We start from the raw sequence: 288358 nt of genomic DNA, 5'->3' as shown, positions 1-288358 counted from the left end.
TCCAGGTAGGGAAATTCATTTGGACATTATTGCTAATTTGTTATTTAATGCATTTTTGTCATATAAATATTCTGCCCTACATTTATACAATTAAATCAAAAGCATTTCAATAATAAAACCAGTAAAATTGGGGGGGTGGGTGAACTGAACACTTTCCTTTCATGTCTCTGCAGACTGCCCTGAAATTCCCAAATGTTGCATGGACTCCTCCGCATCATATGCAGAAGCTTTTCAGCATGTTCAAACCAGAGAGGGGTGGAGGAATGAATTATCAGAAAGTGAGGGCCTCTGGTTTCAGTGGCATCTCCACTTGTCGAGCGTACAGCTCTTTGTGTGCCCTACATCCTGCCAGCTCCTGTCTGTTAAACACCACCACCACCACCACATCTAAAACTCTAAAAATATCCCGCTCAGTTTTGTCACTAAATCATGCCCTGCTGCATTTAGAAAGATCCGTCTAAGAAACATAACATTTCAATGCATGAAGAGACCACTAACTAAATTCAATTTACCTCAACTGCTTGGCAGTGAAATATCAGTGAGGGATATGTCAAAACATAAAATGTCTACATGTTTTTCCCTGTAACTCTGAGCCAGACGTTTGAGAGTATTTTTCCACATTTTTACAGTTTCACGCACTAAAAGTGAGACCACACTACAATCTCATAGGGAAAATATTTAATGTTATGATATCAAACTGAAACCATCCACTTCCACCCATTCTGACAAAGCCAAAAACAAAAACATGAGGGAGGATACGATTTCTTATTTGTATTAATCTTTGTTGTATGCAGATAATGTTCTTCTCTACCTGCTCATAGAGCTATAGAAAGTCTTTTGTGAAGGCCATCAGATTAAACACTGGAATGTGTATGTGGAGTAAAACTGTATAGTTTTCACAAGGGGCTGTTATATCTTTTCCCCACTTTAATTTTAAAAGGACAGGATAATTTTTAATAGGTTCCTGCCACAGGATCTGCTATTTGTGTGGTCTAATGCAAAATAACATCTGTAAGAGGTAGCGTTGTGTTGTCATTAATCAGTGCAAGGAGATATGTGCTTATGAATATGCAAAATCTGTAGCAAGAGTTTTGGTTGCGGAAGTTTCCTTCTCTCTGTTTGTACTCTACTTGTAGTGCTTGACTTTGCCTGTATCAAAGTCAACAGACCCGCTGATGTTCTCAGCTTGTGTTTTATTGGTGTAAATAGCAGATCTACAACCAGTAAAATGGTTTCCTGTAAGATAAAGGCCCTACGTATTATGGAGATGAAAGGTTTTACTATATTTTTATGACAGGGTACTTTAAACTGTTTGACTGCAACAACGTAGCACATCTGTATTTCATCATCTTTGTTGTGTTTGTCTGAGACAGTGGCTTGGTTTTGAGCCAATCTATGGCACATTTATATGTTCAACATCAAGGTTTGTGTTGTTACAGTAACATATTGGCTCTTGTGTTGCCAGTTCTTAGTTACTGCATTTATGATGGAGGTGGAGTACGGGCAGAGCTTATGCTTTTGTTGTGTTTGTTGGTTTGTGTGCCTTTCTGACTGTCGGCAGGCCCGTGAAGAGGCAGAGCCTGGGCAAAGAGAAAAACATTACATTTTGGTGTGGTTCCAGATTATGTTCTTTAAAGCTGCAAACAGAGCATTGGCCTTGGCATTTGACTGAACTCTCCAGCTGCCTCTCTAGTTTCCAGTCCTTCGACTGGGCTGTAACTCACTAAAGAGTACTGAGTGTGTCTGGCGTTACTATTACATATCTTCTGATTGCAAGTATTATGTTTCAAAATACTGATGTCCTGGTGGCTCAGTGGTTACTGGAGAAGTACACTCAGGAGTTTGATTCTGAGGACAGTTTGCTCATTGGAGCTTGGAAGCTGCAGTAACAGCAATACTATAAACAGTACTGACTCACATAAAGGCCCTATTGGTAAGGGCTATAGGGGCCCCGTTTGATATTCTCCAATGAATATCTAACATTTATGAAAAAGAACAAAAAAAACAAAAAACAAGTGCTGTTGTGCTAAATAAATATTTGATTGTAATTAAAATAATAGTACTGGCTGCAAACAGGTGCAGATAGTATCAGTATAAATAGCCAAATGAGGCTCAGGGGTAGTTATGAATGCACTTACCTTACAGACTTACAGAACCTCAGCTGTAATAATGGGAATATAAGAAAGCTTGTCATTACAACACTGGAGCTCAGAGGGCGACTTGAACAATCACCATGTTCCCTAACACAAAACATGTTCAGCACATCTATCCTGTGACCTGGAGATCTTTATCTTTCAAATTCCAAAAGAGCACAATGCCAGTGAAAGTTATTTAATATCCATCATCTGACACATAAATCAACTGGAAGCAATCACAGAAGACCACAAAATGCACTGGAATCACTGCAAAAATGCCAAACTGCAAAAGCATATGGCAGAGCACCACAAAGTTCCCATACCATGTGATAGTTTTAGTTTGCATCGTGTTTTGTTTGTTTGTTTGTTTTAGGACTGTGTTTGATTAGTGACTGTAAATCAGTTATATTATATATTCAAATTTATTCTGGGACAGAAATTTAATGTAAACCATACTGAAGGGTTCTTTGTCATTTTTGACCTAAAATCTCAATAAGGCTGCAGTTATTAATATCAATGTAAGTTTAATTGTTTGCCGTTTATGGCATTTGGCAAAAAGACATATTTTGTATGTTTATTGGTGAATAATTTTTCAGCTGATTTCGACTGAATTAAAAACAAAGTGTTACATCTTATTTCACAGTGCATGCTTTTGGCTTGTTTTATTTTTTGTGTCTTATCAATGTGCAAATAAGAAACAATATAGACAAAAAATATATAGATGTTTTTCTTTTTTTATTAATTAAAAGGCTGAAATCCACCTCACATGGTCTCAGCTCAGTATACAGCTTTTCTTCACGTTTTTTTTTTTTTCTTCACTTTTGCTTCCCTTTTGTCTTCTACACACTCCCCTCCCAGAGATGACACTGTCATATTTTGAAACATCTCTCTCTTGGTTGGCAATGCTTTGCTTCCCTCTGTTTCTCTGTTTCTATTTTGTTAAGGACCACACAGAGGGATGACATGTTGGTGGCACATCCAGGCTGGGTGGCCCGGCTGCAGGAAAGATGTGGGTGACAGGATCAGCCTTCAACAGACTATGGGAGTAATGCGTGTAGACAGTGCAAAACCAGTCTTTTGGAGACCTGTAGAAAGAGCAACGCTGGCAATTCTGAATAAACGCACTTTGAAAAAAGTGAAAAAAAAAAATTCTTTGGGAGCCTTGTTTTAGCTGCAGAGCCATGCACTGGACTCCCAATACTAATGGCTTTAAACATCCACAAGTAACTCTAATCTAGCTTTCAATTCCCACATCTACTGAAGAAACATCATTATACAGATTTTAGAATTAAAAACACACACACAGTTAATGTGATAAATTATGGCTTCTCCATGAAATGCTACAGTTATAAGTTATAACCCTCATAACATTTATAGATCGGCACAGCACTTCCAAAATTACCATTCTTGACTGACAATTTGCAATGTTCAATTTACATTCATGTTTTTCCATTTTAAATGCTTCCTGGGACACATGGATATAAAGCATTTTAGGACTCAGTGGTTGGTTCATCAACACTTGTTAAGCTGGAGGAGGTTTGGAAACTGAGGGCTGAGGTGTGTCCCGTTAAAACCCTTGAGTTTCTGCAGAAAATGGAGAGCACTCCTTTCTTGATAATCAGCTTGTAGCATTTAGCAAGTACTTAACAAAACAAATGGCCTCTCTCTCTGCCTCTGTGTGTGTGTGTGTGTGTGTGTGTGTGTGTGTGTTGGGGGGGGTGGGGGGGGGTCACTGATGCTGGACTTTGTCAAGGCTGCTGAGAAAATAGATCAGGAGTGTCATCACTAACAGGCCCCTGGATCCCAGTGGCCCCTCAGCTTCTGCATTCTTGCTCCAGATGAAGAATGGTGCGACTGGCGATTGTTTATTTTGTTTCTCTATCTTGTCTTAGCAACCTCGTTTTAATGAGAATGTGCAGTTGCACGTTAAGGTCTGGTTTCCTTTTCCTCTTAACTACTTCGAAGGCTATGAGAGAGAAAGATTAACAGAGAAAATACTTTTTGGATTTTTGTAACATAACAGTGGAGCTCATTATTTGCACTTAAAAATGTATTTTAAAGTTTTTTTTAACTGCTGAGATAATGTGGAGCAAATAAATCAATATGAAACTTTTACACCCACGGGCATCCTGTCTGAAATATATTATGAGCACACAAAACATTCAGAGTTTATCATCACATGCCAAATGAGGTGGATGTTTAAGGGTGTGTAGTCTTACTAATGACAAAAGAAGTATAGTTAGTGAATGTGGAGGCTTAATAATGGAAAACAGCTTTAACGTTTCAAACAAAACTGAGAATGAAGTCTGCAGGTTAGTGTTTCAAATAATCCTCTAAGCAGGGACCAGTTAGTTGGGACATGTAAGAGCCTATTACACATCAACGTGTATGCGGTTTTGTATGTCAAAGCAAAATAAAGCATGTTAACTCACTCTATAGTAGGGGGAGGGAAATAAAGAAACTTTCAAACAATCTGCTGTCAGTAGAAAGATAAAGACACAATCAGCAGTGTGTGCGTGTGTGTGTGAGTGTGTGTTCCTGGGCACCCATAGGCGGCCAGGTGGTCCTCTGTGCTCTCCATACGAAAGCGTCACCACCCCACCAACCGCTCCGATGCCATTGTGTGACACAGAAGCTGCATGACCGATTTAACAAAAGAGGAGACGTTGATCTTCCAAGACGGCTCTACTCTCAGCGCTCTGTGCTGTGTGCTGAAGGAAGTGAGCTGATCCTCTTGAGCAGACCGCAACTAAGCTTTGCCTTTAAAAAAAAACGAAAAAAAAAAAAAAACCTGTAGTAGCACTTAATCAACCGCACCAGAAGGAGGGAAAACCAAAATAAATTTGTGTAACAAGCCTTGTACAGACTCTGGTAAAAGTGTTTAATGAGAACAGATAAATTGATTTCCAGGATTTTGTAAACAAAATTCAGAAATTTGAATCTCAAAGGTCAAGTTTTTATGTTTAGTTTCTGTATACACATAACATTTCATGACCCACCCAGCACACATCACTGACAGGTGTGGCATTTCTAAGTTCACCCTTGAGCGTGGTACTTGATTCTACTTATCGCTGCTTAATTCAATTGGTCCAGTAAAACTATCCAGCTGCATAAACACATTACAGAACGTGTGAAATCTGAAACAAAGAGCATCTTTAATGCTCCCCGGATAACACTGTATGCTACAGGGGCCAATAAATCATTTCACTGTAATCTAATGATTTAAGAGCTCAGTGTCACGTTGTCAAGTGGCACCATGATGAGCCGAGGTGTCGCTTTCTTAAGTGTCTATTACTGTGAAAGTCCACTTTCCCAAATGGCAGAGTAGGAGGCCCCATTTGGGTTGGCTGGTTGAAGCTGTGACAGTATGAATCTGTGCTGAAGGCCTGGGCTTTTACACCTGTGTGTGACACAGGGGAGGTTCAGCAGCAAGTGGGAGAGTCAGCCAGCTGTGCTCTCTTGTGGTAGCTCTGGGGATAGCTTGGAAAATGGCAAAGTTCACTTTGTTTAAAATCCTCTCAGCTGGTATTTTTTTTAAAGAAAAAGTCTTTACTGCTTCTGAAACTCACATGTTGTTGTGACTCAGTTGTCCTGATTTAGCTGCATTAGATTTTTTTTTTTTTTTAATGCAACAGCAGATGTTCAATGAAAACCTCGCTTCTTGAGATGAGGTCACATGATGAACAGTCCAGCCGGTGTTTTCTTGAGAGTGAGGTGGTGGTGGGGATCATTGCTTCTCTCAGTGCTGCGAGATGTAATTGCTTCTAAATAACCATCTCTCAGGGGTGGCCATGCTGCCATTCAGCACAGATCTGCACAGTGTCCTCTCCATCTTTGAGACCAGTCTGACATGTACAGTGGCTTTCCCTTGTCTCCCAGGACAGCTCCAGCATCTGCTTCATCAAGGCTAATTGCTGGAGACATTCTTCTCCCAGCGATATATTCACCTGATGTGAAGCAGACCTGCATCCTCCACTCTTACTGAGGGAGGGAAACTCTTCACATCGCTCTGCTGGGGAAAGAGTAGAAAAACACCAAAGCTCAAAACAGAGACTTTTTGCTGCAGCAATCATCTGACTACAACTACACATACCGCTATAAAACATGCACGCCACACTATAAACTTACAGATACACTGAATACTCTCCATGAAGTCCTAGCAGCTGCTCCCAAACTCTGAGTGAGGCCTCTTTTTGTTTACCCAGCACCTAAAATTTCTGTATTGTTCTGTATTGGGGATCTTAATTTATGACCTCGACAGTGACACCAGAATAGGTTCAAACTTCTCTCCATCTGTTTGCAATCCCAGTGTAATGCTATCATCACCTGTTTCCATGGTCCCCGGTCACATCTGGCTTGCATTACTATAGAAGAAAAAAAAATCACACAAGGTGCATTTTTTCTTTCCTCTTTGTCTGTGCTTTACTTTAGTATTTGGCTCATATTTCTGAAATAGGCTACAACAACAAATTAAGATCTAAGGCATGAGACATGGAGGGGGAAAAAACCCACTTATACCAAGCAGCAAATTTGCTTTAAATTTCAGAACTCAACTCTCTGGGGGTCTGAACATATTAAATGCAGGAATTTGAATGCTCTGTGAGGTTTATTGCAACATAAAGCTAGTTTTTACAAAGATAACAGAAGGCTCCTTTCTCAAAGTTTGCAACTTGACTTGAATTTGTTTGTAGGTAAATATTTGTAAAGACAACTGATTCTCTATCAATTGTCAGATTTTAATTGTTTAGCTGTGTGTTCCAAATAGTAACACCAGTGTATTTATCTTGGGAGTAAAATGCCCACCCTCTGTTAGCTGGGAAAGACTTCAGCCGCCCCATGACCCTAAATTGGATAAGTGGTCAAGAAAATGGATGGATTGAAGTAAAATGCATTGTTAGTAAGACTGTCAGCAAGCTAGAATTTGAGCCAGTCATAAATCAACAACAAATCTATGCACAGCCCTTTGCCAATGTTTTTAGTACTTTAGATATTTACAAGGTTCTTAATCATCACACACAGTACCTGTTTAGTCTCCAATTCATTCAGTCCTTGAAAAACTGAGTGCAAAAATACTGATTTCATTTATTTATTTATTTTTTTGCCACACCATTAAATAAAAAAAGAATGAATTCAACAAGACTTTGATTTTAGTGGCTAAAATGTTTGTGCAGCATTTGGAATATTCAGCTGAAACATCACACACATGTTTCTGTGTCTGTGGTTATTTAAGAGGAGGTAACATTTGCCATATGATACCATAATAGTTTGAACACACACCACAGGGTGGTGTGCTGTAAGAAAAATCTTGCCCAAGGAAATGTATTTCCCTGCCTCATAACAGTCTGGAATTTGTGTATCCGCTCTGTCTCTCCCATGGACACCAGCTGTGCAGCTGGTGCTCACTGGAAACTGCAGTTAGCCTGTAGTCATGTGGGATTTTTTAACACAGTTCTCCCATGTGTATTGAAGGAAGCAGTAATGTCATGCAGTCGGGGCCGTGTTATCACTGTGTGGATCCTGGAGAGTGATGTCAGAGGAAAAAGGAAACTAGCTAACTCCCAAACCAAAAGAGCAAAGGTTAGCGGCAGGCTGGCAGAGACCCAGATTGGCTTAAAGACGTTCCTTATTCTCTTTCCATTTTCCTTTCCTTAAAAGCATAGTCACTCCATCCAAATGGCTTGCATGGACAGGATGTTGCCTCCTTTAGCATATCAGGCACTGAGCTGTGATTTATCATTGTGGACTAATAGTTGTCATTTTGGGGTTAAATATAAGAGCTTGATTAAATGGCTCTGCATTGATGAAACACACTGTTGTAAATGGATGAAACTGAGACAAATGGCTGCACGGACAAACTAATTCATCCATCACATTAAAGTGAGTGTTTCATCACCAGTAATGAAAAATCAGCAAATCTATAACGTGAAAGATCATTTTTGTATCCCCCAAATGTTCCTATTGTATGACTCCTCTGGAGGGAGGGACCAGAGCGGACTTTTTAAGAGTTTAAAATCTCCTGGAGGGAGTGTGTGCAGCATTAATGCGTCTCAGAGAGCTTGCTAATGTAAAATGTCACTGCACAAAACTGTGACACACTCTCACAGTACAGCTCATACGAGCAACTCTCACCATTAGAAAACTGACGTATAGAATGTTGTGTCACTTACATTTAGGTGACTTGACTCAAAAGACACAGCAGGTTGGCCACTAATTGTAAGGTTAGTAGTTCAATTCCCATGTCTTTAGGCAAGATATCATTACTACTATTACTGTATCATTACTGTTTGACAGAGAAAACACCATATGGATTATGGTCTAATAGTGCTGTGATATGACTAGAAAACCATAATAATCATCATATATTTGCTCAGCCAGGTAAAAGTCTTATTGAGAGCTCAAATTTTTATGTCCAGTGATCAAAAGTGTAGTAAGCATGACTACAACGATAAAAACAAGCAATATCAACAGACAAATACAACTATCACACACTACAAATGAGTGAACACAATATCCAGTTTATACACAATAAAAGATCAAAGAAAAAACAATTTAAACTTATTTCAGTTCAAATTAACCCAGTTACTACAATATTTAAAAAAAAAAATAAAAAAAAAGTGATTCAAAAGCGTGACTGTGCAGGATGGAGATCTGGCTTCACTTATTAAATTCTTGGCTGCAGCATCAATATTGCAAGTCTTGCTTCAGAATCAACTGTCTCTGTGGTTTACAAAATGTGCACATTAGTTGTGTACATTTGAACCAGCATGTGGTCCTCCAGTATTATGCCCACTCATCAGAATCTTTATCAGTCTTGATCAGAGCAAGAGTGGTACAGTTAGTCTTGAGGTATTGCATAAAGTGAGAGTTTGGTTTGTTTATGAAAATGTGGCACAAGCTGTTGCTACATCCACTTCAGTCAGAGGAGGTGCACCTATGTTGCATTGGTTGCATAATGTTGCTCTCGGTACCAAGAGTGGATTACTGACTGAGCCAGATGGCCTAAAAACCCCAGGCTGGCAGTGTGTCAGTCAGTTTGGGTAATTTGATTAAATGCAAATTAGCTTGCAAAATGCAATATCAACCAAAAAGAGATGGCTAATGTTTGGTTCCTGGCAGCCTGCAGCCGAACTATACTGTAATTTTGGCATGTTCTTATCTGAGCCTTGTCCCATAAAAGCCCTTGGATGCTGCGTGAGTAAGGTAACCGAGAGCAAATCCAAAGTGCACAGATGTACAGCGTGTACTGAAGCAGTGCTGATGAAGAAGAAGCAGTAATGGATGCTGAGCAACAGTTATGGTCTCCAAATTATTTCAGGCACTTCATAGTCTTAATAACAAAGGTTTTGCTTAGGACCTATATAGCTGTCGCATCAGAAGGATATTTCATTAAAGCTTTTTGTGAAGCTCTTGATGGGAGTGATCAGGATGGAAAAGAATAGAAATGAGTACATCAGATAGACAGCTCAGGTTGAGCAGTTTGGAGACAAAGTTAGAGAGACAAGACAAGATGAGGGACATGTACAGAGGAGGGACAGTGAATGTAATGGACAAAGGATGCTGAATATGGAGCTGCCAGGCAGGAGGAAAAGAGGAAGACCACAGAGAAGGTTCATGAATGTAGTGAAGGAGGACATGGAGAGGGTTGTGAGACAGAGGAAGATGCCAGAGATAGGGTGAAATGGAGGCAGAAGATCCACTGAGGCGAGCCCTAAGGGTAGCAGCTGAAAGAAGAAGAAGACATTTACTACTGGACCATATCATACAGAACTTAATATTTTGTTTTTACTCTGTGCTTCATTACACCACCAAAAATGTACAACTGGATTTAGTTAAAGTTCAAAAAGAATAAATGTTTTGTCCTATATCTGATACACTCCTGCATATCTTCTCTTCTTCCAGGAACAGAAATAAATGAGCCAAATCTGGCAAAGTAGGCATTAAAAACTTTCACTGGCTGTGTTAGAATACTTGATATTTTATGTGACCAGTGCTTTTTAAGATAAAATATCGGGAATTTTTTAAAAAAATCAACATTATAATATGTAGTTATTCATTACACTGTACAAAAAAAAAAAAAAAAAATCCCTTCACAGAGCAAAAGAAAAAGATGTTTGGATGCTTTCTAGTGGATTTTATTTCAAGTCATTGCTGAAAACAGATAAGTTCCCCCAAAAACTGTGAGCTCTAATTCCCAAGAATGAGAGAATAGTTTACAACACACTCATGCACCTTTCTTTAACTCGTGTTCAATCAGATCGGCAGATGGAAACTATTTCAACATCATCAGTGAACATTATGTTCATTACACTGACATCACACTGGACGCAAGCCTGTGGTTATTTTTGGAATTCCTTTGCGGACAAATTAACACCCCACCCAGCTTTTACAAATAGTTTCTGATGAAGTGAAATATAATACATAAGATATATTTTCTGTTACATTGTTAGAACAATTGAGGAATATTTCTGAATCAGCCAACCTAAACAATTAACCATCTTTGCCTTGAAGAGTGACCCTTCTGGGCCTCTCTGCCACAGTTTTATTGGAAAAACACTACTCAAACTTGACAATAGACATGTCACGCACAAGTTTTATGATGACATTCAAAGCTGCAATGTCACTATTTCATTAAAGTCCTTATGGTACAAGTGAGTCATTTCATTAGTAGCAAAATGGATTTGGCACACCATGGAAATTCAATAGATCACTTCAGTAATTCTGTTCTTAAAGAAGTTATAGCTCAATGGTTGAATCTGAGAAATTGTTCTTCAGAATTGAACCTTTAAGGCTATTGAGCAGATGGAGAGATTTCCATGCAAATGGCTCCTATAAATCATCTTTCTGACTATAGGGTAATGGCTGGTGAATGATACTTATCAAGCTCCATAAGTGCTCCTTCCAATAAATACATAGTCCAGGTCATTTGTATTGGGATTCAAGTGTTGATGGATATGGGATTACCACTTAACCTTGGAGTAATTCCAAGGCACCGCTTAAATCATCCAATATATTATCTATCCCATAACGGCTTGACCAGTCTTTAAGGATATCGCTTCTTAATGCAAAATATGTTTTATGTGATAAATTAAACTGGAGGTGTTAGTGACCTATTAATCACCTAGATGTACTCATGACAGGGCACCTCTATCCTTTTATTTTGTGAAAGGTTGCTACTGTATGTATGTTTCTCATATTATGGTCCTATGATTATTATTATTATTTTGACACTTTGACGTGTAACGGCATCACATGCAGACTCAAGGGCAGTAGCAACACTTGTAATCAGCTTCAGAAACATGTTTAATCTTTGTCAGGTTAAGCAGGTTTGAATCTACTTAAATGCACTAACAAAGCAGGACAGTGATATGTGTGTGCTGATTGCTTCATGTGCTTCTTGTTGAAAGCTGGCTCTCTTGACCCTGACCCTGCCTGCCACAATTATATTTGAAGAGTTTCACTCCACAGAATCCTCGTACAGTAAACATAACTGTTTTCCATGTAAACATTTAAAGCTGTGTTCGGACGTTAATAGCTTCTCACAACTGACTTGAGGTTTGTTTCTTTGTTTAAGAGTGCTGTGTCTCTTAAAACAATGTAAAATGCTCACACGCATGTTTAGAGTTTGTTTAGCAGTCAATATAATCCTGGAAGAAAAAACTGGAAAAGATTCGTTCATGGTATGAATCAGAGGAATCAGGGGTCTTTGGGGTAGTCCTGAGATGTTTAGATGTTTCATATTGATCCAAAGTGGTGTTGCCATCCATACAGTCACTTCATGAGCATAGCTAGAAAACACATGCCTGGCTAAACTTGAAATCAATTCATTTTTACACAGAACATCAACTATCATTACCTTCTGTCACACTTGATTTGCACTGAATCTGTTTATCATCACACTAATTCAATTCAATTCAATTCAATTCAATTCAATTCAATTCAATTCAATTCAATTCAATTCAATTCAATTCAATTCAATTCAGTTCAGTTCAATTCAATTCAATTCAATTCAATTCAATTCAATTCAGTTCAATTCAGTTCAATTCAATTCAATTCAATTCAATTCAATTCAATTCAATTCAATTCAATTCAATTCAATTCAATTCAATTTTATTTATATAGCACCAAATCACAACAAACAATTGCCTCAAGGTGCTTTATAATGCATAGTAAAGACCCTACAATAATTACAGAAAAAATCCAACAGTCAAAACTGAGCAAGCAGTTAGTGAGAGTGGGAAGGAAGAACTCTCTTTTAATAGGAAGAAACCTCCGGCAGAACCAGGCTCAGGGACGGCCAGTTATCTGTTTCTAATTTTACAAATATTGCACAAATGCAAAACAGCTGTCCTACATTTTTGTTTAATATGTGCATTGAAGGACATATCCTGGTCAAAAATGACTCCAAGATTTCTCACAGTGTTACTGGGGGCCAAGGTAATGAATATACCTTGGCCTCCAATATATTCCAGAATGAATATACTGTAAACTGCTCACTGTATTTAGGCATGTAGACATGGTCAAGACGACCTGCTGAAGTTCAAACTGAGCATCAGAATGGGGAAGAAAGGTGATTTAGGTGACTTTGAATGTGGCATGGTTCCCACACAACCACCTCAAGTGTTTACAGAGAATGGTTCAAAAAAGATAAACTATCCAGTGAGCGGCAGTTCATGCCAGGGGTCAGAGGAGAATGGCCAGACTGCTTTGAGCTGATAGGCAACAGCAACTCAAATAACCACTCATTACAACCAAGATATGCAGAAGAGCACCTCTAAGCCCACAACACATCAAACCTTGAAGAAGATGGGCTACAGCAGTAGCAGACCACACCGGGTGCCTCTCCTGTCAACTAAGAACAGGAAACTGAGGCTACAATTCACAAGGGCTCACTAAAAATGAATAACAGAACACTGAAAAAGGGTTGCCTGGTCTAATGACTCCCAATTTCTGCTGCAACATTTGGATGGTGGGGTCAGAGTTTGGTGTAAACAACATGAAAGCATGGATCCATCCTGCCTTGTATCAAGTGTTCAGGCTGCTGTTGGTGGTGTAATGATGTGGGGGATATTTTCTTGGCACACTTTGGACCCCCTAGTACCAGCAGAGCATCGTTTAACCACCACAGTCTACCTGAGTATTGCTTTGGCCATATCCATCTCAGTGTACCCATCTTCTGCTGGTTGCTTCCACCAGGATAATGTGCCGTGCCACAAGGCTCGGATCATCTCAAACTGGTTTCTTGAACATGACAATGACTTCTCTGTACTCAAATGGCCTCCACACCAGATCACCAGTCTCCAATGTGGCGGAACAGGAGATTCACATCATGGATGTGCAGCTGACAAATCAGCAACAACTGTGCAATGCTATCATGCCAATATGGACCAGAATCTCTAATGAACGTTTCCTTGCTTTGCCTTGTTGAATCTGTGCCATGAAGACAGTTCTGAAGGTAAAAGGGGGTCCAACCCAGTCTTAGCAAGCTGTACCTAATAAAGTGGCATGTGGACTTTAAACTGTGCGAATAATTCATTATGTATCAAAATTCTTCACACTAACTCTGTAGTTTAAAGTGAATAGGAGTAGTAGTTGAAGTAGTACTCATTTAGAGAACAAAGTACATTTCTGTTTCTAAGACGGCCCTTTTAACTCATTATCCTGTTAAAGTGCTGCTACCCCACAATGATCCTTCCAGTTAGACTAGCGACAGTTTCATCTTCTCTGAATGTTGAATTTATTGCTTTAAATCTCCTTAAATTAAGGACAAAAGCTCCAGGTTGTTGTTATTTTCTGTAATGTTAAACAGTCATTTCATCTTCACTCGCATGCACACATTAACTCGTCACAGCATCACTGTGTGGAGGAGTCTCTGATCACGCAGTGAGTCCTGACTCACACTGAACTGGAATGAGAGGCATGTACAGAGAGGCTTGCACAATGTTTCAGTGAGAAGAATCAGACCTCCTTTGCAAAAGCGCGCACGCACGCGCGCGTGCAAACACACACACACACACACACACACACACACACACACACACACACGTTCTACAATGCAGCCTCTATGCTTAGCTACTTCTGTAAAGTGTCTGAAAATGTCTCTTGTGACAAATGAAGAGGACCAGACATCAGAAACTGTGTGTTTGTTCTGTTAACTCATGGGAGAAAATATTATGAAGGAACAGATAACAGCAAAAGCGCTGCTATCTTCTGGAATATTAACTGAAGCTATAAACAAGGCTTGTGAAGGATAAGGGTTTTTCTGGACAAAGGGTGAATGTTCCTGTCAGTGTGTGGTCTGTTTCTAGGTTGATGTCCTCAACTGTGGGGTCATGCATGCACAGGCTGAGAAAGTGAGATGTTATAAAGGGTCCTAAAGAAGGAAATATGAGGTCTATTTAGTTTAAAATGCTTTTTTCCACAAATTATTTCTGTGCTCACCTCTTAAAGAAGTTTCTGAAAAAGGTGACTTTTCCCTCAGCAAAAAAAAAAAAAGAAAAAAAAAGGAAATTTCAGTTCTTTGTCTTTCTCATTTTCTCATGTTGACTGCATGTGAAGTTTTTAAGTGTGTTAAAAGTGACAGAAGCTCAGTTTTCCCAGCTAATGAAGCTGGATGATAAAACTGCAAGGGTGAATTTAAAGAGACCGCCACCCCCCTCCACCCCCCCACCCCCAAAAAAAGGGAAAAAAAATTAGAAATTACTACTACTAAATTACTACTAAGACTACTAAATTAAGTCAGACGACATGAGGGTCCATGAATGCAATTTTAACTTGTGAGCATATGTCCCTGAACATTCTGTGTTGTGTTAACAGAGTGCTGCAATAAGGAGATCACTTTTTCATCTTCTCCTTGGAAAGGTTGTTGATACCAACTGAGAAGGGAATTGTGGGAAACTGTACCCTGGTAAATTAAATGCTATTTGCCAAAGAAAAGCTCCAGTGAAGCATCTGTTCACCTTCAGCATGAACACCGTCACCAAACAGACTCATATTCTCTGCAGATCCCTCTTTCACAGGATCTAGGAGCTAGAAATCCAACATTAAAAAAAAGTGATTTTTTTTTTTCTTTAAACTGGCATTTTTTTTAACAGTGTGCATGCTGCTTTTGTGGGTTTGTCTTGTGCAAGACTTTTCATATGGCACAGACAAAAGATGTTACTAATCTTGCTGACAATGTTATTGTATTCAAGTGTCCCATTAAGCTGTGATTGAGTAACTATGAGCCAGCATGCATGATACCAGGACCTGAAACTAAAGCAGCCTGTGTTCAAGTCACAATGTCTGCCTTGAAAAAAAAAGTGTGTAAAGGAGACAGCTGAGACAAAAACACTCATATTTAACCTATTAATCTGTTTGTACTCCTTCATGCAGATTCCACTTACTTGCCTTTCTCGGTTGCTCTTAAAAGCCTAAATTTAGACATAGATACGGAAGATGTCGGAAGTTGTTATTAAGCAATTTCTTCCTTGTCCCACCCTACTTCCATTTATTAGGTCATCATTGTCACTCGTGCTGATGAGCTGTCTACTAGCAGTTCACAGACACTATGAGGCAACCAACCTAAAGGGTGTTCTTTCTGGTGTGTGTGGTGTCATGATTTTACCTGCCCAGCAGGTGCCGCTAACAGATTTTTAAAAATGTATTTGTTTGTTTGTTTGTTTTTTTGTTTATTTATTTACTGGAAGTGGAACTGGAGTTTACTCGAGTTTGCATGTTCTCCCTGTGTCTGTTTGGGTTTACTCTGGTTTCCTCCCATAGTGCAAAGACATACACTTATTTAGGTTAATTGGTGATTCTACATTGCCCATAGGTGTGGATGGTTTGTCTCTCTCTGCGACAGGCTGGTACCCCACCCCACCCCACCCCCCGACCTTGAAAAGGATAGTGGAAGAGGATGGATGGATGGATGGATGGATGGTACACTTTGATACAACTTTAAGGTTTTCCAGTATCAACCACTCAATAAGGAGTGAAGAAGATAAGCAGTGTGTTATGTGTTTTCCCCCCACAAAACCTGCTTAAAAACTCCCACAATAACAAATCCACCTCCTCTGTGATGCAACTGAAAACTCTAGTCTATCACTATGCAAATATTTCAAATGTCATAATTTTGGAAATAGTGCTTCCCTCAATCTGTATGAGCTATTCAGGGTTCAAATGTTCAGATCAGACTTGTATAACTTTTCTACTCGATCAGGATGGACTTCCAACCCAGTTTTGATGTCACAAATCATTTTGGCTTAATAAAACTAAACCTTAAATTTTTTCCAGTGTTAAAATCTGCATGCCAAAGGTCAAATGTCCAAGAAAGCGTAACAGTGACAAACCACATCTGTGAGTAGAAGGAGATTTTGAATTATTATGAGTTCAACATTTGATTAATGTAGCAAAAAATATGTATTTTGGCCTATTTATTATAAGTTATACAAGTAAGCACATGTTTAAATATATATATATATATATATATATATATATATATATATATATATATATATATATATATATATATATATATATATATATATATATATATATATATATATACACACACACACACATACACATTTAATCTAAGAATTAAATAGTCACCGTGTCAGACCAGGTTCAGCCTAAACTGAAATGTGAGTCCTTCTAATCAGTAAAGACTCAAAGTTTTTCAGAGAAAAAAAGATTTTACTGAAAAACAAAAACAAAAACTATGGTCATTTTATAATTTTATAGCATATGATTGTATAAACATAAACATAAATGACATCAATGAAAATCAGTTACATGTATTTTAAAACACATCTACTCCTCTTTTAGCAGGTGAGAGTAAAATGCTTTTAAGAGGTTAAAGTCTTTCACGTTTACATCAGTCAAAGGTCGACATACAGTGTTAAGTCATATGAGCTAAAATACAAACAAAGACAATTAGAAATCAATCTTAATTCAGAATTAACATTTCATCCATTCGTGTCTGAGGCTGACAAACATCAGTGGTCTTGAATGAGCTAACATGCTCGCATAAAATCTACCAAGACAATGACACGCGAGGTTTTGATGATCAGACTGCACAGTACAGAGAAAAACTGTTTCCCAACGGATTACAAGCTGCTAGTAAAGGGTTGATTGCAAGTGCGGCAACTGAGTCTCTGAGCATCCAGCATCTGGGGATGAGGATCAGGGTTGTAGCGGCTGGGATGGGTGTCGTTACTGGGTTTTGCAGTCAGAGCAGCCTCCCCCCCATCGTCTCTGTGAGTGCTTTAGTGTAGTTAGTGGAGGAGGTATGGAGTATGGGGGTAGCTCAGTGGTTGTCAGTTAGACTACAGACAGTCCACAAATTCAACACAAGTGACGACAGCTGGACTGGAAGTGGCTGAATGTCCATGGAGGGACAGGAGGCAGTGAGTGGGTACAGCCTGCTAGAGATAACTAGCTCTGATGGTTTGTGGTGTGCCACCATGAAGATACTGACAAGAGGTTGGTCAGTAATGAAGAAGACACTACCTCCCCCCCTCCAAAAAAGTATGACTGCCTTAAGAGTTCTTGGCGACCATCTTCACTGTGATGGTCTTTACTTCTGTGTACTCCTTCAAGCCATTTTCTCCCCTGAAACAAGAAATAGAAACAGTTTGTTTAAACTCTCATGCTGGCAGCAACATTGAGATATAGTGTATACACTGCTGGAGGCTCTTGGAGCAGGAATATTCCAATTTCCTCTTAGATAAAGATTTATATGATGTTAAACTATTTTGGAAAGTAGTTTTTCAAAACACTAAGTCAGCAATAGTACTATTGCGGCTAATTTGTGTGTCTTCTCCGGGCAGACAACCAAGTCATACTCACATTTCACGTCCATTACCAGACATTTTATATCCTCCAAATGGACACTGCATGCTCAGAGCGTTGAAGCAGTTTATCCTGTGAAATACACAAAGCATTGATCACTCTTGATCAGTTCACTTGTGGTTTACTATAAAAATTTAGCACAACTTTGTCTAAAGGTTCATTTGGTAAGACTGATGTAAAAGTAATTCTCCTCATCAAAGCTATTTTTAAAACCCTCTGAACTCAATAATAATTATTCTTTTACTGTTTAGCAAATGTAGTTCAAAATTGTCAGGTTCCATTTAAATGTAGTAATTACAGCTTCTCTAACTGCCAATGATATGATGCTTTGAGAAGAGATTTAAAAAATGTTGTGGCTGTGATAAGAATTCTCTTCTAATAAAGAAAACTGATTAAATATATTTCTGCAATTCAGTCAAGTCATTTCTTTCCTTCCTGTTCTTATACCAAAAAGCTCGGTTCTCATGCTTCATCATTAGTTTTACTTGTTCCCCTGTTTCCTGCACCACCTATTTTCCAAACAGTCAATTGCTCTTTTAGTGTATATACACACCTCCTGTAGTACCCCCAGTACTGTAGTACCCCCCAGTTTCTAGATTGTCTTTTTAGTCTCAAACATTCAACCCATTTTTAAAGTTGTGTATTTTGTCTTTTCTTTTCTAGTTCAGGTATTCTTATTTTTTTGTGTACCTTCCCATGTTTCCAATTTATCTCCTTGTGCTTGACTTTTTCCTTGTTTTTGGATGTTGACGGAATTAAAACTAAAAAACTAAAATTGAGTATAGAATTTATCCTCTGATGGGTTTACTGGTACAAAATATTTTTTGTGTGTGTGTTTGTGGAAGAGGGCAGGTCAGCCTCATGGCGATTGGGTCGGAATCAAGGATGAAGGAAAAGGTAGGAAAATGGTTGAGCATGACAAGTGGTGAAAGATTTCTGGCAGTGGCTATATTGCAGGTAATTACAAAGGAAACTATCGCTGGTTAACTCAACAAGTAACATTTAACATTCATTAAATTTCTGCCAATTATAAAATTGGCATTTGAGTTGTGTTCCTGTACTGGCACATGATATTTTCACACCGTGAATCTCTGAGCTTTGGGGGAAACTGGGGGAAAAGGAAGGAAATCATTTCTTCGTGGCTGCTTTAATGATAGTAAAGTGGCATACTGTCAGTTTAAAGCTTCAGGATGACAGAAACTGAAGTGGCTGATACTTCCTCACATGAAACATATTACTGAACGGAGCACTACAGATAGAGCTTACCAGACAGTGCCAGCCTGCATGGCTGTAGATATGGTCATTGCTTTGTTGATGTCCTTGGTGAATACAGCAGAAACCAAACCATAATCTGAGTTGTTGGCTCTTTCTATCACTTCCTCAACAGTTTTGAACTTCATGATCTGCTGGACTGGCCCAAAAATCTGTGAAGAGATGAGAATAAACAGATTGATTATGAACCTCAAACATATCAGGGAATCTTAAATAAATGCATTTATTTGGGGACTAAAATTATATATTTTTGGCACTTTTTTTGCATTTTTTTGACAGTATTAGACACTGTTTTTGTTTTGTTTTTTCAGGCCTGAGAAACAGGTTATTAACATATAATTTTTAATATTAACTTTATGGTACTTCTTATACTACCCTTAAACATTTATCATACCTCTTCCCTGGCTATGCGCATGTCGTCTGTCACATTAGAGAAAACTGTGGGCTCAATGAAGAACCCTTTCAAGCCCAGAGCTTTGCCTCCACACTCCAGCTTGGCCCCTTCACTAATGCCACTCTGGATGAACTCCAGCACACTGTTCTGCTGCTCCCGACTGATCTGTGGAGGTGGAGGACAGACTTACTCCCAGAAGATGGGTAAAATGAACAATATATGAAGCTAAATGGCAGCAAAGATAGCAAATGATAAAAAATGAACAGAACTTCTGATTTTGTGTTCCTCACCTGTGGTCCCTGCTCAGTCATGGGATCAAAGGGGCTGCCAACTATCCTCCTCTTTGCTCTCTCCACACTCCTCCGGACAAACTCATCATATATGGGCTCCTCCACATAGATGCGAGAGCCTGCTGTGCAACACTGGCCTGCGTTGAAAAACACACCCTGGTGGGCTTCTTCTACAGCCAGATCCACTGGGAAAATGAAGAGATTTCTGCTGGTTAATAGCTAAACAAAAGTGGTTGTTAATTTAAAAAAAATAAATTTTATATAGATTATTATAACTTTGAAGCTACTTATTAGGTTAAAAAAAAAGACTTAACTGGTGTCTTTAAAAGTGAAATAGCACACCAATTAAATGTAAAAAAAAAAAAAAATTATCTTTTTGAAAAAAAAAATACATATGTAGTTTTATTGGAGCAATCCTGTGCAAATCTGACACCTGAGACTTGAGAGACAGGATCCTGCTGTTGTGTGCAAAGGGTTAATGGACCCCTGTGATTTATGGGTCTCGGCCGAGCTGGGGTCCATTCTCTTGATTTACTGGCCCTAGTGTACCACTCTCACGGCTGCTGAAAGCATTTGAGAAGCTCAGCATCCCCAGTTTGGTGAGACACTTAGAATTTATATGAAACCCATCCATCCAGAGGTTTTCATGGCACTACTGAGCTCTGAGCATTTAAAGGTTCTCAGTCTGTGAGTGTTTTTCTAAGACTGTGACACATAACTACGCAAAACAGTGACTCTGGCAGACCACCTGATGAGGGGTCACAGATAAATGAAGTGACAAATAAAAGATTACTTTAAAACAACAACAACAACAAAAAACTTACAATCAGCATCTGCAAATACAATGTTGGGATTCTTTCCTCCCAGCTCCAGTGTCACTCTCTTTAGGTTACTCTTCCCAGCTGCCTCTTGGATCAGCTTGCCGACCTAGCGGAGGAAACAGATCTGAGGTTTATTCATGGAGCTGCGAGGCCCGCAGCCAGATCAGTAAATCAGTTGGAACCATTAAATATCTTAAAGAGGCTGGTTAGCTCCAAACAAGGAATGTACTGGTAGGCCAGCTGAAACATGAGTTCTGCAAATACACAGAAAGAATATCTGTTACAGGCTTTTGGCGACAGCAACAGGAAAACAAAACGATGTTTCTGCCGGGAACGGCATCTGATATGCAGCGAAGGACAGGAAGAGGCAACCACAAGGTGTGTGGGTGGTGTGCTGTGATCTAACACCGAGATGGGTTATTTGGTATGGGTTGGACCTGGTGTGATGATATGGAACACAGCAAGAGATTTGCTGTGTTTTTTTTTTTCCCTTATCTTTCTATTGCCCCAATTTCTACTTTAATTATTATCAAGAGTGATGATATCAGATAACCAAAATGAAGAACAATAAATAATAAATTGAGGAATGACATTCCTTGATAAAAATCTATTGCTCAAGAGAATCTCTTGTAAAATTCATCCTGAGGGACCTTGTTTTAGTTTTATCAGTACAAATTGTGTAATTCTTTTTCTAACCATTTTTAGATGCAAGCCATGCAAACTGATTTTTTTCACTTGAAGTTTGTTTTTATCAGTGTAACACATCAGTAAATAATGTCTGCACTTTTTTGTGACATTACAGGCTATTGCTGCATAGTAATGCTGCATAGTGAAATTTTAGAAGACTTTGTTTTACTTACTTTTTGTGTAGGCAAGATTTAATACAGAGTTACTGTTTATATTGCTCGCACATGTTTTAAGATAAAGTTTTCATATCAAGCAGAAAAGAATGGCAAAGAACACGTGTGAACCAGTAGACAAAATAAATGCACAGTGCTTGAAAAATGGCTAGTCATGATAGAAAATAAGAAGGTGGTGGCTAAAACGAAGCAGTAATGGCCACGTCTGGTTACAAAAGTGCGTGATTATAGTGTTTACAGCCAGGCAGCCAAAACAACTGCACAGGAGATTTTTTAAATAATGTACCCTATTAAACGTCACCAAGGGTTAAAGTGAGGGGCATGGGCGCTTTGACTGATAGGTGTGCCTGTACAGGAGGTTATAGCTAATATTTGACTGCTAGGCCTCAGCTCTACTAATAACAGCCACTGAACTGGACCTCTTCAAAGTATTTGTGGTTCTGGTGCCTTCTGTAATGTTTTAATGTAATTATCTGATAAGTAGTATGACTTGTAGTGTGATTAACTATCCAACAGGTTTGTACTCCAGTTTTGGTGATTGAAATTTTTGTATTTTATAGGCCTACACTCATTAACAGCTCACTGAGCAGTAAAGAAACTGTGAAAAGAGCCGCGCAAACCGGAAACAGAGACCGCCTTCAAAGTAAAAGCTGCACTTTTTGTTGGCTGCAGTGGTAAGGCACAATGTTCTCGGTTTCTGGTTGGTGTCACACTTTTCCCAGTTTAACTTCCACTTGGAGTGCAGTTGGTGAGCGTTTGCAGGCAAGTTGGCATCTTCCAGGCTGTCTCTACTCTGACAACCACTGAACTACCCCCATACGCCATACCTCCTTCACTAAGTATGGGAGATTTTAGGTGCAGGACTCTCTTTGCAATTGATTTCATCTACCAAAAGCCATATACCTCCAGCAACCACTTGTCAATCAGTAGGGAAATACACGTAAGACTGAAGCTTTGATAATGTCATAGTGGCTACATCAGTTTGTTATATATAATCTAATGCATGCAAAACCAGTGGTACTGAGCTGTAAGAGAATAGTTTTGGATGGCACTAATTTTCTTGCCAAGATTTTGCAGATGTGTACCCACGAACAACATGTGACAATCATTGTGACAATGGATGATCATGTGAATAAGGCCTCGGTCACACAGACTCAAAGACCAGTCTGTCTCTAAGCTGTTTTGCAAACACAGGTTGCGAGGAAAAATTAGTATTCCCTGACTGTCTGTGAGTGATTGCTGGAGGCTGATGGTAGGTGCTTGGAAAATGATTGCTAAAGCTCCAGTCATGTAGGCCTACAAACCGGTCAGTGATCCCCTCGCAACCCGTTGTTGCTAGGGAAAAACTTGTATTCCCCAACCGGCTGGCAAAAACCTCTGTGTGAATGTTTTGGTTGCTAGCATATTGAAAGGAAGTGATGGACATCTACAAACACTGTCCAGCTACTCTCTGAGTTGCAGTGAAACTGTGAAATGTGACACAAACTGGAAATCAAGAAGGTTCGCCTTCAAACTAAAAGTTGCACCTTTTGAAACATGTTCGCTGCAGCTCTGAGGCACCACTTTTTCACTTTTATGGTTTTGCGTTGCACTTTCGTTAAGGTTTACTATCACTCGGCTAGTAGTTAGTGAGCATTTGCAGACAAATATGAAAAACTACAGGCAACCTAGGAGCTTTTGGTTGCAGCATATTCTTTGCAACTGATTTCACCCAGCGAGAGCCAACAACTTCCTGGACCCACTGCCAGCCAGTCTGGGAATACACTTTTTTTTAAAGCAAGTGGTGGTTGTTTTACATCCAATATGGTAGACAAATCTTGACCAATGTGCTTATGATGTCACATGAGCAACGTCAGTAGAAGCCTGTGAGAAAATGACTTTCTGTCTTCACCTCTGTAAATACTCCTGCTGAGTTTATGGGCTCAGTCACTCATTGTAGGTCATAATGAAAAAAAAAGGTTTGTTTTGTAAATAAATTTTTGTTTCCAAATGGAGGACTATCTATTATATGCTCATTGGCTAATAAATTTTGATTGCTAAAGCATTGGCCAATGAGCAAGCGGTTTCACAGGCAGCCCCACCCCTCCTCAGCACATCCTGTTTTTGAAACCAAGTGGTCTGTGAAAACACTAATCTCAAGGTTTTCAAACGAATCTTCAGAAACCAAACAGGTAATGTCATGGTAGCTTCTTTCATTCTCTCGCGCACCTAGCTTGAACTACCTTAGCTTAGCACTTAGTCTCAAAGCAGTAGAAATTAGCTTGAGCTAAAGCTATGTGTTAATTAGAAATTGGAGGCAGGGCACATTTATTTGTCAAGGAAACTCAAAGTACTCTAAATGAGACATGAAACAACATATAAAGAAGCAACTTAAAAAATTAACACATATTTGAAATGGATAATTAAATGCACCCAGTAATAAAATAAATGGTTGTATCTGACACTGCTGGATGGAGCCTGGCTAGCTATCTGTCCCTGTTTCCAGTCTTTATGTTTAGGATAAAGGTAACACTTTTCGTATATAACTCCTCACAAGAAAACAAGTTTTCTCCCAAATGCCGGGTTATTGGATTATTGGAGTCAGTCCCTGCTGATGATGGGCACAGATGAGGATGCAGTAATACGTGCTTGATATAAAGAGATTCAGATAAAATTTGCACAGGAAACAAAGGATGAAATTACCCAAATTAGGCAAACATTATTTTAGGATGTCAGAATGAATCACCAGATTTTATCAATATTTTTCACTGTCTTGACACGCTGCATTAACTGGTCTGATAACAAGCCTGGAAAACCCCATACACCACCCTCAGAATCCTACACCCTAAACAAGTATTCATCTTCCCGTTACTCATACAGCCTGTTTTATAGATAACGAAGAAAACCCCCCCCAGTGTCCAAGCACTCCCGCCCTCCTCCAACTCATCCCCAAGAAAAACATCTTCAAACATGTTAAAGACTCATTCTCTCGCAGTCGCTTCCCATTATACACTAAAAGACTAAGATCAGAACAGCTGGGCTGTGGCTGGTACTGAAGCTGACTAAATACAACATGAAACTTGGCTTGGCTTCATTTTTCTGATGTGTTTTGTCTGTCTTTGATCAGAAACACAAAGTGGCTGACTAAGGGGAGGTTAGCGTGTGTTTATTCAAGTGTAAAGGAAACACACTGGGCTGCTAGACTCTTCCACCACATGTGAGTCAGTGAGAGATGAGCTGTGCTCCTAAAATCCACCTGTAGTTACTCTAGCACCTTCCATCCTGTGTGAGGAGATGATGTGCTTGCTCGTATCCAACCATTGCTACTACACCACAGTGACTCACTGTCTGGGCATCAGCAGTCTCCCTCATTTTTCTCAGTAATTGACTCCAGATCACATGAAATAACAGGAAAACTGGTAAGAAAGAAAGAAAAAAGAAAAGAAAAGAAACAAAAAGTAACACAAACCAAAAACTGGGCCACTTATAAAGGAAATGTTCAATCAGGATGAGATGATAAACAAAGATGTTTGGATTACATGTCAAATAGATGCAATGCCACAAGATAAACAATTTATAAATAGCTGATTAAATGCTTTAATGATAATTTGGTCAATATTTAAAATTATACAGTACTCTATATAGACCAGTGGCAACTGCCAGCAGGTTTCACTGTGGCTTACTCTGACATGTTCAGCGACACTCAGGAGAATGGAGAGTACAGAGTCTTATTATATTTTAGCTTGTTGAATTTGAATGTTTACAGAAAATGTCTGAAAGATTGAAGAGACTAGATGTTGAGCAGTTCTTCTTCTTCTTGCTCCCTTCGGGGGTTGCCACAATGAATCCTCTGCCTCCGTCTCACCCTATCTCTACCATCCTCTTCTGTGAAACCTACCCTCTGCATGTCCTCCTTCACTACATCTATAAACCTCCTCTGAGGTCTTCCTCTTTTCATCTTATACTCACTATTCATCCTCTGCACACACAGGTTAAGTGAGCTAAGAACAAAACAGAGGCTGTGTCCACACTAATACGTCGCTGTCCCAAAGTTTTTATTTCAGAAATTATTTGCATCTATCTAACAGTCCTGAAAAGGGCAAATCACATGACCATCTATGTACGACTCAGGGAGGGACACATAGTTACTGTCAACAACCAATCAGAACCAAGGAACAACCTCAGGAACAACCTCAGGAGCTGAAAAATGAAGCCAGTGCTGAAAATAACTGCAGTTCCTTTAGTGGCCACCTGAGGCTGGCTCCAAAAGGGAGTGAATCTCCTTAGACTCCTATGTTAAAATGGCCAGCTTTACAGCATTAAGTTAGGGGCGTGGCCTCACTGACAGGTTTCCCAACACAGACATCTGCTAGGTCTTATTTCTGCTACTTCAAGTCATTAGACTGGGCCATGTGTGTGTGTGCTACTGGTGAAATTTTAATTGATTATCTAACAAATATGCTGTGTGTATATCTGTGTGGTATAAACCATACAAGTTATGTGCTTCAGTTTCGGTGAGTGAAGTTCAAGTGTTTTATTAGCCTACTACTTACCTCCCTTATTCACCAGGGGTCGCCACAGTAGATGAATCTGCAAGTTTGATTTGCCAGATTTTTATACCAGTCGCCTTTCCTGACACAACCCTCCTAAGGATTTGTGTTTCCTCGTGGTCTAGAGCCAGGGATCTTTTGCACCAGTGCACTATGGAACCACTAGTAGGTCATTTAGCATTGTTGTTTGGGCCAGTATCAACCTGTTAATGCTAACTAATGTCAGCGTGTCGTGCTCATGCATTCTAAGGATAGCTGATGAATTAGCATGCCAGCCTTTCATCTATATAAGGTAACTTCTGTCTCCAAAAACAACAGCAAGATCAGGAAGCAGTCATGGGTGTCTGTGATATCACTTTAAATGTGAATGTGGGACTAGTCTCCAAATAGTAGCTACCGGTAATGCCCAATGTTGCTGAAAGCTGCTAGATTTCGGCTCCAGAATAGTGATTCCTGCTCACTCTCATTCAAAATGCATCAGTTTTTCCCTGGAAATCCTAAATCATGTGTCCAGATAGTCATTATGATTTCAGCTGCTAAATCTAACAAGTGTGCTGTGTGTCATTTTATAAATTACTGCTCTTAAGACTGGTGGCTTACAGAAGGTTTTTCTGCCCACCAGGAGGCGTTGATTTTCAGCTGGCTGACAGCAGTTTCAGAGTTTCTATTCAAAGAGTAAAGTGTGATTTTTTTTCTCTCTCTCTCTAGACATGTACTTCTGCTACTATGTTTGTGGTTCAGGAGACTTTGATATGATGCATTCACACATTATTTTGGTAATGACTGCCTTTAACACATTGTAGTCAAAGTAAATAATACCAGCAGACAAAATCTGCAAAGCTATGGCTATTTTTTAGAAATAATATGGTCTGTGGCTATGGTTTACACTTAATGCTTATGTCAGCACACACACACACACACACACACACACACACACACACACACACACACACACACACACACACACACACACACACACACACACACACACACACACAAACACACACTCACGTATTAACATGTTTAGTTGGGTTGGGCAATATGTAAATATTTTCCAACGACCTAGTGCCAGTATTATGACGGGCAGCTGACAATATATTTGTGAAGGTTTGTTTGTGCAGTATGTGCAGGGAGCAGGGCGAGAGAGTCCCAACACCCCACATGCCACAACAAGTGGTTGTTCAGGAAAATAACACAAAATCACCAATTTGGGAATAAAATTGGAAGAAGGCAAAGGATCTACACAAAGCAATCAGATGAGGGATGCCTGCACTTTGCAGCCAATAAATGAACATAGGTAGAGATAACAAAGGATAATAAATGAATAAAATTTACATACAGTATCTGGGCAAGTTGCCATTGCTTTTCAGCACCAGTCGATTGGACAGCAACCATTAACAGCAACTACTTTAATCTAGTCACAGTCCTGATTTAGGAAAGACTACTGCAACAAGAGAATTTCATTCTACTGGTATTTTCCCACTCAACTGTCTCTAGGATTTACAGAGAAAGGTCTGAAAAAAATAAAATAAAACGAAACTATCCGGTGAGCAGCAGTTCTCTCTGTGAAAATGTCTTGCTGATGCCAGAGATCAGAGAATAGTCAAACTGCTTCAAGCTGATAACTCAAATAACTACTCATTACAACCAAGATATGTAGACCCACAACACATCAAACTTTGAAGCAGATGGGCTCCAGCAGCAGAAGACCACAACAGATGCGACTCCTGTCAGCTAGGAACAGGAAACTGAGGCTACAATTTGCATGGACTCACCAAATTGGGACAAGAGACAATTGGAAAAACATTGTATGGTCTGATGACTCCTGATTTCTGCTGTGACATTCAGATAGTAAAGCCAGAATTTGAAACATCCATGAAAGCATGGATCCATCCAGCCTAGTATCAACTATTCAGGCTGCTGCTGCTGGTGTAATGGTGTGGGGGATATGTTCTTGGCATACTTTCGACCCCTTAGTACCAATTGAGCATTTAAACACCACAGCGTAACTGAGTATTGCTGTAACCATGTACATCCCAGTGTACCCATCTCCCAATGGTTGCTTCCAGCAGGATAATCCACAATGTCACAGAGCTCAGATCATCTCAAACTGGTTTCTTGAACACAACAATGAGTTCTCTGTACTCAAATGGCCTCCACACCAGACCACCAATCTCCATTGTGGTGGAACTGGAAATTCACATCCTGGGTGTGCAGCTGAGAAATCTGCAGCAACTGTGTGATGCTTTCACGTCAATATGGACCAGAAACTCTGATGAATGTTTCTAGCACCTTGTTGAATCTGTGCCATAGAGAATTAAGGCAGCTCTGAAAGCAAAAAGGGGTCCAAACTGGTACTAGCAAGCTTTACCTAATAAAGTGTCCAGTGAGTGTATATCTCATTGTTCTGGTGAATTTTGCTTTCATTGCTTTTATCTGTGACATCTATACCTGTATGGGCTTATCAGAGGCTGCTCTGATTACACATACTGTACACATGGCGCCTGCAACACAGCACAGGAGTCAAAACAAATATTACATAAGCCCACATGACTTGCTAAAGATACGTGTAAATTACAGGATGGTCACGCAAAAATATAACTAACATTATGGCTACCATAAATGGTCTTAACAGAGGGGATTAGCCCCATGGAAATGACAGATGTTTATAAATGATCTGTAGAAAAGGATCTGCTGTCACTCTGGCTGTTCCCTCTGACTTCAGGAATCTGTTCACACTGCAACACTCAACACCTAACATGGTATGTCCTTTGTCTTTATCGTAACTGCTTCCCTGTTCTGCAGAGTTGCAAGGGTATATCCCTAGCATTTCCTGATGACAAGTTAAATGAAAAGCACTGTGGAGGTGCATTAATACAGCAGAGACAGCTGAGGGAAGACAGACGAGAGACAATGTTTTCAGAGAGACCTGTTTGTATACTCTTGACAGTGCAAATATGTGCATGTGTGTGCGATAAAATCAGAGCCCTGTCATGAGGAGTAATGACAGGGTGCGCAGCTTATGTAAGACCCCATTTGTTTGTCATTTAAACTTCAATACAGGCACACAACATCCCCTAATTACCCAGCCTGCTCTTGTGCTCTGCACATGTTGGTCACTGTGTCAACTGTGTTCAGTGAGAAAAGCTAGCAGTAGGCAGCTGCTGATCTGAGCCACTTCACGAGAGAGAAAAGTACCTTGGTTGATCCTGTGAAAGCCACTTTGTCTATGCCCATGTGTGAAGCAATTGCAGCTCCTGCCGTTGGCCCGAATCCTGGCAAAATATTGATGACTCCCGGTGGAAAGCCGGCCTGTCAAAACAATATGAGAGGAAACAAGCTTTAGCGGAGATGACAGCAGAGCCAAGCAAAACCACAGGCAGTGTGGGGGAATCCGGACCCAACCCAACCTCCCTACAAGCAGAGAGTGGGGAGAACATCAAAAAGGCAACAGACAGATAGTCTCCGAGAAGAGGCGAGGCCGGAGAAGACAGGGGAAAAGAAGAGAGGATGTAGACACTTGAACATTTTTTGGCTTCAATACATTACCGTGTGATACTGTGTTGTTTAACTTAGTCATGTGTTTATCCTTATTGCACACAGCTGCACTCACTACAAAGAACTCTAGTTTAAATTTTACTCTATTTATATCAGTGTTTTTAAGATGTTTATATTTTATTTTATTATTTTGTTTGGGGGATTTTTTGTTGTTACTTGACAGGAATAAATGAAGAAAGATGGAAACGGGAGAGGACTCGTGCAAAAGTTGATACCCGTGTTCCCAAGGACAGGCTTTTCTAGAGCATCTTTATGTTGATGTATCCAAACTTTACATATGAAACTATGTGAACATATAACATTTCATATCAAAGAAGTGAAAACTGTAAATAGGTTTTCTCATCAATCATGTAACAGCTCAGATATGTTCAGTGTGTATGTTCTCATCAATCCTCATGCTGTCTTCCCAGTTAAATTGTTCGGTGCGGTACTATGATGGAGTACCCATTATGGCTAAAACACTGACTGTATTATTCTCAAATGTCACCATGTTAGCTGATGGGTAAGGACCACAAATTTTCAGCCACTGGAAGGGAAATGGCGGCAGTGGTGAACACGGTGCCAGTAAGCTACCTAACAGGAGCTGATTTTTAGCAGACTTTGTGTTGGTGTTTGGTGTACTTTTTGTGTACTGTTGGCAAAATGGAGCAAGATGCAGAACTGTTTCTGCTGCGTTATATATAGCAGTTTGTTAACAATAGAAAACAAGCAGTTTAAAGCACTGACACCTACACATTACACCTACAGGAGCTGCTCAGTCATGGAGACCCATGCCATGAAGCTCCCAGCGCACAGTTTCTGTGCTGACATTAATGCCAGAGGAGGTTTGGAACTGCAGTTTAACTTTTATACACTATGCACTTCAGGACTTGGCAACCCCACTCCGTGCAACTTTATGTAGTCTGCAATTTCGTGGCTGAGCTGCTGTGGATACTAAATGCTTCCACTTTGCAACAATTCCACTTACAGTTAATTGTGTAATATCTGGGGGCGGGGCGGAAGTGTTGCAAAGGTGGCATCCTATTACAGTACCACACTTGAATTCAGTGAGCTCTTTAGAATGGCCCGCTCTTTCACAAATGCTTGTAAAGGCAGACTGAAAACACCTGAATTCAAAGATTAATAAGCGTGACCAGTACTTTTGTCCACACAGTGTATAACAAATTATGCTGAATCAACTATATTAGTATTAATATTGGATTTTATTTTAGCTAAAATATTTCTTAAATGTAGCATAGCAGTTCAGCAAACAGCTATTCACAACATTAATGTATGTCATTATTAATGTTTCTGCACCATTTTCCTGCCAAACATGTTAATGTTGAGCTTTGTTTCTCATACACACACAAAAAAACGAGTTCGAATATTTCAGTTTTATGATCCACAAACAAATTGTACTGTTGTCTTAGGAGACTAAAATCGCTGCGTTTAAGATCATTACAGTGTTTGTTTGTGTAATTTAGGCGAACCAACCCTTTCATTTTGACTCTGTATGGGCTGGAGATAACCTAAGGGCCAAGTTCTGGTTTACAGACTCTGAGATGATGCACCAGAGTGATGCGACACTTTGTTAAACATCTGTTTTTTATCGCTTTGTGGTTACATTAACATTGAACTGTCTAAATAAAGTGTTGGCCAAAGTCAAAGTGAACACTTTGTCCTTGGCAAAATGAAACCTATAAGTGATTCTGATTTAGTTAGTTCAGTGCTGATGTTCGACTGTGCACGTCAAATGTTTGCTGCCATCATAGTGATTCTGTAATTTACCTCCTTGATTAGAGCTGCCATGTAGAGGCAGGTGAGGGGCGTCTGCTCAGCAGGCTTCAGGACGACAGTGTTTCCACATGCGAGTGCTGGGCCCAGCTTCCATGCTGTCATCATCAGAGGGAAGTTCCACTGTGCATGACACACACACACACGCACACACACACGCACACACACACACACACACACACACACACACACACACACACACACACACACACACACACACACACACACACACACACACACCGGAAAAAGACATCATGCATCTGACACACTGGGTGGTCACAAGTCAAGTTCAATAACTCATCGCTCTTAAGTCACTCACTCTCATTTTCACTCTGTCTAAACATAGTCAAGTGAGAAAATGTTCTCGGCACTTGTACAGTATTTTCTCTTCCCACAGTATTCTGAGAAAGTCGGGAAATTGCAACACATGTGCAATAGACCCATATCACTGTTCAACACACAGGCCTGTGTTATTTCTGCTTTGCACAGGAGCTCATGGGGCTCAACACAGAACCACACGCTTTCTGCACTCTTGCACAATCAACAGTGTCTCTTTCTCCTTGATCTTTTCCTCCTTTCTCATCATTCCGCTTTCCTCAAACCCATTCCCTTAGCTCATTTTTCTGTTTCTCACTTCTTGTTCTCTTTTTTTCAGAGTCACTGGCAAATTGGGGGGGGGGGGGGGGGGGGGGGGGGGGGGGCACTTACCAGCAAGATTTAAAAACTGTGGCTGACAAGGAATTACTGGAAAATTCAGAATGTAATTCAATAAACAGAGAAGACTTTTAAACACAGCCAATTCCATCACTTTTTTCCCTTCAATCTTCCCCTGTAACTTTGTATCTATTGTGCATGTCACTTGTCAGAAGGGTTATACTCACAGGCATAATTTGTCCACAAACTCCAATGGGCTCATATCTGGTAAATGTCAGGTACTCTCCATCTGTAGAGGAACACACATGCAGACACGAGCAAAGAGAGAACTGGGTTATTCATTCCAAGCCTTAACACTTTAACACAAAATAAGCTTGAAATCTTGAAAAATCCCTCTAAACACATGAAAAATGTCACCACCTGACTCCCCTGGTGTTGTTGACTCAACATGTTAATTTGCAAATGAATCCACATGCAGCATTCCTGGTTGCTTTACCCTGGTGAGAGATTACGTTTCCTCCAGCAGTACAGGCATGTGTGTAACTGTTTTAGGTCATAGAGATGGGTGTTATGCTGGAAAGGTTTGCTCATTCCTCTTGCATTACTTGAGTAAAAAGGAGGTACTTACGGAGGGTGTGCCATGTTTGTTCATTCTCCATAAAAACAATCCATATTGAGAAATGTGTGTATGAATTTGTTACCACAATGGTCAGCTGATGATTGCTTAATGTTGCATTTGGACTGGAAGGATCAGTGGGGGATGACAAGCCAAACTATCATGTTGACAACAGACACAAAACTGCAGTAAGATTCCCATATTTCAGCTTTGTGTGTGTGTGTGTGTGTGTGTGTGTGTGTGTATTTCAGTGTGGATCTTGCAAAACTGCTATTGTTTGTGGAATGAATCTATAAACCCAGTAGGCATGACATTTTCTGAAGGAACTCAAATATCCAAAGGCTTGTTGGAAAGAATAATGCCTGCACATGAATTATATTTCAATTTGAGACAGGCAATGTAAATGATACCAAACTGTACTGCCAAAGGTGCTCCACACAATGACGCTCCCCATTCATTTTGCACTGTCTATGATACTAATTTAACACCACAGTATCAGCATAACACAAAGACAAATAGATACTGAGGAGTTGCTCATGGTAGCTATATTGCAGCTCATTCTAACAGGTGAACAAACATGATTACTACAGGAATACCCTTGTTTATTTACTCTAAAAGCCTACAAGAGGAATAAAGCTTAGACCAAAGCCCTGGGAAAATGCTCACTGTGGTTGGTTTGGCAGCAGCGTACAAGAGAAGCTTTGAGAGGGACAATACAGTGGTATCAGGATGTTTTCCATGTCCTCTCACTTATTCTTTTTTTTCTTCCTGTTGAAACACACAGCCAACTTTTCTCCATTCCACCCTCAATTTCAGCTGCCTTAGAGCTGGTGGCTGCCTCCTCTAGACAAGAAGTGTTTTGGATTGATTACCAATTTGTTACTGTCCCTCTCTGAGTGTAAGCTTACTTTTTCTGCAAAACTCTAAATACAAAATAATTTCTTAAAGTAACAATGATGTTTGTTTTAATAACAATAAAAAAAAAGGCAATGCGCAGTGTCAAAGAGAGATGCTTTATATGAAAGTGCAGTTTTCTGCACTTGTAGTGGAATAGTGCAATATTTTATGCAATGATCCTAGCCTCTGTCTCAAAACAAATACCATTATATAAATTTTAAAGTTGCACAACTACATTAATTGTGCACATGCTCTTCTGATAGATTTCCTATATTAAAATGGTGTTCTCATGGCTGTATTAATGTGCTTTTAAGTCAGCATAGGAAAACAATATGGAGGCTACAAAAACAATGTCTCAAATGTTATTGCTCTGACTGTTTAAATAACACGTTTCTAGTTGTTTATAGTGTATAATAAACACTGATTTACTGCACTTGTTATCACAGTTATACAGTACTAGTCAAAAGTTTGGACACACTCAACTGTTCAAATTTTTGACTGGTACTGTATAATAAATTATACTTACTAATCTAGGTCCCTTTATGTGGCAATTAGCCTAATATTAAATCATCAAGGAAAAGTCAGCAAAAAAAAAAAAAAAAAAAGAAATTGCATGAAATGGGTGCACATTTACCAATAATCAAAGATAAGTTTTTATGATCAACCAAAATTTGACTTTAGTCTGTATGATGTCAAATACTCAGCAAGTCATATACAATTTTTTCCCCCCACTTTTTTTCCCTTCACTTTCCAGGTTCTTGTTCTGACTTTAGAAAGTGATCATATAGATTTTCCCAGCCAGGAACTCTTTTATTTATTTTCAGTTTTTATGACACCCCAGAATTGCACAAGGGACTTAAAATAAAACTCTACCTGCTAAAGACCTCAGTAGACCTAGTGGAGAATTTAGTATTTTAAAGCTACTTTCAGCTGCTCCCTTGTCACAAGGGGTCACCACAGCAGGTAGTGCTGCATGTTTGATTTGGCAGAGTTTTACACCAGATGCTCTTCCTGACACAACCCCAAAGAAGATTTGTGTCTCCATCTGGAATCAAACAAGCAACCTTTCGCTTGCCAAGCAAATTGTTTGAGTAATCCCATTCTGAAGCTTCAAGCTGATGCACAGAGCGAGCGGTGGATCTGGCTAAGAAACCGGGGACATGGCACATTTATATGATAGTGATTTGTCAATTTGATGTAACCACACCCTAAGCAATACCTTTCATTATCATCTATATTTCTCTAAATGGGACTGTAATTTACAAAATAAACATCATGTTGCATTCATTAAGAGTGTAAACTAGCAACTAAATCCTTAAACTCATCAGGAAAGTGTTTAGAGAGGTCATAGAGCAAGTCAGAAAAGTTATTTTTCTCATAGACTTCTATATAATCAGACTTCTTTTGTCAACCAGTGGAGCCGCCCCCTGCTGGCCATTAGAAGAAAATAAAGATTTAAAGCGCTTCCACAGGGGCTTCACTTTTCAGACACCTGGAATATCATGTTTTTGTTTGTTTGTTTGTTTGTTTGTTTGTTTGTTTGTTTGCTTGCTTGTCTTATTGCTGGTCCCACGAGAACAGAAGCCAGAGGAACAAACAGAAAGAGTCTTGCTTGAACAAAACTCAATCAAGGCTTTTGTTATTCAGCAGTTAATGTAAAAACACAAACCTACCTCTTTGTTGAAAATCTGCTACCATCATCTGACTAAGCCTTTCATTTACCTTTAACTGCCATTTGGGGTGGCTGTGGCTCAGGAGGTAGAGCAGGTCACCTACTAATTGGAAGGTTGGCAGTTTGATTCCTGGTTGTTCTGGTCTGCATGCCAAAGTATTCTTGGGCAAGATACTGAACCCCAAGTTGCTCTCCAATGCAACTGTCGGAGTGTGAATGTGTGTGAATGGTAGACAGTAAGCGCTTAGCTACAGATGGAAGTGCTTGTATGAATGGGTGAATGCAAATGTGTTGTATAAGCGCTTTGAGTGCTCAGAGTAGAAAAGCGCCATATAAGAACTAGACTATTTATCATTATCCATAATCGCTTTCAGTCCATTTCACTGAAAAGTACTTGAAAAGAGCTCTTACCCATTGGAATGGAAGTGCCATGGATCTTGTCTGCATATCCAGCAAAGTATCTCAGTGTCTTTATGGTTGCTTGGAGGTCCACAAACAGAGTGGGCAGAAAAGGCTTTCCAGTGTCCAGTGACTCAATAGACTGATGAGAGACGAGGGAGATGTTGGAGAAATATGTGATATAACCTTGTGATCTTCACATAATTCCATACTGTTTCCATCTTTTACACTCACCCACTGGTGAAATGTGACACTAAGATAATATTTAACCACAAATACAGCCCTTTAGTTGTAGTAATATGTTCTCTTTTGGACAAAGCATAGATTTATACTGCAGATCCTTCTCTGTAGAAGGCATAAATGTATTAAATAACAAGGGAGGCAAAATAACAGAACATTCCCAATATCCATCCACTTACTGCTAGGTAGACACTGTCCCTCTCCACCAGGTCAGCCAGTTTGGACAGCAGCCGACCCCTCTCTGATGCATCCATCCTTCGCCACACAGAGCCCAAAGAAAAGGCAAGGCGAGCTGCCTGCACCGCTTTATCAACATCGGCCTACAGGAAAAATAAATATTTTATTTAATTATCAAATGTCCTCAAACAAATCAAATATGTCTCTCCATTTCAGAGGGTCTATAAAGAGACAATTTTATGCTATGCTTGATTTTACTGAACCTAAAACAAAGATGATTTATCTTATATTGTGCTTCTGCCTTTCATTCTGCAGATCCAACTAGTTCACTCATGTATAAGGACTAAAAGCAAGACTCCAGGGCACCACTATAGCTCACCTGTTTAAGCATGCAGTGCATGTACCAAAGGATAGAGTCCTTACTGGGCCTGGGTTTGAGTCCACTACAGACCATTTCCTGCATGCTGTCACCCTCACTCACTCCCTACTTTCCTGTCTATTCTCTGCACTGCCCAGTCTAATAAAGGCCAAAAAAAAACTTAAAGCAAGACTCTAAGTTGTAATGATGGTTAACCCTTTACAGAGTACTCACTAAAATACATCGAAAGTCTCAATTTTAACCCTATAGTGTGACGTTTTTACTTTACTATTTTTTTTGTTTGTTTGTTTGTTTTTTCAAAGCTTTTTTTTCCCCATCTTTATGATGTAGATCAAGTTACCATATCTGGTTTCTTGTCTGATATATTGTCAGACTATCCAGTGCTGAAAGCTAAGCACACAGAAATTCACGCTACTTTTCACTCCACTACATTCATTTAAGGTAGATCTGTCATACTTTCCTTGTTTCCTGTCAAATATATATGCTATTACATGCTCATTTTAAACATGTATAAAGTTTCAAAAAATTAGGTCATCATGTGTAAAAGTGATCCCTGTGAGCCAGAAACTCCAGACTGCACTAGATGCTCAGTTTCTGCCAGTTTTTTTTTGTTTCTATTCTTGGCTCCGTTTGATGCTTAAGGGAGAGGGTATCTTAAAGTTTTCATCTCAAATCTCTGACTGTCAGAAGAAAGTTGGCTTAAAGGGGGAGGAGCTAAAACAGCTTGTTTCAGACAGAGGATGAACTAAGAGGATGAACCAAGGCTGTGTGCAAGATTAATAAAGATCATTTTAAACTATGAATAATGTTAAGTCCAAGAATAAAAACACGGAGTTGGAAATAAGCATTATAAGTTCTCTCTGAATTATTTTTGACTATATTTAACAGATTATTTTCTGCTTTTGGACACAAAATATATCAGCAGTCTGCTGAACTTAATGCAGTGATATGAAATAAACCATTCAGAGGTGTCATGGTCCCCATGGTTTCTATTGGTTTTTTACAGTTACTATTTTATCGTCTTCCTTCTTTGCCTTCCATGCCATCCTGCCCCTGTTTAGTTCTACTGCTGTTCATTCTCTTTCATTATTAATTCCTGTTTTTAGTTACTTCCTGTTTTACTTTGAATGTGACTTTTTCCTCAAGTGTCATTGTGGTTTTACTTTCTGCTTGTGCTCCTTTCTGTCCTTTAGTAACATTTTCCCCACCCCCATCAGCTTCACCTGTGCTTCCCTCCCACCTGTGTGTAGTCCTCTTTTACCTTTTGTCTTTGTCATTTCATCTGTGTCTTCCCCATGTGTCTACTTCTCACTGCATGTGATCTTTTTTATGATTCCTGTTTTATTATTTGTGGGTTTTTTGTAATATATCTTGGAATTTACATAACAGCCAATAAGGGCTCATTTTTTGTTGATTAAATCTACTAATTAAAATAACCATTTACTTACTTTAATTTACTTGAATTATATTTATCTAATATGATATTACTACTTTGATTTCCTCCATCCTAACATGCTGTATTTTCTCTGTGTAACAGTTACCTTATCTGCTTCCTGGATTTCACAGATCTGCTCTCCAGTAGCCGGGTTGTAGACCGGGAAGACCTTTCCACTAACAGAGTCCTGCCACTCATTGTTGATGAATATCTGCAAAAGAAAAATGACAGTTTGGGTATTTTAGGAACAGATATCCCATGTTAAATGACTTAAATAGAAAAAAATGGTTATCAAAACCTTACATATCTTTTTCATGTTTATCACTGAAAGACTGAAAAGGCAATATCCAAATATACTAAGCTTGATTGGGAAACAATGGCTACCCTTTTTTTCTTTTTAAATATTTATGTCAAGTAATGCATTCATTGCACCATTTTGCTGCAGCTATGTGCTTGTGGACTGTGAAAGACAAACAGCTCTCACGCAGCAGAACGTCCAGGGAGAATCTCTGGAAATCTGGACAGAGATTCCTGTCTGTCCAGCATTGCTCTCTAGGGAGTGTTCCACCATCCAGACAAAGGGGGTGGGTGGATGTGGGGGTACAGATAAATCCCAATCACACACACTTGCCCCCACCCCACCCCCAAGTACACAGACACACGTTTCACAACATTGCTGCTCGTTTACAAGATCATAAAACACGTGCTGCACTTGGTTTCTGTGATGCATTAAAACAAGTCTTCCGTTAAACAACCAACATTGGATTCCAAAACAGGACATATTCAATACCTTAAGCATATTAAGTCAGCAACAAAAATCTCCTTCTCCGCTGACATGTTTGGATTCATTAGGCTGACTTACTCACACACTGTTTTTAATGGCTGTCAGTCTGTCTGATGGATAGAGTGCAAGGAGAACATCTGCTGGCACAAATCCCTCTGTGTATACATATGCTCTTACCCTCCTTCTACTTTAGAGGAGTTCTGATGTACTGAGATCAGGGTTCAAGTATCCCACAGGTTGTAGCCTCCCTAAACTCTCCAACATGTTTACCTCCATAAACGCCGGCTTTAAGTACTATTTAATTGGCTGTAAAGTGTTAGCTGTGTTTACTTTCAGGCTGGTATAAAATGCCAAAGAGTCTGAAAACCGTTGGAGTCACAGTAAAAACACATCACTCTGCTCCCCCGACTCCCTCCTCCTTGTCATTCCCATGGCTCACTGGCTCATAATGTGGACTCTGCATCGGATTACCTCACATGCACATGTTTAAGGTGTTTAAGTATATCTATGTACCACTTCACAAAGCAAAAATATGGTACACACTCATTCTTCCATGATTCCTTTGTACTGGTTACCCCCAAAACTGTTCCCCATACACAGAGTTGAACACAGGCCTGAGTAACTTCTCCCTCTACCAGCCTGGTATTCTCAGGCGCCTTCCATCAGAGGCCACCTTTAATCTGCTGCTCATTAAGAGCACTTCATAAAATTGTCAGTAACAATAAGGAGCAGAGGGCCAGCTACAAAAACAAAAAGTCCTGTAGAGCACTGAATTAGTTTTTAAATTTATAGGGGCCACTGAAGTGGGGCGCCCTAAATCAGAGGAGCCCCCTGACAGCCTCAACAGTCCAAGCAAGAATGCAGACCATGGGTAGCTTTATGCATGGCGTAACCCCTCTCACAAGATGCTGCTAAAGGAGAACGGATGAAGCACGACAACAGTGGAGAAGGCCCCACCTAAATCACAGCCAGAAAAGGACAACTGTCAGACGCCGTTTGGCTCAGCCCTCTCACTGGGCTCGGACTGGTGTTAGACTTTTGTCTCGTTCCATTGAGAGACTTGATTAAGATGACAGGCTGGAGTCGTAAATCAACTCTCAAGGTTTCTTAAAATTGCTTTTAGGATCATTTGGACGAGGGGCAAAGAACGCAAGGATGAAAAAGCAAGTGCAAAGGTTCACATTTTCAAATGACTAATAGTGTTTTCTTTCCCATTCCCTGCGGGGTCGTTACTATCACTTCACATGATAGGTTCATGTTTATGAAAGTCTGGGCTGCCATTCAGTGCTTAAAATCCAGAAAGCGCACATAAGATTAAAGAAAATAATTAATATGGACACAAATAATCCAGGGATTTACTGACTACATGTTTTTTTTAAACAATAAGTAAAGATCTAGTTCTGCAGCTATTCATGTGAATTTGAGGATTAAAGCCGAGTGCGATATGTGTTGCCCGAATAATAACGAGGAAGCCTGATGTGGATGAGTAAGCCTATAGGTCAGGGCTTCCTGCATGGGTCACAGGGCAGCTGCTAACATTTAGCAACTCTCGTGCTTTTCGATAAAAACTGTCAGTCCCATCATCCAGTGCAAGCCTGAGAGTGACGGGGATCCTGAAAAGATGAGACATAATATAAACAAACACGATTTAAAGATATTTTCTATCCATCCACTTCTGCTTATCCTTTTCAGGGCCACGGGGGGAGCTGTCATAGGGCGAGAGGCAGGGTACACCCTGTACAGGTCACCGGCCTGTCACAGGGCTAACACAGAGAGACAGACAACCATTCACACTCACACCTATGAGCAATTTAGAATCACCAATTAACCTAAATCCAGTAACTGCATGTCTTTGGACTATGGGAGGGAACCCACGCAAACACAGGGAGAACATGCAAATTCCACACAGAAAGGCACAGACCGTCTAGCTGTGAGGGAACAGTGCTAACCACCATGCCACCATGCTTCCCACTGTGCTCAAAGATATTTTTTCTAGCATATTTCAATTTAGCTTCAATTTTCTGTGATCTGTAACAAAAAAATGTTACAGGTTAGCAATGTTAACATCAAGATTTGCTCATCTCACACAAAGTTTAAAATGTGAACATTACTGACCTTCCTTTTTTCACATTAATAAAAAATTTTTGTGTGGTACTTGTGTCAATTCATTTTTTCTGAGTGAACTGTAATGGGAAGTAAGAAATGCCAAAATACTTCCTGCAGCCAACAAAACATCTGTTTGGCTCTTTGCTTCTTCTCACAGCTCAGATGCTGAAAGAATATGTTAGGCTACTCAGTTCTCGTCAGTGGGATGGGGGAAGGTTCGGGGGCGTATGTGAGAGTGTGTGTGTGTGTGTGTGTGTGTGTGTGTGTGTATGTGGGGGGGTTTACATACGTGTGTGTTTACACACAACACGCCAAGATTCCACAGCCAGATGAATCCTACGGGCACCTGCAACACTCGTCTGCGCAGGAAGTTTCATATCCTCCCCTATCACAGGACCTCTATTTCCTTTCTGCTTTTGGATGGCGTTCAAAAGTCTTATAATTACTACTGTTACAAGTGAGTGGAGAGCATGTGAAAGTGGAGACCAGCTGGGTTTTTTCTCTCCTACTCCTCTCCACATGTCTGACACCATGGAGCCTTCATGTTTTTCATTCACACACCGTCAGACAATGCCACCCTGCCCTCCTGGGTTTGGCAAGGGCAGCCTCATTGTCACTCCCTGGCAAGCATCTTTGTCTCGTCAATTTGAGTAGGCAAGTGATAGCGGCTGTTCATCCTGACTTCGAAGTTATACAAGAAACAAACCTAATACAAAACACACCTTTCTAATAACATCCCAAAATTGATATTGGTGCCAGTTTGACAAAGTTTCTGGGCAGATTTATTCAGGCAGCAATGAATCCCAGCACCTAAACTCCCTCTTTATTAGAATGAATGTGAATATTATTTACTACACGAATTATATAAGATGTCAATCTGCAGTCCCAATGAAAGATAGAGCAAAAAAACAAGTCCACGTGTAGCTTAATCTTCATAAATCAACAATAAAACTGATCTCTCCTCTCATTCATAGTGTTTTTTTTTTTTTTGGCGGGAGGGGGGTACCATTTGAGGTTTGATGGGTTTCCTGTGTACTTAACCACTCTTTATATTTCAGGTCAAGGGAGTGTTTAAAGAACATTTTAACATAGTTTCGCTCATGGGATCAGTGGACAAGGAGGAAGTAATTTATAAAGAAATGTCATGCTTTTTTCCACGGACAAATAAACATCCAGAAAAGCTGTCTCTGCTGTGTCTTGTGCTTGCCGAAGAAAAAGAGCCTATTTCAACAGATTTATGAAGCCAAGTGTTTTTCATAATGACACCGTAAGGATTTACACGTTTCTTGTCAGGAGGGCCGCGGACTGAAGGTGTGGGAAGTTAACAGGGTAACCTCGCTGTCACTGCTCTTCCTTAAAAAGTGATTAAGAGACAGGGGACATGATGTTGACGTGTCTGCTAAGACGATAATTTACACTCGCTGCACAAGCAGGCATTTCACACCAATGGACATATTAATGGTGGTGCACACTTACCCTGTCACAATCAAAGAGACACGTTTCAGAGCGTACACAGCCATGTGTGTGCGAACGAGGAGATTGTGAAAGCAAAGGCCCAGAAGGGAGGGGAATCTTGCTGTGCTCGTTGTGATAAATCATTTAGTTGCACAGTATCCACTAACTTTGGTTCTGTTTGATCTTGATCGCGGTAAGATGGTGGTTTTGAAGTGAAAAACTCCAGAACTGCAGGTCAGACTCTGGTGAGGCAGGGCCACTAACCCACACAGTGAGGCAGGGTCATAATTTACACCCCGGTGGACAGCACCTAGCATCGGGGAGCCCCAAGCCTCCATCTGTACTATCTCAATCAGTGACAGATTGATGGAGTCTCTTATTCATCCACACTGAGGAGATGTCTCTGCATAGACTGCTTTGCAAATACATGGGTCTTCAGTAGAGAGGCTCTGCACAGGTTCCTATGGTGAAAGTGCACTAATGCCATCATGAGCAAAGCAACAAAGAAAATTTATAACTTGATTAGATTAAGAGATCTGTAACTCAGACAGTGAACAAGGCCGCTGAATGTGATCCCTGAATCTGGACCTTCTCAGTTCTTTAGATATGTTATCACCTTATTTGTGCTTTGAACACAAAAACAGAATTGTTTTAATATGCATTCTTATCAGATGACTATATGTGCCCATTTGTTGAAGCTTAATATTAACATTTGCGGATCATTCTTGTAGTTTAAAATACATTTACAAAGGCTTTATAATATCAGAAAGCCACAACACATGCAAACTTTTGAGAATGTAAATATGTTGCGAAATAGTTCTCTTTTCACCGTGCATAAAAACATTTTATAGACTTCTAATTCACAGCAGAAGACACTAAGCTGTGCTTTTATTTCCTTTCTTGTTAAATTTGTCCCACCGAGTGTCTGATTTAACAAGTCATTATCACTCACCAGTGTGAAAAACCACAACAAAGCCACAAGTATCACCTGCTAAAAAGACCAGGAAAACTTTCTCCATAATTATTTATAAAACTGAGTCTCTCTCTTTTCCACTTCTGACACAAGTGGAAAATGTCAATAAATAGCTATCAGCGTGCTCTTATTTATGGTTTCCTTTGTGGTACTATCAACCTTTAAACTGTTTCTGTCTTGTAACCCAGCTGTTGGATCCTTCAAGCAAAAGAAATGTGGGAATGGAGGGTGGAGGGTGGGGGGTAAAAATGCTTCTTCTCATAGTTTTAGCTACAAGAGAGTACTTATAAAAACTACAAAGTCTATTGAATGTATTAAGAAACTAAAAATGCCACTTTTATATAATTTGCATGCAAGCAGGAAGATATCTTTACTGATACGATCACACAGTTTCACTGTGAGTGGTTCGTGACTCGGTGAAAGGCACAAGGGGCAAACCTCAACTGGCCCTTTTGTTTTAATCATGTGCTTCCCTGTTATAGATCTGTCAAAGAGTGATAATGCATCAGCTATATCTCTACTTCCGGGACCATCTGATCTTTGCATTGCAAAGCAAAGAAAAGTCACTGCAGTCAAAATTTGATAAAAGTTGAGTTGAATTCTCATTAGGCTAGAAAAAGCTTAATATGCCTTTGTATTGCAGGAAAGGTCATTTAAAAAAAAAAATCATAGCTGAGGAAAAGGACAGTATTAGTGAACAATGTGGGCTGATTTCCTTGCAGTCAGCAGGGAGGTGAACAGGAACAGGGCGTGAGGAGAGTCCACGCCAGGGGTGCCCATAAATCAGGGCCCTTCTGCCCCCTATGTCCACCAAGCCATCAGGGACTGGATGATCCAAATTCCTGGGGGTTAATTCACCAAGTCGCTTCCTAAATTTCCTCCTGTACACTCCTTTAACTAACATTCTGCAACTGTGAGGGAATGAAAAGCTTTTAGCAGGACAGAGCCCATACAACATGCACCGTCGTCTTTACAGGGCAGCAGCAGCAGCGTGCCCTTTGCACTTATAACACTGAGGTATGTGTTAACACAGAGCAATTATAGCAGCAAATGAACTTCCACCACATTATCATCTGTCTGTCCTCTACGAGAGATGCCCTTTAATCTTACAATCATAAAAACACTTGTTCTGCAGCTAAGGGACCATTTCAGTAGCAACAAACTACAGCAAGACTCATCCAGGCTGCTCAGACTGATCATCAACCCTCAGTGACTAATAGCGTGCATTTACATGAAGGTGTACCAGTGTGTGCATGAATTCAAAAAGAGAGAGAGAGAGAGAGAGAGAGAGAGAGAGAGAGAGAGAGAGAGAGAGAGAAAGAAAGAAGATAATCCAGGCACCAAACCAAATCAAAACAATTTGTATCATGGCAGTTTTTCATGTGACTCATCACTTGTGGTGGGTGAAGACTCACTTTAAAATCCTGAAGGCTTAAAATGACATCAACTGATTAATTAATGATTATTTTAAAAAATGCTTCTTTTACTTTATATATATATATATATAAACAACATCAATCAAAGTTCTTTGTTTGACTCATGCCTCTTCCTAAGCACACTTCTCACTGCAGAACGATGCAAAAGTCCTCTGGAAACACCTTAAAAATAAACTGCATTTTAATTCCAAAGGTTTTATTCGCTGAACATGTTTGTCTGATATAAAAGCGAAAAAAACGCGTCACTGAAATATTTTCTTGACCTGTCTGTGGTGCCATCAATGTTGTTGGTAGAAAATTGCCTAAAGAGAAGGTAGAAAGCATTTTGGTTGTGGGTTTTTTTTTTTTTGGTTTTTTTTTACTGACTCCTACTATAACCGTGAGCTGTAATAATAACAGGAAACTGACTGAATATCACAAAAACATTTACACATAAAAACAAATAAATAATTATACCGAGAGAACTGGAACCGTTTATTACTCTGGTTTTTATTTTATTTTATTTTATACCCTTTTAAAATATATTTTATAAATTGGTTTCCCACGCTGTAACCTGAAATGAGGTTGGCCTGTGAGATTAAGGATAATGTATTCCAGATGGAATAAATATAAAAATTACATTAAAACGGTGGAAAAATTGGCCACGTGACTCAGTGTTGTAAAAGTTTAGCATGTGGTGCACTTCTTAAAATACGGTCAAACTGTGACACGCCCTTTGTTAATGCGTTGTTGGCGTCTACTTAAAATCATAGCTGTTGTGTAGCATGCGCACTTTTAACTGACGCCAGCTACAAACAAAATAAGGCACATTACTCACATTTAAAATGCAAAAGCAACAAAAAGCTGAACTGCTTTGGGAAGCCAGTTTTTGTTTCAAAACGCATAAAGCGATAGGCCTATCACGAAAACACAACAATCTACAATATTTATCAAATGTGCTTTATCAGCCATATACTCGACATTGCTTCAGCGTGTGGTGCATGGGTTATTTAAGATTTAATGATCATCTTTGAGCGTGTGCGGACGAAAAACAATGTAATTAAAACTTGCGGCGCACCAGGTTTTAAGTTATATAGTTCTGCTGGATCATTTTCACCTCCAGTCTGCCTTGAGCTACACGGTCTCACACTGAAGCTCCAGCTGCTGACACACAAACTCGCTTTACTTCTAAAGAGTTCCAAGTTTAGGTTTGAGATCTGCGCATACAGGCTGAGTCGTCACGCGTAAAGTAAACTCTGGACGGTCGGTGGCGGAGTGTGGAGAGACACAGACCTTGGTATACTTGATCTCCGGGTTGGGCACCGGTGAGGGCATCAGCTGGAGCGATGCCATGAGAGCAGCGGGGTCGCTCTTCACCGCTCCGGGGATCTCGATCTTACTGGAAGTCATCGCGGCCGTCTCTGCGCTCGTCTGCCTGGCTGCGCCTCTCTGGGTTTTTTCAGCACAGTTCTGATTGGGATTTTGGATTCCTTCCTGGGTTTATAGCCAGGTGTCAGCAGCGGTTCATTTTCATTGGGCAAAGGAAAGGGCTGTCCTTTTGAAAAATAAATTCAAGCATTTACATAAAGCCATGCGTGTTAAGGAGGAGGAACACATCCACCCCACCCACCTCACACTCCCGGTGCACTCAGTTTCCAGTGCTCTCACTCATCAACAGCTGACGCTTTTCTACAACTAATTCATCCTGTTAAATGCACATATATACCACGCTTATACTCGGCTGAAATTGATTATTATGATAATCATAAGTATAGCATTATTTAGTGGTAATTCAGCGTGTAAACACTAGGCCAAGTTTATGTAATTTATATAAATGGGCCCTTTGAGCAAACAGACTAGTTACTAAAGCATAATAGTCCAATGAAGCCTACATTTTTGTTTAGCAAACCAGTCTCGCCATGAGCGTCCGGAGCTTATCGCATGCTCCTTCTCCGCAGACGGAGTTTGCCCTGTTGACTTGCAGTTGTAAACGCTCAAATGTTCGTGTTTCTGAGCCCTTTCAGCACTTTGTTTCATTTTAGATTAAAAGTTAACTGTCCCTTGGATCCAGCAGTCAACAAAACAACCCCTCATACATAAAGGACACCATAAACTCACCCTTATACCATCATTAACCATTTCCTAAGCGACACAAAGGTGTCGCACCTCTTTTCGCCTCACTATCACCCTGTAGTCTTATTTGCCTAACACAACCTCCCCATGGCCTGAGATGTTATGCAAATGTGAAGTGGAGGAATTGTTCCTACGTGCGGGGGTGTTGTTGGCACAGATTTGTCCTGCAGGTGATAATTCCTTCCAGCGCCTCCTTTAAAACCTACCAATATACATCCTCCAATTAGCTGTAGGGCCCTGTCTCGGAAAACTAAAGGATTTAAAGTAAATCCACGCGTATTAACACATCCACAACAAATAGATCTTCATTCTTAACGTGACATCACTCTCTCGACAGTTTACGGATGAATAAGGTGCTTATTTGTGATTATCTGCACATTAAGATTGGCAGAAATGTAAAGAAACGGGAGGTGCATCCAGAAGCCTAGTGGCCTTATAGAAGGAGGAATCACGTAAAGCACGTAAATTTCAGATTTCATAACTTGAGCCTCCTGACAGGACAAAGGAGTTTGGGACAGATGTAGGTCCATAATTTGCAAATCCCCGCAGGATGCTTTTTCTCCATCAGCACATCACTCTTTTTTTCACAGCATGGGCGACACTCTCCAAGTGTCTGTTTCACATCAAAGAGGACGGCTCTGAAACTGTGACATTGATTAATGGATTCAAAACATCCCATTCTCAGCCTGTCGTCTCACCTTTTCACAGAGCGCAGTGAACGGAAGATAAGGCATACCGGAGAGACGGTGTGACAAACGTTTAGCCGCCACTTCAAATGTTTTCATGGAGCTCCCTCTGTTGGACGCAGAGAGCCTGAGACTCTTCGGGGTCACACACGTTCACTGAAGTCTGCATATTTCGGGAGAGACGCTTGATAAGCTGAAGTGATGGTAACGTGAAACGATAACAAATGGAGGTATGACTTACAGCCAGCGATGAGTCGAAGAAGCACAAACCTTCCTGAAGGCAGATGAAGGAAGGTGAGTGGGAAACCATTTCCTAAAGAAAAGGTGAGTGCCCCCCCCCCCCCCCCCCCCCCCAAAAAAAGAAAAAAAAAAAGAATCCAGGTTCACTGGTAGTGTTTTCCTCAAAGTACTGCAGAGAGCAAATAACTGACTAATGCATGTACGTGCATATTTCTGAAAGTTGGGAAATATGTTTTTGTTGTTCTTTTAATCACAAAAACAACCAAAATTATTAATTGGGGTCTCTTTTTTCCCCAAACGTTAGAATGAAAATGTAAAAACTAATGTAGAAACTAAATGTGTCTAATAGTTCAGATCCAAGTGTGTGGTTCCGTGCGCAAAAAATCAAGAAACAAGGCTGAAGAATGGCCACCATATCCCACGCAATCCTTTAACGAGGTTAGTTTCTTATATTCGGGATATCTAATCGTTTTTAATATTCTCATTATTAAACTATTCTCATTTTTTCTGTGCTTATTTGTTGGCGGACACATTTGTAAATATCTGCACTTTAACTCCCCCGTGAATAAGTTAGTCTACTTTGCCTAAATAATTAGATTTTAATTATTTAAACTGAGACAAAGCTGCTTATTAATTGAAACTGATTTGATATTTTATCCTAAATGTATGTTGATTAAAGGCGGTTATTATTTTTATTGTATATTTTGGGACAAATGAGCAATAAAAGCAAATAATGAGGATTCCTATAAAGTTCTGTTAAAATACACACTGTCATGTTTTTTTTTTTTTTTTTTTTTAATATAACTTCCAATAGACCCGAAAGGTTTTCATAAAAATAAAATTGTTTGATTTTTCTTTCTCTAGATCGTGTGTTTGATATCTGCACTCCCAATAGAAAATCTTTCATTGGTTCATATTTACCTGGTAAATCCCCAAGCTCCCCGAGCTCGCTAAAACAAAAACTTTTACAAAACTGACGCAGCTACGAATTGGATTTTTATAAGTGTAAAATTTATCAGTATATGCGCTATTAAGTTTTAAGCACATACTATTCTGTCGTTTTTCTCCTCAGCTGCTTTGGCATATTTCTCAAAACACTTTAAATTCTCAACACTGAAGATCCGTTCCTCTGAAAAGCTTATACATGCACCAAAACGTCAGGAACGCGCTCAAAATCTATGTGTCAAAATTAATCTTTTGAGTCAACAAACATTGCCACCAAAATGACAGTGGGAGCTATGAGTGACTTTTTCTAATTTCTTAAAAGTCGTCCGACATGTTTTCACTGGCGCTGAATTTGCTGGAGCAGTAAGTCTTTTTGTTTATGGAGGATAACTGACCGCTACTGAGTGTTTAATTCAGATGCCGAGCACATGGTTTAACACTGTAACTACTTTGTAAAGAAAAACAGTGCTTACAGGTGTGGTGAAAGCAGCTGTCCTGTGATGATCACACAACACAGCACAATACAGCCAAAAGAATTAAAACGAGGTGGTGGTGGTGATGGTGAGGGTTGAGGCAGAGAGGGGGGGATTACTACACAGGCACTGCACAGAGCAAAACATGAAGACTGTCAATACCTAAAAACACTGGCCTATGTCTGCACAGAGTAACAAAACACTGCTGGGAATCTCTGGACTTCATGTCACTCCTTTTTTCCAGAAATTCTCATGGACCTTAATGCACCCCTCTGCACTGGCGTGCATGCTGCAACCATCTTCTGCACGCCTCTGCATCTTTGTGCTACTTCCCCTGACCGTGGCTATTACCTCTGTGAACTGTTCATTAAAGAGCAGGCTCCTCCGTGGTTACAACTTGTACCTGTGTTGCGCTCAAGACCGACGAAAATGTTCTACAATCCACATTATTGTGACTTACACCTGTAGGGTTGTCAGATTTCCACAGTTAGATGGACTGTGTGGTGACTTACACAATGACACAATCCCAGCACATTTTGTGTAGTAAAACTAGCCCATAACAATTAATTAATTGTTCAATTACCAGGCAGTTGAGCTCAGTTATTTGCTTACCTGCGTGTAAAACACGTGCGCAAATGCACTTGGTGTTGCGCACGGGAAGAATTTCACGTTTTGTTTTAACAACTTTAGCGACGATTCAAAAATTGAGTCAAAGCAACTAAAAAAAAAAAAAAAATCTGTAGGAAGTGGAAGTAGACCTCTTGTGGTCACCAAGGGAAACGGATTCAGAAAGCTTAACATCCCTGCCAGCCTGTCAGGGCTGCGCGGTCCGAGCGCACCGAGTGGGAGGCGACAACCTGCACCGACAGTGTTACACAGAGAGTCCATCAGAGTTGTTAGCTGTTTGTTGTGTCAGAAGGAAGACATCAAGAAGCCGCAGGAAAAATGGAAAACGAATACAGGAAGAAGATAAAAGAGAAACTTGGCCTGAGGCGGGACATCTTTAAGGAGTTCTTGGCGGAGTTTCTGGGCATATTTTTCTTGATAGTGAGTACCTCCCTCTGCACCTGTCATCCAGCTTAAACAGACGCTTTAAAGCTGCGAACCAACAGCCTATGCTAATAAGGTGTCAACTGGGTCTCTAGGGATTTTGACTGCTGTATATCTTGAAAATAACAGACTTTGTCTTTCATGTGGTCAGTTTTGATTTGCTCCTGACAGACTGTAAAAATCACAACAAAACGTGGCTGATAGGGAAGGTTTCTCTTCTTTACAAAGCATCCACAAGTGAAGACCTCCCTTTCTACAAATTTTGAAAAATCAAATGTTCTTACAACATAATCCACAAAAAAAGATGAACATGGAATTAAATTAGGTCAAGAATAGCAAATGATGAGATAATTTTTACACTAGAAGTATATTTTTCCTATGTTTTAATTCATTCAAACAGTTATGTTCTTCTGTAATCTGAGTATCCTCTCCTCCACCTGTCCACCCTGATCTCCACCTGTCACCTCTAATGCCTGTGATGCAGCTTCAACAACAGCCTATTTATTTGTGGATGAATGCTGTGGGTTCCACACTTTATCCCTCTAAATTACTCACAACCTTTACCTAATTAAGTGGGAGACTCATTATTGTTTCCCCCCTACAAATTGTACAAATTGGTGCAGTTGGAGGTTGTTGATGGACAAGAGGGCTAGTGTTAATGGTGGGTATAGTTGGACCAATGAAATTAAAGGCAATTGGCCTTTCCGCCTCCACTGTTTATGTTTGTATTCTTGTTTGTGTTCCAGCTCTTTGGGTGTGGCTCAGTGGCCCAGATGGTGCTGAGCAGAACACATCTCTGTGACATACTGAGCGTCCACATTGGCTTCACTCTTGGAGTCATGATGGCCGTCTACATCGCAGGGGGAGTGTCAGGTAAAAGTTGCCCATAACAATTTGTTGATTATCAGAAATTCCACAGATGAGTTGATTGTTTTGTCACTAAAATGTTAGAAAGTGGTAAAAAGCCAAAAATACAGAGTTTAAAATCTTATTAACAGACGAAAGGACACCTTCTCACAATACATAAACATAATCTAAGATTGATTGTTAAGGTTTCACCTGCAGGCACCTAATTGCAACACCAGTTTCAGTTTGTTGTCATATTAATCTTCATCATTAATTCAGTTGTTTCTCTGTGTTCTCTTAGTGAAAGAGATGAGATGACAAATGCTTATAGTTACTTGATAATTCAACCTGAAAAAAATAAATAAATAAAAAAGACTAAAGTTGATAATGAAGGTCGCCCTACTCCAGGTTACTCTATGTAAGTCAGATCTCCATATTTTCTCTGTATTTATCTGAAAATATGCAGGTCTTAATATAAAGTTTATATTTTTTATGGACTGTAAGGCGGTAAATTATTGCCATTATTTAATTATCTTCTCTAATGGGCTGAATTTCAGGTTAATAGTAGTCCTAATGTGGTTTAGGTCTGGAAAGTTTGTCCCAATGGGGCTTTATCAGGTGCATTCCTTGAGGATTAAGCAGACCCTGCTGTGCTTTGCCAGCAATGACAGGGATAGGAGGGAATAGTTGTTAAATGTCACGGTGCTTCTTATAGGCTGTCTGAGCCAAAGTGAGTGTCCATTAATCAGCAATTACAGTATCCAGTTTGTCAAGGGTTGCATTGTGCAGACTCCATAAGATGTATGGCCATTTCATCAGTATTTGGAGGGGGGGCTTTAAGGCTGAAATAAGAGATTGTATAAATGCTGTGGCATCTGAAGGCTTAATAACTGCTGAAAAGAAGAGTTCAATGTATCTGAAATAAGGAGAAGCAGCGAGTTCAGTGGTAACAAGATCTTGCCAGCATCTTTGTTTAAAAGGAATATTTGCTGTTCTATGAGGGTTACATGTGCATTTCTTTGCACACTTCAGAAAGCTACTATCTCTGGAAATAGTCTGAGAAATAAAATTAGAGGTTTTTACAAAAAAGATAGGCATAATATGTTTTTATATATTTTCCATATAGCATGAGTTTCTAGGTACTGGTAGGTGGATATAGAGAGGCTAACTCTTTTCACACTGGAGTGGAGAATTTTTGTTCATTTATTTAAAAAAAAAAAAAGGCTGAAATACCCCATTTACTTTAAGTATTTAGATCCTTTACTTAGCACTTGGTTTAAGCACCTTTCGGCATTACTTACAGTCTAAAATCTTCATGGCAATGATCCAACAGCCTTGGCACATCTTACTTTTTGGACCTGTTTTTAGCAGAATAATTCCCGCTCAGTTACACCGGATGGGGAACATTGGTGCACACACATTTTCAGGTCTCCCCACAGATGCTCAGCTCCAGACTCTAGATTATAGGTCACTCCCAGACTTTTATTGAATTTTCTCAAAGCAAGCTCCTGTTATTTCTTGTTGGCACTCATCAGGTTGTTGTTGGTGAAATCTGTAAGTTTGCCGACATCCAACATCCTGATCACTTTAGAAAATGGTTTCTCTCGCAATTTCTCAGTTTTCTGCATCTGTCTCTCCATTTTTCCTCCTACCCTCATAGACTCGATCTCAGAAAAAGCAGCATAACGCTACCACCACCATGTTCATGTGTAACAACAATATTAAAATGAGCTGTTGCTTAGCGCCTGGATTCTTTTGGGAATTTTGGCCAAATACTTGAATTTTCATTTCATCAGACTAGAAGATTTTGCTCTATGGGTCATTCAGACGCCTTCCGGCAAACTTCCAGCCGGTTGTTCTGTGCCTTTCAGTGAGGAATTGCTTCTTTCTGGTCTCTCCACAATAAAGGCCTGATTGGTGGAGCTCTGCAACAGTGGTTGTCTTATCTCCACAAAGGAACTAGCTGTCTTTCACTGTGACCAGCAGGTTCTCGGTTACCTTTCTGATAAAGAACTTTCATCCCCAATTACTCAGTTTGGCTTAGAGCACAGATCTAGAATTACTGTTGGTAGTTCCAAATCAACCAGAGAGTGATGGAGGCTGTCATGCTTGTGGGCCTGTGCAAAAAAGCTGAAATTTTCTTGGATCCTTCTCCATTACTCTGCCTTTGCCAGTCCAGTCAGACAAGTCGCTCAACTTCATGGCTCAGTTTTGACTCTTGATTTACTATGTAAGCTGAGGGATCTTACAAAGTTCTCTAAGTTACAGAAGCTGTGTGCCTTTTCTAATTATATAACCAGTTTGTTCAGTTAAGGCACAGGTGGACTCCATTGAAGTTGTAAAAACATCTCAAGAGCCACTACTAAAGTTGTACTGTTACAGGATTTTTAAGGTTGATTGTTACACCCCTGTGTAGGGTTAATATTACCAACACCAATATTATATTCTGATATAATGGCCAACTTAATAAACAGATTTCCCTAACATTTGTCATGTGTAGTTAATTATTTACTCTGCTCGGATCAGCTAATTGTTGTATTTGTGGTTCCAAACAGCTGTGTTGCCAATAGGGAAGTTGCAGACTGCCCTCTGGTGGACAAATTATGCAAGCTCAACATTCATAACATGGATGAAGGGTGTTTCTCCTGCCTTAAGTTTATAAGTTTGGATTTATCCACTTTTATAAATGCTGATACTGATAAATAGGCAAATAGCTCAAATCAGCGACAATATTGGTTCACCTATAAATTGGTTGGACTTTAGACATTACAAGTGTCATATCAAAAGGTCTGAATGCCGTCCATCTATATCCATCCATCCATGCATCCATCCACCCATCCATCTTTTTCCAGCTTATCCAATTCAAGGTTGTGGGGGTTGCTGAAGCCTATCCTAAGCAGGGTACAACCTAGCTAACACAGAGAGACTACTTATGTTGTAATATGTTTTAATTTTTAATAAATAAAACAATTCAATAACGTGATTTTCTTTGTTGTTGTGAAGTATTGTGCATAACATAATGAGGGAAACGCCCACTTGAGTCCATTTTAAGATTAGCCTAAAACACAGCGAGACGTGGAAAACTTTAGGGTCTGATAACTTTTGCAGTGCACTATATTGTTGCAAATCTCACCATTTTTAAACACCTCCAGGAACTTATTTGGACACTTATTTTGAAGTATTATCTAAATAACTTTAATTTCTTTGGTCACTGGGACATAAAAACACTGCATGTATCGAAGAACCAATCAAATTTTATGAAAACAAAGCTTTAAAAGTGGGCTGACTTTGCCCCAAACTAAGGGTTTAAAAAGCGTTTTTTTCTTCTGTAGTTACACCATTTGTAACTATAATAACTATTTCTCCATAGTTTCAATTCAGGATTCTTTGAGTGCCATATCGCTCTCATATAACATTTGTGTCTATAAGCCCATTCCATAGAGACTCATGGCAGTCCTTTTGTTGTTTATAGAAATTTAACACTAATGATTGAAAAATTTCAGTGTGACAGATGATTACCTTTTTTTTTTTTTTTTTTTTTTTTGGCTGATAAGTACAATTGTTTGGAGCACAGAGGCTCATAGTTCAGTTTTACTTGAGCTACATGAGATACATAAGGGGAGTTTTAAAGCTTCAGAAGAGTAGCTAAAAAGTCTGAGGACAGCAAGGTTAATATATGCTTTTGCTGCATGACTGGGCCATTCAGCCCCAGGGTCCACAGCTCAGTGGGAAGCTTCTGTCCAACGACATCTCTGAAGATGATCATAGGTATTGGACTAATGAGCTTTACTGGGGCATGGGTCTCTGGAGAGTAGGGGGGTCAGGTGTGGCAAGTCTGTCTTTCTAGGCTTCCCTGGCAGGGCGGCTCCATAGGAGGAGAAAACACAATTGTTTTCACTTTGTAGTCTGAGATTTTAGATGACAGTGTACGGTAAGTGTGACACATCATGGTCACTCTAATGACCCGCAGCCTACGTGTGCCTTAAGCAGATTCAGGCAGATTATGTCAGATGCAATTCAGACAGGCAGGTCTGGCTGGTTGTCGTGGTCTGTGTTTGTGAACAGGATGGGGAGATTAACAATGGGCGCATGGCTGATACCCCCAGTGGTGTTACCACATCTAGGTCAAAGCCAAGATCCCAGAGTGTTAAATAAATGACCCCACACTGCCATCACAGCCTAATAACAATTGGCTGGAATGTGTTCAAACACGCCTTTTTAGGACAATGCAGAAGAAGGGGGATTGACTCTGAAGGCACACAAACCCGGTACCCTTTGTTTGAAAGTATCCTCAAGATTTTTAGCAGAGGGTTTGATCACAAGCATGAAATAATCAGACAGGACATCACCAAGTGTTTTAATCCACTGCACACTGATTTCACCTCATCTGATAAGACACGAGAGATTTTTAAATGCTTGGCTAAGTACTCCTCCTTGATCTCAGATGTTTGACATCTGATTTAGAGCTTAAATGATTAGTCAATTAATTTGTCAATCAGCATTTGATAGTTAAGGGTAACTCCATCAATTTCACACATCAGAGTTTGTTTGTAGGTTATGGGATAAATGGCCTCATGTCAATTGACAAGGAAGAAGAATGTGGAATAAAAAGTTCATGGCATCTTCTAAGTTTAAAAAAACTCAGAAGATGCCACATAGAAACTTAGAAAAACTGTAAGGACAGTTTAAAAATTGCCCTTACGGTGAGCCTGGCTGTAATATAGGAGTCTCATGCTGAATGCAGCATATTCTTAAATCACTTTTAAGCAAAAAAAGTCTCAAATGTGAGGTTTTAATGCCTTTCTTTGTCTGCGGTGACAATAACCTGAACGTTTGAGGTTAAAGACTGTTGTACGGGGCTTTGAGAACTCTGCGGCCATCATTCATTGCAAAAAATAGTTTTGTCGAAGCTTTTTTATAACATCATTGGTACCAACTGTTGTTTTTATTTATTTATTATTTTTTGACTCGTACATGCCGTAATATTATGCTGTTAATGTTTGTCGCGTCGTTGCAGGAGGCCATGTGAACCCTGCGGTCTCTCTGGCCATGGTGATCCTGGGGAAGCTGCCTCTGAAGAAATTCCCTGTGTATGTGGCGGCACAGTTCCTGGGGGCTTTTGCTGGATCTTGTGCCGTCTATGGATTATATTATGGTGGGTGTAAATTTCACCAGTACCAGAAAGCAGTTTCAAAGAATAGGATTTTCTGAGGAAACCTAAAATAAGCATCCAATCTGAAATAATAAGATCAAGTGAAGTTATTTTAGGCATTTAGTAATACCGCTTCACAAACCAAATCACTAATCACAAAGCACTAAATCACAACAACAGTTGCCTCAAGGTGCTTTATGACTGTAATTTTATCAACTTTGTCTTTCTTTCCTTTTTCGCAGATGCTTTGATGGACTTTACCAAAGGAGAATTTATTGTTACAGGTGAAAATGCCACAGCCACCATATTTGCAAGTTACCCCTTAAAACATCTCTCTGTCCTAAACGGGCTTGTTGATCAGGTGGGCCTTTAGACGTGTCATTTACATTTTGTAATTTACAGCTTATTGACTTTTAAACTCCAATATATATATTTTAAGTCGATTACAGTATATTGTGGATATAGAGATGTAGATGTGCTTTGAGTTTGTTACTTACACACACAAGGAAGAACAGAACAATGGAGAAGCAAGAGAGATAAACAGAAAACAAATATATCCTCAATAATAAAACGCAATGAAGCATGACATTTGTAAATTATACGTATTTGTATATCTTTTATATATCTTTAAGGTAATAATATAGCTTGGCCAAATCTACCTATTATGTGAAAGGATAACATTTGATAGACTTTTATGAGCTATATAAACTGCCTGATAAGCCTCAAAAAACATATTTTTGAATCTTGTATGAATTATTACCTTTAAAAGGATTAGTCTTTAATATTACGTTAAGGATTTGAGAAAGCAAAAATTATCTATATAGAAAATATAAAACATCTTACTGTAACGTCCCAAATCTTTTTGTCCACAAACTCCTGCTGTGTGATCTGGAACTGAAGAACTAAACCTGGCACACAGGTGCATCTCAGGCCCCTGAAGGTTCTTAACTATATCAGATATATGACATCATGACATGATGCCCAGCAGCCACCTACCAAATTACCCATTTTTAGCATTTGTGCACCTATAACACCATATAAAAGCATTGTGTCAATTTAATTTGACAGCAATAACATTTATTTTCACAAAAATTAAATATTAACATACATATGATATATTATGTTGCCATCATGTTGCCTGGCGATCATCTAACTGTGGCATTTAAACATATTTTATATTGTGCTTTTTTCTTTTATTTACAATCATAGCAACACAGCACTGCAATACAAACAAACAAACAGTGTGGCATTTATATTGTAGAGCAGGACTTCATCATTGCAGTGGACCCACAAAATTTGGGCTAAATTTGCTTTAGTTGCATATCCTAAGAGGGTCACACTCAAGGTGGCTCGCTAAAAAAAAAAGATCAAGGACAGTGAATCTCAAAGACGATCTAGACTGGAAATCAACATCCACCGCTCCTATTTTTTACTTTGCTAAATAAGATGTCAGTTTGCCAGCAGCACGAATGCTCAAACAGTACTGTAGCATGGGCATAATACATTTTCCAAATAAATGGACACGGTCACTGGATTTGTGATGTTTTAAACAATAGGCATGCCATAATGTGCTTGCATGGTTGATAACTGTGGTATTTAATAAACTATTATGCTGACATGCCACATTAATAGCACATATAATAATGTTATATTAAAGCCAGCAGCAGGAACTTGTAGCAGATCTCTTTATACAGTTGCAGTTTTTTGTTGTGAGCTGTAAAAATCTAGTTTTATATCAAAGGTCAAATAATTTTCCTTTTGTTATCTCATTTTCTAATATTTTTCATTAACAGGAATCTCCTTAAATAGAACACAGCAGCAGCTGAGCTGAACAGCAACAGCAACTATAACAAACAATTTTAGGCTGAATATTGTTAATGTTATGCTAACTGCCTGATGTTTTTATTTTTTCAGGTAATTGCAACCGCTGCGCTGGTCATATGCATCCTGGCTATCACTGACAGGAAGAATATTGGTGCTCCAAAAGGCATGGAGCCTCTGTGCATTGGTCTGATCATCATGGGCATCGGAGTGTCCATGAGCCTGAACTGTGGTTATCCAATCAACCCGGCACGAGACCTCAGCCCTCGTTTCTTCACCGCTTTGGCTGGATGGGGCATGGAAGTATTCAGGTAACTTAACTGTGTGATATATAAATGGAAAGGTGTCTGTTATCACCTGTTTATTGAGCCTATAGCAAATACCTGGTGGTAAAATAGCAAAACAACAAAAAGGTCCACAATTTATCTTGCCTATCCCACATGAAGAGCAGCATTTGTAGCACCAGCTTTGCTCTCATGACAACTGGATTAATATTTCAAAGAGAACAAAGAGCGGGGAGAGATCCCATGCAGATAGATATAAAACATTCAGTGCTTTGTTACTGAAATGGTGCAACTGAATGTTCCTCAGTTTTGTTCCTTTTGTTCACTCACCTTCATCACAGCTGGTCCTGTTTTGTGTTTTTCTTTCTCGAAAAGGTCGCAATCAGATTGGGAAGATCACAAAAAGAGTTATCCTCAAAAGAGAAGGCTTTGAACACATCAAGTTACAACATTTTAGTTTACATTAATTTACCATTATTAACTTCCTTGGTTATACGCACCCCAACACTGTGGAGCAATGCTCTGTAAAAAATGCTGTAAAAGAATGAAGACATACTGTCACATGCACATCCATCCATCAGCAGTTGTTAAAGTGGGCTCCTTGGATACTAAGGTATCTATAACACTTTGTCTTTGACTCCTGAGAATAACTTTAACAATGAATTAATATTTAATTAATTTTTACTAACTTATGAAAAAGGCATTTAACACCCCTTATGAAACAAACGCACCATTGTGACCCTGATTCTCTTATACTAGTTTTGAGAAACTGTTGGCTATCCTCTAGGAAGATAGTGTCACTGGCAGGATGGAAAATTTTTGGAAGCCAGATTCATCATCATTATCTTGATTTATATGTTGAGTTTGGCTTTATTGAGAGCAGCAACATGTGATCTGTCTTCAGTCTTTAGCAAGGAAAGCCAGCCGAGCTGAAACACCGTCTAACAATGCAACACCCTGAGTATCCATGCAAATCCTTTAGTAAACCTTGAAGATCCATTTTTCCTGCAGAAAGAAGAGTCTATTCCTTATTTTGTGACAACTTATTTTTCTGCTGGAAGCAGAAGCAAAAGATTGTTGTAAAAGAAGTCAACCCATCTGTCCAAGAAGGTTCCACATCCATCCTCAAAGTGAGTGAGAAAGTGCCACATTTATGGAAAAAAAACAAGTTACGGAGAATCACAGATGAAGGAGTCCCAACTTCATACTTCCCTGATTTTAAAACTGATGTTTGGGGCTCCAAACCAGTGGGTGTCTCACGCAGCATTTAGGCTCACCCTTTCAGTATCCTGAACTCTGAGACCCCTCTGTGACACTTCCACTTATCTATGTGAGTCAGTCCTGACTGAATAAAGGCAAAGCTCAGGACATGTTTCCATGTGGAAAATTATATTAGACTTACAAACATCTCATGAGTTTCAGGCAGGCTGTTGTCAGTGCAAATAGAAAGAAAGAGAAAAGTTGTGGCGTAAAAACGTTATATAGAAAATGTTTGAGAGAAGAATTTTTAACAACTGTGCGATGTTCTGTAATATTTATGCTTAGCTTGGTGTTTCTGTAAAAAGGGGACACACAGAGACAGAAAACCGCCCACACTCACATTGACAACTGTAGCCAATTTAGAGTTGACAGAAACCCTCGATGTAGGGATAACTGCAGGAGACAACCAGAATCCAGTTGGTGCTTCATATTTCTGTGAAATGTTTTGTTTCTTGGAACCAAAAATTATCTGGAAATTGAGAAAGTTTGTTTTGGCTCTGATTTTCACAGAAATTATCACGTTCCTTATTTAACCATTTACTGAGTTTTATATATAAATAAGTATCCTCTTAGAAAGAACTAGAAATGCTGACCATTCCAAGCTGCAGCCGTAGCATAATTCAATTAAAAATGATGCTGTGTCATCGGTGTACCTTTCATACTGCCAGTATGTTGCAAACATGAGAGGGTTCAGCGTGTGTCCCTGCCTCCCTTTCACTTTGGACTTTGACTGGAGTGCAAACAGAGCGGTCACACTACATGTAAATTATCAAAATGCTTCATAACAGTGGACTTTAAGTCAGCTGTCTGGCTACCTTTTCATGAGTCCATAATTGCCTGTAAGTGGTTAAAATATTGGACCACTGATATGAGCCCTGGACAGAAACCCCCAAGAAGGAATATCACTGAACAAAGTAGTCTGATCCTAACAAAACTAGAAAACACTTCTCTGGCAGCTCTTTTCAGTCTCTGAGTTTTGAATCGGATTCTTGAACAGACTATTTTTCCAAATTCAGAAGATCTTTTCCCAAAATCTTTGTGAAACTGGAAAGGCATCTCAGCTCTTAAAATCATCAAAGCATTTCAGGAACTGAGCTCATCCACTGCTGCCACATTTACACTGTGGAGCTTTCTAACTAACTTGTGAAGATACTGTAGTCTTCCAAGTTTCCAGATCATTCCAGGTCACGTTTCAGTTTTCCAAGTGCTGCTTCACTCTCTTTCATTTCCCCCTTTATGAAGACAGTATTCTCTGGGTTTGCCAGAACATTTTTGTTCATGCCCAAAGCATATTCTTTGTAGCTAATCAAATCTTTTTAGTAAGGTTTTTCAGAATTGATGGCTGAAAATATTTATTTTGTGTTGGCAATATAGCACAGTTGCATAGTACACTTTACCTCCAGTCAAAGCTTTTGCTTTAGTGTGTTGCCTGTCTTTGTTTTGATCAGCCTTGTTTGTTTGTGCCTTTGCCTTCAGTATAATCACTGGCTCTGCCCTGAACCAATCTCTTTAACCCCTTGCCCTGAAAGTGTCTGAGCACAAACTAAGGACCAGACACTGTCTGAATAATATAAGCCATATAAATGCAATGCAATATAACTTGAAAATTAGCTTGAGAAATACAGTACCAGTCAAAAGTTTGGACTCACCACAGGTTTAAATATTTAATGATGTCATGTGATATCATGTATTTATTCTGTGCAAATGTGTAGGCTTTTGTCATTGTGGTAAATCTGATTAAAAATGCAGCTGCCACAAATTGATTGTGGTAAAAAACAAAACAAAACTACAGAAAAGATTTAAGTTGAGGATTTCTTTACATTTCTTTTCTTTTTCCAGTCAAAATTTGTGTTTGATTGTGTGAATGTGACCCACTGAGTGTCTGTCTCCTGGCCTGATCATCTTAGCCTGGCTATAGATTAAAGTCTATAATCCGGCCGCCTCCCTCCTCAAGTCTACTTCCTGAATGTCTGCTGGTACTTGTTTGCGTTCAGGCCTGAGCATCATCTCTGGTAACTGAAGCCCTTTCACTTACAATAATTTTCCTCTCGCTAAACGAAAGAGTCTTTGTGAGGGGAGCCACAATGAAAATGAAACACAAGCAGTAGATCCAACAAACAGAGCTTCTTAGGTCTTTACAGTAATCTGGGATAATAATCTGGGCTAACTTGTCTCAGGTAGGCAGATACTACCAAACTTACAGACTAGTGAGACAGTCCACAATCTGTCATTAACCCTACTGCAGATATTTAAACATACATTTCTTTAAAATTGGCGGACATGAAAGAAACACAAAAAACTATAATATAAATATATTATGCTTCATTTGTGCCACATCTGTGATCCTGCTTTTTTGACTTGTAAATAGTATTCAGATCAATGTCCAGGTTATAATTTTGATTTGAAAACTCCAGCATATCTAACTTTGGGCTTGATGCATGTGTCAGTACAGTAGTATGAAACCAAACACAAATGCCTCATGTCAGCCAAATTCAATTTAAGAAGATTTAAGATAGTGTTTATTTGTCACATGCACAGTTATACACAGTACAATGCACAGTGAAATGTATTTTGTACCTGCAACCATATATACACACACATATAAATAAGAATAATAAAAAAAAAAAAAAAGTAATTCACACTATACTCTATATACTATACACTATACACACTTTTATAAATTATAATATTTACATTGTGCAATAATGGTCCAGTTAGGGCTCAGAGTTGAGCAGACAGATGGCTTGTGGGTAAAAACTCTTCTTCAACCTTTCAGTCTTAGCCCTCAGGCAGCGGTAACGCCGGCCTGATGGGAGCAGGGAGAAGAGAGAGTGTCCGGGGTGGCTGGGCTGTTTTAGGATCTTCATGGCCCTCAGCCTGCACTGCTTGGTGTAAATGTCCTGCAGGTTGGGGAGGGTGGTTCTGATGGTCCGTTCAGCTGAACGAACCACCCTTTTTAGAGCCATGAAGTCCTGCTTAGTGCAGTTTCCCATCCAGGTGGTGATGCTCCCACGCATGATGCTCTCGATGGTGCAGGTGTAAAAGTTCCTGAGCACCTTGTGTGGGAGCTTGAAGTCTCTCAGCCGCCTGAGGAGGTAGAGACGCTGTCTGGCCTTCTTCACAGTGATGTTTATGTGATGAGTCCAGGACAGGTCCTGTGAGATGGTCACTCCCAGGTATTTGAAAGTGTCCACTCTTTCCACCTCAGCACCACTGATGACAAGTGGATGGTAGTCCCTCTGCTGCTTCCTGCTGAAGTCCACGATCAGTTCCTTTGTTTTGCTGACGTTGAGCAGGAGGTGGTTCTCCTGGCACCAGTTCTCCAGGCGGGAGACCTCTCTCCTGTAGGCTGTCTCCTCACCATTAACACCATTAACATGTGAATAAAGCTAATGCCAGCAGCCAGTTATAGTTATGTTCGCTTATCTTAGCACAGTAATGACATCCAAGAAGCTACTTTGATGTGCAGAGGCTAATCTGCCACATTATCAACTTTCCAACAGATTAATAAAATGGGAAACAGCATGCTAAGTACTGGGAGGAGGCAGGTTCTTCAGTTTCTAGCCATGGACTGTATCTAGAAGATGGACAAAGCTACAGGGACATCACCCAAGATTTGTGAAGTCCCATTTTGAAGCCTCAAGATCCATGTGGATCATGTGGCCATCTTACTGTTTTGAAACATGTTGAGGAACAGATCTGACTTTGAATCTGCACTTGTCAATAGCAAGTAGGCAGCCAATGAGCTAGCCGAGCTGACATTTATCTGTTACACTAGCACCCACCTTTCAAACTTGGTGTAATCAGAGTTGTAAAAGAATGCCTTCCCTTTGTGTCAGATCGTAAACCTGTCTAGTTCTGCTGTTGGCCATTTTTTAACACCGGAGTTGCTTCTGCTTTTGTAACCGGCCTCAAGTGGCGGATAGAGGAACTGCAGTTTTTGCCACATTTTTCAACACTGGGGGTTCCTGCTAGATTCTAGCAAATAAACTTAGCACAAAAAGTAAAGAAATTTGTGTTGGCAGAGAAAATTTGGCAAGTTTTCTTTATGGGCACTACCCACATACTCAACTCTCCTGCTCAACCCACAAATGTATTTTCCTTACAAATGTGGCACCATTTAAAGGGAAATAAACAGACTTTCCAACAACAGTTCCAACAGTTCTAAGATTTATTGCCAAGAAGCACTGTTACAACAATGAAAGATAAACAAATGTACAGTCTGAAGTCACTAATTTTCATTTACTTGGCAAAGTTCCTTCAGAGCTACCGAGAAACTCTTTTCATGGCTAAATTTAGGTTAAAGATACTTTTTTGGGGATGCTTTTTCATGATGTTGTCATAATCTCTGTGTATGTGTCCCGCATGCAGAGCTGAAGGCTGCTGGTGGTGGATTCCTGTGGTAGGGCCCATGGTGGGTGGCGCAGTTGGAGCAGGCGTTTATGCTCTCTTCATTGAGCTGCACCACCCTGAGCCTGAAAAACAAGAGGAGAACAATGTCCAGGACAAATATGAGATCATAACTATGACTTAAACTTAAACAGCAAAAGCATGTACCCGATTGAACAATTTTATAGTCATTTATTTATTTATATGTATGCATGAATGTTTTATGAAGCCTTTAAAGTCTCTTTATAAAAGGTCTAGTTAATTTTAAGTGTCAGGGTTTATCTTTCAGGGGCTCTTTTGTGTATCATATATGGCATAAAACAATATATCAACCATATCAAAAGTATATTCTCTTTTAGTGTCATAATGATATAACTTTACATAAAGAGTTTCACTAGCTATGCAGTATTCTTTGTAATCTCCTATTTCCTAACTGGGACCATCTTCTCTTGTTAGAAATGTTTGCCAAGTTTCTGAACAGAATTTTTTTATGAATGCTTGTCAAACAAGTGGGCATTAAATATCCACTATGTAGCATTTAAGAAACGGTTGAAAACTTTTGAAATGTAGTCATTTATAATATGTTTAGATATTAGCATGATTTTTATTGTGGAGTGACTTTTTCTGTGTCACTCCATCCTTTGGATGCATGTAAAAATGTACGATTGCTATACCGGGCTGCTGTTGTTGTTTTTTGTTTTTATTTTGTTTTGTTTTGTTTTGTTTTTCAAAAGAAATATATGTAGGAAGTCCAGCCTTAAGATAATTATACTAGCATGGGTTAACTTATGTAAACTATAAAACTGGATTAGTAATGGTGTCATTACAGATTTCTTTAAATTAGAAAAGACAAAACTCAACATTACACCAAAACTGCAAAAAAAAAAAAAAAAAAAAAAAAAAAATATATATATATATATATAGCAGATGTCACTGAATTATGTATTTTGTATCAGTAGTGACACTGTGTCATGTGTAATATGCAAACACTGACTGTAACTGTTTACATTAAATACTCCTCAGAGCTGATGTGGGAAGTGTGTAATGAAGGGTGAAAATTCCCTGCAAAGTATGCATTCACTGACCCCCTGCATCCAGGTTACTTCATGATTATTTCTTATATAAATATATCTCTATACTAATATATTTATATATATTAAAATCACTTCTAAGTTTGACTGAGCCCCATTTCCGATTTAAAAAAAAATCAAACAGACAAATAGATAAATGAAAACACATGAAGTATTGGGCCTAGAAAAGGCTGTATTTCTGAACTAAATGTCTTTAGATACAGCCTGGAAGGATGGGTCACTCACTGTAGGCACCACTGTCAGAAAATAGGATGTAAACCTCTGCTAATGTGAAAGCAGATATTTGCTGTCAGTTATTACATTAGCGTATTAGAGTGCTAAATGTCATTTTACAGCAGCACAGTGGTTTTGTGATATGATACGCAAGAGGCTTGTTTGGCACTTAAGTTTATCTGTGCCGGTCCATTAAACTCTGCACTGCGTGTGTAGCTGCTGGAGTTGATGCACTGAATGTATTCAGCTGTTCATTAGTGAAGTTATTTATATTTTGGTATTTTTCTCTCTGTGTCCAATAGTCCTATGCTAGTACTGTTTGAATGCCAGACTGTCATGCAGTAATATTTTAATCTTTTTATCTGTCTTATGTAATGTTATATTTTTCTTTATCACAGTTCACTGTATCTTAATATGGAGTAAACTGATAAGTGGCATTTAAAATGTATTAGTGATGAGGGGTGTAACAATATCTCATTGGATAATATGTTGTGGAACATAAATATGACAATATGTCGCCAAAATATTTGCTGTGAAAATTTGTCTTGTGGGTTTGCTTGCTACACAAAAAAATAAATAAACAGAATAGACATATTTTACCCTCTCAAGTGGCTTTATTTTTATTGTACACTAAAATCCCTGATGGTGTCCCCACAAAGAGGCTGTTGTTATATCCATGCCACCATGGGTAGAAATTATGAGGAAACAACACAGTCCAAACTCCCCTTTTTCTGGGAAATCCAATGTTATCCTCCTCAATATATCACTGTAAATATAATTGTATAATGATAAATAGTCTATTGTCCTATTGTCCTCCCCAACTCCTTTATTTTGTAAAGGTGAGCCTAAAGCAAATGGTGTGTGAAACATTATTCTTTACCTGTATCATTCAGCAGAATAAAACACATTTACACTGGTCAACTTTACCTTGAGAATGAAGCTTGTGCTGTAATGCGGGAGCAGCCATGTTCCCTAATGCATCCTAAAGGCCTGTCCATAATTTAAATCACCATAACTAGCTGGATTTTCAGCCAGGTTTTACATGGTTTGATTGGGAGTTTATTGCTGATAGTACTTACATATTTACCCCCAATTGGTTCTTGGTTCCAAACCAATGCAACCCTGTTAAAAAAAAACCAAATCCTCCAAAAGTCTCTGGTCTCCTGGTCTAAAATTTCATACTCACAAAGATATCCATACAATGGACCAAGGCTGCGTATAACAGCATATTCAACAGAAATGCATACAATTTTAAAATGGGTCAGAAAACTTCATAATAATGGATGCAGAGTGTTTTGCTGGTCAGTGGTTTCAGAGTTCTTCCCCAGAGAGGAGCTTCTCTTTGACTTTACATTATAAAAGGACCACACTACATGAGCCTTCTGCATGCTGTGGTCTGGATTAAATGTTTATGGCATCATGCCTTAGACTATCAATGTTTTCACCTCAGTTGGATGTAAAGATGTAAGTTGCTGTCACAAAGGCAGGCCTTGCCTACTAAAACTGCATCCAGACACATAAACCAGGCATGCATGTAGTTCTTACATATTTCCCTCAACTGGTTCTTGGTTCCAAACCCATGTCAGACAGTAAAAAAATTCCTCCAAAAGCCCTTGGTCTAAAATTTGGTACTCACAAAAATATCTATACAATGAAACAAGTGCAGTCAATAATTCTACTAATAAAAGCAGTCACCACATACATATATTCATCAGTCATCATCAGAAGGGGCCCACTCAGCGGAAACACATAAAATTTTAAAAGACAAGTTAAAAAGCCCCCTCCTCCCCCCTCCGCGACCCTGAACAGGATAAGCGGGAGAGAATGGATGGATGGATGTTAGAAGGCTCATATGGTCAGTGGTTTTGGAGTTCTTCCCCAAAGAGCAGCCTCTCTTTGACTTTACATTATAAAGGACCACACTACATGAGCCTTCTGCATGCTGTGGTCTGGATTAATTGTGGCAGCTTTGATTGATCATCATTCTTTATATTATCAGCAATTTTCCCTTGATTGGATGTAAAGATGTATGTTACTGGCACAAAGGCAGGCCGTCCCTGCTAAAACTGTGTCCAGACACATGAACCAGGCATGCATGTACACAATTCCTGGAAAAGAGCAGGGTCACCAAGTTTGCAGTTTGAAAGTGGGTCAGGTGGCATCACATATTAAACAAGCTAATCTAATTTTAACCTAAACTAAAGCTGCTGTTTGGAAAAAGTATTTAAAGACTGTGTTTGTTAGAAAAGTTAATGTAGCAAACAGAAGCAGATTCTCACTGAATTTGCAGACTATGGATTTGTGTTTCTATGTGTAGAGACCTGATATTGGACTTGGTTTTAATGACATAATAAATAAAAACTATAAGAGAAACTATAAAGATGTTCCAGTTTATTTTTGACTGATACCAGACAGATAAACTAAACCAGCTGACAAATACAAAGACATCAAAATATAATACAGACTGATACATTATAATAATATGATTCAGTGTTAATATCAGAATGCTCATTCAAGCAAGTGTAAACTTTAGATGAGCACTGAGCTGGCTTAGTATCAGTGTATTTATTTTTAAAGACATATTACTATTATATACAGTTATTATTAATTATACAAAGTGTATACAAATTATATACAAGTTTATTTTTCAGAAAACAGCACAGAGATCATAAGCAGAAATGAGCTTCAGAATTGGGAAACTCTGTACACATAAAAAACACTGGAGTAAATTTGAAAATCAATATAATGTAGATGTTTTACTACTTTGTTAATACCCAACATCACTAGAGCAAAACAAATGCCTTTGGCTTCATTTTTTTACCCACACTGGGTAATGTTAATAAAATATCGTGTGCAGTATTGAGCCACTGATTTGCCTTGGGTACACAGAGTGCTCTACCTCAACTGTTTAAACACTGGTTTAAGCAATGTGGTAACAGTCCACGTCTAATCCAAGTCATGTCTTAACCTATAACAAATAGTTCTATAAAAGCTACATATAAAAAGGTACATATTCTGTACCACTACCTGGTACATGGAGAGGGTCTCAGTGGAGGATCCAAGGTCACTTCTACCTTTTAGTCACTCCCAGCTCATCGTACCACGTCCCCTGCCTATCATACCTCTGCTCTTTCACAATGTGCTCAATGTACACAAACCGGCCCACAGCCAATCAGGATAAGACCAAATCCCCCATATCCATGAACCACTGCTCCTGGTGTTCCCTCTCTTTCTCTTTAGAATTGGGTAAAATGATCTGATTTCAATCTTCGGGACAGAAATGAGGCTTCCTTAAAAACAGCTTCTACATCTGCAGACAAAAGGCTCTTACCTTTAAAATCAATAGTACCCACTGAAGAATTTATAAGCCTGGTCAAAAGGAACTACCAAGCTTACGGCATGTTTGTGCTCAAAGTCTTGTGTTGTTTACTTTTAATCAGTCACCTCAGTGAGGGAAAGAAAATCAAAGGAATCAGAGCAGGTAAGTAAAATATCACAGATTGACAAAAAAAAGTGTGAGAAAAGACATTTAATGCATTGCTTTAGCTTCTGTTATTAATGCACAGATTGATTGATGCTACCATTGTTCAAATTTTAAACATACTTCATGCTGTGAATTCGTGCTGACTGAAGTATTTGCAATGAAACATAGAAATTAGCAAAGACGTACGGTGCAGAATTATACACATAATTTCCCGAAATCTTGAAAATTCCTAAAAACAAGCTTTAAAACGACCTTTGGTGTTTACTTAGCTGCACAATATATACTTATAAAGATGTGGTTCCATAGAGCAGTAGTTGCCTAACAAGCAAAAGCTCCTCAGTTTGGTCCCAGGAATACATACAAATGGGTGATGAAGGGGATCTGACAAATTCACATGTTTTGTTTAAATTAAGATTCTACAGATGGGTAACAAATTAAAGGAGAAACATGAACTCTTGGCCTGTACAGCTGGGGGACATTTTCCTGGCATGGTTTGGGTCCACTTGTTCCAGTAGAGAGAAGAGTCGCTGCAAATCGATATAAAGTCGTTTTATCCTGCGATGAAACATTTCTGTTCTCATGTAACCGGTATCCTCCAGGATGCCAGTGGCCACAGCCACAGGGAAATGTGGCAAATGGTTTGATGAGTATAAAGATGTGAATCATATTTTTAACACCTACGGGAGATTTTGGACAAAGGTGTTAGCCTTTTCCTCCCCCAACTTCTAAACTGGATAGTGTCGTTGTAAAACACAATTTTATTTTTTGTGCATTTATATCTAATTAATTTAAAGCTCTGGATTCAGACTGCTGTCAGATCTTGTTAAGTCAAACTTGTTATTTTGAACTTTTAAACACAATACTTTGTATTTCTGTTCAGAAAACATTTGCCATCCCAAAACCGAGCTGGTTTACAGACGCTATTATCTTCTCCATTCTCAGTGTTTGGTGCTGGTGTTTTTACTGCATCTTTATTTGTGGGATTATGACTTCATCCCCATTTAGAAACTTTTTTTTTTTTTTTAATGATGTACTGTGATAAATACCATGACTGATTTGTAAAGTAAACATAGTTCTTGTACAAATTTCTGGGTTAGAGTTTGTTTGTGTTCTGTCACTAATGAGTCAGACTGTTTTTAACTGTTCATGTTGATAAACAGTCACTGAAGAGACGCAGCAAAGCAAATGTCGGCTTTAATGAGCAGAGGGATGAAAGATAAATGATGGCTGGATATTCTTTTACTTTCACTGCTAAGATGGTTTGGGCTTCACATCAGGAACCAGAGCTCATCTGAAGGCAGCTGTATCGCTGGGTGTTTAGGCGCCTTGGTTTTTTGGCATTATTAGCTGTGGTTTTAACCCTGTTGAGGGAGGAGGAGTTTATGTAACAAATGATTGAAGAGTCTGGCAGAGATTCATTTGATGAGACTTGTTGTGAAGTGATGTCTGTGTGTGGCTGCCAGTGAGGACTGCGTGACCTGGACTCACAGCAAAGTGCTTCTGAATGGGCATTAGTCAGTCTACAGTTCAAATGAACCTCAAATACTTGGATTAATGCATGCATCAAACAGTGGATTTCCATGCATTATTTGTAATTATTCAGCAAACATATCCACTGCCTCAATGTGTCCTGTAATCATTTCAAACAGATAATTCTTCCATTATTTGATTTCTGAGGTGCAGTGGAAACAGAGCAGAGGGCTGTCCTGAGGGAGAGAGAGCCGTATGTCAGCAGTTCAGTCTTCAGGCTGTTTTTAGGAGGGGAGGACACCTGCACACTGGACCCTCTGCAGCTGCACACTCTCACCTCCTGTGGCTTCAACAGCAGTAATCCCCTCATCATCATCACTCATGGGTGGTCGGTAAGGTCAACTCTTTTTACTCTCTTTACGCTTCACTGACTTGAGCCACTGGATACTAAACATGGAATTTGACTACAGGGAGAGAAACATGTTCAAAAGAGCCTATCCCAGCTGTCATAGGGCAAGAGGCGGGGTACACCTTGGACAGATCCTCAGTCTGTTGCTGGGCTAACACAGAGAGACACACCACATTATAATACATGAAAAAGTGTAAGGAGTGGGGTGCTGGAGCAATGAGTTTCTTGACCCTGTGAACTTCCAGCACCCTTTTCTCTTTGGAGGATGGGACATTTTGATGTCAGTTACACAACTATAAAGCTGCGCCTCTATCCCAGTCACAATATTTGTCCACAAACAGGTTTATAAACACCTGCCAAAATACATAAAACCACTTTTTATGGTAATTCCCATTCACAAGGTAAAAACAGTTTATCTGTTTGTCAGCAAGATTACAACACTAAACTGAATTTTATGAATGTTGCAGGAGAGGTGAGGGATGAGCAAATGAAAGAAAACTGTTACATTTTGGTGCACCTCCAGGTCACATTCCCTAAAAATTACAAAATAGGAAACAGGCCTTGGCCAAGATTGTACTCTCTGAGTGCCCCTTTAGTTTGTTATGCGTAACTTCCCACATGAGGTAGCCTGATTTTATCAGTAGAAAAAAAATATTTTTATATATATAATGTTAATCAGTCATGTGTACAGAGTATGGTATGAAAGCTTGTTGCTGCCACTGGAAAAAAAAAATCAAAGTTATGTTTTGCAAAATTTTTTTGCAAGTTGTATTTTCAGAAGTTTGAGTTAGTAAGTTGAAAGTTTTAGATATCTGACTCAAAATTTTGATCTAATAGACCAACATTTTGACATATGGATGACCAAAAAAAAAAAAAATTGCAGTGGCAAAAACAAGCTTCCATAGTATGAGAATGGGGCCATACATGCAGAACAGACATTAACACAGACACTTTGACAAAGGGAGGAGAGGACTATATACACACTGAGGGCTAATTGGGGATTGCACACATATGGAGAACAAAACACGGATCAGCATAATCAACACAAGTGAGGACAATGAAACGCTGAAAGCAAAACCCAACATTGTAAAAATTACAGGGAAAACAGGAAAGTAAAACAGAAAAATTGACCTTCAGAGGAAATCACTGGAGAAGCATAAGAGATAATGAAGCATGAAGCATGTGAAGATGTGAGAATATGAGAATTGCAGCTACACAAAAACCAAGAAACATTAGATCAACAAATGAGAACCAAACAGAAACATAAAACCTAAATATTAACTAAGAATTTAAAAATGTAAAAACAACAGAATCACTAAGACCATAGCAGCGTGACGGCTGGCAAAAAGTGGAAAAACCAACAGGCTCCAACAGGTTCATGAGGAAAAAAATCTCTAGTTAAATAACTGTCAGTGCAGTTATCTGTAGAAATGTTCATTTTCTTTCACATTTTCTCTCACTGGTTGAGTATACATTTGGTTGAGTATACATTTATCTTTCCCTAACTGTACTGTCACCATGCACGGGATCATATTGTCCACAACACTTTAACATGTTAAAAACATGAAGTTGTTTTTAATGTTTGGTTTTGTTCTTGTGAAGGTGGATGGTATGATGGAGAGCTGGGTGCTGAGGTTAGCCACAGCTGTCAGGACAAATCTTGGAGATGTAAATGTGGTGATCACCGACTGGTTATCGCTGGCCCAGCACCACTACCCGATAGCAGTGCAGAAAACCCGCACTGTTGGAAAAGACATAGCTCACCTGCTGCAGTCACTTCAGGTAAAGGGAAACTCCTCCACTGATTTTCATGATGTTAGTGAAATGAAATTTGATTAAACTGAATGCATTTTCATACCAAAGACACACCACAAGTTGTAAAAATCATGTACATGTCATTAATTACCAACAGGAGCACTACCAGTACCCACTTAGAAACGCTCATTTGATTGGCTATAGCCTTGGTGCTCACATCTCCGGATTTGCTGGGAACTATCTGACAGGTTTGGAGAAGATTGGAAGAATTACTGGTGAGGGTTTTTTTTTTTTTTCACTGCTAAATTAAATAAATTATTCATTCAGTATTCTAAAAACCACAAGATTCTTTGTATCATGTCTGTTCAGGTCTTGATCCAGCGGGGCCGCTGTTTGAAGGCATGTCCCCCACAGACAGACTGTCTCCTGATGATGCTGAATTTGTGGATGCCATCCACACTTTCACCCATGAGCGTATGGGCCTCAGTGTGGGAATCAAGCAAGCTGTGGCCCACTATGACTTTTACCCCAATGGAGGAGATTTCCAACCAGGGTGTGACCTGAAAAACATTTATGACCACATATCCCAGTACGGGATTCTCGGTATGATTAATATGAAACATGTTTAAAATTATGACCACCCAAAATAACTACATTATCCTGCCTTGCATCAATACTCCAGGCTGCTGGTGCTTGTTCTAATGTGTGGAGAATGTTTTCTTGGCACACTTGGGCCCCTTAGTACCAGCTGAGCATCAACCTACCTGAGTATTATTGCTGACCATGCCATCCTTTTATGATCACAGTGTACCCATCTTCTTATGGCTGCTTCCAGCAGAATAACACACCATGTTACAAAGTTCAGATAATCTCAAACTGGTTCCACTGTCACCAGATCTCAGTCCAATAGAGCACATTTGGGATGCAGCGGAACAGGAGATTCACATAATGGATGTGCAGCTGGCCAGTCTGCAAGCAACTGTGTGATGCAGTCATGTTAACATGGACCAGAATCTCTGAGAAACGTTTCCAGCACCTTGTTGAATCTATGGCATGAAGCATTAAACACTGTAATGAGCCTGAAATAACATTTAATATGTCAACAATTTTTTTTTCTGATCAACCAGTTTACAAATCCAGACCAAAATAGTTATTTTCCAGTTTTTTTTCTTGCAAAGGAGTCACCCTGTCCGTGCCTGAACAGACATTCAGGTTTCTGGTTCTTCTTTGTGCCGCTTATGTTGAGAATCCAATCAGAGCAGTATGTTCTGCTGCTTACAGGCTTTCTGGTTTCCCTCTTTGTATGCTCTATCATAACATTTTTTTTTCTTAATTGGTTTTGCCAGCTCAAAACACTGCTTTAGAAGCCATGTCTGGGACACCGATTCCTCTTTTGCTTGTTGACAGTTTCTCTTTCTGTGTTCAAGCAGATGAATTTGATTTCATGCAGTCTAACAGAAGTGGCTGTGGGATTTATGCTGCCTCTCAATCCTAAACACATCCTCATAATATGACAGTGAGAACCACATTAAAGCATCTGTCATCCTTAGGAGTTAATTAGCAACATGTGCCATGCTTTACTCTGTCCATCCCTCTGAGCTGAGCTGCCTCCAGGCTACAAGCTTCTGCTCAGAGAAAAGGCCTTCAGAGCAGAGCAGCACCAGCATAATGAGTCACTTTTAGGAAATGTGACAGAAGGACAGGCTAGATAGATGTCAGGATTTGGTGATAATGAACTCAATCCACAAATAATGGTCAGGCTTTGTGATTTAGCTGCTCCCCGAGCCGTTGAAAGTCAGATCAAAGTTGTTTTGACAATGCGCATTTAAATTTTTCACCACATTTTTATTTCTTTCCGCAGGTTTTGAGCAAACGGTGAAATGTGCTCACGAGCGGTCTGTCCACCTCTTCATTGACTCTCTGCTCAATAAAGACAAGCAGAGCAAGGCCTACAGGTGCAGTGACAACAGCGCTTTCGATAAAGGGGTCTGTCTGGACTGCCGGAAAAATCGTTGTAACACACTCGGCTATGATATCAAGAAAGTCCGCACAGGCACCAGCAAAAGGCTCTACCTGAAAACACGATCTCGGATGCCTTACAAACGTACGGTTATCCTCATCATTTTGACCTAACAGACTCAGGATACATTAATATTTCTCTTGTCATTATAGACACTGACAGGATATATATAAATAGACTAAAATTTGAGAAAAATGCACATGTTTAAGAAAAAATCTTTTATTTCTTATTAGTATTATTTTTTTTTTTTATCATGTGTGTGTTTTTGTGTCTTATTAAGGCAAATAAGTATGTTTAACAGCAAGGTTACACAAAAAAATAAAGAGGCCAAAATTTATTTAAGTTGTTTAAGAGTTTTGGAACAAGTGCAAACAAAGAAATCTATTCAAATTTAGTGTGACTCGGGATCATTTTCCTTCAAATTGTAAAATAGGATATTGGCTTTGGTAGAGGCAGCATCCTAACAAGGCTTCCATCTAGTTTTTGCTTCCAACGTGACTTTTATATGGTACATGCAGTTATGTGAAAAATAAAAAGTCTCTGCAGTCCTGTGAAAAACTAAGTATCCTAAGTATGATTCAGTAGTTTGTAGGACCACCTTTAGCAGCAATTCAAAGACCTTGTTTTCTGTGTGACTTTATCAGTCTCACCACATTGTGGAGCAATTTTGCCCCACTCTTCTTTACAATGTTACTTCAGTTCATTGAGGGTTTGTGGACATTTGTTATTGCACAGCTCTCTTAATGTCCCACCACAGAATTTCAATGGAGTTGAGGTCTGGACTTCGACTGGACCACTGCAGCACCTTGATTCTTTTATTTTTCAGCCATTCTGTTGTAGATTTTCTGTTGTGTTTGGGATCATTGTCCTGTTGCATGAACCAATTTACGCCAAGCTGTAGCTGTCACACAGATGGCCTCACATTTGACTCCAGAATACTTTGGTATACAGAGGAGTTCATGGTCAACTCAGTGACTGCAATGTGCCTGGTCCTGTGGTCCTGTGGGCAAATCATTGGCCCTCCACCACCGGGCTGACAGTTGCTATGGGGTTTTTGTGCTGATATGCTGTGTTTGGTTTTTGCCACATTTGATGCTGTGTACCAAACATCTCCACTTTGGTCTTGTCTGTTCAAAGCACAGGGTGTACTTAGTTTTTCACATGACTGCATAAAATATACAACCATTGTTTTGACCTATTCTGCGCATCTGTCATGGCATATAATCCCCACTGCAAGAAGATTCTTCATCCTTATTTTTCTGACCTCAGAACAACCAATGAAAAGTCCAAAAATTTTTTTACAGCTCCATTTTTTCCCCCAGAATCTATCAAAACATAAGGAACAAGTGAAATTTTGTGCTTTTTCATAAACATGGACACTGAGATGCAGTATTAGGCTGGTGCCATCAGCTGGACTGGAAAACACAATGTTTTGGTCTTTTCATGGAATTTGAAGTCGTGAACAAATGAATCACAAAGATGGAGTTATATTTTAATGTAGAGGATTTTAAAATTTTGCACTTTGATGGCCTCAGTTTCCAAGTTGTCTGTCCATCCTAGTGTCATGGTTTCAGTATCTTTTGACTGAACTTCTTTAAGTAATATTTGCATTTTACATTTAAGTTAGTATATCTTCAAAGTTAGTAGCATTCAAAGTGAATCTGCTTGTGTTACAGCATGATGAGATGTGACATGGAAGCCATTTTTCATAGTTTTCCTATATGCCAGCTGACTTTTAGTATTAGCACTCAGTTCAGTGCAATGGGATTCATATGAATGCATTATTCCCAATGCTTAATCATCCTCTATATGAGACTGACAAAATATAAAGGTAACGGGAAAAACTGAAAAATGTCTTGGAGGGCTTCTCTGTAATCATGTTTCTGGCTCTCTCCCCTCAGTGTATCATTACCAGTTGAGGATCCAGTTTGTCAATCAGATGGAGAAGATTGAGCCCTCTCTTACGATCTTTCTCACGGGAACAAAAGAAGAAAGTGGAGATGTGGACATCACCTTGTGAGTACTGTACCAACCCCCCCCCCCATCAGACTTAAATCAAAACACATATGAGCACTCTTTTGACACATGCAATACGCAGCTGGGCTCTCAACTCTACAAAGGAAGGAAAGCAAGTTAAGAGGAGCAGCTGACACACATGGAAACAACTGAAGCCTTTGCATGAAAGAGAACTATAAATGGAGATGATGGGATAAATAATTTAAACAAGACACTATTCCCTGACAACTGTGTTATCCTTCACAGTGTGTGTGTATCAAAGAGTCTCAGGCAAAACGGTGTTAGCAGAGGAAATCTCATCTGCTGTCCTGCTTTAGTTTGAACCACCAGAACAGCAGCAGATTTTTTTTTAAATGGCATTTTGCAGGCTGATTAAGTCTAATCCAGCTTTGTCTGTCTTGTTTTATTTTTCAAACTCTCCACCAGCAATGAAAAAATTTCAGGCAATCAAACCTTTACCTTCCTGATCACCCTGGACAGAGACTTGGGGGAACTGATGTTGCTCAATTTGCACTGGGAGGCATCTCCTCTGTGGGAAAATGTGTGGAACAAGGTGCAGACCCTCATTCCTTGGGGAGTTCGGGAGAGAAAAAGACTTCTGAATGTGGGCAAAGTCAGCATCAAAGCAGGCGAAACACAGAAGAGGTACAGATGTTTCACACGAGGTGGCAGTGGTACTAGATGTAAATATTCTGAAGATGAAGTCTGCTATTCCTGGTTTTTCAAGTGAAAAATTATTGGTCACAACTTAAAGTATGAAAAGAATAAACAATCGCACAGCTCTTCATCATCATATCATGTTATATTCCGCACATGTGGTCAGCACTTCAGCACGTCTGTGGTATGCAGCTGTTTCTGGTTTGTTTTTCATGTCAATGTTTTTTCTTTTTCTATTTAAGAAGTAAATTTAAGTCATGTGACTTACAAATGCTTTAACGGTTAAGTACAGCCTCATTTCTACAAATGTTGTGACACAAACTGAAAGGAGCATTTTCTGTAGTTTTGAAAGTAAAATGTTTTCTAGTAATTGCTTGGTACTGCATTTCCCCTTTGGGGTTTCCTTTGTCCTTTTTTCTTTCATGATAGGCGAGATCTTTTCTGTAGGTTGCTGGTCTGACTGCAGATGGGCCAGTTTAGTCTATAGCAGACATGACGCTGTTGTAATATGTGTAGAATGTGGTTCAACATTTTTTGTTGCTGCATAAAGCAAAGCCTTCTCTGAAAGAGATGTCTGAATGGCACTATCTGAATATATGTCATTCAACATTACTCACGAGGTAGAGAGGGTCGTCTACTAACTGGGAGGTCAGTGGTTTGCTCCCCGGATCTTCTAGTATCGTTGGGCAAGATACTGAACCCTCAGTTGCCCCTAATGCATCCATGTGGGCCTGTAATAAGACAGCAGAGTGCTCAAATAAAGTAGAAAAGTGCTATTGAAATACCAGTCCATTTACCATTTACTAATGCACCCACATACCATTAGGGATGCTGAGATTATCACTTTCCTTTTAAGCCTGGAAGACACAGGATTTCCAGAAGATTTTCATATTTGCATTAGTCAGACGACAGGACAGTTTTCCACTTTGTCTCAGTCCACCTGACAGTGAGCTCTGACCCAGAGAAGGCTGCAGTGTTTCTGGATGGTGTGTGTGTGTTTTTTGTACTGTAAAGTTTTAACTTGCATTGGTGGTAGCAGAGAATAACTGCGCTCACTGACAGTGGTTTTCAGAAGAGCTCCTGAGCACAATCAGTGATTTCCAATAGGTTTGTTGCTGAGTTGTGAACTTCTCACCATGTTTACTTTTTCGGAGATGCTTTTTTTAAATACCGGTCATGTTACTGACCTGCTCCCTATTAGTCTAGAGAGTTTGTAGACCAGTCTCTGTTCGTTATCCCTCTGTTGCACCTGTTTTTCTACATCACGTTCAAAATGGGCATATATGATATTTCAAAATATAAAATAAAAAATGTGTAAGGTGGAGTAAACATGATTGTATTACCACTGTGATATGCAGTAGCGCCAAAGTATAAACTGTGATAAAACAGAAAAAAACATCAAGTACAAGCACCTTAGGTTGTACAGTAGTGCCAGAGTAATATTACTGGTACTAGATGGCATTACTGCAGAGGTAGTTCTGCCAGATGGAGTAACATAAGTGGGACTGAGGAACACCATGAAAGACTTGTATATCAACACCATCACAGACTTCTGATGCCATCTAGTGGCTCGTTTCCCATACAAGAGATGCGTTGAACGGTTAATCATCATGGACTCAATTGACCTGCACTTTACTGCTCTTACTCTTTCTTGAATGACACAGTATTAACAACATTGTTTCTGTTTTCCAGGACATCTTTTTGTTCCATGACAAATGATGGACAAGTCGAAGCATCTGAAGATACTGCGTTTGTACGCTGTAAGGAAGACAGACCAAAAGGGCGTAGAAGAAAGGCCAAGTTATAAAGACTTGTGTGGGTTGCCTTTTGAAGATCTGAGATGAATGGCCCTTGAAGATCATAACTAATCTGATAAAATTCTCCCGCCTTGAAGTGACATTGTGCAGATTTGGGAAGTAAAAGTAGAAAGCCATAATTGCTGGAAATAGGCACTAAATCCTGGGAAATGATACTGTAGACAACTGGTTGAACCTCTGTTTACCATTTAAAGAAATATTTCAATTGTGTGATGAAATTATGAATGAGCTGTTTTCTCACTTGAACCACATGGTGTCATTTTAAGGTAAAAGCCCAGTCTTACATTCCTGTACTGGGTTATACAGCTTAAGTCAGACGTTTTAAGAACCTTTTGATCATGTCAGTTCTAACAGAAAATTTTAAATGAGGTTTTCTTTTTCCCCCATATATGCAAATTTTAAAAAACCTGCATGAATATTGTTAATAACATAAAAATACACTATTGCTCCGTCTCACAGCAGAACAATAAATATACTCTGTTCTTTTCTATGATGGTGGGATTATTTTTCTACACATGGACACATGCTCATGAATGTCTATGGCTACTCTAACAAACCTTTCCAGCCAGAATAATTCCAGATATTTCGACTGAATGAATATTATCCAATATTAAACATAGAAATGAGGCAAAAATGCCTTAATAAAGGCAAGTATTTACCAGATGCTGACTGTAGAGGGCAGGCTGTTACAGTGGAAAAGCACTTTAATCTTGTCCTACTGAACCAGGTGTAACAGCTACCAGCTCTGGCCCATCACTTAAAAACCTTTATGCTAAGAAAAATAACATTTTAAATTGTAAAATGTTTCTCAAAATGTATCTGAACTATCAGCAATCCAAAGCACTACCTGGACAAACAGGGATAATTTCTGGTTTATTAATGTATTTCAAGTAGTTTGAAAGAAATTATACATTTGCATAACACCTTTTGCAAATGTAGTATAATTTTCAAATTAAGCAGGATAAAAATCAGAACACAAACAGAGGGGGGGGGGGAACACAATTTGAAGGCATAGTATAAAATAATTAACTCAGACAGTAGAACTGAATCTATAACATTTGGATTCGGTTTACACCGCTTACATTTCAGTGCACATTTTCTCAACATCAAGAAACAAAATCCCAGAGTATTAACCCTCAACACCAAGTATCCACATCATAATAAAATTAAAACAAAATAGCATAGATAAGGATGTTTCAGCAAAGCAGCCCTCTCACAAACACACAAAGCTTTTTTAAAAAGCCACAGAAAATCCAAGACCCAAGAAAAAGCATAACCAATAGCACCAAAAAGACAGAAAATAAGTAGAAGCAACAAAATTGCATTCATAAACACTGCGGCAGCACTTGGACAACTTCTTTAAAACTGATTTTCCATGTAACCCTTCAGGAGGACACAGTGGAGGCATTTCTCAGTCAGAAGGCCAAAATGTTCAACGCTGTGATGCTCTGCATAGAATCTGGTCTGTAAGACATCCTAGCACTGAAAACAATGTTAAATTACAGCTGTGCTCAATAGAGCTCATTTGAGAGGGCATCGCTTTTATTCTACTAATAATTTTTTTTTCAATTTAAACCATAGATATTTTTGTTAATTTTTCATGAGTTGGCTGATAGAGTATGTGTGTATCTATAATCACTACTCTGTATCATCGCCAGCACATTTCTTCCAATTTCTACATTGCAGACATTGTTTCAGTCATGGTACTTACACTGACACTTTTACACCAATTTCAGTCGCACTGCTCTGAGTAGGCACGTATTTAATGCAATTACACAAAAAAGCGAGTAACAAAAGGTTAACAAAGTCCCCTTGCAAAACTCCCCTAATCGGTAGAAAAGAAATAAAGGGCAGAACAGTAGTGGATGGCTGATGCATTGTGATTGTTCACTCTGATAAAAAGGTCTGTTAACAGCAGCAACAAAGCAATAATACAATTAGAATCTCTAGTTTTCCCAACTCCATGAACATATACAAACAATCTCAACTGCAATTAAAATCAATAAAAAGAAAAAAAAGAAAAATCCCACAGTCACATTTAAATCCAGGCAGGCTCCTTATGTGGGCACAGAGACCTCAGTGAAACGATCTAACTGCATTTTGTGGTGTCTTCAACTGCAAATGTGTGAAAATCAGAAGACAGACAGATCACAAGAGCTAAAAACGCACACAGGACAGTCAAACCAGGACACTTCTCTTCTGTAATAATTCTGTACACTGTTTTTTGAGTTTGGTTTAACCTATTCTGGGTTTTGCTGTCACTGTTCTGAATGTAAAGACACGCATAGTACAAAACACACATGGTTGCTTCACAATTCAGAGGCAAAGCAATCAGTTAGGTAAAAAGAGTTATTACAGAATAGAAGTGCGATACAATCAGTTTAATAAAAGCTATTCTCTCATCACTCATTTCCACTCCACCTCACGTATTTGTAAATACACCTGCAAACCATATCACAACTACAAATACACATATTCAGAATACCAGATGACTCTATGGTCTTATCAAGCTCATTTATCTACATTCTTCCAGTACACCCTGTCCTCTACACTGTGTGGCAGCTTTTGTGAATGCTTGCGTAGGCTTGAGCCAGGAGGGACTCTATCCTGACATCTGTGAGCAGCCATCTTTTACACTTGCTTGTTGTCATTTTATTGATCCTGAGAAGATGAATTAAAACAGTGAATAATCTTTATTACAAAGAAAAATAAATTCATTTGAAACAAAGACAAAACTACCTCAACATTTATACAATTGCACACAGTGGGAACAGATGTATGCCTAACAAAATGTTATATGTGATTTTTTTTTTTTGGGGGGGTGGGGGGGGGGTGGGTGTCACATTGGCAAAAGAAAAACAGATTTTCTTCCAACACAAACTCTCAAATCAGTTTTTGATTGGCAGCAGAAACTAAATAATAACTAACAAAGCTGCTTTTCTCTTTCCTCCCATCTGACTAAAAAAAAGAAAGGAAAAAAGAAAGCACTCAAAGGTTAAAAAACAAAGTTTAAGACCACGTAACGGAGATTGTGAATTTGTCCCACTGTTTGTCCTTGGAAAAAACTTATTTCCTATAAAAGCTAAGTGAACCACTGCTAATCTTGCTCTTAGAGCAGAGGTCCTGAGTGGGTTTTGTTATGACCCCAAAAAAACTCAGGCTTTGTCAGGTAAAAATGTTTCAGTTGCAAGTTCTCTGAATTTTGCAATAAGTGGTAAAGGTAACTCTTTGGGGTAAGGTGCTCCTATTGTAGGCACTAAGAAGAACCAAGGCAACAAGCATGCCATCACATCAGGGTCTCATTTGTCCCATCTGATACTGCTCTCTTGGGAGACGTTGGCGCTGGCGCTGGCCCTGTGACGGCGGGTTCTGCGGTCTGTTCCTTCTCAGTGTACCTACAGGACATCGAAATCTCAATTAATTTACAAGAAAAGACAATGGATGCTGCAAATTAAAGTATTACCTTTTATATTGTTAGATTATGAAATAATCTCTTATTCAGCCATCATTATGTCTCTTTCACCTAAATATGTGTTCAATTATTTATATATTGATATATATATAAACACATATTTAGGTGAAAGAGACATAATGATGATATATATATATATATATATATATATAGACACACACACACTAATTTGGGCATGTGGTATCAGTGATGTGAAAACCTTACAAATAGAAAGAATGTGGAGTTGTTTGGGTTTTTTTTCATAAATTTAGGACTTTCATTTTAGAGAAACTTTTTTAACCACTCCCTCCCTCTCCCAGCTTTTTTTTTTTTTTAATCTTTAACCTACAACAACTCACACATCACATTTCCTTCTCTTGGAAAGTTCTATTTTGGATACCGTACCCGGCAGTGGCTTTGGTGGAGGAAGCTTGGGGTTGCTGCTGGGTGTGTGGACGCTGCAGATCTTGATGAAGCCAGCCATTAGCATAATAAGAGCAATGCCCATCAACAGCACTGCCCACCAGTGTTTCTGAATGGCAAGGAAAATAATAAAAGACATTTAAATACATCCAAGAATCATGCATTTGCTACTATGTTTACAGACCTTTGTCGCTGAACTCACAGGAGAGTTGCTATACATTCTTACAGTGAGAAACTCACCACTATCCAGTCTGCAACACTGCTATAAAATTCGGCATCAAAGATGGCTTTCTTTAGCCTTGCAAGAGGCCCATCTGCATCCACCAGACGACACTTCATGAACACATCACAGTATCCTTTGAAGTCATTGCAGGGTGAGCCAGGCTGCAGCGTCACCACCTTCTTATTGAAGTATCGGGCCCACCTATCTGAGCCTGTGCTGCTACAGGTGTTGGGTTTCACTGAGGGCAGAAAGAAAGGAAGTGACATCTATATTACCAAGAACAACTTTTAATTGCAACGATGTGCTCAGTGATTGTATATTTTGATGTGTATATATAGTCAGTCACTCACTTTTCTCTTGGCAGCACACATGGCACAGTTCAGCTGCCTCATCCTTGCCTTCCTCCTTGGCACAGATACATACCTCCAGTCCGTGCTTTTCACAAAGGGAACCAGTGCAGGCCTTTCCCAAAAAAGAAAGCAAACCTTTTAACTTAGGATTCAAACTCACAAAGTGGGAAAACCAGACACATGGCCGATAATATTAGCATACCCCATTGATGCAAACTTGTGTATCTTTATGGCAAGAGGTGTTATTGGGCTTTGGCGCTGAGGTAGGACACAGAGCAGTACGTCCATTGCACCAGCCCTGCAGGGCACACTCAGATTCTGGTCTGCACTCCTCATCAGACATCTTGAAAGTACATTGCGGTGTGCAGCATGGGCCTTGGCTGGGACTGCGTAAAGAAAAATAAAATCATGCAATCAAAAGTCAAACAAATGTTATCCCATTAACAGCTGTGTTCTGTGCTTGTTAATGATACCACAATTAACAGTGCAACACAAAATCTTACCTGCAGGCTTTGCCAGGTTTACGTTTACACTTCTGGCCCTCCTCTGAATCGGCGCTGTAGCAGCATTGCTCTTTACACTGGTCGTTATAGCCACAGTCACACTCCTCACCCTCTTCCACTAGACCATTACCACAGATAGGATGGCCAGACTCTGTACACATAGAAACAAAAGATTAACAGAGAATTTCTCATTCTCTTACACACAAATACACAGACACACACAGACACGCACTCACAGAACTTACATATAGGAAACGGATTTGATCATAAGAGAGAATTTACCTAAAAAGCAGCTGTCTTTCTTCACTTTCAGAACAGCGCTTATATTGCCTATGCTGCAGATTGAGAACTTGTTATTGTTGAGCCTGTCCCCTGATGTGGCTCTGGCATACATAATGTAGTTCCCTTTCTCCTTTTGTCCCTGCTCCTTAGACTCTCCAGGGGTGCATACGAGCCCAGAGTCATGCTGTAAAATAGTAGGCAAGCAAAAGAGAAAGGGCAGAGCCTTGTAAGAGAAAGCTCCACAGAATAAACACAGCTTGGCAAGAGAAAGTAGGCTACTGGCAAAGGCCATTGTTTTAAATAATAGTACTTACAGGAGAGCCAAAGTTGTGTCCAACCTCATGAGCAAAGGTGATGTGTGACACCTTAGGAGGGACATGTGAGGCATAGTTCTGCACAGTGATGATACCGGTGTTCAGAGACTTTTTCTTCCCATCTGAGAACAGTTTGTTCCTCTCACAAATTCCCCCAGAGCTTCCTGTGGTAAAAATAAGAGTGCAATGCATTATCACACTATTTTCAGAGAGAAGGAAATTTTTATTTTAAAGACAGATTGACTCTAACCGATTAATGAGAAACAAGCAAGAGATGACTCTACTGCAACCAAAAGCGTATTTATTTGTTCATGTGGCAGAAGTTGTCAAGAACTGAAGCTGAACCCTGCAGCCAGAGGGGTACACTACGAATAGATTTTGACACAGCCAGGCTCTTTTTGCATTAGCTGGCTCAACAAAACTTGCATCACAACAGTGTTTATCACCGTTCTCTGTTAACTCAGGCTTTCTGAGCATACTCACATAAAAAAAAGGCATTTCACACATCATATGACTCTTCTGCACAAAATTATCCCTGTGAGTGCCGCTTACTCCAATTAGGAACAGAAATATGTGAATAATATCTAAAAATAACAGCAAATATATTAATCTTAGACTTTAATGCACAGACCAATAAAATAAACATTTTAATTTGAGTTAATTACTTTAAGTGTGCTCTCAGTGCTGCTGTTTATTTCTAATGAGACAGCTGCACATTAGAGTTCTGAAACTTCAAACTGTATCCATTTAAATATTAAATGTTATCAACCCACAGCCTAATCAATGAGTGAATCACTTTAGTTTGTCAGCAGATCAGTGAAATAATTTTACTAATCAAACAGGTATTCTTGGTGTGTGTTCTGTGTTCTAGTAGCTGCAATTCCAGCAGTTAAAAGAGACTTAGCAGCAGACCAGAATCAAGTATAACAACATTTATACATTTTCTGCATCACCAACTGAATACACAGGCATAAACGCACATTCCAGTAACAATGCGATGCACAATTTGCGCTTTTAGTTTACAGCTGGATTTCATTCCTGATATTGGTAAGGTACAGTTTAACAACTTCCACACATAAAACGTATTCCCCCAGCAAAAAAAATCACACTTAAAACAAGCTATAAATAAAAGTATAAGTGAAAATATGGCACTTCCAGACAATTTTAAACTGACACTCAGAACATAGCCTGCTCACAAGCAGGTTATGTGTTCAGCCTAAGTTACCACAGTGATTTAGCAAGGTGAAAAGACAGTTTCATGACTCAGAAAACTCTGAATTGAAGCCTGCTAACCATTGGGCTTGCTTTATAGTACACCCCCCTGGTCTTGCGCAGGTTCATAGTAGTGGGGCATACAGATGCTGGTAATTTCTACAGGAGAAGCTTTTTAACAGCAAGGGTAACTGCTCCACGATTAATGACAAACAACTCACAATACTCACTAAACCATAAACTACAGTAATAGTTTATGGTTTATTGGTTACTTGCATACCAATTCAACCAATATATGAACCAAGTCTTATATAGTTTTTCCAATAAATTAAGACATATATGGGGGAAAAATGATTTAAAATCTGCAGAAGTATAATCTAAAACAGCATGAATCATCTGTAAGTCTGTATGTAAGATATCTGACCCCTTAAGTTTTTTTGCTTTATTTGCATGTTAAACTATCTAAAATTAAAATTTACCAAAAAAAGAACAACATTGGTGAAACACTGAAAACCACTTGCAATTATGCTTAACAACAAGCACAACTCCAGTCCTGCTGTGATACCCATTATCCAGAAATCAGGAGACAGCTTCCAGCTACGCAGAAACATGAGACCGAAGTACTTCAAGCAATAACAATGTGTCCATTCTGTGTAAGTGAGCATGAGAATGACTGCACATCACACACAGTGCACGCATACTTTATGCGTGTAGACCCTGCACTGAATCCACCTATAACATCTAGTCACATGAAATAACACATTAGTAGCACTTCACTAGTATGCCTGAAAGTCATTTTTAGACTTTCTTTATTTAATCAATCACCACACAGCTCACTGCAACCAATCTATTCTCCATGCCTCATACTCTATCAATTCTTTCAGCTTACTGCTTTGCTAATATGCCAGTATCGATCGTCTGGGTTTGTAGCTGTATTCTTCGTGTTGAAATGGTATCCCAGTTAATTCAAAGGGAGAGGAAAGAAGCGGCTAACACATCAATCAATTACAAATGTGAGGAAAAAGCCAGTTCATATAAGATATCTGTAGGAAGACCACAGCATGAATTCAGACAGGACAGAGAGGCATTCTTACTGGCATACATCGTGTTTTAAAACATGACAAACATATTTTCTCATATTCAAAAATATAAAAAAAACAGTACAGTTCTTAAAATAAATACCCATCTGTGCAGATTCTGATGGTCTCCAAGGATTGCCAGAATATAAACATTAATTATTTGATCTGGTTCCTCTGCTCACCACAGAAATTCTATAACTACTGAAACTCAGATCTGGGGTCTTAAGCCAAAGTGATTTAAAAAAAAAAAAAAATGATCAGACTAATCAAAAATGTGTAGTATATTGGATAGCCGGCAAGAGATGATTGTAGCAAAAACAGAATTGTTAATCAAGTGGCTGTGTTAGAAAGCACACCGCCACTTTAAATGCTTCTGAGCAATACAGGAAGTCACTACCAGAGCTGTTTGTGTGTGTGCTTGGTACCAACCTGAGGGAGCCCCAACCCATGCCAAGCCAAGCACGCCATCATCAAAGTCCCTGTCGGTGAAGACGTAGGCCAGGCAGTAGTCATTGTGGTTCTGCTCAGAGTTGAGCTCCAAAAACTTCTCCACTCCAATGTTGGCAAAGCGAAAAGGATTGCTGCTGACTCTTTCATCCTCTGTGGTATTGATCTGTGTGAATGAGTTAAACAATCACATGGAAAAGTAAGAAAACAAAAAACCTTACACTGATGGTAGAAATTAAAGTTTAGAATAAATCCTTGGCAAGTAGACAGATTTAAAACATCAGCAGGTTGATCTCCTTCAGGTCAGTTATTAATGATGGGAAATTACATCTGGTACTTGGTATTAAACTATTTCTGCATCCAGACTGGTTAGTACTGACATGTACCTCCACAAATTAATTACTTCTAACATAGTAAATAGTAATAAACAACCTTGTTCTGCAGCATGGGGCATATGTTAAGACTTTAAATGGTGGCTGGCTTCCACCTGAGGGTTCATACACTAAATGTCAAGATCAAACTCACCCTGATCCTTTTAACCATAAAGCTGATGTTTCGTATGCCCATGAAGTCCGTGCCCTGGTAAATGGAGTCAATAGCCTTCACATGGCTGGAGATCTGCAGAGTATGATTGTTTAGATTAGCAGTAACACAAGTACAGCAGTGGGAAAGAAAAAAAATAAAATCATATCACAAGTGAATCAGAATCAGAATCAGACAGTGAATTGACTGTTCAATTTGGAAAAACAGCAGAAAAACATGGTGAGTCATTCCAAAAGAAAAAAAAAAATACAGGTTACCATATCTGTATAAATTACCAGCTACTAGAATAATGCTGCAAGAATATACCGCATAAGTGCAGGGGGGCATAACAGCCACCAGGTTTGACTTTGTGGTCAGCTATAAAAGGCTAATGCATTCATATATTTAGCATTAGGTTTGTTTGAAATATGGTCATTTATTTAAGTGCACACATATACAAATGTGTTTCCAAAAAAACAAAACACTGGAGCATGAGTAAAGGATTAAGAACAATTGTACAGCTAAATTTATTAAAAATATGAATAACAGATTAGAAATTGAAAATTCTGGCTGTTTTGTCTTTAATTTCATTTCACCAGAGATGCACAGTTGTGACTAAATACAGAATCAAATGCTTAAATCTGCAGGTAAACTGTCACATTGTACTCAAAGGAATGTATAGCTGATTTTCTCAAGGATCTGCAATGCATGGGAAAATATTAGCCAAATTATTGTATGGCCCGGCAATTTTATAGGAGTTTATCCTTAACTTTTCAGCAGCTACTCCAATGTCAGGATGCAATGGCATCAAGCTCAGCAAGTTAGTCCAAAAATACCTCTCCACAGCAATGTTTTTATTTGGTGGTCCAGCACCACACAGTCACTGGGATCACATGTATTGTAAATGAGGCAGCAGCTAAAATCAGGGACCGGGGTGAGCTGACCCTTGGAATCACAGGTGGCATAGCAGTGTAATGCTAATCAGCACATAAGCAAGCCAGGCGTTGAAGAATCTTTCTTTTAAAGAATTCATATACTGTATTTACTCATACCTGAGCAAGGACAGCCTCTCTTGTACCATAGTACTTGAAGAAGAAGTGGTCAGTCTGGATGTAGAGCTGGCAGGTGTTTTTTTCTTTACCTGCTGCTCTCTTCTTTCTCAGAATGACAGGACCATCCTCAGAGCCCTTGTCATCCAACTCATGTGTCACACCCTGTACCAAAAAAAAAAAAAAACGGATGGTTAAACCTATCTCTTCATCCAAATAATGTGCTAATAACAGTCCTTTTCCGTAATGACTATTCATATTCTGCAAGCATGATTCAATAGCATGAGGGAAAATAAGGAGACCCCCTGCTCTGAAGACATTAAAATATTTTTATCCAAAAAATTCCTTGGGAAAAAGTTTATATTGCATTTTTTTAAAAAAGGTCCAACGCTGCAACACTGCTATTACTAACGATGTAAGATATGTTTAAAATGAGATCTTTTCATCTGTAAGTTTGAAGCACGGGCAGGGATCTTGTTTTTGATGATACTTACTTTGGCTGGCTCTTCTACTGCTGACACCTGGTACTTCTTCATCCTCTCAAAAACAGAGTGGTCAGCACAGCCACCTGCTGAACCATACTTATGAGGGTAATCTGTCAGATAGAAGGAGAGAACAATCATCTTGAGTATCTTTCACCATATCCATTTAGAACTGTGTGTGGTTGGAGGAGCTGAATCAGTGCGACTCATATTAACTAACAGTCCACATCATGAAGGATGAGGCTCATCTGTCTCTACAAATCCTAAGAAACATGAGTTATCTTCCTCTGTCTGTATTTATCTTTATTTCAACATTCAGTCTAAGCAGAGAAAGGAATTACGCATGACCTGGCTCCGCTAGTTACAAAATCTGTGCAAACAAGTCGCTTTTCCAATTTATTAAGAAAACCAGGACACGAAATTGTTACAATCTGGCTTAAAAGACACAACATAAAGTGAAAAATTACACCAAAGTTTGTAGAACCATTGGTTTTATTTTAAATGACTAAATAATCTCAGCTAAAAATGACAGCGAAGAGAGCATGATGAGGTCTTGTGAGAAACTGTGTCTACCCTCCAAGCTATGGACTTTGTCCAGAACACCACTGCAAGGAGATCAGGGGTCACACAAGGGCATAACCAAATGTCAAACACCACAATCATGCTGCAGCCATGGAAAAGAAATCTGCACATACTTACATTCACAGTCTCCAGTGCATTCATAATGTAATTTTCTGTTTTAGTATCAACAATATACACTACATTTTGGATCTACCTCTCTGAAAACAGTTCAACACTGATTGAAGCCTCATGAAATGTTGGATTTAAATGTTTCCACAAATCATTAAAGAAACCATTACAGATACAAACAAAACCACTAATATTAGAAGTCTAACATATTTTCTAAATGTCTTACAGTCATTCAGAAAAGAGATCCGTCCTCTCCTGTTTGAACTTGCTGAAAAGACTGAATACAGTGTGTGCAATGCGCTTTTGATTTTTTTTTTTTTTTGTTTCCCCCAGAGAAAGTCGTCTTTGTCCTAACAGTGAATGGTGTCTCATTCAACTGCTAATCAAAAGGCTTTTGCAGTTTGGACAGAAGAAAAAAGCTTAATAGAAAAGCCAAATAAGGAGTGAGGGCTTGCCTGGTCTTTCACTGATACCTGCACCAAGGAGGAAACAAATTGTACAGAAAACCTGACACAGAAAGTTTCCCAGTTTGTTATAAGCAGTGATTAAACTCTGACCAATACAGTAGGAAGAGTAGCGATTCTTATGAACTGTAGATGGGTGGACAGGTGGACAGATGGATGCCTCATCATGACCTAAGCTCCAGTCCTTCGACCAGATGAGTTAATCAAAAATGTCACCTAAATATCTTAAAACAAGGAAGATACATTCCAGCTATCTTAAAGAAAATGCTCAGAGAAGTTTTAAGAATATGTCTGATGAATACATGTTTAAGTTTTAATATTTATCTAGAATAGAATATCATAGAATATCTTATTTTATCTTTCAATCAAATGCAATCAAATGCAGATGATAGCAGGGACTACATGAAAGTTCCTTTTTTGTCTATACACTGGATTCCATGAAGGGTAGCAGTAAAAGTGCGTTAATGAGTACATCCACACAAGCTGATGTGCTACTTCAGTCTTGATTAGCAATGATGAGTAGGGATGCAGAAAAACAAAAAAAAAAAAAAAACAGGCCAATCAGAGCTGATTGGTGCTGTAACAGGTAGGGATGAAGGACGATTTAATGAAAGCCGACATAAGCTTAAAAAAATTCCAGTTCCACTTGATGTTTCCAAGGAGCTTTAAGAAGTCCTCAATTCTTCTGTACAAACTGCAATCAAAAATTTCTGTGACTGCACCTCATTAAAATTTGGCAGTTAGCTCCTTGAGGGTAGTTTTCTTACACAATTCCCAGCACTTCTGATACATTTGGACTGCTCCCTGGAAGTTCTCCTCTGACCACTGAGATTTCACCACGGCATACAAACTCATGCTGAGAGAAAAATCAACTTCTTTGTCAAACTGGCCTGATTTTTTTTGAGGATGAACACTAATGAGGAAAGCTAGGTCTCCAGCTTTGATCCAAACACAGCAACCAGTTTTTAATGGGAGAAAAGTGGTGCATTCAGGGCAGAAGTGCAACAAGGAGCAAGTTCATTATTTACTATGACATTCACACAGCCTGTGAGCTGTGAATTAGTCCCCCTAGGTCAGACTCTAAATGCTGTTCTACTGTAACGTTCTGGAAAACTGAGTGCAGACCTAACCTAATCTGCGACTGAGCACTGAAAAATTGCTTCAACAGTTTCCTTGCCAAAATTACTGTTGCTCACCTTCAGCCATATTCGCCAGATCTGACAACCAGCGACATCTATCTCTGCTGTTTTAAAACTGGTGGAGGATGTATCACATCTCAAATGTGAACCTGAGGTGGTCAGAATGTTTTGAGTGGTGGCTCGCTACACGAGGAGACAGCCCTGATTGAGATAATAGGCAAAACCAAGAGCAGTTCTGGCTTGTTTTTTTTGTTTGTTTTTTTTTTAATGGGTGTACTTGCTGAACATTTATATTGTACCATTTGTTGGTTACATTTTTCCAAAGGGCTCCGTCTATCTCATTAGCAATAGAATGTCATGCTCCTGCTGTTAGCACATGAATTCAACATATCAGTAATCACACTTTCAGACTTTAAGTACATGCAGTTCTAGATATATTTTCAAAAATTTCCTGCAGCAGTTTAAAATATATCCCTGTATATGTGTTTAAACATGTGTTTGTGTGTCCGCCTAAAGCCAGACTTCCTGCCTGTCTGCTAAATGTACCTCCTTAAAGCCCTTTTACATAGAGAGCAGCGTGCACTACGCTGCACTCTGAAACCCATTCTTTTCTATGCCTTGTACCGTGCAATAACAGTTTCCAGCTGCGTCGAGCAAAGTGCAGCATAGAGCAAGCTCCCAGGATGGAGAGCACTCATATGATATGATATATATTTGCGCAACCAACAGAAATGCATGGAGCAGGTGCATTTAGCACACTTGATGACCATGTGTGACCACCAAAAAAAAAAAAAAAAAAAAAACACACAGTACAGGCAGTGTGTTGTGGCCAGCTCAATGCGAATTTTGGGCCAGATTCTCAACCTAGTGGTCACTGCAGCGCATGCCTCTTCCAATGTGAAAGGGTCTTAAGGCTGGAATCCTAAGTTTCAACTTACTGAATTGTGTTTGACCACAACAACAACTTGGTTGACATTTACCTCTAAATATTTTCAGAATTGACCATTTTCATAGAAAACCCTGAGAAACTTGCAGTGTCCTGGTTCTACAGTATACCTCTGTAGCCTGACAATAGCAATGAATGTAATGCATGCCTGTTCTCCAATCCTGTTTGCAATGTAGATACTGAACATCCTGTCCATGGCCCAGGACCCTGAGCAAAATCCTGTAACTGCTAGTCTGTCAAACATAACCTTCACTCAGTTTTATCCTCATAGGAGTATGAAATATGCCTTTCAGGTTCCAATTTGGTCTAAATTTTCTAATAACAGTGCTATTTGGAGAGCACAGCCACACATACTCTGATCAAATGTCATTTATTTAAAACATTATCAGCATGCAATACACTCTCACATTTTGAAACAGCTGGTGTGCTACACAAATGGGTTCATTTAGGCATTTCCCTAACTGAGATTAAGGAGGAGGAAGATGTTTGTCACTGTTTAATGGGCCCCCAACAGCCTAAGGCCCCAAGCATTTGCCTGGCATGCCAATTTAAAATCTTGTGGTGTGGTGGAATTAAAAAAAAAAAAAAAAAAAAAAAAAGGAACAGCTTCAGCTTTCCCTTTGAAATAAAAAAAAAAAATGTAACAGATTCTTCCTTTGTGTATTTGACATTTCTTCACCAAGTTTATGAAATTTGGTGGCGCTATTTGATTCTGTAAATTTCTTCATCTTTAGTCACAGAATTACTATAAATAAATGTTTCAGACTTTCTCTGTAAAAACTCCTACCTAGCTTACTACCATTTGTCCAACAAGCTCGATGTATTGGTAACTATACTGACCTGAAGAACACAGATATAAATGTAGTGCCTACTTACTGATGTCATCTTCGTGATAAATGACAGAGTGGAAGGGCACATCCTTGTCCTGTAGGTATCTTTCTGAGGGTTCAACATAGTATGTTCCTTGGTGGGTTTTAATGAAACCCTCAAATCGCCCATCAATAACAGACCCATGCGTTAGTGTGCCCTTTTCACCTAAAAACACATAAGGGGAGGAGGGTGAGCAGATGAACACAAGTTTTATTTGTATAGCCCAGTATCACAAGACAAACATACCAAAGCAGACAAATAAACAACCAAACAAACCAAAGGTTTTAAAAAATATGAAACATACATGAAAATCTGTAAAACATGACAAAGCAAGAAGAGGAGAGAGAGAGGCAGGGAACAATATGAGGAAAGCATATAGAGATGTACTGATGATGATGATGATGATGAAGAAAGATAAAGAAGGCCAATGTGGTATTGATAGTAACAGGGTTTTCTGTGTGTTTGAGTTTCAGATTCTTGGTTAATATGAATTAGAGTCTCTGTTATTACTGTTATTCTAGATTTTGAAGTTTTGATTTTTGTGTTGTTTTTTTTTTTCTTGTTTTTTTAACTTTTGAATTCTCGCTTTCATTTCTTCATTATTCTAGTGAACTGCAAGTATTATTTGTGGTGATATTACGAATAAGTCTTTTATTCCTGTTTTTATTTTATGGTTATTCTAGCTGTAAGTTTCAGTTTTGTAGTCCTTTTAATTAAAGTCTTGGTTTTTATTTATGGCAGTTTTAGTTCACTGTCTGTTCCTCTGTGTGACTCATTTCTGTGTTAATGTATTGGTTCCCCTGTTCCCCATTCTGACATCTTGTTAAATGTTACTATTCACATCTGTATTTTCCCATTTCATCATTTTCTATTTTGCTTTGAAATATGTATCTGCAGCTTCAGCTGCAGCTTCAGCGGTATTAAATGGTCTGACAGCAAGTGAAGAATGAATATAAGAATTCAAACGTTGGCTTAGTCTACGTGCAAATTTGACGAAGTCCACAAGTACAAATAGGTATTCTGTTCTAGGATCATATATTAAAGCTTACAGATTAATAAAACTGTTTTAAACTTGTTTACAACCAAAGGGGGGTATCAAGAAATAAAGTTGTATATAAGAATATAGATTTATTACTGAAACTTAACAGGGAAACACAAAGACTTTCAATGCTCTCCACACACAGATGTCCGAGGAATCTTCCTCGCTGTTTACAGATAATCAATTGGTCAGCATTTCATAATTTCATACCTGATGACCCCTAATCTTGAACCTTACAGCATAAGTTAACATACCCTGGAAAGAAGCATTTGTAATACAGAAAACCCGCAGCTAAGCCTGAAGTTACCTGGATAAGTCCAAATCCTGCTTCACAGTACATGCCCCCGGACTTCATGGAGAATTTACTAATAATATTTGTATTTATCTTGGCAATATTTCAGGCAAAACTGATTGAGTTTGATTTAAACTGACTAAGCAACACAGATGTGAAAACACCCTTAGTCACATCATGTGCGATATTCCTGCTTTGTTTCCTGTTTGCTTCCTTGCCCCTTGTAATTTTTTGTACTTATCAGTAGTTAAAGTTTGTCTTCCACTGAATCTTCTGCATCCTGCATTTTCAGCCCACCACTCTACACACCAGACTGACAATTATTAAATGCAGCTACACTATTAAAAGTACCACTGTTCACGAGAATCATTTATCATTAGGATGGGAACGTGTTAAATGTGAGATTAAAGAGTTTCTTGAAATTACCGGCAGTGTTTGCTTCCTAAATATTTTAAGGTAGGCTATTCCAAAGTTTGGGGGCTTAAATGGCAAAAAGTATACTCTTTGAGGAATACTGGACAAAATATGACATACCACACTTTTTGTCTGTACTTAAAGTTTACAATTTCAACATAAGCAATATTGCTGGACTCTGACCGTGTAATTAAAAGTCTTTGGTCTAAATATTCAAGCAGTTGAGAAATGACCTGATCAATACACTCACAGTATGACTTAGAGCTGTATTTACATGTTCTATAATAAAATATACACAATTCTGGAATTGTTTTTGAGCTTATGTACAGGATATGTATCATAAACAACCTTAAGATATGTTATTTGATGGGTTTTATTTCCTTCGGAAGAAGGTTTGTTCGTATCAGCTCAGACCGGAGCTCTGCAGAAGTATACATCTCTGTTCCTTTTAAAGTGAAAAGCATTCACTAAATCACAAACAGCCTTGTTTTTTCCCCCCTCATGTTCATTTGAACTCTACTGGAAACAGGTAGCAGAAAGATGTCCGGAGAGGAAAGGGAATAAGAGCAGCAGGAAGAACTGGAAAAAGCTAAAAATAAGTCCTGTGTGATTTGTCCTGTGATTTCTTGAATACTTTACAACAGCAACATTTAAATTGTGAAATGAGAAGTCATTCAAAAGTTGATACAAAGAGAAAACAGTGTGAGATTTAAACTGAAAAATAAAAATGCTACAAATGGATCAGAGACGTTCCCTTAAAAGCAACTGTACTGAGGGGATGGTGTGTGCGGGGGAAGAGGAAAACAAAACACAACACAACACAAAAGACTTACCAAAAATTTCTCCACTGTAAATATGAGATGTATCAATGGGGTCCTCTGCTCCTGATGCATCAATGATGAGATCTGGAGCAAATAGTTTTGTATCCCTCTTCATCCGCAAGTTAAAATATCTAAAAGGAAGAATAGGAAACAATGTGCAATTAGAAGAAGTGTCTAACACCATTAACACCATGTGCAAACTTTAGATGTGGGCAATGTGAAACAGTCCTGCAGACAGTTTGACGCTTAAATTCTCAAAGCTGGCAGTGTTCATGCTCTCACTAGAGACCTTTACAATAAAAGGCCACAAACAGTGGAAAGCTGAGACAGGAAGCTGAGAAGACAGCCTCATTTACTTTCCTAAGGTTCACTACTCAGCTGTGCTAGCTGTTACTCAGTACTGCCACGAGGAAAACCCACATGAACATTACAAGTGCACCGCCACTTGTTTTTTGTTTTGTTTTGTTTTTTTATGTATTACTCTGAGTAGAAATTATGAGACTGATGTCAAAGACAAAAAGGCAAACGTCACATGCTATTCACATGAGACACTTCTGAGAAGCTGGTGGTTCTCAGCCTTAAGCAGTTCAGATGAAAACTCCTCCATACCAGAGTATAATAACTCCACATGACTCAGTATTACTTCATACTGAACCTTATATGGACTGAGACCTTTTCACTTTGGTATGTTTCCATAATCATCAGGGCGGCCAAAAACTGTTCATAGCAGAAAATTTTTGAAAACTTTAGTAAACCACCCAACTGATTTTGTAGTCCACACCTTTTTCTTTGATCCTTTTTTTAAACATCACATTTGCCCTTATAGGCAAGCATACATTACACATAATGAGACTAAGCATTGTCAAGTAGGATGTGTACAAGTTCTACAATCCCTCAGTTGAATAATACAGTCTCTAAACCAAAGCTGAGATAATCTAAAGGTCACAAAGAACACAATACAACTGAGCACTGAATAGTACTATGTATAACATGTAGACCTTTCTTGATGTTTTGATATGCAGATGTGTTTCAGAGTACGGATCTTAAAGTAAAATTACTACACATATGGAAACATTCATGGAACAAAACAGCAAGAAAACACAAGGAGCACAATGAGGTGGGCAAATGAATGCTCTGAGGAGTATAACTGTTAGGGAGAGTTTGGCAGAGTTAGAAAGCAAAACATGACTCAGACAGATCAGGATTTCCCTCTTCAGGATGACTTTTTGTCCTGCTCTAGCAGTCAGTCAGTTTTTCCCCTTCCCAGTCCTATTTTCATTTCACACCCCTTTTTTATTAGTATTTATTTTCCATGTATTGGCTCAATTCAGCTTTGCTTGGATTTGTATTCATTTCGGTAAAGACTTTGGTAGACCATGCTTTTTATGTATGCAAACATCTATTTATATTAAGCTAGAAGGATCAAGTGGATATGCAATCTGGATATCGTTAGCCTCATGGCACAATGGCCTAAGTCATATTTTGGCCAAATTGAGATATCTTATCTAAATGAATCTACAGTGTTAGCAAGTAGAATTAGGCAGGTATCTCAATTTGGCCAAAATACAACTTAGGCAATTATGCTGTGAGGCTAACGATAAGTAAAGCATCATCTACAGATTTTCTGCCCAAAGACCATTTCAACTGAAACCAAGAAAAAGAAAAACAAGAGCACCACAGAGCGAGTGCCAGCGCTCAGTGTGGTGGGGTAAAGTATGAATTCACACTCTTACGTATGCATTCACACACCATATATGCATATATGGTATGAATTTGAACATCCTAAGTGACATCATTATCGAGTTATCACATTCACAAGTTTTTGAGAAAACATGACCTGTGACCTTTACATTTAGGTCAAGGTCACCGAGATTCAAGCTCCTGCAAGATTTTAAGTAGATGCATATATGGTGTGAATTTGAACATTTTAGACCACATTGTTCCTGAGTTATGGCCAATGTTAAAGTTTTTGTGGAACAGACACTGCTGATGCTGCTGACGCCAAGGCTATGACAATAACTCCACTTTTTTTCCTCTTCTAAACAGTTGAGCTAATGATCAAGCATATCACACAAAGAGAAAGAGATGAAAAAAGAGAACGGCTAAACATGTAGAACAATGACTGCAACATGAACTGCATTTTGAAGTTGACAGTGTGACACAGAGATAGCAATAGATACAGTGCATAAATTCATTGGCTTATTATTCATACTGGCACACCCATTACAGTCCCCAGCCTCTGCTGCTCTAGCTGAAAGCCCCTAAAACAAATATAAATATAAATATATTCTCATAAGGCCTAGATAATGCACAAACCATAACTGCTTTTTTTTTTTGTTTTTGTTTTTGCAACATTCACCTCCTCATCTTGGAGATTAACACCTCTGTGATAACCTATTCTGTTAAAAACTGTTTTACACTTAGGATGTGGCTGCTCTTGTTTATGAAGCTGCTGAACAATACAGTTGTTGCAGTGTTTCCTGTGTATTGAGAGACTTGGCAATGAGTGGCGGGGTAGGGGTTACAGCTTGTGTACTGCGATAATAGCAACAAAAAAAAAAAAGTATAGAAATACACTAAAAAAAAAAAAGACTTTGCAATTCACCATTTCCCAATCAGTTCATGAAGCACCAAACTACAGTGGCTCAATCTTGTCTGCCACAAGCTGCAGACACCTGTGAGTCAAGGTTCAGAGCACAGCAACTCAGTAAAGGAGCTTACAGTGTTCAGAGAGCAGTGGAGCAGGAAAGCCACAAAAAAGGAAGAAAACAAAGCAAGAAATGAAGAAGCAAGTCTTCAAAAGTTGGCTTGGGCTTTACAGAACAATGCAGCTTAACTACACCTGTAAATGTGATTTAGCAGGTTTGTTGTCAAGTATGTCTCTCCCACAACGTGTGGAAAAACATACTTAGTATGTTTTTAACCACTAAACTGTAAAGTGTATCTTTAATGCATCATGTCCCAGACAAAAAAAGTGAGAGAAATAACAGACTAAAAAAATGCCAACAAATAAATAGGGTCTACAAGACAGGAAGAGAGAAAGCTAACGATAAACCCAGTGGTACTTGTCTCACAGCAGCAGTTCACTGCTAAATTATTCAGACAACTCCCGAATGCTGAACATACTGAATCAAGCATCTGACAGTCATACACTGCTCAGTAACCAGGCCAAGCACACAGAAATGAGGTGCCCTCGAGGCATTTCAACAGAGAAAATTCCTACCAAAAGAGGGAGATATCTACGTATCATTACATAGACATTTATTTAAAATATTAAACAGCTTGGTCACAATGAGCATTACTCAAAAAAACAAACATTATTTAATTGGAAGAAATAAAAGCAGGTCAGAAGCTGTTACACACAGCTGCTAGGTACAGCTACAGTAAGACGAAGAGTAAGTGTTTGTCTGCTACTTTAATGCTAACACTGTGCACGCACCAAAAGCTCTTGCAGCAAACCTGTTGAGCTCTAGCACTTCCTTACTAATGCTACCACCTCTGAAATTATGCTATTCTTCTGATGTCTGTACCTTTAGCTTGCTAATTACACTATCACTGAGCCTGCACCACTGAAGTAAACAGTCAAATTTACCTCTATTTAAATGACCAAATTGTTATTTCTTTTTTGTAATGTTTCCCTTTATTAACAGTCAGCAGTGCAGAGGGGTGAGAAACAAGGACAGCGAGAGGAGGTTAAGACATGCAACTAATATCCTCTGGCTGGGAATAAATCCGGGGACATTCCAGTTACAGTATGTGGTATGCACCCTAACCATTAGGTCACTACAGTCCCTAATGGACAAGCCAGTATGTGCACATGTCCAAAGGTTTCCATAATAGACAATAATAATAATAATAATAATAATAATAATAACTTCCTTTTTGCCAAATATTTTCACATCTTTAACTACTGCAAAGGCAAAAAAAGAAAGAAAAGAAATCACTCGTGTCTTATTCATGCAAAGCTAGACACTAAAATTAAATGTGAACTGTATCGCAATCACAAGAATTACATTAGTTAATCCTTCTCTGTTTTCATGGCACCTCTCTTTGTAGAGAAGTCCTATACAGAGACCCTGTGATTTGCCTTGTTTCTGTCACCTGATCTGGCCACAAATACTCATGTGAGTGGGCATACACAAGAAAGCTTTTCTCTCGTTACAACAAACCTCTACAGTGCCAAAGAGCCTGGCCTTGAGTATTCACAGCAGGGAGAGTGTTAGCCTTAATTTGCACACACTACATGAATTCAGTGAGGATATAAGACACAAGCTTAATGTCAAGTGGCTTAGTTCCATCTGTTGTAAAGCTTCCGTTATTGATTTTAGGAAAACAAGTGCTAATATACAATATGATGGGAATATCAAGCCTTAATACCTTTTAGTTAAATCTAAATATCTTCAACTGACATGATAACAATAACTTGTAAGTTATTGTGTACAAATTAAGTCTGACACACAGTTTTAACATGTACAAGGGTTTCTCATATTGTGCCAGTTCATGTGATGCTGCAGAAAACTGGACATTTCATAATGTAACTGCTGACAATACTGTAAAGCTAAGCATCATCTTACATCAATAAAAAAATATTTAAAAAATCAATAATAATTCAGAACCCAAGTTTAATTACATCCACACTTCCTTGTTATTTTTTCCCTGTCCCACAGGTTTTTCTTAACCATCATACATCTCTGATTATTTGCACATTCAGTGAACTGGACTTTAGTACTCTATATTGAAGACGGGCCTTCTCTAGGTAGCATTATCTGTGCAATACTTCCACTTTTCCTCTGCTCCTTAATGCTCACATAACATAAAGCATATTTATTTACAGCAGGTATACCGCAGTCCTTTTTGGAAACTGCTGTGTGTTTGGACAGTCAAAGTGGTTATCTCACCAAAACAGGCAGTAGGACTGGATGTCTTTTCAACCTAATCTAAGTTTCGTTTTTGCACAATGTGCAAAATGTCTAGACTATGAAAATGAAATATGCCTGCAAGTGTGACTTCTCCATTTAAAACACTTAAATTTTACTAGCATAAGGTGAAGACACTGAAATAAGACTACAGAAGGTAGTCATATGCTTCAATATAACCTTAAACGGACCACTGTGAAGTGTAAAGTACAAAAAAAAAAAAAAAATGGAAGCATAAGTCTGCTTTGCACGCTGACAGAAAAGCACACAGTGGAATAGGAGCAGTGTTTCTCTTCAAATTCAGAGGCTCAGGCCCATCTCAGCTCCACAGATAAAAAGCAGCTAAAATAAGCTGCCTCACTTTCCAGTGGCAACCCATATGACAAGACAGGGAGGCACTGGAAGGAAAGCTTATAGTGCTGAGGAAGTGATATCCACTTACAGTCTAAAAAATCCTGGATTTAATAGGATGCTGAAAACAGTTGATCCCAAGCATGAACCACCTGGCCTCAAATATTTCTGGAGGAAGCACTGGACCATTTACTGCTATTATGTTGGTGCAGATTCTAGTGCTTCTACTTCCTTTTTGCTGATTCACAAAAGATGTAGATGACTGATGCTTGAACTACATTTTTCCTATAAATTAAATTTTTGGAGATTTTTTTCCTGAGTGATGTGGAAAAACTAGTTTATGCATTTATTATTTCTAAGCTAGACTATTGTAATTCATTACTATCAGGTTGTCCTAAAAGCTCCCTGAAAAGCCTTCAGTTGATCCAAAATGCAGCAGCGAGAGTACTGAAAGAGAGAGCATATTTCTCCCACATTGGCTTCTCTTTTTTGGCTCGTTGCTAAATCCAGAACTTAATTTAAATCCTTCTTCTCACATACAAAGTCTTGAATAATCAGGCCCCATCTTATCTTAAAGACCTCATAGTACCACATCACCCCACTAGAGCACTTCGCTCTCAGACTGCAGGCTTACTTGTGGTTCCTAGGGTATTTAAAAGTAGAATGGGAGGCAGAAACTTCAGCTTTCAGGCCCCTCTCCTGTGGAACCAACTTGCCAGTCTGAATTTGAGGAACAGACACCCTCTCTACTTGTTTGCAGTAGATGACTGCCCCTCCCTGAGCCTGGTTCTGATGGAGGTTTCTTCCTGTTAAAAGGGAGTTTTTCCTTCCCACTGTCACCAAGTGCTTACCCATAGGGGGTTGTCTGATTTTTCTCTTTATCTGTTTTCTCTGTATCATTGTAAGGTCTTTACCTTACAATGTACAACATTGTGAGGCAACTGTTCAGCTATGTTATGAATTCTGCAGAAAACTGGCAACATGTCTTTCAGACACAACAATCAGCTGATCTAAATAGACATAAACAAGTAATCCACAACTTGTGACAATAAACCACTTTTATTTTTAAACTGTACTGTCATAATATCTTAGTAAGGACTCATAAATAACTACACATAACAAATGCTTGGGAAATCTGTTTGTTTTGTGTGCCTGAGAGGAAAAAAATTTATTTGCCGATATGCTGCACTTTTAAATCGCCAAATTTTCAGTCTCGGTATCTGCCTAAAAAGCCTATGTAAGTCGGGCTTTAATTTCACCCATTTATTCACATTGACATGGCAGAATAAAAACAGCTAGATAGAGATAGATAGAAACAATAGATAGAAAACAGAAACAACAAACAAAAATTGTTATTTGTCTCTGGATTCTTTAAGCATTTTGTCTCACAGATGCAGCACCTCTTTATTTGGTAAATATACACTACCTGTCTCACAAAAACATGGACTGCATGGATGCATCTAAAATGATTTGCTAGGTCATGCTAGACTACAAATCAATTAAGCGTTAGTGTAGATTAAGAACATTCAAAGCTCCAAATTATCATTGCTGCAAAGATTTTGATTAAAGGTGTGACAGCTGTGGCTTACAAGGTAGAGGGGGTCATCTACTATTCAAACGGTTCAGTCCCTGGGTCCTTGAGTCTACATGTCAAAGTATCCTTGGACAAGATGCTGAAACCCAAGTTGCCCTATGTATCTATCAGAGTTTGGGAATATGAATGTTAAACACAGTGCTTAAAAAGGTAAAGAATTAAAGCCCTGCGTGAACAGGTAAATGAGGCTTGTAGCAGAAAGTGTTCTGAGTGCTCAGATTAGAAAAGCACTACAGAGGTACCAGTCCATTTAAAAACAAATGTTTAAAATAACTATTTGCATACATCTAAAAAACTCATTTGTTTACAGTGCCTTCTGCAAAATGAACTAACAGCATTAACTGCTTTGGCTCTGCCAGCAGTTTTTTTGAAAATGTGTTATTTTCACACATTCTGTTGCAGCCTGTTGTTCCTTAACGCGAGATGGCAAGAACTCAGCTGATACAAATCTGAGAACGTTCAAAGTGTTACTGCCTGAAATACCCTGTTTCCAAAACAAGGATGGTACCGCTGCACTCAGACAACATGCCCTTGACGAGGGTTTATTTTGAATATGATGTACATAAATTAAAAGTTTAAAAAAAAAAAAATTAAAAAAAAACACGGAAAAATCCGAGTACCAGCTTGCAACAATGTATGTAATCTTAATAAGTACAACTAGTATCTAAGCCAAGATAGAGGTTAGGCACACAGTAAAAGGATATTTTTGTTCAATTTTTAGGCATTACTCGATTGACCTTTTTACTTCAACTCTCTCTTTTCTGCTTGCCTCTGTGTATGCAGAGAGGGGATGGAGCAGGGTCTGCTTCACCAACACACAGTGAAACACTGAAACCTTCACCAAGATAATTTTTATAGTAGTTTATTAACAGTAATTTAATACAGTAATGGGAAAACAAGCCACGTATCATCTTGACCGGCAATCACTGAGCATCACTGATCTCAGAGATCATCGCCTATCTGCAAGATCATAACAGAAGCCAGAGTGGAAAATCAGAACCTACAAGCTATGCTTTTCAGGTCTTTTGCAATTCCCTAGTATGACCTGTATGTATGTCCAGTATGATAACACTGATAAAACATGTTACACTGGCTGCAGCTGTAGTTTCAACAGGAAAACTGCACAACCCAGTCACAAATTATACAATATGTCACGTATAAGGGCAATAGGGAACAGAGCCTGTACTTATCAATTTCACAGGCAAATGCATTGCTTGATAATCATCCATGCAAAAAGGTGTAGCATAATCTTGCAGTGACAATAAAGTAAACACAGCAAGCAACTCATAGAAAAGCACAGAGATCAAGGGTAAAAAGAACTGATAAATATTAACACAAAGCAATTAGAATTTAGGAAAAGATGGTGTTTCATATTACTAAAAACCATACAGAGTAAAAATAAATACAGGTATATATTTTTTGTTGTTAGGGCTAGAATATAAATTACTGAGCACAACAAGACTTTGGCACAAACTGAGTCCGTATAGTAACAGGATAAGCTGGGAGACAGAAAGAGGAAGTGCCAACATGAGGAAGGTTGTGAGTGTTTGTACAGTACTTAAACTAACCTTCCGTGTGCATGGAAGTCCAGGTGCACAGTACTGTCTTGAGGAGAGAGCGCCCTTTTAGCTCTCTGGTGACGGCTGTGTAGGGCTTGTGTGTCATACGATAAACCCTCATAGTGGTGAATATATTTGTTCAAAGGGTTCCCAAACTGACCTGAAAGAGAGTTCAATCGGTTATTAGCACTGGTCAACAAACAAGTAAAACTATGCTTAATATTCAACTGCCTTTGTTTGTATTGGCACCATTTAGGGAATAATACTGGTATATGGAGACTGCCAATATCACATTATAGTTTGCATCCAAATATCATGTCGCATTTGACCTCTGATCTCACTTTTATATTTTACATCTGCGTTTCTTTCAAGTTGACAGCAAAATCTGTTATTTTTATAGAGTATGATCAAGATAAAGAGAATAAGCTGCCTAGTTAGTTAGAAATATACTGTAGTATAATATTATGTTTTTATTACAACTTTGTTATGTACATTACAATAAAAGGTTATAACCATTTAAATACACAACAATTTGAATACTCATACAATGTTCTTGAATAAGTATTTTTGGAAAACAAAATAAACTTGTGGTCACAAACTCTTTTCACTTGATACTTATTACATTTAAATGAATTTTACTAAACAACGAAATGAATACCACACATGTACTATATCCACATAAATAAAAAATAATTACAAAAGTAATTAGACTCAAAATTATGTTGAGTATATTAAAATGGGTTTCAATGGTGCAAATAACAAAAGCCTGCACTTTGCACTTGCTTTTACTGCACTACAAAATTCTTAAAGTACATTTAAAAAGAACGAAGAAAACAAAATGAATATATATACAAAATGCAAAACTATTCCCTTAAAAATAAATACTTCCCAGAGAGGGAGCTGCCTTGGCGGAGGTTTGCACTCTTGCAGTGCTTCTTGATTTTAGAATTTGATTAACATATCATTGACATTTTTACATTGGACCACAGTGAGCCAATGGGTATAATACCACAGCCTTGACAATGGATCACCTAAATGTAAATCTGACATAATTCATTCTATTATTTCTATCCATGCTTTTCCTGACATGTCAAAATGTCTCAGTGGAAAAGGCCTATGGAGCGATCGATCTCTACACTAGTGGCTAGCTATAGTACAAGCCCTCACTCACTAAACATGCTTAACAGGCTTATTCAGCTGATTGCCATAACCCCCAAGAGGTAATCCTACCAGCTTCCATACCAACCCTTTCCTTTGTTCTTGTCACAAAAACAAAGCAAGTGTTCAGTTTAAATGACAAGTGAGGAGCACATGATACACATCAGGTGACAAGGGTCTGTTTCAGTAGTACTGTATAGCATTGTGCGAGCTGGTTGCAGCCAGCTAATCTACATTCGGGGGGTGGGGGTGGGGGGTTGTCACCAAATGCTACCAACTAAATACCAGTCCAAAGTTTCTGGGTGGCAAAAGATAAACTCTATTGACCTTTAAAAAAACAAAAAAAATCATTTGCCAACTCAATTTAAGGAGTTGTTTGTGGCACCAAGCTCTAACCTCTTGTACTGTAGGACTTTTTACACATTACTAAGAGATTCACTCAGGCAAAATGATGTAGGTGTTCCACCTTGCCTGTATTTTCACACTGCACTGGTCTGTTGATAACTACATTATTTCAATGTCAGGGGGAGTTATAACTTCCCAAACAGGGAGAGACTGTTCCAGGGTGTTCCAGGCTAGCATGAACTTGTCCATGAATGCACTTCCGGTAATAAGCTTCTTCAGCTCTCCCTAAACAGGCAAAATAATGACTGCAAACTAGACTGAACAACCAGCCTGTAGGAAGACATGGTGGGCTTCAAGGTGAGGAAGCAAGGCGGCACTTAACCCTGGTATATATTAAATTTATTAAAGAAAAAAACAAAACAAAAAAAAAACACTACAGTAGTATGCAATGAAGTGACAGTACAATGGTAATACAAGCAATAATTTACTGTTGTTTGTACCAATGACATTATAAAACAGAGACATGACACTCAAAGAACACTGAATTGAAGTTTATGGAGAAATCTGAAACCGCAAAGATGATGGTAGAAAAAAGGGGGGCAAAAAGAAAAGCTTTTTAAAAATGTTATTTTGGGATAAACAAACTTTAATTTAAAATCAGACTTGACTGCCCGTGTCTATGATCCAGTGACTGCTGCGATGAACATCATTTTAGATAATGAGTCAAAGTAATGCCCAGAGGTATCTCACAATGGCTTTACAGTGGCAAAACTTTATAATAAAAATATAATAACAATATAACATAATAATAATGTATAATAAATAAGTCATGCTGTACCTCTGAAAACTCTAGATTTTTACATTTCAGCTTACATTAAATTGGAAACAAATAAAAACCAAAGGAGTGTAACTGCCAGTTAATAATTTTATCTGTGAACCAGTGTCCTGCTAATTATCAGGTTATGGTGTTAAGCCAGTTGTAAGGGCATGTTAACATTATAGGCAGGTTTTTGGTACCTGAGTAAACTGCAACTCTAATAAACATTTACCATCTTACTGCAATTAGCGCACACACACAAAGGTTGTTGCAAAACAAATACAAAAATTGTAATTATAAACAATAACATTATAAACATGAAGCAATGTTGTTTTAATACTAAAGTTTAGAAGTAGTTGATTCCCATACAGAGGCATCTGAGTAAGCAGTGTTATGGTGCTGTGTGTAAACACAACATCCTGAATATTACAAGCATCCAAAGAATCTAAAAAAGCAGGCAGCTACTCGGTGTTTAAAAGTTAAAACAAGTACTTCTTACTCTCAGTGACAACAAAGAATTCAAACCAGCTATAATGTTGACTGAGCCACCCTTTAACACAAAAATGGGTCGATCAGGGTGTTAAACCAGATCTAATAGGTTTAAACATCAAACCAGTACTATTTAAGTACCTTTGTGCCAAAAAAATATAAGTCAGAGTTACAATTTCATTAATAGCAGGTGTATGTATTTATTACATAACATACACAATAATTAGACTTCAATTGAGATTTTTAATGTATTACACTTTCCCAACAGTTACAAAGCACATTACTTTATATATTGTGCATTTCAAATGAAATGAAATTCAGTCTTATTCAATATAATTCAAACTGAAGCTTGTAGTAAAGTTGCATTTGTTGCTATATTAATGAACTTCGTTCTTTTGAATCGCTTTCTCTTATAATCAGCTTTATTTTATTTTTTTAAAACACATTCAGTGTTTAAAACATTATTAAAACAGTAAAACGAATACTATAAATCTTGACCTGGCAACACAACCCCAGATTTTTAGGAACTAAATAGCTTATTTCAGACTGAATGCAACAAAAACTAAAAATAAACTGCCAGTCAGTTTCACTGAAAAGGCAACATCATCATGACAACAGTGCAATCTTTTTTACTCTCAAAAAGGAAAGTGCAATTCTTAACAGAGAGAAAACAGCTGACAGGAAGCAAAGAGACGGTCACAGCATGGATCAGAACTGATCTGAGCCTCACATTACCATGCATGCTGGGTCCTGGCAGCCTAGCTAAAACAGTACATCAGGCACCCTACAGCTCAGGGCAACTAAAATGTCTCTCCTTAACATTGTGTATCATACAGTCATAAGGTACTGGGGGAAAGGGGGGGGGGGGGGGTCGTTGAGACCTGTATGCATCAAATCAATAACAAAACTTCATGCTACATTACTCAATAAATAGCTCTATGTTAAGCTGTGACTGTGAGAGGGCCGCTGCCAGAAGTGAAGTAACCTACATTACTCGAAAAACAGACTTCCTCAGAAATGTCTGAGGATGTAAACAAAGAGTCAACTGTGCGTCACACCATGATTTCCGACAAACCATTAAAATTTCGAAATAACCATGCAGAAGACTTCCAACGAGCTCTCTTACATTAAACATTTTTTACAGCTACGTGTAGAATGACATAAAGTGCCATTTGTTTGAATCTTTGTTTAGATCAGGACATCTCTGGCTTCACGTTTCATATCCTTTGCAAGCACATAAGATAGTTTTTCCACATTTTTGTGTTCACAGCCTTGCCCCACTGAAAACTGAAAATACATTTCTGTACAGGCAAAGAACGTAAATTTGTAAGATAAAAGCAGAAGAGACTGAAATCTTGCTCACTCATGAGTCACAGTTTCTCTTACACTACAGCAAAAAGGGCCCAGTATAGATGTTTTATGAAAACACGATGTTGCTGCACTTTATGCTTAATCTTGACATGTAAAATGAAGGTTTTAAACACATAAAGAGATTAACAGATAATCACATTGAAACAAATCCAAAATCAAAAAATAATAATAATAATAAATTATCATCTACAATGACAGATTAAGCAATTTTTCAGCTATAGTAGTAGCATTTTCCTGGAGGATATTGGAACTTTTATGAAGGTTTGATGGATGTTACAAAGTGAAAACTGACTAATAATGTAGCAGCTATCTCACCAGATTATACAGTTATACAAAAGCAGCACAGCAGCTCATTACCACCATAAGGCAGAAATCAATTTCTAGTTGGTTTTCCTGTCCTGGTTCTTCATGACAGCCCCCGGCTCTCAGTAACATCACTGTTCTTAAAGATTATAAGAGAATACTTCACAGGTGTAGTATCTGCAGTTAATCACATTCACATTGTTTACTTGTACTTGCCCATATCCATTTGCGCACACATTTTAAACTGGGGGCTTAAGCGCATCTGTTTTGATGTTTTGTGAAGCAGGTGGTGTAACTGTACTAAATCTGGAAATAATCCCTTAGCAAGGATTTGATTTTAATCATCTGTGTGGAGAGACACCGTTTTAGGGTCAATTATTTTATTTTCACCAGTTACACAACACTGCAGGTTTGCTCTGCTTGTCTTATAAATCTTGATGCTTGAAATAAAATTAAAGCACCAGTAAGACATAGACAACATATTACTGAGTAGGGACTATAGACAAAGTTTTTGTTAGTTGGTTGTTATAATATACTGTCATAGAAAAAGTTCTAATACATCTACACGCTGGTAGTTACTCAACCCTTTGTGAGAACATGCTGAGCTCATTTCAAGTCAACAGTGGATAAATGATAGCATTTTCCTTTAGGTGCGTTTCTGGCAAATATGACTGCTTTCAAACGGAGCGGATTCTGTCACAGAGCTTCATAACGAACCTGCTTGTTACACACTGCCCAGCGGAGCTAAAAAAAATTGTTAAACTCGTCTGAAATTACTCTAAAGACAGTGAATATTCATGGTACACAAACATAATGGCCATCAAGTTTGTGTTTGTGGGCGGTAGCGCTGTAAAGGCAGTTTCCCACTCAGGAAGTGATGGAAAGACAAGCGCCCCCCGCCCCCCCTTACAGGAGTGCTTAACCTGTATCAACCAAACATAATTAATTAACCGATAGGCAAGTGATACAGGCTGGCTAACTTGGCCCGGATACACCACTGATAACAAATAAACACAAGTTAACAGCAACGACTACAACATTAGCCAGCTAGCTAGCAACTTAGACAGTCGGGAGTACAACTACATGAGCCGATTAGCGTTAGCTCCACTGACGAGCACTGAGCACTTTCTCTGGAAGTCAACGGCAAACTTACCTGCAATATCGTTTAGGCAGCAAAACAGAAAAATTAGTTTGACAAATCTCATACTGAAATGCCCTGTAGTCCCACTTAACCAGCGGAGCGACCCAGCGATACCGCTGACAGCTTCTTGTTTCGCTTTCTGTCACACTTTAAAAACAGAGTCGCCTTCCTAGTTAGCCGAGGCTTTCATCACCAGCACCGGCAGCTCCACCTCTCTCCAACAGCGCTACACACGGTCACAGACTCCTCTCAAACAGAAACAGACAGGAACGCAGGCACTCCTCCCTTCCGGTGTATGTGGCCAAGAGATATGGGCACACCCGCTGTAGTGCGTTTCTATCGTATTGTGATCATAGGTTGAAAGATCTGTGAAAACAAAATCTTTACACGATGTTTAGCTTTACACGGCGCCAGCAAAACATTATGCTGCAAAATGTGTGTGTTCCCGAGCCGAAAGCATGCGCTGATTTGTTGTTTACTGTTTGCATTCGTGATTTCCGGGTTTACCAACTCAACATTTTACTTTATGATAGTGAAGTTAGAGAGACGGGTTGCAATGCAAACAACGAACTGCTTTCTGACAATCGGTACGGGTTCAGAACAAACCGATCTGTATTATTAACAGAAGTGACTCATTCCATAAGACATTTGCATTTGTTACAATTAATCATGAAATTACGACGTGGTGTTAGGGCCACATTGAGAAAAAAAATATTAGAAAGGTCTTTTATTATTATTATCATTGTTCACAAGAACAAAATGGAAATTTCGAGATGAATTTCAAAATACTATTTCTTGTTCAAACTCAGTAATATTTTGGCTTTTTTCTCAAAATACTGACTTTATTTTAGTTTTCATTTTTTCCACAGTACTACTCTTAATAAAAAAAAATGGACTTAATGTATATGCCTGTATTGTTTCCTTTATTGCTTTGTGTAACAGCAGGGTCACCATGTAAAAGAGACTTCCATTTGTAATTAGACCAGCAGGTATGTATATAATTACTGAGAAACACTGGTTTTCTGTACCTATTTGACTTCAATGAGTAGAATTATTCTAGTTACTCTGTACACAGTTTACTGTACTGTGCAAAAGTCTTCAGCAACCCCCCATTTCTTTATATTTTATATTATTTTAGAAAAATGGGAAATAGGTGCAGTGATTTATTGAAACATCAGCAAAAGAAAATAGAAATACAAAGAAAAAAACAGAGTTTTTACCATTCTAATGAGCTTCAAAGTCAACTTTATTCTTCAACACAGCCTGAACTCTCTTAGGCAGCTTTCTTGTCATTTCTTAAAGTAGTCTTCAGGAACAGTTCTCCAGGCTTCTTGGAGGACATTCAAAACTCTTCTTTAGATGTTGACTGCCTTTTGTTCTGTTCTCTGACAAGATGATCCCACACTGCTTCAGTGTGGGAGGCCAATCCATGACTGATAGTGTCCCACTGTGTGTTTTTCTATCCAGGTTTGTTTTTACTGTATTGGCAGTGTGTTTGGGATCATTGTCATACTGAAAAATGGAGCTCCTGCCAATCAGATGCTTTCCAGATAATATTGCATGATAGATCGAAATCTGACTGTACTTTTCTGTGTTCATAATTCCATCAATTTGGCTGTAGACATCCACTATTCTACCTCTCTCCTGATTTCCTCCATACATATTGACAATGATTGAAACCAAAAATTTCAATTTTGGATTCATCGCTCCATCAAACCTGTTACCACTGATTATCAGTCCAGTTCTTGTGTAATTTGGCACACCTCAGCCTTTTCTCCCTGTTTCCTTTCCTTAAGAATGGTTTCTTGACAGCTACCCTTTCACTGAGACCATTTCTGATGAGGCTTCAGTGAACAATAGATGGATCAGCTAAAGGGCCAGATACAGCTCTCAGGTCCTGCATCAGGTCTTTGCTGGATTTTTTCCTATTTTTTAAAGACATTCAGATACTGTTCACCTGCTGTAGGTAGTTTTTGGCGCCTACCACCTCTTATTTTGTTGGAGTAAAAATTCATGAATACCTGAAAATAAGTGAAAAAGAAGTCAATGTCAAAATAAAAACTTTGAAACACCTTCAGAAAGTCTGGAGAGCTGTTGCTTAAGACCACTTTAAAGGTTACAAGAAAGTCTGGCTCCTTGGAAGCAAAATATAAAGAAATAAGATGTGGCTAAAAACTTTTGCACAGTTCTGCTTACACTGAAGTTGACAAGTTTGGAATATGAGCCTGAAGCACACAAGTGTATTAGGTTAGAAGATGATAATGCTTGTAATACTAAAAAAGACAATATGCATATAGCAGCCCATCAAAACAATTGAAAACAATACACAATATATATGGGCATGTAATAAACAAAGAAAACAACGTAAATAAATTATTCAAAAAAGGAACAACATCTGTAAATACTGAGACAACAGAGAGACTGACAAGGATTTCACCGTTTTGCTTTTTTATACTAATCTCTAGATGATAAAAGAAAAAAAATCTTATTTATATAACAAAAAAAAAATTACAAGTACTGACATGTACTGGTAATGTTATCATAACAAACATTTCACAAGTATTAAGGTATGTGGTTTGACACTTGTATTTTAGGACATAACATGTGGTCATGGTCCTCTCAGCCAGGATGCAACCACATGTTAGGCGCTTCACAGCCCAGAAGTGACTCTTGTGATTGATGTACTGATGGCAAACAATTCACATTTTGATGCAGACTTTGAGACAAAGATCAACTTTTTTTGTGAACTTGCCAACTCATAATAATGGGCATGTAAAATGACCAGTAAAAATCCCTTTAAAAAACTGGGACATTTTAACTAAAGAGGCCCTCTACTATACTACAGTATACATTACCTGCACACTTCAGCAATCATGTTCATATAGCTCTACAGTGCTGGAGCCAAATGCCTTATCAAAACTAAGATAACATTTTAATAAAATCTTGCACATTTCACCTTAGTAGTATTTTCTCACAGTTGTCACTATAGAAGGGTCCCAAACAACAGCTGTGCTAGAAAGATCTGCCTGTAAAACCTGTGCTGAACCCTATGAGCCTCTTCTGCTCGTTTAAGTATTTCCTGCCACCAAGTGACTCTAAAACGTTACTACACGTGGATTTATCCCATCTGTGAAATGACGCTTAGATATGGCCTTTGTTGCACAGCCAGAGTGCTATCTCAACAACCAATTAATACAACGAGTATCAACTTTCAGAAGATTTTATATTCAGCAAGACAAATGAAACAGACTTTGTAGTGAATTTTTAAAACTCATTGACACTGACAACCTCACGATATCCCAAGATATGTAAGCTTGATTCCGCCACAAAAAAAAAAAAAAAAAAAAAAAAAATCGCCCATCAGCCAATAACTCCAGCTACGCGAGGTCCGGCTACGCGAGATCACGCATTTCAAATGCGCGTGCACGCGGACGCAAAGCGGTCACGGCCACGCCGGGTTCTTATCAATTTACGAGTCCTCGTAAAAGTAAACACTTGAACAATCAAACCCTTTTAAAGCCAGCCGGCTATTCAGCCGTTACTACCGGTGTTGGAGCTGTTGCAAATACCTTTAAATGTTTCTTAATACACTGAAAGTGCTCAGTCACATCTTGTCTAAAAAGTACACAACGTATGTTTCAAAGTGGGAAACAGTCCACATTTTAGTTTATTTGAATAATTAAATAAAGGCCAGCTATATTTTAGCGCGTGAGATGTAAGCTTGTCACCGCGGTGATAAAATGGCGCTAAAAAACGTAGTTTAAATAACACGTCGTATGGGTCACGCAGTTTAATCGGAGCGACAAGATTTACAGTTCACAGAATCCGGGCAGACCCAAACGCACCGCTGCCTGGCCGTTGGTTGTCTGCCGCCCCCCGCGTTCGGCCTGAACGCGATTCACTCTGATGACGTCACTCGCAGAGTTGTCATGGCGTCTTTGGGACCGAAGCTACTGCTGCAATTTAGCTAAAATCTGTCGACAGCTCGTAAACCGAAATGGAGAAAAATGCAAACTTGCATCGAGACGCTGACGGGAGCTCTTTGTGTGCTACGATTGCGGGAGAAATGGGCGACGTTACTACTGTCGCTGGAGTGAAAGGAACAGCCGACAAATGCAAGAATAGTGAGGCTCCTCTCAGTAGTTTGGTTAACGTTAGTTATAACATCAGCACCACAACCGTTAGTGCTCCTACTGGCGTTAATGTCATTTCCAGTACCAGTACCGAAAAGTCTGTCGTGCCAGAAGTGGTCGAAGTGCCCTCTGTGCATCAGGAGGAGGAGGAGAAGAAGAAAGACGCCGAGGCGAGCGGATCTTGGTCGGGGTCCGGGGATCAGATCAGTAACGGGATGGGGCATGACTCTGTGCTGGCCGCAGAAGACAGCCAGGGTGGTGCCTCAAAGTTAGTAAACAACAAAACCGACGGCTCGTCCTCACCTTCCGCTAAAGAGGGCGCAGATGTGCGGGCTGAGGTTTCCGCTAGCGGAGAAAGTGAACCGACAAAACTTGCCAAACCGACTAATCTGTGCCCGGACAATGCAAACACAGAAAACGTCAAGTCGGGGCTGCCCACTGATAATGCCTTATCGGAGGGCTTGCCGAGTGGGAGTGACCCCGATCACAGCCTCGCTGGAGAGTCTCGAAGCTTAGATTCGCTCGAGTCCTTCTCCAACCTCAACTCCTGCCCCAGTTCCGACCTGAATAGTGAGGGGCTGGAGGACAGAGGACTGGCCTTGGCCCTGCAGAACGAGTACGGGGCCGAGAGCACAAAGAGTTCATGTGCTAAGGACCGGGCCGCCGGCCAGTCCATATACCACATTAAGTGGATCAAATGGAGGGAGGAGAATACGCCGATCATCACGCAGAACGAGAACGGCCCCTGTCCATTACTGGCCATTATGAATGTCCTTCTGCTTGCATGGAAGGTAAAGGCTTGGAGATGACAACGGGTCAATAGAGACTTGATTCTAAACTGATACAATTAGGCATATTTCATAATGCATCTCTGGGCTCATGTCAGCATCTATTCCATCCCTTAATGAAGAAAATGTTTACTAAGACTTTACTTGCTAACTAAACTATACAAGTCTCATCCCTTTTCATTAATTTCAGTCAAGACAAGTTTAAGCCATTATGTCCACACGTGTTAAGTACTTAGAAAGGATGTGATGTGCAAATCTGTACATATTTGTCCTGCTGTATTATGGTGTGTTGCAGTATTTTGCTTTTAAAATGGTTAACGAACCATGGCTGTGCATATGTCTCTGTTGCAGGTTAAGATGCCACCAATGATGGAAATTATAACTGCTGAGCAACTGATGGAATATCTCGGTGAGTTTTTGTAGTCCATACCTCAATTACTCTTGCATATGTAGTTCTAGACTGTTCAGTAATAAGTTCACAAAGCAGTTTAATACAGTAGCAGTATGCTGGGCTGCACATACTGCATCACACTAACCTGTATTTGAAGTGTCGCCCATGAGTCCATACACTTGTAAACATAGAAGCCCGCAAAGCCACTGAGTTTCAGTGTCCTCATAAACATTCTTGTGTTTCATGTCCTCTCTGTAATGGGCAGTCACATACTTAAAGGTCAGATATATTCCAGGGTCAACAGAGGAAGAGAGCAGCACAGGGGAATTCCCCATCAGCCTGTCTTCTGCTGCTGCAAAGGAAACAGGAGCTGTCTCATCTTTCTGGCTGTGTCCTGTCATTCATAACTAAAATTAAACTTCAAAATATCAAAATAAAGTGTCACATTAGCAAGGGGGTCTTCAGAGGTGGAGTTGCCGATCCACACTCATGTCACCCATCTAGTGTAAAACGATCCACATAACAGCATAGCACAAATTATTTTACAATAGATTTGCCTCTAAGATTACTTGTGTGTATCTGTTGGCTGACATACCTCATCTCTGTTGATCACCCTGAAAGGCAGTGGCAGATTTGTGCAGCGTGATCACTATTTACATTTAAAATGCCTCGCTTGTGTGGTACCTTGTGCTTGCATGTAATTGCAACACACACAGTCAGTCTTATGTAGCATTCAGGGACTTCTGGATAACCTGTTTGTCGTAACACATAAACACCAAGCTCAGAAGTGGTGTTTTAAAAGGGCTGGTGGTTGCCTATCGGCAGTTCATCAGTAAGCAGTGTAGCATGCCAGAGATCCAAGCAGTTAAAGGCAGATGGATACAGATATTAAGTGAGGATCAGGGATCAGTGAGTCAACAGGCGGGCCGTGAGGGGTTTTCCCAGTTGTGGACTTGCTGTAGTAAAAAGCATTCAGCTGGCAGGCCCCCTGCTGGAAAAAAAAAAATCTTGACTTAAACTAAAATCTTTATGAAGGCTGTCAGTTCAGAAATTAAGGCAGAGGTGACTTTTAAGCTTCTGTCTGATCAAACATTTTATGAAAGAAACGTTTGTGCTTTACAGTTGCAGTAAACAGCAGCAGTGTCTGAGTGATGCATCAGTTTGCATTTACAGTTTGTTTGTGAAGCATACATTTGACACACAAAATAAGTTCTGATAAAAGGTCGAAGAAGGTAACAGGCCTTTACTGACCTTTTATATTTTTTTTGCTTTGAAAGCCAAGTTCAGAATTGGGGAGTTATTTCCCACAGCATACACACAAAGAAACCACTGTGTCATTACAATTATAAAGCACTAATCACACGAAAGAAAGCTTAAGAGGCTTTTCACTGGATGTATTCCACTCATTCTAAGATGCATATGAAAGCAGTTTTTATCCTAAATGCGTGGCTGTTTTCACTTAATGTGGATGTTGATGACAAGAGGTCCATGGCATTCCTCTGAGCAGTTCTCAGGGAAAAATATGTTGACAGTGCAGCACGATACTCTTGCCAGTTCCTAATAAATTAATGATTCTTTGTGAAACATTTTTGAAAACGCTTACACAAGAGTTGTAAAAGTAAGGAGTAGATGGCAGTAAAACATTCACAGCAAGAGGAAGAACCTAGTTTGCGTTTGGCCTTCAGAGTCTGAGAAGTGCTTAAAATGTTCATCAGTGACATTGAAAAACTAGACAACATTACAAGTATAAACCTGTCTTGAGATTTCATGGTCAGCTGTGCTTCTGGCTTGTCTTGAAACATATCTGTCTTCCTACAGCTGATGTAGTGTAACGTCTCAGTTTGTTTAGTAAAGACTTGCACAGTGGTTTGCTGAATTAATGATTAAAAACAGCATGTTTGTGGTGCTGATCAGGGCAAAAAAATAAAAAATAAAAAAAAAATCAGGAGGCAGACATCTGCCAGGCTGTGTCCTCTGCCAGCGTCCATATTGCTGTAAAGGTGAGTCAGCGGTGCATTCAGGTGATGCCACAGATGACTGATACTCAACTCATCCTACATTTTTGGCACAGCCTTTTATTGGGATACAGCCAACCAGTGCAAAACCTATCAATGAGCATTAGAAACAGTTCAAAACATCTGTTACAATCTTTACCCGAAATGAGTTCCAATCCAGGTTGTAATTGCATTGCTCTGCAATATGACTCGACAGATCTGCCAACATCTCTCTTTTCCTCTCTCTCTCCCTTCAGGTGACTACATCCTGGAAACCAAACCTAAAGAAATATCAGAAGCTCAGCGGTTAAACTATGAGCAGGTAAGGCCTGACTCATGCCTAAACAGGCATGTGTTTTTGCTTATGTGTGTGTATTAGTAAGCTGCTGACTGTTCATGGTGCTAGAGGAGCACAGGGCTTTTTTGGATGAGTTCACTCTCTCTCTCTCACCCTCTCTGTTGAAACGATAAATGTGCACGTTGAACACGAGCTCTCTGCTCTTCTCATTTGTCTTTATTGATATTTCTTTTTACTACAGTAAGCGACTGACACGCTGGGGTCTCTCATGACTTGCAAACGCTCAGTGTAGCTGCATGGTGAAACTACAACAGGTTTGCACATTTGCATTGACGTGGCAGAGAAGGGCAGCAGATGTTCCATAAAATGGAAATAAGGGTCGAGTTGATTGCAAACTACATACGAATGCAGCCTAGCTTTTTTCAGCCCCTTCCATTGCTCTATGTTACATAAGATGTGTCTTGCAAGGCCCAGGAAACAAAAAGGGTCAGCGGTGTCAGATTATATTGTTTCACATGGCGGTAAATGCTTAGAGACGCTTGGCTAAGTTCAGCTCCCGGGTAATACTGAGGCTGTGTGTGTGTGTGTGTGTGGCTCACAATGAGAGGCTCTTGATGGAGCTCCAGCTCCCTTGCTTCCTCCCATCTCCACTGTCTGCCTTAGAGTGTGGGAGGGGCCCTGCCTCTTCTCCACTTGTGTGGCAGAGCACCAGCACATCTGTGAATGATTTGAAGCCACACTTGTCCCTCATTCAAGGAGACCAAAAATAATGCGCATAGTTTCTTCACAGAAGCTCTCTGGATCGACCTTTCTAAATTTAAGTTGAGCTGAAATACAACCTCTTAAATAGACCAGCGGTGTCCTCAGCATGCAGAGTAAGGGAGTGGTTAGAGTTTGCGTTGCATAGTTATTATGGTGGTCTAATCCTAGATACTGGCCTGGGAGCTGTTTTGCATGTGGGTGTCCTCGTGTCCGTTTGCTGTCTGCATTTGTGGTTGGGCTGGTTGACACAGTATGTGGAGACTACAGCAGGCAGGGCTCTTGGGATGCTGGAAACTGTGATTTAAGAGGAAACAAGAAATGGGTTTCTGTGGATGTGAATCAGATGGTGCCTTCTTCTTTATATGTTGCAGAGTAACGTTTTGGTTGCTCATTGGATTGTTATAAAATGCAAATGAAGTTACCCTGACTTTGAAAAGGATGCTAGGAGTTCATAACCAAAGTAATTCTATTTATAAATTCAGCTTAAAAGTCGTCATCTGTCACAGGAGTGCAGGAGGATTAAAATAGCAGATGCACGGCTGCTCTTTAGCTATTGTTAAATATTTACTCGGAGAAGCTGAGGAAGTGAGCGTAGTTTTGCTTTGCTTTCATCTCAGTGGACCCAGTTCAACACTGTGATACATCCACGATCACTGGAGGAAGTGGGCTGGGCTTAAGCATCGTCTTTTATTCTTATTTGGTGTCATTCAGAGTAATGATCATTGTTCACAAGTGTTTTTTAAATATGTTTTTGTTCTGAGTGAAGCAGGTAAAATCCCAGCAGCTGTAAAAAGCATTACTCTCTGAATTTGTGTGTGCCCTTATACCTGGCTTTTTCATTAATGAAGACAAAATTTTCATACATACCTGTTTGGTAGGTTTGAAATCTTTCTCTAAATAAGCCAGGAGTTGTATTAACTTTAGTTAATAGTTAGAATAGAATACAATAAAAAAAAATCATATGCAGCTGAGTTTATAAGGTCCATGGAGTTCCATATGGAGAGCAGATTACTGAAGGGATTAGTAATTTTAGACGGTGTGCTCTCAGTTGTTCAGGTTGTGGTATGAGATGCGGATTTAATCCAGGTAGGATCTTTCTAATTAAAAAAATGAGAAATGAGCATGTACACAGAGCTGTCAGTTTATCAGGTTTGTTGTGTAAAAGATAAGCAAAAATGGAGTGCCATGATTTTTCAACCTTATATCGAAACAACTACAAGCATACATTTCAAATGTTGTAACTGAGAAAATAGTCTCATATATACTTACTTTGAATTTGATGCAAGCAACATGTTTCAAACATTTTAGGATAGGGATCACAAAATGTGGAAAAATTGTGTAATGCTAAAAAAAACAATCTAGGAGACAGATCTTACAACTAATATGGTATAACTTGATTGGGTGTAGAGTCTTTTAGAAGTAAAGCTGGAGGGACGCTCATCACTGTGTGGAAGACTACATGGGCAAATACTTAAACAATATCATAACATTGTTCAAGCTAAAATTGCAGAGAATTTGGACATTTAATATTATTAATAGATTCAGAGAATCTGCAAAAATGTTGTACACGGGACAATTTTAAAAACATGATTGAATGGATGTGATCTTTGGGCCCTCGGGTGGCAGTGCATGAAAGACAGGCACAGTTGTGTTGTGGAAATCACTAAATGATCTCTTCCAAGAAACCATTATTTGTACAGAGAGCTCATCTAAGCATCTACAAATGCAAGTTAAAATTCTAGCATGGGAAGGGAAAAAGAAAAAACAAAGAGAATCTAGAAAGATCCACAGCCAGCTTCTGTGCTCCTGAGCTCATTTAAGATGGACTGAAGCAAGGATGAAAACTGACCTGTGGTCTGCTGAATCAGAATTTGAAGAATGTTTTTGGAAATCATGAACGCTATATAAAATATGACAACGGAGTCCAAGAACTGCTGAGCAGTTGAAATCCTATATCAAGCAAGGATAGGGTAAAAAAAAATTCTCTTTCACAACCACAGCAAATGTTCTCCTCCATCGCCAAATGCTTACAGAGAGTTGTTCAAAGATGAAATGATGCAACACAGTGGTAAACATGCCCCTGTCCCATCTTTTTAAAAATGTGTTGCTAGCATCAGGTTCAAAATAGGCATATACTTCTGTGTTTTTTAATAAAATCTGTGGGTTGAATGGTTTGTAAATCATGGCACTGCATCTTAAATGGGTTTGCACAATTTAATGTAAACCATTACAACAGCTCCATTGTAAAATTGTATCTCTATGAAGCTTGTAGTCACTTCATTTTGGCACTGTCATAAAGAAACACACACACACATATAATATAATATAATATAATATAATATAATGTAATTTTTTTCTTTTTTTAGGCTGTGGTAGATTCTCCCCATGTACGGTCATTAAATAGAGGATAACCAACTTTACACAAATATGTTTGGCTTGATGACCAAAATATTGAGCATCCACAGCTGCAGATGTGAGCCAGCACAAAAAGTATGACCCACATTGTGTGACGTTACAGTCTCGTAAACCGTTAATTATTTACAGCTCACACTAATGGGTCATGGCATTATGTAACGGTTCTGCTGGCCTCCATTCATCGATTGATGTTTTTTTAGGTTTAGTGCTGTATTGTGTATATGTATATAAATTTATATTCTCTGTAGATCTACACAGTTGACTGCAGACAGACCCATAAAATATGCATCAGCCTGCAAAGAAGACAAATATCTAACAGTTGCGTTCACTCGTCTCTTTTCACCTCACAGTGACATAAAATGTATATTTCTACCAAAACCTGGTGCTCAACTGTGTTGGTTGGCAGTAGATTTTATGTTACTTCAAATCTAGAACTAAAGCACATTTCTTTTACATAAATATTGTTTCTGCATGACTGATATTGCAGTGATTTCTTGGCTTTATTATGTTGTAAAGTGGGAACGACTGCATGTGTTGTTATTAATTGGGACCTTTGTCTAAAGAAAAGAAATGCTTTTGGGAACAAAGTCCCTCGTGCTCAAAGAGAGAAGCAGGGAGGCCTTCCCTTGGACGCCTACGCTGAGGTTGAGTAAAAACACTGAAAGGCCCCAGAAGAGTACTATGCTAATGTTACGCTGCGGAAGTGTAACACAACAGGACTAGATGAATGTGTGCAATGCAGTGCTAATCATCTGAGCCACGAGCACTCATCTGCAGCCCTCTGCCCTAAAGTGAGGAGATGAGATGTGGTCCATTACACAGCCCTGCTAATCCTCCCATCACTGCTGCTTATAAGCATCCTAATCCACACACTCAGATGAGCCAGCTGTGGGCTTTTCACCTCAGCTCTGTGCACCAAAGGGTCAAAGCTGGAGTAGCCCAGTGCTCATCGGACACTATAGTATCTCTAGTGTAAACTGATGCCACACAAACGGCGCTGTGAACACATTTTATTTAAAATGACATTTCGAGCTGTTGCACTTGTATGCAGATGCATATTGGAAGGCAGTGTATCACAGAATTGCATGTGCATTTGTGGTTCTTTGACATATGAGCCAAAACAAACTAATTCATACTAATCATTATGGTTAATAATAGTAAGACTGCGTTTTACTAATTTATGGAAAATGTGTCCAAAGTCATGTCCAAAAAAAAAAAATAAAACTGATCTGCACTTTATACACTCATATTTATCTTGCTGGTATATGTAGTGCTGGTAATTAGTTTTGGTTTGTGGATTTTTTTTTTTTTTTTTTTGATCTTCCCAAAGAGCACTGTGAAAGAGTTTATATGACTATACACTCGTAATAGAGTTGTAGGCCTCAGCTGCAAAGCTTATCTTGATCTCAGAGTTAAATGGCAGGAGGGGTTTAGTGCCAGCTGGGAAACATTGCTGTGAGGCTGAGTGCAGGAATTAGTCTCTTTCATTGGGTTCTCAGGTGTGTGCTGCAGTTATGTATGCATTTCCTCTAATATTCATACAGCAAAGTAAAAAGGCTGGTTTTCTAATGAAATCCTCTCATACAGATAAAGGAAACATGTCAATCGTACTGGATACAGAGAAAAGGATTTTCTATTAATATTATAATAATATTATTATTGCTTTAAAGCCTTTTTACTCTACAGAGATAATAAAAAGAAAGAAAAGCCACCAGTCAAAACACAGCAAATGAGAAGTACAACAGGAGACTTGTCTGTTTAAATCCTAGTTTCTTAAAAATTGTGACAAAAAAAGTGTGCTGATATTTCTAACCTACAGCATGTTTAATACATACTTAAAATATGGCTTTGTGTTATCTTTTGTCTTTTTTTTTCTATATCTACAGCACATGGATGAGGATCATTTATGAAGTGAATATTAATGTTCCTTCATTGCCGTTTTCCGTGTGTGTGTGTGAGAGAGAGAGATTGTGGAACAGCTGATAGTTACTATAGATGGCCTCCTAAACATCTTCACGTTACATGTTAAAATGTCTGCATATAGTTTGAGTTTTAGAGGGAGCTGCCTCCTGAAGATGTCATTATTAAAAACACGCTGTTGCAAAAGCATAACAGAAGACAAGTTTTAACTACAAATATTCAGGCAGCGTATCCATCCGAGTTCACACCCAGCACTGCGCTTCCTTGGGTCTCCAGCCATACACCTGCTAAGTGTGAAGTAAAGAGGATGAGCGGTTGTCAACAAAAGCAGAATACAGCCGCACATATAGAGGCAGAGACTAATTCCTCTCTAGTCATGGGTTTTCTTATCAGTACAAAAGACAGCATTTTTCTCAGTACTTTTGGGATTGGCTTTAATTGAAACACAAATTAAAACCTGCAGGTTTCTAGTAGTAATTTTACTTTAAAGTCAGGTTCTAATATTCAGGATGTTACTAAAATAGTGTATATCTCATGCAAAAGTACTCTTTTTCATATGACCCTTTAGCTAAGTGTTTTTTTTTTTTTCCCCTGCAGTGACCCCGCTCTCTGCCTGTGAGGCTTTATTTTCATCTTATTTTGCTCATTAGGAGGTATCTTGGCTGCAGCCTCTGTGCAGTGATTGTGTAGTCCCTGAGCAAGAACAGTGTGCAGGGTTTGAATGCAGCCCTCCATGAAAACACAGCAACCAGGTTACTGACTGACTACAGGCTTCTCTGCTGCTCTCTGTCTGTGAAGGGTGCACTTAGGTTGCACTCACACGAAATCCAGGACGTTCATGCAGGTTTATATTCAAGGTGTGGGTGTGTTTATGCTTTAGAATGTAACTGCTGTGAAAAATTAGGTCCTTTTATTTACCCCCTCCAAATGCACACACACACACACACACACACACACACACACACACACACACACACACACACACACACACACACACACACACACACACAGAAATCTGTCCTCCAACATTAGGAATTTCACTCGCAATCATGGTGTGATTTTTGACATAAAATTTAACAGGGTTGTACGGTCATGCTTTCTCCAATCTGGCAAAAATGACTTTTTCAAGCAGACCTTGAAAAAGTCGTCTTTATAAGAGAAACTAACTTAGCAAACTCAGTATTGGCTTTTAAAGCTCTCCTTAAAGCTTATTTTTACAGGAATTTAAATTTTGAAAGCTTTGACCACTGTCACATTTACCCTTTTTTCCTGCAGCTGTGAGGTATCTGCCACTGTGCAGTGACATGGGTAAAACATGTTTTAAAGCTATCGAGAATTTTAATTTGATTTTAAGAACATTTTAGACGGAAGTTCTTGTGGACAGGTGAGAAAAAAAAACTTAAGTAAAATAAAGCACATTTATACTTTCTAAGGGTTTGTGTTACATAAACAAATGGAGCTCACAGGTATGAAGATGAAATCCACAGTAACATGGAAAGCTATTCACAACCTTAATACAACTGGGAGCTGTCAGTCTATTTGACCAGTAGGGTCAGTGATAGAAGTTTTCCTGAAATTAACTGAGTTATACCCAGAATGCCAGTTTGTGCTCTAGATTGGAGGGCTAAAGTTTTGTAGACTAAAGCCCTAAACCTACCTGGAGGTTGAGCAGGTGGTCTGCAGATTGGTGGTTTGATTGCCAGATCCTCCAGTTTGCATATTGAAGATCCTCGGACAAGATACTAAACCCCAAATTTGAAGCATCCATCTGTGTGTGAGTGTGTGAGAGAGAGAGAGATGAAGCTTAAAGTGCATAGACCACTATGCACTTTAAGCTTTCTTTTTTCTTTTTTTTTTATTTGTAGTATAAAAGTACTCTTGAGTGCTCAGTAAGAGCCCATTTACCACACCATATACAAATCAGGAAACCCCATTTCTTTCTTTATTTCTATGTTATGCCTAGCAACCACTGTTGAGTACATGGCTTAAAACATGACTGATTCTGGTTTTCAATTTTTTTTAGGATTTTTGTTTGTTGGGGTTCTTTTTTTTTTCCCTCCTGGTATCACAGCTCAGTTAGTTCATAGCAGCCACAGTGGGTTTGTTTTGCCACAGTGTGATAGCGGCAGGGGGGTGGTATCGTGCAAAAAAGTGACGTCAGTGCATCTTTTGGCTACAGTGAGTCATCCCACATCATCTGGTCATAAAGACATGACACATTGAGGGAGGAAGAGACATTTAAAGTTGATCTTACCAACTGCTGCAAACAAACAAAAATAAAAAATCCATTTTACTTGAATTTTTAAAAGGAAAAAAAATAAACGTAACAGCGTTATTATTGAGTCTAAATCGAGGGATGAACTGCAAAACAATTGCAGGGCTATCAGATTGCATTGTACTGTGTAGTGTTCCTGTCCATTCCTTGATAATATTATAAGGGGGAAATGTCTTGTCTTATGAAGACCATTCTTAAAGCTTACAGAGAAATTTAATATCAGATGGTTTCCTGGTAGAGACTTTTATTTATTCCACTGGTTATAAGTTGACTGAGCAAAAACTAAAAAGACCAGTAAATATGATAACAGCACAGTTACAGTGAAATAACTTATTATAAAATATATGAAGGCTTGAGTGTGTGGAAAGCAGGTTTTTGTACTGGCATAAATGGAAGCTAATGGTTTCTTTTAAAAGTATAGAAATTGATCCATGAGGGTCCCAGCAATGCTGGCAGTGCAAACATAAAGGAATACTGTTACAGATAAAAGCAGTAAAACAGCCGGAGGGGACAGAGGCCATGGCGCTGTAACATGTTTAAAATATACACACAAATATGTCTCCTGTTATAGGTAATTTAATTTTGTTTCAGTTCAATTCAATTTTATTCATATCTGTCTCTCACTCTGCTGTGCTGTATCGATTTTGTTTTCTAGAACATGAGTGATGCCATGGCAGTGTTGCACAAGCTGCAGACAGGTCTGGATGTGAACGTGAAGTTCACCGGGGTGCGCGTCTTTGAGTACACCCCAGAATGCATTGTATTTGATCTGCTGGACATCCCTCTTTACCACGGCTGGCTGGTTGACCCCCAGGTGAGATGGTTCTTATTTTCTCTTTACCTCCATGGAAATCAGCCTGTTTTATTCTTCTACTTTTTATCCTCAACATGATATGAATATTGAAGAATTCAGTTAGTGGTATTCAGTTTTGTTTTTCTCACCACATCTACATTGTCGGTTGAATTCACTTTTTAGAAACATTTAGAAACATTCCACAGAGACTTCGGTCCATATTGATGTAATATAATCACACAGTTGCTGCAGATTTGTCATCTGCAGGCAACATTTTTCTAATGTCCTGTTGTCCAGTTTTGGGATGAGCTCAGGCTGTAGCTTCACTGTAGCTTCAGTTTCCTGTTTGCAGCTGGCAGGAGTGGCACTCGGTGTGGTTTTCTGCTGCTGTATGCCATCTGCTTCAAGGTTTGACGTGTTGTACATTCAGAGATGCTCTTCTACACACCTTGGGTGTAATGAGTGGTTATTGGAGCTACTGTTGCCAGCTCAGCGCAGTTGGGCCATTCTCCTTTGACCTGACCTTAACATGAACAAGATATTTTCACCCAGAGAACTGGATATTTTCTCTGTAAACCATAGACATGGTTATGTGTGAACAATCCCAGCAGATCAGCAGTTTCTGAAATATCCAGACCAGCCCATCTGGCACCATAAACCATCCCACGTTCAAAGTCACCTGTAGATCACCTTTCTTCATGATGCTTAGTTTGAACTCCAGCAGGTCATCTTGGCCATGTCTACATGCCTCAATACACTGATGTGCTGCCATGTTATTAGCTGATTAAATATTTGCATTAATGAGCAGCTGAACTGGTGTACCTAATAAAGTGGTGAGTGTACACTCTGATGATAATTTGATTTATTCCTAATACACATTCAGACATAAAATATTGCAATATATTTTCTTTCTACCATCTTCTTGTTTTTTTTAAATGTATGTTTTATTTTAACATTTCATACACTGGAGCAAAATATGAAAGCAATTTCACATTTTGACGTGTCATGTTTTTCTTTATTCACATACCATCTGCCTTGACATCCTTGTTATGGTACAAGTCAGTTGCTAAAATAATTACCAGTAAAAATGATAAATGAATTTAAAAACATTTAAAATGAATAAAAGCAGTAGGAAACAAAATAAAGTAACAATGACTCAGCTAACAGGAATGTCTTAAACTCTGATCATGTTTGGAGCACCTGTAACATGATTTGATAGGTTGTTTCAGTGGCTTCTTCAGTATCACTGGCAACCTGAAGAATATTCATTCGTTCTGCTCCGGATGACCTGAGAGGTTGAGTTGTTTCATAGCTTAGGAACTTGTCAGAGAGACATTGAGGTTCCAGGCCATGCAAGTCCTTAAAAAGTGAGCTATACACCAAAACACATACACCTCAGCAGGAATGTCTTTGATGTGACGTGACCAGAAACGATGAGTGTGGTTAACAGCTTCCTGTCCACATTTCTCTTAACTTCAATTCCAGTATCTCCAGGTGCTGGAATCAATCTCCAAATGCAGCCCACACCATACCGCTCCCTTAGCATGTAATTACAATCTAATGACGTACCAGTTTCAGCTCACCTTCTCTTTTCAGTTTTAGTGGCGTCTGTTTTTTTTTTTGTTTTTTTTTTAAATCATGTTCCGTTCCTTATTTGTCCTAATAAATTGTCTCTTTGCAGATATCGACAGTAGAAAAATCTGAAATTATTTAGGTAAACTTTTAAACATAACCTTATTGCACTCTCCCATTCGATCATCTTTTAGAGAAGCATTAAAGGTAGGAAAGAGAGATTATGTTATTTATAGGTTATCTTTCTATATAAAGAATGAATGGGTAAGTGGCCCAGATTTTAATAAGTAAGTTTCAATTTATTTTATTTATTTATTGGTCCTGTTTTAATTTTCTCTTTAAAACATTCTGTAGTTTTTAATAAAACAACACCATAGCTTGTTGAATGTTCTTTCCCACAGTTTTTATCTTTGTTTACAGATGCATGACATTGTGAAGGCAGTGGGCAACTGCAGCTATAACCAGCTGGTTGAAAAGATAATATCCTGCAAACAGTCAGACAACAGCGAGCTGGCAGGAGAAGGTAAGCACTTTGTCTTCTCTCCTGATCTGCCCCACTGCTCTTTCGTCTCCCATTTCTTCTTTTTCGATCTTGAGTACTTGAAGGTGGAGAAAAAAGGAGAAAAGTTGTACATTTTAGTAAAAATAACAAGAGATTTAATCTTTTTTTTTTTTTAAAACCCTGAAAATGTTTTTGTCGGTACGTTCATTACATCAGATGTGCTTGCTGGACTGTCCAGTGCAAACACATTCTCCAGAAAGCCACAGACTGAGTTTAAATAAAACCAGGACATACATGTGACTACTCATCAAATGACCTACTTCCTGAGCTCGCAGCGTCCCTACCAGCTGTCCCTAACTTCTCAACTAAATATTTGCTCATTCAACACTGAGCTTCCTGAGTAGTTGTCAGCTGGGCTTCTACCAAATCAACACATCACCGCCTTAGTCGATGACCTCATATGGTACATTTAATTTTGTTGGCCAGAAATTAAATTCTAAAACGAGACATTTGAGTTTTGTGGTAAAGTTAATTAAATATTCAATAAGTGCACACACACACACACACACACACACACACACACACACACACACACACACACACACACACACACACACACAATAGTCTTTAAAAAGATGCGGCTCATTCACAATCTAGTGGTAGCATTGCAGTGATTTTGAGAGATTTGAATGCTGGTCTGTTATACAGAGGTTGCATGCGATTATCAAAATGTGGCCAACTCCATCAGAGAGTTGCAGTTACTCAAAGAGTGAAGACAGACGTTACAGCAGGATTTCCACAAAGCTTTCCAAGTAGTGACATGAATGAATGAACTGGGATTGCTTGATTGCAGTCCAGGCGACTCATCCAGTGGGCTTATAGTTTAATGAGAAAAATAGTTTTAAAGAGTTCTAACAATTGAATGTTAACCTTATAGCATCCTAAAGCAAATAATAAAATATCTTTAATTGCTTAGAGGGAAATTAAAGCCGAAACTAATCAAAACAGAAGAACTATAATGTGCACGCTGTAAGTTTTCCCAGTCACTTAAATCTGCTTGTATGTTCTGCAAGGAATAAAAATTAAGTTACATCAAGTAAGACTCATTGGTCGGTGTGTCGTCATTTGCTGATCTAACTTTGCTTTTCTTTCTGTCTTCAGGCATTGTAGCAGAGCAGTTTCTGAACAGCACAGCCACCCAGCTGACTTACCATGGCCTGTGTGAGCTCACATCCACAGTACAGGAGGGAGAGCTCTGTGTCTTTTTCAGGAATAACCACTTCAGCACCATGATCAAATACAAGGTAAAACACTACAAAGAAAGTACTGACCACACGTTTGCTCTTGCTGTGGACATTATTTACACAAGTTACATTAAGATGCCTGTGAGAAGTTAACCCTTGAAACGGCAAAAACTTAAATGGGTTTTAAGATTGAAGTATAATGATTGGGCAGAGGATGTTCACCTGGGAGAGCAGGTCATCTAGTCGGAGGGGCTATATAAAGAGGGGAGAGTTGTGTATTTATCACTGCCTACTGACGTGTTAATATATTTGCTTTCATTAAATGCTTCTCGATTGGCTGTTCACAAAAAAGTAGCTCAACTGCTTAATTGTCTCTGATCAATAGTCATTTTATATACAGAATCCTTTAAGTGGTATATATATTCCCTTTCTTGTGTAGTTGCTCATTATAAAGATATACTATAATATATTTTTCTATCTAAATAAAGCTGTGTATTTATGCATATACAGTATTAGACATCACAATCACAATGACCCCATAAGAGGTCCTTTTCAGTGCAGAGGTGTCACATCACATCTGTATCAACCCCCGTCCAAAGCTGGCTGGCCATATATTTCCAGCAGGGGCTAACCTTTCCTGTTATCCACAGAACGGGAAGTAAGTCTGTGTACTTTCGTTTTGAATAGTACACTTGTTGCCAGTATAAGCAAATCAGTGCGCGTGTGTCCAGCAGCTATCAGAGAAAGCATAATAACAGCCCGTGTTCTCTTGTAATCACTCCGATGCAGACTTTTACATGAACGTGTACATATATGTGGTAAACTGCTCTATATCTATGAAGACTTCATGTGTATGGACTAGCATGTGATTTAATCTGAACACTGGTGTGTTGGTGTTATTCCTGCAGCATCATAAATAATTCTGCTTCAGGAAAGGCTTTTTAATACGGGGACCAGGATAGAAAAATCAGATAAATACTTAAACACTTTCTGTCCAACATCGTTAATATAGTTAAAGAGTTTATTATTATGGAATCATCAAAATTTCCTAAACTTAACAACCTAACCTAACCTAATAATAATAATAATAATAATAATAATAATAACAATAATAATGATGATGATGATAGCAATAATCTTACTATAGCTTTGTCTGTCCCCAAATTCCTCCCACATGATCTTCAGCTACCAACGTGGCACACAGGTACATCTCAGGCCTCTGAAGGTTCTTATCTACATCGCATTATGTCATCATGTTGCCTAGCAACCACCTAGCCATTTTGATTTGATTTGGCTGAGTGCTTCCGGTTGAAATCGAAGCAGCAACCTTTTGTTTGCAGGGCAAAAATGTTAACCACTTATAACACCTTACAAAAGCACCATAACATTTTAATATTCACAACAGTAACATCTAAGGTACAGCCTGAAAACTTGAAAATTTTTAAATTTGCTATATTATTACACCGTCATGTTGCCTGGCAACCACTTAACCATGGCCTAAAATGACATTTGTACAGTAGAGCAGGACCTGAGCATTGCAGGGGACCAATAAAAATGGTCTCATTTTTTATACAGTCAGTCACATATTTATCTTCTATTTAATTATATAAACAAGATCTACCACCCCAGTTTATTTACTTTTCTCAATGTGATTAAGTATATCAGTTTGTCAACATTACTAACAGACCAAACAATATTGTGGTATTGGCATGTACTGGTACTAATAATAATTTAAAGAACAAAAATAATGACAATTTTCTTAGCAAATAACTTAAAGCGATTCAATAGAACTTGGCAACCCCTTTGACAATATATTGATAACTCTATTTGAAGAGAATTTGATTTGACTCTCGGTGTGATAAGATGTAAGTCCTGGGGACAGGGGAGGGGGGTGGGTCTTGAGAATGTCCTTGTTTATTTATGTTACCTTTGTTTTGTTTTGACTTTGTATTGTCTTTATGTTTTATGTTCATATCAAAAGAGGACGGATTTGTATTGTTGATGTTTCAATTTTCATGTTTGACTCCTCAATAAAACTGTTTGACAGCAAAAAAAAATAATGACAATAATGTTTGGTTCCAGTCCAGTCCAGTGTTTCACCCTCCATGCCAATCATAGCCGACGAAATCTTGAACCGAGACCATGTTCTTTGATCTTCAGCACTGTCACATTGACAAAATTTGACAAAATAGCCATTGACAGTGCTTAACCAGCGTTGTGGTAATTGCTGTCATGATCTTTTCCACATTTGCAACTTAAAAACAATACTAGTTAATGCCGGAAATTATGCAGCTGTAGAAATGGCATCACCATGGTAATAACAAGTACACGGTGCACTAACGGCATGTCTGTAAACACTGATAAGGTGTGTGTGTGTCTGTGTGTTGTTTCCCAGGGCCAGCTGTACCTTCTGGTTACAGACCAAGGTTTCCTGACAGAGGAGAAGGTTGTCTGGGAAAGTCTGCACAATGTTGACGGGGACGGCAATTTCTGTGATTCAGAGTTCAGGTTGCGGCCTCCTTCTGATCCAGAGACTGTATACCGTGGCCAGCAGGATCAGATAGACCAGGTCTGAGCACTGATGCAGGCAAGACTAGCACAACCAGTGACTGTGTCCCCCAAACTGTGATGTGCTTAAATGTGTTGTGCTTTTCGCACCATCTGTGTAACACAAAAGTAAAGGCAAAGTACATCACCAATAATGGCACACTGGTGCTGATTGTAATTTTCTACAGTTACTTTACAGCAATTTTGCAAACATTGGACAAAATGAAACGCAACACCAATTCCCACGAGACACAGAATTATCGAAGTGAATAGATCCAGGAAACAAAGCCAAAAAAAAAAAAAAAAGCTCTGCGTCATCCCAGGCTAAAAAAAAATAATGGAAAGTTCTTAAATAATAGATGTGTTGTAGCTCCCAGTGCAAATCACACACACACACACACACACACACACACACACAGCAGCCTGAAATGGCTGGGCAGGGCTGCGTGGCACCTTGCACTCTTCTAATGCATGCTTCACTATGCCACAGTGGTCCCTATCAGTCCATTGTGTTTATGTCTCTGATGTTTTTTTACTTGTTCCACAGCCGTCTTCTCATTGGTAGACCAGAATAGACTGAACGCAGAGCTCGCTTACGAATTTTCTGGCTTGCTCCCACACATGCACCGACTAGACAAGAAATTGGGGGCCATTACTTTTTATTCTTCTTACTTACGCATCCCTAGTCCTCCTTATATGCAAAATTTGTTTGGTAAGAAAATTCTATTTAAGTATTTTATGGATGACTCATCAGTTTGGTTAGATGAAGAAAATTTTCCCAGTGTGAGAAATTCCATTTTGCAGTAACACTAGCAGTAGCGAAGGAAACACGTCAGATAATGCAGTATAGGAAGTCTGGCAAAGTAGAAGACAGACACAGTTGTCTCTGTAAGGAAAAACTTGTGGATTGTGACCAGCTGTTGAATAATCAGAACACAGTATATGATCAATTTAAGCATTGCAGTGACAGCTTTGCTCAAAGATAATTGTCTTTCGTCCCTCTTTATGTGTGTTCATGTCTGTCATCAGGATTATCTTATGGCGCTGTCACTGCAGCAGGAGCAGCAGAGCCAAGACCTACAGTGGGAGCAACTCCCTGAAGGCATCAGTGACCTAGAGCTGGCGAAAAAGCTTCAAGAGGAGGAGGACCGACGAGCCTCCCAGTACTACCAGGAGCAAGAGCAGGAGCAGGCAGCGGCAGCAGCACACGCACAGGTAGGGAGGTCAGGACTGAAGGAAAAGGAAGCAGGTGAGAGAGAGAGAGAGAGAGAGAGAGAGAGGGGATAAGTAGGAGTTTGAAAAATGTGGGTCATTTTATGAGCCACAGTGGGTAGTTTGCCTTTTGAAAACAGATGGATGTCTGCATCAGAGTTTGAACTACAAAGCAGGAACTGAAGGTGAAAAAGGACAGTGGTAAGACATAATCGTGGCTTTTTTTTTTTTTTTTTTTTAAATCGTGAGCTCGTGAACGACATACGGACAAAAGAGGCAAAACAGAGAACAGTAGAAAAAGTAAAACTCTTCCATTCTATTCACGAGGTGTTTTTTTTCTTTCTTTTTTTTTCTTCTGGCTGCTCCCTTTAGGGGTCGCCAAAGCATCTCCCTACATCACACCCTAACCCTAATCCTCTTCTGTCACACCCATATCATGTCCTCCTCCACTACATCCATTAATCTTGTGGTCTTCCTCTTTTCCTCCTGCCTGGCAACTCCATCCTCAACATCCTTTGACCAATATATTCACTCTCCCTCCTCTGCACATGTCCAACCCATCTCAAACTTGCCTCGCTTTGTCTCCAAACCATTTAACTTGACCTGTCTCTTTGGTATACTCATTTGTAATCTTGTTGCTCCTGGTCACTCAATGAAAATCTTATTTTACATTAAATATATGCATTTATCAGGGTGTCCCGTAGCTTACCTGGTTGAGGATGCTCCCATCAAGGAAATTTGTGTTTGGTCAATTATTTATTTGTTGTAACAATGCTTCTCCGTGATAAATCTTATACTGCTGGAAAGCCTGTTCATTAAATGGTGCCACATTTGTAAGGAAAATACATTTGTTGGTTGAGTATGTGGGTTTCATCTGTGAAAGCCAAAACTTGTCTGCCAATGCCAAACAGCTTATTCTGCTGCTGAGTTTTGTTTGGTGTCATTTATTGGATTGGATGATTGCTGGTTGACGAAAGAGATGCCATCCCACAGCAGTGTGTGACCAGCATGAGGAGGAGGTGCCAGGTTGTTGTGGCTGTGTTTGGTTCTTCCACATGCTGCTGTGGCCCCTGTTTGTTAAATGAATAAATTGTTGAGTTGCCAATATGTCTTGTTTTTTTTTTAGACTTCAATCATCCAATCCAATAAACAACGCCAAACAAGAGTCCATAGCAGAATAAGCTGTTTGGCATTGACAAAGAAGATCTGGCAAGTTTCTCATGGGCGAAGGCCACTCTGCTGCTCAACCCACAAATGTATTTTTCGTACAAATGAAGCACCATTTAAGTGGAAATAAACAGGCTTTCCAGCGATACAGGATTTATTGCCAAGAAGCATTGTTACAACAAAGAAATAATGGACCAAACACAAATTTCTTTACTTTCTGCGCAAAGTTTGTGTATGGATGGATTCAGTAAATCTCTTTCCTGTTAAATATGCATAAAATATACAGTATAACACTATATATATATTGATTTCTGTAAGTCACTGTGTTGCTGTAAGTAACACTGTCACCCATGACATAATACTCCATGAGGACACTCCACACATCACTTAAGATCATGATATTTTCCTCAGCTGTCCTTTTTCATAGCAGGAAGTAGTCCATATCAAATGCACCCATACTACTGGAAATACTCTGTATGGTTTAGTTGAAGGTTCCTCCTGCTGGGTTTAGGTGTGGAAGGCCGCAGTCATTGTGTACTCTAGCTCGTGGTAAATGCACTGTACTGTTATCTACATCAGTGCAATGCACCATCAGACAGACTTTGCATAAGAGAGGTCACAGAGTGACTGCATCCAGCCTGAATGCGTCATATGTTTGCGTTCCCACAATCACCTCTCTGGTAAAGTTCAGGGCTGCAGTGCTTGTGCAAAATGTCTTTAGTTTAACCTCTCAAAGTATATGTAATTCATTCCAGGCAGACATTAATTTTGGCTGATCACTTCTTGCCACTTCAGAACAATAAGTAGTTTTGCTATAAATATACACATACATGTAAATATCTACTCTTTTGCTCTTTGGTCCTGTTTGCAAAGGAGGGCCAGCAGGAGGCTGTTGAGGGGGCTGAGACGGACAGAGGTGGTCCAGGAGCAGGTGGAGCAGCAGCCGGTGGTGGCATAGCAGCACCAGCTGGAGCCACACCCAGCCCGGGAAAACAGTCATCTAGTGGGGAGCGCAAAGCCAAGAAAGAATCAAAAGATAAAGACAAATGTGTTATTTTGTAACATACAGCTGTCTGCGTGAGTGTGCATGTGAGTGTTTTGTGCATTTGCTTATCTGTGAGAAAGGGGACAGCATTTGTTTCTCCATGGACTGGACACACAACGCACAGCCCCCACTTGATGACAAACAAGGGAAGGAGATGATTGAGGAGAGATGTGACTAACAGAGGATTTGCTGTTCCCAAACCACTGGTGCCTGCTATCCTCTATCCTCAGTGGAACCTGGACATCTGAAGAAGGGGCACAACAACAGCTACTACCCCTTCTCTTTCTTAGAGTCCACCAAACTTTGTTACAAGTTGCACACTATATTTGTGAAGGGGGGGGGGGGTCAAGTTTATGTGGGGATGGTATATTTTATAGCAAAAGACATAATCTGAAGAAACAAAATCTCACCCTCTCACATCATCTTCTTTTACAAAAATTAATTCATTTCAGTCATTTTTCAGTAGTGCAGCTTATAAGCTTTTTGTATACATCAATATTTACAAAACATATATAGCTGTTGATGCCAAGATATGCATTTTATTTATCTGTCTGAGCAGCTGGTAGCTTTTGGGAGAGGTTCTATTCTTTTTTCTTTTTTTTTTTTCCCTCTAAGCCTAAAGGGAAATCTATGTAACACCACTCGTGTCCCCTCTGGAACACTACATACTAAGGGTTAATTAGCTGCCAGATACTGTAGCTATGTTACAACACTCATCACAGCTTGCCCTGTTCAGATTTGCCTTACCAGAGTATGGCAGTGTTGTATTCTGCTCTGTCTGAATGTGAATGTGCGCTTGTTTTTGTGTGTATGGTATGTGCAGTACATGTGTGCTACTTGGTATAAATGTGTCATTTACTGAGCATCACTGATGAAACATGCTTTTTTTTTTTTTTTTTTTTTTCGCACTGTCAGTTAAGCTACACATTTGGGACATTTCATGTCTTCTATGTTGTGATTCTATTTAAAAAAACAACAACATTTGGGACAGAAGACTGCAGATAGCATTGGCACATTCTGTCTAAATCTGATGTTTCGGCGACACAGCTAGCTTTTGGCAGATTAGGTTTGCCTTAGACGGCATCTAGTTTAGAGTGAGCGGTAGTTTGAAAGTCTATTCTGACATCTTCCTGAAGAGATGAAGTGTGTGTATGTGGAGACACTGTCAGAACCATTTCTGGGCTTTGAATCCAGAATTCAGTAATGCACATATAATGTTTCTCTAAATGAGGGAAGTTCTGTTAGCATTTGTTAACATATATTTGTTTCCACAGCACTAAATGGGACTCCCAAATCTGTGAAATTAGGATCAAGATATACAACATAATAAAGTCTGTTCAATTTATCAGCTGGCCGATATTATTGGCTAAAATTAGTCTGTAAATATCAGCTTTTATAATGGGCAATTAATGAAAAATGAAAAAAAAAAAAAAAAAGATATAGGAGAAACACCATTCAGCCATGTGATGAGTGTTGATGTTGCATACTTTGTCCAACAGAGGGCACTCTGCATCTTCTCTGTTGGCAAAACAGGTGTTTGGAACACCATGTACAGCAACCAGGTGATCCGAGAGTCAGGTGTAAACAAGCAAATGTTATGGAAATCTATTTATGCTTCCTGTGTCCCAAAGGGAAAAAAAAAAAAAAAGATATCTGCCATTTTTTTTTTTTGTCTTTAAATCACGAAACATTGGTAGTCTTAAAAGTCCTGTATTTGTCAGGCTCTACAACATAATGTTCAACTTTGAATTTTTCCCCTCTTGTTCTCCACGGTTCTCCCTTTCCTAGCCCCTTCCTTGCCAACTTGAGAGAATACAAATTTTTCCAGATATTTATGAACATTCAGGCTTAAAGTTCACAAAACAGAGCTGTGTTTGGAGATTGTAGGAAATTATGTATCACCTTTAAACTTGTGTGCATTTCACTGCAATGTTGCGCATGCAAACACATGATGTACATATTTACCTAACGCATTCTTATAATTTAGCTAGTGGTTTGTGCCATTATTGTACCATGGGACTGCCTCCTGACAAACTTTTTCTATCTACACATTCCAGTCGGATGCCTTGACTCAAGCCTTCTGTTAGAGACTTAGGGAGACAGTTGGCGTAGGAGGTTTTTGCAGTGCTTTTAAAGTGGTCTCTATTATTTCGTTCAGTGAGAAGAAAATTCTCTGTCAGGACAGCAGGCTACCTACTGTGTGGGAAACCTTTCTTATGGGCTTTGTGTGATGGCTGGAGTTTGAGCTCCCCATTTGTTTCTTTGGCCCTAGCAAGGCTATGTAACGCCTTACAACATTTCAGCATATTTTATAGGACAAAAGGAAACGGGCGTTTTTCCAGAATGAGACAATCCATACATTTTTCACAAACTACTCTCAGGCCTTTTTTTGAAGGGACATATCCTCGGGTGTCTTTTCAGATGTTACACTTTCTAATGACACACTTCCTCGGCCTGAACTCACTATCTCAGTCACAACTTTTAAGTATCCGTTATATGAACACAACACACAACTGTTATGACACTTTGAAAGACTTAACACTATGTTATTTACAGTCGAATTCATTGTTTAACATCATGGTAAAAAAAGCAATGAACTAGCTGCTCCTGGTGAAAAATTAAAAAAAGACAAACCTCACTGAACAGGGTTAAGGAACATTGTTACTTCTGTACTTTTTTCATAGAAAGCTTTGCAGTTTGTTTTTTCATGCACCTTAATAAATTAATCAAAATTTCATTTTAAGAAGATAAAGGGGACGCTTTCTGATAACATTGTGGGTTTTTTTGGGTCTTTTCTTCTTCTTCATTTCACCCTTATTTATGTCTTGGCCCATCAACAAACACGCTGATTAAACATTCCAGTAGAAATTTTTAAAATGAGACTTTATTTTGAAGATGGATTTGATTTTGAAGATTTTTTATGTGGGTCAATGTTTGTATGAGTGAATACAGTTTGGAGTTACACATGCCACAGATTTTTATTATTGTTTCAGATTTACTACTGTGCATTAGCTTGCTATTCCTAGTCATTACCATCTGAATTAAGTAGTTTTTGTTGTAATGTGTTTGGTTCACCCTCCTTCCTATGATGAATTGATCAGAAGGCTATTGTGTGTTTAATGTCTCAAAGTGGTTTCTTGTATGCCTTGTAAAAGTGATGGTGGGGTAAATGCTGTAAAATTAGTATTTTGACAAGGTGATCGTTGAACATATAGTTGTTGTAATTGGTTTTGCACTGTTACATTGATATGCACTAACAGAAAAAAAACATACCTCATTTTCTACAGAACATAAATTGTGCAAGAGTGCTATTGTTTTTTTTTTTTTTTTTTTTTTTTTTTTTTTGGGTATCTTTAAAAAAAAAAAAAAAAAGTAAATAATGGCCAAAATAATTCTTAGTAGCAGTTCCTCTTAAGCCAGCTAAATAATACTAATTTGTAAAAGTATGAAAGGGCTGATTACATATTTTGGCTTAAAATGAAAGAGTACATTTGTTTAAAGGAACCACTTTGTTTCCAGAAATGCTGGGATGCTGTGCAAAATGTAAATATAGACAAAAGGCTGTACTTTGCAGATCACCTAAATATGGCAGCTTGTTTCTAGCACTGGAAAAAATTGCAACTTACTAACTCAAACTTCTGAGAAAGTAACTAAAAATGTTGACTTAGCTCTGCCTGACAAAAAAAAAAAAAAAAGTTTATCAGTGGCAGAAACAAGCTTCCATAGGAAAACCTTATTTTGAACTGAAAATGAGGGAAAAAGACAACATTAAACATGGGGGGGGGGGGGGGTTGTTGTTTTTAAAAAGATGCTCATTTTGAAAATGATACCAATAACACATTTCAAATAAATCTGGAGTCATATTTTCTTTTAATAATGCCATGTTTTCACTATTTGAGACATTTGGACTGCAGGCAGGCAAATTTAGTGCCAAGACACTCTAAAAGCAGAGCCATGCCTCTGTAATATGTAAAAATCGGTATGTATTGTTCAGCATTATTGGGACCTTCACAGATTTGAAAGTTATTCGTTCCATGTACACTCATGGGCCCCTGTACCATCGCAGATGCTGCCTTTTAAACCAGTCAGATGCCCCCTCTCCTCTTTACTTCAGAGAACATGGTGGCAGTGCACAGTTGTCTACTTCAACTCAGGCCATTTTAAATGAGCTCGTGCCCGGAGGGACCTGTGGTGTTTGTGACTCTTGCATATGGTTTTCTCTATGCATGAGGTTTTTAAACCTATATTTGTGGATGCAGCATTAATACTTTGCAGAAGTGTTTCTGAGATCAAACCAAATAATGAGAAACATTTTTTTTTTTTAATACTGTACAACTTTTCTGGTCTTTAGATGCCCCTGCCTCTTTTTTTTTTTAACTCTGTTGCTAGCTTCAAATTCAAAAAGTGCTTTAAAATAAATACTCAGCTTTAACATATGTCACCTTTTTGTAGTATTTATAATTAAATATATGGTTTAAATTAATTGGAAATCTTTGTATTGTGGTTTTATTTATATTTTTCACAGCATCCAAACTTTTTTGGAAATGGGGTTGTAGTACCACTTCAATAGAACTTGCTGCAATTTGATATATTTCTAATTAGTGGTACACCAACACCAGACTAATGTCCTGCTAGTCCTAAGGCTGGAGTAGCAGCACAAAGCTGAAAGATGATGAGGAAGCTATGAATTAAGGATTAATGGATGCCTGTTTTCTACACAGTATGGAAGAAAATATGTGAAAAGGGGGAAAAAAAAATGGCATTCAGTTTCATCAGCAAAAAATGGTGTAGGTGCACCCCTAACTAGTTTATTGTTCCCATCAAGACCATCATTTCATTCATACACAATGTTCTCAAAGAAGGGCAGTATGCCAAAACTACATATAAAAATGGGATATGGCTGCTTCATCAGGCTTGAGTGTTATTAATGTAGCAGAGGGAAACGCTCGTTGTGTGACAGACGGATCACAGTGCTGAACAATCTAAAGGGAAAGCTTTTCTTTATTGCAATATCAAACTCCCAGATTTTACCTTGTGATGCATGTACAGTGTGGGCTGGAAAATAAAGCGGAGTAAAAGTTCATCATTGACTACCCCAAGAAAATTAATTTCCACTGTCCGGTCTATTATGTTTATATTTCACATAAAAGGAGCGTGTTTGTGAATATGGGAGGTTACTCATTTGTGTTGATTTCAATGTTCATCTATTTACATAAATGACCAAATAATGTATGTAGCCTTTCACATTACAGTCACATATTGTATATGGTTATATATATATATATATATATATATATATATATATATATATAAAACAAAATGCCTTATAGACGAGGGACATTCAACCTGATTAGAAGTTACCGGGACAATAAAGACTAAGTTAAAATGTTGGTTTGTTGTCATTGCTTTGATGGTTTCATCTCTTCCAGGAAAGCAGAAACACAACAAGACAAATGAAAGTTACATTTATTTTGTAGCCTGTAAATGTGGCACTGATGCAAATTGAATCTGGATGTCTTTGTAGACTCACCAACCACTTCATTAGGTACACCTGTTCAACTGTTTTAATGCAAATATCTGATCAGCCAATCTGAAAATCCCTTGTTGATGTCAGAGGTCAAAGGAGAATGGCCAGACTACTTTGAGCTGAAGGAAGGCAGCAGTAGCTCAAATGTTACAAGTTACGCAGAAGAGCAACTCTGAATGCACATCAAATCTTAAAGCAGATGGGGTACAGCATAAGACCACAGCAGCAGCAGAAGACCATGCTGGGTGCCACTGACAGCTAAGATCTAGATAGAAACTACTGCTACAATTTACATGGGCCCACCAAAATTTGACAAATTGGAAAAATGTTGCCTGGTCCAATGAGTCTTGATTTTATTCAGATAGTAGGGTCAAAATCCATTTTATTTATTTAGCACCAAATCACAACAGTCACCTCGAAGCATTATATATCATAAGGTAAAGACCCTACAAGAGAAAAAAGCCCATCAATCAAACAACCCCCTATGAGCAAGCACTTGGCGACAGCAGGAAGGAAAAATTCCCTTTCAACAGCCATCTACCATGACCAGCTGAGGGTGAGGGAGACAGGACAAGACAGTGTGGAAGAGAGCCAGAGATTAATGATGATTAAATGCTGTAGTGTGAAACAGTGATTGAAAAAGGAACAGTGCCCCCCCAGCAGCCTAGGCCTATAGCAGCGTAATTAAGGGAGAGCTCAGACCTGATCCAGCCCCAACTATAAGCTTTATCAAATAGGAAGCTAAACACGAGAGCATGGATTCATCCTGCATTGATGGGTCAATGATTCAGGATGCTGCTGGTGTAACTGTGTGAGGGATATTTCCTTGACACTTTGGGCCCCTTAGAATCAACTGAGCATTGTTGAAACTCCACAGCCTACCTGAGTATTGTTGTAACCATGTCCATCCCAGTTCACCCATCTTCTGATGGCTGCTTCCAGCAGGATAACACACCGTATTAAAATGCTCAAATCATCTAAAACTGTTTATCTGAACTTGAAAATGAGTTCACTATACTCAATCCAATATCCACCTTTGTGATGTGCAGCCAACAAATCTCCTGCAACTGTGTGATGCTATCATGACAATATGGACCAAAAATGTGTTTGAGGCACAAATAAATGAAAGGAATTTACACAGTTCAAAGATACTGTACACGTTATTAGACAGAATGAGGGATCCTTACACTTCAAATTCATGATCACTTAATGCTGTGTGTATATATATATATATATATATATATATATATATATATATATATATATATATATATATATATCTTATTTAAAATCTACTTGTTACACTTTCGTAAAGAAAGCGATACACTTTTAGATGATGGTATGTACACACACTAGATGAGGCAGATGTCCACATTCAACAACCCCCACCCCTATCATTAGTTTTGCTCTGAGGCCCCCAAGCAAATTAATCCAGCCATGATTGAACAATCAGCAAAGTCATTCAGCCTCACTTTTTTTTTTTTTTTGTAGTTTAATCAAGCTTCATCAACCAATTACAACAGATGTGTGATTTAAGTCCAAGTACATGCATGACACTCCAAGATGTGCAGTATGGATCTAGCTTTCAAAGGATTAAGAAGCTTGATGTGTTTTTAAATGAAATAAAAATAAATAGCACTAAAATAGCTGGGGGAAAAAGAAAAAAACATTACAGAGGTACCTCTCGGACAGAGGCAAGGTGTTGGTTTAGTCACAGCTGACACAAAGCTTACAGCCTTCTACACTGATCAAAGTACTTCCTGCTAGCATGACAGTTCAACGATGGACACAGAATGCCCCTACAATACAAATCTTACAAAACCCACAAAGCTGAGAAGTGAATGATCAGCCCAAAGTGACAGATTTAGACCTGTCAAATGTTCTGCATCACTGAAATAACAAAAAGCAACTAAAACAATGTGCTATGGCCCTTTAAGCCTCTTATCTGAATGCCCTGCAGTTTGACCTGAAAGTCACATTTTAGTTCAGACACAACCTTGTCTGTGATTCAATTCGTGGCCTTTAGAGGTATTTTGCTACAGTGCAGGCTCTTTTACAGTTTTCCTAATTGTTTCTTCTTTACAAAAAAGGACATCCACACCAAGTATGACTTTTCAAAAATATTATTCCTATCATCCATTTCCGCAGTGAAACTTCCAAATGAGTTAACTATCCCTTCATGTTGGGTTCTATAATACACTAAAGTAAGACATTACACAGGAAAACTGAGTTTGACTCTAAGCTACTGAAAATGTACATTCAACACTCAATAAGAGAAGTCTTAACATCACTTGAAAACTTGTTACAAAGACCCAGGGCTGTACAATAAGGTTTCTAAATATTATTAAAACATGTGCACAGGGTTGTTTAATGGTAACAGCAAAACTGTCAGGAAAAACCCTACACTGAGGTACACTTGTCTATACAAAATAAAATAGTGTTATCAACCTCATGGCCACAAATGTGCCACCAAAACCAGTTGATATTCTAAAAATAAAAAGTTCAGAAAAGTCTTGAAATCCTCAGAAGCTTTAAAGCGGCAGATTTATGGCTGCGGTTAGAACTGCCGCGGTGTTCCTTTGAAGGTTTTGAATCCCCCCACAGTACCGCCACTGGGAATGGAGTTGTTCGTGATCTGTACAATTCGGCTCATTCCAGATGAAGAGTGACTGCAGAAAGAAAAAAAAATATATATAAATTTAAAAAAAGGGTCATGTTTGGGACCGAGGCACAATATTCTTTTTCATCAATTCTAGGTTATGTGGTATACCTGGAAGGCACCATCATGCTGCCCCGAGCGTCCCCCATCCTGCGATTATCTGCAAAGCCCCCACCCTGTGAGCTTGACCCCCCGTGCCACTCCTTCCTCAGTCCCTGCTCCCTGCTGTGACGTTCCACAACAACCTGGCGACCTGAGCTGAATGGCTGCAGAGAAAGAAGAAATGATGAATGTGTGTGTGAAATCGTAGGTTCTAAAGCATTACTTTCAGCAGTTATGTAGGAGACCACGAATGAATGAATGAATGAAATACTGGTGGCCGCCAGTGCTAACCCTGCTAGTAGATTCACTTATGGTATCAATTTGAAAATCCTAGGCGACATCTTTCAAGAGTGTTCACAAGATTTTCAGAACAGTTGACCTTGACATCAAGGTCAAACTTGTCCAAGATTATTAGCAGATGGAACTATGGTATCAATTTGAAAATTCTTGTTCTCAATTATTGTGTTCACAAAGTTGGGTGTCCATGCTGCCTACCCACTCGCCCAGTAGGGTGACAATACCTCAACCTTTCAGGGCTAAGGGGCTAAAAGCAAGAAAAATCAAATCCCTGCATTTGATATACTGGAATCAGTGAAAATTTGAAGCAGAAGTAATTTCTTGTGTGTCACAACTTAAGACAACCGTAAACATTTTGATATTCTGCAGTGTTTCCCATAGAATTGGACTACTTAAGCTGCATGGATGCGTACAAGGAGGTGCAACCACCCTTTCTTGAAGAACTTATAACAGCCGTGGCCAGATATTTTGGCATTGGTACAAATTTTGTGCTGTATAAACTTTGCCACTTCAGTTTTGATTTATATATATTATATATGATATAGTGAAGAACCATCATAAGAATACGTTTTTGAGTTAACAAGTTTCAAAGAACTTTGTTAGCAAATCAAATTTATGCAAAGAGTCAGTATTTAGAGGGTTGACCCTTCTTCATAACTTCTGCAGTGATCTGTGACATCTCAATATCAGCTTCTGGGCTAAATCCTGATTGATGCTGATCCATTCCTGCCTTAGTGCTTGGAATTGATCCTAGTTTGCGGGCTTCTGCTTGTCCAGCTGCTTTTTAAGGACTGACCACATTGAAAACATCCTCAAAAGATAAATTTCTTCAATTTGGTGACAATCTGTGCATTTTTCGACATAATTGAGCACCACGTCATAAGGCCAGCAAAAACTAAGTGACTCAGAGAGCATCAAATTAGCATTTTGGATCTATAGCCAGGAAACTCACCAGATCTTAATCTGATTAAGAATCTATGTGGGTGGACAAGAAACTGATCAATTTAAACTCCACTGTCTTAACCTGCAGGTACCGGCAGTAGTCCCTGTTCTGCTTTACAGCCTCGGTGAGCTCAGCACAGTAACACATGAGCCAGTTCTGGACCATCACATTGTTCTCACACAGATGAAAAATAACAACTAAAACTACAGATGGGCAGCCTGTCTACGTCTACATATGAGAAAGTGTTTGTCCTGTGCCATTAGTACAGGAGGATCAGGGGGGGAAATATACCCTTTATCAGAGGGTAAACTCACCTGATCACTTATCACCATGGGTCTTCCTTCATCTCGGTCATTGAAGTTCCTTTCACGGCTGACTGAGGGGCCTCCTCTAAGTGCAGGACCAGGACCTGGACCATCCCTGCCTGATCGCTCTGCACGCATGCGCATAGGTCCGCTGCTCACCCCAGGAAGAGATTTAAAAGAGATTGGCTTTTAAAAACATAAAATAACTAATAATGCTTATTCTTTAAATAGGAGATTTTCTTTACCGCATATCTCCCTTGTTGGAGTTTATCCCTCCATCATTCTTCCATCCATGCCCTCCATCCCTGGGAGCGCGATTATGTGACATGCCAGGCATCGCAGCTCTTGCTCCCATAGGGCGATCGTGCATGGGTGCGGGGCGTCTGTCATCTCTGTCCCTGCGGTCGGTGTCCCGGAGTTCAGTGCGTGGAGGTGGTGGTGGCTCAGCTCTGCGGACCGTTTCAAAGTTCTTGTGGTAGCGATCAAAACCAGAGCCTTCTCTGTGAGGAGCAGGCCGACTCTTCTTAACCTCAGGCTCACCGTCGAAGCGGTTTCGTCTTTGAACAAGAAGAGGGCCAAAATGTAATTAACAATTAGAAAACACACACGCACACCTGTTCTAACATACTGATCAAGTTTCCTTTGTAGTCCATGACTGCTTAATTTTCACTTGGACAACTCTGCAACATTTTGGCACTAATGTTACACTTTTTGTACCTGTCATATGTGTTGGGTTGTTGGGCGGGGGCCTCAGGAAAACGACCTCTCTCTCGGGGAGTGAAGTTTGTGAAGCGGTTCTGCTGCCGGTTGTAGTTGGAGCCTTGATTCAAACGGGTGTCAGAATCAGGCTGCATCTTCTTGTTGCCGTTCCAATAGGAATCATCTCGCCGACTGAAACAGACTGAGTCATGAGCGCGGCACACCACCTGTCACTCTGTGATATAATTATGTTAATACTTCCTCTCACTATAGACACAAGGTTATGTTTGCTTGTAGAGTTTACACATTATGTAGATGTCCCTTAATAACAGCCCTTCCTCCTCTACATGAAAAGATCAGTGTTTTTGAAAGGGACAGAGACTCAGTTTATGGATGTACTGAACACACCAAGCCCAATGAAGTCACTTTCTGTAGTAAATTCAAACTAACCAAAAATTCAACTTTTGAGAAAATAAAAGAAAAAGCTATTAAGCTGCTCAATTCTTATTTTGTAAGGATCACACCTCACACGTAAAAGATAGATATGTTAAATGTTCAAATTATCCATATTTGTAACTCATTGCCTTCCAGCAATAAGATTCAATTTTATTTATGTAACACCAAATCACAACAGTCACCTCAAGGAGCTTTATATTGTAAGGTAGACCCTACAATAATAATAATTCCAATCACAATCTCACCACACAATAAAACTGGTGTGTGTGTGTGTGTGTGTGTGTATGTATACCTGTGTTCCACTTCACGGCCTCTCTTCAGGTTGTTTCTCTTTTCTTGCTCAAAGCGAAGCTGCTCCTGCTGCCTCCGCAGTTCCTCACGCTCACGTGCCATGCGCTCTGCCTCCTTCCGCCGTTCCTGAAAAGAGGAACATTTCAAATAATTAAATACATGGTTATTAATTATAAAATTACAAACTGATTTTAATTACTTTTATAAAGGTGATGAAGCCACTTTGATTTTCCTACTGCTTGTATAAATAAAATAAACCTCAACTTGCTCTCGCTTCACCAGGTTAGCGCTCCTGATGCCTCAAACTCATGAAAGAGAAGCTGGATAACAGCTTGTCCCACACACTTTTGGGTGGTTTTAAAGTTTTGTGCCTAAATTCTTACAACGCAGCAGCAAACTTTTGCAGAGCTAACAGTTCACCTGACCTTCACATGCTTTCCCTGCCGCATCTCATGCATTACTAACTTGATATTACCACAGGTCGACAGCAGCTTTTGAATACAGCTGCTTACAATTGTGCATACAAACTGTTTCACTGTAACTACATCTGACCACATTTCCAGTGATACTGGATGACAGCTATGATGAAAACATTTTTTGTTAACATTAAAAAAAGAAAAAAAAAAAAAAAATCTGCAGTCTGGTAAATTTGTTCATGCATGCTGTACCTGCTCTATACGAATTCTCTCCCTCTCAAGCCTCTCCCTTTCCAAGCGCTCCCTTTCCAGTTTTTGTCTTTCCATCTCCAGTCTCTGGCGCTCCCGGAGTAGGTTCTCCCGCTCTTCACGTTCCCGCAACAGGCGGACACGTTCGCGCTCCCGACGTTCTTGTTCTGCAATTTCACGGCGCCTAAAGACAAACAACACAACCCTCACCTTAAAACTTAAACATGCTGTCAGGCCGTGGTCTGACTCTCCCGTTACCCCTTTTGCGGGCTGAATAGATCCCAATTGGGAGCCGATGCTCTCGGTATTAAATCCGAACTTTTCGAGCCCTCCCTCAACAATGCACAACCCTCAACATTTTAAAATCTACCAAATCTATAAACTGTGCATACCTGCGCAACTCCACGGCTCTACGGACACGCTCCATACGAGCCATCCTTTCACGCATCCTCTGCTCCTTCTGCTCCTTCATCTTCTCAAAAGGCAAGATGTCTCTGTCCTCCCCCTTGTTCATAAAAGGGCGCATTTTACCTTTCATCATCTCCAGCTGGTAGAGAGGGAAATAGAAATTCAAGCTTAACAAAAGAATTACAACTATGAAGCCTGTTAATCTCAAACACTGGGAAAAAGACAAAAGAATATCAAGAGCTTTTTTTTTTTTTTTACCTCCTCAGGGGGAATCAAACTTTTTGGCCGTCTCTGAACATTGATGTTACCAAAAGGCTGAAAAAGTATCAAAACATTTTTTTATTACTCTGAAGACAAATAACTATTAAAATGTTGTTAAAAATCAAACAGAAATAAGAATTCTTACTTTATCAAAATACCTTCCCCTTCTGAAAGGTCTCATTTTGCTGAAATTAGACTCTCCTTTGGTGTGATCTACCATCATCATCTTGTTTGGGCTCTTTGTCCCTGTGGAGGAGAGAAAAAAAAATAAAAAATAAAAATAAACAGAAATGCAAATTATAACCAAAAACCAGCTACATTACATTTTCTAAATTAGAGTTTATAGGACCAAAACTTACGCCCATGCTTTCTGTCATCTTTCTTTGCAGACTCGTGTCCTGAGCTAGATGAAACGGAGCCGGATTTTCCACTTCTGGCCTCCTGCTTCTTGGATACATCCTTGTCCTTTTCAGACAGTTTATCAACTTTCTTGTCTTCTTTTTTGTAGGATGCCTGTGGCCTAAATGAGAAATGAAAACAAAGTTAAATAGGCATTCAAATCATGAGAGGACAACCATCTGAACTTTTTTTTCCCTTTCCTGTCACTTACTTGTTAGCTGCTTTTATCCCGGTGGAATTGCGCTTTTCATTTGATTTGGTGGAACTTGCTTTTTCCTCTGCTTCTTTCTTTGAGGGCTCCTTTTTGAATGGATCATTTTTGGCCTAAAAAAAAAAAAAAAAAAAAGACAACAAAAGTAAAATATGAATGATATAGACCAACATTTTAGCCTATGAAGAAATCGGACAGGATAGAATCAGCCAAGGCATTTTTTCTTGCCAACTTACCCTTTCAACATATATCTGCTGTCCATGGAGCTCTGTGCAGTCCAGGTGGGAGATACAACGTGTCACCTCCACGCCAGAAGACATCGTCACTAAGCCGTAACATTTTGAACCAGGACTGCGAGCGTTTGTAACCACCTTGGCACTTAAAACCTATTGGAAATATGTTTTTTTCTATGATGTAAAGCAAAAATTTCCAAGAATATTTTCCACGTTCAAAATAAGTAATGACATCCAATTACACAAAAACTATGGTTGTTATCTACCTTGCCGTATTTTCCAAACAGGTTCTTCAGATCAGCTGCTTTGGTGTTTGAAGACAGGCCGCTCACCCAAATGTTACGAGAAGAGCTGGTGGTGTTGCTGCTGACAGCTCCTGATTTTCCAAACCACATCCAGCAGCAATGTTAAATAAATACTGCGCCAAGTTCAATTAAAAATAAAAAAATATATATATAGATAAAAAGAAAAATGAATACATGCACACTTTTCTAAAAATATCTTACCCTTTTCATCTTTTGCAGCTTTTCCATCTCTGTCTCTTGAAGAGCTATAAAGCAAATGTTGCAACAAGAAACAGGAAATGAATGAAGGTAAATAACACTATGATGCAAGGTGTAGGCATACGGCTAGTGGAATAAAACGACACATAAGGTAGTGTTGAGGAAAAAAAAAAAAAAAAAAAAAATCCTTTAGGCAGGGCGTGGATCTGAACCAATGTCTCAAAGGCGTCATTGCTTTTCCAGTGGTGAGATGGGGGTCAAGTTGTCAGCCAATTTATTCCCTGGACCAATGAAATCTTCGGAGGTTTGCTCAACTTCAGTGAATCATTTGGCCACAAAGGAAAAAAAAAAAAAAATGTCATCACAGAGACTAATGCTCTTTTACACTGCCTTGTGTAGAAAGGCTTAACTGCTGCTGGAAACGGCAAAGTAACAAAATAAGAGTTGTTTTCTCAGCTTGTGGTTAACGTCACAATTTAACCAACTTCGAGAAATAAATCAAAGCAGTAAATGGCAGGATTAGGTACATCAGTGAACATTTCCCTTATGGCAAAAAAAAAAAATAAAAAATTCTTGAGGCTACCCACAATGTTGCGTTCTTAGTGAGCTGGACTTGGTAGTAGTATCAAAGAACTGACATAGAAAGACAAACCTCTTTGCTTGACCTGATGCCCCAGTAGTGCAGGGGCCTTTCTTCCCAGAATCCTTCTCTTTATCTCCCGTTTCAGCTTTCTTCAAGGCGTCTCTGCCGTCTTTCTTCACGGGTTCACCATGGGATCCATCGTCCTTCTTACCATCTTTGTGGCCCTCCGACTCTTCCGCCTTCATGTCATCGTCTGGGCTCATCTCAGCAGAGGCCTCTGGCTCATCAGTGCCCTTCTCTGCCTCTGGATCTGGAAGTTTCACATGTTTACCTGTTTCCAGAAGGTCGTCACCATCAACATCCAGGGTGATGGCATCTTCATTTGGGATTGAGACGGATAGGTGATCTTCCTCGGCTTCTTTAGAGGAATTCATGGCTTCAGCATCCATCTCAGCCAGTTCAGGCTCGACCTCTGGATCCTCATCCACGTCTGGTTCAGCATCTGCATCGACCTCTGGCTCGGCCTCCGCGTCCACCTCTGGCTCAGGCTCTGAATCAGCCTCAGCCGCCACAGCTTCTGACTCGGGTTCAGCCTCAGAGTGAGCAAGGCTGTCCTCACAGGGTGGAGGGTTAGAATTTTCACGAATACCATCATCTGTATCAGTTACATCTGAGGGATTTAACAAGGATAAACATGGCAAAGACACAACTTTTAACATTTGACATGTCGCATGTTACTTGACCTATAAAGTAGAATATAAAAGCACATTTAGTGTTAACGGTCATCGAGGGTGTAGACACCACAGGAAGACACAAAACACACAATCTTCATGGACATGGGGGAATATTTCGGTGCTTCTCATTTTTCTGACATGTGAAGTACTTCAGTTTGAATCCAATTCCTGATGTTTCCTAAAACAAGGTGTGGCTGCTCTTCATCAAATTCACGACAAGGAAAAAGTCATCAGTTCATATTTTGGTTTTTCTCCATTAGGCAAAATACATCCCTGGTGGGTCAGTCCATGGAAACTCATCAGTTTAAGGACATCTTCAGAATCATCCAGCAATTCTTCTATAATAAATGTCAGTGTCTTATCAGGTTTTATTTCAGGGCAAAAAATACAAATAAAAACTAAAGATCAGTTGACATCAAATCCAACCAGCTGTTATGTGTCCATTCAGTCTCTCACATATGCAGTGTACAGAACATCCATCCCCTTGCGTAGAACAGTCTGTCCTTGCCAACCTCAGGCCATGCTTTCCATGATGTGGTATCTTCACTGCACACATCATGCTGGTGCTGCAATCCGCTGGTTACAAACCAACAAGTATAGGAAGTCTCTTGCTGCGTCTTGATAAATGGCCTCTGCACCTGTACAAACTGTTCTGATGAATGCCGCAGTCCTTGAGATAACCCATGTAACGGCTTCATTCACAGAGCATCTCACCTGACAAGACCTGAAATGAGGCGCCCATTTCCTGTGGCAAACGGAGCGACGTACTCAGATCTACCCAGCACACGTTTGACTGGTGCTGTCCCGTCATGCTTTCGATCACAGCATCAAAAGAAAAGTGCAAGGATACTCAAATCCTACACCTGGTGCTTCCTCTAGTTGTCATTCAACACAGTGAACATTCAGTCTTTGTTTCAGTTGGTGACATAGAAAGACGAATGCCACAGAAAACAAATCCACTGACGCAAACAAGTTTTCTTTAAAATGTTTTTTGAACAATCCAAGAAAACCGGGTACCCAGGCTTCCCATATCCAATGATTCACACGAAATGCACAACAACAACAACAAAAAAAAAAAACAAATCACTCGATCTTGAGAAATGTCTCCATTAATCATGTCTTTTTTGCTCCGTTTAATGTGCTGCAACCTAGGTAGATGCAGTAGCTACCAGAAGCATGAAATACCACACAATATATGCATTCGATCAGGTGTTAGCGGTTAAAAAACAAAACAAAAACAAAAACAAAAACAAAAAAAAAAAAGAAAAACAACCCAAATGTTAGCATTAGGGATTAGTGTACCAGCATACATACCCTTTTCTGACTCATACTCTTCAGCCTCCTAGAAAACAAAAACACTGAGGTGAGTTGAGAAATTTGTCAGTGTCAAGCATGGAAACAAAACAGCTGCGTCAAACACTAACAGACGTGCATAAGAAAGGCACCTTGGAAAAATTATCTTCCTCCACTGTGTTGTCCAAATCTGAATCCACTCTCTTCCCTGGAAGATTAAACAAAAAAGTAAAAGTCAACACAAAAAAACACTAAAATATGCACATTCTTAGCTCCCAGTCACACCAGTCAGGAACCATCTGGCAACCATGCAGTTGCTGGCTATGAAATCGACTGCTATTATTCACAAAGGCTTAGAGAGAAGTCAGTGACGCTCTGGTAACCACTGGTTGCTAATGAAAACTGTGTTCTGTGACAGGTTGGCAAATGGTTGCTGGTTGTCTGCAAACAAAAAACTCGCCAAGCGGTAGTAAAACTGAAAAGTGATGAAAACCAGAAACAGACAACATTCAACTTTAAAGTAAATGTAGCACATTTTGAAACACTTTACTCTGAAGTGAACACGGTTTCTGTTCTCCCATTTCTGCTTGATTTCACTACAGCTCGGACAGCAAATGGAAATTGTCTGCAGATAAGTCAGCGTCTTCCATACAAACTTGGGGCAATCGTGGCAATGTGTTAAAGGCCAAAATAATCACAAGGATTTATTTGGTGCAGCACCCTCTTTGTGACTGATTTCACCGGGTGGCAGCCAGCAACCACTCACTAGTGAACAGAGTGCCAGGGCCTCATGGACCAGACCTGAGTGACTGAGGTCTTAGACAACCTTACACTTAAAAAAGAAAACAAGATTACCTTTAGCTTTTCCACCTTTGCGAGTTGATGTTTCAGCTGACAGCTGGAGCTGAATGTTTTCTGGATCACCACCTTCATCCTCAAGAGCCTTAGAGAACAATGAAGTTATAATCAATACTCAAATCTAAAATTAGCACACAGTAAGAGATAGCTGCATAAATGCAATGAGATCATTGTGACCAAATTAATCACATCACTCTCCAGGAGTTTTACGCTGTTTAATGGCGGTGCTTGAAATATCGCTAACACCTGCGCACCTAAACGGCACGCTGGCCGCATTCATAAACAATTTTTATAACTTCGCTTCTTCTTAGGCGGCAAAGTTGAATATACATCATGGAGTCGATCAGTACTGTGAGATGCTAGGATTTAAAAACCTACAAACAGTGAGACTTAATCTTAAACGTCAACATCACAACTGCAATAACATTTAGCTAAAATCTAGCAAGCTTTCCCTTCTTTTTTAACAAATCATATTCCACTTTATGTGCTAAAAGCACCTCTCTTCATACCATGAACGTATCATTACTCATGGTGAAAATTCTCGGTGGAAAACAAGCGACGCTGAAACACAGCAGCTACTGCGCTTCCGTGTAAAGCCGTGCTTACGTGAATGCATGAGTGTTTTAACAATAAAAATCCACACTCCACACCTGACATCAATCACGTGTAATCTGCTCCATCTGTCTGCGCCGAGGCTAGGCGGTCCACAAACGTGGCATTGTAAAGCTGTGAGGAGCCGGAGCTGTCTGGCGTTCCAAGGCGCAGAGGGCACAAACAGGCCCTTCTGTGAGCATCCCCGTTCATATTAGGCGACCATCAACGTTTTAAACACTACGAACACGACATATTTACCGACAGATGTGTACATCAGGTCCACCGCCCCGCCCCCCAAAAAACAAACAGAAAAAAAAAACAAAACAAAACAACAAGCCCACAGCCAGTGGTCATTTTAGCGGGTCATTCAATATTAAATCCGTGCCAACGCTGGCTAATATTAGCGTTAGCATCCGTGCACCGCGCAGCCCGCTTGGTCACCGTTTCTGCACACATCAGCTCAGTCTCACTCACCTGTCTCAGCCGCGTGACAAGAACGCTCTTCACTCCGGAAGTGTCCAAATTTCTTCGTTTGAGTTCCGATTTAAGATCAACAACTCTTAATTCCGATATCTTCTTGCACTCCGTTGAAATGGCACCCGACGCCATTTTACCTCAAGATTACGGAATGGTGCGCGCGCACACAGGTTGGCCCTGCGTCTTCTTCGTTGATTTGAATTTGTTGTCGTTAAATGCTGCACCGCCATCTAGTGTTAAGGCTAGTGCAACTGCTGCTGCTTCTTTCAGCTGCTCCCCAGTATACATCCACGAACCTCCTCTGAGGTCTTCCTCTTTTCCTCCTGCCTGGCAGCTCCATATTCAGCCTCCTCTGTCCAGTATATCCACTATCTCTCTTCTGCACATCTTTGTTTGGCAAAATAATTTAAGTTTATGCAAATAAAATAAAATGAAAGACTAAAAAAAACTACATAAAATATACAAAAAAAGTCTAGCTGTAGTCTTTTTCAGTTTGGTCAAATTTATCAACACAAAAAACATGATAAGGCACTGGTGTGTCTGTTTATTTTCACCAGGATGTTTATGTGAGTTATTTGCCTACACAAAGAGTTTGGACCATAATATCATTTCTGACCTTCAAATACTGTGGCTCCTCTGAAAAAGAAAGCAACAACTGAAAGACTCCCAGGTTATAATTTAGAAATATGTAACTTAAAGCAAATAACATCTAAGTTGGAGAGGAAATGGTGTCTCATTCATCCAGAGGTTGGCCTGGGAAAAAAAACAGTCTGTCACTTTATTAAAAACAGCCTCCTTAAAGCCACTTCTTATGATTCGACACAGAGAGAAATGGGAACAGCTCCAGATTTCTTTTCAGCACTGTAGCCAGGCTGACAGATAGTCACAGCTCTGTTGAACTGCACTTAGGTATAATTAGTAATGTCTTCATGACTTTCCCTACAAAAAAAAAAAAAAAAAAATTAAGCATTACAGAAGTAATTCAGCAACTTTGATAACTCCTGAGACTGGAGCTCTCCTCTGAGGTAATTACTTCTTCCAAACAATCAACATGTCCACCAGACCCCATCTGTACAAGTTCAAAGAAGTCTTACAGTTCATTCATGCTTCAGTTTTAAATATGATCCATTTATCTCTATTAGCAGGCTACATATCACAGGCCTTTAAGGTGGCTGTAATTAAACCACCAGAAATAAAGTATTTCTGATTCTGATACTTGATCCAGCTGTCTTGATTAATTATAAACCATTTTCTAACCTTCATTTGGTGTTGAAAATTGTGGAAGTGTAGTTGTAAAACAGATATGTGATCATCTACAGAGGCATGGTTTATTTGAAGAGTCTCAGTCAAGATTTAGAGTTCATCACAGGACAGAAACGGCACTGCCGAAGGTTACCAATGATCATTTTATGGCCTCTGACAGCACTGAATACTGCTGATCACATTTTACCAGAAAACACAGCTGACATTAAAGGAAATGTGCTGCACTGGTTTGAATTGTACCTACTGCATAGATGTAATTTTGTTTTAATCTAAAAGAAGATTCTTCCTTATGACTAACACAGAAAAGTTAGCCATGGAGCTCCACGGGGTTCTATGCTGAGACCAATACTTTTTTACATTATACATGTTTCCCTTAGACAGTGCAAAATGTTGCAGTGAGAGTACAGCGAGAGTACGGCCAGGGACTAGAAAGAGAGAGCATATTTCTCCCACATTGGCTTCTCTTCATTAGCTCCCTGTTAAATATAGAATTTAATTTAAAATCCTTCTTCTCACATGCAAGGTCTAAAATAAATTAGGCCCCATCTTATCTTTAAGACCTCATAGTACCACATCACCCCAATAGAGCACTTCACCCTCAGACTGCTGGCGTACTTGTGGTTCCTAGGATACTTAAGAGTAGAATGGGAGGCAGGACCTTCAGCATTCAGGCCCCTCTTCTGTGGAACTAACTCTCAATTTCAATTTGGGAGAGACACCTTCTCCGTTTTTAAGATTAGGCTTGAAACATTCGTTTTTGATAAAGCTTGTAATTAGGGCTGGATCAGGTGACCCTGAACCATCCCTTAGTTATGCTATTATAGGCTGAGACTGGTGCACTTTCCATGATTTGCTGAGCATTTCTTCCCCTCTTTTAACTCCCCATGTGTCTATATGCCACAACTTCATGTCAATAACTTTTCTTCTCTCTCCCATATTTTGGGTTTTGCCTTGTCTCTCTATACTGTCTTTTTCCTTTTCTTTTCTCTTCCCCTCACCCCTCAACCAGTGGCTGCAGACAGCTGCCTGGCTCTGCCAGAGTTTTCTTCCTGTTAAAAGGGAGTTCTTCCTTCCCACCACTGCCAGTCCTGCTCATAGCAGATTTGATTGCTGTGGCTTTCTTTCTAGTCTTGCTGGGAGACTTCAATGCTCACGTGGGCAATGACAGTGAGACCTGGAGGGGCATGATTAGGAGGAACGGCCTGCCCGATCTGAACCCGAATGGTGTTTTGTTATTGGACTTCTGTGCAAACCACAGTTTGTCCATAACAAACACCGTGTTCGAACACAAGGATGTCCATAAGTGCACATGGCACCAGGACACCCTAGGTCACAGGTCGATGATCGATTTTGTAATCGTATCATCAGATCTGCGGCCGTATGTTCTGGACACTCGGGTGAAGAGAGGAGCTGAGCTGTCAACTGATCACCACCTGGTGGTGAGTTGGATCAGGTGGCGGGGGAAGATGCTGGACAGACCTGGCACACCTAAACGTATTGTGAGGGTGCGCTGGGAACGCCTGGCAGAAGCCCCAGTCCGGGAGATCTTCAACTCCCACCTCCGGCAGAACTTCGACAGCATTCCGAGGGAGGCTGAGGACATTGAGTCTGAATGGACCATGTTCCGCACCTCCATTGTTGAGGCTGCTGCTCAGAGCTGTGGCTGCAAGGTGGTTGGTGCCTGTCGTGGTGGTAACCCCCGAACCAGATGGTGGTCACCGGAGGTGAAGGGAGCCATCAAGCTGAAGAAAGAGTCCTATCAGGCTTGGTTAGCCTGTGGGACTCCGGAGGCAGCTGACAGGTATCGACAGGCCAAGCGGAATGCAGCTCGGGTAGTGGCCAAAGCAAAAACTCGGGTGTGGGAGGAGTTCGGTGAGGCTATGGAAAAAGACTTTCGGACGGCATCGAAGCGATTCTGGCAAACCGTCAGGCGACTCAGGAGAGGAAAGCAGTGCTTCACTCACACTGTTAATAGTGCGGGGGGGGTGCTGCTGACTTCAAATGAGGCTATAGTCGGACGGTGGAAGGAATACTTCGACGACCTTCTGAATCCCACTGACACGCCTACTGTAGTGGAAGCAGAGTCTGGGGAAGAGGGGGATGACTTGACCATCACTGGGGGTGAGGTCACTGAGGTAGTTAAACAACTCCTTGGTGGCAGAGCCCCTGGGGTGGACGAGATTCGCCCTGAGTTCCTGAAGGCTCTGGATGTTGTAGGGCTGTCTTGGTTGACACGCCTCTGCAACATCGCGTGGAGATCTGGGGCAGTGCCATTGGATTGGCAGACCGGGGTGGTGGTCCCCATCTTTAAGAAGGGAGACCGGAGGGTGTGCTCCAACATTCGGGGGATCACACTACTCAGCCTCCCCGGTAAGGTCTATGCCAGGGTGCTGGAAAGGAGGGTGCATCCGTTAGTCGAACCTCGGATTCAGGAGGAACAATGCGGTTTTCGTCCTGGTCGTGGAACGCTCGACCAGCTTTTTATCCTCTCAAGGATATTCGAGTGTGCGTGGGAGTTTGCCCAACCAGTCTACATGTGCTTTGTGGACTTGGAGAAGGCATTCGACCGTGTCCCTCGGGGTGTCCTTTGGGGGTTCTGCGGGAGTATGGGGTGTCTGGCCCATTGTTGCGGGCCATTCAGTCCTTGTACAACCACAGTGAGAGCTTGGTCCGTATAGCCGGTAATAAGTCGGATTCGTTTCCTGTGGGTGTTGGACTCCATCAGGGCTGCCCTTTGTCACCGATTCTGTTCATAATTTTTATGGACAGAATTTCTAGGCGTAGCCAGGTGGCGGAAGGCTTCTTCCTTGGTGGCCTCAGAGTCTCATCTCTGCTTTTTGCAGATGATGCGGTTCTGTTGGCTTCATCGGGGGGGCCTCCAGCTCGCAGTGGAACGGTTCGCAGCCGAGTGTGAAGCGGCTGGCATGAGAATCAGCACCTCTAAGTCTGAGGCCATGGTCCTCAGCCGGAAAAGGGTGGAGTGCCATCTCCGGCTCAGGAACGAGTTCTTGCCTCAAGTGGAGGAGTTCAAGTATCTCGGGGTCTTGTTCACGAGTGATGGGAGAAGGGAACGGGAGATCGACAGGCGGATCGGGGCTGCTTCTGCAGTGATGCGGACGCTGCACCGGTCCGTCGTGGTGAAGAGGGAGCTTAGCGTAAAAGCGAAGCTCTCGATTTATCGGTCGATCTACGTTCCTACCCTCACCTATGGTCACGAGCTTTGGGTAGTGACCGAAAGAATAAGATCGCGAATACAAGCGGCAGAAATGAGTTTCCTTCGAAGGGTGGCTGGCCTCTCCCTTAGAGATAAGAAGAGGAGTGCGGCCATCCAGGAGGGGCTCAGAGTAGAGCCGCTGCTCCTCCACATCGAAAGGAGCCAGTTGAGGTGGCTCGGGCATCTAATTAGGATGCCTCCTGGCCGCCTCCTGGGTGAGGTGTTCCGGGCATGTCCCACCGGGAAGAGGCCCCGTGGTAGACCCAGGACACGCTGGAGAGATTATGTATCTCGGCTGGCCTGGGAACGCCTTGGGGTCCCTCCGGATGAGCTGGAGGAGGTGGCTGGGGAGAGGGAAGCCTGGGCTTCTCTGCTTAGGCTTCTGCCCCTGCGACCCGGCCCCGGATAAGCGGAAGAAAATGGATGGATGGATGGATGGCTTTCTTTCTAAAAATGTAAGGCCTGTATGTTGCAGTATAAAGCGCCTTGAGGTGACTGCCCATTTTACTCTTTCAGATGGAACAGTGGTGCAGTAGTTGGCACTGCTGCCTTATTGAAAGAAGTCTCTGGGTTCAAATCCATCAGCTGGCTGGGGCTTTTCTATGTGGAGTTTGTATGTTCTCCAGGTACACAGACTTCCTCACACAGTGCAAAGACATACAGGTTAGGTTAATTAGTGATTTTAAATTGAGAGTGAGTAGCTGTCTGCATCTCTGTGTCAACCATGCAATAGATCAGCAGCCTGTCCTTGGTGTACCCTGCCACTCAACCTATGGTGGTTGGGATAGGCTCCATACAAAGGAAACTGCTTAACATAAAGGCAACACAATGTTTCCCTGAAAAAGTTGTACTTATATTTACTACAGCAACCTGTGTGGTCATAATGAGTTTTAAAAATATGTTTTCAAATTCAAAGTATTTTCTGGTTCATAATGGGTTTTAGAGACTATGTATGTAAGCACAGCCAGTTAGCATCCAGAAGAACCACCTTTAACACTTGAAGTAATGAATTTCAGTATGATTTTTAATCTCTAACGTTGTTGTGGAGGATATTTGGCCCACTCATCTTTACAACATTGCTTCACTTCAATACGGTTTACTGGCATTCATTTATGCACAGCTCCCTTAAGGTCCCACCACAGCATTTCATTCAGGTTGAGTTCTGAACTTTGACCGGACCATTGCAGGACCTTGATTCTTTTCTTTTTCAGTCATTCTGTTGTCGATTTGTGGCTGTGCTTTTCCTGTTGTGTGACCCAATTTGTGCCAAGCTTTAGCTGTTGGAAAGATGGCCTCATATTTGACTCCAGAATACTTTGGTGGACTCTGACTGCAAGGTGCCCAGATCCTGTGGTTGCAAAACACGCCCAACAAGCTCATCACTCCTCCACCATCAAGCTTGACAGCTGGTATGAGGTGTTTGTGCTGATATACTGTGTTTGGTTTTTGCCAAATGTGGCGCTGTACATTATGACCAAACATCACCACTTTGGTCTTGTCTGTCCAAAGGACATTGTTCCAGAAGTCTTGCAGTTTGTTCAGATGCAAATTTGCAAACGAAAGTCATGTTGCCATGTTTTTTTTGTTTGTTTGTTTGTTTGTTTTTTATAGAGAAAAGCAGCTTTCTCTTGGCAGCCGTTCAGTTTTTATCTAATTGTACCATCACAAACTTTAATATTTAACATGTTAACTGAAACCACTAAGCATTGCACGGTCTGACATTTGGGTGAGTTTGCTGGGACATCCACTCCTGGAAAACTTGGTGGCTATCTTGAATATTTTCTACTTGTGGATAATTTTTCTTCACTGAAGAATGATGGACTTCAAATTGTTTGGAAATAGCATTATAACCCTCCTCAGATTGATGGGCAGCAGCTTCTTTAAGATCATTTCTGGTGTCTTTGCTTCTTAGCATTGTGCTAACACACATCTGAATGCTCCAGACCTGCAAACTGCCAGTAACCCCCTACTTTTATAGAGATGCTCACGCTCGCTGATGATCAGTTAACCAAGGTCATTTGATAAGCAGCACCTGGCTGCTACTTACTCTGTGAATTTCTATGGAAGCAGTAAAGATACACTTTATTTTAACACACTGCTTCTGCAGTTTGGCTTCATTTTTGTTCTATAAATAAAGACACATGTAATATGTCATGTTTTTGTTTCATTTATCTGAGGTGATATTTATGTAATTTTTGGACCTACAAAGGCCAGATTATTAAAATTGAAAGAAAATACACTTCCTTTAACCATCCAGGACCTAGCTTTTTTTTTTTTTTACATGATTATATGCATGCATATTTGTTACAGTTTTTTTTTTTTTGGGGGGGGGGGGGGGGGGTTAAAAGAACAACAATTATGACTGTTGTATGTCTGTGGAGCTGCACAGTTCTGAATCTTATATTTGGGGTTATCAAATCTATGCCCACTAGTGGGCGCGCTAGTACTTAAAATAGCGGCTCTAACAAAGCTGCATAATCTTACATTATCTCCAAGCAATAGGAGTGCAGACCTATAATTACACAGAGGTTCTTATCTTCGCTTCTCGATAGGAAACCGCAGGAAGAGAGGACCTCCTATCTGTCCTATTTGTATGTTGTTGTTTTTTTAATCCACACGACAGTTTGTTTTTTTTTTTAAAGTAAACAAGCTGTCGCAAAGTGTCGTAAAGTAGCTGGCGGGGGTTCAGCGCCCCCGTGCGGTATCAGAGGCAACGACTGCGTTGTAGCAGCGACCAGCCAACAGACGACCTGCTGGGTAAACAACAGTGGATTCATCGGAAGGCAGGAATGGGAACTTCGTCGAGGGCAAATAGTGAGAAATTTCTATCTTGTCAAATAGAGCCATAACACGGAGGTCGTATTATCTCTTCCGAGTCGACTGGGTTTCTTTTTCGAGCTAAAATGGCTGATTATGATCGAGTATTTACTGGGTGAAGTGGAGCTAGCTTTAGCTTAGCTCATAGCCATCCGGGGCCCGCTGCCTTCGGTTTTGCTTCTCGGCACGGCTCGGGACTGTGTGTTGCCAGTTTCACAATCCCGGCCGCTACTGTCCTCCGGGTCGCGATTTCTGCGTACTACTAGGCCTGCTTAGTTGTGGTTAGGGTAACACGTAGAAAACTACCTGTTTTCACTGCTTGTCAGTATTTCCCGCAAGATTCAACCCCGCATGTTGCGAAAAGGACGGTGACACATTTTGAAAAAAGGACTTAAACCCAGGTACGTGTTGTCTTTGTTGTCTTCTGTCTGGGATATTTATCAGGCAACATGGCTAGCTGTCCACTCTGGTTTCTCTCAATCCGTTATCGTAATAATGTTAACTGATATTTGGGTACCAGTGCTTCCCTCATAACGCGACTTTATCCGGCCTCAGTCACTTCAGCAGCGTTTGTGGGACACACATACAGACAGACAGACAGGCAGACAGCAGCTGGGCTTATTGTAATTGTTAAGCGTTGTAGAAACTATGCTTAGCCCCCAGCTTCAGGCTCGATACTGCCAGCCTAAATAAATCTATGTAGCTGTTGTTTTTGCTTGCCTAATCAGTTGTTAGTGGTCAGAAAGCATTGTGGGTATCGTTAGAGCTCAGCAGTACTGAGTCAGTCGTACATCTTGAATTGGTTTGCTGTTGCCATTTCTGATCCCCTCATATATTTTCTACTATAAAGAGATGGGGACCAATTAACGTGTTAGAACCACCTCTGTCCTTTGCGTATCATTATTTGATCGCCTTCATTAGAAATCAGCAGTATTGTGATGCAGCTTTGATGCTTTGGGGTTTTTTTGTTTTTTTTTTCCTTCAGGGCTGTGCTCGGAGGCCCCTGAATTCATGCATGTCATTGCGCAGCTTTTACAGTGAAATCGGAAGGACTCACTTATCTGTTAGTTGTATATAAAAGGGAATAAGAGGATTGTTGCGTGTGTTTTTCATAGGTTTGCTAAACACTTGAGCAAATCAACCTCCTCTGACATCATAAAGCCCAGCATCCCTTTTTGACAGAAGTTATTTCTTCAGGTCATGTGGCAGCCAGCATAGCCTTGTGAAATATGCTGCAAATGGACATTGCTTGTTTATTTGTGTTTTCTCTATCTCAAAAAATTGAAGTGCTCTGCAGCCTACACGAGTTTTACTCACAGATGTACATACCAGTGCAGTCCAGTGCAATAACCCTGCAGCAAATGTGATGAGGAATGTTGTTTTGTTGCATTTTACTGAGACAGTGCAGAGACTATGGTGAACTCTACAGTAGTTTCTTTTTTAATCCCTGTTTTGTATCTTTAAGAGGATTAATTTACTTTTGTTTATACATAGCTTGATTTTGAAGCAGATGAAATCACAGGGATATCGACAGAGCCTTTACAGTTAGTTTTATTTATTTATTTTAAAGCAGATTGAAGCAGGGACTCCAAATCCAATTCATGATGCTCTGAATTGTGTGTTCCCAGCAAACAATGTGGATGGGGAGTAGCAAAGCACTGATTTCATATTCTTGTGTCGTGTTACATCAATTGTGCTTCCAGATGGCTGCGTAGACAGCGTTGGTACAATATGTTCCTAAATTACATTCTGAAATAGTAGCATCATGAATTTGTTTTCTGATTACATCGTGTCAACATGTTCAGCTGGCTTGTTGCTGTGGGTGAAATCTCTACATGCATACAGTGCAGCCTATGTGACTGTTCTGTGAAAACTACTTTGGATTTACTGACTGTATACAGTGCCCTAAATGAAAAAGAGTTAGCCACAAAAATACTGATCTACATTTAAGAGTAATCAAATCTTTTGTTTCTTCTTGAAAATACTTTAGATTGATCTAGACTAATTATGCTGATACCTGGTTTTGGGAAGTATAAAACTTCAGTATCAATATAATTGCTGATATTAAGGTACATACAGTGTATTAGGGCTTTATATGGGATTGTAACTTATTAATCTTCCAGTAGTTAACAACATACACCATAATAACTACATGATGATACCATTACCCCAAAGCATTCTAATTGGTATTCTAGTCAGTAAAACGAAAAATTTTGATGCAAGCAAATATTGGAAAACACAAACACTGATACAATATATCTGTAATAAGCTAGTGTCCATTTATATATGGATATAAGTATAGGTCAGGCTCGAAATTTGGAATCCCATGTTCTGAACTGTGCAAACAGAAGTGTTTCTGCACTTCTTAATGACGACTGTAAAGCCTGATCGATTACAGATCTTTAATGTGTATCTTTGCTACCCAGGTAAACCATGTTTCCAGACAAACATCCAAAACCGCTAATAACGTCAACATATGAGATATATTTAATATGTCATATACAACAAGGAACGTCTTCTACTTTACACCAGGTTATCTATAGAGCACTAAATGAACTGACTGCGCTAAAAGTAGCTTTCAGTTTCATTGATAACTGATGGCATCATGACTTTTTTGGCAGTTTGGAAAGCGGCCCTCCCAGTTTTATAATCTGTGTTGGTGCAAACAGCACTGTTGAATGGCATGTTGAATCAGGGAGAGGGGCTTTTTTGTTGTATAAAACAGTTTAAATTTCTCATGACATAAACATGAGAATTAATCTCCCTTTGAGATTTTATTTTGATTTTGTCATGCTTTGCTTGGTATCTACAACGAAGCAAATACATTATGGCTGTTGACTCATCATTACTTTTGACACAGCTTATGGGTACTTATTTTCTGTCTTTACCTGCTTTGGGTCATGCTGTGTACTAGAAAACAAAAAGACTTAGTAAATGAATAGATTGACCCGTATTTAACACAGTGAAGTATTGATTTGGGTGTATTAATGTTGGTTTAAGTCTATATGTTGCCGATTGGTCCGTGAAATGTCAAAGAGGTTTATGTTGAACTATTTCATGCAGACAGAAAAAAGAGAAGTGCAGTTATCATATAATCTACTTTTTAAAAAGTCTGCATCTGGTCAATGTTATTAAGAACAATGACACATTCTCATAGAATTGTTTTTGTGTAAATCTGCGTTTGTGGACTTGGACAGGACAGGAAATGTAGCTCTAGCTTAGCTGTGGTCACATGCTCTTGAGTTGGAATAAGGACACACGGTGAATGCTACAAAGACGATGTCTTGTTTTAATGCTAGGAGTCTTTAAAGAATGTGTTGACAGCTGTCTTCAGGATATACTTGATTCATTATTAAAGTATTCAAATAAAAATATTCTCTATTTCTGTTTGGATGGGTGTTCACTTGAATTAAGGAATCATTTTTTTCTATTTTTCTGACACCATGAATGAACAAGTCATCTATTGACTCTCTTCTATGTTACATACAATATCTGTATGTTTATCTATGTTTGTGCCTAGTATTTTTTTTTTTTTTTTTAAGATTTAGATTTAATAATTATAGTCATTTATGTCATGTTTGTTATAGGATAGGCTGCAGAGGCTGCACCGAAGTCCATCAGTAGCTGATCCTTTTGGATTTCCCTCTCCAGCTATCCCTTCTAGATGTATAAGACACAAACATTTACTCCAATTTAAATCTTGTTTGTTAAGATTCTAACAGACAGATTCTACTCATATTTGAAGCACACTTAAGAGCTCCTTTGATACCTGATCAGATTGTCTTATTTAGTACAGAGTCAAGTTCATCATTAGAAACTGCCTGATATTTGACGGGACAACTGGGGACTTTTAATGTGTTTACAGTAAATACGCACAACACTGCATTTAAAGAATAAATTAGAAACTAGACTATTAATAGCTCATCCATCGGACCAAGATTGAGATGTCAATGCTCTTTCATGTTTTTATTTTTGCTTATTGGTTTGTGCTTATGTAACTTCTATTTTCGTCTTTCTTTTTTTTCTAGGTTTTGTGACATGCAGTGGTGAAAGGGCTAGAAATTAATGCAAGTGCACTTGGTCTTTGCCCCTTGAGGTCAGACCTGCCACCATGAAGAGTGAGGTGCCATCTGAGGCCGCCAGCAGAGAGGAGCATATGAAGGAGCAACTGGTGAACCCTGAACCTATGGAGGCAGCCAAGAGCTTCCCTAACAACATGGAGGTGATTGGAAAGGCTGGCAGTGATTTTGAAGCCCTTTGTGAGTCCAGGCATCGGCCCCTGAGGGACACAGGGACACATAGAGACTCAGAACGGAGCTTTCCTGGGCGTAGAAAACGAAAAGGCCAACAGGCAGGCCCATCAGACTGCTCGCTGAAGGAGGGCCACATCAGTGAAAGCTCACTGGCACCTCAGCGTCCCAGAGTAGAACTTTTGCAGCAGCCCAGTGAGGATGAGCATAATCATGAATCCTCTTTTAGTGACTGTGCTTCTTCCCCTTCATCCAGCCTGCGATTTGGGGACTCAGAAACTCTTAGCTCGGAAGACGAGGGGGAAGCAGGAGCAACAGGAGGCCAACACAAGGCTCCTGCCTTGACAGCAGGTGGAGCCACCGGAGTCGGCTTGCGCCCTGTTCTGGGCCGAACTCGGGGCAATCGTGGTCATAAGTTGGTGCGGTCTGATGCTGAGCCCGTGTTGCTGAAGCGACCGTGTCTGAGCAGCCGGCGGCCTCTGCATAGGAAACGCTTTGTGAAAACGGCTCCTGGAGGAGGTCAGCGGACTCAGAAGCAAAAGGAGCGACTACTACAGCAGAGGAAGAATCGTGAAATGTTTGCACGTAAGAAGTATGCTCTACACCATAGCACCAGTAGTTCCAGCGAGGAGCTGAGCGGTGACTTGTCCTCTGACTCATCTACTGAAGCAGAAGATGAGATGTATGTAGATGTCAGCAGCACCAGCAGCCAGCCCAACAGTGCTGCTGTGGCCTCAGGTAATCACACACCCTTACTTTAGTACATAATGAATTAACCATTTAGGGAATAATTTATTTTGTCAGTAACCAGTCTGTAAAAAAGTTTAGAGTGTTTACACAGGACATGGGGCAACATGGGTTTTGTAAGTGTCAGCAGGCAAAATCATACACTACAGCATGGGCATTCATTTTTCCGTTATGTAATATATTGTTTTATGCTGTTTGTTTTTAAAAAAATCACCACACTTGTAAGGGTATATTGGAAATTATTCCTCCTAAACATCACAGACACTGTGATCTCTAATGCTGCAAAGCAACCCAGCATGAATTACCATATTTTAATTGAAGTACATTGATGCAATGTTAAATTAATATGCACTGAAAAGCAGAACAGAAAAACAGAAATGGCTCATGAGGTCAACATGTGTCATGTAGCTTGCAGTGACAGCTTTTAACACAAAAAAGGGTGTTAGTGTGGTATATTATTTTTTGTTCTTGTATTTAAATGACCTTAATAAGCATGCAGGACTGGTCTTAAATAACCCTTCATTTCTTTGTATTTTGCTCCCAAAGAGCCAGACTTTATTGTAATTTTTCAAAGTGGTCTTGAGCAATAGCTGTCCAGGGTTTCTGAAGGTTTTTTCTAAGTTTTTCTTTGGTCATTGGCTGCTTTTTCATTCTGGTCCTTATACCTGACCTGAGGAATGTTTTTGTTTGTTTGCTGAACCACTTTTAACTGGCCTATGAATTATTCAAGCATAAAACTGCATCTAACTGAAGGGATGAGCCAGTGTTGTGTCTCCACCAGGGTTATTATAGTTAATGAAAACGAACGAAATAACGAAAACTGAAATTGAAAAAACATTGTCGTTAACTGAAATAAATAAAAACTAAAATTAAAAGGAAGAAACGACAACTAACTAAAACTGAATTGTGAGTTTACAAAACTAACTAAAACTAACTGAAATTATAGATATTGTTATTTTTTCAAAAGTCTTGTGGATTGATATGAAATCATTTTTTTCCTCTCTCCGAGTTTAAGCTCGGAACGCCGTCGGGCAAATGGGTGCGCATGTGCGTGCGTGCGCACACCGCGCTGCTCCTCAGAGAGTCCCATGTGGTGTTTTTTTTTTTTTTTTTTTACTATGATAGCACAGATAGCAGCGAGTGTCTTGTTGTGGATGATGTTGTGGATGATGTACGGAACACTTCTTAGTCAGGAAAAAAAACACCAACATCAAAGTAGACCTGAGAAGCGCACACAAGGCAGCTACGGAAACCGCTCTCATCCTACAAGGCAACCCGGCCTGCACCTCCAGAGAAACGTGACTACTCGTCGGGTCAACGCAGCCCACAACGTTGTGTTTAGTCCTTGTGCGTTTCCGGCTACTTTATCAGTCAGATAATAACAATCAGGACTAATAATCAAAGCATCAATATAAGGACTCACAAATGTCAGCAAATTCCTGGAGGGAGCTGCTGAAACTATGGGAATGGACGTGAAGAAATGAAGAAAGTGAAAAAACAAGGACAAATATGTTTGCACCCTAAAAACTGAGCACAAAGAGCAAGGACCAAAAAACCCCCAGCACACAACCACAAGGTAATTAACACACGCAATCCAGCTATACATGCATAAATGCGGACATGAGGTCGGACACTTCCGTAGGCTACAGAGGCCGCAAAGACCCTGCAAGTCTAATCAGCAAGCATCTAACCAAGTAGCTCCAAAACAGAAGCAGCATCAGGTGGAGAGAACATCAGGATGCAGCTGGATTTGAGCTTTGACTCCTTCAAGGAGTTTGTTTTTGTCAAACACCACATGTAGCTGTTGTTAATCTGCTGCACTGAGGCTGAACTTAATTGGGAGTTTATTGTAGAATTTATCGAGTTTTGGAGTTCATATTGTTAGCAGTTTCTCCCTGTTGATGTTCATGTGTGTCCTTAATATTACACACATTTAGCATGTAGTTCTGCTGTCTGTGAACAGTTGGTTGCTGAATTTATTTCTTTAAAGGGTATCTTTAAAGCGTACCTGATTAAGTATGAAAATACTAAAACTAATACTGAAACTAACTAAAACTAAGCATAAAACCAAAAATAAAAACTAATAAAAACGAGCAAAACCACTCTGAAAACTAATTAAAACTAACTGAATTAGAGAAAAAAAAGTAAAAACTAACTAAAACTAAACTATAATGTAAAATCCAAAACTATTATAACCCTGGTCTCCACCTATCAGAAAGCTTAGCAAAGTACCCATTTTAGATTGTATCTTTAGGCACTGTGTTACTAGCAGCCTGTCACAGAAGCACATAATTTGTTCCAATTTCTATAGTTCAATCTATGAAAGATGCCAAAAATTGTATTTTTGCACCAACAAGGTCATTCTCGGTATGGTGTGTAATGTGTCCTTAAAAATTGGAGGAAACTGGACAAGTGGAGGACAAAAGAAGGAAGTGGCAGGCCTAAAAAAAACTATACAGCAGGTGAACAATATCTGAAATTCATGTCCTTAAGAAACAGGAAAAAAATCCAGCACCTGCACAGGATCTGAGAGATGCATCTGGCCCTTCAGTTGATCCATCTACTGTTCAGTGAAGCATCATCAGAAATGGTCTCAGTGGAATGGTGGCTCTCAATGCCTTTCTTAAGGAAGGGAAATGGGAGAAATGGTCTTGTAGAGTATTAAATCCAAATACTGACTGTCATCAGTATGTTCAGAGAAGGTCAGGAGGGAGGTACAACAGTGAGTGTCTACAGCTGTCTGTACAGCATGGCGGAGGCTCTATCATGATTTGGGGCTGCATTTCAGCCAGTGGTGTTGGGAATCTTTTCAAAATTGATTAAATTATGAACTGAGAAAAGTACCATCAGAGTTTTATCCACCAATGCAATGCCATCTAGACTGGCAAAGGGATAGTTTTGTTTTTTAGCATGACAGTGATCCCAAACACACTGCCAATGTAGCAAAAAGCTGGATAGAAAAACACAATGGAACACTCTCAGGCATGGATTGGCCTCCCCAGCGCCCGGACCTCAACATTATTGAAGCAGTGTGAGATCATCTTGACAGACAGCAGAACAAAAGGCAGCCAACATCCAAAGAATAGCTTTGAATGTTCTCCAAGAAGCCTGGAGAACTATTTCTGAAGAGTGTTTAAAGAAATTACAAGAAAGCTGCCTAAGAGAGTTCAGGCTGTGCTGAAGAACTCAGGTTTGGCTTCATATATTTTATTTCAGTGTATATTTACAGATGTTTCAATAAATTGCTGCAGCTGTTTCCAATTTTCCTAACAAAATATAAAAAAATGAAGATTGACTCAAGACTTGTATACTACTGTATATTACAGAGTCCCAGTTCCCTCAAACTGCACAATCATGATCTAATTATCTGTTGTAGAAGTCTGATGATGTACACTATCTCACTTATTTACACGGATGGAGCCATTGTTCTTTAGGTGTGCTGGCACGATATGAACCCTTTAGTTCAATCTTGGTGGCCAGGTTTTGGTAATGGCCAGTTGGGTAGGGCCTCCTACTCCATAATTGAATTATGGATTCACCTATGAACAATAGCATCGCTGCCAGGGTAGGGTGGCAGAGGGGGTTAACCCTTTAATACTGAACCTGTCGCCAGCGACAGAATGTACTTCAAAAGTGCCGCCGTTCCTGGACTTGTGGTAAAAATTACCGTAATAACCCTATGTTGGATGCAAAGCACAATTTCTCAGCTTTCAGAAACCGTTTGAATTTCTCCAATAGGCCAAACGGTCACGTAATTACGGTAATTCAAAGTTTGCTTGATCTGACATCTCAGCGGTGATACACTCCATGTTCACCAGCTGTTCACGGCAAGTAAGGGCAGGTAACGCGTGCTTCAGCGGTGATCGCCCGGTGTTTGAGGGTTAATGTGCACCCATTATAGTAAACCTGCCCCTATTTTTTTCAGTGTGGAAAAAAATCGCAACAGTGCATGGCTGGGAGAAAAACACACTGGGAGCTCATTTCTCACGTCTAGTAGGAAGAGATGATTGATTTATCCAATCATAATGATTTAGCATAAGTGGACAGATATCAGCTGAACAGATAAAATGGTATTGTCATAGCATTTGCTGGCTCTTATTTTTTCTGTTATTGTGTAATTTAAAATGTCCAGGTGGGGGAAAAAAAAATTTAAGGAGACAAAATAAACGAGTGTCTCTCAAACCGCAGTGTCCCATTACAGTGTAATTTAAAAATCAAATCAGCAGTCAGAAATATCCTCCTGTTTTCTTTCATTTGATGACAATAATGGATCAGTGTAGCTGGACATTAACATTTGTAGAAATCTAGCATGAACATGTGCATGTATATGCCCAAACACGTCTGTGTTGCCAGGTTATATGTGGAGATCAACATGAAGATATAGTGAGTTCAGTTTATTATAAATCTATAATAATTATAACATTGAAATAATACAACAGTGGGGATGTATGGTGAGCCATTGTTTAACCCAGATGTCCATGTGAGCCTGGCCTGCAATCTGAAAGCACAAACAGGAATACTGGACTGAAACAAACCTAAACCACAGAGGTTCAAGTAGAAGCTACACAACTGCTGAGCACTGAGCACAATCACTTTACAGAGCCCTTGCGGTAGTGTCCAGCACAGTCTCAGGACGCAGCTAAAGCCAGATTTATGGTACCATATTTGTGTTCATATGTGTAGCTCTTTGGCTGGGTAAAGAGGATAATGCAAATTCAGCCAGTGCAGAGGCTCTGAGGATGCACTTGCATACTGTCCTCCAAATGGCCAAAAGTGCATCAGTCAGCGGCAGTGACACTGCGTGTAGGCTGAATACTTGAATTGAATGGCTTGAAAAGGAAAAACGAGTGGAAATCACCATGAAGAGTATGACTGGAAAAGACAGACCAAAAATGTGTGGTTGAGAAGCTGTTTAGCTGCTTTTAACACTCTGTTTCACTCTACTACAAAATAGTTCTTTGTATATTTCAACTTGTGTCTTCTCTGCAGCGTGGGCTAAGCTAAAAACTTAACAAAAGCCTAAACATGAGCAAGAGTCAGCATTACTGGATACTCCACATAAATTTGAAACTGCCCCCAGCTAGCAGCAGACCACTATAGCATGTAAATATAGCACAAAAAGTAAGGAAATTTGTGTTTGGTCCATTATTTCTTCGTTGTAACAATGCTTCTTGGCAATAAATCTTGGTCTTAGGGGATATAGTTCAGTCCCAGACTGTGGAGATATGGGATTGCCACTGTTTGAGAATCTCATCTCAATATCTCTGCATTAAGATTGCCTCCGATGATGGCAAGCCTGACTGCCAAGCACCTGGGGTACCAGAAGCTCAAAACAAGAGTCAATAGCAGAATAAGTTGTTTGGCATTGGCAGAGAAGATTTGGCAAGTTTTTCATGGGTGCAATCCACATACTCAACTCTGCTGCTCGACCCACAGATACATTTTCCATACAAATGTGGCATGAACAGCACACCCAAGCTGATCAAATGTGGCACCATTTAAGGGGAAATGAACAGGTTTTCCAGTGGTATGATTTATTGCTAAGAACCATTGTTACCAAGAAAAAAAAAAATCAACCAAACAAACTTTCTTACTTTTTTGTGCTATGTTTAGTTGTGGGTCTGGAAAAGCTCTGCGTAGCACCTACACACAACCAGTACAGTACCTTTAAGAGAAAGAGGCCTTCATCTGCCCTGCTACAAAGAAGGACTGCAGCTGCTTGGCTAGCCCCTGCTGTGAGGCTGTAGGAAAATCATGGCTTGGCACAGGATGGCTAAATGAGACTAACATGAGCAAATTGAAAACCCTGTTAATTTCTGTTTTCTGAAGCTGGATCTGAGTCTACAGGTTTTCCTTCTACAGAAGGAGATTTAATTCTGGCTTACTGGCATGTCCCGTTGCTGTGAAAGGAAACCACAAAATGAAATGAAATTTATTATAGGTTTTGACTTGAATTATAGCATCCCATAAATGTGATAAATGTTGGAACATAAGAATATTACGCAGCACTGAAGAAAGAATAATCAGAACCCTACCCCCGAGAAATGACAACCAAAACTGCTGCGCTCTGTACCTGTTCTGGTTTATGCAGCTACTAAATTCATACCATAACTTTCTGCTCTGGTTCTCTGCAAATGTGAGAATGAAATCCTTTAAAAAGCCCCACCTCCACCTTCGTTCATTGTTTCTTTCATGTAGCTATTTAGCCTCAGTGATATTTCTGCTGCTGTGGCCCTAGGGGAGAATGGCAAGTTAGTTGCTGTTCCTTTGTGGTGGGAGGCAGGTGAAGGAAAACTCAAACACTGTAGAGCAGCAGCCTTTGCGTAGAAACAGTGGGTCTCAGAGGACAAACAGGGCATTTGTTTACAGCAGGGGAAAGCACGGCGGCAAGTGATGAAACCTTCATTGTCCAGGGTTGAAGTAGGTTTGAGATGTATAGAGAAAAGAGTTACATTTTACGCAGTGTATTAAAATAGGCAAATAATATTTTAGCCCAATTTAATTTCACTGCAGTTTACACCCCAATTGATGTTTCTACATTAAATAAAATTCTGCTAAATTACTAATTTAAATACAGATCTAACTCTGAAATTATCTCAAGAATGTTACATGTCTTCACACTGTTGTGTTGTTTGTTTTTAATTGGAATAGTAATGCAAGATGGTGTTTACCTTATTAAACAGTGCATGTATTGGTTACAGTTTCCTGCCAACTTAAAGTGTTGTTGTTTTTGTGAGTACATAAAGGCTTCACCTGAGTGCCAGGCAGCTAGTTTTGCAGAAGGTGCTAAGCAGCAGTTCTCATGAGAGTGGGAATAGAAATCACACTGGGGAAATAGACTTTAGAAGCACAGTAAGTCACTTGGTGATATGCACAAAGACACTGAAGCAAACAAAGTGCACAAATAAAATCTAGCACTAAGTAAAGTAAACAAGCATTAGTTTAAGAATTTCAGGTCTTGGTTATTTTAAAATCTCTTAACTAATTTCCACAGGGTCACTTTTACAAATATATCTGAATTTCAGTCCTTAGAGTTCATAGGGTGTCAGTAATGCAGTTTAAATGCGCTATATGCTGTAAGCTTGCCATGCCATTTACATGGAAGGCTTAACCATGTGGGAGGGAACTTGAAAGTTTGAGTGAAACACCCAATGCATGAGTCAGCAACTCTGACTTACACTGAGAAATTGTGACAATAATTATAAACAGGCATGGGACTGTAAGCAGAAATAATCATGTCTCTGGCTTATATGTCGTCCTCATCATTAGTGGGAACAAAGTTACAGCTTCAACTCTGAAGTTAACCCTGAAATCAATCCGCGTTTGGGGAGACATTGCTGTCATTACCCTCACATGGCAGTGGCACTGCTTCCATTAGGAAGGGTGAGGAGAATGATGCAGTTCTCTCCAATTAGTTTGCCATGACTAACCTGTTTCAGCAGTGCCTATGATGCACTGGGTTTCTTGAGTATGATGTGGGTGGCATTAATACATGCACCCACACAGGACCCCTTGAGTGTTATTCATTGAGTGCCTGTGACCACATACATTACATATAAATCATAAAGTTAAATAAATAAGCATTTGGGGGTTTAAGTAATCCATATTTGTATTTGTAAATCTTCTGATTTCTTCCTTTTGATGTCTCATTTCAACCATTAACTCTTTGTAGACACACCTGAGGGTTAAGTGTAAGTAGAGATGGAGTGGGATCTGTTGCATTAATTAGCTTTCTCTTGTGCCCAGTGCTGCTGAACGTTGGGTTACTTAACGTAATCCCTGGTTCTTTGATAACAAAGTAAGATGTTTCACTATGGGAATTACCTTGGTGTGACCAACTACAGAAGCTCCAATGACACCTTGTCTGTCTGTGACAGACCTGTCGAGACGTGCTCAGGGCCCCACCCCTCATACTAACACAGCTGACCAGGTCCTCTCAACTTATTCTCACTTTCTTCCTGTGAGTAACTACATCAAGCTGTTTAACAGTTCTCAGGCGTCCCGTAGAGGAGTAAATTGCTGAACACAGTTTTCCAGTTTTGGTCTTGAAACTTGAGGTGACTGTTGTGATTTGGTGCTATATAAATAAAATTGAATTGAATAGATGTGGTGTCATTGGAACTTCTGTAGTTGGTCAGGCCAAGGCGATTCCCATAGGCCGATTTTCCACTGACTGGGTGCCGGTGCCAAGTGCTTGAACCATTCAGCATTTTTTCCACTGCGAACTCACTCTGTGCTTGGCCGAAAAACGGGTTCAACTCCAGCACCGCAAGCTAGCTGGTCTGGAACCAAGAACGCGTGATGCAAGCAGCAGAAGGGCGTGACTCTGCCATCTTGACATAAAGTTTTCTACCGCTATTTTACTGCATGGTGTGTATCACACGAGAAAAGCGATGTGATTTTCATGGCTGTGACTTCGGTTCGTCCTAAGGCTGAACTTGCTGCTTTGTATCAGTTCATATCACAGAAAAAAGGACGCTAAGTGCATACTTGTCGTCATACTTGTAATTGCTTTCTGTGTATACTTTGTGCCGTACACAGTTGCTGCAGTAGTTTTGTTTGGACAGTAAAATATGTTTGCAGCACGAGAAATAAAGTTTGCAAAAGGGGAGCGTGTTCTCCCACGTTTGTGCCCTTCAGCTTCCGTTTACAGACGAGGACACCCACACTCATGTAAAGGATCGGCTCGCAAAGCGCAGGGGAAATGCAGGCCCGTTCTTAAGCAGTTCGCTGGTTCATTGGAGCTAGCACTGGCACGAGCACAGGCACCTCGTCAGCTGAAACGTGATAAGAGTAAAACACCGAGAGAAGATAGAAAAAGAACCAATTTTTTTTCTTTTTTTTTTTTTTCTTCATGCATGAAGCTATTGTCCTATGTTTAACTTGATTCTGGGAAACAGAGTGTATGCTGGTTTTTTTATTGTACTTCGATGCTGTCTTTGCATTTGTCAGATTGGTGGTGTCTGGTCTATTTAAGTACTGTTCTAACTTCTGTTGGTTTATTCAGGTGCTCTGGACGAAGATGTGGTGGTGATTGAGGCGTCTCCAGCTCCTGCTCCTGCTGTCCCTGCAAGTGAGGAGATCAATGTCACTTCAACTGACAGTGAGGTAGAGATCGTCACAGTTGGAGAGGGATTCAGGTAGGCACCCCAGCTTTTTCACTAATCAAGGAAATGACGCTGTGATTCAGCTTTAAGGTACATGATCTGTGCTGTGTGGTGTAAAATAGGAGCTTAAATTATTTTGACTGGCTGTTTATATTGTAACATTTTTGAATTCTTAAGGTTTTTAGGTGGGCTTAGGCTAAGCGTCTTAAATTGAGTAACTTGATGCATGCACTAAATTTATTGGCCAAACTACATCCTAATTATGTCTTTAAGCAGACTAGGTAATAACTCTTCAAGTTCAAGATGAGCTACTGATGTGACTGCCAATGGGAGCGAAGGGTGTTGTTAATTGACATATGAGGGGGCGGTAAATACATTAGAAGGTAAGGCCCCAGCCGCACACTGGTACTGTCTGGTAGCCACAGGTTGCTAGGGAAAAATATGTGTTCCCTGACTGGTTCTGAGTTGATGGACACAATCCTAGAGATCTGCCAGGTAATCCTGGTCACAAGAGAAAATTGTATATTCTACAACTGATTGGTTGCTGGTAGTGGCGAGTGTGAAATTGGTCGCAAAGAGGTACACGGTGCTGTACTGAAAATCTTCTTGCAGTTGCTTGGTTGCTAGTAGTTTGCATCGAAGACACCAACTTGTCTACAAGCACTCAAACTACTGCCAAGTTGAATTGTACTTTTCCAGGTTTTCAGGTTTTAGCTCAGTGAATAAATTGCAAGTGTTTACACTCAAGTCAGCGTCTTCCATGCAAATCATAGATGACCTTGGCGATCTGTTAACAACCAAAGCAATCACAAGGAGGTCTTTGGTGCAGCTCCCTGTTTGCAGCCATTTCACCTAGCGACAGCCAGCAACCATTTGCCATCCAGTTGGAAAATACACAGTTTTCCCTAGTAACCAGAGATTTCCAGGGGGGTGCCAACCTGTCTCTAAGTTTGTGTGATTGATGTCTAACTGGAGCCTGAAATGTCTACTAGTGTCCAGACATCAGCTGCAGAGCAACGAGGAAATTGCTTTATGTGTGCATGTGGCTTTACTCCTAGCTTACTATTCAAAAAGATGCTGTTGGCCCCAGATTTAGTACTTCTTTCTATTAAACTTTTTAATTTATGGTTTAAACTATGATAATACATGGTGAGGATAGTTTAAAATGTCTTATAAGACTTTACCCAAGAGTTAAAGAAACAATTGGCTGTGTTTTCATGTGGGTGTATCCATTGTGACAGAACTAGAAAAAGGAGTAAGTGCAGGTTGGTCATTGCGTGTGTTTAAAGATAAGTTGTAGGGTGGGGGTGGAGTATAGCACTTGAATGGATTTCTTTTGCTCATGGATTCCATAACTCTGCTTACATTGCCCAGAGAAACCAGTCTCAGTAGAGCTGCATGCCTACATGTTTATAGCTGTGAAGCTACCTACTCTGTGCTTCTGTCATTTAACTCTTTCTAGAATTGTCAAGCGTACTGAGGTCAACCAATTGCATGACTAAAGGTTTATAGTTAGCCTGTCACATAGGCGAATGGTTTAAGTGGCAGAGACAAAAAAAGTCACTGATCATGCAATTTTTTTTATATGCTACTAAATTACCAACACAAATGACAGTTCATGACATGACAAATGACATTTTATCATGACAGATCCAGATCCATTCTGTACCAGAACAAATGCAGTGTCCCTCTCGCATTAGATTCTGTTTGCACGTGCATGTGTGGTTGCATGTGAAAGAGGGGCACCCACCCCTTCATAAATAAATAAGAATACTTTGTGACAAAGAATAACTAGGTGCTTCTCCAGTGAAACTCGTGTGCTGAGGATGGAGTCCAACTTCACCAACCTGGAATGCATGTAGAGAAAGTTCTAGTTCTGTTCTGCAGCCCTGGTGAGCTCAGCAATGTGGCACATGAACCAGTTCTGCACCTATTGTTGATGTTTAGAGTGGTTCTCCAGAGCAGAACAGCTGCACCCAGCTGCAGTCCACCACACTTGAGTTGGACTTTGCCCGACTGCGTTATAGAGACTTTCTGGAGAGGCAGCTAAATTATATCAAGGACTGCCGCAGCGCCAAACTGGCTAGTCTGCTGATATATAAAATACAAGGTAGGAAGTGCCAGAATTAGCTGTTTGGCAGTGATGAGAATTGTTCCCCATTAAATAAATTGTGAAAGGCATAGTTCTCTTGGCTGGACAAAAAAATAAAATGCCCCAGTGGTCTCACAGCAAAATATACTTATTCGACTGTTGATATAACTAGGCAGCTCACCCAAGTAAAGTCTGTATGTGGGGAAACATATTAAATATATATATATAGCGGTTTTCCACTTTACATGAGCACTCGAAGCCCTTTATACAGCATGTCTCATTCATACACACATTCCTACAATCACTTTTTACATCTAAGTTCTTTCTGCCTAGCATTCACTTTGCACTGAAAGCAACTTGGAGTTCAGTATCTTGCCCAAGTCACTGCACAGCACCCCACAGCTATATTGAATTATCTAGCCTGACCAGCTACCATATCTCTGTACATAATGCTCAAGCCTCGCTTATATGGACTGATGTTAATTAGTGAAGTTGACAATATTTTTGCACCATGACTTTAAAAGCTTATATGTAAAACAGAGAATTAAACACTAAATGATTGCTCTGTTTGTCAGCTGAGCCTTTAAATATGTAACATTTGAGAGCAATAGAAGGTGTAGCCCACAGCACCCACCTCCATTTTCATCACCCCATGTAGAATATTTTTTCTCTCTGTTCTCATATGACTTCTTGTCTCCGCATCCAGGCAATTATGCAGTTTAGGTCAAAAACCTCTGACTCTTCATCTGTCTCGTTTGTGTTTCTTTCTTTAACCATATTTTTCCTGTTCCTACATTTGACATTAGTCTTATCAGTAATCTATGAAAAATAGTTCCTGGAAGTGAACTATTTTTTGACATCCCAGCCTGGGATGTCATGGCCTGTCTGCCTGTTTTCTTCACTTCCAAAGATGTCCTGTCTCGCAAGAGGGTGTAGAGATGAGCTCTGCTGAAAGGGGGATGGGCAGCAGCAGGGCGGAGAATCAAAGGCCAGCAGAATGAGCACTGAAATCTTTGTTCACACTGCCAGTGGTCTAATTTAAGAATGTACAGTTTATATCAGTATAGGCACAATATTCATGCATACACAAACCCACATGCATGCTGTATCATTACTTTTTATTGGTTTGTTGGTTGATTGGCTGCTTTTGATGTGATTTATTTAATTGTGTGTTTTATTTATATATATATATATTTTTTTTTTTTTTTTTTTTTTTTTTTTAACATAAAAAATAGTTTCTATGGGCAGGAGAGTAGCTGTCTTATGTAACTGCTGTAGCATAAGATATACTTTATTTATTCCAAAAATGGGGAAATTACAGTGTTAGAGCAGCCAGAATATTAAACGCTAAAATCTAAATTAAAACAGCTAAAAATAATACAATAACGAGCCTATTAACTAAAACCATACAGGGCTGGACAGCGTCTTTTCACCTCACAGCTTGTGCAAAATGTGGCAGTCCAAATTCAGGTTTAAACCCAGAGTAGCACTTTAGACATAAGGAAAAAAAACCCACTAAAATTAAGGAAAGTGTTTCCATGTTTAACCCTTGCCTCTCACATTGCTGATTTGACTTGCTGTCAGTGTTCTCATCTTGAATTTGAACGGCTGGCAGTTATTTATTTGTTCATGAGGCTTCGCAATTGACTCATGTGTAAAGCTGTGCGTCAGGAGAAAATTCCAGTGTTTTAACAGTGCACTGTGGGCTGTGTTTGGCAGCTGGTTCACCCAGAGCACAGCGAGTTACAATAAACAAGGATTATACAGCTGACACGGATCAATTAAAAAAAAGGCCTTGATGAGTTCCTGCCGTGATTCTGCAGATCAGCTCAGTGCATGCATATTATGAGGGCTGTGAATATCACGAGACTCCCTGTGAGGGTTATGTGCGTGCTACATTTTCCTGCAGGATTCCTGAAAGTACTCTGTGCTGAGAGTTGGAAAGCCTTAATTATGAAGACAAAGTCAATAGTGTTGTCAATGCAAAGCTTGATGCCTCAGATTGTTTACCCCCTCTTAGACCCTACTTTTGGCCTTGTGTGGTCCCCTCCCTTTAACTCCCAAACTCCCAGCCTTAGCTGTCCATAGCATTAGTCCCAGCAGTTTACATTGCCGCAGTGCACAGAACCTCAGCTCTCATTTCATCCCTGGGGTGTGTGTCTCTCAACACGCTGGTTTGGCACAACCTCAGCAATTGCCAAGCCACCCATTCCCATAGTGTTCATATTTACAATGTACTGTTTTTCCTCTTTACTGCCCCCCCACACACCCCCACCCCCCCCTCCCACCCTCAAGGGATCACAGTGGTAAACAGATATTTACAAAATAATCCCAGGGCTGCTTAATTAGGAGCCAATCCCTAGTGGCAAATCCTGCTCCTTGGGATAAACCCTGAGCTGAGGATACTGGCCAATTAGACCCCAACACAACCACCATGTACTCCCTCCACCCTCAGACACAATCCTCACTGTTCTGTGGTGAGAAACAAGTGTGTGTAAGCAATGTGTGAAATATGAAGTTTAATAAGCTTCCCCCTCTGTTGTTGTATTGTGCAGTGTGTCCCACAGGAAGCTGATTTGGACAAGGACAGTATGAGCTAATGGGAATCCCCCTCATCACAAACAGCAGTGAGAAAAGTGTTTCCTGTGTCACAGTTGAGCAATGAAAACAAAGCCATCTCTTAATTCAGTTTTGTTTTACCTCAAAACTGAATTTGAGCCAGTCCAAAACATTACATATTAATCTTTAAAGTATTAATGCTGAACATGCAGGCTCTAAAAGTCAAATGGAGAATAATAATGCTTTTTGTTTACTAGTTCACTTGATAGAAAGTGCAGTAAACACTTGCTTTGACCAGTCTTTTGCCATTTATACAACACTAGTTTTCATTGATACACTTCCATAATTTTAAGGTATTTGGCATTTTGCTTGTTTCACCAACCTTCAGGGATTGCCACATTTTTTCCCTGGACTTAGTCTGTCTTAATATCACTTCATGTGATCCCAGAGTGGTGATTAAATCAAGGCTCTGTGGTGGTCATATTATCTTTACAATACAAACTAAAACCTGATTTATGATAATGGCTTGGCACTAAAAAAAGGCAGGATAAAAAAAAAAAGATTGATACAGTATTTGCTCACTTTTTTTATTATATTATTCCTGGTTTGAATAATTCCCACCTGTCTGTTCTACTCAGGTTTTATTTTAGATTCTATTTGCTTTTGTAATCTTTTGCAATGAGGTCAGGGAAATACCCTGAGATGTGACATTTTGCTAAAACAAAGACATATTTTGCAAGAACATTTACAGCAATGGTCTCCAATTCAGCTAATCTGTTTGTTCTGTGGCAAAGGGAAGAGATACGACATGATTTATTTATACAAAAAGTTGGGAAATTGCTGTGTTCTGGGAGCCAAAACGTATCACAGAATAAAATAGCCTGGAAAGTTAAAAATGACACTCAAGAAGGAGCTCAGTTAAATAGAAAATACAAAAAAAAAAGCAAAGAGCTGAATAAATTAAAATCTTAATATGATACCAGAATGCAGGTATTGTGGCATGAGGTGATAACAGTTTCCTCTATCTGTCCTGAGCTCAAACAGATGTTGGACAAAGTGTTCAGTTGCATGTCCAGTAAGTGGTGCAGAGAGTGGTCATTATTCACAGCCGCAGTGATTTGGATGAACTCTGCATGAGCTGATAGCAGATTCCAAACAGTCTGTTTATTCGAACTGCATTCAAACAGCAATGACTAATTCCCTCGGCAAGTAATATGGACGTATTCCAACAGCTAGCAGTTCAGTATTCAGGACACAGAAACGTTCCTTCACTGTAACGTGATGGGATTACACCACTTTTCAGGAGCATCGATTGTATATACAAAAGATGGACACCATGACTGCGCACACTGGTTTCTGGATTCTGCTTCTTTGAGCTTTAATGTTAGCTTTCAGTTGTTGCCATGTTTTATTAGGAGCCAGATGTGACCACATTACAACTGGAGAGTGAAGTGCAAAGTTATGAGCTAACGCTGGCTAGCTTTGTTAGCAAGCTGCATGCATGAACTGCGTGGGTGTAAGACAGACACATTTACCTGCTAATTAGTGCCAAGAAAACAGACTAAGGAAATACCAAAATTTAACTCACCAAAAACTGAACCACTGACCAATAAAGATGGATTACACCTTACAGCAAGCCACGTCATTTGTCAGATAGTCCTATTAAAAATGCTCCCAAAGTCACCAAGACCACAAACATGGTTGAGAGGTTCAGTTCAGTGATTTGAATTAGTCAGTATGAAGCATAGCAGACAAAAAGTGGCCTCACCCCTAGTTTGAAGCTTTAACAGTATCCAGATGGGTGTGTCATGAATACATTTGTCACAAAGGACAAAAGTATCAATAGGGTGCAAAATATTTGTGTACCAGGCTGTAAACAAGTTTCTTTAATGGCTGAAGCTGACCATTTTAACATGGGAGTCTCTGAGGACTGACAAACTTTTGGAGCCATCCTCGAGTGGCCACTAGAAGAACTGAAGTTTTTGTCCCCATAGGTTGCCACTTGGGTTAAAACTGGATTTTTTTTTAATAAAGGGAAGTGTGATCCTAACAGGGATTTATTCAGTTACTTATTGATGTGTAATGTATATGTAATGATCAATAAGAATCTAAGTTAGTCTGTATTCTTGTTTGACACATCCAAGGCTGTGGTTATTGAAGCTGTGCTGCTGACATTCAGATAAAACTCTTTTTTTTTCACTCTCTTGCCTTGTATTCCTGTTTGTTTGTTTGTTTTTTTCAATCTCTCATTTAACCACAGTGAAATTCCCTAGCTGCAGAGCTCCATGGTATCCAGCTTTATGGCACTCCCATGCAGTTTCTTCACTGTTGTCCCTCGAGTTTATGCCCTCCTCCCTCTGATCGCCTAGCTTTACAGCACTGTGAAGGGAAATGTGGCTACTCCCTGGTCTCTCACTTGAGTCTCAGAGGCCATGGGGTAGAGCGACAGGAGCCTTGGAGAGAGAAAATTAAAACGAAGATAAGAAAAGGGGCTAAAGGTGGGGCAAGGGATGCAGAGCATTTGATTTTAAATAAAGGAAAACAAAAGGTGGTCGGAGAGAATAGGAAGATTTAGATGCAAGAATGATCATAGTTGCTGTACATTTTTTTTTTTTAAAGGTTAAACATACCCTAACCATAAGAAAAGCCATTTTAATTGTCATTTTAAAGAGACTACACCCAGTATAGCTCACCGATGCCTGGGTTTAAATCTGCCATGAGATAATCTACTGCATGTCTTCCCCCTGCTCTCTCCCAGCCGGCCTGTCTTATCCCCACTGGATAAAAAGCCTAAAAGTATATATAAATAAGAAAAGAAAATGCTTTTATTTTTAAACCTATATATAGCCTTTCCAAAGAGCACATTTAAATATAAACACTTAGAATCCAAGAAGTGCTCCTATTCAAATACACCTTTTAATCTGCTAATTTTGATAAAAGCTTTCACTTAGTTTGCTCTTTTTTTTTTTTTTTTTTTAAACACTGTATATATTTGTACAGCAGGCCTATTTTAAGGATGTTGCTAGCAACTACTTTATTCATCAAATAAATGATTAAAAACAAACTAAACAGCTAGTCTGAACTGCACAGTGTAATGGATTACATTACAATTTACACAATATCAGATTAGTTTGCTGCTGGTACATTAAAAACAGTCAACATTCTTTCTCTGCAGGTCCGCACACTTGTGCAGACTGTGTTGCTCTGGTCAGGTGCTGATATGCCAGTTTACTCTACCACAAGTTGCAGGTTTTTAGGTCAAAGAACAGTAGAACTGCGTTGGTTGCAGGGCTGACATATGGTTTACTTTCTGCCATGCTTGTTTATAGCTTACTGCCACAGAGTCAGAGGGCATGCTGTTGACTAGTGGTGCATGGCTGCCTAACATTTAAAAGACATTGACTAGTATTTCTGGAGCAACTAGCGGGACACTAAAATTTAAATGTGTAGTTGGCTAGTCGCACACATCGCCTACCATGCACTGTTTTAGATGGTGCACTGAACATACACTGAGTTTATAGTAAGGCCAGGTCTAAATCCTTTTGTCAGATCTCCCTTTTACTTCCTCGTCCACTTTTGCACTGGCAGCATCTGCTGTCCTGGAAATGAACTTGTCTGGCTCCCGTGAAGCAAATGCTTCAGTGAGCTGTGAGAATAGTACCGGTGGTGCTAAACTCCAGTATGTTGTAACAGGTTTGTGTTTTTTCTTTTGTCTTTTCCCCCCCCTCACTGCAGGTCTCGCTCAGTGGGGGGTCTTGGCCGAATGTGGGGTAATAGTTGCTCCCAGAATCGCCTCCAGGAGCCACGTGGACGTCACAGACTCTCCACCGTTATTCAACCGCTGCGTCAGAATGCTGGGGAGGTGGTGGACCTCACAGTCGATGAAGATGGTAACACCAAACCCAGAAAAGCTGTCATTTTAACAAAGTCTGGTTAAATAATAACTAAGCATAGTTTCAATTTGGGTCTCACTAACTCATCCAGTGTGCTGTTCGTGCAAACTGTGTGGGAGTCATAGTAACTTATCTTACTACACTGTATGTGGGTTGTGCAAGATACATTGTTTTTTGCAGTCCCTGCAACAAATATGCATAAACATATTAATATTAATATTTACTTGGTTTTGTATTGTTGTGCAGTAGGGTTTATCTAAATTTGTACTGTATTTATTATTAACTTTTGCATTTCTTTTCACATAATACGAGCACTTTCTGTTACATTGCTTCGTATTTGTGTCTGAAGTTGGATGTCATTCTCTGTATCAGCCTATGCCTGTGATGGGTAACAAAATGGTGCCTCATGCAGTATTAGAACATTTGCATTTCTTAGGAGAAAGAGGGGAAATTAATTTGTGAATATGAAAAGCAGATGGAGTTTACACACTGGAATGCTAATAAGGTCTGCTCTTCTACTTGGCTGCTAAGCCTCTGCAGACACTTGCTACAGTGTACACACATGCCATAGTCCATCCACACAAGGATTCTTCCTCTCCAGACTAAGTGTCAATTCAGGTTTAAGGTGGTCAAATCAACTCTGAAAATCATGCTTCTAAATAACACAGTTAAGAATCGGTACCTCTAGGTAATATATTAATGTCATAAGCATCATTTTTGTGAACTAAAGCAACAATTGAATTAATAGAATAAACACACTTTGAAACAAAATCTACAGTCACACCCACAGCACAGTCTTCTTTCCTTGTGATGAGTTTAGATGTGTAACTCAAATGATGAAAGTGAATTGTTGTTCTGGCTCTTTTCTCTCCTTTCTAAAGCTGGTGAATTGATCTTTTCTAATTACCATTTGACTTTTTCTGATTTGTTTTTTGGTGAATCCACAGATCTCTCAGTTGTGCCAACAACCTCTGGCAGCATTCAGCCTCAAACAGTCAGGTCATCCTCGTCATCATCATCATCATCCCATCATGCCTCTACCTCAGAGCTCAATGATGCCCCAGGCCCTTCCACTAGCTGCCCAGGTTCAATATCTGAAAGTATGCACACACAGAGGCCAAGTGGCTCTGCTCGCATAGCACCAGAGGGTAAGACAGGACACAACATGTTGACATCTGCTGCAGCAGACGGTTTTATTTCAGCTATTGTCCAGAGGCAGCTTGTGTTTAAAAAAGCTGCTGATTTCTATATATTGGGTAAAGTTCAGTGGTGTTCTCTGCTCTCAGCCATGGTTTTGTTTTAAATTAATCATATATCTTACTCTTATCAGATGACAACAGACCAGGTTTGTCAGGTACAACAGGAGAAAATGCAGGCGCAGCCATGCCCAGGCTCCCATCCTGTTGTCAGCAGCACTCCCCGTGCGGAGGCCCCACCCCTGGTCACCTGCCCCTGAGCCACTCCCATTCAAGCTGCTTGCAGGCATCATCTTCTCAGCAGACCAGCGGCTCACAGCACAGCCACAGCAACACTCAACACTTTCTCCACCATGCCCATCACCCAGCACCGCAGCCCCCAGGCACCGTGCTCTTTCAGGAGCCGACCTGCCCTGTGGTGCGACCCAGTGCTCTGCCTGCCCCCTGCGCTGGTGTCAGCAGCAGCAGCAACAGCAGTAGTAGCAGCAATGCAGCCCACTACCATGACCAGGTATGGATGTTTGTACAATATTATTGATTTATTGCTGTTATTCCACATAAACCAGCATGCAGTTATTCCACATAAACCAGGTTTCTGTCCACCAAGGTATTTTTTTTCTTGCAATGAAGAACTCTTGGCATCCCAAAGATGTTTTCGGTGGAGCTAAAGGAAAATCAGAGCCAGGAAAAAGACAGTCATCAAGTTAAAGATATATCCAAATGAAATCATTCCTGTCAGCAAAAAAGGCCACAATAGTGGCCTCAAAATTGTTGTCATTGTTATGGTAAAAGTCTGTTATCTTATACCAATACATTGGAGCATTTGGGTAAATATTGAATCACCCATATGTCAATATGCAGTTATGTAGTCGAAGTCATAGGAAGTTACAGTAGTTAGGTGAGAGTCTTTTTGTTACCTTAATTGTTGCTTCATACTTTACTTCATTCCAAATATTTATTCCAGTCCAATTGAGATTATCTGGCAAGGACAACCAAGGACAAATGTACTTAATGTTTCATGAGGACTCATTATTACTCATTATATTCCTACAGTGTTCATAACCGTGAAAAGAGTACTGAGTGAATGAAGTCAGAAGATTACGTTCTTCTATTATTTCAATCTACGCTAACTTCTAAATCTGTTTTGACAAAGCTTCACGATGCAGTCATTATTAATCAATGAATGTCATCACTAATGTTTGACTTGAAAAAGCCTTTAGCTTGGGGGGGATAAAATAAAAAGAAGTTCCTGATGTTTTGTTTTTTAGTTTTTTTTTTACTCAGAGACAAAGACAAGCTGGGTATTCTGCAAATGTTCTCTCTGTAACATTTGCTTTCCTCCCACAGCAAACTCTACCAGTGGACCTGAGCAACAGCAGTGTTCGAAGCAGTGGAAACAGCGGGGCGAGTTTCCATGGCAGCACTTCAGCCTTTGACCCCTGCTGCCCAGGTTCCACCTCACGGCCCCCTGCTTACGTTTCCCAGGCCACCCCTGGGCCCAGCCAGCCAAGTGTGGTGGACTCATTCAACTCCCCCATGGTGGCTCAGCCCCAGCCACAAACACAACCCCAGCCCTGCAGACATTACATGCACCCAACTTGTGAGTACAACACAGTTACATGATATCAAACATGTAAAAGTTTTGAACATGAATTTTGAAAGTCTGCTGCTACATTTGAAAAGTGAAACTTGAAAACTGACTTATGTCAAATGCAGTGGTATTAACCAATATTTACTGACAGATGGGAATGCTACTTAACAGGAACTGGTGTGCTCAGTGCTGAGGGAACTTTACCAGGCAGAACAGTTCTTTTCTACTCAGAACATTCCAGTTTGGTGTCTGAAGCAGTGTGATACAGCTCCTTTGTGGGGATGCCATGAAAGTTTGCAGTCATCGCTGCCACTGCTTTTCATTACCTGTCCCTCCTCATTTCAATAAGATCTAAACAGGAAAATGGCAATGCTTCAAGAGGACCTATAGTGCCCCCCCCCCCCCCCCCCCCCCACACACACACACACACACACACACACACACACACACACACACTCTTCCAGGGATGCAGATGCTTTATTGGTCTGTTGTTGTGAAGCGAGAGGTGAGTGTGACCTGGTTGTTCACGCCCTCACCTGTGGTCACAGGTGAGGGCGTGAACAACCAGGTCACACTCACCTCTCGCCCTCACCTGTGGTCACAGGTGAGGGCGTGAACAACCAGGTCACACTCACCTCTCGCTTCACAACAACAGACCAATAAAGCATCTGCATCCCTGGAAGAGTGTGTGTGTGTGTGTGTGTGTGTGTGTGTGTGTGTGTGTGTGTGTGTGTGTGTGTGTGTGTGTGTGTGTGTGTGTGTGTGTGTGTGTGTGTGACCTGGTTGTTCACGCCCTCACCTGTGGTCACAGGCTCTTGGTAGTAACTTAAAAAAAAAAAAACACATTATGGATACTTCCACCAAAGGGTTCACCTTAGATCTCCAGGGTGAGGAGCTCAGTAATTTGGGAGGAGCTCAGAGTAGAACAACTACTCCCCCCCACATTGAAAGGAGCCGTTTGAGGTGGTTCAGGCATTTGACTGGGATGTCTCCTGGGCACCTCGGGCATGTCCTACCAGGAAGAGGCCCTGGGGCAGACCCCAGAGATGCTGGAGAGATTACATTTTTTTCAGGCTTGGGAATGTCTGTGTCCACCCACACCCAGAAGAGCTTAGACTGTTGCCTCCACAAACTGGACCTCCAGGAGTGTCAGATGGGTGAATGGTTAATGCTTGCATTAAACATGGCCAGAGTTTCAAAGGTCAGAATGTGTTTACTTGTACACATGCTGAGCTCATGAGCCAAAGGTTCAGGCCTCAAACTGCTCTAAATACTTACTGCAAAGGGTTTTTGCTCTCTTGGCTCAGTGCATCATAGAGAAGGGATATCCTTTACTGGCTTTGAGCATAGTAGCTCCACCAACCTTCTGTTCAAACTTTCTGTGTTTGAAGGGCAGCCAACAAGAAGAAAGTTGGCTAAAACACTAAGGAGCTAAAATGTCTTGTTTCATACAGACTATGAACTGAGCTGCTCTACCACACTGGGCGTATAATTAAAAAAAAAAAAAAAAAGCAATTATTCTGAACTGTGAGTAACGTAAATCAACTTCAGCAGAAGTAAATAAAATGTTGCCACAAGTAGCACCTTACAGCTTTTTTTAAATTAAATTTTCTTTTTGGAGATGATTATTTCATGATTTAATAGGCTTGTGGTTGAGGTAGGCTGGAAATGAGGGAAACAGATATGCAGTTTTTATTCTTTTTTTCATCAAGAAGATCCATACAGAATTTCACTATCCTTGTTTTAGTGTTTAAAATGCTGTATCAAATTTTTTCCCCTTTTTCTCTTTTGTCAAACCCAGATGGCCCTCTAACACGTTCACTGCATCATCAGCCCTCCTCCACCTGTCCTCATTCTCATGGGAACCCTCAGCTTACACCTCAGACCCCTGGACAAGGTGAATTTCTCATTCCCCACACCTTTCATGGACCACTGTCATCCCACCCGGCTGGCCATGCTGTGCCGCCCGCCCCTCCCCCTTCTCTGTCTACCCACCACCTCCCTAATTCAAGTGCCCAGCTTGCCCAACATCTTCCCACAGACCACCAGACCTTGCCGCACCACATGTCGACACTAGGAGCCTCAGTGCCGAGGCTCCATCAGCACGACATAATGCAGAGGATGGAGGTTCAGAGGCGCAGGATGATGCAGCATCCCACGTGAGTACTGCCGTCATCCAGTGCAGTCAAAATGAAAGGCCTGATGGCTTTTCTTTGCTGAGCGTGTATTTTTCTTTCTTTGCAGGCGAGCACATGAGCGTCCACCTCCACACCCCCACAGAATGCACCCCAACTACGGCCATGGACACCATATCCATGTGCCACAAACTATGTCTTCCCATCCTCGCCAGCCTGAGCAGAGAACTGCATGGTCAGTATAATCAGGAGTGGGGCTTAGCACATTGTGGGTCTTATTATAAAAAAATAATATAAAAGCTTCATATTAGCTATTAGCAGACTTCATAACTACCAAAAAGAGAGACTAGAAAATATGATGAGGCACATCTAAGTTTCACTGAAGTTGTATTTCTATGTTCAATAAAGTTAATGTTTAAGAATAAAAAATCTATAAGAATTTTTAATTGTGTATGATTTTTTTTTTTTTTTTACCTATGAAGGGATGAGCCCTACAGAAACAGTTTAAAAATTACTGATCCAGTATTGTAAATGCTTAATATGACTTCAGTTTTATGGTTTCTTGGATTTATCTGGTTTGATGTAATGACTCATTGCCGTGTGTCAACAGGGAGCTCGGCATCGAGGCCGTGGCCCCGTTCCCTTCAGGGCACCTGCACTCCCACCTGCCCCACTACCACCCTCCCCCAAGACTGCACCACTTTCCCATCCCCTTCATGGTGAGAAGCCCTCAGCACACAGGCATCCATTAGCATACATGAAAACGAATCACTTTTATATGGAGTCTGGCTCAGATTAATGGCGTTTGCTCCTTATTTATAACATCAGTTATTTCAAGGATGGTTTAGTGAAACCCATGAATAATGTATTAGCAATTAATAGTGGCTCATCAACCATTTCAAGTGCACACTCAACAAATCCAAACAAATCCTTGACTCTCATCCAGTGCAAATATAGCCGACAGTTGTGATGTTATTATTATATTAAAGAATTTATCATGTGTGACCTTTATCATTACACATTTGCCATGCGTGCAGTTTTAGAAGTTTTTTTTTTTTTTAGAAATTGTTTTGTTAAAACTTAGGTTCAGTTTTAGAAATACCACCAGCGCATGTTGATTAAAATTCCTAATAAGACTTTGCAAATGTTTTATTAGAGGATATAGCTGAACTCACACAGCGCTCTTCATGGGCTGTATTACAGTGTGCTCAAACTGCATTCTAAGTATTTTCCAAGGCTAACCTTAATGTGTTGTGCACATTCTCCCTTCTTCCCATACAGCACACTGGCATATCTGAAATGACCTACCCGCACATTAGGTACATCTCATCTAGAATGACTGGCTTTGGAAGAACCTATGAGGTGAGGATTGTTCCTAAATTTATAAGCTCGAGGACAATTAAGGCACAAATAAGAGTTACTGCTTCGTTCAACACTGTTGTCATGACTATACATTTTAAAATAGCTTGACTCATCGCCACATGACGCATTATTTTGATCCTGTCTTGGTACTAATGTTGGTTTGTTTTGTATTCATTCCACACTCGAATCTGATGAGCACAGCTGTCGCAGGAACAAGAAAGGAGAAAATGTTCTTGTGGAAGTTTATACAAGGAAAGTGTTAAGTGTGTTTAAAAAAAAAAAAAAAAAACAGTGCAAGGTTATTAAAGAGACAGACTAATCCAAAATCAGATTCACTTTCTTTTTTTGTGATGTGTTGTGTTATTTATACAACAGCATCTGTAATTTGTTGGACAAAGACAACATTTTTGTAGTTTTGCCTCTGTGCCCCCACCAAGGTGGATTTTAAATCAACATGTGATTGTTTCCCATTTTCAGAAGCTCAACATTAGTTGGACAGACTAACAATTTAAAATATAAATTTAGCTTTTGGTACCTGCGTGAAAATCCTTTGCAGTCTAAGACTTCCTGATTGTAGAACCCATGGACTTCACCAAACACTGTTTCCTCCCCTGAGATGCTCTGGCAGGCCTTGACAGCAGCTGCCTTCAGTTGCTGCTTGTTTGTGGGTCTGCCTTCCTTTTTGTATTTAATAAATGAAAAGCAGCTCTGTTGGTTGGTGATCAGGTGACTGACTTGGACATTGAAGAATATCACATTTCTTTGCTGCTTTCGTATTTTGTCCTGCTACTTCTATTGGCAGTCACGTCATCAATAATCACTAGTGACTCGGTTCCACTGGCACCCATACATGCTAATACATAACATTACCTCCACCGTATTAGAAACTGCTGTAATTCCTAACAGTTAATGTAACATTTTCATAAATCCCCTTGAATTAAAACTTAAAGTCTGCACTTAAATCACATCTTGAGTGTTTGATTTAAAATCCACTGTCATGGTGTAGAGGCAAAACTGCAAAAATAGTGTCTTTGTCCAATAAACAATGGACCCAACTGTGGATCGTCTTTTCCACTTCAGTAAAAAATGTTTGCTGTCTCTTGAATTTAATAGAACTCAGTGCTACTTAACCTATTTAGCCTAAAGCACCAGAAAAATAAATTTGAAGAATTGACCAGTAATGTCATGTTCAAGAAATCATGATGTGATTATTCAGCAAAATCCACAAATGTTGATGTGAGCATTTTCATATAGGAACTATTTTCTTTCTGCTAAACTACACTTATCAACCACATCACTGCCAAAGGAAGCGTCTGTGTGACTTTGAGAGGCTCAGTCTCGTAAAGTGTGACAGGATGTAAAGATCAATCTCGATTTCATAGGCCAAGCTGTAACATTAGCTTGATGCATGCCTGCTTTGCTGGTGAATGTGGTTTGGCAGAAAGAAAATAGTTCCTATTTGAAACTTCTCAAAACAAGGTTTGTAGATTTTTTTTTTTTTTTTTTGAGTAACAAGGTCATGATTAATGCAAAGGGAAGGACAGCTAACATTACAGTCCCAGCTAGTATTATTATGCTTAAGCGAAGGCAGCAAATATCTCCAAAACTGGGCAACTCACACCAAAAAAACTAGACTACCAAGTAGCTTTACAGACAAGAGGAAGAATGCAAGGATTGTTTTTGCAACCACTTATTCTCAGTCTCAGGTTAGTAAACTGACCTCTGAGCTCTGCATGTCCTGATGTTTGTGAGTAAGACTTTAACCTGATAAATTGCTCCCAAATCACGTGCCCGTAAGTTGTGACATGATGGTGGTTCTTCTGACAGAACCATCTGCCTCAGTGAATTAAATTTATTTTCCCTCACCTGTGGCTGCTTCATTACTTGAAACAATTTAGGGCCTAACAGCACATTGGCTTAGTAAGTAACCCAACTCTACTGCTGAAACCACATAAAGCTTTGGCTTTATTTAGAAATATTAATCTGACTGTTGACTTTTAATGACTACTTGGAAACTCATTTATTCAAAGGCTTTAACCAGTAAACTGAATTGACTAGCTGACAAAGGCCCCGCGTGCTGCTGTTTTGTGTACAACGAATAATTTCAGTGTGTACAGAAAATGTCTGTTTGTTTTTCAGGACCTGCTGCATTTAGAGGAAAGACTGGGGACTGTGAACCGAGGAGCCTCTCAGGGAACCATAGAGAGGTGCACTTATCCACACAAGTACAAAAAGGTGAGGACCTGTCAGTGTGCGTGTTGTAATGTATATACTATCCATATAGATTTTGAAGCTACTGTCTATAGTTGTGAATGTATGCTGCAGTTGACTCTGGGACAGAGTGCGCAGTGGTCTTTTGTGCTCATTTCAAACATTTGATGTATTGCCAGCATTTAGAAAACACTGTAGTGTCTTTTACTAGAGATTTGCAGCTGTGAAGATATATGTTGGGGGAAAGTTTCCTTAGTATCTAAATAAGCAATCTAACACCCTGCCACCCAATACAGAAGGTGTTGGAGAGAGACATTGACCAACAGTTAACCCCTGAAGCTTGGGCATCTATTGGGAAAAATATGCACGCAGCCCCAGAATCGGTGAGAAATAATGAACAAATCAATTTGGAAACATGTCTCTGCTCACATGTACAGTAGATGTTAGTGTTAGTCTTGGGGGCCGTGGAATTCGGCTAATTACTTTGATTTGAATCATTTTTGATTTGATAGAAAGTTTTTCTGTTTCAGGACAAAATGACCGTTCTCTCTGTCCCCAAATCTAATGTTTGTTGTAAACATAGTTACCTCTTTTTCGGAAATAATGACTTAAAAAAAAAAATACCAATGTAATACATATTACTAATGTTACTGCAGTGTTTTTAATTGAGTAGCTTGTGTTTGAATTGATAGGATTTTTAACCATCTGTGATAATAGCTGCTGATCGCTGCTCATCAAAACTCAGTCTCCAAATGTTTCTCACAAACAGAGGAAGCTGCACGGTAAGCAAGACGAAGACGAGGGGGCAGACGAAGACACAGAAGAGAAATGCACCATCTGCCTGTCAATACTGGAGGAGGGGGAGGATGTCAGGTAAATGCCTCGCCTCCTGGGTGTTTGTCCCGCTCGTCACTCTCGGTTTTGAGTGTGCTCAATTATGCTTTCAGGGGTGTGACAGAGACAGGTGGGATGGCAGGTGTGGTTGATCCATTTCACTTTGTCTCATAGGATGTTAAAAAAACAAACAAACCCAAAGGTATTAAAGTAATCAGCAGAAAATCCCGGAGAGCCTTAAAATTACAAGCCTCATGGTGCTGCTTTTTGGCACTCGCTCAAGTAATTTTTTTTTTTTTTTAAGAGGATTTTCTGCCCCCTGTTGGCTTAAAAGAAGCTGAAAATTTTCATGTTTTTTCTTTTTTCTTGTGTACTTTGTACTGAAGATTTTTAATGACCTATTTATGGTTATCCACTTCAAGCATTTTAGGGATTTTTTGTTGTCACGTTTAAACTGTTTTAAAATCGGTCTTTCTCTAATTGGAGGAGGTAAGTGGCAGCGTGTGGAGAGCAGTGCAGCTGTGTTTCTGGGGAATAAAGATCAGACAGCAAACAGTCTGACATTAATAGAAATGAAAACTTGTGTAATTCATATATTTATGTGTTTAAAGGCACAAGATTTAATGTAAAGTTGTATTTTACATACTCTGTCCATGGTACTCAGAACTCAGCGACTCCTTTTCAAGACAAAAATGTTCATTCTTTATCTTCATATGATAATGTGTGGGGTTTTTTTTAGTGATACATTTTGGGGACTATTTTCAGCTGTGGATTTGGTGCACTGGTGATCATTTAAAATAGCTGAACAGTAATCATCACCACTCAGTGTAAGGTTTATGCCACAGCTGCCCTAAATTAACAGTAATTACCAAAATATTGTTTAAATGTTTTTGTAATGGTTAATCCGTGGGTATATAAAAGCTCTTTAATCAAAATATTTTTAATGCTAAAAATAATTATTGTCATCCATGAAGTTTCAAATTTATTGTTTTACAAAAACAGTCAATTTTCTTCATAAATAACAATATCATTTTTAGTTTTAAACAAGTTTTGTGACTGTGAATAAGGATTTTATTGAAAAGGGGGATAACTGATCCTTTTTTTTTCTTTTCTTTTTTTAAATAAGGATTTGAAAAATTTTATCTTGATTTGCTCTTTTCATGGGATTTACAAAAAAAAATTATAATTTATAATTAATATGAATTAATATTTATAATTAATCTCATAAGTGAGGAGTGTGGGTGAAGAGCCAGATTACACTGTAACCATCTGAAGTAAGGCCTGCTGTCTGATGTTGGTTAATAAGAAGTCAAATCTAGTTTTGACTTTTCTTCATGCCTCTCTGCTCTGTTTTCCCTGCAGACGCCTACCGTGTATGCACCTCTTCCATCAGCTGTGTGTGGATCAGTGGCTCCTCACTAATAAGAAGTGCCCCATCTGCAGAGTGGACATTGAGGCGCAGTTGTCTGCTGAGAGTTGATGCTGTTGTTTTTTTTTGTTTGTTTTGTCGTTGTTGTTTCCCCCTTTTTTTTTTTTTTTTTTTTTTTTTTTTCCTCTAACAACCCTTTTGTTGAAAATTTATGTTGAGATCAGATTATTTCTCTTCAGTACTGCAGTCAACCAAAGATGGCATGAATTACCTGTGCAGCAGCTATACTGCAAGAATATTAAAAACAAACAAACAAAAAAACATCTGACAAAAAAGCATTGAGCCTAGAGTGCCAGCTATCACATGTAACTACAACAGCTAGAATTCTCCATTAAGGGTTTAAGATTTTATTGTATTTATAAAGCTTTTATGTAGCTTCTGATTGTTTCCTCAAGTGTCATTTTCGTTCTGTTTCTCTGCATGTTTCCTCGCAATGCATTTCTTTGCACATATAATGTGGGCTCGACACAGCCTAACAAGTTGCAGGTGAGGATAGCTGCTCTAGTAAAGATGCATTTCTGTAAACCTAATGCCTTGCTTTACTAGAATAGAATGTCAACCTCCAGTTAAAAAAAAAGTACAACAAAAAAACAAAAAACAAACATTGCAGGATTCATTTTACCAATCATTGTATTGATTAGTTTATGTTTAGAAGATGTGGATTGTTAGTGAAAGATGTTTTTTTTAAGTAAATCAAGACATTCCTAACTAGGGAACTATGTTAACAGATCAGCTGCTGTATTAGTGCACACCCAGTATTTCTAGAGTGGAAATCAACTACGATGTTCACCTCACTCCCAGAATATGCACATGCTTTGCTACGATTACACCCCACCCTGAACCCCCCCAGCACCTTCATTTGACTACAACACCGTTACCACCACCATCCGATGTATTTTAGAGGACAAGAAAAAGAATGTCACCTCCCTCTCTTTGACTGTTCTTTCTAAACCCAACGATTGTCGGGATCTGCTGTGAATCTTTTCTTCTTCGTTCTGTTTGGGGTTCCTTCCTGCAGACGGGCCTGCGGACGCTAGGTTTATGTAAGATGATCTCAGGTCGACGCACGGCCCCGCAACCTGGGATCATTTTGTCACTTTGATACTGGCAGTGGCGTTGACTTTTCTTTTCCTGTGTGTGTGTGTGTGTGTGTGTGTGTGTGTGTGTGTGTGTGTGTGCGTGCGTGCGTTCAGAGGGAAATACACAGCTCAATTTGAGATGAATATTTACTGTTTGTTCTCACACGTCAAACCATTTCACCCACCCTCCCTTTTGTCTCTCTGTAGTTGAGCAGCAGCGTCTGCTTCGGCCGCTGCAGAAAGAAAAAAACAAACAAACAAAAAAAAACAAACACTAATGCTGTTGACTAACTCACTCGCATAGACTTGCACAAGAGAAAAAAGGGTAGGAGGATAGTAGTGAATATGACAGTGTGCTGAGGCCATGTATTTCCACTCTGATAATAGTAAAAAGTGAAAAATTACAATTTTGAATGGAGTGTTGAAATGCAGTACTTAAAGCAGGTATCCATGCATTCATTGACTTAAAGGCACCAGGATCATATTCTGTGGGATTTCTATTAGTTTTAAAAAATGATATTAATAAACTTGGATAACTTAATTGTGTCCTTTCTTTGGCGTTTTCTCTGATAATCACGTGTGAGTGGATGTGGATGTTTGTCATTGATTTTGCATTGGCTGAATGTTCATGATCATGTGAGTAATATCTGAAACACTTCATATTTCAGTTTTTGTTTTTTAATATGAAGATTTCTTGATTTCCCTGCTGTGAAAGAGGGAATAAAACAAGTGCATTCCTTATTCACCAAATTGTTTAAAAAATCTGTAGCAGAGTTTTACAGCCCTTATTTCCCACACTTAGTCAAATAAATATTAACAGTTGACAGAAAATCCACAAATCAGATATAGAACATCACCAACAGATTTATTTCGTACTAATCTCAGTTAATACTAAGCAGATACTTTTGAGTCGATTTCTCTTCTGTTTGTCATCTCAGTTAACCTTAGATTACCAGAGCCTGGTAAACCCTACCTCAGATCAAAAGCATGTATGTGATAAAAGCAGGTGTATTCTTGGCCTGTGTGTCTTTATCATCCTGATTATCATTTAGTCTAAAAAACATAATTTTCTGAGGTGAATAAAATAATTCTCTCTAGTAAATTAACTTATTTACAAGGCAAAAAAGAAGAAACAGTGTGGCTTTACTGTTTTTTTTGTTTGTTTGGACAGTTTCCAACTAATGCCAAAAAAAAAAAAACCCCAAAGTTAAACTGACTCTGGTCTGTATCAGAATATCAGGAGAGCAACACTTTCTATTCTGCTCTTATGAATAACGTTGAGGTCGGTGGCTGACTGAAAATGTGACAAAGAAAACCACAAAAATGTTCAGAGGTCAGCACCTATAGAGAACACTGAAAGAAGATAAGCACATTCATGGAAACTGATGAAGAAAGACTTAGAAATTCAGTTTTTCCAGATGTTATAATGTTTGGAGGTCAGTAAGTCAAACAAAGTCATGCGCAGTACCGACTGCAGCCACAAGGTGGACATGAAACGCCGAGAACTGAGCCTCAGTCTTCTAACAAAGCTGTGTCGCTGTAAGGGAAGCTTACGTGGGCAGAGAGTCTAGCTTTAGAAAACAGCCACAACATTTAAAAGTTTTTGGTACAAGTTAACATTTAAATAAATATAAGTAAAAATATGCAGCTCAGGCAGATCTTTAAAAAAAATGACATGCATTCATGTAAAATCCAGATGAGATGTGAATGTGATGATAAACAGAAACATCAAACATCACGCTGCAGTTACACTCACAGCCGCTTTATTTGGTAAACCACTCAGCTGCTTGTTAACACAGTTAATCAGCCAATCAAGTGATTCTGACTGTGGCGTTCTTGGTGCCAGACAGGCTGGTTCTCAGACCAGCCTGAGAAACTGCTGGGATTTTCCCCACACAACCATCTCTAGGCTTTACAAAGAATGGTCTGAAAAAGAGAAAACATCCGATGAGCAGCAGCTCTCTGGGTGAAAATGCCTTGTTGATGTCAGAGGTCAAAGGAGAATGGCCCAACTGCTTTGAGCAAATCAAATAACCACTCGTTACAATCAAGGTATGCAAAAGTACATCTCTGAACATATAATACATCAAACCTTGAAAACAAATGGGCGACAGCAGCAGAAGACCACACCTGGTGACACTCTGGACCCCTTAGTACCACCTGAGCATCATTTAAACACTACAGCCTACTTGAGTATTGTTGGTGACCATTTCCATCCCTTTATAACCACAGTGTACCCATCATCTGATGGCTGCTTCCAGCACCATGTCACAAAGCTCAGATAATCTCAAACTGCTTTCTTGAAGATGACGGTGAGTTCACTGTACTCAAATGGCCTCCACAGTCACCAGATCTCAATCCAGCAGAGCACCTTTGTGATGTGGTGGAACAGGAGATTCACATCATGGATGTGCAGCTGACAAATCTGCAGCACCTGTGTGATGTGGTCATGTTAATATGGACCAACATCTCTGAGGAACGCTTCCAGCAAATTGTTCAATCTATACCATGAAGAATGAAGGCAAAAGGAGGTCCAACCTGGACTTTAAGGAGTACTTTGACAATAAAACAAACCAAAGCAGTTAAATATGCAGTGTTACATGCTTTATTAAAGGGCTGATCTACTGTTGTATATTGCACAAGGAGTCTTTCCACCATTTAAAAATCAAACTATCTTTGAACTTTATTTGAAGTCCCAGCAGTTGTTACTGACTGGAGCATAATGTGGTTATTTTATTTAAAAAAAAAAGAAAAGAAAAAGGAATGTGTAAGTAACGCAGCAGCAGTGTAAAAGATGTGCAGGAACAGTCAAGCAGAAGCTAAATTCTTTGAAGTGCCACGGGGAAAATAATAACCACACTGATCGGGCTGTAGCTGAACAGGAAATAAAGCATCCCTGTGAGAGTAACAAAAGCAGAGGAAAACCAGCACGCTAAGATCCTTCAGAGAAAATACAAAAAAATAAAATAAATTTAAATCCTAACCAGCATTAGGCATCCTCCTACACATGAACACATATACAGAATCATATCTAAAATGCCTGTTTTTAACATTTAATGTAAACAACTTATTTACCAAAGCGGCTTCTTGCTATCTTTGCAATCTGTTCATTAACTTGACTTACTGGCTGTGGCATGAACGATGTCTGTGTCCAAGGTAGTACCTCTATTAATAAAGTGCTAATACACCACAGACAGCATGTTCAGGTTACAGTATGTGTGGCCTCGACTGTTAGTCTAAAATATACTGGTGTGATAGGAGAGCAAAAACATGAAGATGGGGGTGGTTTTCCAACTGATTAACTGCTTTACTGCACTGCCTCCTGTTTTTTTGGAGCAGACTTCTGCAACTATATATTGCTTTGGTATTTAAAAATTATTAAAAATCACAGTGTGGCGATTTATGGAATATCTGCTCCTTGAAAGTAGTTACAGTTTTGCACCAAAATAAATATTTCCTGGTTAAAAAAAAAAAAACAGCAGTCACTTCATTTCTGACACTGACACAACTGCATTTGCTCCAAACCTTCATCTAAAAACAACATGTTGAGAGTAAAAATCACAGCCTGGTCCCACAGATTTAGCAGATTTCATTCCAGCGCTTCAAAATGTTTGCGATAAAATCCTCAGCAAGATATAAATGACAGTAAGGAGAACACAGAAGCTATAAATACAATAAATAGTTTTGTTCAGTACTCAGAGGGACTGTGGAGGAAATCAGACCCTGGAGTCAAACAGTCTTCTTGTCTTTAGAGCCTCATTTTGGTCTGCTGGTGTAACCGAGAGTTACATTCATGTACTGTAAGGCAGTAGTGGAGGAAGTGTCTCACAGTGTTTCTCTCTCCAACTGTAAGCACCGCCCTTTCCTCTCAGAGGGTCAGCAGGGACGAAGCGTTCTCTCCTCCGTGCGCTGTAAAACCCGCAGCTCCTAGATCTTGGTGACGTAGTTGTTGGGGAAAAGTCCCTGCTTTCCACGAAGTCGTCCTGTCCACCACCCGGACGCGTCTGGCCAACAAACATGACTAAATTAGCGTCTCGTAAAAGAATGGATGAAAAATAAGCCCACAAATGTCGTCTTTCCCTGCGCTTACCCTCTTTGATGATGTCGATGATGTCGTCAGCGTTAAAGCTGAGCTCGTCCGTGTCCTGAGCATCATAGGCATACAAAGCTCTGCACTGGGGCACCTGGGGTTTGGGTTTGGGTGCAGGCTTGGGTCGTCCTCCTCCCGGCGGAGGCCTGCTGACTGATGGTCTGTGGGCCCTGAGGTAACACAGGAGACAAAGAGAGAAACCCAATAAATGTGGCAATGTTATTACTTTGCCAATAGTAGATCCCAGAATATGAGAGCATGCATAATCACCATCTTATTATACCATGTGACAACCACAAAACACCAATTTGAGAATTAAGATTCTTCATTTTTCAGTCACCACTGTAATCAAACAAAGTGAGTTTTTTTTTTTTTTTAAAATAGATAGCTGCAGTTCATAAATCAGACACAAGGTGGCAATGTAATACACACCATCTCTGTGCCTGCACAAAAGTGCTCAGCCTAAAAAGTGTTGATGAAGCCTTCCAGATTGGAAAGCGCTGATCCCGAGTCAGCAGCACCTTTAAGAAATCATTTTTTCTGTATACTGGCTGCATTCAACTACCTGTAAAACCTGTACCTACAGTATGTATAAAGCCTCTCAAATTATTCCTCAACCACAGAATAAGAGTAAACTTTGAGCTGTAAGCATACACTGTATACAAAAGAGGGACGTAGTCTCTGTGACGTCACACACTGGTGTGAAGTTTCAATCTGAGCAATTTTGTCATCGTAATTCTAGTATTTTGAAACTCGATGTCATGAGGAAAGAGACCTCACACGTGACTTAAGCCATAAACTAATCAAAAAATGTTTACTGAGGTCATAAATCAGTGAGCTGGGGACTGTTCTATAGTCTCCAATACAACGGGGGTCGCCTCCTGCTGGCCATGAGAAAGAATGCAGTTTTCAGTCCTGGAAGATACGTCCATCTTCCATATACAGTGCTGTAAGCAGGAAGTGAAGCAGCTAATTTTATACATATGTAACATATGCATTTACTGAATATGAATATTTACTCCTGTGACATTAAAATGTAACCAATAAAAAAAACAGCAAAGCAGAGATTCTTCCAAGGATCTCCTTTCAAAATGAAAGAATTTTATAAAGAATTTCCATTTCAATGAAACCAAGCAGCAGCAGCAAGAGCAGAAAGTAAGATTGTAGTTGCACACTACAGTAGGAGGTTGAACTATAAATATACAAGAGAATAAGCACCAGTATGTCCTGCTGCTACAAGCTTTTTCACTCATGAACCACCAGCCAAAACACTGCACACACTCCAACTCACATTCCTCCATTTGAAGTGGGCCGTCTGCCTCCAGGACTACAAGAGAATAAATTATCCAAATTATGTCAAAATACAGAAACACAGCTATGTGTATGAGCCTGTCCATAGTAATTTTAATATGAAGTTTATAACTGTGCTTGTTTACCACTCTGCTAAGAAATATACTGGTAAACGCTGGATGTCAAACCGCATGAAAATAAAGAATATGTTACATAAATATAAATTATACTCCAGATTTATATGACTTTTATGACTCGGGCCGCTGAATGGGTCTGATTGGTCGAGAAAGAAATGCTAAAATTATAAAAAATATAAACCACTGAGTATACTGTCACTTTCTGTGATTAGCATTATTATGGTAAAAACTATGATGATCTATGGCATCAATTTAAACAGCCTAAGTGACATCATTCTCAAGTTATTGCACTCACAAAATGTTCAGAAAACTTAGAGACTGAGATTCAAACTCATCTCAGACTTTTGGTAGTTACATCTATGGTGTGAATTTGAACATCCTAGGTCACATGGTTCTCGAGTTATCGTGTTGACAACAATACCCCATCACCCTTTTAGCCTGAGGGGTAATATAAAAGGACCTTTTAAAACAACTGTGGTCTGTTCATGTCAGTGGACTAATTTGCCTGATCTTTGTGGAGTTTTAGCCTGCGGTGGAAACGTAGGCAACAAATAACCAGAAGGAACCTTTAAATTCCGTGAAAAACATTCCTGGAATTAAAAGATTAACATACTTTAAGGTCCAAATGTGGCTAGTTGTGGATATTGTCTTAAAATGGGATTTTAAACCTGAGTTTACTGAATCCCAGTGACAAGGTGCTGGGCCATATTAGCTTAAATGGCAGTGAGCTTTTTTTTTTTTTTTTAGCTAAAAATAAAAAGACGAGCAGACAGCAGATTAGTGATACAACCAATAAGTTTCAGTGTCAATGAGAAAAACTAGCTTGGCTATTTTACATTTATTTGTTGATTATTTCCACATCACACATCAGCATTATATCGCTGTGACATTTTTATTTTAGAGCTGGGAGACGCCAACATAGAGTTAGTGTTAACATTAAAAAAAAGTCAAGCAGAGCGCCGAGGAGTCCAAGTTCACTGTCTGCAAGCTTTTTCACACATCAAAGGCAGAGGTCACATCATCATTTCGACAGGAAGAGCTGATGCAGAATGAAACTGAACAACAGATATCATATATTGGCAGTGTAAGAGTTCATACATGCTGATGATGGCCTTCAAACGAATTCAACCCCTGCAGCAGTGATGGGAAAGTCCTTCTCTTTGTGAGGGTGTGTTACTCTGTCTGTTCCTGCCTGGACTGTGTGGATTTTGCCTGTATTAAATGTGTGCAAGCTTCTCACCCTGCTGCTCCTTGATCCGGGACTCTCAGACAGTCAAGGTTTGGCTGCTGGCGACTGCCGCCTCGCTCCTTCACCTGGTTGATGTTGCTGGGCAGGTGCGGGCGCGCTGAGTTGTGGGATGACTGATGCCTCTGGCCATGATGCTGTGAGTTTCTCTGATTGGCAAAATGGTTGCTGTTTTTTATGCTACCGTTCTGGTGAGCGACTGCAGAAAGAAAAGATTTGCTGTTATGTGCGCTGTGGGAAATATGATCCACTTGGACAGGAGAACAGCAGGCTGCTCAGATACTGTGAGGTTTGAATGCTGTACCTGGAGGTCCCGGTGCAGCCCGTGATGGCACGTGCTGGTGGGTTCTGGACATGTCTGAGCGACTCTGAGTAAAGCTCTTTCTGGTTGGGCCTTAGGGAGAGATATTCATCAAAATTATCAGTAATGACATGCAGCATAACTAACAAGCAGCAAAGCAATTTAGAGAAACTGAAAAATAAAATATAATTAGATCCATAATTTGATGGATAAAGACACGGCTGTTTTTGCATCTGTATACGAGCACAGTGGATTTTAAATCAAACACTGATTGAAGTGATGACTTTTTTTTTGTTTTATATGCACAGTGGCCCATTTGGAGAGGGTTAAAATTTCATGGCCAGGTGAGGCCTGTTCATTTTATTATTTCCTGACAAATGAAGCAGACATAATATTTAAAGTTGATTCAAAGTGTTGAATTTGTATTTTACAGCTTTTCACTGTAATTTTAAATATGATATGTCAATGCAAGGGAAGGAGGCTATAAAGAAACAAAGCAACATAAACCTGTCACATAAACTTTAATGGCCAAATCAAAAATCTGGTGCATCCTTAAAAAGAATGAGTGCACTGACCAGCTTAGCAACCCCTCAAAAGGCCTGAAAGAGCACAGAGGACAACTAAAATGCATGATGACAATTATTTCCATGGTTAAGAAAAACAGCTTCACCACATCTAACAAAGTCAAGAGCACTCTTGAGGAAGTTGGCGTATCACTGTCAAGGTCTACAATCAAGAGACGCCTTCATAAATATAAATCAGAGGGTTTACAACAAGGTGCAAACCACATGTTACACTTAAGAACAGGAAGGCCAGATTAGACTTTTGCCAGGAAACATCTAAAAGAGCTTGCACAGTTCTTTTGACAGATGAAACCAATATGAACTTGTACCAGAATGATGGGAAGAGAAAATTATGGAGAGGGAGAGGAACAGCTCATGATCTAAAGCTTATCATATTATCTGTCAAACTTGGTGGAGGTAATGTTACAGAATGGGCGTGTATGGAACCAGGCCACTAGTGTTTATTGACGATGTGACTGCTGACAGAAGCAGCAGGATGGATTCTGAAGTGCACAGGGCTATCCCTCTCTGCTTGGATTCAACCAAATGCTGCAAAACTGATCCGACAAACGCATACTGCAAAAGCAAACCAAGAGTTTCAAAAGCTACCATCACCTATCTGGGAAAGCAAGTGGGCCATGGTCAGGTGCAACCCGTAACGGCCAAAATACAGGCTATTCTCGACTTCCCTGTTCCGCAGACAAAAAAATCGCTGAGGTGATTTCTCGGAATGTGCGGATATTACAGAGGATTTTGTAAGACCTTTTCTAGTGTGGTGGCTCCCCTTACTGCCCTGGTGAGCCCTCTAAAACCTTTTGTGTGGACATCAGTATGTCAGACTGCTTTTGATTCCGCTAAGACCCTGTTATGTGGATCGCCTCGTTGCTCCAAATTCAGCGCTTCCTTTTAAGTTGGAAGTTGATGCCGGTGCCTGCGGCGCAGGAGATTCACCACAAAAAAGGAACTGAAAATGTCCTTGCAGACGTCTTGTCCAGGAGTTGGAATTAAACACTGTTTAATTCTTGGTGATGGGGGTGTTACGTCTGTAAGGGTGTGTCTGTGTGTCTGTTGTAATATGCTAATTTGTCTGTGCATGTGCCTGGTTTCGATTGGTGCAGTGTGCTCCTGCTTGCGGACGATTGGCTGCAGTTGAGGGTCACGCCCTATTTAGGAGGCTGGATGGACAACGTGAGGAGGAGGGCATCATTTGTGTCCCAAGCGTCCAACCAGCCATTACAGTAAACAAGTGTTGTGATCCAGAGTGGGTAGGGATGAGCCACCAGTTTGTTTACTCAGTTTTCTCCTGTGGTGGTTATAGGTAGGGAGGTAAGACTCTGTCATTTCTTTTGTTTCTTTTTGGTTTGGGTCAGACGCCGGATCACGGTAGATTTTAGTTGTCGTTTTGTTTATTGTTTTGGCCTTGGCTCACCCTGATGTGAATCGCTCTGTGTGTTTGTGTCTATGTGAACAAATAAAGCATTGCTGATATTTTTTTTACTCGACGGTTGTTGTGTGGCTGCTTGGGTCTTGGGGGTGAATGGTGTTCTCTCCCCTAGACAGGTCGTAACACAGACAAATAGGATATTTTTCAATGGCTAAGTCAGTCACCTGATCTCAATCCAATACAGTACACTTTTCAGTTATTGAATACAAAGCTAAGGCCGAGAGACCCACTAAAGCGCAGCAGCTGAAGATGGCTGCAGTAAAGGCCTGGCAGAGCATCTCAGTGAGGAAACACCACATTTGGTGATGTCCATGGGTTTATATGCAAGAATTAAAAACAAACTTTATAGTAAAAATGATGTTAGTTTGTCCCGTTACTTTTGAGCATCTGAAAATGGGGGGGCTATGAATAAAAATGTCTGGAATTACTAAATAGAAAATTTTTAAATCCCTTGAATTAAATCTGCACTTCAATCACATCTCGATTGTTTGATTTGTGGCGGTGTCCAAAAACATTATAGACTTAACTGTAAAGGAATGAAGTTCAGTCATTATGTCTGTGCCTTACATCCCCACACCACATACGCACACACACACACACACACACACACACACACACACACACACACACACACACACACACACACACACACACACACACACACACACACACATTACAGCTCATTGAGAGAACAAGTGACCTTTTCTCAGGTCTGTTCATACTCACGTGTGTTCTTGGGAAGCCCAGGTCCAATGCTGACCTGCAGAGATTTGCTTGAAGGCTTGAGGACAGACATGTCTCCCTGACCCTGGACAAAGGTGACCTGCCTGGAGCCACCACCACTCAAAAAGCCCCAGTTCTCCTTCTTCAACTTCATCTCCAGTCTGAGAATGGCATGCATTGTTATTTCTGAAGATTTTCAGGGTGCTGAGTTTCAAAGTTTTCAAACTCCTGGAGATTGATTGGTCTTGTTTGTCTTTTTAACTTCTACATTTATTTTTGAAGCATTTACTTACGTGTTACTGAACTTAAGTGGCAGCTTCCTCTGTGTTTTCTCCTCAAACCTCTGGGCTAGCAAGCTGATGAACTCTGTCTTAAAAACACACTCCAGCAGGCTGTCATACTCCTGCTCATGCAGTATCAGGAAGTCATCCTGCATTGTGCTGAGAGTACAAACAAAAGACAAAACTCACTTAGTGTATTTCTAAAACTGTTTTTTCAGCTTTTTGTGGGACTTTAATAGAAGCTAAGATCAGGAGTCAGAATCAGCTTTCACATTTGCATCAGGAGCCTCACAAAGCGGCTCACATCTGATGAGGGACGACAACTTGAGCCCGTAACCCACACAAGGATACTTTGTTCCTTGCAATGAAGTCGGGTTTTTTTCTCTGATGAGCTTTTTACAACCCCTGCTTTCGCTCATTGCACCACCTGGTCCGTATTACCCCGCTGACTCAAAAGCCACATGTTGCACCAGCAACTCTACCTCTGAAACAAGCTGCACTGCGTTCCCATGAACAACAAAGCTCCCATAAGTCTCTCGGCTCCTTTTATTTTGAACTTTTCTTTGCAATAAACTGATGTACATTCTTTCACGATTGCTTCTTTCTTTTTTCTTTTTTTTTTTAAATCAGCAACATTTTTGAGATGTGGACTAAACTGCTTTTAGTTAGAGCTGAAAACACAAACATAAAAAAGCCGCTTAAATATACTCCACATTTTTTTTGTGTCCTTTGTGTGACATTTACAGCAACACAGGAACTTGTGTGATTGCAAATCCAGACTGTGGCTTTGAAGTAGATGGATGGCTTTCTGCAGTGCAGTGTCTACAGAATATATGGGTGATTCTTGCAGGATATTCTGCCCCAGCCGTTGTCTTGTTTTGGAAACAAGCGATTACCTGCTGGTCTGCACCTGAGCTCAAACAAATGTGTGAGAACTTCAGCTTTGAGATAAAGGCGAGGGCAAGTTTCCCCACACTCAGCAGAGTGGGAGTGAAGATTGGAAATAAATGGAACAAACAGTTTAACATCAGGGCAATCCTGGCACCATTAGCGTGCATTTTGCTTCTGATTAAAGTAGCAGAAAATTACTCTGCCAAAAAAAAAAAAGGTCACCACCTGGAGTGATTGATGCAGTGATTAATGTGTTTCAGCTGGGAAAAGGTTATTTAAACCTAACTGATGCAGTGAGTAGCTTCTTGTTTCTTAACCATCTTGGAACGCTTCTCATGAGCGTGCAAACGATGTTTCAGAAGGGTCAAATTATCGCCCTGCGTCAAGCAAAGAAAACAACTAAGGAGATTGGTGAAGCTATTAAAACTGGGTCCAAAGCATTATTAAAAGCTGGAAAGATAGTGGTGAGGCAGAAATGTGGCCGGGAAAAAAAAAAAAAAAATCCTGAATGATTGTGATCGAAGAGAAGATAGTGCCAGGATTCATCAATCTGTGACAGAGCGGTTCACAGAGCATCAGAGATCATTTCACGCATGAACTGGCCATCACAATGATGCGCTGGAGAAGACTTTATACAGCAGTCAGACTCTCCCAGCATCAGCACATGATCCTGGACAAAAATGATGAAACACTGAAACGATGCCACAGCGAATGCGTGCCGCCATCAAAGCTAAAGCTGGCCCTACAAAATATCAGAGTGAGCGGCTGATGGCTGTGCAGCGTGGTGTAGCAGCAGGAGGCAACAGCTGAAGTTGACCTGTGTAGATAGAATGAGCACCAAATTTGTTTTTATGGGCATTTATTTGTTTGACACATGTTGTAATTATTAATTATTAGACAGGATAATGACTTCTGTGCCTGCTTGAGCTACAATTAAATAAGTAAATCCACAAAAGATCAAAATGAATTAATGAAACCACAAATAAAATATTTAATCTTCTGCTCGACTGATGACCAGAGTTTGGACTAACGGTTTTACCTTTCAGACTGGGCTGCATCAGTCTGAAGTTTGGGAACTGCTTTAGCATCATTATCTCTAGAGAAAAGCTTTCTTTCCCGGCTTTGTGGAGGGATAATAAGTTGTAAGCTCCGTGGACCATGCTCTAAGAACTGAAAAGGATTTGTGTTCTGCATCTGACAAAGGCAATACGATATTTTCATTTGAATAATATAACCAAGATGTGAAGGACCCATTTTGTACCTCAGAGACACTGCTAAGATCTTTTCCACATCAATCCGCCTCTTCAGCACCTCTGTCACCTGCCCTTTCTCTGGTCCCTGTTTCACCTTCTCTCTTCCAATCAGGTACACAGACTTTGGGGTCAAGACCAAATCTCTCTTAATTCCCTAAATGGAGAAAGAAAAAAAAACACAGTGTTACGTAACTATTTTGCCAGTTGTTGGGGGGGGGAGAAACAGGTTGCAGACTTAAGTAAACCAACCTTGAAGCGACGGTCATATTTTGTGACTTTGTCTGCAAAATCGATCTTTTCTCTCTTTCCAAGAAACTGTCGGAGCTCGGGCCGGTCATCCATACCGAGGTAGTCACCTACAAAGTTCCTGTTGAGGCTGTGTCGCCGCCTCTCTTTGCGGTTCAGCAGCAGGTCGGAAGCTGAATAAACCCAGAGAAAGAGGATGAGAGCGGGAACCAGAGGCAAACCGATAATATAAGCAGTGAGGTGTTCCCTCACTCACCTTCTTCCCTCATCTGAACATACTTCTTGCGGGCTACATACTTCCTCCAGGCTTTCTGGATGGTTCTAGCGTAGCCGTCAAACTTGCGCTCCCTCGTCTCTTCCAGCAGGAACAGCTGTGAAGACAAAGAACGAGACTCAGCATGACACACAGCGAGGGCACCTCACTGCATAAACCCAAACACAGACACACCTACATGCACTGAATGGAAGGAATGGCTGCAAACACATACTGAACATGCCTGAGGACATGTGAATACACAAAGCGAGTTCTCCACTTAACATTTTTATAACCATTAGTGCAGGAATGAAGTGCAGCTGTCTGACAACAGGACTGGCAGCTTGCTTACACTGTTGTGATGAAATTGTTTAGCAGTTGAATCAACAGAGTTGTGCTCTGCTAAGCTGGAGACCCAACTAAAATCAAAGGATCTTTTAATGGCTAGTGTGAGCAGTGTTTTGAAATCCGCACTTACCCTTTAAAGTAGAAAAACTTAGTGAATTAAAATTTTTAGGATTACTGTAATTAAAATGCAAGTGCTTGTTGTCATCACTAACACTTTAGAGCACCAGTCTTTTCACTAAGATCTGTCATTTCCCGATGGGCGTCCTGACACGCAATCACACAGTCTGCCCCTCTCCCTGCCAGACTAAACATCCTGCCCAGTACTGCAACAGGCCTGGCATCGACACAGCCGGCCACAGGAACAAACCGCAAGCAAGACCAAAACACAACACAGCAGATCAAACTTCACCCAGAAAAGCACTGAGTCACAGAAATACAGAAATACACTGAGTCACAGAAACAGTGACACCACAAAATCACAGCGGCTTCACGAGTGATTGCACTTCCCATCTGACAAATCCAAGCACAAACAGCAGGTGGTGTTTTGGATAACATTCAACTGGGAACATTAGTGGGAGCTAAAAGGAAATGGTGGTAAACTTCCTAATATCTTTATTACACAAACATCTGGCTGGCACTTCAAATCAAAGCAGTACTGAAACAAACAATTATATTTACTATAAATAAACACATTTAACGGTATATTAAACAATTCTCTGTTTACTAGAATTCCTTTTTTTCAGCATTTATAGGCACTAATTTATTCATAGGCACTAATATTAAATATTAGGAAATGGTTTGTTACACAAAATATAAAATATATATATAGTTTATAGTAATATATATAGTACTGTCTTGAGTCACCCCTCATTTCTTTATATGTTGCTTCCAAAGAGCCAGACTTTCTTCAGTAATAGTTCTTCAGGCTTTCTAAAGGTTTTGTTTATACATTGGCTGCTTTTTCACTCATTTTCAGTGCAGTTCTTGAACCTGACAATTTTCACAGGATTGTTTTTTGTTAGTTAAACCACTTAACACTGACCTATGAATCATTCAAGCTTAAAAAGCCACCTAACTCCAGGAATAAACCAGTGTTGTGTCTACACAGAACAGACAGCTTAGCAAAGAACCAATTGTTGTAAAATTGTATCTTTAGGCACTTTGTCACTAGCAGCATGTCACAAATCATCATGTGTTCCCATTTCTTTAGTTGAATCTATGAAAAATGCTAACGATAACACAGTTTGACACAAAATAGCATTTTTACACCACCAAGGTGATTCCCAAAGAACGACAAAAGATATGACATCACATAAAAGCAAGTTTATAAAAATATATTTTTAAAAGTGATTTGAAAGAAGTCATATATTTTATGTGCTTCATCTCGCTGGGCAGGTTATTCCACAGTTGGTGGCAAAAAAAAAAAAAAAAAAAGCACAGTCCCCTTTAAGTTTAACCCTCGATTTTGGAACAGCCAGAAGGACAACACATGAGGATCTGAGGCTGCAAGATGGCTCATATATAGGGCCAACGTGTCTGCTGTGTAGCTTGAGCTAGACCCCAATGTGCTTTAAAATTCATCAGCAGAACCTTAAAAATCAATTGTAAAATGCACAGGAAGCCAATGGAGAGAAGCCAGGATTGGGGTGACATGAAACCATCTGCCAAAACCAGTGAGAAGCTGAGCTGCCGCATTTTTGAGATGGATCTGATTTGGCAGAAGACCAACTGCACGACTTTTCTGATGTCTGGTTCAAAATTTCAGAGCTGAGCCAGCAATTACCCCAAGGCTCTGGCTTTACAATAGCAATATAAGGGGCTTAGGACACTTTCAAAATAGGTGTTGTGGTTTGGATGATTAAACACTAATATGACATAGAAAAGTAAAATGATATAGAAAACAGAGGAAGACTGCTATATAGAGAGCTCTCTGTCATTTTCACTCCGCTCTGCTTACAAAGAGCCTCTGATAGACAGTGCGCCCTGAGCAAATCCATCATCACTGTGGGGTAGAAACTCCTCCAACATCTGGCCTGGCGTTAAACAAACTCTATTTATTACATCCAACAGAAAAACGTTTCAGTCACCCGACTAATTAGCTGGTGTCAGTGTCTTATCAGGCACAGAGACTTGTTTTGAGAAGCCTGGCAGCTCATTTCAGCGGTCCGCTCCATGTGATATTTGCGTTTAATAAACACACCTCAGTCACTCTCAGTGTGGCAGTATGTGGGGGGGTGGGAGCCCTTGGCAGTGTGTGGCTGCAGTAAATAAGTAAAGGCATTCAGGATCCGCTGTAAGGCCTGAATTAAGACTAAGATGTCTGTGTTTCAGCTACCAAACATACATCTGTGGGCGTGCATGCTTGCTCGTGCATGACGTGTACAAATGTTAATGTGAAAGCACAGGGCTACACACAAGTGCTGCTTTCATAAGAATAATTTAAAAAAAGGCAGTTATGGTGGAAAAAGACGAGCCTTTACGATGTCACCCCAAACTCTGCAACCACAGCCTGCTCTCGTGTTTTCATTTCAGAGCGGTGGTGACTCAGTGCTGACGTGGTCGAATTCAGTCTCCACCCCTGTGACAAGGGTTAGAGTGTGATTTGGGGCTCTGATGTCCTTTTATGGTGTTTAGTGAAAAAATGATGTGTTGAGGCTTTTTGCAGCCCACTGATGACGTTCTGACAAGTGATTTGAGTTTTACGCTGCTACAAATTGGCCTGTGGTTTTTGTTGTAGTTCATTTTCCCGGAAAACTGTCAGAAAGAGGTGCTGCATTATAAAAGGACAAAGACCAAGCACACAAAGAGAAGGTGCGGCAGTCTGAAAGAGATGCAGCTGTGAAACGTACCGACTCAGGGGCTTTAATGAAGATCTTGGTGCGGCCAAGCTGGAACTGATCCTGGTCCATGTTGACAGACCGTAACAGGTGAAGGACGCCTTGTTTCTCATCTCCCCGCCACGTTGGCCAGGATTCTTTGGTCAGGATAGCGTACCTGTCAAAGTTTAGCAGTGATCGGGGGGAGAAGTTGTGTGATTTTGGTTGAAACGGTCATATCTTTCATAGCCTGCAGTCAGTCCACTGATCAAAGTGCACCTCAAACCTCAAATAAACAGAAAACCTTTTGATACCTGTTGAGAAACTTCCTGAAGACCCTGCGATAGGCGTAGCCAGCACGCCTCACTCTGATGTTTTCCTTCAGACCTAGATACTCCACTTGGTGCTTCACCCTAAAGACAAAAAACCTACATTCAGGATCGCTTTAACCATGAATTGATGAAAGTTACTGCAGCTCTTTGTTTTTTCAGCTCCTCCTTCATTTTTCATACTTTTGTGTAACGTGTCTGAAGAAACATGAAAAAAAAAAAGAATATCCCCATTTACCGTGCCTGATGTAATACGCACAAATACTAATCAATAACTGCAGATTCCTTTTTTCAAAGTTATCAATGATCAACTGTAAATCTAAAGTCTTTTTAATGGCACATGAAGCTACCACTCATACTAGCGGAAGGGATAATTGGAGGTTATTGTATGCAAAGCAGCTGCTTTCCTAACATTTTCCTCAAACAAAGCACTCAGTACACTCAAACTTCCTGTGAGAACAGCTGTTCCGGTGCTAATTAATGATCCACCCTCACAACAGGAAGGTCGCCGGCTCTGAACAATACACCATCAGACTGTATCTGAACATGCAGAACCCAAAACCTGAGAGCAAGGACAAAAGTGTAGGAAACTTAAACAAAGGGATAAAGAAGGGGGAATGCCTGAAACACGTCTCACATCAGAGGAACAAAGAAAAAATGCAGAAATGACAAAAAACAAAGACATTTGGTGACAATAAACAATAAAAACAAATGATTCCATGTGCTCATTTTGTAAATGAGTGAATAATATGATAATGCAATAATATATTTGCTGTTGGTGTATATCACAAAAATTATTTATTAATTACTTTCAGTGCACTATTTATTTCAGTGAAGTTATGAATTTCATTCTTCTGATCTAATTCCTCCTCACAAATTTTTTCATGTTCCATTTTAATTGTTCCTTGCTTCATATTTGAGTCAATTTTCTATTGTTTCATCTTATTTTTAAAATATATTGCTTCATTTCCTATTGTATATTCTACTAGAGACTTTGAAGTGGACCTTCTATGCTTTTACTTATATTCTGCTCATATTAAGCATGGACAAACTTTCAAATATGAGGTCAGATTCCTCTAAAGGCTTAGTATACTCACAGCTCTTTATAACTAAAAATACTGAGCTGGAAACATGCATAATAGATCAACTTCAAGTGTTTTATACAAATAAAAATAGTCTGTTGGAGTCATGAAAAAAAAGTTTTTACCGGTCTCTCCTGTGAAAAGGGAAGTACTCCATAATTCAGTAGCTTGTAGAACCATCTTTAGCAGCAATGATTACTTCATCTCATGTCATTGTGGAGGAAATTTGGCTCACTCTTACAACATTGCTTCAGTTCATTGAGACTTGCAGGCATTCATTCATTTATGCACAGCTCTCTTAATGTCCCGCCACAGCATTTCAGTCAGGTAAGGTCTAGACTTTGACTGGGTCATTGCAGCAGCTTGATTATTTTCTTTTTAAGCTATTCCGTTGTAGATTTGCTGCTGTGCTTGGGATGATTGTCCTGTTGCATGACCCAGTTTCAGCCAAGCTTTAGCTGTCACACAGACGGCCTCACATTTGACTCTAGAATACTTTGGTATACAGAGGAGTTCATGGTGACTAGAAGGTGCCCAGATCCTATGGCTGCAAAAAAAAAAGCCCAAATCGTCACTCCTAATCACCGTGCTTCATAGTTGGAATGAGGTGTTTGTGCTGATATGTTGAGTTTGGTTTTCACCAGAAGTGGTGCTGTGCGTTATGACCAAACATCTCCACTTTGGTCTCTGTGTCCAAAGTACATTGTTCCAGCTGTGCTGTCATGTTCTTTTTAGAGAGAAGTAGCGTTTTCTTGGCAACCTTCCCAAACAAGTCATTTCAGTCTTTTCTAACTGTGCTGTCATGAACTTTAACATCCTAACCGAGGCCTGTAGAGTGTGAGATGTAGCTCTTGGGTTTTTTTTGCACTTTCTCTAAGCATTACACAGTCCGACCTTGGTGTGAATTTACTGGGATCTCCACTCCTGGGAAGATTGTGGGATTGAGTTAATATGCCCTTAATATTCCAGACCAGCAAACTGTCAAAACGTCCGCTGTTACAGAGGTGCTCACACTTGGCGATGATCATTTAATCAAATGCATTTGATTAGCAGCACCTGGCTACTACTTAACTTCTTAATTCCTATGGAAGCAGTAAGGGTGCACTTAATTTTTCGCAGGACTGCAACAAGCCATTTTTATTTTTTATAAGTTTTTATGGTGTATATGTTTTTGCAAACATGCCCCTGTTTTTTTTTTTTTTTTTTCAGAGTTATCATAATAGCAAATGTAAATTCTTGCCACTGATTGGTTATTCCTGCTCAGACCACCCTCATGATTAGTCATGTACACTTGACAGCTGCTCTCAAACACTGCTTGGCTCTGAGTAGTAAGATGCCTGATGAATGTGTCTTAAATTTTAACTTTTCAAAACAACAAGGAGCAAAGCAATTCAGTCACTTACCGACTTTCCTCCCAGTCTCTGGGCTTTTTGGTCTCATTTGGTTTGATGCAGCGGATGTAGTGTGGTGTGCATTTCATCAGCGTGCTCACCAGATCATTGGCTTGTTTCTGAAGGATGGAAGTAGAGTAAACATCAAAAAAAAAAAAAAAAAATGGGACAGATAATAATGAATCTGGTGTGTCTGACTAAATTACTGGCTCTTAGCTGACTGGGAATGCTGAAGGACGCTGCACTGAACAGCAAACACACACATTACCTCAGCAAAGGTCTTTTCCCACAGTGACTCTGATAAAGAGAAGATACAGCTACACTCACACACCTTTATTTTGCTGCCTGCAGTTGTGGGTCGACCCTTCTTCTCAGCATTGAGGTTTTCTGGAAACAGTGCTCTGATGAAGGTACTATTGGAGGACAAAGATGATGAGTTAGAACTGACAAAAAAAAAAAAAAAAAAAAAGGCTGTCACTATCCTCATATCAAGAAAACAGCTGCAGACCAGGGTTCCCTGGCAGCTACAAACAAAAATGCAGTTAATGATTAAAAAACCGAGGACCTTTGACGAAGGTCACTGATTTAGATTCCTGAACCATTTGGTGAGTTTGACTGGGGGGTGGCTTGAAAAGCAAAAAAATGTGTGTGTGTGTGTGTGTGTGTGTGTGTGCGCGCATGTGTGTGTGTGTGTGTGTGTGTGTGTGTGTGTGTGTGTGTGTGTCCATGCTGTGCTGTATTTGTACAAACAGTTCTCTGTGCAGCAAATCTCCACATGGCCACTTCGGTAGGGACCAGTGGATACTTTTACTTGAGAAACTGCTTGGAAGAATAAAATAATGAATGACTTTTGACTAGCACTAGGTCTGGAAAAGGAGAAAGAAATAAAGAAGAACATTAAAATAAGGCCGGGAGTATCAGTCTAGTATTTTTGTCTCTTGTCTTTCTGTAACTGAAGGAGAATTTTAGGAAGTGCAGCATTTTGACAGTGTGAAATGATCCACAAAAGAAGGGACTGCTAAAGCTAATTTTTCTATTTACAGAGCAGATATTTAGGTAGTAGATATAGAGTGAAGTTGTTAATAGCTACAAAATACAGACAGATATGCAACATTTGTTCTTAAATTCATAAAAACTCCACACAAGATTTGGACATTGTCAATCTGTGCTGCTTCACACTTCCTCCACCAATACAACAAATAATCTGGACTTTAGCAGCTAAGCTAATCAGGCAGAAACCTCAGAGTAAGAGAAATAAAGCCAGCATGGAAGCCAAAAACTGCAGTTCTTGAAGCGATCACTTTAGGTTGGCTCCAAAAGTGAGTCCACCTCCATAAACTCCTGTGTTAAAAGGCCCGACCTTACAGGATTAAAAAGAAACAACCTGATAGAAACATTTTTGGTCTTTATAGCTACTTTACCTACTTTATCATAAACAGTTGTTTTATTAAATAACATGACTTGTCTCAAAGAAGTACAGTATGTGCCCCAGTGCTTGGTGAGTGAAATCCCAGTATCTTATTTCTAGAATTTGTTGCTTGGCACTAATTAGCACATATCTGCATCTGTGCAGACTGCGGATGCAGCTTGCTAACAAGACTTCATAACATTAGTTTGTAGTTTAGCACTTGACCCTATAGTGTAAAATATGGTCATTTCTGGCTCTAAAAAACAAACATGGCAACAGCTGTAATCCTAACGTTGAAACTTCAAAACGGGGCTTCACAAACCAGTGAGTGACATCACAGTAGCTATGTCCATCTTTTACATACAGTCTATAGTCTTGATCTAACCTCAGCTTTGACTTTAAATTCTTGTGGTTTCATAACATCATCATCATCACCAGAGATCTTTCTTTTGTTAGGCAAATGTGTAAACTACTACATTATGGACCCACATGGTGTAGTTGTTTACACTATGTGGGAATGATGTAAGTGGATACTGTGTGTTAGATATTTGTGAAGTTTCCACATCTTTAGTTTCCTCAGCTTGAGACAGACAATCATCAAAATTCAAACATTTCTAAAGTTCCTTTTACTATTACGCTCCATTTAAATTTACAGCTCTGCACACACACAAAGGGCGATTTTTTCAAACATGATGGAGTAATAATAAAGGAACAGTGTGTGTTTAATTTTTAGAAGTCATCATCATTTATTGCACCTTATAAAAATAATAAGGTACTCACTAAAATCTTCTCCTTACTCTCATCACACGTCTCTCCTTTTTATGGAAAATTGCTTCAAACACTTTTAGAAGAACCCCTTCCCGGTAAATGTAGCTCATTTAAATTACTGCTGACGTCTTGCTTTTTATGTTGTTAAGTTCTACTTTATTTAATGACTTATTTCAAGGCTTGTTTAGATAATCTAATGCAAAATGAAACAAACAAAAAAAAAGAAATAGTCATAATCTTTATGCCTGACACACTATCAAAATTATATTTTAGTTCTGCAATCAGCACAGTTCTCATTCACACATTTGGTTCCTTTATTTTATCTGAACAGTCACAGAGAAATATCCTGGCCTGATCGACAAATGAAGCACACTTCTGCTTAGCATTTGACTGATTAGTTTATGTTTTCAAAGTGTTTCATGTCAGCGTTCTGTAAATCCAACACTCTTCTGGTTTTCTCCCACATTGGTATTTGTTTGATTTTAAACTTATGACTCTGGACTTGGATACAGTAGAAAGGACCAACAGATTGTGTGTACAAACAGACCAGAAGCCTTCTAATACTGTCCAGCTGACAATCCTGGTCATTCCTTTCTTCTCTGTTTAGACCTGTTGCTTGAAAGATGCTTCCTTCTTTCTCATTGTAACAGTGTAAAACTTATTATCTTTGCGTGCATGTGATATCAAATGCATCTACGTATCATCTAGCATGTGTCTGAATGGGATTTTGGCATAACCTCCTTTTATATATTAAAAAGGAGGCCTGTGGGGGTCACACAGACAACATAGTCTGTTAGCACAGATGGCCACTTTGACACAAAAAACCCCAAGAGACCATAACACAGGGGGAGCAGACTCCACAATGCAGCCCCCACAAGGAGCCTGCACTTGTAAGAGCAGCTTGAGTAGACCCCGAAAGCCGCATTATAGGACAGCAGCCAGACGAGATTGAGGGTGGAGGGCACGACATAACCCCACCCTGCACACGTCTGCTACGTCCAGCCAGTTTCCAGATGTACTGCAACTTCTCAAGCTCTCATTCAGATGCGTTCAATTATAACCATATGCATCACAAAAGAAGACACCCTTTAAGTAAGCACGATAGAAATGTTCGCCACATGTGGGTGCAATGTGCAAACAGGAGTTACTTACATTTCACTGCTCTGCATCAACTCAATGAGGTCTGTAAAGAGAACGTCTCGGTTCCTCTCACAGAAACCCTCCGCATCATAGGACACCTGCAGGAGAAGCATAAAGAAGGATTTCTAAAGAGTCATAATTGTTAAAGAGCAGAAAGCTGAACTGTTTGAAACCTTGAGCAAAATGGAGGATGACCCCTGTGTGAAAATAAAAACATCACTGATATTCTGACCTAAATCAGTGGCCTGAAGTTTGTGGGAGGAAAAAAAAAAATGAATGGTTTCAGTTCCAAGCTTTACACGTCCCAGGATTAGCATCCTTATAAAACCAGCAGTGGTTTAAGTGTATAAATGACACTCTGTTATTTCTACTATACTGAAGGCTGAGACGGGAGGAATGTTCTGAGCGCAGGCGCGGGAGCTTCTCAAGCCTTAATGGCACGGCTCATTAAGCCTACGGCATGTGTGCCAGGCTGCGGCCACCACACATCTGGAGAATGACACGAGGCAACCTCTACTCAGACCACCAAAATCAAAAGTAACACAAAAGAAGATATCTAATGAGTTGTAATGCTCGGCTTAAATGAGGCTGACAAACAGGTTTAACATGAAGAGGGTAACGCAACCACAGACAGACAGAAGAAAGGCAGGAGATGGTGTTCAAAGCTTTAGTGTACTTCAGAAGTGGAAACCTTCTGAGGACAAAATGACGACACAGATTGAAGCACCAGCTGCATATAACTGGTATTTATGACAGATCATACAAGCAGAGAGGAACAGCTCCAACACCATAAAAATGGCATTTTAATGAGTTTGTTTCCAGAAGTCACCCTACAGCTGCAGACTGTATGCATAATATATTCTTCCAAAGTTGACACCAGGACAGGACAAGTGCATGGGGAGAAAGAAAATGTAGTCCCAAGAAAATGTATATATACTACATCCCTGTATACATTACTGTTTTATGTCTGCAAAAACATGAATGACTTCCCACTCAAAACATAGAGGACTGCTGCATGTCAAAACATCCTGAAGCCAGTTGTCAGGGTAAGTAAACAAAAACAGCTCAAACTGAAACTGACCTTGCCAGCATAGTGATGGATGATGAAGCCCTGGTTCCAGCTGTTGAAGTGTTCGTGGGTGTTGATCTGGACTCTGAGCTTCTGCAGCATCGTCTGGTCGGCTCCCTCGCCCACAGCATGCATGGTGGCGCAAACATCATCCAGGATGCTCATGATACCAGGAGGATTCTGGGAGCACAGTGAAAACACCTCACATTAAGATCTTCACCAATTTTTTAAAAACTCACCAAGAACTTAGCTGCTTCAGTCATTTATCAAGTAAAACACCATCTGAATGTAGTTTTTTTTTTTTTTTTTTTGGGGGGGGGGGGGGGGGGGGGGGGGGGGGGGGGGGGGGGGGGGGGGGGGGGGGGGGGGGGGGGGGGGGGGGGGGGGGGGGGGGGGGGGGGGGGGGGGGGGGGGGGGGGGGGGGGGGTCTGCCATTTATATGCATTTATTATATTTAGCAATAAAAATTTGCAGCCCTAAACGTGTGCTTCTAGAGGCGGCATGAAAAATCTGAACTTTGGGACATAAAGCTTCAACTGAGATACAGAAAATCCATGTATTAAACTAAGGGTTGAAGGTTCATCAAACACACATAGCTTACACATACTTCACACATAGCTTAAAATGAGATATAAAAGCTACAAATCCATGTATTGCTTGCTCTATAAATCTAACAGGAGAGCTGACTTAAAACAGCATCTCCTAAACATTACTCTCACAGTCGTTGGTCCTGTTGTGTTCATTATGTCTGAGGCTGATCGTCGGCCTTACGACTGCACAGTGGTAACACAGCCCGTGTTTAAAGGACACGTGTAAATTTGATCAGCGGATTAGGCCAAAGAACTAAACTGTCAGGCACTAATACAGACCCCCGGCTCCTCTCAGATGGAGGCTTGTCTTAAAGCCCTTGTTGTGGATTTCATGGATTAGACCTCTCAGTAGGACAGATAAATCAAATTAAGAGGCATGTCGGCACGTTTGAGGGCATTAAGCTCCAAGTCATGGCAACAGAGCAAAAATTTGGCAGGAAGTTGGGCAGATCAGTTTACAATACTAGTAAACAAGATTAACAAATTATTGTATACTTGTTTATATTTTTAGCCTCTAGCCTGTTTGTTATTAGAGCAATATCTCACAGATGTGACAGATTTCTGTTTTTTTGTCTTCCATTATGCAGGTCCAGCATAATCTCTGCACTGTTGCTTTTTCTTTAAAAAGTAATCTGTTATTTTCTTGATAAAAAAAATTATCTTAAAATATAAAAAAAAAAAAAAATAGTAAACAATGTCAATCACAAGTTCACAAAGCCAAGAGGGCTAATTAAAAAATTTTTTTTATGCCCAACATCACCCACCCTTACAAATAATGAATTCCCCATCACAGAGGTCATACTTTTTTTTTAATAACTGCAGATAATATGATTCCCTGTTGTATAAAGCTCTTTGCATGCTCAGCTAAAGTAGAAAAGTGCTATATAAGAATTGTCATGTTTGTGCATGTTTGATGAACAGTAAAACACAGATTTTCTATGTGAAAATAAAAAAATGTGCATATTTAGTATGACCTGCAAACATTCTAGTTTGTTTAGTGCTGTACTGTTTTATTCATAGTTTATTTACTTTGCTCTCGATGAGATCGCATACAATCTTGTTGTTGAAGTATTCTATAGGAGTCCACTTGATGCCCTCCTGCACATACTCCTCCTGCAAGACAAAAAAAAGTCACAAGAATCAGAGAATAAAGCATCTAAAGAAATAGAAGGGGGAACAAACCAAGTATAGAAGAGTGTGGAGGAACATTACCTGCTCTGCCTTTAGAGTCAGCTCGATGAATATCTGCTGGAGCTTCTCATTCACAAAGTTGATGCAGAACTGCTCAAATCCGTTTTTCTAAATAAGACAAGATGGTGAATAAAATTCATACAGCCTAAATACGCTGCATCTCCAGCAGGGTGCGGATATCCTCTAAGCTCAATGGTCTTTGTTTGGAGTGGGGGGCGATACACTGACTGCTTGGTGTTCAAAGGAAGGGGAGCATTGTGCATTTCACGGCACATACATGGAGCTTCAGCCTGAACCTTAGGTTACAGAGGTCTGCACCTTCCTGTCTAAAAACGTGCGGTCAACCAGCTGACCTTTTCTTACATGGTGCATAAAAAAAAACTCTTCTTCAAGGTGTACACTATCAACCTTAACAAAAGGAATAAAGAGCTGTTTATAAACCACAATAGTACAAATGTCCAGTCGCATTAAACAAAGTAAACAATGAAGTAATCAGATTAAAAAAGCATGTTGAAGTCTGCTGTCTCAATCAGGAGATGGGACCATTAGTCTCATCCTTTGTGTTAAATCTGTTTAAATGCTCATTGCTAATACCAGTTAATCTCATTTACACATTACTGCAAAGATAAATTCCTGCAGCCATGTGTCAGCCTTGGAAATGTACAGAAGCACTTACTTGGAAAATTTCAAATCCATAGATGTCCAACACAACCGATATTTAACTCCTGATGATCCTTCACCATGGCTTTGTTGATGGACTGAAATTAAATTTTTTTTTTTTTTTAACAAAATATCACCAGCTTTAGTACTCTCTGTTTATTATTGCAAAGCACTGTATGCATGCAATTATACCTCGACCAGGTAGTCAAACACACGTGAATGCAGGGCTTTGGAGAGGGCGTCGCGTGTGTAACACGCCTGCTCCACATTCAGTGTCACATCAATAGACTCCACTGCATTTCCCCACTTGCTGTCCATTTTTCGGCTCGTCAGTTTCTCCTTCAGACGGTTCTGGTCAATTCCAAGCAGAAATGCAGGAAAGGCTAAAACTATTAAAAGAAAGGAGGGAAATGAGACCATGAGAAAGAAAAGAAAGAAACTGTAACTCTATAAATGTTCATTTTAATCAGTGCGTCTGTGTTTGTGTCAGTTTGTTCCAGACAGAACAATGTGTTTTGGCACAGAACTGTGATAATATTATAATGCTGCTTGGATTTATATGCAGCGTTACAAACAATAATTTAAGCATGTTATCTGCCATTACAGCCACTGCTATACAATTTAGGACAATGGAAAATTGTAATCGCCATTTTTTTTGTTTTATGATAGGTTTTCTGACATTTTATACATTTAATTATTAATCAAGAAAGCAAACAGCTTTGAGTAATGGATCCTGCTCTGAAGCAGCGAAGAGATATTTCTATGAAAACCAGCATGCAAATCAATACAAAGGACTGCCGTCATTCGAAAGGCAGCTTCATGCAACCTTTGCATTAGCACAGAAAAACACAATCCAGGGCTCAAATATATGTCTTTTTACAGTCATTAATTACTGTAAAGGCCATAAAACTTCTCATAATCATAATGCACACAACTGTGATGTAAAGCCATAAAATAAAAAGATAATACAAAATATTCAAAGCAGATGATTCAAAGCTCATGAGCTTGTACTGCAGCTGGGTGTAGTGTAAAATATAAAAATAGTAACTACTGGACTAACTCTTGCACAAAGTGTGGCACACACCACAGATCAAGCCCCGACCTGGCGTTGATATTGTCCCTTGAGAGCCCCTCCCTGCCTTATTACAGTGAGTCACTTCCCCTAAAAGGAAATAGCTCTCAGGCCTGGAGACTCGCGGCGTCTGGGAATGCATCAGACGACTGTAGAAGCTCCCCTTTTGGGATGTTGGGGTGTGACTGACCATATGCCCACTTAAACCGCGAGGAAAAGTCGTCCTTTGTGTTCGGCAATAAAGGTATGGGTTGTATATGACGGCCTGGAGGCTTGCACACATTGTGAACTATGAGTACAATGCTCGTGTAACCATGAGTTTTCCTGCAGATTTGTTAGTCAAAGCAGCAGTGCATAATGTAGATGTCAGTACAAAGGTTTTCAAAGCAGCTTGACTCCGGTAAGATGGGTTAGGGTTAGGTTTTTAACTCTTGGATATTTGCATTTTAAATTTTAGCTGTGGGAGTTTTTCAGTCAATGAAAAATTTGCATAGCATGGCATAGCATGGCGAAACTGCAGTTCCTCTAGTGGCCACTTGGGCTGTCTCCAAACGTCAGTCAATCACCATAGACTCCAAAATGTTAAAATGTCCAGCTCTACAGCATTAAAAAAGCATGTTTACAGGCTTGTACAAAAAAATTGTTTTGGCCTCTATGGACAGTTTCCCAATATAAAGTGGGTGTACTTCTTTTTAAATTCACTCATCTGGCTTTTTGTTAAGGCTTAAAATAAACGGTGTGGCTACTTTGACTGAGAGGTGAGCCAGCAGCTGTCCACTAGGCCTCACTTCCACTAATTACTGAACTCGACCTCTTCAGCATGTTAAGGGATTATCTGACAGATAAATGGCTCGCTATGGGATACAGACCATCCAAGAAGTTTATGCTTCAGTTTCAGGAGGTGAAAGTTTTTTATCTCTGTGTAATGGATCTATATCAGTTAGAGATGCAGTTTGCTAATCAAGCTTTGTACTGCATAACTTGTATAAATATTGTTACTTTTGTTTCTCAAAATACAAGAAACTGTTGGCTAAAATGCTAAAATCAAGGCTTCAAAAAGAGGGTCCACTAAACACTGGGTGATGTTATGGTGGCTATGTCCATCTTTTATATACAGTCTACAAATAAAATGCCTTCCATCTTTAAAGCTTATATTTAACACTTCATCTCTCACAGTGTTACATGAACTGGTATCATTCTTATGATTAAATTGCTCTTAAATACATAATGCTCCTATAAGCCAAATGTCCATGGTTTTTTGACGCACTGGCTTTCCTTGGTGAGTGCGAGCGTAAGTGGCCTGTGCAGTTTTATATTAGCACTAATATAACAGTGCACTGCAGTTAAAGTACACAGGAAAGGAGACTGAAAAGAACAGGAAAGGCAGAGATTATGAGATGCCGCTATTACGTCTGTGCTGAACAAACCAGAGCTTTGTACACTGGCAACTGTACTTTCATCTGCATCATACTGTACAGACGCAGCATGAGGAGAAAAAGAAAAGAGGAAGGGAGACAGAAAAAAAAAAAAAGCATTTTTCCAAGTAATTTTAGTCTGACAAAATGCGTCCAGACCTTCAATAATAGCATTTTATATTCTGGTGATCTTGCATGGCCTGAAGTACTCCAGACAGCTGGCTGAAGCCCTGCATTAACACAATAAACTTTAGGGAGTGAAAGTGAAATACCCTCCAAAACCAACCGGAGAAGGGCAGCTCAGGACAAGAACTCATTCGCCACTCGAGCTTAGGGGTGAGGAGCAAAGATTTACCACAACTGAATCTCAGCATCATCACCATCTGTTGACTCTGTTATAACCTTAGAGCTCTAACTGTTTCCTTTTGGTGACATGTCTCTTTGGATGGCAGTTATGGTCACCCACTGATCATCAGCTCATTGTGTGAGCCCACTTACACTCTTCGCTCTCCACAGCAGCGTAGTTGCCTGATTCCTTGAAGCTGATATTTCCCAGATGCAGGACTCCAGCTACAATCTGAAACACCATGGAGCGGTCCTCTGGTGAGATGCCAATCACATCCATGGCTTTCTGGGGAAGTAAAAGGGGAAAGAAAAGCATGCTAAATCAGAGCCACAGTAGGGGTTTACTCACTCCTGCGGTATCTAGCTCATGTTCTCTAATTACTCTGTTGTGGTCTTGCTGGTAAACAAAAGCAGACGGAGATCGTTGAATGAGCAAAACTAAAGAGGAGTGCTATTGAGAGAGTGGACTGTAAAGTAAAGGCTGTGAGCCACATGAACACTGGTATGAGACTCACAGACAACAAACAACAACACCAACTGCTGAGTAAACAGAAGGAATCTGCCCGTACCACTGTCTCCTGGAAATCACTCTTGTCATTGATGTCGTCCACTTTGTAGGAACCAGACTGATTAAGGTAACTGTAGTAATCCAGGCTTGTGATTCCCAGGCTATTCTTCTGCTCTCCGCTGGCTCCTTCTATCAACTGTAGAGCAGAAATTAAGTTTCTAACTGTGTGTGCAAAAAGTTGAAATGTCCCTTTAAAACAGCATGACACAAATGATTTGTGTAACACATTTTCCATGCTATATTCAGAGTTTAAAGAAGACTGTACTGTCACAAAACGAGAACCTCGGGCCATGCAGAACAAAAACAGACTGACCCTGTTCCTCCAGCCAAATGGCTTCTAATCCAAACTGTCCTGAAATCCCCTCACAGGCTCTTTTTCTGATACCAAATGAGTCCCGTTCAACAAACAAAAAAAACCTCACCTGGTAGAATATATGGAAACTCCTTTCTCCAGGATTCCTCATGACTACACGTGACTTCTCCAGTAGGAAGTTGGAGATTTTCCCTCCGTCTGGTTCACCACCAGAGCTGAACTGGATCTCAAAATATTTCCCCTGATGGATCAAAGCATTTTTTTTGTTTAAGTATTGCAGCAGGCTGTGATAAAGCTTAAAAGCCAGAACTATAAGGTCTGAAAATATTGGCACCTGGCTCTTCTAGGGTTGCTAGCTGTCTGTATGTATGTGTATGTATGTGTGCGTATGTAAGTAAGTAAGTAAGTAAGTATAATTTATTTATATAGCACTTATCACAGATAAAAATCACAAAGTGCTTCACAACAAAAAACAAAAGTACAAGTACAACAATATAAAAACAATAGAATACAATATAACATGTTAATTAAAAGCTTGTCTGTATAAAAATGTCTTCAGCTGCTTTTTAAAAGAGTCAATGGAGTCTGTACAGCGTAAAGACAGTGGAAGAGAATTCCACACCTTGGTGCCACAGCCCCAAAAGCCCGATCCCCACGAGTTTTAAAACGAGTACGAGGGACCAACAGTAACCTTTGACCTGATGATCTAAGAGCTCTGGATGAAGAATATGGTTTCAACAGGTCAGAGATATACTGGGGGGCTTGGCCATGTAAGGCCCTAAAGGTTAAAACTAAAATTTTAAAATGAAATCTAAGATTTACTGGCAACCAATGAAGAGAAGCCAAAACTGGAGTGATGTGAGATCTTCTATTGGTGCCAGTTAAACTCTTGCTGCTGCATTTTGCACAGTTCGAAGGCGATCCAAAGCTGATTTGTTAAAACAAGTAAAAAGACCATTACAATAATCCAATAATATGTGTGTGTATTTATATAAATGAACCTGCTTTTTGTCCTACTCTCATCTCCATACCAGCCTGTAATGTAATATCTGTTCCTGTCAAGCTGAGAGCAGAACCCCAAAACTGAACAGATGCACTATTTAATCAAAGACAGCACTATAAAAGTAGTGTTCTTAGACCATTAGTGCCAAACCATTTTTGTTCTTGCAAATTTGAAACTAAAAATATATTTCATGGTATCTGCTCTTTATGTATTTAACTAAATGACTCAGTTGAAAAAGTTTGGGAGAATTGCATTTTCTTAAAGGAGTTTATTTTTCATTGGTTGAGTTCTTAGTAAGCAGTGGAAGGTGTGCCTCAGTGATTCTGCATGCGTGTCTTTTTGTACAGTGCGTCGTCGCAGCACTTCTGGTTAACCAGGACACACATGAGGTTTGCTGCCTCATCAAATAAAACAGAAAACAGAAGGAAAACTGTAAATCTCAAAGGTCTCAAAAGGTGTGCCACAAAAAGCTGAGGACTCAACTTATTCCACAGTAACTAACCCCAACTGCATCGGTGTCTGTGAGTAACACAACTGAGAAGATGCACTCTAAGTTTTAGCATCTCTGGGTTGTTCAGGGTAGTTTTAGTGTACAATAAAAAAAAATGTTTAAAAAAAAGGATACGAGGATGTTTTAAACTTGACTACACTGTATGTAGCGAAAACCAGTCTTACAAATCTGCTGGAGTTGTTGTTCCTCAAAGTTTTGGCGTTGCCGAAGGCCTCTAGCAGTGGGTTGGACTGCAGGATGATGTCTTTGACGTGCTGCGAGGAGACAGATGAGTGAGTTGAAACTACAACCACAAACACATGGGGCAACAGGTAGAGAAACCACACACTTCACATGCTGGCTCTCTGAAAGTTTCCACTAAGATAGCAGCATGATGCACACATGCACATCTACAGACACTCAAAATCTGGAGGGCATTATGTTCCCTGTGAGCCATGTGTGCGTCAGAAACACATGAGTTTTAAATCAGTACAGCAGACAGAGATATTCCCCACTTCCAGTATTGTTCATGGAGGCTGAGTGGTATTTCTTGGAATTTTTACTTGTTACTTCTGTACAAAAGGAAAACATCCTTCACTTCACGCATTCACTCCTTCACTTAGAGACATTCCTACAGTTATTAGTTTAGTATTTAACTATGCTGCATTATATATATATATATATAAAAAGATAAATAAAATGTATGACTTCTGATTGTTGTCTTGGTGGAAGGAGCTCTGAGTGGATTAAATATAAAAATCCCACTGCCATCATGGTGCAGGCATTTCCTCATCAAACTGTAGATCTTTATCGAGCTTAGGAACTGGACATCTGTTGTTTTTGTTTTTGTTTTTTTGGGGGGCGGGGGGGGGGGGGGGGGGGTGCGGATGGCTAGAGGGGGCTAGGTGAACCAGGCTGCTGAGGGGCTCAAAATAGGGTACAAAGGGTGAGGATGACAAGACAAAGACTGGGGCACAGGGAGAAAAAAGTGCACGAATTGCGAAGCAACAGGTGGTTTGATTTCATATATGTGTGGAGTGAATATCACAAACCATTTTGGTTTTACTTCATTCAGCTGTGCACCTAAGCATTTCAAAGATGGAAAGATTCGTCATTTAAACTCTGTCCTAAAGGAGAAAAGGCATCTCCCCTCACCTGTACTCTGGGTCCACCCCCTGACACTCTGGAGATGTAGCCCATGATGTATTTGGCTGCCACAGTCTTCCCTGCTCCACTTTCTCCACTGAAAAACAGATAAAAAGCCAGCTTCAGGTTCACCTGATAGCCAATGGCACATGCTCACTGAGTCCTTATTTTCTGTCTCACACATCGAAAGTTTTTATTCACTCATCTGCTTGATCAATCCTGGTATTTATTACAAAAACGTTAAAAACTGAAAAATTGATTGTTTAGACTCTTGTGCTCCTATTGTGAATTTTAAATGGATTTTCCTGCTTCTGTTTGTTCTCATGCCAGATGTATTTTGGTGGTTAATCAGTCTGATGCTTATTTAATGCCCCCACCTGCATTAGACTGATATTTAAAAATAAGCCTGCTTAGGAACAGCTCGGCATGAAACGTCTGTGCACTAAATAATAATTTTTGTACAAGCTGCAGTGCTTTTTAAAAAATTCTCTTTCATTTCTGATATTCTATTTGTGCCACTTAAGAATAAACATATTTTTTTCATTCATATTCAAAAACAGAAGAAAACCGATGCCTTGCCATTATGCTTTTTCAGCTGTCCGTGGTTTGTTTAGGTGTGTCTGTTTTGCTTAAACATGCTGCAATAAACATGATATTTTGGAAGACTAAACATGGTAAACACTGTAATGTCCAGACAGCATGTATTTGGACAGCTATACAATTTTAAAAGATTGCAAGTTCAATTCTCAGCTTTAATTTTGAGAAGAGTAGCTCTTTAAAGACATAGTGGCCAAAGCTGAGGGGATAAAAAGTAATTGGATACACAAAGACTGCAAATATCATCATATGTGATATTTTTATGGGAAATCTTGGCCTGCAACAAGTGTCCAAATGTTGTTGTCCAAAACATAAACCTAAGGGTTATTTTAAAGTGAATAAAGAGTCTGGAAAGTTCTTTTTGTTTTGTTGTTGTTTTTTTTAATGTGGAACTGTCCAAATACTTTTGCCACCCGAATTGGACAAACTCAGATAAAAATTCAGATAAAAATCCTAATTAAAATCAGTTGAGAATGTGTCAATATGGCACTCATTTTCACACTTAAAAGCACTTCACTGCAGTTTATCGGTTTGGAGATTTATGTGTGTCGATGTGCGAATTTCCACCTCAGAAAGTAATACTGAATCTCTTAAATAAGCAGCCACAGCTAGCCAGCTACCATTTACTGTATGAAGCCGACCCGCTGTCAGTGGCTATACCAATGATAGATCTTGCACATGCAGGCAGATGTACACTGCAGTAATAAGGCCATTAATTCCGTTTTGTTTACATACTTTACCTTCGTATCTTTCCCTCAGCCTACACTTGTCTTTTTCCCTCCCTGCTTTTCACTGTGCCAGGGTCATACTTATTTTGACATGTGTGGTTTGGCAGTGGATGACGGCAGAGTCTGTTTTTTCTTTCTGTGCCTTAAAGTAGAGTCAGGTTGGTACAGCCACTGAGAGAAACACAGCTGCAGGCTGTTTGAGACTGCCAGAGGAAGTCATGGGAGCTGCTCTGTTACACAGCAGCCTCTATACAGTTGCACACATCCTACTATATAACTCCCAGTCTCTCCCAGATCCTAAAGTACTGCCTGAACTTCCTTGATGTGCAGTTTGGAATCAACTAAGAAACTGAATTTTTAGTTGGGGAATAAACCCTATCTGAGAACATTGTTTCTCCTCCTGCAATCTACTCTCTAAAGAGGTATTTCCAGCACAAGCTGCAGTGGGACTTTGAGGCCCACTTAAACACCCAGGGGGCACGTCTCATTGTTGTGGCGTTTGAATGCTGAAGACATTGTTAACTTCAGCAGGGATTTATTAACCAAACAAGGACATGAGTTATACAATGTAGTGCAGAGGGAGGGAAGTTTAAGCATTATCTTTCATAAATTATTACTGACTTGAGGTATGTGAAGGATGCTCAGTCAACACTGAGTTCTGGTTTTGGCAGTTTTGAATCCAATAAGGCGTTCACTGTACTCACATAGAACTTGCGGAGTTGCATGTACAATATGTTTGACAAGATTTTCTACTGCGATAATGCCAGTGCATTGTTTTTACAGGGACTTAAAAACATCCACCTTTTTATATATCCAAGCTGTGAACTCCTGACACAAAAACAGAATGTTTTTACATTGTGGAAGTTTATGTATATTACATCTTATGATCTTTGCCTGCATACTAAGCATGTCTTATAATTACTGATATCAAAGGGAAGCAGGAGGGCTGAGGGACCATTGCTACTTTATCTTCTTTTTGAGAGAGTACAGCCAATGTGCTGCTACAATTTAACCAATTTAAATACAATTTAAATTTGGTACTTATCCCAGCTGTCATAGGGCGCGAGGCAGGGTACACTCTGAACAGGTCGCCTGTCTGTCGCTAAATCCTACCCTCTTTAAGTAATAATGTATCCAACAAACGAGTAATATAAATAATAATAGTGCTCGTTCCATATACTGAGTGCACATCCTTTTATTGTTGTTTTACATATATGCTCCCATATCTGATATGCTGACCAAGCCTTTCAAACTAACACAATCAATTGTAAATTCAACCCTGGAGGAAAAGGAACACTAAGTGAAACAAGAAGACTAAATGAATCATTCTGTGATCCATACATACACTACATGAACAAAAGTACTGGGTCACACCTCTTAATCTTTGAATTCAGATATTTTCAGTCCCGTTGCGACAGATTTATAAAGTCAGGCACCCAGCCATGTAGTCTGGCTTTACAAACATTTGTGAAAGAATGGGTCATTCTAAAGAGTTAAACTGAAAGTGTTTAAGAACGCCCGCAGCTCAGTCACAAAGATGGCAGACCATGTAAAGTTACAGGGGGTCGCCGAGTGCGTAAAATCAGCACAGAAACTGTTCACCAGGAGCGTCATGGAATGGGTTTCCATGGCTGAGCAGCTCCTGTAGGTGTAATGTGTAAGTGGGTCCAGTACTGTTGACTTTATAGTGTAAATAAGTTTGAAAGTTGAGTAAGATTGTAAGAGCAACATGAACAGAATGAATTTGAGCTTCCTTTTATTAATTAGCTTGCGTGCATATACATTTATTCCATAAATAACAGTGACTAATGGATGTGTAAACCTATACAGTAGTTATTTTATGTAATTATATATAACAATATGAATGTCAGCAGAGATTTGAAAGTATGATGGTTTTGCCACCCAGTGATATCACTGTGTCACATGGAAATGATAAAGCAAATCCATATATGGAGATAATTCCTCGTACAGTTTCACAGACATGGGAAAAATCAAAAATAAATGCAGTACACGTGCATCTATGTTGCTGGGCACTATAAGTAACACCCAATGACTAACTGTATATTTTAAGCATTAAAATGATCTTGGCAATCTCTCAACACACATTGTCCTTCTAACTGATCCAATTATAATAGGAACCTACTCTGTTGGCACCAATGAAAAGAAAGGCACAGCCATGCGTGGAAAATATCTCACGGACAATCATTAAACAAAAGAAAAGATTCCTGGTAAAAAGCCAGCTGAGCAATGAATAAGCCTGCTTTCTGTGGGATTAGGTTTAAGAGCCCGTTGTTCACTCATCATGTGACTGAAATTTAACCCGGCTTCGAGGAACAAAATCATGTGAAACTGTCAAAAACTGGGAGATTATGTATTTCTGAAAGGACCCTGGTCTTATCTGTGGTCAGAGCAGACTTAAATCAACTGGCCCTCAATGAAAAAGTGTGGGTTGAGCCCTTTTATTTATTTATTTAGGATGCCATGGGCCTGATTTAATCTAATAGATGGATGGGAATGCCAAACATCAGTGGCATAGCATGTCTGATTCAGATGTTAAAGGAAAAATATATCTACCATATCACAAAATGACAGGGAAATAAATACTTTGTTTAATACAAACCATCACAGATTAAAATAGCATTACAGTTTTAGAGTAATAAAAACTGCTCAGCCACTTTATGCTGGACATACTTCATCTCCAGTTCATACATTTTCTCCTACATTTTCAGGTCAGTGCTGGCCGCATTGCATGGCCAGCAGTTCACAGCAGCCTTTGTTTGCTGAGACCTGGTTCATCATAAAACCACTTCCATGCTTTTGTTTGCTGATTTAGTCAATCACAAAATCCACCTCAGTGCCTTTATGCAGAAAACTGAACAAGCAACTGTTGGCTGTCCAAACAACAGGCGAAAGTGCTGAAGCAGGGCTCATTCATCATGAGGTAAGCACTATAGTAACCACACTGCTCAGATGAGTGGACCATAGCATAAAACCCCCCGAATGACACTACATTTTTCTCAGCTTTGTAACTCAGAAACATTCATTGGCAAACTCAAGCAGGCTGTACAAGTACATAAAATCCTCTAAATCTAGGGAGGGAGCGATTCTTAGCTAGGGAACCATGCAGGTGTCCTCTTTTCTTTTTTTAAAAAAACAGGAAGTTCTTCAAAAATAGCTGCTATAACAGCTGCTTTGTTTCCATCTCACATCCTGAGGATTTAGCAGCCAGATCCAGCTGTAAAATATTCATTGTGTTCCTATTTGAGTGTTAATACATTTTTTCCCCTTAATTTGTATTTTACTGAAGCTGAAAACAGTATTATGAAAACACCAAAGAAACATGTAAGTCAGCTCTAGTTAATGATGTAGTCAGACCTGTTAGGTCTGTCCTGTCCCTGTCTATTATCTATGCTCTACAGGTCTATTATCACGACCTGTAGAGCAGTTCAGCATTGTGATCTCACAGATCACATTGTGCAGATTATTGTCTCCTGCTTTTGTCTCATTTTGTCACATCTTAGACATTTGATACACTAACAACTTCAGTATCTTTTTAAGGTATGGATAAAGGTATGCTTTGGCTGATTTAGGCCAGCCACTTCTTTTGCCACTTGATCTCATCGTGTTCTCATCGTGAGTTTTTTTACCCCGAGGTTTTAATTTTGGTTTTTGGCCTTTGAGCCACAATCTTGAATGGAAATTTAAATAAAAATGCAGCTCTTCTGGCTCTTAATATAATGTCACATGCCATTAGCTAATGATATGTAAAGAAGGCAGAGAAAGAATGATTAGAATTCCAAAGTCTTACCTGATGATGACACACTGATTCTCACGGTCAATCATCATGTTTCTGTACATGTTATCTGCCAGTGCATAGATGTGAGGCGGATTCTCATACTGAGCCTGAGAATGGATAAAAGATTAAATCAGTGCTTAACCAGCTTTTGTGTCATGCAGTCAAAGTGAAACCTTACAAGTAAAATAGGTCTGATGATATTCAACACAACCCTAACCCATGTTTTTGTAATGTGTGGTGAAAACTGCAGTGCCCAGATGTTTTAGGAAATTACTAAACCTAGAGACTTTTTAAAGAAACTTGCATGGGTAATAAAGTTATTATGTAATCGTAAACAGGCTGACCTGTAAAACCCATAAAAGAAAAAAAAAATCATAAAATCACTCAAATGCAATTACACACTGATGTCATTTTTGCCATAACAAAAGATCTGTGATGTTAGAGCAGAATAGCGACCTTTGCCAAACCTGTTGCACTTAGTGCCTTTTTATGATTATTTCAAACAACTTATGAACAAATAAGAACTTTCTGCTGATAATGTGAGCTGGCTAACTGTGCAAATATAAACCCAATGCACTTGTGTGCAACTGTGATCTGAATTTGCCATGTGTGATGTATTCACAGTCTGTTAGAATTTTTAAAGCTTTTCAGTGTGTTCCTGGCTCAAGAAATCAAGTCCACTGTCAACCGGCCAAGAGAGGAGGCAGACTCGAACAGGATGTTCTGTGAAGGAGCTGCCAAGCTGCTCCAGTGGTTGGGTCAAGTTTCTGACAGCAGCATCTGCCTGCAGGAAAGTTTTCACAGCATCTAACCCAGTACATTTAAAACCTTTGCCTTTCAGACTGCTACCAGTTCAAACCACTGACACTCCAATAGCATCACAGATCCTACAATTTGCTTATTTATAAATTATATAACATTATATGTCCTCTAATATGATCTGGAATCTACTTACTGCTCCCTGATACATCTCGATTTCTTTATCCCCAAAATAAGGCATCTGCTTGAAAGGGTTGACAGATATGAGCACAGGACCAATATATGTCTGGTGAAATTGTGAGTTAAAGATTACACAGCGAAGGGCAAACAAATGGTACTAAATTACAATCACTTCTCACAAAGAGAAAACTGTGTAGAAAAGAAATCACTTAACCTCTGATTGCCATGACGTCAACAGAGATGGCAACAGTGCTGCAGTGTGGCGTATTTGGCGATCAGGCCTGAGCCTAAATAAGTATCCAGTGCTTACGAATGACAGAATAGACCAACCATGTAACACTGTGAGGTTTTATGCCTTGAAGCCAAAATGCAGCTCAAGCAAATAAAGCTGCTATTGTGGGTGGCCCATAGTGACCCACAGCCTTGGCAGGGAGACCTCACAGTTACAGCTATTTACTGAGCAAAATCAAAGGGCAGGCTCAGAGCTGTCGAACCTGAAACTGCCTGCATTTAGTAAACTTTGTAATCCCGAGCATTGCCCGAGTGAGGATGAAGTTTATGTAATAAGCTGCCCTGAGAACATTCAGAATGGCCTTTCAAGGCACTTATTCATTCATCGTGTGTGTGTGTGTGTGTGTGTGTGTGTGTGTGTGTGTGTGTGTGTGTGTGTGTGTGTGTGTGTGTGTGTGTGTGTGTGTGTGTGCGTGGCCACAGCTGCACTTTAAAAACTTAAACCCAGCATTTGTGTGATGTAGCGTATGAAAATGATAGCTCTCAAACTGATCATTTTAAATCCCTACCACAATCAAATACAGCTGTTTAAAAGATAGCAGCTATGCGCTCATTAAAACACACGGCCCATTTCTCCAGTTTGCTGTTGCCCATGCATTTACTTTCACATTCTGCACCACAGTGAAAAAACTTGAGTAAGTTTGTCATTGGTGAAAGAGCAGCAGCTAGAGATGTGGGTGAGGGCCACATACAAAGAGGCCCTTTCCTCCTTGCTCACCTTCCAACACTGACCTATTACTCATTGCTAATATGTCACAGTGAATGACCATTCAGCTATTCTGGGAATAGCAGGGAGGAGAACAGCTCGACTATTCCTCGCTGGGGTGTGAACTGTGAGTATGAGCAAAGGATACAAAGATGTAGTCATCCATGTATCTCTTCTTGAGGTTGTCCACGATGGCGTCCTCATTGATCTTGCTGAGCAGCACCATGTCATCCACCCCGCTGTGTTTGACATTATGGCTCTGCCAGTGGTACCGGTAGTGCCCCCGGCTCCCCTGCAACAACAACAAACAAAAAAAAAAAAAAAAACACACAATGTCCACTTGTTAGTTCACTCAAAAAGACACAGTGAGATTGAATATAGAGTTTGACATCACGGTTGCACAGATGCACTGCTACAATAAATACAAAGCTGATTTTCAGCACACTCATAACCTTAGTGTGCTTTGTGTTATCTGTCAAAGTGTTAAAGATGCTCTAAACTTTTATCCATATCCTAAAACTCTGGTTTTACTCTATATTTCTGTTTTTCTTTTTAGCCGAGTGAGTCTCCGGAGAACTGAGGTCATTCATCATGTGCTATGAGTCAGTATTGTCTGGCTACTGTGGACGAGGGTCACAATGTGCTATGAGGAGTGAGTCTCTTTCTCCTGGATGGAGAACCACTCAAAGACACAGACAGCATCCAGAACATTAGTCAACACAGAAGTTAACTCTTGACTTCCTCCCTCTTTAAGGAGGAAATGTGAGGAGAGGAAGCAGCAGAGCTGCGCTTTGATACTGCCAAGGGAAAGAAATCATTAGGCGCTTTTGGACCTCAGGAGCTTTTTTGTGATTCTAGTATGAGGTGGTGAGACCCCGTTTTTCTCTGTCTGGGGACGATCATCTTTTTTAGCTTGTAGAATAGAAATTCTCTCCAAAGACATTTGAGTGATGTGCTGTAGACGGAGAATATGTCTATACTGACTGGTCAAATGCAGCATCAGCAACCATCATTGAAAAAAGTTTAAAATTGATAAAAACAGCCATGTAAACAGCAGCTCTTAAAGTTAGCCTTATAGAAATAAAGCAGTAGTGAAATCCACGTTTCACCGAGCCTATATGCAATGGGGGAATTCAGTGCAATTTTGATTGATTAGAGATTAGGCTTCTTGCTACCAATTCCCTTCACCTTGCTATTACAGTAGATACACTATATTGCCAAAAGTATTCACTTATATGCCTTCACACGCATATGAACTTGAGTGACATCCCATTCTAAATCCATAGGGTTTAATATGATGTTGGCCCACCCTTTGCAGCTATAACAGCTTCAACTCTTCTGGGAAGCTTTCCACAAGGTTTAGGAGTTGATTTATGGGAATTTTTGACCATTCTTCCAGAAGGGCATTTGTGAGGTACTGTTGTTGGATGAGAAGGCCTGGCTCGAAGTCTCCATTCTAATTCATCCCAAATGTGTTCTATTGGGTTGAGGTCAGGACTCTGTGGAGGCCAATCAAGTTCTTCCAGACCAAACTCGCTCATCCATTTCTTTATGGACCTTGCTTTGTGCACTGGAGTGCAGTCATTTTGGAACAGGAAGAGGCCATCCCCAAACTGTTGCCACAAACTTGGGAGTATAAAATAGTTAATGTCTTAGTTAATAATGTCTTATTATGCTGAAGCATTAAGAGTTCCTTTCACTGGAATTAAGGGGCCGAGCCCATGCCCTGAAAATCAACCCCACACCATAATCCCCCCTGCCACCAAAATTTACACTTGGCACAATGCAGTCAGACAACTACCGTTCTCCTGGCAACCTCCAAACCCAGTCTCATTCATCCATTGCCAGACAGAGAAGTGTGATTCGTGACTCCAGAGAACACATGTCCACTGCTCTAGAGTCCAATGGTGGCGTGCTTTACACCACTGTATCCGACACTTTGTGTTGCACTTGGTGATGTAAGGCTTGGATGCAGCCGCTCAGCCATGGAAACCCATTCCATGAAGCTCTCTGTGCACTGTTCTTGAGCTAATCTGAAGACGACATGAAGTTTGTAGGTCTGTAGCGACTGACTCTGCAGAAAGTTGGCAACCTCTGTGCACTATGCACCTCACCATCCGCTGACCCTGCTCTGAGATTTTTACATGGCCTACCTCTTCGTGGCTGAGTTGCTGTCGTTCCCAATCGCTTCCATGTTGTTAAAATAGCGCTAACAGTTGACTGCAGAATATTTAGTAGCGAGGAAATTTCATGACTGGACTTGTTCCACAGGTAGTATCCTATCATGGTACCATGCTGGAATTCACTGAACTCCTGAGAGCGACCTGTTCTCACCGATTTAATGATTTGGATAGTAGAGTGAATACTTTTGGCAATGTACTATTTCTATCAAACAGTTATGCATATTAATAGAAACTGAAGCAGCTGGAACAGGAAGACATGAAGATAAAGGACTTAAAAAAAGGCAAAAACTGGTGCAAACACAACCAGATAAAAGGCTTAGAAGGTATGTTGTTCCATACGACGGGGTCTTTCATAGTGGGCACTTAGTAACAGGTTAGCCTTCAGAACGATTTGGTCCAAAAGTGGCTTTTCATTCAGTTTAGTATAGTTTATTAGAATCCCCATTAGTAACAGCATTACATAAACTGTTGTGGCTTCATTTACAAGTTTAAACCTAGCAGCAATGGCTGCAGCAGACAAATAAGGGAAAAAGAAAATGACAAAAACTGCAGTTCCTCTGATGGCCACCTGAGGCTTGCTTAAGAAGTGAATGATTCCTCATAGACTCCCAGGATAAAATGCTGAACTTTACAGCATTAAAAAGCATGTTTACAGGCTGGATACTGGCGGTAGGGACATGACCACTTTGACAGGTCACACTAGGGAACTTCACAGATTTTAAACATAAATTCAGAAATTCCTCCGCATATAGTGACGTAGTTGCTGCAAGACAGAGATGTAATGGCAAAATGACAAATTTTGTTCAAGTGGAATTATATGATAATAGGATAACAGGGTTTGTGTTAGCTGATAACTTAGGACTCCATCCTCTTGGTGAATTATGGTAACTTCTGGCAGTTAGCAGCCAAAATGCTAATGCTGAGTTTGGTTAGGATTTATTAGAGTGCACACAAGTGTATAGATGATATATGGTTGTTTTGTGTACATAACATGTATCTTTATTTTCCATGGATAAATAAGGTCCAATTTAAAGCAATCTTATTGTGACATATTGTTAAAAATAAGTGAAACAACAACACAAATCTATGAATACAACAACTGTTCCTCAGTTGTGGTTTCCAAGGACAAAAATTAACTTTAGCAAGGCCTCCAGTTATTTTCTCAAAAACTGCACCAGCATCAGGGCTGAACTTTAAACCTCAACTCCATTCTGGTTTCTGGGATTTATGATTTGAAATTTAGAGGTTGTGGAGTCCAGGGTTACATACAACACACACAACAAGTTAACATAACATGCCTGAATTTTCACTAAATACTATAATCTTTTATGCACACAGAGTACACAAAAGCCGTGAATAAGAGCCAATAGCTAAAGTTGCTCTTACAACAGAAAAAAAAAGAGCAAGGGGAAAAAAGCCACAAAGTAACACTACAGTACAAAACAAAAATCGTGGAAAGTCATTGAGTTTTCACTTATTAACTCTAAATTACCATGTCAAAGACATGAGAGCCAGAAGCATTTACTGTCCTCCACGGTCTCTTTACTCTTTACAACAGCAAAATTAAAACCACTTTACAGACTCAGTCATAGCATGGGAGATGGTGAAGAATGTTTACAGCTTTTCAGCCTAATTCAGTGGGTATTTTCCGTTAGGTGGGAAGCAGCAAATTGATGCTTGATTACTTCTCAACATCACACGGATTAACGGGCCTTAAAGTTTTTAAGCGTGGCTGAGAGAGATGCTGACTTCTTTCATCATCAACAGTGCCAGGATGATGTCACTCTCTGGGGCCAAAACACCTCCTAATAATGAGCTGAAGGAGAAGAGGGAATCTAAACATCAAGTTTAAGCAGCAAAGTTATGTTGTGAAGCAGGTAGACACCTTTTTTTTTAATGAGTCATGGAAAACATAAAGCAGCACACTGAAAATCTAAATTGCAGTGAAGTAAGTTTGCTTTTGTAACTGCGAATCACAAATCTGTGCAAGAACCAACATTTAAAATTTAGACGAGGCAAAACAGCCTAAAGGGGAAATAGAGAAACTTCAAGAAGTGGCAGCGAGAAGAAATTCATTTTTCAGGGTGAAGAAACTTTTAACAGGTGTTGTTCATACAAAAAAAAAAAAAAAAAAAAAAAGACAGATGAAGGGTGTAGAATTACAATATGAAGACTCAGAAAGGCAGTATTAAATACTGCATATAATACTGTACTGTAACAAGAGTTTCTGACAAAGTGTGCGGAGCAATTTCAAGGGGCATACGTTCGATTTTAGTGCACATCATAGAAGAAAAGCCCATAACCTTTCCCACTATATATGGAGAAATGATAACATGTAACATAAACCACCAAATGCAGTGAGGCTGATCCTTCTGAATGCATTTGTTTCCATCTGAGTTCACTTTGTCCTGCCTGGACCTCAGTAAAGCCACAAACTGTTTTCATTGTTCTTAACTGACAAGCTCACACATCCTTACTCAAGTTAGGAGCTTTTGTCCATCAGAAAAACCAATGTTAATAGAGAGTGCTGGCTCAACCACAAAGAGAAAATAAGTGAACATGCTACATTTAATTTCTCTCTGCTATGACTGGAATGGAAGTGTGCCGAGAAGGGAGAGGTAATAAGCTGGAGACGTAGGAGGTAAATGTCACATATTCTGAGGATTGTTTCATCTGTTTGGACTTGAGCCTTTTCTAATGAGAGAAGGATACTAAGAAAATATTCCCACTTACAGCAGTATACTGAGGGAGTAGCTGCACGGGGAAGGAGGGCTGCGCACGTACAGACATCAGGGAGACGCCTGAAAGAATCACACTCATCTGCTGCTGTCTGCCGAGCAGCACCAGCACAGTCAGGGGCTGATACTCAACTGACTGCAGGGATGTTTGGTTGGAGTGTGACTTTGAGCCAAAAATGCTTCTTTATACTCCCATTTAATTAACTCTTTTCCACTCATTTAAATCCAGACACTTTATGTAGCAGATGTTTTTCTTTTTTTAAAGCTACAGTTACTATGACACAGCATGCATTCATTACAACCTTATTAAATGGGATCGCTGCGCATGAACCAGACTGTATCTGCTATTAAAAAAAAACAAAAACTTTTTTGGCAGATTCCCAACCTTGGCACCTTAAATGAGAGCCTGCTTGGTGTTACTGTGACCAGTGGTGTAGCATTTATTGTAGTTAATTCTGTTGCATTCAATGTGTTAGAGTTGCAGTTGTGTTTCGAACATATTCATTAATTTCAGTGTGTTATTGTTGTATGGCTGCTATTTACTTTCTGTTGTGAAGCTTTGATTAGGGCAGAGTGAGATTAAGAATCTCTTTTGCGAGACATTCTGCCCTCTTACTTGGGCTGACAAAAGCAACATTAACCTAGGACGTTTCCATGGTGGGAGAAACTGCACAAGTTGCATGAGTGCTTGGAGAACATGCAAACTCCACAAAGCTTGAATCCAGGACTCTCTTGCTTTGAGGCAACAGTGATAGCCACTGAGACATTGTGCTGCCATCTTGTTAACAGCACAACAAATAAGAGAACCCAACTGTCAATAACTGTGACTCAGGACTTCAATTAGATGAAGGGTGGATACATGATGCTTCACTGGTTACACAACAAACTAAAGTTGTCCATTTCAAAGCACTAATTATTTAACAAATGTCATTTAACATGCAGCCATACCAACATTGATACCTAATCACTTCCCTTTTTATGGCAAATAATATGGAATGTAATTTCTGACATTCAGCTTTTACAGGTTTTATGGTATGAAATCCCTTTAACTCAGTTTACAGGAAAACTTACTACTGTTACCGTAGCTCTGGGGTTATGGAGAAAGAGTACAAATGCACACACATTCACACACAAGGGACATCTGGCACAATGTGAAGTCTATAGTGGCCATAACAACAACATCATCATCATGCAACCGCAGACTTCCCTCTGAGCACAGCCATACACAGATGTAGTAAAGCAAAGAGCTCTGACATCACTCACATATGATACTATATATATATATATCAAATGTGTGTTTTATATATATATATACATATAAAACACACATTTGATTAGTTTGATAAGTTTCATCTAATCAAATCTGATTAGACATTCAAATCCAAAAATGTAACCAGACCTTTTCCCAGAATTTACTAGAAAGGAATTTCAACATCACTCCTGATCCATAAGCCCAGGCTTTCCCTTCATGCAAATACCATTACCATATATGGAAAGTGTGTGAGCAACTCTGGCTCGGGATACAGGAAATGGCTGGGTTTGATTCAGTATCATAAGCGGCACTTTCCCCCTTATTTCTCCCTTCTGTGCCATTTTTCCCTTTTCTGCCCCAGAGTCTGAAACAGTGAGCCCACCATGTGTTAGGGCTAGATTTCTAGCTCTGCCCTCTGAGCCAAATCTGGATAAATGCCATGAGAACAAATTCCTCTGTTCTAAATTAAGAAGCAGCTAAAAGCCGTTGATTACTCTGTACCAAAAGTCTGGAGAAATCACACAACTTTATACGAGCACATGGCTGAGAAATGCTTTGTAAAGCTGATCGCAAGTGGTAAAAGTAAAGAGAACAGGATTCTATATAGGACTGCATCCTGTTTCTCTATCTTTTGTCTTGGATTAGACTGCTTTATGTGAGACTCTGCATCTGATAAGACCTCAAAGACCTCAGATTAGTTGTGCAGCCATGTACAAGTTTACTTGGCTTGATTTCTAAAGTCAATCCTGCCTTTTAAATATCATGTTCTGATCACTGCTCTCATGAAGGCTACTTTTGAGTTGATGACAAAAAAAAAAAAAAAAAAATTGAGCAAAGCCTACGAGTTTGTTTGAGCAGGCAGCTCGAGTTGCACTCACTCACTCACCTCACGTCACACAACAAACACACCCTCCCAATTTGTCTATTTGTCCATTTTAGCTGCAAAGTTTCCCATTGCACTCTCTGACATGTCAGGGCTGATGCTGCCCTGCTTTGCTCCCTGCTGTTTCAACCCCTCCACAACTCCAACCTCCACCTGTTAGCTCCTGGGGGATGTTTACTCATTAATCCCCAGTTTAGCTTTGCGGGGTATGATAAACTCGGAGCCTAGATACCAAACTCAAACTTCACTGTTTTGCTGCAATAAATCAGTCATTTCAAATGTGAACTGTATGACCAAACTGTAGATGTGATGCTTACTTTCTTACTTAACGTTGTAAACTGGATGAATGACAATAAAATCATGTATTCTTTCCATGACTGGCAACCCTTTTTCAAAGTATATCATGAGTCTGAACATCAACCTTAACCTTAAGATGTTCCTTCTGATAGACAATCATGCTTTTTTTTAAATATTTTTTGTTGAAATCCCATAAAGTTATTACAACTGTCTGGAAAACAGGTGCTCCTCCTCAGTTTAATCACCCTGGCCTTGCTCTTCCAAACAGAGTCATATGGTAGCTATCGGAACAAAAGGCATCTGAATGTTTGCTGTGAGCAATTACCTGTCTCAGTCCGATATCCCTGCAAGGTTCATTGTGAAGAAATATGGCTTGCTGTAAAGAATTCTTAACTAGAAAATACTCAAAGAAAAAACAAAACACAAACACTGACCAAAAAGTAAACACAGGATATTTAGTCACTCTCTTACTCTAGTACTACGCCAGCTGAACTGTCCATTCAGTGAGTGTGCCAAAAAAAAAGTCAGGGAATCACATTCATGCTAGTAACAGATGGGTTGATTTTGACTGATCACCCCCCCCCCCCCCCCCCCACCACCACCACCACCACCAAACCCTTGTTAGGGTCCAAAACATATCTGGTTTAATCTATACTAAACAGCCCTTAAGGGGGTACTACTCTCTAAACTGAATTCCCACCTGGTCTCTGCTGCTTACGTTTGTACTTTCTAAGATTAGTCACTGGATGTAATTGGGCCAGATGCAGATGAAACCGCTGACTAAGACAGCTGGCCTTTCCATGCTGGAGGAGAAGATAAACAATGATGAGATACAGAGCAGGAGCTCAGCAGAAGAAGCAGAGAGTGCGGTGTCAGAGGAGCAGTGACCCAGTGTGAGGCAGTCTGATCCGGTCTGAACTTCTCAGTGAGGAGATGGTCATTACAGTCAAACTAAGCTAAACTAAATCAAACTAAGTCAAACTAAACACACACACACACACACACACACACACACACACACACACACACACTGAAGTGATGCTGAAGTCTACAGCAGAAACTGGAGCCCAATTAACCCACTGTTTAATCCACAGAGCAGTACTCCCTCTAAACTAAAATGACTAATTCTGGCACAACTAAAGATAATTATAGAAAAAAATTGTTTCATTTTTTATAGCTATGAAGGTAAAACTCAATGCTGCATTACAGTTAACTGAGTTAAAGTGTGACATGGCTATATGTGTGCAAAAGCACATTTTGTGGTACTGCAGCCAACATGCAGTCACATTTGTCTCGACATAAACATACACACAAAGAAAGAGGGAAATGTGTCACTACACCAGCATCCAGACTGAGAAGACTGAGAAGAAATATGAGCTCCTATCATATTGAGATATACAATACATAGCCTCCAGGCTCACATATTTAACACTGACAGCAAACTGCGACCTTTGAATATAGATGACTTGAACTGCATCGTCCAACCAGTATATCAGTAATGTAATGTAATGAGTAATGTATATCAGAAACTTACTATAATAGAGTAGTGCACAGAGTATAGGAGCAGCTTTTTTATGAATATAGCTGATTCTACTGGAAAAAAAATGTTAGCTTATCTATTTCCATCTGACAGCCGTAGATCACAGAGTGGATTTGAATGTTTCTCACATTAACTCCTAACAGGAAAAGTCTGGTTTTCAGTCTCACACACACCTACTGAAATGAGCTGCAACACAGCTCATTATAGTTATAAGCAAAACTATAACATTAATAACTTTTAATTATAAGTTAGGTTATGTTTACTTGTGAAGGTTATGAATTTCTGTGGGAAGTTTGCATGTTCTCCCATTGCCTGAGTGGGTTCTAGCCGGGTAATTCCAGCTCCCACAGCCCAAAGACATGCGTGTTAGGTTAACTGGTGATTATGAAAATTTGCCATAGGTGTGAAAAGTTGTCTCTTTGTGTGGCCTCAGAGGTCACAATCACTCTGCATATTCAAATGTACACTCTCAGACAACTTAAAGAAGAAGTGGTTAAAAGAAAAAAAAATTACACACACTGACATAACAATCTTACATCTTTGTATCTCCCCAAATCACAGCCACAATGCAAGTGGCTCTTGAGTAAATCAAACCCAAACACATAGAGACGCTATAGATAGATTGGATAAATAAGACAGATAGATATGATGACACCAGTCACTTGGATGTAACTGGGACACCATCATAAATAATGTAACCAACAAGCCTGCCTTGAGTTTCCATGTTTAGACTTCTCACACTGCTGTTATGGATCTGAGCTGTTAGAAAAGAATAATAAAAGGAATCTTTTCTTCTGTGAGGATCTGGAAACATGAGCACTGACTGTTTGACATTAATATGCTGAGCCTCCAGGGCAGGGCTGAGCACTGCCCCTCCCAAATAAAAAGGCTAGAATGATCAAGAGTGAATGGATGCTTTAACCATTAGTCTTTTAAATGGATGACAATAGCAATAAGGCAGCTAATTAAATATAATTCATAGATGACGTGTTTTAGGGTGGAACTCAGCTGAAATCAAGAGACAAGAGACATATCAAAAAGTGCTCCATTTTCCTTTTTAAAACAGCTGTAGTTAAACATAAACAAACTATGTGCAGTGGAAACTAATTACCATATTTAGCCACGACTGGCACCACAGCAGGGCCTCAAAATTCAGTGCAATATAAGCCACAGTCAACCTAAAATGAACACGCAAAAAATACATGTTAAAACACATCTGAGCTTTCCGTGTTAACTTCAGCTTCAATTAATTATTCAGTGCTCCCAGCTCTTCTTAGAAGGTGAAGGGAGAATCTTGGGAGTCAGTCTGGCATGAAAGAAGAAATCTTAAAGTTGTTTTTTCTAGCAATTTGCCAAAAATGCCTTTGTTTTTGACTACATAATAAGGCCTCCAGCATTTCATAATACACCATGGACAGAAAAATTCTTTAGTATGAGCACTAAGAAGCTACAGTTGCAAATGACATTATTAAACAACTGCCAGGAAAGAAGGAAATTACTAAAGTCAAGGTCACCGAGATCAGATCCAGATGAATCAGAGCAGTTGTATCCCAGAGGTATCGCTTCTGCTTTTTTGTGTCTATTAAAAATCTGAGCTTAAAGCACACTTCAGCTGCTGGAAAACCAAAGTACATCCCTGAAAAGCACACAGCATTAATTGAATTAACTTACTGCTGGCAAAACTATACTGAATACAGAAAGCAGAAGATGAATTATTTTCCACCAAAATTCCTGTATCGTGACTGAAGGGGTTAACCTAAGAATACGTACATTTTTCCAGGATGATGTTTTATAACTGAACTTGTTTTTAGTCTTTCATGCTAGACTAAACATAATTTTTCCATAACTGTTTTCGCCCACAGCTTCATTAAATAGCATGCAAATGATAAATGTGACTTTAATGATGCTGAATCCACAAAAGTGAACCCAAGGATAACGTAACTAAACAAATGACTCAGCTGTTTGATTCATGCTCGTATCGCTCAGAAAGTCAACAGCTCGCTAGTCTCCAATAGTTCCCAATGCCTGCTGCATTTGACTAAATGAAAATAAGCTAGCCTCATTAACACAAAATGGGCAAAAGTATCTGCTACTTTATAAAATAAATAAAACTGTAGATGGATAAAGATAAAAGTGAAAATTATTTAAACCACTGATTGTATTAATTTACTTATTTAGGCTGCTGTAAGTGAACACTTGCATCCATAATGTCTGCAGTGATAGAAACATCCAAAGCCAATGTGGAGAGATTCCCTGCAGTCCATTTAAACTGTTTTAGCCACGGCCATAATCAGCTATGAGGTCACAGAAATCTGGACTGGAGGGTTTTTTGTTTGTTTTTTCAAAACAAGACGCATGAATCAATGTGTCAACTCTATGATGTTATGCCTCTGATTGGCATGTGTTTAGGGGGTTCAACTGATGCATGACTCATGAGAAATACCAATTGGTTGGGTTTGGCACAGGGTGTGAATCAGAGGCACAGCCGGGCCAGAGGCATTGAGTAAGTAACTTCTTTGTCTTGTGCTATTTTAATTTCAAGTGAAGGAATAATTCCATATTTTGCTGTTTTCTTTTATTTCACAATCACTCATCTTCCGTATTTCTATATATATACAGTTGCTCCTGTAAAAGAGGGAAGCTCTATGAAATAAAGTCCTTTACAGTTTTCAAATTTCTGGTGTTTGTTGTATTCCAATTTTGGGATTGAGTCCGTTCAGAAGTGTATGCTTTTCTATTGGTTATTGGAGCACAGCTGCTATATTTATGTTGGAGAAAGAATTCTGGACCTTAGTAATTTCTAAACTGGTTATGGCCCTGGTTTCAGCCTATCTATAGTTCCTGCACAGCTGCAAGCCACTTTGCAACCCATCTCCAAATCAGTTCCCTCTGTTTCTTGCTGTATCTGACTTTCATTTCTGCTCTCATTGATACCTGCTTTTTTTTTTTTTTTTTTTTACACCAGGTGGGGGTGGGGTGGATGTTGAGGTTTCTTCTGTTTTTCTCCTTTCTATGTATGCACATTGATTGGTGGGAGGGTCCCTGACCAGAGCCACACCAACAAATGTAAATGACTGCATATGGAAATAATAGCTTCTTTTGATTATAATGGCCCTGATTGAACTAGTGTTTATACATGATCATCAAGTTCAGCACTATACTATTTGTATTCTTTAGTCACTGCCTGAATCCACAGTGAGTCAGGCCTGCCACGGGATATGTGCCAGAAAAGACAACTAATTCAAACCAGCTAATTCTGACTTTGTTTCCAGTCAGTTTGTTCATGTCTTTTATAGAACAGCTGACAAGGCTTTTATTAAAAACTTGGACTCAGTTCTTTTTCCTCACTGATCACTGTCTACAGCTGTGTGAATTTTTAACACATGGTTTATTCCACAAATAGACAACTTGATCCATCTATCTATTCATCTTTCCTCTTAACCGGTTATCCAACCAGGGTCCAGGGGAGAATGAAGCCTTATGCCAGTCAATTACGGGGCAACACATACTCACACATACAGCCAATTTAGAATCACCGTTTAAGTATCATACATGTCTCTGGACTGAGAAGAAACCAAGGTTCCCTTTTAACAAAATGTGTGTTTCTTTTTCTTATTTTAATTAAATAAATTAAACAATGCAACAAATTAAGGTTGCATCCGGTTCCTATTCCTTAATCACAGATGTCTGTTCCTTTGTTGCTGTTAGCTTAATTATTAGCTAACAACAACAAAAGCAAAATCACTAACAATAACTAATGTGTCAGAGTGAGAATCTAGCTTCTCGTAAGTTCAACCTCGAAATCAAACACATTGTATATTTGAATTTTCTACCTGCACAGTTTCACTGTGAGAAGATAAGGTTAAACAATAGCAGACAACAAGCCACATTTCCTACAATTGGCAGCTTGAGACATTAGACAAATGAGAGGCTAAGAGTGTAGATAAGCAGAGCAAAGTTGCACTTTGAGTCTGACCTTGTTCCTGGTCCGTGATTAGGCAAGCCATACATGCAAATAGGTGGCTATAATAGGACAGTGCGTGGTTCAGGGTGAAACAAGGAAAATAAAATAAACATCAAGGTCTGGCACTGAGCGTGCCTACAGGATAATGTTGACACAATAAGAGCATTTACAAGCAGGTTAATTTATCCTTTATTTTATTACTATATTACCTGCAAAATAAAAGAGAGAGGACAGTTAAGGTATGGAGCTGGAAAGAACAAGCTAAGTCTGACGCACTACAACTTTTTAAAATATTCACTGTCATGAATAAAAAGAAAGCAATTCCACCTGATATGTTATCAAACTCAGTCACCATGAGAACTCCATAAAAACATGACAGCTGTGTAATTATTAGCCACACAGAAAAGACATCCTGTTAATCACTGTATCAGAACTGTATGACTCAACACTCGCTCCTGATGCAGCTACTTCAGCTGACCGTTGGTGGTCAGCTGAAGTAGCTGCATCCTCTCCACATCACTGAAGACAGAACCAGAACTATAGCAGAGTAGGCAGAGCTTCTCTTCTTGGTAAGTCTTTTAAAAACAAGGCCAAAGCCAAACTGTGCAGTTACTGGGGATTTTTTTGGGCAAAGGGGACACATTAAATTAACACAGGGTGGGGAAAAAAAACTGCTGAGTGGTCCTCACCAAACCACTTCCAGTAAAAGAATCATGTTTCAAAGTTACTAGAGGCCTCAGTGTCATCACCATATCACTCACTATGAAGACACGACTATCAAAATATCCTTCTGTTGTGATAGATGATTCATCAAGCCTTTTTTTTTCTGTGGAAATACTGCTTAGCCATCACATATGGATGACCGAATTCCCTGTTTGTTTGTTTTTGCCAAAACAAACCCAAAGCTCTTTGCTATATGACCCTCATGTTTCATTTATCACAGCTAATAGCTGTACTGCAACAAAGAAATAAATATTATTGCAATAGCCAAGGTGTCAGTAATCCAGCCGCATTGTGCTCGAAATGTATGTGCAGGAAGATCTGGCGCTTTGATGTTTAAGAAATCATGTTCAACTGGAAAGAAAGGCATGGCTCCAAATTTGAGTTTTAGGAAAGATATTTTGTCCAACTGAAAAGATGTAATAAATTAGTAAATTATCACGGGATGTGCTCATGAGTGACAAATCCAAAACAGGGTGAAAACAAAACGATTACATCTGCTTGCAATCATTTGTAATAATAAATAATAAATAATAGATGTTATGGAAATGTTACACTTCTTTTGAAAACAGAGAAACTACAGTTGCACACAGAAGTAAAACCAGATTTGACACTTGTGCAAAGTAGAAAGCTCAAAAACCTTTGGGTAGTTGACAGCTTGTGTTTACAATGTGTTTGACACATTTATAAGCAATTTATAAGCTCCTCTTGTCCTCAGTGATTTACAGCAAGTGCAATGGTAGAATGAGTCAGCACTCATGGGGTCCATCAGCACAAACAGCAAATCAGTGAAAACCTAAATTCGTAACAAAGATGTATGGAACTGATCGAGAGGAGCGTGTGAGCACAGTGAACTGCAGCGACAAGACTAACGAGTTCCCCAGGTCCACAGAATGGGTGTTCATCCTGTTTTCAAGGACAGGGCTTGAATTCCAGAGCAAATCTCTACAGTGGCGATGGGTTTGAAAATGGAGCACCCAGCTCTGAGATGAAGGGAGAGGGGGGGGGTTACTCAGTATGCACCTCCCTGCTGGAGAAACTAATGCAAACCAGCTGCTGTCGTACTGACTTGCTATTCGGCATCTGGCAGAGAAGGAACCACTGAGCGATGCTGGTGTCTGCTATTCCAGACAGCTACAATGACAGTCAGACTATTCTCTCCCTCTTCTGCTGGCCTGCATGAACTGATAGTCTTTTTAACTTCTTGTAAAAAAAAAAAAAAAAAAAATTATAAATACAAATCAATAAAAGGTTTTCATTCATGTTGAGTCTTAGAAGTATCTCTTGAAGCTTCTTTTTCTTCTAAGTGTGGTAGATAAGTTTTATCATTCCACACCATTAAAGTCATATCTGTCATTGCGTTTTTCTATTCTCGATCAAGCAATCAAAATTTTAGGCAACTATATAACCAAATACAAAATAATAATAATAATATGCCACTGGAAACATGTAACTTTAACAAGAGTGTGTAAGTGTCAACAACTCCACAGAAGCAGTTAAATGCTGCAGGAACATATGTTATACTGACTGGATTGTATGGTAACCAAACCTACAGGTTTTAGTGCAGCACTTAAGAATCAAAGACTGCAACCAGGTTTCAGGTCTACCCGTTTTAAATGGACATTGTTTGTGTGCATGTGGACAAGGCATGTTTGAAACCTGACTTGCTGTACAGACACGTGGAATAGGTTCGTACCTCGAATGGTGTTCACTTTTTCAGTCAATTGAAAGGATATTTCTTTACATGAGCCCTGAACAAACCTATATTTTGTGTTTTTGAAACTCATTACACCCCCTTTACTTAAAGATCCTGTCTCCAACATCAGTGATGCAGCCATATTATTAAGTGACAGTCTGCTAAAAATCTGTATCAGCTGTATTATTATGTCCTCAAAGTGGGAATTCCTCCAAAGAGGACAGACTTAAGGATCTGTTGCCAAAATACAGTCATGCAAAACATACAACATCTTTCATAACTTAACTTCAGGTGTGTCTCCTGCAGGTATGGCATTCAGAAACCAGGAAAAACCTGTCTCTCTGCGATGCACTGACACACAAGAAGCTGCACACAGTAGGCTGTGCACGTTCCACCTGACGTATGCTACCTGGCTGCATTGTCCTCCTAACCGGTTTTTGTTGTGTTTTTGTTCATAAAAGGGACCGAGCATCCGTGGTTTCTAACTATTTTCGCCACAGGCACTATAAAGGATAGGACTGTTTGACTCAACTGGTGTTGCTGTTTATTATTGTAGGATATGCTAAAATATGACTCAAAAATACCTAAAATTAATAGAGTAGCCAGTGTAAATTTATATTTTTATGTTACAAGCCTTCGGTGAAGCAATCTGTGAGGTATATTTATGGATATGTGAGTATTAGTTCGGATTTCTTTAATATCAATGGAAAAAAATTTAAATTTATATTTAAAATCCACACGTTGAACTCCTGAGACAACTTAAACAGGCAGAATAAATGTTCCTTGATAAATATTTGGACAAATAATATCTCAGCCAGTGTAAACATCACTCACCATCCTCTGCCCTCACAACAGTCGCGGTCTTCCCTGTCGTACTTCCAGCAATCCACTATCTGAGCGAACCTCAGGGAAGTTCACGCTATTTAAAACGAAGTCTACTTATTTAGCCAAAAGCCAAACTCCAAAATCCCAAATTTACACAAGTTATTCCCGATAAATTCCGAACAGCACGGATACGGCTCCTCAGCTGTGTCCTCCTCCGTCCATTATTGTACAGTCAGCTCTATGTCCTCCACTGACAGCAGCAGAACAGCGAACAGATAGCGAGCTGGATGGTAATTTACGGAGCAGTGCTCAAACCCCGACAGTAAAGCACAACACAGGAAACTCAGCCACAGGGTCCAATCAGCGGGCGCCGAGCGCTTAAATATTCATTAGCTGCCGGGGTGAGGCAACTGGGCATGCGCAACTTGTTCCCTAACAACACACTCAAACATAAGAGGACGACTCAGGTCTCCTCATAAACCTAATCTGTCTTCAAAGAGAGAACCGAAAGCAAAATAGACAGTACTGTAATCCCAACTCACCCGAAGAGCACGTGTAGGTTTTACTGTTAGCAGGTCCTTACATCTTTGAGGTAAAAGTAGCAAAGGGAACACAAAGTAAAAGTCATGCATTAAATGTTTACTTAAGTGTAACACAGACTTAGTGTCCAAGGCAAGAGAGATGTACTCATCATACAGAATAAAACCAGGCTTACTGTAAGAGTACAGCTGGTAAATGAACTGTTCTTAGGGTGCTTTTCTACTCTGCTTGATCACTCAAAGCACTTTATACAACATGTAATTCACCCATTCATACAAGCACTATATCTAACATTCACACTCCGATGAAAGGAGAGCGACCTGGGATTCAGTATCTTGCCCAAGTACACTTTGGCATGCCAGGGATCGAACCACCAACCTACCAATTAGTAGGTGACCCGCTCTACCTTCTCCACCCCAAGGCCTTATTCTGCTCATTTTATATCCTGCACGGATGCTTGTGAATTTCCTCTTCAGGCAGCAGTAATGTCTTGTGTCTTGTTTTTTACCTTGTTAAAACAGATCAGGACTGTTTTGTTTCTCTCATTTTAATCAATAAACTTATATATTACTTATTATGATGAACTTATTACAACAGAGCAAATCTATAAAGTTACCACAAAACTGTGCTGTACTGGAATACATGTACTTAATTACAGTTAGGCTATTTTCCCAGCACTGTACCTTTTCACTGTCACTGTTCCTTTCTGATTTTATTAATCGCTCTGTTCTCATTTCCCTTTATGTATTTAAAATCCAACCTATTATTTTTGTTAACTTTGAGAAATTTGTCAAGTTATTCAGTGTCCACAAGTCATGTTTATGCACAGGGTTGCAAATGTAACACCATGCAATATGCAAAATTCAAGCTGATATAAGTTTGTGAAAGAGCAACATTAAAAGGCCCTTTCTTTGTGTATCGCATGTGAAATAATAATTTGAACTTCATGCACAGATTTGGTGATGCCAGTCACACTAACTGACCGCATAAGGTTTGGACCCATTAGGCAATGAACACTAGTAGATGCCAGCACAAAGGATTTCAGCTAATCAAGTTATCATTTATTACAGTTCTTATTGGTATTTAGCTCAAATGACATGGTTCAGATTAGCATGAAGCAGATGGTCAGTATAAGTATGAATCTTAGAATTAGTATTTGTCTGATCTGCTGATGAAGAAATACTCTAATAGTGTTACTCTATTCAGCAACTTTTAAGATCCATTACCAGATTAGGGACAGAGTCAGCATGTAGGCCAGCAATTTAAAATAGAAGATTCAGTACAAAAACATACATGTGTGCAGCTGAAGCACAATCTAAAAAAGCAGCTCATGAAGCAGACAAGTCCTCTAATCTTTTGATTTACATTTATGACAGTATATAAATCCCTTTTCGAAAAGGTGGATGAGGAAGAGATGGATCAAAAGTCCAAAATGCCAAGAGTGTTAGGTTGTGACTGGCTTATACTCTGAAAAATAATGATAATTAAAAAGTGTATGGCTTTATATAAGTCTGTAACACTTGTTTACATTGAATAAAGGATGAAAAAGTTTAACATTTTGATTCTGTTTACTCTTTTGACATTTTGATAGGGAATGTATGCTGGGAAATACACATGGTTCAATCTACATTAAATCTACGACATACAAAACATTAAAAAACAAAACACTTATTTACTTACTAACAAATGTAAATGAAACAAACAGGAACATTAATGTGTTTTTAGAAGCTCATTTCCACTTCTGCCTGCTTACAGTTTTTTTTTAATTTGTTTGCCCCTAAATTTAGTTCCATTTCATCAGCAGACAAATAAAAATGGGACTCAAAGGCCTTTCAGAAAACCCTTTTTGAAGTTTTTGGGTGGCACTGGTATCCAGTTCTCACAGCCAGTCTCCAGCCAGACTGAGGCTTGCCTTGAAATAATGTTGGGCGGTCAGGCGAGTCTCTGGGTGTAACCCGTCTAGTAGGCAGCCTCTGTATGCATAGACATATACTGGTGTGTGTGTGTGTGTGTGTGTGTGTGTGTGTGTGTGTGTGTGTGTGTGTGTGTGTGTGTGTGTGTGTGTGTGTGTGTGTGTGTGTGTGTGTGTGTGTGTGTGTTGCATTTAAATGAATCTCAAAGACAATGTGAACTGCTCACTACTTCTTGTAATGCACAAAGATAAATCCGCAAGCTTGTGATTTGACTCTGGTGTAGTGTTTTGTCACCACCTTGTGGACATTTAAGGAAATCTCCACAAGGTGGAGTCAAATACAAACTAAACGTTTTTATTCTCACAGGATTACAGTTAATAACGCTCTGTGTGTGTGTGTGTGTGTGTGTGTGTGTGTGTGTGTGTGCGTGTGTGTATTTTATTTCTTTCTAAAGTTTTGTTTTGTTGTTTTTATTGCCTTGTAGGGCTAAATAATCGTTGTGTTTTTATCTTTTATGGTGAGCACATTGAGTTTATGTGTAATGAAATGTGCTATATAAATAAAACTGACACTGACATCATCATTATGAATTTCCCCCTGGGATCAATAAAGGTATTCTTATTCTTATAAATAAAATGAAAGTATTCAATTTAAATAGAAAGACTATGGATGGACAAATTAGCTATTGAAGTTTAATCCACGGCATACGCAGTAATAATCGAAGTGTGAAAAACCCAATCATCGTGAACTGCTTTATGACTTCATCATATGTAGTTGTGGGGTTTTAATTATGAAATGAAACCTATTTCAAAGAGAAATAATTTCTGAATCTTATTCAATGTACAGTTTCTTTCTTTTTTTTAATTTTTTAAGGTATTTAATTCAGAAAGTGACAGTGAAGCAGAAAATAAAATAAAATAACTTGACATTATCTGTTTGACCTAAATATCGGTATTAGAAAATCACAAGCCTAATTTCATTATTGTAATCACCTTGTTATAAATTGTGCTTTTAATGAATACGTAGCCTTTTACTTATGTAGATAAACAGATATTTCTGTGTTTTCTGCTCTATTATTTGAATAATCTATCAAATAAATTACATAGTAAAACTGTCGTGAATGCAGAAGTTTGCGTATCTATGTCAAATAAAGTTGAAAGAGAGGAGGGAAAAACAAGGGCGGACGCTGAAGTTCTCTCTGTGTCTCATGGGAGTTGTAGTCCATGGGTGGCGTACTTGATGAAGGCAAAATAACCGTTGCTTAAAACTTTAAAATGACAAGTTTAAAAGTGTTTACTATCGCGTACAGTAGCAAATATCCATTTAGCTGAGGATATGGGCAGATTAGCTCTCTGTCGCGTTCCAGCTATTGGGAAAGCTTAATGAAAGACGGTGTCGGAGTGGAGTGGAGCCCGGAAGCAGGGCGGGACCTCGGCTCTGTATAAACATGGCCGTTAAGTCCTTTACAGAGTCAGGTACTGCGTTTGGCTGAATTAGTTAGACTTTAAGGAAGTTGGTGAGGCTAACGAATACTGTAACAGGTGTAAAGAAAATGTAGACACGCAGCCAGCGCCTCTTATCTTTTTTTTCTATAGATTTTTTCTGTGCGTGGGAACGACATTTATAAACTTGATATAGTACTTTAAGCTAGCTAGCAAACCGAGCTAACACCGACGTCTCAGCGATAACTTCTGTCAACTTTTCCTGCCAGCCCTGCCTAATCTGCTGCTTGACTACTTTACGAAATGGAGGAGTGCCGTCGTTCGTCCACACTGTCTCAATGAATGCTTTACACAGGGATATCTTGGATTTACTCGGCTGAGGGCTGACCTAGAAACTTTATTATTATCAACATTATTATTATTATTTTTTTTTACTGGCGGCAGGATATCATTTGCCAGGCGTCCGTTTGGGAACATCACTTAAACAAACAATGTTTCCTGCCAAAATCATGAAACCGACCTTCAAGAGTTATCTCCCTCCTGCACAGGTATGTTGGGGCTCAGGATAGGTAGTGGCACAGCATACTTTGGTCGGTGTAATAATTGCCTGAATTGCTTTAGACTTTGTTGACTTGCTTTTTTACATGTATGCACACTCTTTAAGTAAAACATGAGTGCACATTAAACATCCATACCTTACCGTATCATAATATAGGGAAGCACCTCACCACATTGCATTTGGTTTGCGTGTATAAAGTTACTTTCAAGTGAAATGTCACAAGGTGGCACACACGCAAAAAAAAAAAAAAAAATCCCCGCTCTACCCATTTCTCCTATAAATTCGAGAAATGAAGCCTCTAAAAAATGTTTAACGAATGGATAAGCGGAAGAAAATGATGGATGGATGGAAATAATTACCCAGCTATGGTTGGGCGTCGGTTGTTTTGCCTACAGGTGTATGCAGCTCTCCAGACAGTATGTGAAAGGGTTTGCTTACAGTCGCTGGTGGAGCAACCCAAATAAAACCAGCGCTTGTCTGGGAAAGGCCAACACAAACATAAACGAAACGTAACAGAAACGTTGGCCCAAAGTGTTAAAAATCCTTGCAGCAAAAATTCATTACCTTAACCTCGCAGGTTTTCATTCACTTAAATTTAAAGTAGAGCTCTACATGAACACACACACACACACACACACACACACACACACACACACACACACACACACACACACACACACACAGCAGCAGCAGCAGCAGCAGCAGCAGTCTCATTACGAATAGACTATCACAGGCAAGTTTTTAATAGCATTTGCTTACAGCTGTGCATGCTTGATGCCTAATTTTGTAAGCAGGGACTGCACCGACTATATTATTTGCTGCATGCTGATGGTGTTTATGCAACATTAATTCACCAAAACGTAGCAGGATGTTCTGCTTGACTGCCAGGAGATCATAAATGAATTTAAGGTGTTTACAACAACCTATGATTTATGCTTTTATTTATTTATTTTTTCTTCTTCTTCGCATGCATAATTTCCATTAATAATTTCATTAACCACCCGAACAACTGGTAAATGACTAAGGGTGCATGTGCTTTTCTTCCCCTAGACCGATGTGAAGAATACAATTGAACAACCTCTTAAAAAATTGGAGGCTAAGTTGCTTTCAGGTAAGTTTTGTTTTCTGGCACTTTGATCACAGGAAGTTTTTGTTTGTTTGTTTTCCCAGATGTTATGTTGATAACCAGATTAAAGACTGTATTCATGTTAACACAGTATCTCATGTTCTGTATTCATCCTCTGTGGGTAGCATGGAACATCTCTGAGTAAGCAGGACTGCACCTGTCCTTTAGCAAAAAGGCCTGTTTGTTATTAACTGAGAAGTCTTGTGCTTGGTTACAGAAGTTGGCAGTCAACAACCACATTCCAGTTTTGCTTTGAGCAAATATGTTGGCAATTGTAGTCAAAATGAAAATGACTAGTCTGATGATCAGGCTGGCTAATAAGCTGAGCCTGATTATTTATTTTTATAGTTCCTTTGCTCTAAACTGCTGCAAGAATGTGTAGTACTTGGCCCAAAATTAATGCAAAATTAATGTTTTTTTGTTTCAATACGTGTGGCTGGCAAAGACATTTTATCAAAAGCAGTTGGTCAGATGCACACACAAATTTTGTTACCTTTTGTGGTTGTGAGAATTAGGCATGAAGTTTATGAAATGGAGAACTAAGATGTTTCTCTTTTTTTTTTTTTTTTTTTTTTTTTTTTTTTTTAAAAACACTTTGCAATACTGAGTCTACAGTGAGTGTTACATTTCCTTAAACGGGTATGTAGCCTCAAAGTGTGTGTGTGTCTATATATATATATATATATATATATATATATATATATATATATATATATATATATATATATATATATATATATAAAATGACTTCTGATTGTTGTCTTGGTGGAAAGAGCTCTGAGTGGATTAAATATAAAAATCCCACTGCCATCATGGTGCAGGCATTTCCTCATCGAACTGTAGATCTTTATCGAGCTTAGGAACTGGACATCTGTTGTTTTATAAATAAATAAAGTTAATTTGTAATTAATTAATTTGTAATTAATTAATCGCATTTTAATCACATTTCAATATTTGACATGAGAAATATTAATTTAAGTTTAGTTGATGAATGAATCAATATACATAAGCTTAAACTTCAAAATTTTGTTTATTTTCCCACCAGTCTACTACACAGACCAATGAAGGTTGGAAGTGCTCCTGTGATAAGCAAACTCCTGAAACTAAAGTTAAGCATCATAACTGGATAGTTTTATTCAACATTAATGTCTCACTTATTATAGTTGGAAATTAATCATTCGCTCAGCTGTATTCCTTGATGTTGAAATGTGTCATGCTTATTTTAACAGCTTATTTTGAATAAAAGAATTAAAATTAAACCACAAAAAGGAGGAAAAAGTTCATCCTCTGTTTAACCAGCTGCTTTTACACAGCTGTGCTTCGCACTCACGTTGCTAGGCGACATGAGCTACGCAGAGGTGAGGACAGGCGACACTGATATGAAGGCTAGCCGCTCACTTCCGGCCTTTGCGGCCTTCATGGGCTGCGAAGGACGTGGGCCGGGTCCTTCGAACGATGCGGCCCCTGAATTTGGACATTGTGCGTCGATATAATCTGTATGCCGGGAACTTGTGCACTGAGAAACGTTCCACGGTGCAAAGTGCGTTAAAATGCGTTAAAATTTTTAATGCGTTAATTTCCCCGTAATCTCAGTCTTGTCTTTTTGCAAAAGCACTTTAGCTCAAGCATTTTCATGTGAATGTGGCAAATCCGAGGCTTCGGGTAACTAAAGTATTACTGTGGGGAGTCTCTTTTCTAACAGGGCCATCTTTTATATACAGCCTGTGCTCTGAGTCTGAAAAGTGAAGCCAGTGTGAAAGTGTCCTACACCTACATTCGACTGTATGGTCTGTGATTTTTGGTTGTTGCTAGGTGGCTGCAAGGATGACATCAATATTATGTATAATGAAAGTTTCATGAATATAAATTAGATGCTATTGTCATAAAATTAGTTATACTCTGCTTTTATAGGTGTTGTAAGTGCAAATGGGTAATTTTAGCCCACTGGTAGGTGGTTGCTAGGCAACATGATGACGTCACAGTATCTGATAAACTGTAGATAATTATCTAAAGGGGCCTAAAATGCATCTGTGTAACAGTTTTGGTTGCTCAACTCATGATCATGTAGGAGGTGTTTGCAACAGATATTTTGTGTATTACAATAATCAGTATTATTAGTGTGATTGTGACAGACAGTTAGCCAATGAGCATGCAGCATCTTGAGTTTCAGTCACTCCTGGCTCATCATGTCCATTTACAAAATGCCAAGATGGTGACCACAAAAATGCTCAGCTTTGAGGCTTTACAACCAGCAGCACTTCACTGATAAAGTGGGAAATGTCAAGGTGGCTACATCCATCTTTTCTTATTTTATTAATGGTGCCATGTCTCTGTCCTGTAGTACTGATATATCAAGCTAGTTGTAGTCTTTCATTTATCATTACTTATTTAATCACACTGACTTGGCTTTATTGATATTGATTGACACTCTTTCATTTTTTTTTAAAATAACTGAAGCACTGAAAGTGAGGAAGTGTTTTCCTCAAAAATCAGTCATCAGCATACAATCAGCAGCACTGTTTCAGGTGCTCTGACAGAGAATCCTGCTCATAACTTTTTTTTTTTTTTTTAATTAAAAAAAAAATTTTTTTTTTTTTTAAAAACATCACCTTCCTCCTGCCACAGGGTTTCCACCTCTACCAACATTTTTTGTTAACAGGAAGCAACAGCCTTCAAACTCAGCTAAAGTGGATTCAGGTTAGGAATTTCAGTCCTTAAAGATGTGCCTACTGATGCAAATTGTATGATTATAAAGGCAGAGTGTAGTTGTATCATTAACTGAAACAGCAGGAAGGCGTTTAGTTTAATAATTATTCAGGTTTAAGTGTGAGTAGTTAAAAGCCTTTTGTAAAAATAGTATACTGTAAACTGAATAAAATTTTAGTTGTGAATTTTACTCTTTTTTTTTTTTTTTTCTCTCTCTCTTTTTTTAGGCTTTTCATAGCTGCTCCTATTTCCAGACATGTGACATATACTGCACTTCAGTAAAGTGTATGTTAATTTAGGTCACAGGTAATATGACAGTTTTCACTGACTTGATATACTAGTTAGGATGTAAGATGGACTATTAGGTTAAATGATCAGCTTCCCTATTTTTAACTGTGAAGTCTCGGTTGGCTCTTCTAAGGCAAGACTTTAAAGTCACTGTCTGAAGGACTCCACCCTACTGTCCTTATTTTCATCTTTTTAAAATTTGTTGGCCAGCCTTTTATAGCCAGACTCATGTGAAGGTACAAAGGCCATGTTGGTACATAAAAAGCTGACCTGAGCTAAAGTTAGCGCTACAGTACAATCTCGATATGGTAGAACTAAAGGAGCTTATCATCTCACTTCTATTTCAGAGGTGTGTTAGCTTCAGCTTTTAAAATAGTTTAGCATTTGGTTTTGCAACACTTTTTTTTTTTTTTTTTTTTTTTTTGCGGTTATACGTGAGACATGCAGTCAGATATGTGAGTGTCTTGTTTGCATATCTGACATACTGTACTTTCTAAAGAAAGTAGCCCAGTGTCTGCCGTTTTTAGAGGATCAGTTCAAAAAAAAAGAAGGGGAAAAAAAAAAAACTTACAGAAAATGCAGTCCCATCAGGTCTAACAGCTTTCTTGGCTGAAACCCTGATGTATAATTGTGAAGTTTCCCATGAAGCATAGTAATATTTACCAGCACTGTTAAGTATTTCCTTCATATCTCATCTTTCCAGTATTAGGAAGTGCAGTTACAACCCTGTTAGACTAGGTAGACTCGTTTTTTTGTTCTTGTTTTTTTGTACTTGTTTTTTTGTACTTTTTTTTTTTTTGTAAATCTGATGTGACATCAGTGTTTAAGCATGTAAAGAAGACTTTTTGATACCCAGATACTTTATTCAAGTCTTTATTCTGCTTCGTAGCAAGGTAATAGCAACTTTGTTATAGTGTTATTGCTGTCTGCACATTACATTGTGGTAAAGATTTTGGGATTATTTTTAGTTGATGTGTATCAGCATGTATTGGCAAGTTGTGACTACTTTCCTTCAGCAGTGTCAGCAAACTCAAAGCTGAGCTGCTGCTTCAGCATCTATCTTAATGCACCAAGTAGCAATAGATGGTAGATGGGAAAGTCACTGTAAGTTTAAAAAAAAAAAAAAAAAAAGCATTGATTTTCATTTGCATGAGAGCTATTATGTATGCATAGACAAATGAAAATGCATTCACTGAATGGATATTGTTTATTCTTATAAAAATTATCTGAAATCCTGAGATGTGAGCGTAATCAGTACTTGTATATCATGAATAAATAAGTTAGTACAATAATTTAATCTGTATTATGAGTACTGCTCTGATTTAATGCTTTAGAGTTGTCAGCTTATTTTTCCTAATTAAAGTCAGTGTTTTTAAGACTTACAGAGTTGGTGTTGCTTGACTTGTGATGTAACTGTTTCGTTTTGCCCTTCTCTAATTTATCTGGCTCACTTTAACAGGCGTCTTTCCTTTCCTTTGTCCTTCTCTGATGACCATTCATAATTTAGCTTAAAGGTTTTGTGGAAATCTTTGCAGTGTTTCTTTGTTACAATCTAAGATACGCAGGAAATTGTTATGTAATTTTTCAAGCAAAGAGTGATGCATGTATAATTACAAGTCCAGGAGATGTTATATCTGAATTGTTGTTACTTTGTCAGACTTTATATAATAATAATAATAATAATAATAATAATAATAATAATAATAATATTATTATTATTATTATTATTATTATTATTATTATTATTATTATTATTATTATTATTTTCTAATTAGTTTCTAATTTTTCTTTTCTGTTTGCGTCTTTGAGCTGTGGCAGTAACCTGTGAGTTTATACTGATCTTTTTGCTCATTTATTTGTCACCAGGGGAGATAGTAGTTAATGAGGTGAACTTTGTGAGGAAATGCATCAGCACTGAAAACAACCAAGAAGGCCTTTGGGGGAAGTTGATATGTACTAACTTTAAGGTGTCCTTCATCCCTCAAGACCCTTCACCAAAGCAGGTATTTGTGTGTGAATTTTTTAGTAGCAGTTAAGCAATTCACAGCAAAAACAGTTGGTGTGAAAACCCATTTTTGAAATTCCTCACGGAGTTCTCAATGTCTTTAAAATTGGAGCCCAAATTTCAGTTTGTATATAAAAGTTGGTTATGATACATGTTAGTATCACCAGCACCATGCTGTAGAATAAATTGAATACTGTTACTTTACAGCCATCTGGCAAAGAGGAAGGAAAACTTGTGTACTTTCCTGCTCTACATTGTCAGTGATATCGCACCAGAAGTGAGAGAACAGACGTCATTTCCACCAACGTGGCAGATTGTCGACATGATAAGAAAATGGAACTCGATCATCGCTTAGTCTGTGAAACTTAACATAGTATATCAAGCAGCTTTTTTAAAATAATTTAGATAGATACTTTATTGATACAAGGGAAATTGTTGTTACAACAGCAAGAAAAAATACATTCTACAGTAACTAAACATCAAAGTGAGAGTGCCAATGATGAGTGCAAAACTATACATATAGAAACAAAAATAGATAAAATATAAAAACGTAGGTGAAGAAGAGTTATATTGAGGCTGACATTGTACAAGAGAGTAGTAAGTAGTTTCTACAACCTCATAAAACCTACATTTTTGTTTCTCTGCCTTCACCACAGACATCCACATTGTCTCATCTGCTGCTCGGAGAGCACGACATCCCCCTGACCTGTTTGGAGCAAGTAGTAACAGGTATATCTGGTATAAATTATTGAAAATTTTGGAGAAAACATTTGTGGGTTTTTTTGTTTGTTTGTTTGTTTTTTTTATGTTTGTGAGGAAAATATTCTGCTTGTTTGGTAACAAAATATTCTTGGAATTACTTGAGCCCAAATGATGTATCTTAAAATGCCACAATACCCCAAAATTTTCTTAATGATGTTAAACCATCATTTTCTGTTTTTAATAGTTAAATATTTCACTGAACTCTCTGGCCATGAACACAAAGCAGGTTAATTCAGTCCAGGACAGGAACAATTTAATTCAGATCCTTTGTCATTTGCTGTTTTTTCTTTTTTTTTTTTTTGTTTTGTTTTTTTTCTCATCAGTGATCTGATAACAGATGATGTCATGGCTAAGGCAGTGTTTAGCGACTGTGCTGCCCAGCTAAGGATTAGCTTTGTTTATATATCTCGTCACTGTCGATTGCTGACACTGCGAGGGCGACTGCCCAGAGTGAGGTTTGTTGTTTTACCCAGCTTGTTTTTGAGCTGTATAAACCGTGCCTCTAAGGACAGCACTATCAGTGTAGGACAGGAACAAATGGGCATCAACACTAAAATAAGACCATAATGCTGGTTTATTTTTATAGAATCAAATGTCAGTCTGAAGTTAATTGCAGACATGCACTGTGATATGAGAGGCTGGTAGGTCACACTGTGTTTCAGTGTGGACGATATGCTGCCAGCAATAACGATGGTATCACAATACAGCATGTCAGCACTACCCACAAGACAACTCAATACAAGTATCAGATGAAAATACACACCTGATAAGTTCAAAAACAGTAGCTGTCTTTATGTACTGCAATGTGGCATTAATCTGTTATCATTATTATTTAATTTGAATATGGTGTCAATATTGTCATTGTGATTTGCTTTCCCCTGTAATCTGGTATTTCCTCTGAGAGTTTCCTCTTCTCTGGAACTTCTGTTCACTTCACGCTCTTCCATTTGATTTGAAGTGCGATCACCATGAGGAGATATAAAGTAGCGACTTTAACAAGTTAAATTGCTGGAAAGCTGTTAAAGCAGCATGCGATGATTAAAATATCAGTACCTGGTGCCATTGTACTTCAAATGAACTACTACTAGCATCCAACTGATGTTAGTATACATGGCTAATCAGGCTAAATTGTTTTATCCATGTTTGTTAGGTTGTTGATAAGAATAGGTTTCTAGTGTAATAAGCACAGTATGGCTCTGTATAACAATTAAGTTTGTTCCACTCATTGGGTGGTGGGTGGTCTACAGTAAAGAAGGAGCAATGGAGAGAGGAGCAAATTTACCAAGTACTAACTGGTGTCCATCATTAGCAGTACACTCTTCATAATAGTACATAATTATTGGAAATTCAATTATCAAATATTAGTTTTCTATTCATCATTTGTTTTTGTTCCTTTAAGTGAATGATACAAAGGGGAAGAAGAAAGTATTGGGCTCAAATCAGAAGCTCAAGTTCAACCCCACTGAGCTCATCCTCTACTGCAAAGACTTGCGCATCATACGGTTCTGTTTTGATGAGGCTGGACCTGAAAGCGCCAAAAAGGTCAGTGAAACAGAAACTTCATTAGCATGCTTTGATTTCACTTTTGGTTGCTGGAATAGATGTCTAGGTACAACATGCTAGTAGAGCCTTTTTTTGCCTTCATAACTGAAATCCTTTTGAGGCATGGATTAAACATGGGGATGGAAACCTTTGATTTTTGGGTCACACTGACATGATGGTGTCACAGTATCCGCAGAGTTCCTGTTTGCACGATTAGATTGAGTTCTGGGGACTGAGGAGGCCATTTAAGAGCAGAAAAAAAAACATTTTAATGTTCCAGAAAGTACTCTGAGATGATGTGAACTTTGAGATGCAATTATCTTATTATTATAAGAAGTAGTCATTAGAAGATTGTACATTGGGATCATAAGGGGGTCAGCATAATCACCCACATTGTTGCGCCACCATCAGCCTGAATAGATCATGCAAGGCAGGGTTGAATCACGTTTTAATTATGTTGATGCCAAATTCTGACCTGACCATTTGTCGCAACAGAAATTGAGACTCATCAGACCAGGTACCATTTTTCCAATCTTTCATGGTCCATTCTTTGCTAATGTAGGTATCTGATTGTAAATTGTAAACTTGTTCTTTAAATACATTTAAAGGCTACAAAACACAGTGTCTGCATTTTAATTTATGCCCAACAGCCAAATAACTAACTGTTTAGACTTGACTGTTTTTTTTGTTTTTGTTTTTTTAGTTCCAACTAAATGTTGATAATTGCTGACTAAACTTTTTCTTCCCTTATTCAGTACATACCCACAGTTATTACCCCATCCCTTATGATAGCAGTATTTATATTACACCAGTTTTTCTGTACTACTTTGTCAACCTCCATTTTAATAGGAACAAAAAGCATGTTTGGTGAAGCTACACAACGAAGGGACCCTGAGAACAATGCTCAGTCAAGGCAAAGGAAGCTGAATTTGATCCTGATTGTAGGAACAACTGGCAGTGTAACTCTGACTCATCTCCTGCAAAGAGGACAGATGGTTCATTGTCAGCTCATTTAGTAGGGCTATGTTTTGGTGGACTGCATGTATGCCGATAAGAACACTTTAGTAGCCATACATGGAAATAGTCACGATAAATTTAAGGTTGATTATACATAGAGTACTAAAATTAAAAATGTCTCCACTTCTTCTGAGGCTATTTATGGACACCATGTATGTAATTACAGTGTAAAACAGGGCTCCGTTCTTTTTCTTTCTTTGACATATGGAATTATGCCACCCTATATTTTGCCATAGGAAATTACAGAGTGTAGAGCAGCTTTTATACACACACAAAAACACATGCACGCACATACACTTTTTCTGTGTCCACTACTGTCATTCACAGCTTTAGCTCTGAATGGCTTGCTTTGTGTGATTAAAGTGAAGCCACAAAGAGATTCAGTACTGTGAACCCAGAGCGTGTGCGTGTGCGTGCGTGTGTGTGTGTCAGACATTTCCTTCTCCAGGTTTTACTTGTCCTTTTGTTGATATTGTTAAAAACCCATGCATTTGAGTTAATTTTAGCACTTGGGGTAATCCTGGGCTAAGAAGTTATGATGGAACCTAATCTACCTTGAGAATGTTGATTATACCTCTCAGTTGTACTTCTTTTGTACTGCATATCCCATAATACTTATTAGTTCTCTTCTTTTAATTCTAGGTTTGCCTTGCTATTGCCCACTACTCCCATCCAGCTGATCTTCAGCTGCTGTTTGGCTTTGAGTACCAGGGGCGGCGATACCATGAATCTAAAGGTATCGTCTACTGATTGATAGTTCTTTCTTTGTTTCCAAAAGACTTGCCATGTTATATGAAACTATAAAATGTTGGAATTCCAAGCTTGACTATCAGTATTCTCTGGATTCTTATCTGTATTTTCAGAGGAGCGAGTCAATGGCTCTCCCCCAAGAGGAGGATTACAGACCCCCATGTTTGACCGTTCCTCAGACTGGGATCGGGAAATCAAAAGAACGAATGCTTCAGAGTGGAGAGTGTGCTCCATCAACCAGAGTTATTTTGTCTCATCAAGGTTTTCATCTCATCTTTTTGACCCTACTTGTTAATAAGCTTTTTTAATCTGTTTGTTTTGTTTGTTTGTTTGTTTGTTTGTTTGGGGAGGGGGTTACAATACATGTTATTCATCTCAGTTCAGCGGCATCATCACCATGGATGGTTAAAAAGCATAGGGAGCCTGGGTGGCTTAGTGGTGAAGCTGGCGACCATATTCATATGCCGCGTTGCGGTGCATGTGGCGCAGGTTTGAGTTCCAGCCTGTTGCCAGCTTGCCCGCGTGTCTTCCCCCAGTCTTTCCCCCATTTCCTGTCTCTCTTCACTATGAATAAAAGCCAATGTGGCCAAAAATTGGGGGGGGGGGGGGGGGGCATAGACCATATATGGTCATAGCCAGAACGCTAGTACCCAGCCTAGAGGAGAGAGTTTTTGCCGTTGGCATCTTGGTGCTTTTGAAACAGGAAGTGACGAGCAAAGAATTGCTCTTACTTTGAAATGGCACTCTCACTGGCTAAAAACTTACAACTGACAAGTTCTTAGATTGGAAAATCCTCCCTTCTGACTCTAATAACTATAATTTTCACATTTTATTCAATATGACCTGAAATTAGTGACTGAGCCTATAAAGTAATCAGGAAAGCATTTGAGGTCACTGAGCAAGAGAGCCAAAGGCTGTTTTCAGTGAACTTCTATACAAGCTGAAAAAGAATCCAGGTGTAAACATTTCTGCACTGGCTTCACTTTTTTCCAACTGGAAGCTGCATCCATCTTTGATGGTGTCTGTGGTTCAGACTGAGGATTTTAATTTGCAAAAAAACTCTATATTTCTTAATAGTAGCTTGCACCAATCTGAATATGCGTTATGGGCCTGAAACAATGCCTACATTACACTAATTTTGCTTTTGGAAACAACTGTAAAAACACCAAAACAATTCCACTACTAAATTATTTACAGTAAATCAGCTAAGACTTTAGTAATATTTGCACTACAGTACTTAAATTTATTAGACCACTTGTGGTTAAAAAGTATGTTTTCCACTTTGTATTGTCTTAGCTATTTTTTTTTTTTATGTGTGTTTTGTTTTTGTTTTTTAAATCTGTTTCAGGGATGTCTTTTGTTTGATTAATTTGTTTGTCTTTTTTTTTTCCCTTTCTAGTCTTTCAGAGCACATTGTGGTCCCAGCATCTCTGACGGATCAAGATCTGATGAATTACGCCGTGTCATTCACTGATGGCCGCATTCCGGTGAGTATCTAAGCTCTGATTTCTCCAATAAATGTGTGCTCTGTGTCACGTTATGCATAAAAACATGTTTCCATTTAGGTTATTATTAGACCTGTAATGTTTTTTAACAAAGCACAGGCCCACAAATGGTTCTTCCATGTAGCATTTATTTTAATTGGTCAGAGCCTCCTTATTACTTTATTGCTGATCAGTCTGTTTAATTAATGTGTATTTGTCTTTGTAGATGTGGTGCTGGAATCATCCAAATGGGAGCGCTCTTGTCCGCATGGCTAGCTTGACTGATCCATTACAGCACAGGAAGCCTGAGCAGAAGTAAGGCAAATCTGTCTTCCTTCCTTCCTAATTTAAGTATATTTGTAATATCTCTAGCAAATTTTCAGCTCTAACGGTGCATTAAGAAAGTGTTGCTTTGATAAAATGAAATATAACTCTGAACATATAGTTTAAGTTCAGGTTTTTGATAACTGAACAGTAATGAAGTGGGCATATTGTCATCATTATCGGTGTTGTGCTGTTGTAGAATCTTTGCTGCCATCACAAAAAGCCACCCACAGCGCAATGAACCATTCAGATCGGATCTGGACAAGAGTCTGCCGAGTATCCTGGACATCCAGAGTGCATTTGTTAAACTGAGGCAGATATGCATCCTAGGTGAGCTCCACTGCTGCTTAAAAGTAGATAACACTGGATGCAGTGTAATTCAGTGCATGTTGCTTTGCTTTAAAAATGTAAGAGATTTCATGACATTGGTGTGTACAGTTTTATACATATATACATATTGACTGTTTTGGTTGTGCAGATCCCTTTGAGGAGTCTGAGGAGAGGTGGCTTTCAACTATTGAAAACTCACGATGGCTTGAATATGTCAGGTATGTAAATAAGCTTGACAGTTCATGACTGCTCCTTTAAACTCAAAGTGTCATGTAAAATTTCCAATGGCCAAAATGAAATGCCTTGCAAGCCTGCATATTTGTGTCAGTTAAATCTGGAGTATAGCAGAGTATAGCATACTCTTTCAAAGATTTTTTTTTTCTTTTTTTTTTTTTTTAATGATTTAGTTACAGTTCTGTTGGTAGACTTCCATGTTTGCACAGCTTTATTTAGAAGCAAAAAATACCTTTTTAATATAATAAGTTATGATGCCTGTGCTTGTTGGCAGTAAATATAATGCAGTTAACATGTTTGTTCCTTTTGTGACCCAAGGGCCTTTTTAAAACACTCTGCTGAGATGGTGTATCACTTAGATGGAAAGAATTCCTCTGTCATTCTCCAAGGTAAACTCTTTGTCAGCCATAGAGGACCTTGAAATTAACCTGTAATTTGTCCATCTTTATTGATATTACAGCTAAAGTCGGCTTTAAATGCATATTACTGTACATTGCAATAAGAATCTGTGATTTATTACTACTTTTCCTTCATTCTGCATTTGCACAGAGGAAGAAGACAGAGACCTAAATTGTGTAATATCCTCATTGGTGCAACTCATGCTGGACCCTCACTATCGCAGCCTCATGGGCTTTCAGAGTTTGGTGCAGAAGGAGTGGGTGATGGCTGGCCATCGCTTCTTGGACAGATGCAACCACTTAAAGAAAAATGACAAAGAGGAGGTATATGCTTAATTTAAATTAATCCAGCTGTTGAAGAGATGACCTCGTGAATTTCTCGTGACGTTTCTGCTTCTTGTTTCTCTCTGTTCTCTGGGTAAAGTCCCCACTGTTCTTGCTGTTCCTGGACTGTGTGTGGCAGATGATGAACCAGTACCCAGCAGCGTTTGAGTTCACAGAGACCTATCTAACAGTCCTGAGTGACAGCATGTGGATCCCACTGTTCAGTACTTTCCTGTTCAGTTCATCCAAGCAGCGTAGGCAGCACTTGATGGTGAGGGAAGGATGCACATGATTGTGTCTTTATGTTTATGTATATACTTGACAACAAATGTTTTCATAAGTAAAAATGCCATAGTGAGCAGTGACATATGCTAAATGCAACCATATCTATATGTATATATACATAACTGTCAAAAGTGAAATCTTTAAAAAATTAAGAGGGGGGGGAAAAAACAAATCTGTTGATGAAACAATGAAAGTATAACTTGAGGATGTTACTGAATGTTGCAAACTGTAATTTCCTTCAGTGTATGCCTGATAATTGACAGGAAACAGCACAACACAAAGACAGAATAACATTTATTATTAATTTTATAATTTATAATTAATTTATAATTAATTAATATTATTTATTATTATTTATTAACATTTATCTTTATTTATATTTATAATAACTGCGGCTGCTGTTACACCCAAATTTCCCCTCTGTGGGACAATAAAGGCTGTTTCTTCTTCTTCTTCTTCTTCTTCTTAACATGTGGCCAAGAGGGTAACTACTAAATTAGGCAAAAACAAGTTATGGCCCTTTCTTTTTTTTCTTTTTCCCCTTTTTACTTTCATTGGCTTCTGTTGCAATTGTGGAAGCTTCTTCTTTTAGTTTTTGTAGTTTTATTATGTACAGAGTAAGAATAACATTGTCTTTACTCTACAGGACTTTGCCAAGCATAAAGCCATCCCTCAAGGAGAAGACCAGGTTGTGTATTTCCCTCCAGTTTGGGAGTGGTCACAGCAGTTCTCCACTAAAGATCAAACGCTCTTTAACAACCCCATGTATGTAGGCAAGGGAGCTGCCTGTGTTCAGAATGGTGAAGTGAAAACCTTCAAACGCACAAAGGTACCCAAGACACCAGAGATTTACCAGTTTTTAGGAGCTGTGTTAGCACATTTTCATCTGTATGTTTTCTTCTTTTACTTCCCTCCATAAGTTACATGTTGATATGTTTAAAATAATTTCACAGTAGAGAAAGGCACAGTTTGTAATGGTCATATTGTGATAACAGAATTTCCCTGTCATTTGAAGGGAAGGTTTCTCAGACTGCAAATGCAGTAGTTGCCTCTTTTACTGTGATCTCCTATTTATTTAAGGTGCTCACTCCTCTATAGAAGTCAGATCAGTAATAACATGGAGGTAATTTTTTTTGAGTCACCTCTGTCCTCTGAAACATCTGCAGCTTTAGTAAATGTACAGAAGGTGAATTATTGCACAGAAATAAAAACAGTTTAAGTTGTAGCTTTTAGGATACTTGTAATACTGCCTGCCACAGAGTGAGTCAAAGTAGTCTAATTCTTTGTGATTCCTCCAGCAGAAAGCCTACAGTTCCACATTACGTGGACCATCCACACCTGTGCGTAACGGGATAAAGGGTGCAGAGGACACATTGACTCGACGGGTCTCTCTGGTAACCGAGTTGAAGTCTGAGTTAACACCAGTAAAAGACGAAAGTCCTTCAGAGCGCTTCTTCAAGGAATGGTTCTCTCGACCTGCTGACCTGCAGGGCCTGCTGATTCCCCTGGTCATGCCCTCTCATATGGCTTTTTGGAAGCTCTTCTTTCTCCGCTGGGTTCCTGAAGCCTGCATCTCCAAAGGAGGCCCAGTCACCACCTACCACAAGCTCTCCCAGCTGGTTGATGAAATTGAGATACTGCAGAGCCAACTCAGGCAATATAAGGGAACCAGTCCAAGCAGCACACCACTGCCAAACCCAGGTGGGCCCCCTTCAGAACGAAGGAGGATGTATTTTAAGGCCAGTTCTCCAGATGACCCCCCTACACCTCCAGATTACCTTACATCCTCTTTTCCTTTCACCCCAGAGGGCAACCTGTCCCGCCGCACTGTCCAGGGGACTCCCATTAGCAAATTTCTGAATGGTGCGAGGATCTGGCTCTCAACAGAGACTCTTGCTAACGACACCGTGTGAGGATGTGGGACTCACTGTTCTGAGCCTAGTGCAGGTTTTTGTAACAACTAATCATCTTATTTTCTCTTACCTCTTTCTTAAATACCAAGAAGTAAACTGAGAAATAGAAATATGCCATTTTGGACTTATACTGAATTATTTATAAGCTAGAACTTGCACCATTGATGCTGCATCCAAATCTGAGGTAGTTTCTAAACTAATGTCTGGAGCACTGAAAATTACGGTTGTAAATTACACTTGAGGAATTCAGTCTTCTATGACTGTGAAAGATCATAACTTGAAGATGGATGTTTTTTGGGTTTTTTTGGGTTTTTTTTAATCCACTTCATCTTAGGTCTTAGGCTAACTAAAGAGTGCTTTTAATACACCATTTCTGAGCTTTACCTCTGAATTAAAATGTGTTTTAAAGCAATAATTGAATGAGCTGTATTTGTTACAGTGCTGTCAGTTAAGTTATTTCTTTGAATTCTTACTGGTCAATAAGACTTGTCACAGAAATGGAGTAAATATAAACTTAGGAAATGCCCATTTTGTATTGCAGCAGCAATGATGCATTTCACTGAACACTGACTTCCAAGTACTCAAATTGCTTGTGCCTTAGAGAGATTTGATTAAAAATTATTTTTTATTTATACTTCAGAAAGAGGAACAGAAAATAATACTGCTAACAGGTATTTTACAACAAAAATATATATATATCTACCCTAGTTGAATGTAATAGTTGTTTTTTTTTTTTTGTTTTGTTTTTTTCCTTGCACAAACTTACTACTGTTTGCTACAAGTGCCCAAATTTTAGGGGCAGGTTGGGGGGGGGGGTTGCAATAAGTAGCAAATGGTGTGATTTTCAGGGTATAACTGTAGATTAACTTTTTTTTTTTTTTAATTTAAGCAGCAATAAGGGCCTCTATTTTTAGTATCATAATGCAAGAGTTACTGTGGGGAAATGGAGCTGTGAGGACTTCAATCTGTGGTAGACATTTCCTCTTTTCTTCCAAAGGGGTTTTTATTAAACTTATGTAGAGGCCTTCTGGTAAGGCACCAAGTAGAAATTAATCAGAGTAATAGCTGAATGGTTAAATGTTTTGAAAGTAAAGGGACAGAGATCCTGTGACTCAAACCAGTCTCTAGTTTGGTAAATCGTGACTCAGATTTCAGGCACACCCTCTTTTAATTAGGTCATTCAAAGAGGGTGAGAGTTTCAGGGCAGTGTATTAGCAATAAGTCATTTGGATAATACACAGTATCATGAATGCACAGTGTCTGATTTTTTTTTTTTTTTTTAACATTGCAGGGTTCAGTTGTAGAGAATGGAAAGTCTAAAAGCATCAACTGCACACACTGTTTAATATACTGTATCCTTCCTCATTTCTCTTGATAAATTTACTTTACATAGACAAATAGTAGCATTAGAAAACAAGAACTGAAGGTACAGTACTTTCAGCAAGGTCACTGCTAAGGATGCCCAGCTATTCATGCAACTGTGATTTTTCCTTGAACAATGTCTTCCTTTGCTGGTTACTACCAGTTGATCTAGGGACTGGTTGGAGACACGTGGGGAAGATGGATCAGTAAATATCACTGTGTAATACCTTAAAATGATAACCTGGTGTTGGTCAAACCCTTTTTGTAAGGAGCAGTGATCCTGCGATGCTAGATTGATCCGTTTCTGTGATAGAAGGGGATTCTTTGGCAATAACTAGTTCATGTGTTTCTGTAGTGTATAATGTGAGTGCAAACCTGCTCTCCCAAATGCTATTAATTGCACAATTTACTCAGTATATAGGATAGGTTTGTTTAAGGCAGTTGTTAAATATAATTTTTTGGCAAATATTATAAATATTGTATAGGCTTGAAAATTTCCAATTAATATTTTTGACTAATGGTACTAAACTTTTATCCTTGATTCAGTCTTATATTTTATAGAGATATATTTATATGCTTTTTTTTTTTTTTTTCTTTCCTTTCCACTAATTCACAGTGTTGCACTCTGCTGTAACTGTATGATGACCGTGCTTCTGCTGTGGCACCGTTTGATATTAACAGCAGATGTATTTATTCGGATATGCAAATGTTCTCTAATAGGGATGCAGCAGCTGCTGGACATCCTCTGTGCCTTTTTGGGAAGATTGACCGCTTTTGTAACTTTGTATTAAATCCAATGGCTTATCTTAGTTTTCTAAAACTGTTGATTTGTACCAGTTGTGTACATTTAGTTAAATTCTGAGGTACTGCACTGAAGCTTTTTTTTTTTTTTTCTAACAAAAAATAGAGCTCAAATATGTACCAGTAACCAATCATTACATTAGTTTACAAATGAAACTGTGTTCTGGCTTTTCTTTGACATATTCATGAAAATACTACGTCACATGACAGTTTATTTGTAGTTTTTTCCTCTTGACATGAAAATTACCAAGTTGTTACTCATGGATAAAAATCCATCACTGCAGAATGAGGAAAACAAAGCTGTTTGTTCCTGCTGAATACCAGGAATCATATTTAGATTCTTGGTATCATGCTGTTTGTTATGCATAGACTGAAAAACATCCCCTTGAAAAGATGTCATCTTAGTATAATTCATTCACAGATATATTATACACCCCTAAATATTATTTGTTGGTCAACAAATAACTGATATTGAACCCCAAGAATTAAAAGAAAAAAATTATCTCCAGATTCAGAATGATGAGGGGCAGGCATACAATAGGTTTGCAAATGACATCATTAGGTGGAGCATGATTTGCTGCATATTAGACTATACTTAATAGTATTTTGACATGGAGACCTTGAATTATCGTGCATGTCTATGAAAATAAAACTAGTGGGAGAAATGTCAAATACCAAAGGACTAGCAACATGATAGAAATCCTCTAATATTTATCTTGGCTGAGGTTTTGGTGCAAGAATATAACAGTGAATACCAAGAGTGTCCTTTGATACTGCATTAGGATGACTTTATTGATCACAACAAGTAAGGCACAGCAGTGATTAGTTTAGTATGGCTAATGCTACACTGAATTAGCACAAGAGCCCTTAGATTTATTTATTTATTTTAAATCAGTAATGTTGCTGGCTGGACCTAGAGTTGTGGTAAGAGAGAGTCACAGCACTCATATAATCATGATTTGAAATTTGTTGGAGAATTCTGCAACAGCAAAAATGCTGGTAGAAGTATAACCTGGAGGGGAGAAAAGGCTTTTTGTTTTGTTTTTTAAAGTTAGCAGGTTTGACCTGTGTTTTTTTTTTTTTGTTTGTTTGTTTTTTTTACATGCAGTTTTTTTTTTAAAGCCCAAATAAGTGCCTAGAAGTGTCTTGAGATGACTGTGGCATGATGAGAATTGCTTCAAGAAGGACTTCAGTCAACCACACCAAAAGATGAAAGGTGGCAATAACCATGGAGCTGTTGAGATGCCCTCACTGACTACTGAGGAAACCTGGAAAATTTATAGAATAAGAAGCAATAAGTCAAAGTAAACTTTGTTAGTTCTGCAATATGTGTAGGACATACACAGGATCAAAATGCCATTTCCTTCAATCCATGGAGTGTAACTTAGATGAATCAAAAACAAAACAGAGCAATAAGAATATGAGATAAATATGAGGTATCAAAGGTTAAATCTGAATTACACAAGATATATTAAAACCTAACAGCTATTGCTGTTAATGTATAAAAATATGAGGTGCACAAGGCTTCTTAAAGCTGTATACACTTTTGCAGTTCTTTGCATAAAAATATGAAGTATAAATTAATTATCAAAAAGCCTATATAAATTATTGCAGGTCTATGGGAGGAAATAAGACTCAGATATTCAGAGGGCTTTGAAGTAGCACTGTTATTACAGACTTCATTCTTACAGGCTGTCAGCTGATTGTTCAACCATTACATTAACTGCACTGTAAGATCCACTTATGCAAGTTTCTCCTTTTAACCAAATTTTTCTGATCTTTATAGAGCTGACATTTTTTCAGGTCACAGCAGTCAAAGCATAAGCCTAACTACCAACGTCAACAAGGGTTATGATCCACTGTAGCATCTCAGTGAAGGATGGCACATTAAGACAATATATGGGAACTGGAACACCTATGTGGGATGCTGTAAATATCACTGCTTGCATCTGAGCTTTTCCTTTGGAGAAATGTCTGTAACAACATCTTATGACTTTCTGCTCAGGGCCTGTAAAGGCCTGGCACCTTTCAGATGTTTCCAGCTACTGTGGACACACCTGCATATTTTTAGTGTATATTCAAGTGCCTTTTGTTTGGCTCAGAGATCAGGCAACACCTCCATGTTCACTGCATGTCAGTGGCAAGAATTTACTGCACTCAAGTAAAGGCAAAGCCCACATGTTGCTTATTTCTTAATATATATTTAAATCATACCAGCAGCTGCAGAGGAGTTGACACACTGAAAAGCTGCAGCCAGTTATTCCAGCACAGCAGGATTATGTACTACCACCATATTTTACTTTATTAAATATTAAAAATGCCAAAACAAAAATATGAGGTACAAAAGTATAGTTGTGTATAGTCTACTGTGGATCACTTTGTTTAAAATGACTCTAATAACTGGAGGGTTTCTGACACTGCAGTTAATATGAAGTTACTGTTTCAATAGTAAAATCTATTTGGTACATGTCTTCAGCTCCCCCTGCTGTGTGACACTCCATACTGTACATTTAATTCATTTAAACCGAGGTTATTATAGTTTGCTATGCCTAAACTTAAAACTATGTGGGTATGAATCAAAAGAAAACATTTTGGAAAAAAAATAAGTGGACTTATCAAAATTATTATAACCAAAATAAAACAAATGTATTTACATTTTGTCAATTTGATCAGATTTCTCAACAATCCCTGGCACTGGTTAACATGTCCACTGAGACCGGGATGACCGGGATGTCCACGTGACTGTAGACAAAATGTTGTGTTTTGTATGTCATACGTATTCTGAACCTTTCACATCTTTCCCCTGATAACATAACTTCCATCATATCATAGTAAACAAAAACATCCCTTACAAATTCACTCTGCTAATGCAGAAACTGATGAAAACAAAGCAATATTAAACCTTTTTTGAACTGAAAATACCCGACACTAACACCTACAGGTACAGAAGAAGCTCCATATTTTTTTGCTTTGATGTGTTTTTATGTTTCTTTTTTTTCCAGCCAGAAAATTTCCGGTGAGTGTCTGTCCACGTGGAATTAAACGTATTATCACAATTTAATATTACTTTTACTTGTACTGTACATGTTTGATAAAAGCCGCGTGCTGGTCGTACTCGTGCACGCCTGCTGTAAGGGAGTAAACGTAGTGACGTCATCGGTGAGCGCCTCTGCTGGCCTTCGAAATGGGCTTGACTCCTGAGCCTTGATTACTTCAGTTGTCCCCTCCGCATATCAACTTTTTAATAAAGAAACTCCTGTTCGCGATGACATTTGAAGGTACGTGCGCAGAACGAGACGAAGCACGGACGTTTATCGGCGGCTCCCCGCGCGCTGCCATCGTACTTTTGAGCAGATGTGAGTCGAGCAGGGCTGGAGTCACTTCATCTAGCTTTAGCCGTGCGGCTAACTAGCCTGAACCTCTGGGCTGGTGCCTACAGATAAATTATAGCGATAAGTGAATGGCCTCGTATAACGTCAGCTACCGTTTAAACTCGCCAACTGCATTTGGCGTCGCTCTGCGAAGTGTCACACTGTCACTTCTTTGTCTTTAAAAGAAGGATTTCTGGTAGCTAGCTAACTTTAGCCAAGTCAGCTAACGGTAAACAGATTTCCCTTGGAGTGAAGCGATAACAGGAAGAAAACTGACTTTTATGGAGTAGATGTTCCTGTATGCAACTTTACACGCTTTCCTGTACAGTTGTGCTGAAAGAAGTCTGGATTCTGGACTTAAAAAAAAAAAAAAAATCTGAGCTCTTCCAAGTTATATGTGTGCTAAATTAGTAAATGTGATGTGGGAGATGCCCAAAAATCTCCCAGCTAGTTACTCCAAAAATCTGTCAGTATGGTTTGTTTTATTCTCTTCTGAATCAGGTTGTGTTTGTATAGTTTCATTGAGGAGTTTAAAATGAGCTGGTATACATTCCAACAGTTATATTTTGAACTTTAAAACTACTCAAGGAGACATGGAAGAGAACAGCTGGATGTTTATCAAGTCGAAGTTTATTTATTGTCAATACCACATATGTGCAGGGCATACAGAGGATTGAAATTGCGTTACACTCAGACCTGAGGTCAAACGGTGTAAACGTAAATCTAAATTTGTACAAAGTACTAAAACTTGAGAAATAAGTTTAAATAAATATAAAACTAATTAGTACACAAAGGCACCTGTGATCTTCTCAGATGCTCTCACAATGCGCTGGAGGGTCCTGCGGCAAGATGCTGTGCGGGTGCCTTACCGCACTGTGATGCAGCTGGTCAGGATAGCCTCAATCATGGCCCTATAGAAAGTGCATATGATGGGGGATGTGGCTCTAGCTCTTCGTAGCTTGCGGAGAAAATAGAGGTGCTGGTAAGCCTTGTTGAGGGTCCAGGAGAGGTTCTCTGTGACATACACACCCAGAAACTTGGTGCTGCTCACCCTTTCTACAGCAACGCTGTTGATGGTCAGAGGGAAATTCTGGGGGCGCACTCTCCTCAAGTCCACAACATTCTCCTCCGACCATCAACAGTCAGATGGTTGACAGTGGGGTGGGGGAATCCGTGAATGTTGCATTTAATTGCAGTGATGTTACTGTATTATAATGTGACTGTAAGAGGAAGTTACTATCCAAAAAAATCCTGCTAAAATTTTGAAAATGGAGCGATAAAGAGTATCTCAGGCAGGAGAAGTTTTTGTGCCAGTTGAATGGTTGACTTTTGCTCCTACAGACAGACATGGTCAGAGACGATTATTAACATTCTTTTTATATCTCCGTGATGAGAGTGACAAATTAGTATAGGGGTACCTTTAAAGTAGACCCGTTTCACTTATTTCCAGCTGAAAATTTTCTCCTACTGGAGTAACTTTGCATAATTCACAGTTCAAAATAATCCTTATTTATCTTGTCATACAGAGGCAAGAGCAGAAAAGTCTGTCTGAAGCCTTAGCTTTTTGCTAACAGGGATTACTTGCACACACACTGACCTGGCCATGTTTAATATGAACATTTACCACTTTAACAGTATATAAATTACCAAAAAAATCTTATCTTACTGATAGAAGTTTCTCTGTCCATCTAGGAGACTGTTTTTCTACCACAGCAAAGCTTTCTTGTGGAGTGCCTCAGGGGTCCATTCTGGGCCCAATTCTTTTCTCATTGTATATGTTGCCTCTAGGGTCGATTTTTAGGAAACATAATATTTGTTTCCACTGTTTTGCTGACGACATCCAGGTGTATATGCCCATCAAACTGAACAGCAGAGATCCATGGGAACCCCTGCTGAACTGTCTAAGTGACATCAAGTCCTGGATGAGAAACAATTTCCTAAAACTTAATGAAAGCAAAACCGAGGTCATATGCTTTGGTAAATTTGACCCCTCAAGCTACTCCTCTGGCACTCCGAGTCATTTGGCTCCTCACTGTCGTGATGCTGTGAAAAATCTGGGTGTCATTTTAGATAGTAGTTTTAAAATGGAGAAGCAAGTAAGTGCTGTTACCAAAATCAGTTTTTACCAACTATTGCCAAGGTAAAACCTTATCTCCCACAGCAGGACCTGGAAAAAGTTATTCATGCTTTTATTACTTCCCGCCTGGACTACTGTAATTCTCTGTACTTTGGCATAGATCAATCATCTGTGCGCCGCCTGCAGGTAGTCCAGAATGCGGCAGCTCGTCTTTTAACCGGTTTAAAAAAGCATGAACACATTACCCCAGTCCTGTCATCCCTTCACTGGCTCCCTGTCCGTTTTAGAATCGATTTTAAGATTTTATTGCTTACTTTTAAAGCCTTAAACGGACTGGCACCTTTGTATCTGTCTGAGCTGCTTCACTGTCACACCCCTGTAAGAGCTCTGAGGTCATCGAACCAGCTGCTCTTACAGAGGCCTAAAACCAGACTAAAACAGAGAGGTGATCGAGCTTTTGCAGCAGCAGCACCAAAGCTATGGAACGATCTACCTCTCCATATTCGCACAGCTCAGACGATACACACATTTAAATCTCTATTAAAAACACATTTCTTTTCCTTGGCATTTGGCTGCAGTGCTACCTCCTTTTAGATGGTTGTTTTATGGTATTTTATGGTACTTGTTTTAAACGTTTTAATTTTTAATTTTCTTATGTTATTTATTGTTCTTAATGTTTTTATTTATTTATTTTTATTTTATTATTTTATTTATTTATTTATATATTTTTATTTTTATTTAGTATAGTCCTTGGGGTTACAGATCTTGTACAGCACTTTGGTCAACGTCGTTGTTTTAAATGTGCTTTATAAATAAACTTGACTTGACTTGACTTGAAAAAAAAGAAATCATAATAAGTCCATTTTAATGCGTTCTGTTTCTAGTTGAGAGTAACCTAACAACAATTATTAAGCACTGATGTGATGAGATGGTATTCTGTATCTTATTTTATTGTATTTTTTTTTTTTCTTCAGGTGGTTTGGTAGATGAGGTGAACCAGGTGATTTCAGAACTGGTTCCTGTGCGGGCTGACTGGCTTGCAAGTTTTGGTTCCTGTGCAGTGCAGTAAAGCTACCGGGTTGTTCTGAGGATAGCAATGAAACCAGCTCAGGAGCGTAATCAGGAGTGCCTGCCTCCTAAGAAGAGGGACCTCCCAATAAGTAACAGCAGCAGTGCAGCTGGAGGGGCAGCGGGAGGTGGGGCTGCACCTGGAGGGGGCAACAGTGGAGGTGGCAGTGCTGCCGGCTGTATTGCAGAAGAGGACGTGGTTTCCATCCAGAATTGTGGAGCCAACAGTGAAACTCAGGGAGGGACCCCATCTGGAGAGTGGCTGCGAGCTCAACCAGGGCTTCATTATGGTGTGGATAATTCTGATAGCATACCAGCAGTGCCCGTTGACCAGTACAGTATGCTCTACAAAGTGGCCCTTCCATCTGTTACCTACTCACCTACCAGTCTTCACCCAGTGTTAAGCCACATTTCTCCAGCCTATACTGTACACTCTCCACTCCTGCAGCATCATCCGGGCCTTCCCTATCCCCCTCTTGGTTATGCACAAATCCCTCATTCTTCTCTCCAGTTTGTCAGCTCCCCTTATGCAGCGGTACCTTACGCGCTACCCCCTGGCTTTGTCCCGGGATCATTAATCTCTCCCTCAGGCACCATCTCTCAGCCCCATACTGTGTCCCATCTGGTTCCCTACCCATCTGTAATACAGGAAGGTGTTGTTTCCCCACCTCCTCAAGCCCAGGTAGCTGCTCATACATTTGCCAAAGTTGCAGCTTCTAGTGGTGTCCCACTGATGCTGCCCTCAGAGCAAGCTGCCCAGCAGCACCTTAGTGCTGTTGGAGTCCTGCCTGCACCAGAGCTTAGCTCTCGAGGGATGCCAGTCTTCTGCCACCCTCAGGGAGCAAGGGCTGGCACTGCCGCCAGAGACTTCCACAGTTCCCAGCAGGAGAATGAATTAGAGATGAATGGAGGGGACAAAGAGCAGGGAGCCAGAGAGGGTATACCAGAATTGGTCTACACTGCCAGAAATGCACGTCTGCCACAGGTTGCAACCAGCTCAGCATCACAGGAGCACAGCCAAGACAAAATCCTGCAAAATCGAAGACTGGAAGAGAGAAGTTCACCTGGTCAGCGCAGCACTCCGGACAGTGACCTTGAGGTGAGACCCAGTAATCACTTTGTTATGTAACCTTTAGTGATAAAGTGGTGATTTAAATACCTCTGGAAATTACTGAAAGTTACAGCACTTAGAATAAACCAAAATTAACAACTGAATAATCCATAAATTGAGCAAATCCAGGGGTGTTAGGTTATATAAGATTGTATGTGACATTGTTCCATGTTTTGTTTTTAACTGTAAACTAAAGTGAAAGTACAAGTGTCACCTGATACAAAGAGAGTCACACCTTTCAATATTGCAAGTAGAGCATGACCAATAGGGAATTCATGTAGATCAAACCATTTTACAGTCTAGCTGTAAAAGAAGTCAGAAGCTCTTTTTCCTGACATCAGTTGTGGTAAGGCATGAAATTTTATGTTGGAGAGTTTGAAGTTTGAGGAATTGGATAGTGTTCATTTGTTGAGCCACTCATATTTTATACTTAGATGTTGCATGCTTCAGAAGAAAAGTGAAGAAAAGTGCCATAAGCAATTTAGAAATTGTTCTGTGTGGTTCTGCAAAATTAAGAGTTGTCGGAATGACTAATAATTTATTTATTCAACTTCCAGGTGCAGCAGGTGGTTGGTCGTTTGGTTTCCTCTAGCCAAAGTGGTATTGGAGCACGGAAAGAGGTCTCCTTTGCTCCCTTGAACCTCTCTCAGGGTGGCCACAGAGCCAGAGATGTCCATGGAGAGAGTCCAAGTGTAATTTCCAGCCGAGCTGCATACACAGCACAGTCAGCGAGTTACAGTGATCACAGAGTCACTGCCCTCCAGCAGCAAACAGGACAACCAGGCCATGCTGTCATGCTTGCTAATGGGCAACCAGTTCTTATTCCCGTGGAGTGTCACCCGCATCAACCAACACAGCAACACTACCCAGGACAGGCAAATGATGCCTCAGCCAGCCATGCCTCTACCACCATGGCCTCCCCTAGCCCAAGCTTTAAAGCCTCTGATTCTTTAGCCAGAGTGTGCCTCCCTGAAAGGGCGGAGCCAAACACTGCTCAGCAGCAGCAGCCTCCAATCCAGCCTACAGCAGATGTGACTCAGGCCTTAACTTCAAGCCTTGCTTCCGCCCCGGCTCCCTGCAACCCATCGCACTTCATGAAGGGGGCAATTATTCAACTGGCTACTGGGGAGCTGAAGCGTGTGGAGGACCTGCAGACTCAGGATTTTGTGCGTAGTGCTGAGGTTAGTGGAGGGCTTAAGATTGACTCCAGCTTGGTGATGGACATCCGTGCCAGCCAGCAGAGACCAGGTCTTGTGTCACTTCATTTTACTGTGGGGGAGCAGCAGAGCAAAGTGACCATCGACGTGCCCCCGGAGCACCCCTTCTTTGTCTTTGGTCAGGGATGGTCATCTTGCAGCCCTGAACGCACAGCCCAGCTCTACGGCTTGGCTTGCCATCATCTACAAGTTGGAGACATGTGTGTGTCCATCACTCTGCAGCAACAGCAACTTCCACCACAACAGCAGAAACAACCGCAGCACCATCCTTCACAACAGCACCAACAACAGAACCTGTCCAGGACTATAAGCAAAGCCAATGCCACATCGGGACCTGGTCACCAGCTTATGGGACCTCCAGCCCCTCAGCAGTCACGGCTGCCATCTCATTTCAGGTTGGACCGCATCCACAGAGAAAGACAGAAGGATGCAGAGAAAGATTTGGTTGATAAAGACGAAGCCACACAAATGGGGGTTGTTGGGCACACCGAGTTGCCCTTTAGACCAAGTAGGACTTCAGGAGAGCATCCAAGGAGCCAGAGCAGTTACCACTTGCACACAGAGGGCTCTGCTTTTGCAGAGGCAGGGATGGGAGCAATGCAAGCTGCACTAGGTGGGTCTCAGAGGCGCTGGTCCTCGCCTGGGCTCCGAAGATACAGTATGAAGGGAGACGAAGGCCCACGCCCTCAGATAATCAGCTCCAGCCACACAAGGCCTTCTTTCATCCCACAGGAGGTCAAACTGTCCATTGAGGGGCGCTCTAATGCAGGGAAGTAGCATCACATTTGGTAGCAACTATAATGAGACTGCCACAAGTAAGAATGAATCTGACAAGGAGAGAAAGAGGAAAAAAAGAGTGTGAATGTATCTTCAGAATGTTTGAGATTTTGCACACCTAAAATATACAAAAACGACCAGATCGTTTTCCTATCTGGTGAGAAGTTCTGAGGTGGTTTGGATGTCACTCAGCCAAAGGATACAGGCGTTTCAGTCTCCAGCCAGGTGAGGTTTTATGGGGACATGAAAAGCTGAGTGGAAAGCATGTAGCTGAAGAAATGCCTACCATAGAGTCCTTACACACTGCATTTCTCTTCCTCCCTCCCTCCTTTGTCGCCACTTCCTCTTAACCATACTTGGAGGTTATCATTGCATTCAAAACACACTAGCTTCCTTTTTGACCAGACTGTCTCATCAGAAGACCATGGACAAAAAAAAAAGTGTGTATCACAGTGAAGCTACCAACTCTGCAGGTCGTGATCTATTACAAAGATCGCAGCCAGGGATTGTTGATCTGCTCCACTCCCAAGATCCTATTTCTATGAAAATCATTTAGCCCTCAAAAAAACAAAAAAAAAAAAAAAAAAGAGTAGAGTTGCTGACATCAGCAGCTCCTGTGGTGATGTTGGCACTGTTGACGCTGTCAGTGTGTTACATTATGCTTCTCCTGCAGGAGTCTGAAACCTCTGCTGTCAGCAGAGATACTCTCTCCCCTATCTCCTATCTGCAAAGATCCTGTCTCAGGCCAAGTGCGGTATGTCCCACTTGTCGTACACATACATAGTGAAAAATCAATCAGCTTGTTTGTTCAGCAATCAATTTCTTCTCCTCAAAAAATGATGCACCATCATACCTTTAGATTTGGGTTCATGCCCCTGATGTAGATTTACAAAAATTCTAAGAGATGTCACACATTCCACTATTCACTTTTCCCACTATTCACTTTTCTCATTATTACGTTTTACTCTGTTCTCACTTCACTTCCTCGTCACCCAAACCAGTCGAGAGAGATGGCCACACCCCTTAGCGGGGTTCTGTCAGAGGTTACTTCTCACTACTGTCACCAAGTCCACGCTCACAGGAATTTGTTAGGTTTCTCTCTAAAATATTGTATGACCTCCATATTAGTTAAATGATTTAATTTCCCTTCCAAACTGATGGCCTCCCATCCTCAGTTTACTTCAGAGCTTTCCCGACCAGCTATTTTAAACTTTGTAATTAAGGAGGAGGCGCTGACTGGTCATCACCAAAGCCACCTGTGGGAATGAGTCAGCAAGATGTTTCTCTTTTACATCGCTAGCTGCACTGCCACCTAGAGCCCAGAGTGGGAGGGTGTAGTACTTTTTTTCTGTGTATGAGTGGGGGCGTGATGTTCTAAACTCGACTTGCTCAGTAACAAGATTAAAGCAATAGTTCTTTTTACATTGTGTGGCTATACTGATGTGTATTGCCCTCTCCCAGGAATCCCTTGTGGGCTGTCATATATATCTATACATGTGCAGTGTGAGAACTCACCCTCCCATCCCTTGACTTTTAAAGGTGCACTTTTTTTTTAGTGCTCATTTTCTTTAATTCAGTAATCCTAGACAAACAAAGCCTTTGGCAGATGTCTCAAGAAGTCTTTGTCAGTGAACCTTCTGGATTCCTCATCTCACTGATGATACTTTATATGGATTTACTGAAGTGCATCTCCAAGAGACGTCTGTCTCGAATTAAGTCGTGATCATCATCAACTTGTTTTCTTTTTGACCTTTTAAAGTGTGTTTTTCTTTCATACTAGGGTATCCTTTAACCAGTGGATCTTAAGATTGTCTTGTGTTGCACATAGCAGATGTCACACATTTATTTCATACTGACCTTGAAATAGGAATAACAGTACAGTAGTTTATTTTTTATAATGAAGGGAATACGTTTGAAGTATTGTTGGCGTTTTGTGGCGAGAGGAAAAAAAAAAACTGACTTGCGTTTCTAAATCTGTTTACAAATTAGCCGAGATAAATGCTGCAGGTTCTTCCTTTGGCTTTCTTACAGGAAAAAAAAATCCAGAAGGATGTAATTGAAAATAAGTGCAATTAGACCATACATAAAATCGTAATCAGACAACATTCCTCATGCAAACATTCCCATCAAAAAGGTTTTTTTTTTTTTTTTTCTTTTAAATTTGATGTGCTCACACAGGAGCATCAGTCGTATGGTTGTTATTGCTGTGTCTGGCTGAAGTGTTGGCGCTGTTGGTGAACTGGTTTGTTTGTGAGGTCCAGGCACTGTTGTGTGTTTCCCTTAGCTCCTTGTGGTTCACTGAACTTCATGGGCTCATGAGACTGGGCCTGGCTCTGCCATTATGAGCAGTTTTAAAGGATGGGTTTCCCTTAAAAACAGTTCTCTTATGGATTTACAGAACTTATTCCTCCTGTCCATACTTGCCTGTACACACCTACAGCTGTCTTTCAGGGAATTATTGTGTAATAGTAATATTGGGTTCCAGGAGTCATATCTCAAAGTTTCACATTAAAATAACCCTTTGAAGAGATGGTTTCACTGAAACAATTGTGCCATATCTGTTTAAAAAAATGCGAGAAAGTGATTATTCAAGTCACTCAAATTCATCTTTAATTTAGTTTGTCGTGTGTGGTTTATTTCAGAAAAAAGTATTAATGATTGTAAGGATGTGGAAAGACTCTGTAACCGTAACCTTACAAGAAGACAATTAGACAAATTTTTGATATTATCACGTGTGAATTAATAACATGTCAGTATTTCTTTTTTTTTAAGCATCGTGGTTATCATCACCACCCACATATGACACACCTTCAAGATACACATTGTGATTTGCAGACTCACTCCTGAAGCCTCATATTAACTTCACCTGATTTTTGTCTCACTCCTGTCGCTCCCTGCGGACGCTGTAGCCATCTGTTGTGAAGAGAGCCGAGTGTAAAAGCAAAGCTGTCGATTTACCAGTCAGTCTATTTTCCTGTCCCTCACATAAGGCCTCGAGCTGTGGATGGTGACTGAAAGAGTGAGATTGCAGATACATGCAGTGGAAATGAGCTTCTTCCGAAGGGTGCTGGAGCTCAGTCATTTAGGAGGGCCACAGAGTAGAGCCGCTACTCCTCAACGCTGGAAAGAGCCAGTTCAGGATGTCTCCTGGGCACATCCTGGTTAAGGTGTTCCGGGTGTGTTCTACTGGGAGGAGGCTGCAACAAGATTACATCTCTCGGCTTGCTTGGGAATACCTCAGTATCCCTCCGGAAGAACTGGCCAGGGAGAGCGAGGTCTGGATGTCTCTATTTACACCGCTGTCCCCACAATCCAAATAAGTGTCAGAAGATGGCTGAATAGATGGATGATCTTTGTGTCTCCTCAATTATGTGTAGAAAGGAATCTTTTTATAGCCAGTGTGGGCAGGAGGAAAGATTTCAATTAATAACCCCCCCCCCCCCCCCTTTTTTTTTTTTTTTGGCCATCTGATGCCACATTGAGTTTTTCATGCTGTAAGCAATATACCTGAAAACATTTCACATAGTCTTTTCTATGCAGTAACCTCAGTATTGTACCCTTCATTGTCTTAAGTACGGCGCTCTAAAGTAGCAGGGCAGGTGGGCTGATGCAGTCATTCTATGCTGATGTGCGGTTATGGCGTTTTTGCTTTAAATTGCCCGTCTTATAGGAATCAAAGCAGCAATTTGTTGTTTTTTTTTTTTTTTTTTTTTAAATGCTCAGTGATCCTCGTAAACGTCTGTTGTCTTGCGATGCCACACACTTTACCAAATCATCAAATGCATGCATTTGTGGAGCATTATCTTGGCACAAGTGCCACTTCACAATTGTGTTTTAGGTCAGGATTCATTTGGCGGCATTTAAATGGTGCAGGCAGTGCCACCTGTGACTTAACTTCCTGTTAATTCTCACAGCAAGACCATCCTGTGCTGGAGCAAGCCTTTTTTTTGTTGTGTTTGCCATCTGCTTTGAGAAGAATCCACTCAAACAAAGATGTCTAATGATCCACATCACTGATAGTCTGTTGCTGTAAGTAATTGCACTAAATGCCCTCCTTTACAGTGTTTGAAATCTGTTGGTAGTTTGAAGAGTTTTGAAATGTAAAGCACACAAAGTCACGGAGAAATCACAGGTTGTGTGTTTCTGTAGATAGATGTATTTTTTGTATAGATAGCTTCGATGATGTGTCGTTAATGCCTTAAATTCTGCTTTGTACAATGTGTGAAATTTAAACGATGCACCAGGTAGGCTCAGTGTCCCCGTTTCAGGTTGTACAAGAGCAAATCACAAATAACAGAAATTAATCTTTAGATGTCCCAAAGGGGGAGGCGATGCACTCTCTTGCGTCTGCGACTTTTTTTTTTTCTTTTTTCTGTTAAGTTTTTAATAGATTCTTTAGGCTCGTATTTAACATTCAGATCCTGTTTTTCCAATATGTGGGAATGGAAAGGAGGCTTTTCTCTGCACCCCCCCCCCCCCCCCCTTTACACAGGAAAGCAAAAGGAGGGCAATCTATTAATGCCTCACATGCATAGACAGATGCACAGTTGTTTTTATTATTGTTGCACAGAACCGTTTTTTTTTTTTTTTTTTACTTTCCCTAGGAATTAATGGTTGTGTTTAGCCTGAGCAGCAGAGGTGGGTTTGGAGACAGGCTGCATAAAGCCAAAACTTATCCATTGGTGGTAAAAAATTATTTTTTTCCATGTTTTGTGATGTTGTTAGATGGAATTTCTATGTGAACTACTTCCTGTTGATCCAGTATTGAACTGCAGTGAATTTAGGATGGTTTTGGTGTCGCTGATGTCGAATTAAATCAGGAGAATAAGAATGGTTAAAACTTTTAAAGAAGTCTGTATTTTCAGATATGACTTTGTACTTTTTTTTTTTTTTTTTCCGCACACGGTGACACTGCTTTTTATGTGACGTGTAACTGAAAACAAAACAAAAAAAAAACGTTTTTAAATGCCTAAATCTGCAAAATATATGCAATTATGTAAATGTAACATTCAATCCTCAAGTATAATCCAGGTTGTATGAACTTTGTATAGTGAGTTTTAATATCGTATGGCCGTACCAATATGTATTGATCTTTATCAGAAGCCTTAGAGTTGTTGACCCAAAGTGCTCCCTTAGAATACCCTACACCTACCTGACTTTAACAAAGCATTACTATCTCTATTTTGTTGCATTTTTATTTGTATCCTTTTTGAATAAAATAGATTTGTACTGTATATTTGTACCTCTCTGTGAACTACTTAGAGTGGTTTTTTTTTTTTTGTTTTCTTTTTTGTTTTGCTGTTTTAATTCTATGTACTTTAAGGACACAAAGATATTGTATTTTTATTGTTACAGCTAACTTGGAGACATTGCATTTATCATGTTTGTTAAGTAAACACAATATAATATAATATATATATATATATAAATATATATACAAATATAAATATAAACAATTATCCAACTTGTGTGCTGTGCTTCTTTAGTCCCATTGTGCATTTATTATTTTAGAGAAACTGGTGGCTTCAGATGCTTACAACTGAAGCGTAAACAACATGGAAGATTTCACCCTGCTAATGCTATAACATATGCTAATGAGATGCAGCCTGTTTCTCATGCCTGATTGGCTTAGCCTAATCATGTGATTATATTGTGCTGTGTGATTGGCTAGATCTACTTGGCCATTATTGACTGAAATGGAGAAAGTGGGGATTCCCCATATCTAGCAACTGACTTAAGTCACTGAACAGCTGGCAGTAGCTAGAGAGTGAGAAACTGGGGAATCCCAAGTTTCGAGGTAAAGAGCCAGTCTATCTATAGTAACATCAATTCTAGGCTGCAACATTATTGATTAATCTGTGGTGCCAAGTTCTGATTGGCTGAGTATTATCTATCATCTTGGTCAAGGACCACTCATGGCCACAAGTAGCACTGGCTATGACTCTTCATTAAGCAATATTAAAGCCATACCCACTGCTCAGCAATATTTCTCAAATGTAATTAACATGATTGCCTAATAATTATAGTGATTATATCAATAGAAAGACATTATGTAATATACACCCTTGTTAAAGAGTGCAGTATATACTTTCTCTAATTTGTTTACCATGAAATTTCTGTCTTCTGTCTGTCTATAAGATCGCGAATACAAGCGGCAGAAATGAGTTTCCTTCGAAGGGTGGCTGGCCTCTCCCTTAGAGATAAGGTGAGGAGTGCGGCCATCCGGGAGGGGCTCAGAGTAGAGCCGCTGCTCCTCCACATCGAAAGGAGCCAGTTGAGGTGGCTCGGGCATCTGATTAGGATGCCTCCTGGCCGCCTCCTGGGTGAGGTGTTCCGGGCATGTCCCAC

The 288358-nt window shown here is 39.6% G+C and overlaps 10 protein-coding genes across 15 annotated transcripts; 6 read left to right on the top strand and 4 right to left on the bottom strand.

The window, feature by feature from the left end:
• Positions 1-16769: 16769 nt before the first annotated feature.
• aldh1a2 (aldehyde dehydrogenase 1 family, member A2) lies at positions 16770-46166 on the bottom strand. Its single transcript, XM_030725554.1, has 13 exons — positions 45959-46166; positions 38039-38143; positions 36121-36261; positions 35714-35843; positions 32345-32406; positions 31458-31586; positions 29331-29444; positions 20747-20849; positions 19923-20107; positions 19633-19797; positions 19233-19390; positions 17964-18038; positions 16770-17726 (listed from the first exon to the last, which is right to left on the bottom strand). Exons 1-13 carry the CDS (start codon positions 46073-46075, stop codon positions 17654-17656), a joined length of 1557 nt encoding a protein of 518 aa, XP_030581414.1. The 5' UTR covers positions 46076-46166; the 3' UTR covers positions 16770-17653.
• A 3787-nt stretch (positions 46167-49953) lies between these two features.
• aqp9b (aquaporin 9b) lies at positions 49954-65843 on the top strand. The gene is made up of 6 exons (XM_030719132.1): positions 49954-50189; positions 50939-51065; positions 56056-56193; positions 56433-56551; positions 58105-58322; positions 63927-65843. The coding sequence occupies exons 1-6, from the start codon at positions 50088-50090 to the stop codon at positions 64087-64089; spliced, it is 867 nt and encodes a 288-aa protein (XP_030574992.1). The 5' UTR covers positions 49954-50087; the 3' UTR covers positions 64090-65843.
• A 2602-nt stretch (positions 65844-68445) lies between these two features.
• On the top strand, positions 68446-79364 carry lipca (lipase, hepatic a). 2 transcript variants are annotated; one of them, XM_030718668.1, is made up of 9 exons: positions 68446-68729; positions 70410-70594; positions 72214-72393; positions 72524-72641; positions 72736-72969; positions 74228-74470; positions 76288-76402; positions 76829-77047; positions 78752-79364. In XM_030718668.1, the coding sequence occupies exons 1-9, from the start codon at positions 68648-68650 to the stop codon at positions 78864-78866; spliced, it is 1491 nt and encodes a 496-aa protein (XP_030574528.1). In that variant the 5' UTR covers positions 68446-68647; the 3' UTR covers positions 78867-79364. The 2 variants fall into 2 exon arrangements, with proteins under 2 accessions (XP_030574528.1, XP_030574536.1); XM_030718676.1 differs by having other exon boundaries at positions 68447-68729; positions 70416-70594.
• A 372-nt stretch (positions 79365-79736) lies between these two features.
• On the bottom strand, positions 79737-110346 carry adam10a (ADAM metallopeptidase domain 10a). The gene is made up of 16 exons (XM_030718655.1): positions 109945-110346; positions 104318-104468; positions 95901-96019; positions 93329-93487; positions 89226-89326; positions 88735-88896; positions 87686-87778; positions 87143-87326; positions 84423-84586; positions 84109-84292; positions 83827-83977; positions 83526-83709; positions 83324-83435; positions 82991-83211; positions 82733-82859; positions 79737-82271 (listed from the first exon to the last, which is right to left on the bottom strand). The coding sequence occupies exons 1-16, from the start codon at positions 109994-109996 to the stop codon at positions 82168-82170; spliced, it is 2268 nt and encodes a 755-aa protein (XP_030574515.1). The 5' UTR covers positions 109997-110346; the 3' UTR covers positions 79737-82167.
• Positions 110347-113811: 3465 nt separating this feature from the next.
• On the top strand, positions 113812-140254 carry mindy2 (MINDY lysine 48 deubiquitinase 2). Of its 2 annotated transcripts, XM_030723198.1 has the most exons (9): positions 113812-114856; positions 115205-115262; positions 117496-117560; positions 125564-125722; positions 127694-127796; positions 128937-129079; positions 131415-131588; positions 132596-132781; positions 134819-140254. In XM_030723198.1, the coding sequence occupies exons 1-9, from the start codon at positions 113930-113932 to the stop codon at positions 135005-135007; spliced, it is 2004 nt and encodes a 667-aa protein (XP_030579058.1). In that variant the 5' UTR covers positions 113812-113929; the 3' UTR covers positions 135008-140254. The 2 variants fall into 2 exon arrangements, with proteins under 2 accessions (XP_030579058.1, XP_030579067.1); XM_030723207.1 differs by lacking the exon at positions 134819-140254 and having other exon boundaries at positions 131415-131606; positions 132596-132720.
• Positions 140255-141995: 1741 nt separating this feature from the next.
• On the bottom strand, positions 141996-153644 carry sltm (SAFB-like, transcription modulator). Its single transcript, XM_030719683.1, has 20 exons — positions 153486-153644; positions 152415-152502; positions 151712-151767; positions 151581-151608; positions 149602-150202; positions 148953-148996; positions 148713-148822; positions 148450-148599; positions 148214-148326; positions 147963-148123; positions 147749-147849; positions 147601-147657; positions 147327-147481; positions 146938-147118; positions 146271-146395; positions 145541-145714; positions 145069-145380; positions 144833-144974; positions 143288-143442; positions 141996-143186 (listed from the first exon to the last, which is right to left on the bottom strand). Exons 1-20 carry the CDS (start codon positions 153618-153620, stop codon positions 143075-143077), a joined length of 3000 nt encoding a protein of 999 aa, XP_030575543.1. The 5' UTR covers positions 153621-153644; the 3' UTR covers positions 141996-143074.
• A 6980-nt stretch (positions 153645-160624) lies between these two features.
• rnf111 (ring finger protein 111) lies at positions 160625-195535 on the top strand. 3 transcript variants are annotated; one of them, XM_030721610.1, is made up of 15 exons: positions 160625-160779; positions 164811-165770; positions 174787-174919; positions 183273-183427; positions 184378-184578; positions 184761-185137; positions 185974-186226; positions 188019-188376; positions 188462-188587; positions 188963-189071; positions 189634-189714; positions 191854-191949; positions 192222-192308; positions 192695-192798; positions 194122-195535. In XM_030721610.1, the coding sequence occupies exons 2-15, from the start codon at positions 164894-164896 to the stop codon at positions 194237-194239; spliced, it is 3075 nt and encodes a 1024-aa protein (XP_030577470.1). In that variant the 5' UTR covers positions 160625-160779; positions 164811-164893; the 3' UTR covers positions 194240-195535. The 3 variants fall into 3 exon arrangements, with proteins under 3 accessions (XP_030577470.1, XP_030577486.1, XP_030577477.1); XM_030721617.1 differs by having other exon boundaries at positions 160680-161183; XM_030721626.1 differs by lacking the exon at positions 192222-192308.
• A 2321-nt stretch (positions 195536-197856) lies between these two features.
• myo1ea (myosin IEa) lies at positions 197857-250597 on the bottom strand. The gene is given in 30 exon segments (XM_030724965.1): positions 197857-199271; positions 199358-199527; positions 200649-200684; positions 202025-202229; positions 202335-202424; positions 205065-205222; positions 205355-205501; positions 207495-207640; positions 207736-207905; positions 207989-208103; positions 211183-211327; positions 211464-211562; positions 213964-214070; positions 214283-214364; positions 217280-217365; positions 218349-218516; positions 219956-220039; positions 220139-220225; positions 220794-220826; positions 220828-220875; positions 220970-221166; positions 223763-223895; positions 224179-224313; positions 224600-224731; positions 226169-226258; positions 227139-227226; positions 232263-232357; positions 233206-233295; positions 234335-234478; positions 250294-250597. Coding segments are annotated over 30 exon segments (3360 nt in total). The 5' UTR covers positions 250297-250597; the 3' UTR covers positions 197857-199194.
• A 3575-nt stretch (positions 250598-254172) lies between these two features.
• mtmr10 (myotubularin related protein 10) lies at positions 254173-272545 on the top strand. 2 transcript variants are annotated; one of them, XM_030757753.1, is made up of 17 exons: positions 254173-254212; positions 254624-254727; positions 255789-255849; positions 260725-260861; positions 261520-261592; positions 263025-263167; positions 264827-264920; positions 265048-265195; positions 266334-266421; positions 266645-266733; positions 266942-267072; positions 267221-267290; positions 267625-267695; positions 267856-268028; positions 268129-268299; positions 268960-269142; positions 269615-272545. In XM_030757753.1, the coding sequence occupies exons 1-17, from the start codon at positions 254185-254187 to the stop codon at positions 270224-270226; spliced, it is 2376 nt and encodes a 791-aa protein (XP_030613613.1). In that variant the 5' UTR covers positions 254173-254184; the 3' UTR covers positions 270227-272545. The 2 variants fall into 2 exon arrangements, with proteins under 2 accessions (XP_030613613.1, XP_030613604.1); XM_030757744.1 differs by having other exon boundaries at positions 269612-272545.
• A 2985-nt stretch (positions 272546-275530) lies between these two features.
• Positions 275531-285353, top strand: atxn1l (ataxin 1-like). The gene is made up of 3 exons (XM_030724894.1): positions 275531-275667; positions 278812-280004; positions 280574-285353. Exons 2-3 carry the CDS (start codon positions 278934-278936, stop codon positions 282008-282010), a joined length of 2508 nt encoding a protein of 835 aa, XP_030580754.1. The 5' UTR covers positions 275531-275667; positions 278812-278933; the 3' UTR covers positions 282011-285353.
• The last annotated feature ends 3005 nt before the right edge of the window (positions 285354-288358 follow it).

Source organism: Archocentrus centrarchus, chromosome 3 (genome assembly GCF_007364275.1).
Source record: "Archocentrus centrarchus isolate MPI-CPG fArcCen1 chromosome 3, fArcCen1, whole genome shotgun sequence".
NCBI lineage: Eukaryota > Metazoa > Chordata > Actinopteri > Cichliformes > Cichlidae > Archocentrus > Archocentrus centrarchus.
Note: the sequence above shows the minus strand (reverse complement) of the source record. Positions and strands in the feature narration are given on the sequence as shown.

Coding starts and splice junctions, on each gene's coding strand:
- aldh1a2 (XM_030725554.1), bottom strand. CDS start 46,075: ATGACTTCCAGTAAGATCGAGATCCCCGGAGCGGTGAAGAGCGACCCC. Junction 36,262..38,038: donor AAATCCAGGAAGCAGATAAG/GTAACTGTTACA, acceptor TTTTTCCTGTAG/GCCGATGTTGATAAAGCGGT. Junction 18,039..19,232: donor ATGCAGGCTGGCACTGTCTG/GTAAGCTCTATC, acceptor TGTATTTCACAG/GATAAACTGCTTCAACGCTC.
- aqp9b (XM_030719132.1), top strand. CDS start 50,088: ATGGAAAACGAATACAGGAAGAAGATAAAAGAGAAACTTGGCCTGAGG. Junction 50,190..50,938: donor TGGGCATATTTTTCTTGATA/GTGAGTACCTCC, acceptor TTTGTGTTCCAG/CTCTTTGGGTGTGGCTCAGT. Junction 58,323..63,926: donor TGGGGCATGGAAGTATTCAG/GTAACTTAACTG, acceptor TCCCGCATGCAG/AGCTGAAGGCTGCTGGTGGT.
- lipca (XM_030718668.1), top strand. CDS start 68,648: ATGTTTGTGCTCAAAGTCTTGTGTTGTTTACTTTTAATCAGTCACCTC. Junction 70,595..72,213: donor TCATCACTCATGGGTGGTCG/GTAAGGTCAACT, acceptor GTTCTTGTGAAG/GTGGATGGTATGATGGAGAG. Junction 74,471..76,287: donor ATCTCGGATGCCTTACAAAC/GTACGGTTATCC, acceptor CTCTCCCCTCAG/TGTATCATTACCAGTTGAGG.
- adam10a (XM_030718655.1), bottom strand. CDS start 109,996: ATGAGATTTGTCAAACTAATTTTTCTGTTTTGCTGCCTAAACGATATT. Junction 93,488..95,900: donor TTACAGTGGAGAAATTTTTG/GTAAGTCTTTTG, acceptor ATGTGTTTTTAG/GTGAAAAGGGCACACTAACG. Junction 87,327..87,685: donor TTATGGTTAAAAGGATCAGG/GTGAGTTTGATC, acceptor TCATTCACACAG/ATCAATACCACAGAGGATGA.
- mindy2 (XM_030723198.1), top strand. CDS start 113,930: ATGGAGAAAAATGCAAACTTGCATCGAGACGCTGACGGGAGCTCTTTG. Junction 117,561..125,563: donor AGCGGTTAAACTATGAGCAG/GTAAGGCCTGAC, acceptor TTTGTTTTCTAG/AACATGAGTGATGCCATGGC. Junction 129,080..131,414: donor GCACCATGATCAAATACAAG/GTAAAACACTAC, acceptor GTTGTTTCCCAG/GGCCAGCTGTACCTTCTGGT.
- sltm (XM_030719683.1), bottom strand. CDS start 153,620: ATGGCGTCGGGTGCCATTTCAACGGAGTGCAAGAAGATATCGGAATTA. Junction 150,203..151,580: donor AGAGTATGAGTCAGAAAAGG/GTATGTATGCTG, acceptor TAAATCCCTCAG/ATGTAACTGATACAGATGAT. Junction 148,327..148,449: donor AGCAGATATATGTTGAAAGG/GTAAGTTGGCAA, acceptor TTTTTTTTTTAG/GCCAAAAATGATCCATTCAA.
- rnf111 (XM_030721610.1), top strand. CDS start 164,894: ATGAAGAGTGAGGTGCCATCTGAGGCCGCCAGCAGAGAGGAGCATATG. Junction 189,715..191,853: donor GCTTTGGAAGAACCTATGAG/GTGAGGATTGTT, acceptor TTTGTTTTTCAG/GACCTGCTGCATTTAGAGGA. Junction 191,950..192,221: donor ATCCACACAAGTACAAAAAG/GTGAGGACCTGT, acceptor CACCCAATACAG/AAGGTGTTGGAGAGAGACAT.
- mtmr10 (XM_030757744.1), top strand. CDS start 254,185: ATGGCCGTTAAGTCCTTTACAGAGTCAG. Junction 266,734..266,941: donor CACAGGAAGCCTGAGCAGAA/GTAAGGCAAATC, acceptor GTGCTGTTGTAG/AATCTTTGCTGCCATCACAA. Junction 267,073..267,220: donor GAGGCAGATATGCATCCTAG/GTGAGCTCCACT, acceptor TTGGTTGTGCAG/ATCCCTTTGAGGAGTCTGAG.
- atxn1l (XM_030724894.1), top strand. CDS start 278,934: ATGAAACCAGCTCAGGAGCGTAATCAGGAGTGCCTGCCTCCTAAGAAG. Junction 280,005..280,573: donor CTCCGGACAGTGACCTTGAG/GTGAGACCCAGT, acceptor TTCAACTTCCAG/GTGCAGCAGGTGGTTGGTCG.